General features: G+C 40.7%; 1 protein-coding gene across 2 annotated transcripts; it reads left to right on the top strand.

The window, feature by feature from the left end:
* Window positions 1–112,830: 112,830 nt before the first annotated feature.
* Window positions 112,831–282,402, top strand: SLC24A2 (solute carrier family 24 member 2). Of its 2 annotated transcripts, none has more exons than XM_078852940.1 (10): window positions 112,831–113,087; window positions 203,016–203,054; window positions 204,298–204,406; window positions 225,648–225,698; window positions 241,014–241,112; window positions 244,121–244,227; window positions 261,566–261,700; window positions 275,912–276,001; window positions 277,743–277,909; window positions 280,393–282,402. In XM_078852940.1, exons 3-10 carry the CDS (start codon window positions 204,352–204,354, stop codon window positions 280,640–280,642), a joined length of 954 nt encoding a protein of 317 aa, XP_078709066.1. In that variant the 5' UTR covers window positions 112,831–113,087; window positions 203,016–203,054; window positions 204,298–204,351; the 3' UTR covers window positions 280,643–282,402. The 2 variants fall into 2 exon arrangements, with proteins under 2 accessions (XP_078709066.1, XP_078709065.1); XM_078852939.1 differs by lacking the exon at window positions 112,831–113,087 and adding an exon at window positions 116,742–116,868 and having other exon boundaries at window positions 203,013–203,054.
* Window positions 282,403–288,358: the final 5,956 nt, after the last annotated feature.

Below are 288,358 nucleotides of genomic sequence, written 5' to 3'. Positions count from 1 at the left end.
TCATTTTGGGCTAGCATCTCATGAAAACACCTCGTTCTGATTTAGCCTTGAATCCAAACCCTGAATCCAAATTTAAGTTGAGTATGGGTCCAGAGACAAACACTGGTTCCTCATCTCTAATGAAAAAATGATTTATATTGGGGTTTTTATTTGTTTTGTTTTTTAAACCCAATTTTTAATTTATCTGATCCATAGAATCTGCACTGAGTTTCTTTGGGAGAGTAAGCAAGACAATATTTCCTACTTTTGCATAACCTTTCCCCCAGATCACTTTGGATGTTGCTGATTTTACAGTTTTCAGTTAGGCTTGAGAATTCCAAATGCTGCTTTATCGGCTCACCGAGGAGTTAGACTGTTGGACTACATAAAATTTGTTCTTCTGACGAGATTTCTGGAATGTAAAAGCTCCGGATGTTAAATTTATTTTAAGGCAATTAAATAATGTTAGGTTTTTCTATTGTCAAAGCAATCCTATACTTTCTCTGGACAGCCTTTTTTATTTTTGCTTTGATTTCTCTTAAGCTAAACTAAATCTCTGTGAAACAGCTTAGTGAGCACCTCTCTTGTAACTGGCTGCATTAATGACAGCTTCCCCTGCAGTCAGACAGATGCCATAGAAATTTAAAGGCACAGTACACAGAAAAAAATAAAAGGCACATATCCACAAATAGAAATACATATTGATCTAATTGTGGAGATAAAGGAACACATTTTAAAAAACCAAATTTCTTCAGTATCCATTCATGATAATGATGATGGGCCAAATGTTACAGTCCTTATTCAGTCAAAACCTCCACTGATTTCAGTGGGAGCTTTGACTGAGTAAAGACAGCAGGTTATGTGTGTATATATAATTTAACATAGAAAGGAATGATTGTACACTGATCTGTTGATGGGCTGGTAAAGTAGTAGATGGGACTAGTCTATTAAATTATGCTTCGCTGGTGGTATGGACCAGAATAAGATACAGGATAAGTCAGAACATGCAAAGAAAGTAGAAGTAGTTAGAATTCTTACATCTGTTAGACAATTGGAAGTAATTTAATAAGTAAGTCTAAAGCTGTCAGAATTGGAGTCTCCCTCCTTTAACATAGCTGTCAGAATACATAGTTAAGAAAAACAAGTCATCCCATAGTATTAATCATTGATGTGCTGCCAGTATTTTTATAAGGGACTCCCACAAATATTCTCCCCGTCGGTGATTAATGATGGGAGGTGCAGACAACGCTTGCAGCCATAGATTGGAGAATCTCTTTATTTATTTTCCCATTTAAACAAAGCTGCTTTCTAATAACCAAGGAAGGAGGATAGAGACCTTGGAGGAGCAGGCTAGAAGATATCCTTCCATGGGAACATATTTGAAAATGCCTAACCCTTGGTGCAGTCTGGTACAGTGCGTTCCAAAGGCCAATAATGTGGCCCTAATTAGTATTTTTATGAGCCCCAGGGCTGTTCAGCACCATCCAGAGAGGAATAAATCATCCAAACTTCCCTTAGTTCGCTGGCTATTTTCTTAAACTTCAGTGCAGTTGTGTGGACTCCCAGGAGCATCAGGAGTACAGCTCCATGCCACTCCTTATGAGGGGGCAGCAGTTGCTTCCAACTGTGGCTGGCAGCTCCACCACTTTTCCACTGACTTTGGAGTAGCTTATCGTGCTAGCGGTGCACAGGTCTTGGATTCAGTTGAGCACAAGGGCTACTATTTTTCGTGTCCTCACTGGATGGGAGAGGCTCCTTGCTTATCTGTGCAGGAGCAAGGTACAGTCCCAAACTAAGGACTCCATCCTGCTTCTACTGATGTCAAGAGGACTTTTGCAATTGATTTCAGTGGACGCACTAACAATCCCTAATGTTGTGCCTCTGTAATAGAAGAAAATAAATGGACACAAATCTGACATCAGGAATCATAACATTCAAAACCGGTAGAAGAACACTTCTACCTCTCTGGCCACTCAGTAAAAGATTTAAGGGTGGCAATTTTGCAACAGAAAAGCTTCAAAAACAGACTCCAAGGAGAAACTGCTGAGCTTGAATTAATATGCAAACTAGATACCATTAACATGGGTTTGAATAGAGACTGGGAGTGGCTCAGTTATTACACATATTGAATCTATTTCCTTAAGTTAAATATCCTCACACCTTCTTGTCAACTGTCTAAATGGGCCATCTTGATTATCACTACAAAAGTTTTTTTTCTCCTGCTGATAATAGCTCACCTTAACTAATTAGCCTCTCACAGTTTGTATGGTAACTTCTAACTTATTTGTATGTGTGTGTATATATAATGTTCCATTCTATGCATCCGATGAAGTGAGCTGTAGCTCACGAAAGCTTATGCTCAAATAAATTTGTTAGTCTCTAAGGTGCCACAAGTACTCCTGTTCTTTTTGCAGATACAGACTAACACGGCTGCTACTCTGAAACCATTAATTATTGTTACTACTCATTAGCCAGATCATGAGGTCTATAGTTCCTACTTAGTCCTTCTCAGGCAAAGCTTTCACTTGAATAGTATTTTGCACTACAATGGAGTAAACGCTATGTTAAGAATCTCTCGAGTTAGTCCAGCAATAATACTTTGCACTTTTGTAGCATTTTTCATCTAAGGATGTCAAAGTGCTTTACAATCACAACACCCCTGTGATGCACCTTTCATTAGACCAATCAGGAAGGAAACATTTTTGTTTCAAGCTTACCCTGAGTTCCTACAATCAAGATCAAATTCTGCCTTTTATGCCCTTGCGACCTTGATAAAATACATAGGGTAAAGTTTACCCCTTACACTGTTGAAGGGGTAAACTTCTATTTTATGTGGTGCAAAGGCCTCACCCCAGCCCTCTGAATAGGGGTGAATGTTCCTTGCAGTGTAAGAATAACAGAATATGTTTGTTTTTAAAAACTGTTGAAATGCTTTGATAGTAATTGATTTTTAGGTAAGTGTTGGTGGGTTTTGAAATAACTATATACAATTTGGCATACTGCAAGTCATTTTGGCAAAGTGAGTAAGATGGTTGGTCTTATAACTAAGGCTCTGGATTGATTCTTTAGAGATCTGGGTTCAATGTATAACTCTCCCATGGAGTTCCTGTGAGACCTCAGGCAAGTCACTTGTCCTGTGCCTGGTTAGAGCTGGCTGGAACATTTCGGGCAAAATATAGTTTCATCTACTTGTTCTGTTTCACCAAAGCCTAAATGTTTTCCAGAGATGTACTGATTTCAACCAAGTTTTTGACGGGAAGGTTTCTGAAGTCTAGCGTGGACTGGCTGATCAGTTTTGATGAGATAAAGCCCTGAATTGAAAATGTGACCTTTTTGCTCAAAAAATATGTCTCTTTCAACACATTTCCACAAAAAAACATTTGAAAGGTTTTGTTTTCCTTTCAGCGTGGAATGAAAACAAATTCTGAAACCTCAAAACCTTAGGATGACTATTCTGAGACCAGTATGTCTAGAGATGCAATAGCTGTAAAGGATCCAAGGGAAGGGGAAGCAATATTAGTAGCAGATGGTTTAAATTTTGTGTTTTAAGAAGCACTGGAGTTGTAGGCTAGAAAAACAGTGTCCCTACTTCCTTATTTCTTTAGCTTTCCTGTATAATCCTATAAAAAAGAGCTGTCAGGAATTTTCAACAGGAAAATTCCACAGGGTGGATCACTTTTTCCCCATAAGACCTTGCTGTGCTTAAGTGGTGTAGGTGGCTATACATAGAGACACATAACTAAGGGCAGTGAACACAGTTCCTTTCTCATGTAAATCATTGGTTTCCTGGCAATGGCTTGGAACTAGGGATTCTCTGGTTCAAAGCTGCCTTAAATTTTTCTTTTCCTCCTTGTTTAGATTCCAGCGCTAGAAAATGGGCAGCTGGATAAATGTTGTTGCCAATCAGTGATCATGGTGGTAAAACTTGATCTGAACATCTTGTTTATTATATACAGTGGAAGTTTTGGGTGGGTAAAAAATGCAGGATTTGGCCCAGTGATATTTATGTCACTGTCCATCCAAACACATCTTCAGAACTGAATGTTTTATTTGATTTTTTAGGCTAAATTTCCAAAAGTGGATGTGCAAGTTATGTCTGCAAAATTTCCTCATGCTCCCATTCTCCACACAAACTCCATATCTGGGAACATAAGCAGGCATTTGTTACTAGAGAAAAGGTAACTGTGGCATTTGTTCTTATCTAACACCAGTTTAAATCAGATTTTCTTCTGATTTAACAGACTGCTTTTCCATGTTTTCAGAACAGTCTGTCTACATCCCATGTGTCAGAGATTTACAGACACCTCTTTTTCATTTAAGGGTAATGCTTTCAGATAGTCTTATGTTTGTGTGCATATACAAAAAATAAACATGCAGCTACTTCTTGCATCCAAACTTTGTACGTTCAGATCACACATTATAAAATTGCACTTATACTATTTATGTGAACTCTATCAGCCTGATATTCAGCGATGTTGATGAGCACCTGTAGTTCAGCACCTCTGAGAATCAGGTGACCATCCACTTCTGCTGATGCACCAGTTGCCGGGATAAAAGTGAGTGTGCCAAAATGGAAACTGGAGCAGAAGATACTTCCCTAAATATATACATACTATAACAGAATATCTTTAAATATGGGGGGAAATCCTCCACTGGTGTAAATTGAGCTACACTAGTTTATACCAGTTTGGGATCTGGCAGATTGTGGTTTTTATGTTTGTGTGTATCCTGGACGCACTTGGAAATTCTATATGCCAATAATTGACTTAATTTAAAACTTCTAGGTGCCCAGCTGTTTTGAAAATCAGGTCACTTATTTAGTTGCATAAAGACATAAGATCCTAACTTCAGGTTACCATTTGTAAAAATCATTACCACTATGTACAATTACAAATATGTAAAAATTATTTTATACCTCCATAAATGAAGATGGTGCTTTATAAAACATAGCTCCTACCAAGAAGAGAGCACAATCTAATTCATACAAACACAAAATGTGGGGCAACAATATTACTGACACTTTCCTGACAAAATAGTCACTAATAACACTTAAACATTTCCTCTGTGATCAGTTTATGTATAAAATTAACTGCATTCCCAGTTTCTAGTCTCAGACAAAAAAGACTATACTGGTTATTACACTGTTGATGGGTATTTGAATTATGAAGCCCTACATGTGTGAAATTCTTATTTTAGTGGCGTCTAGACGTGAAATTCCTATACCGTGTAATGAACGCTTAGAAGAGCAACTTAACTGCTGTTAGGGAAGTGGTGTTAGATTTACTTCATTCTTTCTACTAATAATAGCTTATAATAAATGTAATTAAATCCATTTGTGTACTGACTAGGAATAACAAGCTGATTCTAGTTTGCCAGAGAGGCAGACTGTACTGGGGATTTTTACCATTGTATTAAGAATTCCATGTGGTGGAAGGGACCTTAGCAGTAATGATATAAAGATCAGCTACTGTTTGGGACAGACTCTGCTCAATTACTCCTGGCATTAGTAGATGAAGGTTTGATTCCTGTATGACTCACCTACCAGAGCTCTGACCTATGGACGGTGGAAGAATCCTGGTTCACACAATGGCTGAAGTAATGTCTAGTATGCACACTAAGGGAGTTCAGTTACTGGGGTGGGCGCTGTCTAGTTGGTTGTTGGCTCTAGTGTCTAGTCACTAGCTGGCAAATATCCAAAGTGAAAAAGAGGATTCTTTTAGAATATCGTAATGCAGTGCTCAGCCACTATTGTCACTAATTAAATTAATTGTATGGAATGCATGCTAGACGCTTTCTAAACACTCCAGAAAGATGGTCTCTGCTCTGACAAGCTTACAACCTAAGGACAGACAAATAGACACAGGTTGGGGGAGAGGGAATGGTAACAGCAGTGGGCAAATTATATACAATTTACATATGTCTGCTCCATTCACTCGAGGCAGCATGGCAGAAGTGGGTCTTTAACAGGAACTTAAAATGTGGTTAAGGTAGCAGTAGCTCAGCAAGGTCATACCACACTTGAGGAGCTATGTGGAAGAAGGCAAGGAGGTGATTTTGTGAGAAGCTGATCAACAGGGGGGCAAGGCTAAGCCCCATACTATGCAGTAGGAAATGTGATAAGTTTGCCTCATCTGGAGTCATAGACTTTTAAGTCTAGAAGGGATCACGGTGATGATCTAGTCTGACTTCCTATATACACAAGCCAGAGGACTTCCCTGAATTAATACCTCTTTATTTTTTCTTCAAATATATGCTCTAATTCAAATATCCAATCTTCATTTAAAAATTGCCAGTGATAGAGAATCCACCACAGCCCTTGGTAAGCTTCCCCCTCCCCCCAATGGTTAATTCCCTCACTGTTAAAAAATGAGTTCCTCCAGAGGCATGGAAGTCAAAATAATAGGCCCAGAAGGAAAAAGGCAACCTGCAACCGAAACTGTCATAAACTTATCTATAGGCAAGAATTTCAGGGGGAGGAAAAGGGGACACAAAACACTAGGCTTTTGAGAGACAGCAGCAGAAAGAATGGGATGAATTTCCAGTCTGAATTTGTCTAGCTTCAACTTACAGCCACTGGATCTTGATATACCTTTGTCTGCTAAAGTGAAGAGCACATTGTCAAATTTTTGTGTAGGTATTTATGGAGTGTGATCAAGCCACCTTTTAATCTTTCCTTTGTTAAGCTAAATAAACTGAGCTCTTTGAGTCTACCACTGTAAGGCATGTTTTCCAATCTTTAAATCATGCTCTTTGCTCTTCTCTAAACCTCTCCAATTTATCAACATCCTTCTTGAATTATGGGCACCAGAACTGCATGTGGCTCTGCATACCATGCAATGACCTTCAACACCGCCAACCCTACAGCTTCCACATAGGAGCCCTGGACTAGAGGGAAGGGAGGGTGGCCAGAGGATTACTGCAGCTTGGTGACTTTGTGTTGATGGATGGCCCCCTAACAAAGATGTTGTAGGATGCTGTATGAAATGCAAAAAGCCAGCTGAGACAGGCTTAGCACAGCTCCTTTTTGGGCTTATCAGAGAGAGTCTGGCTTACTAGGCTGCTGCTGAAAAATCTCAAGGGTCTATGTTTGAGTTTCAGCTGCGCTAATGTGTACACATGGCATGTCCAGCCACTGGCTAAGAGATTAAGTCCTTTCCAGTTGGTTGGCAAACACAGCAAGATTTAATTGCAAAATTCCATCTAGATGCAAACGGGAATTATTGTGAGCCTAAAAGGACCACCAAGATGAGGTTCTACAGTGCCATTTGTACAAATAGACCTGTGAGCCAACATGCAATTGGAGTGGCTATTAAGTATCCTTGACATTTTAACAAAGCTGAGTTTTTATTTCCTATGGTAACATCATTTCTGCAAGAAGGGTGATTGGATGTGTTTGCTCATTATCTACAAAATCAGCCTGGAGAGACATTGTAATGGGGTTAACAGGTAACTGAGAAAGAGAGAAAATTACTTCTGCATCACAGCAAATATTTGAATAGTGTCACTCTCCTGAAGGAATACATCCACACATTACCGGTACCTGAACAAAAACCTTGTGCATCAAATGGGGAGATAATGATAGTCTGAGCTACTCAATGCACAGATCTCAATAGAGTCCAAAATTAGTGAGCACCAATTTATTTGATGCCTTAATGCACACCAAGATACTCCTAAATGAATAATTGCTGAAGGAACAGTCATGAACATCATCTTTTGCATAGATAAATTGCATTTCTTCTTAAGCCTCTGCAAATATGAGCTTAATAATAATTTGAATAGGCACCATGTTATCATAAAATCATCTAAATGTATCTAAATGGTATTTAAAACGATTCCCAGATACTGGCAGGCTGTACTGAATTACAATTTTGCTGTTAATGTATCTATAATATCACGAGAGAGGGAATAATAGCAATGGCAGCATGTATCAAAGTATTTCTAGGTCCTATCTTGAAAGTTTTCATCCCATTCCTTCTGCTGCTGTCTCTCAGAAGCCTAGTGTTTTGTGTCCCCTTTTCCTCCCCCTGAAATTCTTGTCTATAGATGAGTTTATGACAGTTTCAGTTGCAGGTTGTTTTTTTCCTTCTGGGCCTATTATTTTGACTTCCAAGCCTCTGGATGGAGCTCATTTGCCTTGCCACTTATTTATTACATATCTTTTCTTTTCTAGTGTAATGTCATGTATTCTGCGTCTGTGATGAAAGTCATTAGGAGCTAGGGTTATTGGTGGAGGTAGCATGTGAACTAAATAGCAAGGTACAGTGTTGAAGAAAAGACCAAGGCAAAAGCAGTGAGTTTATCAGAAAAGCAGAAAGGCAAGCGAAAATGAAATGGAGAAAAACCATTTAAGTATGGTTTAAGTATGGAGTATGGAACAGCTTCCATATGAAGACAGATTAATTAGCCTGGGACTTTTCAGCTTGGAAAAGAGACAACTAAGGAGCAAAATGATAGAGCTTTATAAAATTATGAGTGGTGTGGAGAAAGTAAATAAGGAAGTGTTATTTACTCCTTCTCATAACACAAGAACTAGGGGTCACCAAATGAAATGAATAGGAAGCAGATTTAAAAGAAACAAAAGGAAGTATTTCTTCACACAACACACAGTCAACCTGTGGAACTCCTTGCCAGAGGATGTTGTGAAGGCCAAGACTATAACAGGGTTTAAAAAAAAGAACCAGATAAATTCATGGAGGATAGGTCTATCAATGGCTGTTAGCCAGGATGGGCAGGAATAGTGTCCCTAGTCTCTGTTTGCCTGAAGCTGGGGATGGGTGACAGGGGATGGATCACTTGATGATTATCTCTTCTATTCATTCCCTCTGAAGAACCTGGCATTGGCCACTGTTGGAAGATAGGATACTGGGCTAGATGGACCTTTGGTCTGACCCAGTATGGCCATTCTTGTGTTCTTATGAAACCTTGGGAAGCCTGATCTGACTTTTGCATTTCCAAGGAGAACTCCACAGACCTTGTGGCTCCCTCACTCTTTCATTTATTTTGATTGGTTGACTTTCTTTCTATCACTACTGCAATGGCAAACTCACTAGGGAACTGGGAGGATAAAATGAGTGGAGACATGGCGACTGATTCCATTTCCCCACCACCACAGCAGAAGAATAAATAAAATAAATGTGTAAAGTACAACAAGTTGAATATTCATATTCCAATTATATGCTGCCTGGAGGTGCTCCAGAGGAAATTAACATTGTGCCTTTAGAATCTCTCTAAATTACCTTAACATCTATCAAATCCTATGACATGCCAGCAGATAGTTCAAAGGAAAAGTAATCATAGCTCCATTAAGGGTTTGTATGTTGGAGATGAATGAATATGTGAAAGGAAAACATCTTGGACGCCCATAACCTTCCTTTGGTTGTACTTCCTGACAGCGAGTGAAGTGTAAGTGAATGGAAGGGTATACACAGAAAACTGAATTATGTTGTCAGTAGAGTTTTCAACACTTGACAGAAACAAGCCTGCAGACTCTTGTCTGGAATGTGTACTTGGCCAAATTTTCAGCTGCAGCTCCTGACAATGCATGCTAACAAAATACACATGTCGGAAAGTAAACAAACACTGGCAGTTGTATGGGCACATCATGCAGCCGGTGTTCAAGTACTTGATTTTGTGCAAGCAAATGTCTACTTTGCCCAGCAAAGCATTTGTGTGTACGTTTTTTCTGCTCACAGACACTAGCTCATGCATTTTTTCATGCACAAGTTCATTGGCTGAGAATGAACATTTGTACCTTCCAAGCAGTTGTGTCCTTTATAGCTTTTATGTGAATATAAAACATATGAGAGAGATTATAATGCAATAGGCATATTCTATCCCACATAACTGATAGTCGGCCAATGGATGGATTCACCTTCAAGGACGCGAGTGTAAGCAGCAACAATTCATAGTGTTTCTGTAATGAATTAATGAGCTGCTGAATAGCTCCTGAGATGTGGCAAGAACAGAGCACTTGAAAAACTATGAAGCCTAAATTATGTTGTGGATTAATTCTTATGGTTGAGAGGGAGAGGGTGAAATTATCAGAATTAGTCCTGGTGGAGAGTGTGTGTTCAAGGTCTGTTCCACATGACACACATGAAGAGAATATGAATCACAAGGGAGCTTGAAGCTCTTAGTCTTGTCATTAGGGAACAGGACAAAGAGCCAAGGAGATATGTGAGGTTTGTTCTCAGCTCTGTCAGTCTTCCTGTGTAAGCTGAGGCAGATCACTTCACCTCTCTGTGACTCTATTTCTGTCAAATGGGGCTGCTAATACTTATTTACCTTGGAGGGATATTGTGAGGCTAAATCTTTGTGAGGTGTTTAGATAATACGTGATGTTGCCTCTAAAGAAAATTTAAGTCATGTGCTAGAATAACGGCAGAGGAAAAGAGGGTGCTGAACCGAGCTCTCTTTGCAATTGAGCACTAAAGCAGCAATGATCTGTGGATGTGTTGATGCAGGCAGTCAGAGGATAGAGGAGGCTGGACGTCTCAACATGAATAGGTGAAACTGATGCATAAAAGTGCACTCAGTCAGTCGGAAACCAGTAAAGATCACAATCTGTCTCATTATAAACAGGGTAGGCATTGCCTAGTTGGGCTGCCCTCCATTGTAGGATGTACTGTTATATTATCAGATAGTAAAAAGAGGCTCAGATGGTCTATGTGGTGTTATTGAATGATCTAGCTAATCATATGACTAAGAATGAAAAGTATGTCTGCAATAGGAATACGGCACTGAGATTTTTACTGTTACTTATTTTAATTATGCTCTAAGGCCTGATGCAGTCAATGCTAACTGCAGTGATTGTTTACTATGCCAGCAATACCAATAATTACATTAAATGCAATAGGTAGAAAACTACTTTAGTGTCTACAGGAAGGATATTTGTAGCTAATGATGTATACAGTGTATTCAATAGCACTTTGGAGCTTTCTGTAAATTAAGCTGGAATATCAGACCTGCCCTGGTTAGAGGATAGATTCCTCAAGTTGAGTAACATAGTACTTAATAAAAGGAGTACTTGTGGCATCTTAGAAACTAACAAATTTATTTGAGCATAAGCTTTCGTGAGCTTACTTCTTTTTGCGGATACAGACAAACACGGCTGCTACTCTGAAACCTGTCATAGTACTTAATATGTCAGTGATTTTACCCATAAGTCTGCAACTTAATTTTCAAGTGATATAATTTGTTCAATAAAACAGATCCTTTTGGGCACAGATCACTATGGGCTTGTATCAGATCTTACATGATTGTATATCCTTCAATATCCAAATGCATTTTCACAGTGAGTGAGAGTCATCCCAGTACAAGAAGTCTCAGACAAAGTAATGGGAGTGATTTGCAGATTCAAACTGTTGCTCAAAATCAAGTTGCAACCAAATAGTGAACAATAAGTCAGTGGCTATGCTGAAATATGTTGGGGTAGTTCAAAGAGACTGCTGGTGGTTTACAAATATAGAAGTCCCAAAACTTGAACTGAATTCAGTGCAATCTGGATCAGCCTCTGTATGATCTCATTATCTGATCTTTCAAGGATCTTTGTTCTGATTTATAAGGATGCACATTTGTATTTTTGCTGAAAGAGAAGTGTGAAAAAGAATATTCTTCAAATAAAAGTTGGGATTATAAATAATTCATATGTATGTATTTCTGTGATATTTCATAGCATTTATGGTTTCTTATCTAAGTTCCTTTTATTATATTGTCTAAGCTTTAAAGTCTTGACTTTGCTGTTTATTTCAACATGTTGTTTGCAGTCAGATGGACTCAGTTCTCTTTGAAGAAAGCATGATATATATGGGTATTGCATTGCTTAGAAATAAGTCTGTACATCGGTACTGAGTGATTTAAAAAATAGTCTGACAGGGTGATGCATGTTAATTTATATAAAGTCAAACTCTTCCTAGGATCATTCAGCTATCTGGGTCTATAGCCACTTGCAATAAGTTGTTTGCATTAGCAACTATTGATCAGGGAAAACACTCACTGAAACCAATAGGTGGGTATTTTGCCTGAGTATGGGTTGGTAATGATCTTAGGAGTTAGCTGTGTGTGTGTGTGTGTGTTTGTGTGCATTCATGCATGTACACACCCATATATGTTACTCCAGGTATACATTAAAAGTTTGCCCCAGGTTCAATCCCGCCACTGATTACCAGGGTCTGTCAGTGTTACACTGATTCCATGGTTTCATCTTTAAAACTCAACAATTTATACAGAATCACTTAAAATTCTTTCCCCAAGAGAAGTTGGTTAGGGAGTTGTTACCAAAAGGAAAGAATCCCAAAACTTCACCTGTTTATGCTATGTAGATATGATCTTTGTTCAATGGATACTCAGAATAAAACACAGCTGTTTCAAAATAACGTGACACAAAATCAGACCAACATAACCTCCATATATCTGATGAGAAAAACATTTATCTGCACCCAGTTCATCCTTTGGTTCTCCTGTATAATTTTTACATCTCACTTTTCTTCTTTTCTATTTCACTGAATGAATAGACTCACAAAAGGCAATAATGTGCATTGTTTTGTTACCAGATGCAGTGGCAGGAGTGATTTACAGTTCTCAAACACTAGTAATGATTTGAATAATAAACAAAATTTGCCCACACCTACCCCAGAGCTGTCCTGTGGAAGAACACACTTTAACTTAAAAATCACACAGATCAGCAGTATCCATTCAGATAAAACTAGGAAGAAATGCAAACATTTCAATGGCCCGGAAGAATACCCTCTTAGGAAATGTCATGAACTACCATACCCTATAAAATAATAGTCTTCACTTTCCTGACATTTGTTCCACCTAGTGTAGGATCTTTTAAACTAACTCCGTTATAATTATGCACTCATTTTCTTCATGAAAACCGATTGCCATAATGTCCTCTCAATGCAGTACTTTGTCCAGTAGTTTCTCTGATTAAATATTCCTTAACAAGTAATTTGGTGACATTTTAAAATTCACATCTAATCATTATAGATGTTGTTTATTGTTTATAACATTAATCCTGTTGAAATCAATGGGTGCTTTTTTAAGGTCCAGTCTTGCAAATGATTACTTGCATGAGTAGTACTTACTCCCGTGAGCAGTCCATTTGACTATAGGTTACTCATATGAGTAAGGGTTTGTGGCATCAGACCTTTAGAGCAGATCTCATTGAAATCCTTTCTTCAGGATTTTCACTGCAAGCTAAGTTAATTAAATAGCTAACATTTTCAACAAAGTGAGAGATGGGTGCTCAGTTCCTTCTCAAGCATAACTCCCATTGAGATCATTGGGATTATTTCCTGCAGAATCAAGCCCTAAATGAAGCTACAGCAGTGAGCACAAGGTAAATTTGAGCCTGGCTTTTTTCAGGCCCTAATACACTTTATTTAGGTCTCTAAGATTCACACGTTTACATTAGTGGAACTTACCAGCATGCATGTTACCAACGAGATGCACATATACAGAATTTAGATACTACTGCTGCACTAAAAGCTGCTAGGAACCAATTCAACAAAACTTTCTTTTCTAGGTGTGAGATTTGTTTATTTTTGGACTGGCCTCTCAGAATCTCTTTTTCCTTTGACTTTGTTTTCCTGTGGCATGTGTTTCTGTTAGCAGTGTGAGTCCTTGAGAGGGCAACAGACTTTTATTTATTAATTTTGCTAACCTCTCAAACACCTTTGGATGATTAGAATCTTTAGGCCTCTCGAGGCGTTTGTTGAAAAGCCAAGTGCTAACGGTTTTTGAAATATCACTAGAGGCACAAACTATACTTCTTTCTTTGAGCAGAAAGAAAAATATACACAGGTTGACAGAATTCCCTCAAACGGTGCTATTTTAAAGTGGGAGATGGGTAGAATGAAGAGTAATTGAAAGGTCAAGTGTCACAACAAGTCTGTCATCTGTTTAACAGTTGAATACTTCAGAACAATTATACATATACTGTAAACAAACTTCCTCCTGCCCCCTCCCCATTTATATTCTTTCCTTTTAATCTTGCAACCTTCCCTAGAAGGCCTTCATTGTAGAGATGCACTGGAAAGCCAGTGGTCTTCCTTGTATCTGTCAGCATCTGGTGGTCGGAAATCAGAGATGAGTGATCTAAAGGAAATGGAAATGAAATCTGCAGGGACCCTTTCAGCACTTTTATTTAAACTATGTTTTTCTTTAAAAATTTGCTGGGTAAATTGAGTGGATCATTTTTTTTTCTTAATAGAATATTTCAGTACAGTGATTCTTCTCACTTTATATTTTTCTGTATATGTTTTTTTCCTCTTCTTTTCTTCTGTGTTATACTCCTTTTGTTCCTCCCCACCCTGCTCCCATTGTCTCACCCAACTGACGATGGAAGGTTGGAAAGTCACTGACTGCAGCCTCTTATATACTAGATCACTTGTTAATGACACATGGTGTCCAAGAGCCTCACAAGCCTCTTTCAGAGTTGCTATTGTTGCTAAGACTGTCAGTGCCAGGGCATATGTTTTTCCTTCTGGGGGCAATGTGTTAATTCCCAGTAGAATTTCCTTTCTCTCCCCGGTCTATTATTATCCCTTAACATAATAGGGTTGACACAGTAAGCTATTGTGCTGTGCATGTCAACAGATTTTTGGATGTCAAGCTAGAAGAACCAGTTTCTGCTCCCCTTTTGCTCCCCCTTATGCTTTCAGTCTTGTCACTGCCGTTTTATCCACCCCAGTTATTGAGCAAAGCTCTGTATTTCACAGGGATGTCAGAAGTTGGATGACAGCAGAGCTCTGGGTAGAGCCACAATCTCATATTAAAGTGAGCAGTGATGAATGGAGACTGTCCCTTTATCTTGCTCATATCTGATGCTTGTATTAGGTTGTCATTTACCTGATACTCCAATAACCATGGCGTGTGACTTGATTTGGATGTATCCTCCAGGTTCTGCAACTGCTTTGAGCATTAAGCACTATTATTTTTGGCAGCAGCATCCCAAATGCCTAAAATGTGTTAGGCTGTATTTTGACACACAGAAACCACCTTGCATTTTGTATGATGCTGAAGCACACAACCCTAGAGGGAGCACTGGAATGCATTAGGCATCAGGCAGGTACAGTGCTCCTTAGAGCTGCATGAGATGTGGCCTCTCTGTCACCTCTGGAGAAGGTGCAGTATCTGCTCCCATCTGTACTAATCCAGTTCTGACAGGTTCAAGGAAAGAAGTGGTGCAATTGGCTACCCCCTTTGCAGAAGCTAGTGCCAGCAGCAGCAATAGCCCAAAGGAGTCCTTGCATGCAGTGAACACATGGCTCGCATAGTTAAAGACACTTGTGCAAAATGCAGCCATTCTGATTTGGCTATAGGGCAGCAGAGAATCAGACCCCTTGTTTTCATCCAATGCAAGGATCCTCTTTGTGCCAGTCCATGCATAGTAATCGGCATTCTTTCTGCGACTCCCCTGCATGCTCAAACAAGGGCTGGGCACAATGCTGCCCTTTAAAATATTTTATTATATAAACTGGAAATATTTTGTGAGATACAAAATATAACCATTGCTATTAGAATGAACCTTTCAGCAGTGAAAGTAGCTAGCTCCTAGAAACCACTGTTGACTGTACTGGTAAAATAAGCCAGGATATACAGAGTATAAAATATTTCACATCCCTTCTTGAGATCTTGATTCAGCTCCAAATTAATTTTGATGAAAACATCTCATCAGAACATCTGGATCCCCATATACTTTATGTATCCTTGTTGCTTATTATTGCTTTCAATCTGATAAGACATATCCTTGTATGTTTCTTTGTTGGCCTTTTTCAACTGAAAAACAAATCCCCGCCCCCTATAAAAATCCTGCTATACAAATAACTGTGTTACATCTGTATCTTGTTCTTTTAACAGGCCCCACAAGGCAATAGGAAAGAGAAAACATTCCCTGTCCTGCTGCAGCCACTGGCTCCATTGTTGTAAGAGCAGACTCCTATAATCCCAAGGGATGTAGGTGCTAAAAGGAACATTTAGAAGGTTCCATAGCAACTGCAGTCTATGGTTTATGGGGCTTCCTTTCAGCTATTTGAGTTGCTAGAAATCTCCCAAGGACTCTGTTACTATACCAGGAATAGTCACTGGGTGCTTCTAGCATTGGTTCAGCCTCCGCCTGTGTTCTTGTAAAGACAGAGGGAATTCAGTGAACTCTCCCTTTCAGGGAAATCACTGAATGAAGACATATGCAGGGAATGAGATAAAATGAGACACTTAAGGCCAGAAAGATGGAGCACTTTTCTGGAATTACATGGCACAGACAGTTTTTATGTGGCAACTTGACAAAAAGGTTTGTCACTGAGGCATTTATATACTGGGCTTTGATGCTCACTGGACCTCTTCTCTTGCCCTCAGTGTATGTAAGTGTGGAAAAAAATGGAATATGGCAAACAAAAAACAGAGGGTGAGGGTGTCAAAACTGACCATGTAAATGAAAGGCTGACATCTGGCATATCTTCCTTGGTTTAGCACCTCGATCAGTCTGGAGCATCTCTACTCACTTTCACTGAAATACGTGTAAATGAATACATGTGCAAGCATTACTTGTGAAAAGTCCATTATTCATCTGTGGAAATGGGGTTTGTGGGGTGTAGCATTCATGCAAGGTTCATGCACTTGGTAACATCCAGGGCACACCCGGAGTGTTGTGTAGGAGCAGTGCACACACGGCTCCTCTCAAGGGCATGAACCTTGGAATCTCGCCCAGATGACATGAACCGTGGGAAGCCTCCCAGGACTGGGCTCAAGGCCCAAGAGCAAGGAATGCGGTAGATAGATATTGGTAAATAAGAATGTTAAACAAAGCCAGTGTATTCCTTTTATCTGTTGGAGTATGTAATGCGCGGGGGGAGAGAGAGAATAAAAGAGAGGGTGGAAAGCTGACAGGGGACCAGCCCGTTGGCAGACCAGCCTGCTTGCTTGCTTAAAGCCTTGTTCTGTCTTGTATTTGAACCGCAACAACTGGCGCCCAAATGTGGGGCCCTCAGCACTCACCTCGCCTGGCAAGGGTTTCAGACGCGTCACTCATCCACTTTGTGGATCCCGGTGAGTATTTTTTGTTGTGGTAAGTATGGGAAGCTCCCTCTCTGCTTTGCAAGTGCAACACCGCAATAAGCTACAGTATTTGCTGCGTAAGGCTCAGCATGATTGCTCCACTCGAGAACTCACTCTCCTGCTACAGGAGGTGAGTGCCCAATGCCCATGGTACTCTAAAGCCGGAACCCTTAAGCTAGCGGACTGGGAGCGGTTGGGCCAGACATTGCACAAAGAGCCTCGGGCGCCCGTGCAGGCTTTACATGCCTGGCACCTCTGCCGCGACGCGATACAGCGTGTCGCCTCGGAAAGGCCCTCCCTCGCGCCAATAGAGAGGCTGGTGATGTAGCCACTCCCGTCCACTCCTGCAGTCATCCTCCCTCCTGGCGATGCGGCACAGCATGTCGCCTCGGAAAGACCCCCTCCCGCGCAAATAGAGGGGCTGCCGATCTCGCCACCCCCGTCCACTCCTGCAGCCATCCCTCGCCCTGCTTCGCCCCCAGTGCCTCAATTACTGCCGCCTCCCCTGTCTTCCCCACCGGAGCCGGTGTGTGATCACAGTCTCCCCATGGGGCCCCATGCTCCGGGGCCCCCCGGGGGATCATCCGCGTCTGCTCAGGGGCTTTCGCTGGTGCAACAAATGGTTCACGCAGCGAAGACTCGCCCAGATCTTACAGCAGAGGAATTAGCTGATCTGGTCTCAGTTTGCCCGGTGACCTGGCAGGATGATGGCCAGGGCAACCAGCTTGCAAACTGGGTCAGTTTGCCTTACTCGGTGATCAGAGAGGTAAAGAAAGTGATTCGCGAGTTCGGCCTCACTAGCACGTATGTACGTGGTCTCCTTGAAGGGCTAGGTACTGGGTACACCCTGGTCCCTGAAGATTGGAAGGCGCTGTTGCGCATGATGCTGACGCCCAGTCGGTATGTTATTTGGCTTAGTGAGTATCGGCAGATGGCGGAACGCCAAGCCCAGGTATATATAGCGCAAGGTGTCACTTATGAGCAGTTAGCAGGGGAGGGCCCGTTTGCTATCATTCAGATGCAGTCTCAACTCCAGCAGGCTGTCTTCCCCATTATTTCTGCCTGCGCCCAGCATGCTTTCCGGAAGGTCCCGGATTCAGGCAAGCCTACCAAAAGCTTTGCCAGTATCCGTCAGGGTGCACCAGAGTCCTTTATGGATTTTACCAACAGATTGCAGGAGGCTATCCTCCGACAGGTGGATAGCCCTGCGGCAGCTCAGGAGATTCTGTTCAAAATGGCGGTTGAAAATGCGAACGAGGATTGCCGCCGTGCTCTCCAGGCAGCACAAGCCGCTGGCGTTCTAGAGCTGTTGGACATCGGCACACATGACATGTGTGACAAAACATCGGCACACAAGCACATAAAGCTGGGGTTCTGGCCACCGCCCTGCGGAAAAGTGGGAAGGAGGGGAAGCGTTGTTATTGCTGTGGTAAGGAGGGTCACTTTCAGCGGGGCACTCAAAGAAGTGCCCCAAGTGTCAGAAGGGCTATCACTGGGCTAATCAGTGTCATAGCGGGTCGGGAAACCACATGACAGGTCCCCCCCGAACCCAGGACCAAACGGGGGTGTTCCCCACTCAGACAACTGTTCCTCTGCCTTAAAATCCATAGACTCCATGAGGGCGGCGACTGCCGGAAGTGCAGGGCTTGATTTGATTATGCAGGAGGACGCTGATTTTCAGTTGCCGGGGGAGGTTTGCGCCATACCTACACAGGTGACGGGACCTCTCCCTGCCAGATTTGTGGGTCTGGTTCTCCCTCGCTCACACGCTGGGAAACAGGGTTTTTTTGTCATCCCAGGGGTCATTGACGCTGATTACACCGGCGTTATTAAGGTTCAGGTGTGGACCCATCTTCCGCAGTCGCTCCCGCGTGGACGGTCAATTGCACAATTGATTTTAGTCCCCTATCAGGTGCCAGCCGCAGAGGATCGAGCCCGGGGCGGAGGTGGCTTTGGATCGACGCTGTCTCAGTTGCCGTCTCACGACACGTCCTCTCCACTTGTTGCTCTAACAGTGTTACTCCGCCCCTCGAAACCTCAGTTAACACTTCTTTTAAATAATTTTCCTTTTACAGGGCTGGTGGACACTGGAGCTGATGTTATGGTGATTCGTGATCAGGACTGGCCGCTCAGTTGGCCAACAGTTCCTTCTAAAGAGTTGTGGGGGATCGGGGGTAGCAAACCCGGGCGCCAAAGTTTGTCTTGGGTCACGGTCTCTAAACCAGGAGGCTGTGCCCTTGCTACAATCCGCCCTTTTGTGCTCCCTGTCCACCTCAATATTTGGGGCCGTGACTTACTTGTAAAGCTGGACACCACCCTCTATATTAATATATAATGGCCCAAAACCCTCTCCCACCCACCTTGCCCTCCGCATTACCATTGGTATGGCAATCCTTAGAGCCCGTATGGATTGACCAGTGGCCCCTCCCCCTAGAAAAGCTGAAAGCGCTTCATTCGCTGGTGCAGCAACATGTGCATGCGCAGCGCTTGAAGAGCTCCACTAGTCCCTGGAACACCCCGGTGTTCGTTATTAAGAAAAAATCGGGTGCATGGCGGCTGTTACACGATTTAAGGGAAATAAATAAACGCATCCAACCCATGGGCCCCTTGCAGTTTGGGTTGCCAAACCCGAATTTAATTCCTCAAACCAATCAGCTTTGTGTGTTAGATTTAAAAGATTGTTTTTTCACAATCCCCCTTTGCCCACAAGATCGCGAAAAATTTGCATTTACGGTGCCAGAATATAATAATCAGCAACCCTCTCATAGGTATCAGTGGAAAGTCTTGCCCCAGGGAATGCAAAATAGTCCAACCTTGTGTCAATTTTTTGTGGATCGGGCCCTTGCCCCTTTTTGTGCTCTATACCCCACACTAAAGGTCTACCATTATATGGATGATATTTTGCTTAGCGGTCCCCAGGTTACGGCATAACAGCTTGAATATTTGTTTCAGATTCTTGGCCAAAATGGCCTGTTAGTGGCATCAGAAAAAATCCAATGCTGTTATCCCTATCAATATCTCCAGCATAAGGTTTTACAAACCTATGCTGCCCCTGTTCGCCCGGAAGTGGTCCTACCCCAACCCCTAACCCTCATTAAATTACAACAAATTTTGGGTCATTTAAATTGGATTCGACCCTACTTCCATCTCCCCACATCGATGCTGTGACCGTTGTTCGAGCTCCTACATCGAGCTCGGGCACCGGGTGCAGTTATTGCCATCACTGAGGAGCACATTGCCTGCATTCGACAGATCAGTGCAGTGTTGAGTCAGCAGTTTGTGGATAGACTCACTGAGGTTCGTCCCCTGCGGTTAGTTCTCCTTGCCACCCCTCATACGCCTACTGTGGCTCTGTTTGTACCTCGTGCAGACACAGCTGTCTCTATTATAGAGTGGATATATTTGTCTTCCACTCCTCCTCAGAACATTTATCCTTATTTAGACGCCCTCTCCGACCTTGTTCGTAAAGCCCGCCACCATGCAGTGCAACTCACGGGCACTGATTTAGTTGCCATTGTTTTCCCCTTATCACGTAGTGAATTTGATTCCTTGTACCACACCTCCTTGGCCTGCCAGGTTGCTCTTTGTGATTATGTGGGAGAGATTTCTTATAATCCCCCGAAAGATCCTCGGTTGGTGATTACACAAAAGGTGCCACTAATCGTACATCGTCTTAGCCGCTCTCGACCTATTGTTTCAGCTATCACTCTTTTTACTGATGGCTCTCCACATTGCGGTGTTGTCACCTATCAATTAGGTGAGCCCCCCCTCTTTGGCATTCTCGTTTTATGCTGCCTCAGCGTTCCGCGCAGTGCTCGGAACTGGCTGCGGTTATTTTGGCCTTTCAATTTTTTGCTGATTGTCCCTTTAATTTAATCATGGACACGCATTATGTTTATCAGGTAATTGATCATTTACCCCTTGCCCTCATTACCCCTCAGGTCGATGCGGACCTTCTTCGCCTGTTTTTGTCCTTACAGTATCTCATCACCATTCCCTTATTTTGTTGCTCATATTCGCAGTCATACCCCTCTGCCTGGGATACTCACTGAGGGCAATGCGCGCGCTGATCGCACATTACGTGGTCAGGTAAATTCCCTTTTTTCTGACCCCATTGAAAGCCATTCTTTTTTTCATCAGTCTGCCTCTGTTTTGGCCCGATAATTTCACATTCCTGCTGATCATGCACGTTCTATTGTTCGCTCCTGCCCCCACTGTGCCGCTGCTGCCCCTACCTTTTCTTATGCCGTTAACCCCAGAGGTACCACAGCGAATCAGCTGTGGCAAATGGATGTCACTCACGTGCCACAATTCCACCCCTATTCGTTTTTACATGTTTCCATTGATACCTATTCAGGATTCCTCTGGGCGACCCCACAGCGTGGGGAAGCCACTCCCAAAGTTATTCACCATTTGCTAGACTGTTTTGCTGTTATGGGTCGCCCGAGCCAGATAAAAACGGATAATGCCGCAGCCTATTGCTCCACAGCCCTCTCCACCTTTTGTGCCCAATGGGACGTCCGTCTCAAACACGGGATCCCTTATAATTCCACAGGCCAAGGTATTGTTGAACGTGCAAATCGCACGCTAAAAACCTTGCTCGACAAACAATTAAAACAAGGGGAGCTGCGTCTCCGAACCTTAGGAGACATTCAGCAACAATTGCATGTCCTTTTGTTTGCTTTAAATAATTTAATACTGAATACAGATCAGCAGACCCCCCGCGGATTGGCATTTTCATAAGTCCGAGGTACTGGAAAGACCGCGTGTCTATTACTGTCAGCTGCCCGATCCGCAATGGCTGGGCCCAGTACCTTTAATTACTTGGGGTCGGGAATATGCTGCTGTGTCTCTCCCTGCAGGACCGTTGTGGGTTCCGGCCCGGTGTGTGCGACCGGCACTGAAACAGCATGGCGTGGCACCAGGGGCTGTCAAACCCCATACCGGAGTTTCAGCTGACCTTGGAGGAGAACGCGGTGCCTCCCAGGTTGACAATGGTGGGACGGAGACGGAGGAGACGTAGCGTCCCAAGCCAGCCCGTGACATGGGGAGCAGTGAAAGCATTGGTCGCCGCGGCTCAATGAAGACTGGCAGCAAACCAACAGCCAGAAACTCCTGAGACTCTGTTTGTGGCCATTCTTGCCCAAATCACTGCTAATTCTGTATTGATTGTGTGCCTTATGTGCCTGCTATTTCCTGTAGGGGTTGACTCGGGAGCGCCTCCTCCGTTACGGGCCTGAATGATATATAACCTATGGGAAAGATTGGCTTCAGTAGCAAATGTTACCCACTTTTGTTTATTTGATTTTGTAGCAGCTGAAGAATTGTTAGGTACGTGCCTTATTCCAGTATGTCATCACCCTGAGGAAATAGGGAATGAGATGATGCTCGCTGCTTACACAAACCTCTCTTCCCAGTACTCTAGCATGGCTAACTGGGGCCCAGCCAATTACACTTTACCTTCTTGGGCTTATTTTTTGCTGTTGCTGTGTGCAATGTATTTCCTTTTTGTTAAGGCTTTGTCAAGACCCGCCCTGGCAGGCTCCACGAGTTATGACCTTGTCTGTCCGGGAGTTAATTGGCTTGCAAAAGCAAATTGATGGCTACCATGAGATGGCCAAGCACAAATAAACGAAAAAGGAGGGGATGTAGCATTCATGCAAGGTTCATGCACTTGGCAACATTCAGGGCACACCCGGAGTGTTGTGTAGGAGCAGTGCACACACGGCTCCTCTCAAGGGCATGAACCTTGGAATCTCGCCCAGATGACATGAACCGTGGGAAGCCTCCCAGGACTGGGCTCAAGGCCCAAGAGCAAGGAATGCGGTAGATAGATATTGGTAAATAAGAATGTTAAACAAAGCCAGTGTATTCCTTTTATCTGTTGGAGTATGTAATGCGCGGGGGGAGAGAAAGAATAAAAGAGAGGGTGGAAAGCTGACAGGGGACCAGCCCGTTGGCAGACCAGCCTGCTTGCTTGCTTAAAGTCTTGTTCTGTCTTGTATTTGAACCGCAACAATGGGGAAAATTGAAGTGTTCTGCTTTTTCACAAAACAATGAAAAAAGGGATGAGAATATGTTTGCCCAGACATACATGTATGTATTCACAAACATACATACACGTAGTCACAGTTGCACAAATGTGTGTGTTTCAGAGGCACGTGTGATTAGTGCCACCCCTTTTCAGTGGGCACAGTTCCTTCTCTCATGGATGTTGGTGGTGGTGTTTTTCCCCAGTAACACTCGCGTGTTGTCTCACTTTCCTTGTAGTGATGCCTGAGACATCAGACTGTACCAAGGAACATAAAGCTGTCACTGGGTGATGGTGTTGATTGTGAATTCCTGCACCTGTGAGTGGCTCAGAGTTTGAACTTAAAACTAAACACTCCTGAAGCAGGAATGGGCAATCTCATAAAATCCTAAAATACCTGCTATTCTGTCACCAAACTGAATAAGCACCATTTTATCCTCTTGTTACTCTTCTAGTAAATCAATTTAAACTCTTTGAGCCTGATTCACACCTCACTTACAGTGGTGCAAACCTGGAGTAACTACAATGAAATCAGTAGAGCTACCGCAGTGGAAACCTGGCATAAGAAGATAATGGCCCATGCTTTGTCCTACTACACTGTGTGATGAGCCCTTAGGCTTTTAAGTCAGGAGAGAAAATGTGAGTGATTTAAAAATTAACTAACTTGATCCCCAACTGCTGCGTTTTTGATTCCTGGCTAACCCCTGCTTAGCTATTTTTCTCACCTTCACACTGTTGGCTGTATGGGCAGAGGGGATGATGAGAGGGCTTAAGTGGTTCAGCTCCATGGCTTCCTGAATAAAAATCGAGCCCATTGTCTTTGGTCCTTCAGACTGCTAATATTTCAGACTATAGGGAACTCGAGGCTGCTTAAGGTTTTTTGGCAATAAAAGGTACTTTGCTGACAACATACAAACTCCCAAAGGAACTGCACAAATTAGCTGCACATCAGGATAATGATAAGAACAGGATGAGAGGAACACTTCTTCTGTCTTTCAACAACTTTTGAATTTCTTCATTTTTATGCAGCTGATAATATAATATAATTAATAATATGCAGTTGTGAAGTAGAGCACAAATGGGCAAGAATGCTTACTTAGGTCCAGGTCTAGTAATAACTAACTTCTATAACAAATAGAGATGGATGCAAGACAGAAAAAACATTATCAGACCCACATTTTAAAGCCCTGGAAGATGGAAGATGTTTGTTTCTGGGCTTCTAATTTGTCCCAGAAGAGGTTTCTTACAAAATTCTGATCCAGTTCATATATAGATTTTGAGCTTGTCCAGAACTCAAGGTTAAGTCTAGGGGTTTTCGTTCAGCACCATCTAGCACTGGTTTTTAGAATTTTATGACAGGCATTTACACTGAGTTTCAATTAAATTTTGAATTTCATGTGAATGTGGGCCAATTTATGGTATTTGTTGGGAAATGTGAAAATTGGTGATTTAATGTGATCTTCACTTGAAAGAGGGCAAAACTTGGCTGCTTCAGGTAAATTTCTTGTTGAGTTTTATGTTCCTTTGAAACCCAAACTCAGAGTGCAAATGCACACAGCCTAAACCAAAGGTTAGTAGGGGCCTCTGCAACGTACAGCACCAAATTTCAGATGGCTCTCTATCTTGAACGCTACCTAAAACTGTGGTTTTAGAATAGGGATATGGATGTAGAATTCCTGAATTCCATACCTGGTGTTGACACTGACTCACTATATGTCTTTAAGCACATCACTTAGGACCAGATCCTGATCTCAGTTACACTAGTGTAAATTAGAAGTATCTGCAATGATTTCCATGGAGTTACTCCTGACTTACACAGATGTACATGAGAGTAGAAACAGTAGTATCTTCCTGTGACTCAGTTCCTCTCTTGTAAATTGAGAAGAAATAATACTTACTGACCTGACAGGGATGTTGAGGCTTAATTCAGATTTGCAATGTGCTCTGAGATCTTCATATGACATATAATCCTGTGCTAACTGAAATCCATGTCAGTGCCCCCATTACATTCAGTGATGTAGGGTCAGGGCCATACAGGGTTCTGAAGATGCAAAGGATTACTATTATTCACTACCTAGCACATAAAATGAATTGCACATAAAAAACTACCAGCCTGGGTAATTTTCCTTTTTAACTTGCCAAGTTTAAAATAACTCCTTGGACAAATGCATGAGTGTGCACCAATCAGCCAAGCAACATTTTACAATAGAAGATCATTATCCTGAAGTTTTTGGAAGGGGATCTGCTTAAAAAAAATACTCTGAGTTTTCTTTCCTGCAATAGATCATGGTATTTCTGGATCTGCCCCCCTGAAGCAATCAAGCTTCAATCTTAGTCATGAGCATATAGCATTCGACCTTTGAATGAACTGGAAGTTCAATAGCTTAGTTGCCACCTCTAAGGGGGAAAAAAATTCATGTCCAGAGGGGAAAATGAATGTTGCTTTCTTCTTCCTTGAATTTCTTCTAAGCAGAAAACCCATATATGCTGCTGATTTTCTTTTTGTATTCCTACTGTTTGAAAAACAATCTAGTAAATTTCTCTTTTTCGTTCTCATGTTCTAGTACTTTGCTGCAATGTTTTATTTGGGTTCCAAACAGCCAAAGGAAATGTATCTCTAGTTAAATGACTGTGGATGAAGACTGGAGCATTGAAAAGACACCATAATTATGGGACAACAGATTACAACTGAAAAACAAAACTGCAAAGAACAAGAAGCTGGCAAAAGAAATTTTCTTGAAAGGGACTTCTTCAAATTAGACCTTTGCATGAACCAGAATTTCTGTCCATCAAAAAAAATTGCATTTCTGGGAAAAAAAACAAATAATTCTGTAGTGGAAAAGAAAGTCAGATCTGAGAAATTTTCAGAGCGAGGAACATACAGGTGCTTATTTCTTCCTACATCTTTTGGATGATGCCATTTGTCATCTTGAATTGACAGTCATAGACAGAGACAGAGCTGTGTGTCATCAGCATGTTGTTCACACTTGAAACCATAGCCTTTCACTCTGTACCCTAGAGTTTTATTGTAGATGTGGAATAGGGAAACTCAGTGGATCTCTGCACTTGAATGCTCTTAAGAGGACTAGGTGCCCATCGCAACCCGCAGAGAGGAGGGTCAAGCCATCTTATAGCTCCTCCACTTATCACTTCCAGGACGTGCAGACAGGCTAGCAGTCCCATATGTGCAACTGTGATGACAACAGCTGCTACCATAGTAAATCAACATGGGTGTTTGTCTCCTGTATATGGTTGTAAGAAGACTGACCACCAGTGTAGAGTCTATGCCATAATCTTATCTGAAGCTTGACTGTATGGGATCTAAGATACTGACAGAACTGGAATGTCACTGGGGTTAATTAGCCACTACTCAGAAATTTTGCTTAGGAAGGGGAAGTTTGTGGCAGGTTGATAGCTAGTCTTCATAGAGTTTAAGGTCAGAAGGGACAACCAGATCATCTAGTCTGTCCTCCTCTATTTCATAGTCCATCAACACCACCCAGAACCTGCACATTAAACCAAACAACAGAAATTAGACCAAAGTATTACAGCCCATGGGAAACTAGACTGTTATTGCCACATGCACAGAACAGGAGGGAACAAGGTGCACCAGTGCTAGAGATCTTGCAATGGCCAGGAGACCCCTAGTAGATTATTGGAGGTCCATCGGGGTGTTTGGGCAGGGGATGTTGAGGACTATTTGATCTATTGCATGCTTAAAGGACACTCGTTTATCCCATTCAAGGATATTGCAGAACTCGGAGATGGGCGTTGCCATCCACCTGTAGATAGTTGGAATTAAGAGCTAAAAATGACTTTCTTGTTTTGGTAGCCCAGGGGTAAGTGTTGAGAATTTAGGAAAGGTGATTCTAAAGTGTGGCTTTTTAACTGTTATCGACCACATAGAAAGTATTCTGAGGTTGCTAGAAATAAATGGTATTGACGTATGTCCTGAGGTGATGAAAAAACAGTGATCTCCTTATACCTTTAGCTGCCTGAAGATATATATTAGATGGAAGTGTTTAAAGACTGGCAATAAAACTAACCAGTGCTAATTGCATAGTGAGGTTTGCCACGGTTACAGGGAAACTCCAGTGCATGTTACACAAATACCATCAAGATAATTAATCACTGACTGGATGGTAAGCACAAATAAGGTAACATTGTTCTATGTTAATGCCATCTGACGGAAGCAAAATGCCTATCCATCTTTTGCCTTTTGTTCATATTTATAATGTCTAATATCTGAAGGGTGGCTGAGTGATATAGGTGGGAAATAAGAGACATAGCATCAATAAATAGACAGTATACATATGCAATGTTACTATTTTAATGTTGCTTCCTCAACTTCAGCAACTATTCTTTCAGCATCCTTGTCTGTCTCAAATAGAACCAGACTCTCTGAAATTTCCAGGCAACTCTGCAGAGATTACCATAAAGTAAAAATATCACAATTAATTATTTTTAAATAAAGATAACTGTGTGAAAGCAGTTCACTCAAAACCCCCAAAACATTCCTCAGGGCACATCAGTAGCTGTTCCCTGTTGCTACTGGTAAAGCAGTGCAGTCTAGTGATTATAGCACAAACCTGGGAATTAGAAATTCTGAGTTCTTCACTCAGCTTTGCAAAGGATCTTGGGCAGGTCACTTAATCTCTTCTTGCCTTAGTTTCCTTTTTCTGTGAAATTATAATAACAGGAATGATTCACTCTCATGCACCCAAGGTGTATCAAGGGTGATATAATGGGCTCCCTTCAGCACCAGTTTGCAAGATCAGAGTCTCTTCAAATAACTAGACATCAATTTACCTAGTATGACAAATCAATGCTACTTGAACTGAAAAATAAATGAAATTAAAATATTTTTTAAATACAAAAAAGGGGAAACTAACATTTATACACTAGAAAAAATGCACATCGTCTTGTGACTCTATTTTGTGTAACCCTTATCCCTTCCTTAGTTAATCTTACCTGTTGTCTGTTTTCATCTTCTCCATATTGCATCTAAGTCAGACTGTAAATCAGGTCCTGTTTCTTTTGTGTATCTATAAACAGCTATCTATGGTGCTGCATGAATAATATTACTCAGCGGTGTTTATTATTTTATCATCTCCAGTTGTTAGCATTTTAATTTGGTTTTAAATTAAATCAGCTGATCTATCTTCGCGTTCTTGGCTTTTGAGGATCTGTACCACATCATCCTCTCTTTTAGTCTTTAAAATAGAGTGAACAAAAATAATCTGATCCTTTCTTTTCCGAATTTCACTGCTGACTAACTGATATAATGACTGAACACTAACCAGAAGAGCTAATTGTTGCTCAGGTAATTATCATTCAGGGTAACAAAGGCTGCTAATTTTTCTCCTTTGTGATTATTATTACTAATCTCCAGTTTACCTCACAGTCATTTTATTCTTTCTGTTCCCATAGTGACACCCACTGGAGTATTTTAAAAAAATTAAAGAAAAAAAGAAAAGAAAAAAGCATCAAACAAAAATACCCCTAATGTTTTTATAGCATCAGCAAGCTGATGAAATGGATCCATTTCAAACACATTGGTCTTTGTCCACAAATGTGGTGATTGGAAGTGACTTCACTTCCCTTGGTGGGAGTTATCCCCAGAGAAAGGATTGCAGGATTCAGCTTCCTGTCTCCAGTGAAAAGTTACCTTTTTTAATGGAAGAACTCATGTAGACCACTGTCCCTGGCACCTCTATTAAAGAATCTTCAGATTTAACTTTCAGTATCTTATTCTAGTTCATCTATTATTTGTCAGCTTTCTGATTGTCTGCCACTTGTCTGAAATATAACATGTGATGGGCCTGATCCTATTCCATATGAAATCAAGAGAGCTGAAATCCTGGCTTCATTGAAGTCAATGGCAGTAACTCTTATTTACTTCACTGGGGAAGGATTGCACTGGAGGATTTTGCACATTGTCTTCAAAGGGAGCAAGATTAAGCCCAATTTGAGTGTAATATACTACGGCATGGCCGAATTCTATTTTTTTATAATTTTGATGTTCGTTTAAGCATTTTTTCCTATTTTTATCAATTCAAATTTTCACGTTTGCAGAAAATTTAAGGGGTGGGTTTCAGACAATTTATTTAATGATAATAGATATCAAGATTCAAAAAGTTAAAGCTTCATAAACCATTAAAACACAAATTGTCAGCATCACATGTCAAAATACACAAAGTCAATATCCTTAAATCTACGCGTCATACCTGGTTTTACTATTCATTCACTACTCCATTTGTAACAAGCCTAAATCAAAAGTCTAAATCAAAGGATTTGGACTCTAATCAGTTTTCAAGTGGATTTGTTCTTACTTTGCCTATCTGCAGTTTTCAGTTATTATCAATGGAAATATATTTTCATTGGTTGCTGTTATACAGTGAAATCAATGTTTAATGACATTCACTGACAAAAATCGAATCCTTCCAAGCCTACATATACTTTACTTCACCAGCTGTTCATGGGATATTTGACATACATATCTGATAGGCTGCTGTCTGTAGAATTCAGGTAATAAGGTATCACTTTTTCATGCAGGAAAAAAAATTTGTATTTATACCTGCCTACTGTATTTTCCACTCCATGCATCTGATTAAATGGGTTTTAGCCCACGAAAGCTTATGCCTAAATAAATTTGTTAGTCTCTAAGATGCCACAAGAACTCCTCGTTGTTTTTGCTGATACAGACTAACACGGCTACCACTTTGAAACCTAGTTTTCAAAGGAAATTCTTTCACAAAATGTGTCAGCCTCCCCATTCCCCCTCAAATGAGAGTGCAGACTTACTTCTCATAAGATACTGGACTAGATCCTTAGCTATGGCTGAGAAGCATACAGCACCACTCATGAATGGAAGTTCAAAGGTGGTTCCCTGTGAGCCCACACTATTGCTCTAAATTACACCAGCTGCCAATGCCACCAAGGGGATTGATATGTCAACCTGGGCTTGGCCAGATGTAAGGGAGCCCTGTCCATGCCCCCTAAGCTGGCATCAGCAAAGGAGGATTGTGGGAGCTGCTACTCTGCATCTTTGTAACCAGGGCTTTCCCTGCACTAGGATGATTGTCCCATTGCTTGATTACTCTCCCTTGGCCAGTCAGGACAGCTTTCCACTGGGGTGCATTACAAAATGGCTGCTGTGGAATAGAGAATCTGAGCCACCATCTTTAATAATCAACATAAATAGAGGCCCTGATTCTTCCCATTTTTCTTTGTCACTAATGTTGCAAGAGAGCTAGACTTATTTTTGTAAATGTATTAACTGTTGCTACATTCCTGGATTTGAAAAATCCACACAAAAAAAGGTAAATATATTGCTAACATGTCAGAAGAAGACATGTGACAGTCTTGGCTGCTGCTTTTCTGGAGCATAGTGGTTCTGCTTTCCAGAAGTGACCATATGTAAGAAAAGTTGGTGAGGGAACATTATGTCCTACAACTGTGGTGAGTGAGGGACATGAGCAATATGTCAGAATGCTGAACTAGTGGCTATATTTGGTTACTCCCATACCCTGTCCCTGCCACTGTTAATCCAGATCAGATGCTCCTTCCATGGGATTAGATTTACCTCCTTGTAATGTGATGCGGCTGATGTTTCCCAGTTGCTCTTGTTGCAGCCTTGGACCTGATCCCTCCCCTTTTCTTTCATAGGTTCTGGCATTCCTGTTCACACTACCAAGAGACAGGAGCTAGCATCACCATGTATCTATAGGGTCACCACCATAAATAATTTTTGATATTTTTAATATGAGTTAAATGCACACCCCTAATTTGTGGTCAGGGCCACTGGCCTGCCCTGAAATGCCATGGCAGCTCCTCCACAGCCCTATGTGGGGGTTCACAGGTGCTGGGCCTGTCATTCATAGAATCATAGAATCATAGAATATCAGGGTTGGAAGGGACCTCAGGAGGTCATCTAGTCCAACCCCCTGCTCAAAAGCAGGATCCATACCCAATTAAATCATCCCAGCCAGGGCTTTGTCAAGCCTGACCTTAAAAACTTCTAAGGAAGGAGATTCCACCACCTCCCTAGGCAACGCATTCCAGTGTTTCACCACCCTCCTAGTGAAAAAGTTTTTCCTAATATCCAACCTAAACCATTAAGTGGCTTGATCCAGTGGCTCAATTTTCCAGCCTGCCCACAGCTGGAACTACCAGGGTGATGCAACTGGGGTATGGAGCAGGGACAATTGCACAGCTGTTCTGTCCCCAAATCTGCACCTGCAAAAGAAGAGGCCACCTCTGAAAATCAGGGGTGTTAAGTTTTTGAACAGATCGAGTCACTCGCGCACCATATGCAAAATTAGTAAATCATGTGAGATTCATAAGCAAAACTTAGATCGTTCTTTTGTTGTAATTTTATTATTTCAAGCAGAATACACACAAAGTAAGCCTGACTTTCATTAAGTTCTCCAGGTACATAGATGGAAGCCATGTACTCTGAAGTCCTTATTTTTATTTTTATTTTAATTAATTTTTCTTTGTAATTTTCAGTAGGTTTCTATTGTATTCATGAAACAACATAGTCTCTCTCCAGTTATTAATGTGGGGCTACAGCCTGTTCCCACTTAAGGCAACACATCCATTGACTAATGGATATTAGATCAGATCCCATAATGTTAGCATATTCTGTTACTTTCAGGTACGATGCATTAATTCCTTCAAGGGTGTAGTTTTATTATTCAGTTAACTCTTAAATAGTGCATCCCATTTGCAGATTACAAAGCAGTTTACAAAGAAAGATAAATATACTTATCCCCATTTGACAGATGGGTAAATTGAGGCACAGACTGGTGAAATGATCTGTACAAGGTCATACAGTAAGTCAGTGGCAGAGCCAGGAGTGGGACCCACATCTTCTGGCTAGCAGAAAAGTGGCTATGTTCACTGGCCCATGGTGGCTTCATTAATAAATGTTGCTATCTTGTTCAGTTGGCTTAAAATAGCACACTATCTTGACAATCCAAAAATATTCTGCATTTAGTGAAAATACTTAAGCATCTCTTTGTTGTTGATTTGTCTATAATCTACGGACTCACATCTATTAACTGGGTGTGAGGATACTTTGTGTAAAGAGACTTATTTTAAGGGTTTTGTGTATCTGCAGCACATGCTGTACACTACAGGTCTGATTCAAAACAAATTGAAGTCAATGGAAAGTTTTGTATCAGGCCTTAAAAGGACAAAAGTCTGTCATCCAATCCATACATGCAGCCCCCATTCATTTCAGCGGCAATGGCACAGTTGTATTGGAGGGCAGAATTAGTCTCTAAAAGGTTGCCTCAAATGTGCAGTAAAGTTTATTTTTCTATGTCAGTATAAATTTTATTGTTCCATATAGAGAATGGAGTGGGCCCTTTTGAATGGCTGATCTGAGCTCTACGATTTTCCATCATTTTTTGTTGTTTTGGGGAGATGAACACATCACATCATAGAGCCTGCTTACCCAACGGCAATGGACTTGCGCTTTGTCTTGAGATCTTTCTCCTGGACTTAAGGAGACAAAATAACTCATCCATAATGGAACATTCCACCTCCAGAAAACAGGCTGGCGTTCAATGATGACAAATTGTCACTGAGTTTAATTAAAACCCACAACACCTGTCATAAATATAAAGGGAAGGGTAAACCCCTTTGAAATCCCTCCTGGCCAGGGGAAAGCTCCTCTCACCTGTAAAGGGTTAAGAAGCTAAAGGTAACCTCGCTGGCACCTGACCAAAATGACCAATGAGGAGACAAGATACTTTCAAAAGCTGGGAGGAGGGAGAAAAACAAAGGGTCTGTGTCTGTCTGTATGCTGGGTCTTTGCCGGGGATAGACCAGGAATGGAGTTTTAGAACTTTTAGTAAGTAATCTAGCTAGGTATGTGTTAGATTATGATTTCTTTAAATGGCTGAGAAAAGAATTGTGCTGAATAGAATAACTATTTCTGTCTGTGTATCTTTTTTGTAACTTAAGGTTTTGCCTAGAGGGGTTCTCTATGTTTTTGAATCTAATTACCCTGTAAGATATCTACCATCCTGATTTTACAGGGGGGATTTCTTTATTTCTATTTACTTCTATTTTTTATTAAATGTCTTCTTGTAAAAAACTGAATGCTTTTTCATTGTTCTCAGATCCAAGGGTTTGGGTCTGTGGTCACCTATGCAAATTGGTGAGGCTTTTTATCCAACATTTCCCAGGAAAGCGGGGGTGCAAGTGTTGGGAGGATTGTTCATTGTTCTTAAGATCCAAGGGTCTGGGTCTGTAGTCACCTAGGCAAATTGGTGAGGCTTTTTACCAAACCTTGTCCAGGAAGTGGGGTGCAAGGTTTTGGGAAGTATTTTGGGGGGAAGGATGCGTCCAAACAGCTCTTCCCCAGTAACCAGTATTACTTTGGTGGTGGTAGCGGCCAGTCCAAGGACAAAGGGTGGAATATTTTGTACCTTGGGGAAGTTTTGACCTAAGCTGGTAAAGATAAGCTTAGGAGGTTTTTCATGCAGGTCCCCACATCTGTACCCTAGAGTTCAGAGTGGGGGAGGAACCTTGACAACACCCAACTGTATTATAGTTTTACTCAGTTAATTGACTACATCTGTACAAACATGACAGAGCTGCTATCTGCTGTTAGACTGAATCGTTCCATTCCCATTGCACCTGGCTGTGAATAACTTTTGATAGTGGAGATAAGTGAGTGCTTAAAATTGTTTTTCCAGGCACTGATGAAAGAGGCTGTCATAAATATAAAGGGAAGGGTAAACCCCTTTGAAATCCCTCCTGGCCAGGGGAAAGCTCCTCTCACCTGTAAAGGGTTAAGAAGCTAAAGGTAACCTCGCTGGCACCTGACCAAAATGACCAATGAGAAGACAAGATACTTTCAAAAGCTGGGAGGAGGGAGAGAAACAAAGGGTCTGTGTGTCTGTCTATATTCTGTCTTTGCCGGGGATAGACCCGGAATGGAGACTTAGAACTTTTAGTAAGTAATCTAGCTAGGTACGGGTTAGATTATGATTTCTTTAAATGGCTGAGAAAAGAACTGTGCTGAATAGAATAACTATTTCTGTCTGTGTATCTTTTTTGTAACTTAAGGTTTTGCCTAGAGGGGTTCTCTATGTTTTGAATCTAATTACCCTGTAAGGTATCTACCATCCTGATTTTACAGGGGGGATTTCTTTATTTCTATTTACTTCTATTTTTATTAAAAGTTTTCTTGTAAGAAAACGGAATGCTTTTTCATTGCCCTCAGATCCAAGGGTTTGGGTCTGTAGTCACCTATGCAAATTGGTGAGGCTTTTTATCCAACATTTCCCAGGAAAGGGGGGGTGCAAGTGTTGGGAGGATTGTTCATTATTCTTAAGATCCAAGGGTCTGGGTCTGTAGTCGCCTAGGCAAATTGGTGAGGCTTTTTACCAAACCTTGTCCAGGAAGTGGGGTGCAAGGTTTTGGGAAGTATTTTTTGGGGGAAAGACGTGTCCAAACAGCTCTTCCCCAGTAACCAGTATTAGTTTGGTGGTGGTAGCGGCCAATCCAAGGACGACGGGTGGAATATTTTGTACCTTGGGGAAGTTTTGACCTAAGCTGGTAAAGATAAGCTTAGGAGGTTTTTCATGCAGGTCCCCACATCTGTACCCTAGAGTTCAGAGTGGGGGAGGAACCTTGACAGAGGCATTTTATGTGCAGTATTCAGTGTGGTATGATAGTTTAAAACTGCTAAAAATATGTTTTCTCTTTTGCGTTATGTATAATTAACCTGTGCAACTCACTGCAGCAAGCTATCACTGAGGGCAAGCACACAGTAGCATCCAAAAGATAACAAGAACATCCTCCGTTACATTAGATAGGAAATATTTGTGTGTATCTATGTATTTAGAAAAGACAAAGAGATAGAAGCCTTGATGCTCCAAGGTATAAATCAATCATTGATGGGAATTAAGAGAAAACTTCACCTATGAACAGACTAAGCCACAATTGTCTACAAAATGTCTTGTATCTGCCTCTAAGGCTTCTGGTGCTGGCCACTACCAGGGACAGGATATTGGATGAGATGGACCTTGTGTCTTATCCCGTATGGCAATTCCTGTGTATTTTATGCACCGAATTATGCAAAATCCTCTGGGCCTTTGGTCATGAGGAGAAGATCTTTACTCCATGAATATTCTCACTGATGACTATGGAATTTGTTACCTAGTAAAAACAACAAGGACTTCTTGTGGCACCTTAGCGAGTAGCAAATTTATTTGGGCATAAGCTTTTGTGGGCTAGAACCCACTTTATCAGATGCATGCGTACTTGTTTGTTCAAAATAGGTGTTAGTCTTATAAGAAAGTATTTAGTGTTTAGACTCTATGAAATGCTTGTAAGTTGGTGCATGCATTAACCTCACTTGTAATTTCTGTGTTCCATGCTATAAGGAAATATGTAAGTTTTGCTTTATAACTTAAAAAATGTTTGCTCTGAACCTGTGAACCCAGGCACAAGAATTGACCTCCCTTCCTGGTAAGGAGGTTTATCAAGATTAAATGGGCCACTAAGGATCATCGCAATACAAAGGATTGGAGAATGGCCCTATCACACTTTGGAAATGCTACATGAAAGGAAGCTCATCTCATAGATTGGAAGATTAAATGTAAAAAATAAAACAGGGTCATGAGATTTTGTTAATCTTTGCTGTTTGAACTCTCGCAGGGACAGAGATACTAAACTAAGGCAGAGATCCCCAGGGGCTACCCTGGGGCTGCCCTGAAAGACATTTTGAATTGACAGATTACTACACATCTGTCATCTTTAGGAATCATTGATGAGAACTCATTGTATGCATATGATTGCTTACTTTCACCTGTAAATAGCTCTCTTATTTCTTTTTCCTAGTTAATAAACCTTTAGATAGTTTATTTCATGATTGGCTATGGGCGTGGTCTTTGGCGTAAGATCTAAAGTACAAATTCATCTGGTGTAAGTGACTGGTCTCTTGGGTGTAGCCCAATAAAGCTAGTTTGCCTTTATTATATTCACTGCCTTGCTTTCATTCTATTTAGCTGCTTTCATTATATTCAGCCGAATATAATATATTCAAGAAATATTGACTATATTGAATATATAATATATTCAAGAAACCTACAGGCCTGTATCCAGTAAGATATTAGCTGTAGTATAAATTAGCACGAATGTGATTAAGTAGGCTGTAATTCTTGGCATAGATTAACAGTTACCTTTAGAGTTTGGGAACTAAGAAGAGCTTCCTCAATGGTCGGAGTTAGAATGTTCCAGTAAGTGCAACCACAAGGAACATGGAAGTAATAATCACAAATCCACTTAAGCAAGGGATGACAGATATGACAATGAGCTGAAATGGTAGTTACACGTATCAATATTCTAACCTATAGAACGACACCTCAACATTAGTAGATTGAGGAAATACAAATAAGGAAAAGGGAAAAAACCCTACTGAATATGCATTAGATATAGTGGTGTCAATGTAACATATTATAAAAGTGGCATCCCAGCCTGTGGGTAGTGGGAGAGAGAGATGTGGCCCTTGGGAGGTGCCAGAATGATGGCCACTGATGAGGAAGGTGAGGGTGATGAGGAAGATAATGGCTAACATTTCGGGTTGTTCTCCAAGGGTTGGTGTGAGTATGGATGTTTAAATGAACTTTCTGTATTATTTCTATTTACCTTACTGAGTTGGAGTGTTTGTGGCTTTGCTAAATGTATTAATAAATAAATGTAAATATAGAAGGGTTCCGCTAGTGTGTGTGTTTCACCTATGCACATTGGGGTTCCCAGCTATATAATAATTTGCATAATATTGGGCCTGATCTTGGGACAAGAATCTGTCAGTCCTCAAAGTGATAACCGGGAATTCTTAAGTAATCAATATAATTAATACACAATAGATCTGGCTACATGGGACTGGAAGCAACCTGAATATTTCGTGATTTTTGGTGTAAGCAACCATTTATCATTAAGTCCAGTTTGCTTGGGTGGCAAAGTAGACTGGAGAGCCTAAGGGGACTGTCTGTGACTCCATGGTAAGACTGTTCTAGTGATCCAGGAGTTCACGTTTGTTACTGGGTTGGTGAAATCTTATTATAGAATTCACCTATTATAACTCATTTATTATAATTTGGGATGTCTGCCCTGTTTTTGACAGTCTGCCGGGAGGTAGGCATTCATGGTCGATAGCCACTCCAGACAGCTTGACAAGTCTGCAAGATTGAAGTCTTCAGGATTAATCCCTTAAAGAAGAAAATCCAGGAGGGTCCTTAGCCTCCTTACTTTTCATCTAGTTTTGATCACCTATGCTTTGAAAACTTTGAATTATTGACTGGTATGGTAGGTACAAGTTTTCTTAGCTTCCAAGATTTTTCTTTGTACGAGACTTTTGTTCGGTAGGAAAAGTACTCCACAATAAAACTGATCCACTGACGTGATGCAACAAGGCTTGCATAGATTAGATATTTTTAAAGTAGAGCCAAAAAAAGTACCTCCTGACCTCTACCTTCTTGTGTGTGTGTATATTATATTATATACCGTATGATATATTATAAAATATCATATTTTATAAATCACATACAATAACTTCTATGATAAGTGAGACTTTTATTTTTTTAAGTTTTATTTAAGAGCTAGTTTACACTAATTGCTTTACCACATTGATCTACATTTCCAGACAGAATGGAAAGCCCCTTAACCCTTTGCCTCCTGCCTGAGAATTCACATTCCATGTGCTTGATCCGTGTTGGTGGTGAGATGAAAACATTTGCTTTTACATAGTGACTTTAATCTCTTCTTGTTTATCAGCAAAAATGCTGTTCTTTTGTAACCTCAAAGATTACATTTGTAACTTAAAGCCAGCCATGTGATCTGCAGCCCACAATCACAGTATTCAGTTAGCTGTGGCTATGAGTCTGATGTGGTGAGAGAGAGAATTCGTACCTCCTCAGAGATGCTGGAGGAAAGAGAATTAGAAAAGACATGCCTAGTTTCACCTCCCTTTAGTTTCAAGTTAGTGTAGCAGGTACAGATAATACATTTGGGGCTTAAGACATGAAGTTATCAGAGCTAATTGAAATGGTGGAATTGTTATCTTCTGTCTAACAATGCTCCATTTGCAGCTTGTGCTGACAAGCTTACTAGATCAGCCCGTGATTCTCTTATGAAATGCTATGTTGAACATCTTATGGGTAAATTGGCTGTCTGTGGTCTTCATGTACCTGAACTTTCCTACATAAAAATATGTGCAAAATTATATGGTAATTATATTCTTAGAAAATTGATATACTTTCTGGGGAAATCCAGAGAAGAAGATTAGCTCCAGGAGCCTTGCAAGCAACCATTTGATAGATAGGGGGTAACTCAACGTAAGTAATGATTTCCAATAAATACTTCAGTGATAAAAAGTCAGTGTAAATTATATATTTCATCTTACTGGCAATGAGCTACAAGAGATTTGATTCTTAAATCAACTGGTGGTTGAGCAAACAGCTCGGGGGGGCTTACATTAAAACTAGGGATGCCAGGAAACAGTTTGGTCATGGAAATATAACCTGTCCATTTTTTGAGGCGCTGGACAGGGATTCTGAGCAATTACTTCACTACTGAATCCAAAGAGGTTGTGGACCCTGTCGCCCCCCCTGCTTCTCCCCAACCCTCACAAGGATAAACAGCAAGAGTCACTGGAAGAGGAACATGAGGAGGCCAGTGAAGAGCTCTCCCTAGAAAGTCAGGGTCAGTTTGGGACCCAGAACTCTGGGGGTGGCCATGTAGGAAGCAAGCCATATTCTCAGCCAGAAACCCAGCTCAGGACTCAGAAGGCAGATCCTGTGGATCTGCACGTAAGTATCTGTCTTTACAACTTATCATTATACTATATTGCTGTGCTAACCTCTGTTCTGGGGTCCCCACGGTTGCAGCCATTTTTGGGTGATGTGAACTAGGAGCCTTTCTGTCTCCTGTCTATGTCTCTGCCTCTTTCTCTTGGCCCACACTGTGCCTCTCTGTTCATTCAGCCCCCCACCCACACCCCACACATGATTTTAAAATTGCAGCTGCTCCAGCCGGGCAATTGGCTTCCATCTCATGCTAATCCTCATGACCATCAATTGTTTATAAGCCCATGGCACAGTAGGCACATACCCAGCCACTTTTTTTCTCATCCACTTGCCACTTCTGCCCTGCCCAGCTAACCCACCACCCTGCACTCACCTGCTCAAAATGATGGCTGGCAGCCTGGTGCAGCCACCAGCTCGACCCCACTCCCGTCCCATAGCATGCTTGAATAATGAAAACCATGCATTTTGTGAAAGTCAACAGTTTATTGAGACTGTGGTTGCAGACAAAGAAGTTTGGTTCATACTCTCAGTTTAACTGAGGTAGATATGTGACCACAAAGATACAAAGACTGGGCATTTCTGTTGGGAAGAGATAGGATCCACCCGACCAAAAAGGGGAAGAGCATCTTTGTGTACTGAATCACCACTAATGCATGGAGGTTTATCATGAACTCTCGACCTGCTGTACGTTTTTGTCAGTTCCCACTTAATTAAGATCAGATACCTAGTGCCAAATGCCCTGCTGCCTGAACTGCAGCTAAGTCAATGAAGTCCCACCAACTGACAATTTGTCTCAGGATAAACCAAGACAAGGAATTCTCCTTCAGTATAGAGAATGTTACACAGTAGTAATAGGAGACTGCGGCTCTGCTGCCTTTTCCCCTTAGTCCTAGCACTAGCTGTCTTACATCCTTTTCCTTCACAAAAGGGGATGGGTTATACAGAACTCAACTGATTCTTCCCAAGTTTCAAATAATTATTAGGGCATCCTAGTCCCACGTTAGGAGGCACAAATAAGCATTCAGGCACATAAATGCCTTGATTTACTCACCAAGTGCTTATCTGATTATCTTTGGATTTCCTGCTAGAGTGCCCATGTTTTATATTTGTTCCAAGATTCCCAGAATAAGGCTAATTCTTTCACACATTCCCCAGCTTTTTACAACAGATGTATCCAATTATCTGCATGTATCCTACCACACTGAGCCTTGAAAAGGAACCACTTTGGGCCTATTTATACCATTTACATGAGCACACCCATGTGAACAAACCATCAATTGCCAATACAGGAAAACAAGAGAAGTTCCTAAGCCACGAAATCCAGATCTGGACCTTTAATAACCCAAAATTTGAGAGTGTTTGGATTTAGAATGTTAGTTTGGCCCATAATGATACCTGGACCATTTGTGAAATATGGATCTGGAACAAGGTTCAGAGTTTGAACTTCTCCCAAAGTTTGGGGGACAGAGTAAGGGCTGTTGAGCAGAGGTGGATCATTTTTAGAGAAAACCTGTGTTCTTTTGCGCAACATCAAAGCCCCCCTCACCTTTTCCCTTTACTCCTCTTCATCCACTGAGTGCATGGTTAAAAAACCATGGCAAAGACCTGGCCTAGAGTGAACAAGAACAAAGGTGCACTTAAAATTCCAATGCAAACGACAGGTCACTGGTTTGCAGAGAAAACTGGAGGAGCTGAGAAATAGCCAAGAGTTATGAGGAAAGAATGAGGGGCTCTGACTCCGACACCAAGCGTGTTGTGGAGGTGTATTGTTATTTTAGTGCTCATCGACCCTTCCCTGCACTTGCCACAGCAGCCCCAGCATTTTTCAAGTTTGTGTCAGTTGGCCTCTCTGACAGACAGCAAAAGAACTTTGCTGGTGGTGGCCACTGCTTCCTCTTTTCCGAGAAGCAGCACTTTCCCCTGTCTCGTACATCTGGGGTTTATAAAGCGCATTTGCTCTTTTGAGTGACTGTGTTTCTGCAATGTGATTAACTGCTGCAGTTTCGTTCAAGGCATTCCCGGTGAGCTCACCAACATGTGGCAGAGGACTTACTGGGTTGGCAGCTGCATTTGGTATTTGATCAGCTTCAGGAGCTTCACTGCGAGAGCTGGATACATACAGTAGGTTGATGGGGTAGTGTGCTGGTCCCATTTGCACGGGGGGTGACACAGGACACAAGCTTTTGTGTCTGGTTGTCTTAGAGTTTTGCACTTCAGTGAACCTTTTCATATGCCTTTGTTAAGGGTGAGATTCACTGTGACTTCTTAAACCAAACCTAGGTGTGGTAACATTTTATGAGGTATGTGGGATCAATGGATATCACACTCATTTCATGAAAAAGCTGAGATCTTGTGTACCCGCAAAAGGTGTACCACTTTAACTATATCAATACAGCTAAAGCAATACAATCCCACCCACCCCGCAATGTAGACACAATTATATCATTATAAAAGAGCTTATACTGGTGTAGCTTATTTCTGCACAGAAAGGGGAATAATTGTACCTGTATAAATCACTTTTATTCTAGTATACTTGTATCCACACTAGGACTTTTAACAGTATAACCAAGTCTGTAAAAAGAAAAAAAAAAATAACACCCAACCAACATAGTTATCACAATAAAACTGTTAAGCGGAGATGAGGGCTTAAATAGTTTTCCCACCATCACCCTAATTGTGTCACCTTTGATGTGCTTCCTTAAGAGAGTTGATTTTCTCTTTATCTTTCAAAGCATACAAGAAAAATTAACAGGTGCCACCAGGGTCACTATTGATGGGGTTTTGTAATAATATTTATTATTATTATTTGATTGACTTCCTTTACTGAAATGTTCAGCATTGTTTCGTCTGCCTTAAATTGGAAAAAGGACTGTGAAAATGTTCCACTCTTGGAAAAAATGGTGATTTATTTGATTTATTATTTTTGTTTTGTTTTTTACCATTTCTGCTTGGGAATGATTTTATTTCACAACAGTGAAAAGCTTCTGTGGGGTAGCTATAAATGAGAAATTAGCTTGCACTATATTGGACAATAAATAAATAAATATTTTTCCAAGATTCACCTCATGCTATTTAGATGCATTGTACAAACTCTTTCAAAACTGTACTGAAAAACAATCCTTGTATTTTCAACTCCGTAGCTTCTTTAAGCTCCTGGGCTCTCTGCTGCAGTGTTATTTAGTAAGATTTTTAGCAGTTCTTGTCCACGAATTACCACAGAGTGATCCCTGTATCAGTAAATTTCCTATAGAAACAGTGCTATATGGGGATACAATTTTTTTCTTTCCCCCAGGGCAGGAAAATGCACTGCAGGCTGTGCAAAATCAGGGTACTATCCCTTCAGACCACTAAGCGCTGAGCTTTCGGTGCAGTCCTGGAACAGAAAGAAAGCACACTGGAACATAATTGAGTTATTTTAAGGTTCTAACAGAAACTCAGAAAATTCTGAATTTAGGTAGCAACTTGATTATGCTGAGATATAGCAGGGGATCTTCCCAAGGGTGTGTACAATGTTATGTAAGCAGTACGTGCAGGAAACTTTTATGTACAATTGTGCTGATCACACTGCACTTTCAGTTTTAAATCCAGAGCATCGGAGTGTCCTTGCTTCTGGGGGTGTAAGTGGGCCCTTTAACATTGTTTCTGTACTCTGTGTGATGGCAGAGTGGTGTACTGTGTATTTAGATTCCTCAACTGATTCACTCTGTTCCTCCTGACCAGGAATAAAAAAAAATCCAAGAAGGCCATCATTATTTCACTGTTCTTTCAAGCTTGTCTTGAGCATGTCACCTTTTTTTTTAAACCAGCTCTAATATCTCTTCCTATTCAGACCCAATCCTCTCTCCCTTGTCTAATTCTTAGTCAAGCATAACATGGCCAGCTGGTTATAGCCTCGCAGCAAACAATGGTACCAGACTCTGCTTAATGATATTCTGCCAGTGCCAAACATGGTTCCTTGTATCTGCTTAGTTGGTTTCAAGTTGCAGCCCTTCCTCCTACCCGTATTTAAATGTTGTGTTTAGTGAGGATTAAAATCTGTGAATTAGTGTAAAAAAAAGGGGAGGGGGGGGTCATTGTGGGTCTGAAGGGAATCAACATTGTCTCTTTGAAAAAGCCTGTGTCTGCTTCCCAGACTGACCATCTGGGACACTGTATGGCAGTAAATCAACCAAAAAGGGAAAACGGAGGGAAATAATTAAATTAGAAGAGGGAGAACTTTTCCAGTAGCTGATTTTTCTGATCATTGAAGGTCCCTGGAAAAGTGGTTTGTGTGTGGGCAGTGGGGGGGGGGGGTCGGAAAAAGGAGAGTTATATAGCTCCTAAATGTGAATTAATATCACTTTGCTGCTGCATATAGCACTCTTTCTCTCTATTTCTTACTCTTTCCAAAGTCAACCCAATGACCATAATATCAAGAAGAAGAAAAAAGTAATTATAAAAATGATTGGAAATCCAATGAGTCCAATAGCTATTCCTCATCTCTTGGTCTATTTGTAGTACTAGTAATTTAAGTGGAGTAACAGCATTCCCTTAGATTTCAAGTCTAGTGTACAGCATAGGTGCTCCATGACGAGACCGAGGGTTTGGTTGAGTGGGACACGGAGACTTCAGGATATGTGGAATTCTGTGTTCTGCAAAAGACACTTGGTGATGTAGTCACATCTTACAGTGATAATGAAATACTTCCTATTCCTACAGTAGCTTGGGAAGATGTTAAACAGGGAACACTAAAGTTCAACGTTTTTTATATCTGGAAGACTGGGGTAGTTGGCACCCATTCGTTTTAAAGGAATTAACGGACGAGCTCATTTAGCCATCAGCATGTTTAACAAATCTTGGTACACTAGGGAAGTTTCAGAGAACTGGGAAAAAGTTGATGTTGCACCAATATTTAAAAGAGTAAATGGGATGCCTTGGGGTAATGATAGGCCAGTTAGCTTGACATTGATCTTGTGCATAATCATGGAAATAGTGACACTGGATGCGATCAATAAAGAATTAAAAGTTAGTAGCTGAATTAATGCCAATGAACACAGCCTTATGGAAAATAGGTCTTGTCCAAGAAACTCAGTATCAGTTTTTGATGAGATTATGCTGGGTTGACAAAGGTTGACATAGTATACTTAGACTTCTGTAAGGCATTGACTTAGTATCACACAACATTTCAAAATCAATGCAGCACATTAAATAGATTAAAAAGTGGTAGATCACAAAAACTAATTGTAAATGGCAAAACATCATCCAGAGGACAAGTTTCTACTGTGGACTCACAGGGATCTGTTCCTGGCCTAAAGTTATTCAATATCTTTCTAAATGACGTGGAAGAAAATAGAACCTCAATGCTGGTAAAGTTTGCACATGACACAACAATTGGTGGAGTGGTAAATAATTACGTGAGGCACCATGGCAACATAGTTTGATGTTGAACTAGCTCAAAACAAAATGGTTTGGTTCAGTTCAGCAAACCTAAATGTTTTGATTTGGGTCAAGCCAATCTGAAATAAAATATTTTGCTTAGATTTTCCTCTAAGAAACAGAAAAATTCAGCAAAAACAAAATTTTCCCAGGGAAAATTTCCATTTTGTGGAAATAGCATTTTCTTTCACAAAATCACTGTGATGGAAAATTCATGACCAGCTGTACAGTACTATATATGTCGACATTACAATCTGTCCCTACTCTTCTCTGTTCCATTATTCTCATTGCTCCTTTGTATTTGTTTTTCACTCTGCCTCGTTCCTGCTCACCCCAGTTTTTCATTGGACTTTTTACTCTCTGTCCCTTTTTTTTCATGATCTATCCTAAGTGGTGCATGAACTCAATAACATTCAAATCTGAGTAAATCTTTCAATTCATGATGTGCAAGAGACATTCAAAATTAGACAAAAACAATCTCATCCATCCTGAAGTATAATTAACAGCCAGAAAAGCCAGACCAACTTTAATACAGTGTTGGCATCAGCAATATGTCTGCAGGGGGTTGAAACAGAAACACTCTCCATACAAATAATTATATTAATGATACAGAGGAACCTGTAAGCCTTGTATTTCTGTTTGAGAGTTTACAGTGATGTTGCATAGAGTTGGCTAGAGAGTATAAAAGTGGCCTGAGGGAAGGAGGAGGGCATCTTTAAACAGAGGAACTGATCTGTTTCCAAAGTTCAGTCAGAGAAGAGACAGCTCTCTTCCTCTGTGTGTGTGTTTATATGTGTACCCCACAAGAACTCCCCCAGGGGTTGAGGGGGCCAGTCAAATCATGTTAAGTAGGCTCATCTGCTGGAAGGCTGTCATGTAGAAAACTATTTCACTTCTACATCTGAATCATTCTGTTAAATTAGTGCTCTTCACACCTGTATTTAAAAAAAGAAATCGTTTACCACTTTGCCAGGTGTGGGGGAAGAATAGGTCAAATCCTGAGGTCCTTTTACCATTCTTACTCAATTCCTACTTAGGCAAACAGCCACTGAAGTCAATTTGAGTAGTTCTCTTCAGTGACAGTTTGCCTGAAGCGAGAACTTAATAAACACAAAGTAAAGACCTCAGGATTTGGCCCACTACATTTAACATTTCACTGTCACTTCTAATCTCTGATTATATGGAAAATTCCAAGGGGTCTTGAATCTCTCATCGGATGAATGAATGAACCTCCTTGCAATCAGCCATCGTAATTATCTGTTTCCAACACTCAAGAACAAGGCTATTTTGTTTCAACTTTTGTTAGTTTAGGCATCTCCAATGAATTTCACTTCATTTCATCACATTGTCCACACCCCACTTCAATCTGAGAGCAGAAGAACTTCAGTGCCATATGGATGGAACAAAAGTCAAATTATTCTGTCTGTTTGCAGAATCAGTTAATCTTCCATTCCTTGAAAAATCCTGAAAATGATCGTCTTACCAACAGTTTGGTTCATTTTTTACCTAAACTGCTGCTGTTTGTTGACCGTTGCTCGATGTTCTGTAGTTTCATGTTAAAGAAGATGTTAATGGCCAAACAGAAGAAGGCTGGCTTGACGACACTGCAAAAAACAAACTAACATTTTAATAATGATTGTTTATGTTTTTTTGGCATGTCATTGTTCAGGAAGCAGCATCATATAGCACTTAGACTATAGGATTGGAAGCCCAAAGGCCTTTGTTCTGTTCCTGAGAGTGCAACTCATTTGTTAGGTAGCCTTGGGCAAGCCATTTAACTTTGCAGTGCTTCAGTTTACACATCTCTAAAATAATAGTAATAATGCTTACCTGAGTGTGTAAAGAGCTTTGAGATCCTCAGATGAAAAGTGCTATGTAAGTGCAGTATTAGTAGTATATTAATTATTTTGCGCTAATACTCAAAAGTAGTTTTTCTGCAAATCCTGATACTGACTAGGTTAAATGCAGTGTGTTGATAATCCCTTATATACTTAATAGCGCACCTCTAAAGGTTTGGCTGTTTACTTCCATCCAGATGAGTACCCCAAAGTTTAGATGCTGCTTTGAATCTTATCCATGCCTCACAAATACAAAGTAGGCCTGGACATCTCATGAGAATATTTTTAGGAGGTTTGGTTGAAGATTTGGCTAAAAGTTCAGGGCTGTTCTTATTTGATCTGAATCATCTGATCCACTTCTAGAATTAATTCTGTTTAATTTATTAATTAATGGCAATTTATTAAAAATTACTTTGACTATTATGATAATGCATTTATATTGGACCAATGTCCAAAACCTGAAGATTCTCCAAACTCCTCTGGGGATGAAAAGATACCTCAGCCGGGGAACCAATATAAACTCTGCATTTCTTCTATTTGCTTTCCTATCCATTCATATCTCAGCCTTACCTGGGCTGAGTCTCAAGCAGCCAGCTCTTATCTAAACACTGTCAAGTCATAATATGAGTTGGATGAAATGGAGGAGATTTAGGCTCCCATCCAGCAAAACAATTATGTACATTTTTCACTTTAAGCATGAGAGTAGTTCTATTGAATTGATTATGAATATTATATACATTGTTTTCTTTAGGAACTACTTACATGCTTAAAGTTAATCACATACGGAAGTGCTTTGCTGAATCAATGCCATAGAGCTCCGAGTTATCTCCACTAAATCATAGAATCATAGGCCAATGGGAGCTGCGGGAAGCGGTGGACAGCATATCCCTGTGGCCCGTGACCTTCTGCAGCTCCCATTGGCCGGTAACGGCGAACCGTGGGCACTGGGAGCTGCAGGAAGGCCGTGCCTGTGGACGGTCAACGTAAACAAAATGTCTTGCAGCCCGCCAGCGGATTACCCAGATGGGCCGTGTGCTGAAGGTTGCCAACTCCTGGTGTAACCATTTGTTTCCAGTATTCGTACTCGCTGTCACTTGATTCTTGAATCTTTAATAGTAAAGATATCCCTGTTTTCACTATAAATATATTGAAGTGTTGTGATATTAAACTAGGTGCTGATCTTGATTTGAATTATACAAGCTGATGTGTACACTATTCCTTTGGGGACAGCTGACCTGGTATTTCTGTGAGTGTTCAGTGAAAAAGGGGTTGGATGCTTCAGGGGAATGCTTCAATGGGACTTGGGGACTGGGGTATAACTACTGTTAACCTGTAAGGCCACATAAGGGCTGGCAAGGCCCAGAGGAGAGTGTGGGAGTGATGGTGTCAGGTGTCAGCCTGATGGTGTCAGGAAACTGATGTCTACTTCAGCATAAGCAAGACTCCCTCATGCTGGAGACAGTGGGTAACAAGGTGACTCACAGTCCTGGGTGCCCCAAGAACTGTCACACACTTGGGGCAGAAAACCACTTGTCCAATGTTAACTTATGGTATCTTTCAGAAAGAAAGGAATGGATCCACTGTCTGCTTTTGCTAGTGGATGTAGGTGAGTCAACAGGATCTCACAACTGATGACTTTGAAGGCAGCTGACAAATCTAAAAGACATGGGCACTTGATTTTCATCTTTCACCAGAAGGAGATCAGCAATAATCAGTCAACAAAATCAGTATAGTCTCTTTACCACAGGCCTCTAAACAAACTGATCGGGGTCAAAAAGAGCTAAGGTCTCCAGATATTGCTGGATTTGCATCAGACTGTCATCTCCATAATCATCTTCAGAAAAGGAAGAGTCAGGACAGAGCAATAACCAGAGACATTATCATGACCAATTCCCTGTTTCTTGAGCAAGAATTGGAAAATAACTTCTTTAAGAGGGGATGGTCTCCTGAAAATCAACTCTACAAATGACCCTAGCAGCTCTTCGTTGGGCTTCATTAGCCAAGGTGGGCACAGTTCTAACACACAGGTTGAAGCTGCATATCTCCAAAACCTCATACAATTACACTAGCTTCAATTCAAGCAGGGAAAACTCAGTATATTATTCCCTTTAGGCACAGCTCAGCTACCACAGAGACAAACAGCTCAGTCTGGATTGGACTGATTTTTATCAGCAAAATAATTTGAAAATTCCCCACGGTGAGAAATATTGAACTCCATCCCCAATGCAAACAATGGTGATTAGCCAGGTGGTATGCAAACCACCACAGTAGTGCTGATTTCAACTTTGCAAATGCTATGGTGAAGGCAAAGAAGTGCCTACAATCATAGTGTGCAATTCAAACACTCCTTACATTGCGATGGGTCAGACAGAGATAGATGTCTATCCGTAGTGCATAAGCCATCTTCCCTCCTATTTCTACTGTTGTAGCTCATGTGAACACAAAGGTAGCTCTTTCATTATTTTAAGTATATACAGTATTACAGTCCTACCAGCAGTTCTTAATTGGCTGGAATTAAAAGGGCAAGTGAGAAACAAATATTGACTACATCTAAAGAGTCACTGCAGTCGGTCATACTATTTTCCAACATTTTACTAATCAGTGGATATACACATAGATGGTTAAGAGGAGGGAACTGTTTTAATGTTACTGTGAGGTTCTTTGAGTGGGATACAGAGTGTTAGTTACCCCACTGAAAGAAACCCACTAATATTACGCCACTAGACCAGCCATAATGGCCTGGTGTTTTAGAAATACACAGAATAGAATAGAATAGAATAGAATAGAATAGAATCATAGGACTGAAAGGGACCTCGAGAGGTCATCCTGTCCAGTCCCCTGCACTCATGGCAGGACTAAGAATTATCTAGACCATCCCTGACAGGTGTTTGTCTAACCTGCTCTTAAAAATCTCCAATGATGGAGATTCCACAACCTCTCTAGGCAATTTATTCCAGTGCTTAACCAAGCTGACAGTTAGGAAGTTTTTCCTGATGTCCAACCTAAACCTCCCTTGCTGCAATTTAAGTCAATTGCTTCTTGTCCTATCCTCAGTGGTTAAGAAGAACAATTTTTCTCCCTCCTCCTTGTAACAACCTTCTACATACTTGAAAACTGTTATCATGTCCCCTCTCAGTCTTCTCTTTTCCAGAGTAAACAAACCCATTTTTTTCAATCCTCCCTCATAGGTCATGTTTTCTAGACTTTTAACCACTTCTGTTGCTCTTCTCTGGACTTTCTCCAATTTGTCCACATTTTTCCTGAAATGTGGTGCCCAGAACTGGACACTATACTCCAGTTGAGGCCTAACCAGCACCAAGTAGAACAGAAGAATTACTTCTTGTGTCTTGCTTACAACACTCCTGCTAATAATCCCTGTCTCTTTAAGATTGTTCATTAGGTACTTTCAGTGATGTATTTCCAGATATTTTCAATGCAAATTGTTTGTAAAATCTTCAACCTCTCCCCCCCCATTTTATAATTCTATTTACAAAAATTAAAAAACAAGTTCTCCTAGCCTTTGTTAATGAAACTTTTTTTTTTTTAAAGAAGGCGGCTGCATAGCTAAGGAGACTGGCAATAGGATGTAGAGCCTTTCATTTCTAGATTGCTGGTTTGAATCCAGCCCAGCAAGGTTGTTGCCATTTGATGCCTGTAAAATTACCTATGGGAATGGAGTTTGGTCTCAGTCCACTTCTTAGTGAATGAATACCTTAATCACAAAAAACCCATCACCACAATTGTAACTAATTGGCACCTCTGCTGGCAGTCTCAGCAGAGTGAACAAAGATTGAATGACTCTGGTGAACTCTCCACATCAGGGTTGAGGTACATTAAAAGTTGTGGAAAGACTGGTATTAATCTGTTTGTACCTGTTCTATGGCTATAGAGAAAATATCAGTCTCCGGATATGTAAATTCAACATCGTTCACAAGGACAAAATTTATTTAAAATACTGTATATTCAGATGGGGTGGAGGGGAGGGAAGGTAATTCCATTTTCTTGTCTGATTTCCCTTATAGATCTCTGTTCTGAACTCTTTATTCATACAAAACCCATAATAAAGTCAAAGAGTTTAATTTGAGTAATGAGTGGACAATCTCAGAAGAGTTGTTAGATTGATCACAGAATTATTTTTAATGAATTTTCCAGGAATTTTCATTGTGCATTGTTTGTTTGTGAAGTGTTCTCCGATTATTCAGTTCTATTTGCAAAAATAGAAACTACGTTGTTCTAGTTATTTTGAAGGACAGATTTTCTTAACAATTATCTTTCTAGGGATGACAAACACTGGCAAGTATCATAGGCAATTATTAAGGAGAGGGGATAGTTGATTTAATGGTCAGGTTCTAGCCTGAAACTTGGGAGAGCTAGGTTCAATTTCCTGTTCTGCCACAGACTTCCTGTGTGACTTTGGACAAGTCACTTAGTCTCTCTGGCTTCAGTTCCTCATCCGAAAAATGGGATAATAGTATGGTCCTACCTCAGAAGGGGGAATTATAAGGAAAAATACATTAAAGATCGTGAGGTCTTCCAATGCTGTGGTGGTGGGAGTCATATAAGTACCTAAGCCAGATAGGATAAAGTTCATTGTCACACATCAGTATATGCAAATTTTAAGTACAAAAAATGAAGAATTAAAACATTGCTATAACTATACAAATATGTTTGGACTCTGTAATTTGCTAGGCATGCTTTTCTCCCCCCCTGAGGTAAATGGGGGTTCAAGATTTCAGCCCTTCACAGTAGTGCTGAGCACTATACAGAATCAGACCCATAGATAAAAACAATAGTGATAACAATCAATGTTCTCAAAATTGGTCAAATCATAGACACTGTGGCCCATGTTGCAACCTGCTCTGAGAATAAAGAGATCGGACCCAAGGGTAATCTGTTTGGCACCTTTCAAAGCCCTAAATTCAGGCAGGAAATATATATATATATATATATATACACACATATAATGTGTGTGTGTGTGTGGAAGGGGGAACATGTTCTTATAATATTAATGGGTCAAATTAATCCCTGATATAACTCTAATAGAGTTACACTAAGGATGTTTCTTGTTTTCCTCGCATTGACTGAAAGGCAGATCGTTGTCTAATATTCACATTACTTGTATCAAAAAGGAATAGCTAAGAGTGGAGGGTGTAGAAAGAGATCGTCTCACTGAATTCCTTTATTTTAAAATCTCTGAAAAGTAGAGAAGGTGTCACTGATGCAGAAAGGAAATCCTAATGATTGCCAAGGCAGCTGTTCCTATTTAAGATGACAAAGTGGTGCCATCTGCTGGTAAAGCCAGGGAATGTTTTCTTGGGCTTTTTACTGTAAGTCAACCATCTGGAAACGAGAATCCAGGGCCACTCTGACTGCTGGTTCCTTGAGATATGTAATCTCCCACACCAAGGTCACTGAAATGTGCAAGGGGATGTGGGAAAGGGTAACTCGGCTTTATTAATTATTTTAAAATTTAAATTGCTATCAATAGAGTGGAACAAAAATTTTCTTCAATAGAAGAGGCACATAGAATCATAGAATATTACGGTTGGAAGAGACCGCAGGAGGTCATCTAGTCCAATACCCTACTCAAAGCAGGACCAAAACCAACTAAATCATGTCCTAATGCAAGGAGAATAGCGGTGTATATAATCATATATACATAGGAAGCAAAGTTATTGCCAATTGTTTTTCTTTTTTGTTAGTTCTTGTGCTTGTATTGTTTAAGACCAATACCATTTATCAGTTTGCAACATTCCTAATATCTAAGGCCCCAAATCCATAAAATCCTTTATGCACATGCTTAACTTCAAACACTTGAGTTGGCCCCTTGATTTCAATAATATTATACAAATAACATCTATTCAATTACTTTCTTTTGCCATCAGTTTATTCAGAAATATGTTTAGCCATTATTCGGCCACTTCTGTTACTAGTTTCAGAGTAGCAGCCGTGTTAGTCTGTATCTGCAAAAAGAAAAGGAGTACTTGTGGCACCTTAGAGACTAACCAATTTATTTGAGCATAAGCTTTCGTGAGCTACAGCTCACTTCATCAGATGCTTCTAGGTTTTGCTTGGTTTTCATTCCATGCCATGTGGAACCAGTGAAAAGTTTGAACTGGAAAATTTGGATCTGGATTTCAACCTGTTTCAAAGTACAAGTATGTTCAGATCCAGTGTTTGGGTTCAGGTGAGTGTCTGTGTGGGACATTGAGTTTTGCGTGTTTTCTGTCTGAAACTATGAACTGGCCTAGCATGGTTCCTTACTAGGTTAACATTTGCTGGATGGTTCATAAACCTAAGCCAACCTGGCATGTGTTTCTAGTTTTTTACAAACTCCAGAATCGACAAGTTTATCCTTGTTTTGTGCTTTTTTTGGCAATGGTTTCTCATTCTATTAATTTATCTTAAAAATAGCTGTCATGTAATTATCCACTGTAATTGTATGGTTTTCTGGTAAGCAGATATCAAAATCAAGTTTTTGAAAGTGTAGCCCTAGGCTATCTGTGTTGACTTCTTTAATAGAAAATGCATAAAACTTATTAAAAATATAAAGCTATGGTATTGCTTAGTGCCATTTCTGATATCACCCTTCACAAAATTCAAAATACTGCTTTATGAAAACAAATTAGTTCCTCTCTTCTCTATGACTTGTGGGCCTAATCAGTTTGAGGCAAAAGATGGAGCAAGAGATACTCTAACCACCATTCTATCCATCAGTCCTTGAAAATCTTGGGCTGTGTAGCCTTTGAATGGTGGCTGTTTGTAACATTTGCACTAAAGAAATTATGTTGGTGCTGCTGCTCATGCTGAATCATTATGGTGACCCCAAAACATACAAGACCTTCATCAGGTTTTTATTACAAAAAAAGGTCCCAATCCCTTATGGAGATCTTGTGCCAAAATCAGGGGTGGGTCTAACAGTATCTCAGAAAGTTTGAGCTGGTGTAGCTTACTTGTTCAGTCTCTATTCAGACTCCCTTAAAAGCTTCACTTACAAGCTTGGAATCTGAATGCCTTTAAACACTGTGTCTGAATTTGGGCCCAGGAATCTAGGGGAATCAAAATTGAGGAGGTATGGGGAAAGAGTGAGAGATGAAAAAAAAAAAAAACCCTAACAGAATGTTTTAATTACATGTATGTTAAAGTAACTCACCAAATTAGGCTCAATCTGATTGCTTAGATTGTCTTCCATTGGAACCCCTGTGTTTAGATTCCAAAGGATTGGGGCTGTTAGTATGCTATCAGAGATTTGTTCAGTGGCTATAGTTTACAAGGCTGAAAGGACTCCACTCACACTAAGCCTCAAGGCCAGCCTTTAATGGCATGGTGTTTTAGAAAAACATCAATTTGCATGCATTTTCAGGTTTTTCATGTGAGATAGGAATATGCCATTAAGTGAAAAGCTGTAGATCTTTTAGATAGATGAATTTAAGACGGCGAGAGCAAGCAATGAAAAGTTAAAGTAATCTTACCTTTTGGAATTTCTTAACAATCTTAACTTGGCAATCCTGTATATCCTATGTATTTTACGGTATACATTATTGAAGAGTATAAGATTTACAGTATAAGAAAAAGAGGATGGAAAATATTACAAGTGTAAAACATGGCCAGATTAATCAACACTACATTCAGGTATTTTTCTAACAAATATTCGATTGCATGGTTTCCATTATAGCAGAATTAATTTAGCATCGCTGTAAGATTGCTCATGAAATTATTTTCATTGAACATTTTCCAGCTATTTTTAACACAAAGACTCAGTATGCAATATTCAGAGGGGGTGAGAAAGGAAGTGCAAGACCATGCAAGTTTGACATCAGTAAAGGAGTGTAAGTCCAAGGCAGAATAAATTGGCATAATGTACTGGCTAAAGGGAGTGGAAGAAAAATGTAAATTAAATTAGCTTAGACTCCTAAGAATCACCTCCTAATATGGTCCCTGTATTTAAAATGTAGATACTTTAACACCTGGAATATCCACAGGAATTGGGTAAGTATGTTGTTAAGTATCCTCACATCTTCTTGTCAACTGTCTAAATGGGCCATCTTGATTATCACTACAAAAGTTTTTTTTCTCCTGCTGATAATAGCTCATCTTAACTAATTAGCCTCTTACTCCACTTTTTCATGTTCTCTGTCTGTCTACCTATCTATCTATCTTCTTACTATATGTTCCATTCTATGGTTTCAGAGTAGCAGCCGTGTTAGTCTGTATCCGCAAAAAGAAAAGGAGTACTTGTGGCACCTTAGAGACTAACCAATTTATTTGAGCATAAGCTTTTGTGAGCTACAGCTCACTTCATCGGATGCATGCAGTGGAAAATACAGTGGGGAGATTTATATATACAGAGAACATGAAACAATGGGTGTTACCATACACACTGTAATGAGAGTGATCAGATAAGGTGAGCTATTATCAGCAGGAGAGCGGGGGTGGGGGGTGGGCGGAAACTTTTGTAGTGATAATCAAGGTGGGCGGTTTCCACCAATTGACAAGAACATGGGGAAGAGAATAAACATGGGGAAATAGTTTTACTTTGTGTAATGACACATCCACTCCCAGTCTTTGTCCAAGCCTAAGTTAATTGTATCCAGTTTGCAAATTAATTCCAATTCAGCAGTCATTGGAGTCTGTTTCTGAAGTTTTTTTGTTGAAGAATTGCCACTTTTTGGTCTGTAATTGAGTGACCATCTGATGAAGTGGGCTGTAGCCCACAAAAGCTTATGCTCAAATAAATTTGTTAGTCTCTAAGGTGCCACAAGTACTCATGTTCTTTTTGAGGAACTGGGTAATAGTTCTTATTTGTGGACAGCTCATTTTCACAAAGGTGATACTGTTGTCTGAAGCTCTTTCTATTATTATTCTAGAGGAGGAAGGGTCCTTTCATCTTTCCTTTTATAAAGCAAAGATATTTTGTCACCTATTCAGTGAAATTGCAAGCAAAATTGTTCTACCCTGGCACTGCAATTTACTGTCCTTTTTGCTTGTTTTTGACAACTATTTGCTAGGTTGAAGACCGTTCACTTCTGGTGGCATTCTGATTCTTTGAGTCAAAGAAAAGCCGCTAGGCTATAGCATATAATTTTTCTTATGAAAATATTTCACATTTATAAAACCATTAGAAAGAAAACACATTCAGCAAAGTTTGGCCCCATGTGACGCCTACAAAATTGACATGAACATAGATCCTGAATTTACACATGTAAATGTGTACTTGCAACATTTCATTGAAAATTAGACTTAACTAACTTAACTCTGTCATTTTTCATTAGAAAAAAAGTGAAGAATTTCCCTATATTTTGACTAACTGTATATTTGTTCCTAATTAGGGCATTTATCATACTAAACTGATTTATTTATAGGTCGTTACAAATGAAAAGATCTATTTTTCTTGTCTCTAATATTGATGCAGTACATGCAGGTTTTCTATAAATATAGAAATTTGGGGTCATATTCAAAACCAGTCTCAAAATGTGTGTGCAAACAGAGAATGCAGGTTGAATCCTCTCCAAAATTGTGCTCCTTAGTAATTCTCAGTAAAACTGTTCATGATTAAGCAATTTTCAAATTCCAGTGAACAGGAATGCCAGTTATTCAGTAAAATTTGGAAAATTAAAGCTTCCCACTCCTTATCCCATCAGTGGGCTAGGTCCTGAGGTCTGTCCATGCTGGGCAGGTGTGATAGGTGTTATCTTGGCCAATACACCAAGCCAAGAGCCCCAGAGCTAAAAGCATGAGTTTCTACAGCTTGAGCTAAAGCTCTATCATGGGAGGAAAGGGGTAAAACAGACTCAACATATCCTCTGTGGATTGGCACAGAGGGGGTTCTGTAACATATATTCTCTAGTTTGTTACATAGGGCCTGGTGAAGAGGGATAAATGGTCCACTTTACATGTCCTTTTTCCTGGGGTTCGTCAGGCTCAGGTCCAACCCTGGGTACAAGTTAAAGCAGCCCAGCTACCATGCTCTGTTCTGGCTGCTGCAGATCACTGGAGTGCAGCAATACTCTGGACACATCCCTGTGCTGGAGCTGGGCTGAGCTGGTGTTGCAGAGCTGGCATAGCCATCTCTAGCCCACCTGCAGATTCTCTTATAGCAGGAGAATCAACAATATTAAGCCACTTTTCTGCTACTGAAGAAACACAGTGCAGGGACCATGAGCTGGCCTAGTGTATCTAGATTATTACTGAAAAAGCTGGTATGTTGTTCTTATGTATTTGGTGAACACAGTATAACAATGGATAGGATATTCATTCAGAAGAACATGCTTCTGCTCTCACTAAAGACAGTATGAGTTATGTACTAGCCAGTTTCACACAGAATCTCATTACAGTGTGTATGGTAACACCCATTGTTTCATGTTCTCTGTGTATATAAAATCCCCCTACTGTATTTTCCACTGCATGCATCCGATGAAGTGAGCTGTAACTCACGAAAGCTTATGCTCAAATAAATTTGTTAGTCTCTAAGGTGCCACAAGTACTCCTTTTCTTTTTGCGGATATAGACTAACACGGCTGCTACTCTGAAACAGTGTATTTCAGTATCACGTATGGGCTGGATCCTAAATACTCCTGGGCATCTTCTGAGTTGTCACTCCATCAGCTCTCATTGATTATAACAGGGCTGATCATGTGAGTAAAGATTACAGGGTTGGCCTCCAAGCTAGTATTGGATATTGTATTTAATACAGATCTCATGAACATAACTTTTATTCAGCAGCAGAGAATAGATCTGAACATTAGCAAAAAATCTCTACTGAAAAAAGAATGTAAAGAAAATAGTTTCTCTTCCCCTAGCCCACACCCAGAGGACAGTAACATCAACATGCATCAAAAGCAGCAAGAAGAGTACTGTCTGGTGGTAAGGAATTCCTTCAGGGTAGAAAGTAGAGATGAAAAAAAATCTAAAAAAGCAATGTATATTTGTTCTTCCTAATACAATAAGAGATGATGTGTGAATACTACTTTTGCAATAGTATGCCTGCTGTTTTCTGCTTATTTACCCCACTACCTCTGGGCACGGGAGAATTGGACACTACTTAGTTTGTGAATTGTGCTAAAATCCTATGCATATCCCACAAATGTGGTCCACAGAGATGCATGCAAACCACAGATCTGATCCTCACCTGGTGTAAATCGGCGCTAGTTCCATGCAACAGATGAGGCTAGCTTTAGACAGATGTGCCCTGATGGACAAAATCAGAAATATTGGACAACATAATTTTGAATTAGCAAAAGATGTGGAGATTGACAAATCTCACATTGTTTTCCGTCTCTTATATGAATAGTATTTTTTCATACAAAATAACAGGACATTGCAAGAGGAGTCCATGAGGATGAAATCTTGACAAAAATCCCTCTGAAAAGATCCTTCCCCTCAGTAGCAGGGTTTGTCCTCCACAGAAAAAGCTATGGGAGCTGCCCCCTAAACCTGTTAGATCCCCAATTCTGATGCCCAGGTCAAAGCACCAATCCAGGAACTTTTCTGTCTAAATTCTGCCACCACATTCCTCAATACAAACCCAAAGAGTCCACCTTCTCCTCACATGAAGGATGATATCTATGTGTGGGCCACAGGAGGACAACAGAGGCCCAAATCATTGAAGTATGAGGTTCTGACCAGTGGTTAGTGCAATTGATTGGGATTCTGAAGATCTAGGTTTTGTTCCCTACTCTGCCACTGTCTGTGTAATTTTCAGGAAGCAACTCTCTGCTCAGTTTCACATCTGAAACACGAAAATAATTAATATCTACCTTCATAAAATGCTTTTTGTCTTTGGATGAAAGGTCGCATGGGACTCATCCAAAGCCCACTGAAGTCAGTGGCAGGCTTTCCATCTATAGAGGTGCAAAGTATTACTATTTTATTGTGTTATAGCAATGATAAATTGGGCAGTGTTTGTTACTATCATCTGTAAAAGGAAGCACTTGATTTTACTCTTTGTCAGTCTGTCCCTTTACTTAATCAACATAAAACAAATATGTATAGAAATTAAGTTGATGATGTTTCTGTAGATAGAGAACACAAGAAGAAGGTTCCAAAGAGTTTTCTGATTGGAATGATTTTCACAAAGTGCACTGAAAAACTTGAATTGGATTCCAGAACTTGTAGAGTTATGCACTTATTCTCAAGCAGTCTGAATATATGTTTCCTTGGCCTGGTGCCCGATTTTGACCTTGAAAAAGAAAGTGGAAAATGTTTGGAGAGCAGGGAGAATAGAGGTTTTGCATCACTGTGTCAATGACAAACTGTCTGTTCTGAAGGTGCTGAATCAAAACAGGTGATTAAAAAAAAAACATTGGGGTGAAGAAGAAGAAAGAGGATATGAAGCTTCGCTTTTTGATTCTCAGAATAGGTTGACCTCACTGCTTTCATTTCAGACCTTCTTTTATTTGTCCCTGCTGTACAATAAAACTTGGGTGGGCAAAATTCTTCCCATGTTGCGGAGACAGTAAAGCCTGTTGTAGATTTTTATGGGACTTAATATGCTGTTCTCCTTTACAGAGTAGCATTTTATGTCTACTATCTCTCCTTCTGCTCAGACAGTGCACATCAGTCTCTAAATCTTTCTCCCCCACCTTTGAACATTTATAGGGGCTTTCAGACAGGCTTGGCTTAAAGCTGTTGACCTCTGTGCCCTGTGTTATTGACCAGAACATAGCATCTTCTGCCCACATAATGTTTGTAATGTCTCTTTATCTCCCTGAAAGAAAAGGAAATGGCTTTCAGAATGACCAGGAACACAATAAAACCTGAAGCTACTGTCCCATTTTCTCTTGCAATGCTGAGCTTCACAAGAGGATAACATATGGGATCAACATGCTCATTAGGCAACAATTTGAACCGTGCATTGCTTCACAACACATTTGGGAATGAATAGACAGTATTTTTATTGAAGTTCTGCCTGAATAAAATTGCCATTTGCAGAATATATAACTTGAACATTACTGTACTGAATGGCACTCTTTTGTGAGTAAGCAATGGCATACCACAGGTTACACAGATCAGCTAGTAATATCATGCAGAACGCCTAAAGAGATATCACTCTGTAAGTTAAGATTCACTGTGAGATGGTTACTACAATGCATTTGCAAAATACACACACTGCTACATCTTCAACAATTTAAACACTACACCAGCTACAACGTTGGAATAGTTTCTTTCTCCCTCCTTCCTTCTCCTTCCCAGAGATTCATTGGCACCTTCTAATCAGGCAGTATATCCATCCTGCTTTTGATATGCAGGAGCTGTTCTCAGTAAAATTAAACTTCTGTTCATCACATTAGTACAGTACAGAGAAACAATACATTGATGGTGGCCAGTGGAACACATATTAGAATAGATTGTTGTAGACTTAAGGATTGATCATGGAATCCTTGAGAGGCTGGGCTGAAGGAAGCCATGAGTAGGTCATTTATGGTTGGACTGTCAGCTCTTTGGAATATGGGTGTCTGTTAATATGTGCAGTGGGGACCTGATTTAATCAGGGGCCTCTTGACGCTGCTGCAATAAAAATAGATAATAGAGAGTCTAATTCCTAAAAATTTAAAAGCCAAAAAATATTATTGCCATAACATAAGGCACATACCTTCCCAGAAAATATTGCTTTTGTAGAGGATAAATGAGAGGACAGTCTGCAGTGGAATTATTATCACAACATTGTGGTTTACAAAATGAAAAACATGATGAAATGAAAGCAAAATGAAAAAGATGCTTTTTAATTCTCACTTATATATACATATATGCCTGATTTTGCTCTCATTTACACCAGCATAAATCAGGAGCAACTTCACTGGAGTTACATCAATTTAAAACTGGTAGAATAGAGAGCAGAACTAGTTACTATCTATCTGTCTGAATATCTCCATAGCTATCTGTAGATAGAGAAAGACCTAAATTAGTATTACACATATCTAGATAAAATATAATAGAAATAGTCAAAAATGGGGGGATTTGCAATTTTTTTCAATCTTTGTACTTTTAATTATAAAAATTTGAAATTTTGAAAATCAAAATATTTCAACCAGCTCTCAAGCTGGCAGAAAAAACATGAGAAATTTTGCAAAATTAGTAATTTCTTCCCATTTTTTAATTTAAAAAATGTGAAATTTGCGGCATTTTGAACAGCTCTAATACATAAAGAAAATGAAAATCTAATTTGCTGTACCCTATTCTACATAGTAGTAGATATGCAGGAACTGAGACTAGTATATTAGATTTTCATTTTCTTTCTATATTAGAGGTGCTTAAACTGTTTCAACTTCAGGAATGTCACTGTGATTCCAGGGATTCTAGTAGTGTCTGTAACCACAGCAATGAAATTTAATTAGTTTGTCCCTATTGCACTGCCCCAAATGGAATGCCTCCTCTCCAGCAGCAACTGCTTCTCTTCAGCATTTCCTCTTTAGATGCCTGAGCAGCTTCTCTACTTGGATCACAAGAGCAGGGACCTGATGGTATGAAAGCTATTATGCATATTTTTATGTTAGCCTTCACACCTGTACTGCAAGGCTCAAACATTGGCCAAACTGGACAGTCTCTATGCAAAAGAATGGACACAAATCAGACATCAAGAATTATAACATTCCAAAACCAGTCAGAGAACACTTCAATCTTCCTGGACACTCAATAACAGACTTAAAAGTCGCAATTCTTCAACAAAATAACTTCAAAAATAAACTCCTTCTTGTCAACTGTTTGAATGGGCCACCCTGATTACATTGGCCTCATTACCACTACAAAAGTGATTTTTACTCCCTTGGTATTCTACTGTTGAGAATAGCCCACTTCTACTTTAATTGAATTGTCTCATTAGCATTGACCCCCCCACTTGGTAAGGCAACTCCCATCTTTTCATGTACTTTGTATATATACCTGCCTACTGTATTTTCCACTGCATGCATCTGATGAAGTGGGTTTTAGCCGACAAAAGCTTATGCCCAAATAAATTTGTTAGTTTCTAAGGTGCCACAAGGACTCCTCATTGATTTGTTTGGGAGGCTCTGGTAACATTATCTCATCATCAGTTTGTTAACAATCCACAGGATGCTGTGTAGAACTATTGCATTCTGGTTTTTGAAAGGACACATCCTTTTGAAGAGTCTCCAGGAACTGCAGTGTAACAGGATGCTAAAGAGTTGACTGAAATCTCCAAGGGAAATCACCTCTTAAAATAGTTAGGATATGCAATTTTCTGGCCTTGGACTCAGCATTCATTGCATCCTCATAACAATTACAGTGAGAGTTAGTCAGATTGCTGTCATATTGACTGGTGGCTCATACTTGTGATGAACCAGGTGTGATGGAATATTATTATGTTTTAGTATTTAGTTTGCAAAATCCCCAAATTATGCTAGATGCTTTCCATTCACAGAGATAGACACTGAAAGAAGCCGAGTACTAATTCTGTACTGATTCCTGTGCTAGCTTGAAATTCCCATTATATAGAGGTCAAGAAATGACTAATTCTAGGTGCCACCCATTGTGATCTGAGAAATACCCCTAGATCCCAGTCCCTAGTTCATCTATATCCTTTATTATTATTTGTTTATTTCCAGTAGTGTCCCCAATGTGCTAGGCACTCTGCAAACACAAAAGAAAGCACAGTCCCTGTTCCAAGGAGCTTAAAACCTTCTACTTCCCTTCATTTAAACCATATGCAACCCCACTGATGTCATTTGGGTTGTGTGGGACAAAATATAGGGCAGAATTTTCTGCTAGAACTTCTATTGCAACTCAGGGAGCCAAACTCTAAAACCACTGGCCACAGTGAGGACAGTATTTCAAGCACAGACCGGGGTGTATGGTCAAGGGCTCTGAATGGGAGCCAGCATATGCTCACCATCCCAAGCCACGGGCCTATCACAAACACTGCTAACACAGGTGGAGGTGCTACGCTTTCAGAATCCTTGGACTGGCTGCGCCTGACCCGCCGCAGGGATGCAAGATTGGTTAAGGCTGCACAGTCTCCCCACCTGTGTTCTCCTATAGGGCTGAGCACAGTCTGGCCTGCAGTAGTTTGTCATCTTTTTAAAAGAATCTTGCTTTGTTTTTAAAGAACCAAATGAAAGGACCGTTTTACAGAGACCCGTAGAAAAGGAGTCAGCGTTTCCACACAGTCTCAAATCCTTTTGAAACCTTATTTGTTGGGCATAGACATTTTAAAAAAATTAAATTGACTCTGTTGTGAGACAAGAGCTCTGATAATATATTGCCCTTGTCTTGAAAATCCTGCCAGTTGAAATTACAGCTGTGTATTAGACCTCAGTTAGTCCTGACCTTGCATGTGACATTAAGGCCATTTTTATTGTCTAACTCACTATCAGATCCCAATCTATTTTCCTGAAATAGCTTTTTGTGGTGGGTCTCATGCTTCTTCTTTGTTGCAATGTTTTGATTTCAACATAGTTTTATATCTGCTTTTTTTCCTTGACATTAGCTATCTGTTTCCTTTGAAACCACTTAGAATCCTGCCAATCCCAATGCTTCAGGCCTTTGTTAGTTTATTTGAACGATGTCCTAGAAGAGAGAGATATCATTAACTTTTTGAGCTCGAATTTATTCTGGTCTTATACTTATATACTGGGTGGGCTGCTTCACACAAGGATATCACTTGGAACAGCTTGATCTACTGTTCCTAGGATTAAGAGAAGAAAATAATGATGTTCTCCAGTACCAAACATTTCTCAGTGGAAAAATTAGTGTTGTTTGGATGCTGTAACAGCCTTCCATAAAGCACTGACTTTGTGTGTAAGAATGAGTAAATGGTGGTTCCCTCTTGTGGCTGCCCAACAGAGAGCCTGCTATTGCTATTAGTTAATGCCCCGATTCTGGGGAGCATTGCTATTTAGGACAGCACCTAAGCTCCTCAATGTTAAGCAAGTTTGTAAAGCCCGGGTTAAGATGCTTAAGGTTTTTTCTGAGGCAGGGCCCCAAAGATCATTCTATTAGCTCACATGGTGAAGGCCTGTTTGCTAGGAATGCTTTTTTCAATATCCCGGAAGAACCACTTTCTACAGATGGTCTCATCACACATCATGACACATATATTACAGATACAGTCAGAGGGCCACCTATAGGATGCTATCTCTATTAGCCATGAAGAAATGTTTATCTACATATAAAACAACCCATGTCAGCAAGTCAACGTGAAACTAATAGTGCACTGTACTGTCTAGAAAGATGTATTTCACTCATATTAGATAACAAATACAGTAGGACCTCATAGTTACAAACACCAGAGTTACGAACTGACCAGTCAACCACACACCTCATTTGGAACCGGATGTACACAATCAGGCAGCAGCAGAGACCAAAAAAATTAAAAAAAAGGAGGGGGGGGGGGCGGCAAAAAAAAAAGTACAATACAGTACTGTGTTAAACGTAAATTACTCAAAAAAGGGAAAGTAGCATTTTTGTTCTGCATAGTAAAGTTTCAAATCTGTATTAAGTCAATGTGCACGTGTAACCTTTGAAAGAACAACCACAATGTTTTGTTCAGGGTTATGAACATTTTAGAGTTACGAACAACCTCCATTTCTGAGGTGTTCATAACTCTGAGGTTCTATTGTAATTAACTCTTACATACTTACCTCAGAGTGACAATTCTGTGTCAAATACTGTGTTCTGCCTGTATTAAAAACCCTCCACCAGCTTCTGTGGACCTGTCTGTATCTAATCCCTTTGTGGAACAATGCTATGCCACACACCTGTAAATCATATCCTGACCTCTATATAAAAATATCATCCCTTAAACATTGCTTTTCCCTCTGTATTTTACCTGCACACTTATCTGTAAAATCCCTATGAAACATAAATAAATAGCTTTAAAAAGTCCCAAAGATGCCATGTTTTTACAGTGGGCCAGATTCTGTGTTTCTCCTGAGCTACATTAAATGAAGCCATCTTTATGCTTCCCATATTGTAAATCCCACTGGGATCCTGGCACTCTGAATAAGTTAAAGCAGCACCAGGGTTGTTCTAACTTACACTGGGCTGCAACAACTTCTGGTCAATGGCTAAGAATAGCTGAAACACAGCACTCCCGTCATGCCCCTTTTCTCCTTGCACTGCCAAACTCAACCGCAATATACCTCCGGCTCCAGGAGGTGCTAGGATGGGCAATGTAGAGCAGTTCTGCTGGCACTAGACTCTAATTTACCCAGGGCATATTCTGTATGGGTTTTTAGAGTATTATTAAGGGGCTCTGATGGAAAGAGGACTGGATCTTAAGATTATACTTCGAAATCAGCACCTCAAGTGTTTGTACAGTAGGATCCTGGTTAACTTCCTGGTGCCTCAGGGGAAGTTTTGAAGTGCTGTTTGGCAAGCCATAGCTTTTATTGATGATGGTTTAAAGATTTTAAATGGGCCAGGAGACATCCACTGTGTGCAATCTGTTGTAAGGAACAGATATTACTGATGCAATAGTGATGCTTCAGAGGAAGGGAATCTGCAGAAGAAAGGTTATAGGAGCATTGTGCAGGATGGCTATCTGAACCCATCACCACTTTGCACTTCACCATGGGGCACGTAACTGATCACATTGTCATTGTGAATGGGCACCATGCCATTTTAAACAGATAAATATGAGCACAACTGCCAAGAGACTATGGTAATGGTTGCATCAAGAACGGGTGTTCGGGACATGGTTCCCAGACAGGATTATTGAAGTGACTGCTGAGTGTACATTTCCACAACTAGAGGAAAGGGAATGGGCAATTCCTAATTTAACTCAGTGCTGAAATCCAGCAAATTTCAGAAATCTAGCCCAAGGCCAATTTCCATAGCCTGGTCACATTTCCTGGAAATAGATTTGTGATGCTGGCAGACCATGTGCCAGCTCATGCCAAGGCCCCTAAGCATCACTGAACACTGACAAATGCATAGCTGGAAATCAGTCTGGCTCACCTGTGTGTTAGAATTTTAAAATAGATGTTAAGGATAATGTATTTAGACTCAGTGAAATACTTATAGGATACTGTATATATTGATTTCAGTTATAACATCTGTAGCCCATGGTATAAAGTTATATTTGCCGGTTATATATCTCTGGTTTCTGTTTGCCAGAAGCTGGGAATGGGCGACAGGGAATGGATCACTTGGTGATTACCTGTTCTGTTCATTCCCTCTGGGGCACCTGGCATTGGCCAGTGTTGAAAGACAGGATACTGGGCTAGATGGACCTTTGGTCTGACCCAATATGACCATTCTTATGTATATTAAGTGTGTGCATTGTAAAGCTCTGTAACTGTGTAACTCAACAGGGATGAAACATTAATTAATGTAAAGTGCTGGTCCTGCACACAAGAAGCTTCACTGAAACCAAATGAGCCATTATGAAACATCAAAGGACAAAGACTTTGTTGATTACCTCCCCTCCCCCAGGAAGAGGAGACACACACTGACACTTGTTCCATCTGTTGGAATTTTGTGGGAAGGGAATAAAAATCCTTGACCAGAAGGAACTGGATTACTATGCTGCTTGGAATTTGGAGCGGGCAATATATTTTTAATCTTAATCTTAAATTTATTTTAGGGTTAGACCTAAAGGACATATAAATCTTGCATATTACGGCAGCTACTATTACACTTTGAAACCTAAGACTGTAACTCATTTGTGTGTGTATGTTTACCTGCTTTAACTTTGTAAATAACTCTCATGTCTTTTTCTTAGTTAATGTACAAAAGTGATTTTTTTCTCCCTTGGTATTCTACTGTTGAGAATAGCCCACTTCCACTTTAATTGAATTGTCTCATTAGCATTGACCTCCCACTTGGTAAGGCAACTCCCATCTTTTCATGTACTGTGTATATATACTTGCCTACTGTATTTTCCACTCAATGTATCTGATGAAGTGGGTTTTAGCCCTTGAAAGCTTATGTCCAAATAATTTGTTCGTCTCTAAGGTACCACAAGTACTCCTCACTGTTTTTGCTGATACAGACTAACATGGCTACCACACTGAAATCTTTAGTTTATTATAGGATTGGCTACAAGCGTTGTCTTTGGTGAGAGATCTAAGGTACAACTGACCTGGGGTAAGTGATTGGTCCTTTGGGACTGAGAGTAAGCTGAATATTGTTGTGATTTTTGGGGTCAGGGACCATCTATCACAAAGGCAAGAAACACCAGAGTACCCAAGGGAACTGTCTGACTCCAAGTTAAGGCTGTTGTAGTGACTGAGGAGTTCACACCTGACACTTGGTTGGTGAAATCTAAGTATAGAACACACAACCAGTTTGGAGTTTGTATCCTGTTTCTTAACAATCTGCCCTGGGGTTGGCACTTGCGGTTCTGAGCCACGTTAGACAGTTTGAGAAGGTTCATAAAAGACTTTGTTCCATGGCCTTCTGCATGTGGAAAGGTAGCATAGGATATTCATTGTTTAATGTGAGCCCTATTCTCCTCAGTACAAGTGCGTAAGTCCTATTAATATCACCAGGAATTACACCTGCACATAATACACCGAAAGGGGAGAATAAATCCCTAAAACTAGTTGAAAGTGAGTCCTCATTTCTACCCACTGGGTGGTGGCAAAGCACTACAGATGCCAGCTGCTTCACTGTATCTCTGAGCTGCAGCTCATAAATAAGAGAACAGGATTCCATTGATGTAGTACATTTTCCCAATGAAGTAGTCTCTTCCAGCTGACTAGTTCCCTGATGATAGGCCCTGCCTGTTTCATGTATAGTAGAGACATGACAACCCCTGGTGGATTTAGGCCATTTTTCTCAGGAGCAAATCTGCCCCCCACATACACATTGTAAATGCTTGCAGCTTCTTTCAAAAAAAAAAAAGTGCACTAAGTATAAATGGTTTTCAAGATTGCCTCTCCTTTGTGCCTTAGATGCCAAGCCAAAACAACCAAGTGGCAACTACGTCTGCTGCTTGTGCAATGAAGAATTTGCTCACTGGCTGCGCCATAGTGCGTTTAAAATAGAGCTGGCTTCCTACTGTACAATCTTAGTAAAGATGGGAATGGTGCAATGGCTGAGATACTGCCCAGTATATTAGCAGACCCCCAGCCTTATGTCCAAAGAAAGGCTTTTAAAATGTGAGAGGTGATCCTGAGCAAGAATCATTTGGGGGGGAGATGAAGAGTTAAATTGAGGTGATTTGTGCTGCTCTTTATAGAATGGGGCCAAGATAGACTGATATATATCAGATCTGTATCTGAGCTTCCCCAAGGTCTAGAGGTGTTTGGATGTAATTTTGGTTCAGACCCATTTTCTTTTTAAGAATGTTTGCCACCTACCTCACCAGGGCTCATGTTCTCATCCCTCCTTGGATCTCGGGCTTCAATCATCCCCTTTTCCCCCCCTATTTTTAGTAAAAGTCAGACAGATCATGGGCTTCGGTGAGTTTTTGTTTATTGCCAGTGACCTCCCTGTGACTTTTACTAAAAATAACCTTGATAAAATCTTAACCTTAAGAGTGAGCCAACCAAAGAAAGTTATGTTGCCAGCAACACTGGATATAGCTGCTCCCTCGACCCCACCCCGCAGCCAAAGAAATGATTCTAAGGATTATACATCAACAGTGGAGATATCTAAGGCTACAAATCCAGAGAGGAAACAGGAATTAAAATGAGAAATCAGTGCAAATATGATAGTTATCTTTTGTTATGAGAGACTTTTTCATTTTTAAAGTGTTTTTCACTTAAGTTCAGGTAATTATTAAATTCACTTTGTGTCTGAAGCATCACATTCTTTAACATTTACATTGTCACAAATTCCCAATTTGTACTTCTCAATGAATATGGAACCCAACTCATCCTGCTGAGGGAATGTAGGTAGGTTCTGTTCTGGGTTCATTTATATTCAAAGAAGACACAACCCTCCCCCCTCAAATCCATGATTTTATACATTTGTCATCAGAATCATTATTACTTGAAGTACATAACTGGGGAACAGATAAATGATTACTAACTAGGAACCCTATCCTGCACCCATTGAAGTTAATGCAAGATCTGCCACTGACTTCAGTGGACTCGGGACCACACCCTGTTCGGATTAGATCGTGGAGGGACATGAAGAAGCACAGAAGAGGAGAAGATGTGTACCTGATCTGATGTGTTAGCAGTGTGCTGGAATTCCCTGGAAGTTGTTAGTCCAGTTGCTAAAAATAAAATAGGACAATTAGTTACATTAGTATTCCATATAGTAGAACTGGATGTCCCAGGCTTGGTAACAGACTAGCAAGTCTTTCATCTCCAGATTGCTTCATTACGTCATTACCATTGGATAGCTTTTTGATGGCCTGTATGGAACAAATGAGTGGTATCAGACCAGTCACTAGTTAGTTTTATGTGTCTGGGTTTTCTGCCATATAAGATCTCACTTTGACACAGGGTCAATTAACAAAGTCGAACTTTATTGTGACTGCTCACACCATGGCTTCTTCAGCCTCATGGCTTCTCAGACAAGTCCTCAGGAGGTGCTGCTTCTAAACTGTTCCCCCCAGGAAATAGTATGCTACCTGAAAGTATCTGCTAGCACGTTCATATTGTTACATCCCTTCTCTTTTAAAGAAAATTGTTAAACACACCAGAAATAACTGAAGGCATAATCTAACACATTCCTTTCAGATGCTGACCATTCTTGCGGTTACTTTATTCATCACCTTATCAGTTTGTCTAGCTATATACCTGTAAAACTTGTAAATCCGTTGCACAAAATACCTCAGTTGAGCAGGTCTTTTAACAATCTACCCTCCTCTAGTATGGTATAGTCCCTGGTGCTGTCTTCTTCCTATCTGGTCAACAACTGTTTCTAGACTGGGTGTTGCTGGAGTCTCTGTTGAAACACCCTCTTCCTCCTGTCTTTCCTCTGGTACACCCCTGACATTGTCTGCTTTTACAACTCTGGCTTAGGATTGTCCTGCTGCAGAACCCTAAAATGTGTTGTTTCAGAGTAACAGCCATGTTAGTCTGTATTCACAAAAAGAAAAGGAGTACTTGTGGCACCTTAGAGACTAACCAATTTATTTGAGCATAAGCTTTCACTATAACTCACGAAAGTACTCCTTTTCTTTTTCCTAAAATGTGTGTCATCCGTACTGTCCTTAGAGTTTCTTTTATTTTCCTGAGGTACCTATAGTCTCGCCTCACTATCTGTCCATTGTCTATTTGCACTTGATATGATCTTTGGTTTACTTCTTGCCACTGTAGCTTTGTGCCAGAACTTATCCTGTTTGGTTTATGGTTGTATATACACTTTGTAATCCAGATCTGGCAAATCTCTTGTGGATCTGTTGTAGTAAAATGCTTGTCTTTTTTGTTTGTTTCTCCATAGTTCACCAAGTGAAGCTCCTGAGTAACCAGGCTCTAAAAACCTTCCCTTTGTTGGCAAGTGTCTTCATTCTCTGGCTCATCAGTCTTCGGGCCAGACTAGAATTTAGGCCTTGTGAGGGAGTATTCCTGTGATCCAGTAGTACTAAGTATGGGTCAGCCTCTGCAGTTTTCACTTTTTTCAACAATTTCTTAGTACCTTTTACTAAGTGATTCCACTTTGCCATTGTTTTGAGGATACCCCGATAAAGATGTTATGTAATCAAAATCTGAGTCCTTACTGAACTTCTGGAATCTCCTGAAACAAATCTTGTTATTGGAACACAAGATATCCGGTATCCCATACCAGGCAATGTGTGCTTTTATCTTCTATATGACTGTTTTGGATGCTGTCTGGTAAATAGTCTTATCTCCCAGAAATTGGGGAAAAAAGCCTACAATGATCACATATCCTTTGTCTCCAAAGGTATACAAATCCACTTCCATCTTTTCCCATGGTCTTTCTGGAACTTTGTATTGCCACAGAGTCTCTTTCAATTAATAGTCTTCCCAGAATCTCTATAATCACACTTTTCCATGAATGTCCATAATTGCTCATTCATTCCTGGCCAGTATATAGTCTCTCTGGTTTACCTTAAGCAACCTTCAGTTCCCAGATGAGACAAATGAAATTTGTGCATAATCTCATTTCTAAGAGCTGTTGGAATTACTGTGCTTTCTTCCCAAAATATAATACCATTCTGTTCACATAACTTGTCTCTTATCTGAAAGAATAGTGCTCTCTTTAGGTAATTGGTTTTCTGTCGCTGGCCATCCTTGTAGCATCATGAGTTTCAATGTCTGCAGCATTCTGTTTTGCTCTGTACCTCTGTATCTTTCTCAGCCTTTCTTCTGAGATAGGTGAGTACTGTACCATATTTATTGTCTTCACCTCTGCCTCTACAGATAAATACCTCATGACTGGGTTCTGGCGGGTATACATGGCTCAAGGTGTCTGTCAACACCAAGTCTTTGTCTGGGCAATACTTGATCTGTATGTCATACCTGTGTAGTTCTATCATCATCCATTGTAAGTACTTTGATGCATTGAATCTGCTGACATGCAAGCTGGGCCCAGGAGAACAGTAAAAGGGCCAGGAGATGTGAGGGATGCTCCTCCACCAGAGAGGCTGTGTGGGTTCCTGCTGCGAAGAACAGGGTTGCACTCCATCTGGTAGGGCTGTCCTGTCGGAGGGACAGAAGAGATGAGCCTAGGTGTGGGGAAGACACCAGAGTGTGGTATGGAAGGACTGCTAGCAGAGAGGGTGTGAGAACTGGATTATGTTGAGGATGTGTTTTAGGGATTCAATGAACTCTGCTTTGAGAATAAACCTGCCCCAAGGAGGGATATTATTTAAGCAAGAGAGCCTGAAGTGGATTTCCTGGGGACACTGAAAAGGGAAATTGAAGCAGGCATGCTGGCTGTGTCATACCTGTTGTGTCATGGTGCTGAGGGGGGGGCTCGTCTGACAGGGTTGTTCTATTACAATATGTTTCAGGGGTTTAAAATAGTGATACAGGAGTAATGTAAAAAGGATTGATGCTTTATCAGATAAAGCTGAGACACTGAACTAGAAATAAGAGCTGGAGGCTCTCTACCTTTCGTAATAGTTTAAAAGCTTAGGGTACATAGATTACCACCTACAATCATTATTTTATAATATTACTTATTAGTAATGTTCATAAAAATATAATTACAAATCTATGCAGTAAAATCTAAAATCACTCTACCTCCTGGTGAAAAGGGAGCAGGGATTTTGAATTCAGAAACCTCATCCTACATACCATTGTCCCCTTAATACCAGCACTCCGGAGAGTCATACAGCTAGATCTTGAAGAGATACAGTCAACTAAACATCAAACTTCTAGCTGATGTTGTATCCACTTGTATTCTTACAACTAACAGCTGAGATCCCAATAATCAAAGGAGAGAGCTGGGGTGGGAAGGGGGAGAGAATATTGTTGTCTTAATTTTCTCAGCTTTACTATGTTGATTTGACAGCCCTTAGGGATATCACAGAGATATAATGCACATGGAACTTCATGGAGGCAGTGGAGATAGAATCAGATCGGGTCCTTCTGCTCTAAAAGTACAGAGGTCCTGACCATCTGAGCAGTTCTGATTTTATCCAGCAGAGGGGACACACACAGAGGTTCACTCTGTTATGTATAGAATATGGACAAACCCTTTATACATTAAGGGGCAGATCCTCAGTTGGTGTAAATTGTAACAGCTCCATTGAAATCAATGCTTTCAATTATGCTTGTTGGCCTCAATGGAATGATGACAACTTACACCAGCTGTTCCCTTATCTTTCTTGCATACGCTGATTCTTTTAGTGGTTAAATGCACCTCTGTGGCACTTTGTAGGTGTGTAATGGAGTGAAGCTTCCCTTTCTCCTTTCTTTGTATTGGTGATCAGGGAAAGGGCTGCTGAAGGGACAGAAGAATGCCTGTGAGAAGGAAGGGCTCCATATGGATGTGCTGAGCACTGGGTGCACCCCATGTTAGATTCATCTATTTCACATGTAATGTCTTGCTTATTGTATTTTGTTTGATTTACGCTGCTATAGATTTGCTGATGATGATTACTGCTCTTTTATTTCTGCAGAGTCACCCCACCAGCTCATTGTAAGGCAGGGAATGCAAGGAGGCAAACAATACAACTTGTGATTTATTTGCAAATTCCCAGGTGAGAATGTTGACTGAGAGGAGGCAGTTGTATACCAGCTGGAGAATCCAACATTTCACAGGTTTCAGAGTAACAGCCGTGTTAGTCTGTATTCGCAAAAAGACAAGGAGTACTTGTGGCACCTTAGAGACTAACCAATTTATTTGAACATAAGCTTTCGTGAGCTACATGAAGTGAGCTGTAGCTCATGAAAGCTAATGCTCAAATAAATTGGTTAGTCTCTAAGGTGCCACAAGTCCTCCTTTTCTTTTTGCAACATTTCACAGCAGACTGTCATCATGATGGCTGGGTTGTAGTCTTGACTTAGCAATTGACGTGCTGCATGATCTTGGGCAAATCACTTAACTTCTCTGTGCCTCAACTAACTCATATTTAAAATGGGTACTTCACAGGTTTGTTTCTCATTTTAATGTTTGTAAAGCACTTTGCAATCTCAACAGATGCAGAATGGAAAGCATTATTAGTTAATGAATCCAAGAAAACTATAAGATGGAGCTAGTGGACTATCTGTTCAGAACAAACATTGCCATCTCACAACTTTCACATGAAATACCCATAGCAATAAATCCTAGGATGGAGTTTTGCAGTATGTCATGAACATGGAGCTAAGTGAGTATGCAGGATACCATGGTAACGGGATCCCAGCATTCAATGATACCCTAAAATACTTCAATTACCTTGGCTGGTAGATGGGGTTTTTGTGAAAAAGAAAGCATTTAAATGTACAGCTGGAGCACGGAACTGTTGTTCCCGACATTCTCCTGAATTCAGTCCCAGAGGATATTCGAAGAAAATAGATTTAAAGCCATTTTTAGCTCAGTCTTGAATTATTGAACACACTGTATCAAGCCTTTAACAAGAGCAAAAACAACTAAGAAAATGCTTATAAATGAAAAGATCAAATTTCAGTGGAGAGAAGGAGGAAAGGGACAGACAGGTACTTTTTTTGCTTTTGTTGTTCTTAAGGGCGGACACAGCCTTAAATCTAAATAAAAGGCTGTCTTGTCTCGTGATAATCTGTTTTGGGCTGGTGGGGGAAATGATAGTCTGAATTGCATGTGCCAAGAGAAGAAGTTTCCATTTTAACCACTTTCTCTCTAAAACGTAAGCTGTAGTGTAGTTGTAGCGGTGTTGATCCCAGGATATTAGCGAGGCAAGGTGGGTGATGTAATATCTTTTATTGGATCAACTTCTGTCACCTTTCCATTGAAAGTTTGTCTCTCTCACCAACAGAAGTTGTTCCAGTAAAAGATATTACTCACCCACATTGTCTTTCTAAATTATAAGAGATTCATTTAAAATGTAAAGTTCATTCATCTTTAACTCTCATCCAGGGCATGGAAGAGATAATGGTTCTGATTCTTCTGTCACTTAAACTCGTGTCCCTATGGATGACCACAGAAGAGTTATTCCAGATTTACTCTTGTGTAAGAGAAAGAAGGCTTGAGCCCAATGCCTTAAAGAGTGGTCGTTTCAATAACAGGTTTTAGGGTTATTACTGGTGAAAAGTTGGGAAGTTTAAAAAAAAACCCAGCTTTTAGAAAAATCATATTTCTTAGTGTGACCAACTAGGGAGAGAACTAAGCAGGCAAAGCAAAAAGCCCCATGTTGTCGTCCCCTGCCCTTGTTGGGGACCGTAGAATCCTACATTGCCATTGCAAATTGTAAGCTGGCCCTATCCTTGTCTACTCCCTCATTACTGGTGTGGTGAGAGGAACAACTTGCCCTCCTTCCTGATTTCCCATTTTGGCAGACAGGGAAGTGATTCGTGACCATCCTCTCCTGCCCTTACCTACAGTTTGGGGATATACAAATGATCAGGTGAGCCCTGCTTTCACTCATGAAGTCGAATAAACCTAATCCCAACTGCAGTATCATATCAACTCATTAAATTTCTGTCCCCAGACCTCTTGATGCACCCTGAAAAACTGTATGTTTTGAGTTTTGAATGTCTACAAAGAACTTTCACAATTCAGTTAAATGTATTTAAAATTGATGTAGCAGAAATGTTTAATGTCTCTTTGTTCCAACAAGACTGATAAACTGAGGGAAGTGGGAGGGGTTCTAACATGTATAATTTGGGGAGAGATTCTGCCCTCCTCAGAAAATTTTCACTGGCTTCAAAGGGCCTTTATTTTGCAGATCCCACAGGTGCCATAAGTTGAGAACTATGAACAGGGACCATTTTTGGGAAGAAAATCACGGCCACTCAGAGTTTTTTTTTCAGAGGGACAAAGTGGGGGGTAAGAGAAGTAAATTATTTGATAATGTGTTGACCCCCAACTGATCTGGTTCAAGGATGGCATGAAGCAGAACCAGAGGCTCAATGGGTTTGTTTTTTTAAGGACTCAGATCCCCAAACCTCACAAGATCCTAGGATCCCTCAATTTCCTTTCCATTCCCCAGCAATCTTCTTATCTCCTTATTATGCGTGTAGTGTGGGAGTGCTGCTCATACAGCTCCCACACTACCAGGTCCATTATGGTTATCACCTGTTGATTAGCACTCTGATTCTCTGCAAAAGTGTGGAGTGAAACATCCTTCATAAGGATAAGGCTTGGTAGCATTGAGGTAAGATGGGCAGCAGCATTCAATAATAGGTAGGATCAGGGAGCAGAGCAGATGGAATGAGGTGCGAAGCACATAGCAAAGATCTGTACAAATAAATGATTCAGACATTTACATGCTCAAATTTCAAAGCAATGGGTGTTCAGCCTTGATGGTGGTTCTGTTCAAATAGTGAAATTTATTTTAGTAGATTTTGATAACTCATGGGCAGCCCCCATGCAATATAATAGCTAATCAGCATTTTTAATGTGATCAGAAATCATTTGAATGTTACTGGCAATTTAAAAAACAGTTCTGACTGCCAAGCTCATATTTAATTAACCTACAGTACCTTATGTAACTTCTTTTTAAAACTGCTGTATCATGTCAATGTTGAGCTTATGCATGTGAGAGGGTCCATAAATTATACAAAGGCTTTGTGAATCCATCTGTACAACAAAAGAGGAACAATTATATAAGCTCCCTTTTCCTGACATGGAGCAAATTGCTCGGTCTCTCTCTCTTTTTAATACAGTTCACATGGGGCAATTTTCCAACTGGTGTAAAATGTCATTGCTCCATTGTAGATATAGTTTGTGCCAGCTGACGACTCGCTTCATGGTTCTTTACATTTCCACAAGGGTCAAATCATATTTCCTGTGGCAAGCCTAAGTGAATAGGCTTCAGGCAAGGGTTCCCTGCAGAGGAAGGAAATTCTTCAGGGTTGTGGAGTACGTGTGAAGCCACATTCTGGCTGCAGCTGCAGGGCTACACTAGCCTTTGCAGCCACAGCTTCCTTATGCAGAGCAGAGGATAAGTAGATGTGTATGGTTGCTGATCCAGCATTCACATTTGGACCCCCCCAAAAAACACCCTCTGCACTGCAGCAGAGGGAGTCCTGTGGAGTAAATCTCTATGGTATGCAAGGCATGTAAATCACTGTACCAAGAGATGTTAAGAGTAACAAGAAGGGTTTCTTCAGGTATGTTAGCAACAAGAAGAAAGTCAAGGAAACTATGGGCCCCTTACTGAATGAGGGAGGCAACCTAGTGACAGAGGATGTGGAAAAAGCTATTGTACTCAATGCTTTTTTTGCCTCTGTCTTCATGAACAAGGTCAGCTCGCAGACTACTGCACGGGGCAGCACAGCATGGGGAGGAGGTGACCAGCCCTCTGTGGAGAAAGAAGTGGTTTGGGACTATTTAGAAAAGCTGGACAAGTACAAGTCCATGGGGCTGGATGCGCTGCATCTGAGAATGCTAAAGGAGTTGGCGGGTGTGATTGCAGAGCCATTGGCTATTATCTTTGAAAACTCATGGTGACCGGGGGAGGTCCCGGACGACTGGAAAAAGGGTAATGTAGTGCCCATCTTTAAAAAAGGGAAGGAGGAGGATCCGGGGAACTACAAGCCAGTCAGCCTCATCTCAGTCCCTGGAAAAATCATGGAGCAGGTCCTCAAGGAATCCATTCTGAAGCACTTAGAAGAGAGGAAAGTGATCAGAAACAGTCAGCATGGATTCACCAAGGGCAAGTCATGCCTGACTAATCTAATTGCCTTCTATGACCAGATAACTGGGTCTGTGGATGAGGGGAAAGCAGTGGACGTGTTATTCCTTGACTTTAGCAAAGCTTTTGACACAGTCTCCCACAGTATTCTTGCCAGCAAGTTAAAGAAGTATGGGCTGGATGAATGGACTATAAGGTGGATAGAAAGCTGGCTAGATTGTCAGGCTCAACGGGTAGCGATCAATGGCTCCATGTCTAGTTGGCAGCCGGTATCAAGTGGAGTGCCCCAAGGGTTGGTCCTCGGGCCAGTTTTGTTCAATATCTTCATTAATGATCTGGAGGATGGTGTGGATTGCACCCTCAGCAAGTTTGCAGATGACACTAAACTGGGAGGAGAGGTAGATACGCTGGAGGGTAGGGATAGGATACAGAGTGCCGTAGACAAATTAGAGGATTGGGCCAAAAGAAATCTGATGAGGTTCAACAAGGACAAGTGCAGAGTTCTGCACTTAGGACGGAAGAATCCCATGCACTGCTACAGACTAGGGACCAAATGGCTCGGCAGCAGTTCTGCAGAAAAGGACCAAAGGGATACAGTGGACAAGAAGCTGGATATGAGTCAACAGTGTGCCCTTGTTGCCAAGAAGGCCAATGGCATTTTGGGATGTATAAGTAGGCGCATTGCCAGCAGATCGAGGGATGTGATCGTTCCCCTCTATTCGACATTGGTGAGGCTTCATCTGGAGTGCTGTGTCCAGTTTTGGGCCCCACACTACAAGAAGGATGTGGAAAAATTGGAAAGCATCCAGCGGAGGGCAACAAAGATGATTAGGGGACTGGAACACATGACTTATGAGGAGAGGCTGAGGGAACTGGGATTGTTTAGTCTGCGGAAGAGAAGAATAAGGGGGGGTTTGATAGCTGCTTTCAACTACCTGAAAGGGGGTTCCAAAGAGGATGGATCTAGACTGTTTTCACTGGTAGCAGATGACAGAACAAGGAGTAATGGTCTCAAGTTGCAGTGGGGGAGGTTTAGGTTGGATATTAGGAAAAACTTTTTCACTAGGAGGGTGGTGAAACACTGGAATGTGTTACCTAGGGAGATGGTGGAATCTCCTTCCTTAGAAGTTTTTAAGGTCAGGCTTGACAAAGCCCTGGCTGGGATGATTTAGTTGGGGATTGGTCCTGCTTTGAGCAGGGGGTTGGGCTAGATGACCTCCTGAGGTCCCTTCCAGCCCTGATATTCTGTGATTCTAAGTACCACATCCTCCATCTCAAACATCTGTTTGGGCGAGCCACTCTGCTTCTGCTGCCTGTCGAGCCTTCCGCTCAGGGCCGGCTCCAGGCACCAGCTTTCGAAGCAGGTGCTTGGGGCGGCATTGAGAATGGGGCAGCAGTCTATATCCCACGGCGGCAATTCGGCAGCAGCTCCACCGCTCTTTGTGGTGCGGCGGCAATTCAGCGGCGACTGCTTGGGGCAGCAAAATTGGTAGAGCCGCCCCTGCTTCCGCTAACCACAGATGCTTTTGTTTGCTTGTAACCTTTAAGCTAATCCCCAAGAAAGCTATTTTGGGTGCTTAATTTTTGGAATTGCTCTTTTAAAAGCTAGCAAAAGCCTAAGTTCCAGATGTATTTTCTTCCTTTTTCTTTTTAATAAAATTTACCATTTTTAAGAACTGGATTGGATTTTTGGTGTCCTAAGAGGTTTGTGCATATTGTTTGATTAGCTAGTAGCAACAGCTAATTTCCTTTATTTTCTTTGCCAGCTCTTCTTTGGAGGGGGGGCAGTGAAAGGGCTTGAGGGTACCTATCAGAGAGGAATTCCCAAGTGCTCCTTCCTGGGTCCAAGGGGGTTTTTTGCATTTGCGTGGTGGTAGCATTTACCAAGCCAAGATCAAAGAAAAGCTGTAACCTTGGGAGTTTAATACAAGCCTGAAGTGGCCAGTATTAATTTTTTAAATCCTTGCGGGCCTCCACCTTCTGTACTCAAAGTGACAGAGTGGGGATTCAGCCTTGACAAGCATCTTCTTACTTCACAGATCTTTTCATTGTGTAAACTCAGTCTCATCAACTGATTTTAGTGACAAAAATACTAAATACTTTTTATCCCCCTTGGTCTTTCAGTGCCAATGCAGCTAGAAGAATGTAACCTTATCCCTTCTCCTTATTCATCAGCAGAAAGTTCACCAAGTTTAGTTGTGGGAACAATTAGTTACACTTCTGTGCAAATTCAGTGAAGCCAATGCAGTTGCACAAGTATAATAAAGGGCCTAATTTGGCCTGTAAAGTCTTCATTAGGAAAGAAACCAGCTTGATTCTCAGATCCCAGATGAGGACTGGATCAATTAGGAACCTAACTCTTCTTGACTTTCATTATGACCTAAGTTTGTTAGTGCCCAAGTCACTTTTGTAAATCAGACATAGGCTGACTTAGGTACTTTTGACAATTTGATGTACAGTAAAAAGGAGATTTCCTTCTACTTAGCTATGAAGCCATTTTTAAAAACATACCTGATGCCAAAAAAAAAAAAAAAAAAACCAAAAAAAACCCCACAACACCCCACAGACATGACCAGATAAAAGTTTGGAAGTATTGACTGGAAATTTCTAAATCAAAGCCTCTGTGACTGCTGCATTGTGAATCTCTACCATTATTTTTTCACCTATATATGGTTAAGTGTGTTGTTAGTTATAGTGGGCTTATCTCATATCTTCCTTTATATGAAACAAATTGTCAAGTGGTATTAAATTTCAGGATTTGTGCCAGAGTCTATTTAAAAACAAGAAGTTTGATAGAGAGATCTCTATGCCTCTGTGTCCCATTGCAGACAGACTCCAGTCTCTGATCAGTGCCTGATAGCATAATAAGTTTCACTGAGTAGAAGGGTAAGCAGTTCCATTAATATTTCATGACAAGGAAGAAGCAGCTTTCTCCTTATTTTTTTATACTATATAAAGCAAGCAGCAACAGCCACCAATAAAAATTCCCAGTGAGGAACACTCAGTACTTCAAAAACTAAGGACAAAAGAAATTCAATGTCAGTAGCTGATTCTCATTTCTGCCATAAACTAATATCCTGGGTCTGACACTGCTACAACTACACTACATACAATTCTTCTTTTTTAATATTTGATTTATTAATGTTTAGTATAACATCAACATCTAGCTAGGGTTGCCAACTTTCTGATTTCAGAAAACCAAATACCCTTGCCATGCCCCTTCCCCTCTCACTCTATCCCCACTCCCTCCGTCACTCACTTTCCTCCACCCTCGCTCATTTTCACCAGGCTGCAGCAGGGGGTGGCGGGGGAGGGAGCCTCTCGCTGTAGGTATGGGTTCTGGGGTGGAGCTGGGGATGAGGGGTTTGGCATGCAGGAGGGGGCTCAAGGCTTGGGCTGAGGGGTTTGGAGTGCAGGAGGGGGATGGGGTGTGGGTTCTGGGATGGAGTTTTGCTGTGGAAGGGGGCTCAGTGCTGGGGTTGGGGTGTGGGATGGGGTGTAGGATGCTGGCTCCAGGGGGAGGCTCAGGGCTGGGGCACGGGGTTGGGGTGTGGGCTCCAACTGAGTGGCACTTACCTCAGATGGCTCCTGGAAGTGGCTGGTATGTCCCTGGGGCCTCTAGGCACAGAGGCGGCCAGGGGGCTCCATGCACTGCCCTAGCCCACAGGTGCCATCCCTGCAGGGGTCTCCCTGGCTGCCCCGGTGCCTAGAGCCGCAGTGACATACTGGCCGCTTCTGGGAGCTGTGCGGAGCTAGGGCAGGCAGGCAGCCAACCAGACTTTTATGGCCCCATCAGCAATGCTGACTGGAGCCGCTAGCGTCCCTTTTCAAGCAGGTGTTCCAGTCGAAAACCGGATGCCTGGCAACCCTACATCTAGCCCAATGATGGAGGCTGAATACATTGCTACTGCAATATCAATAATTAATAAGTGGTACAGAGACAATTCAGAATTAACCACATACACAGGGAACCCAACCACAAATAAACTAGTAAATTTATAATTCACTTACTTTAAAACACATGATAGGAGGCAGAGGTGAATTAAGAATTATTGGGGCCTTGGGCACAAAGAACATTTGGGCCCCCCACACCCTGGAGGTCCTGGGGCACCAGAACTGGGGAGGGCAGGTGGGCTATGCTCACCCACTTTTTAACATGGGCATAGTAGCCTCAGGCAGGCACGGAGCGATGGCAGCGACAGGGTAAGGCTCCCCAGCCGCGAAGCACAGCCCCTGCTAGCAGCACCACCAGCCTCTTCCCGGTGGGGGGGCTGAGGTGGGCCATTGCTCACACTCACCACAGGGACCCGCCCCCTGCTCCTCTTCTGAGCACCAGATGCCGGGCCCTGGAAAGAGCTGCCCAGGCTGCTGCGGGGAGCACAGGACCTTCCACCTGCCCTGGGCAGTGCACCCCAGGGGATAGGGACATAGGCTGGGGGCTGCTCTCAGGCACCCCAGCTCCTGCCCAGGGAAGGTGGAAGGTCTGGGGCTCCCCACAGCAGCCCAGGCTCCCAGGGTGGCTCTTACCTGGCTCAGACAGGGGCCCCCATGGAGAAGAGGAGGAGCATGGTTTGGGGCCCCATGGAGAAGAGGAGGAGCAGTTCTGTTACCAGTGGCACCCCACTTCTACCCAATTCCATCACTCCTGTGGGGGCCCCCAAATTGGCCAGGGCCCCTGGACACAGTCCCCATTGGCCCATGTGTTAATCCACCACTGATAGGAGGGAAAAGCTGTATCTCTGTGTGATGATCCATTTGCTACTCATCTGGTCCTGTTGTTTTCATCTCTTAGAGCCCAAACCTGCAATTACTTGCCACTGAGTATAGTACTTACAGCTATGAACAGTCGAAGGTGGATACAAATTGATGATTTTTGTATTTAAATTGGACTTTTTAAATTGTTATTTAAATTTATGTTTTTCTTTTTAAAAATAAATGTTTTAAAATGAAATCTGAATATAATACAAAATGTGTTAAGGCCTACATTTATTATAATCTCTTAAACATTTAAATAAAAAAATAAACATGATGAATCCATGAGCCTCTGTACACATTTTGAGTTAAAGGCTGCTCTTCTATATAAAGAATGAATTGGGGAAAACAATTAACTTTTGAGGTCAATCTTTATAAATAGGGCACAATACGTCATGTACTGTATTAAGGGCTTGTTTTATTTAATAAAAATAAATTCTATATGCTGTTTTGTGTGTTTGTTTAAATTCCAGTACCAGCTTAACACGAATTATCAGCAAATATTTAATTATCTAGTAAATAAGCAATATAGCATTTACCATTTTTCTAACATGCTAAAAATGTACAAGTAATTAATAAGCTAAAAATATCAATCTATATAATTGCTTAAATAAATGTATATAGTTATAGATACCCACCTAGGAAGCAAAAAGGTGTACCAAATCTAGTGTAAAAGCTCTATTTAGTTGTAAATCAACATGTTTTAATGGTTATATCAACCAATATGAATGCACCTCTCTTTCAAAAATAAAGGGTATAAACAGAAAAGTTGATTAAAATTTAAATTGAGGCTTTTCACTTGGTGATTTAAATCATGGTTTAACTCAATCGACCCTGGAACAGTCTCACCGAAGTCCGTAATCCTGTTGAAGTCCATGGGACTACTCACAGTAATAAGCATGCTGCCTGGTAACAAGTGTTACAGAATAAGGGGCTTTTAGACACTATAGTCATTGAAGCAGATACTATGCTAACTGGGGTTGGGACGGAATTTGCCCACGGGTCAGACTGGCAGAAACCCTGGGAGGATTTTGTCGTCTTCTGCAGCAGGGGGCATGGGTCACTTGGGGTTAAAATGAGTGTAAGTGGTGGATGCTCTGTAATTTAATGTCTTTACATCATGATTTGAGGACTTCAGTAACTCAACCACAGGTTACGGGATCTGTTACAGAAGTGGATGGATTACGTTTTGTGGCCTGCAATGTGCAGGAGGTCAGACTAGATGAACATGGTGTCCCCCTCTGACCTTAAAAATCTAGGAGTCTAGGTCTTGCTCTATACTCTGTGTAAGAGCTCAACAAATAACTAACAATATTTAACCAAAAGTTCATTTTGAATAAAACATCTGTAATGAGGCGGAAACTCATGTGCTTTGATGTTCTTAAAGACTCAGAGAAAACCCAAAAGGCTGGATTTTAATTGTAAACTATTGCTTAAATCCTGTCTCTCCAAAGAAGAGGCACCAGGTTTGGTACAGTTGTTACCAGTTCACAAGACAGTGACACAGGTCTAGAAAGCAGTGTGACTGGAGGGAATGGAAAGAAAGCATTTTGGAAGCAGTGCCTTGGAAAGAGGATTAATGGCCACATATGAGGAGGCAGCTAGGTTAGTGAAAGGAATGGAATCAGTTGGGATGAGTCCCTTCAGAAAGGGAGGGGTTTTTTTCTTATCCATACTGGGGGTGGGTAAGAAAAGGAGGAGTTTGAGCTCTGTTCCACAGTCATGAAAGTTTCTTTTGTTCCAGATCGGTTCAATCATACCTAAATATCTATCCATCTACCTAGGGAGTTATGTGGCTCCCCGCACTGTAGTGTAATCACTGGTCTAGACATTTCCATGTTAGGTGTCCAAAGTCACCCAGACTTTAGCTTGCTACCTTACAACACATGCAAATGTTGCAGCAATAGAGAAGTAATGCAAACAGATGTTGGGTTTTTTGTCTAACTTGAAAGTCATTGTCAACTTGTCTAGGTTAAAAAATTTATTTCAACCCGGGGTGTTCGCTACTGCCCACCACCCAACACAGATGTAATGAGGTTAAGTGGTGTCCGTATAAAATAAGTAAGAACTACTAATTTTTCCTCCAGAAAGGCTTTTAATGATTTTTGACTATAACAGCATAAACAAAACAAGAAAAGGAAAACCGAAGACCAGCACAGAATAAGGATTAATACAAAAGGCAGATTATATTGAAGACAAGCGCAAGTACATGTAATATTGTGGACCATTTGCAAGCTCCTGAACAGTGACTCTACATATGCTGGTCCTGGCAGGTTATAATAAAAGCCCCGAAGACAAGCATAAGTAAAGCTATTATTCACCAGCTCTATATTCCTGGTGTTAGAGGCAACATAAAGCTGATGAACAACAGCGCTACATGCATTTGCTAGGACTACGTAAAAGACAAGCAATAATACATGCAAAGCTATTATGCATCAGCCATTTACTATTGATTTTGTACTACAGTATTGATATGACTATGATCAATTTGGCTCGAGCAACCAGACTTCTTTACTCCATAGACTTACCCCTGCAATCATCCGAAAAAACACGTTACCCTTCAGTTGGCCGTTTTCCGCACTGGCCAGGTACAGACAGTCGAGAAGTGCACGTCCCTTCAGTTCAGAGGGTGTGGGTCAGGTATGACTGAAAACACAAACAAACACAAACACACACACACACACTCCCATGCCTTCGTCCTTTTTATCTGGTCTGACGGCCGTGTTTTAGAACAGACCAACCAATCAGAGTGGGCCATGTTGCTTATGTGGTTGCCCTAATTGTATAATTGATGCGCATTTAATTTTTATATCCAATTGTTAGTTGTTCATATAGTTGAGGCCTATTTTCTGTGGCCAATTAGATCTTGAAAGTACATAGGAGTCAGCATAAATTGCTATCTGGTCGCCTCGGTTTCTGACCACAAGTCACAAGCTTAAGCTTTATTTTTGCAAGGCTTGCATTTTGCAGTCTACGGAAGTCTGAGGCCTAACACTTGCAATACTTCTATTTTGTTCAAGCTTGACAAGACAGTTATTCACACTCATGCAGCATTCTGGGATCTTGTGCATTATAATGGAGTTATTTTAAAGACATATACATTTTAAAAACTGCATGACCTTGGCAACCCAAACGTAGAGTACTTGTATATCATCCTTCAGCAATGCTGCCTGAGAGTTACTTTCTTTAACAAGGTACAAGGAATATTTGGAGATAGGCTGACAGTATCCCCTTCATTCTTAAATTTAAAGTACATGAACTGCAACCCAATATAATAAACAATGATTTCTATAGTTTTGCATATCTTCATTTTTCTCCATAAAAACCAGTGAATATTTTTTTCTCCTGATGCTACCGGTTAGAAACATTGCTCAGCAACAATTTAAGTACACCTGATTACTTAGTCAGTCTGATCTCTGTGAGGTCAAGGCTAATCTGTTTCAAAATCCAACCTTCTGCTTTTGTTTAATATAGCCCACTGAGATTAAAATGAGATTAGGGCTCATCAGACGGTGAGAATAACATCTGTATATGAAATCTTTCACTGTTCTTTACAAACACTACTAGCTGAAATAGTGCCCTGCATGTGGATAGGTTCATGGGCCATTAATCATATTCCCTTATACACACAAGGTTTTTATTTTCTTTGGTCACGGTGATTCTTTTTCACCTGCACCCTGGACATCAGTTATGCTAAATCTGATCCTAAATTGCACCATCAATATTAACCCCAGAATGTTCCCCCCCCCCGACCATCTATATATTGATAAAGCTAAGCTACACTGTAAAGGTATATCAGTGGAGACCGTGCAACCATATGTTTACTCAACTCAAAAAATTTACCCCATTGGCAGAGAGCAGACATTTATTTTTCTAAAAATACTGTATCTTCTTTAAAGTGAAGATTAGTACTTGTGGATGGTGCTGGACTTAAAGCTCACGACAGAAAACTACCAGTTGGTTGAGTTCAGGATCCTGACGCCGGGAAGAAAGGTAAGCAGCAGGATACGGACCCTGGACTTCAGGAAAGCAGACTTCGACTCCCTCAGGGAACGGATGGCCAGGATCCCCTGGGGGACTAACTTGAAGGGGAAAGGAGTCCAGGAGAGCTGGCTGTATTTCAAGGAATCCCTGTTGAGGTTACAGGGACAAACCATCCCAATGAGTCGAAAGAATAGTAAATATGGCAGGCGACCAGCTTGGCTTAATGGTGAAATCCTAGCGGATCTTAAACATAAAAAAGAAGCTTACAAGAAGTGGAAGGTTGGACATATGACCAGGGAAGAGTATAAAAATATTGCTCGGGCATGTAGGAATGATATCAGGAGGGCCAAATCGCACCTGGAGCTGCAGCTAGCCAGAGATGTCAAGAGTAACAAGAAGGGTTTCTTCAGGTATGTTGGCAACAAGAAGAAAGCCAAGGAATGTGTGGGCCCCTTACTGAATGAGGGAGGCAACCTAGTGACAGAGGATGTGGAAAAAGCTAATGTACTCAATGCTTTTTTTGCCTCTGTTTTCACTAACAAGGTCAGCTCCCAGACTGCTGCACTGGGCATCACAAAATGGGGAAGAGATGGCCAGCCCTCTGTGGAGATAGAGGTGGTTAGGGACTATTTAGAAAAGCTGGACGTGCACAAGTCCATGGGGCCGGACGAGTTGCATCCGAGAGTGCTGAAGGAATTGGCGGCTGTGATTGCAGAGCCATTGTCCATTATCTTTGAAAACTTGTGGCGAACCGGGGAAGTCCCGGATGACTGGAAAAAGGCTAATGTAGTGCCAATCTTTAAAAAAGGGAAGAAGGAGGATCCTGGGAACTACAGGCCAGTCAGCCTCACCTCAGTCCCTGGAAAAATCATGGAGCAGGTCCTCAAAGAATCAATCCTGAAGCACTTGCATGAGAGGAAAGTGATCAGGAACAGCCAGCATGGATTCACCAAGGGAAGGTCATGCCTGACTAATCTAATCGCCTTTTATGATGAGATTACTGGTTCTGTGGATGAAGGGAAAGCAGTGGATGTATTGTTTTTTTACTTTGGCAAAGCTTTTGACACGGTCTCCCACAGTATTCTTGTCAGCAAGTTAAGGAAGTATGGGCTGGATGAATGCACTATAAGGTGGGTAGAAAGCTGGCTAGATTGTCGGGCTCAACGGGTAGTGATCAATGGCTCCATGTCTAGTTGGCAGCCGGTATCAAGTGGAGTACCCCAAGGGTCGGTCCTGGGGCCGGTTTTGTTCAATATCTTCATAAATGATCTGGAGGATGGTGTGGATTGCACTCTCAGCAAATTTGCAGATGATACTAAACTGGGAGGAGTGGTAGATACGCTGGAGGGGAGGGATAGGATACAGAAGGACCTAGACAAATTGGAGGATTGGGCCAAAAGAAATCTGATGAGGTTCAATAAGGATAAGTGCAGGGTCCTGCACTTAGGACGGAAGAACCCAATGCACAGCTACAGACTAGGGACCGAATGGCTAGGCAGCAGTTCTGCGGAAAAGGACCTAGGGGTGACAGTGGACAAGAAGCTGGATATGAGTCAGCAGTGTGCCCTTGTTGCCAAGAAGGCCAATGGCATTTTGGGATGTATAAGTAGGGGCATAGCGAGCAGATCGAGGGACGTGATCGTTCCCCTCTATTCGACATTGGTGAGGCCTCATCTGGAGTACTGTGTCCAGTTTTGGGCCCCACACTTCAAGAAGGATGTGGATAAATTGGAAAGCATCCAGCGAAGGGCAACAAAAATGATTAGGGGACTGGAAAACATGAGTTATGAGGAGAGGCTGAGGGAGCTGGGATTGTTTAGCCTGCAGAAGAGAAGAATGAGGGGGGATTTGATAGCTGCTTTCAACTACCTGAAAGGGGGTTCCAAAGAGGATGGCTCTAGACTGTTCTCAATGGTAGCAGATGACAGAACAAGGAGTAATTGTCTCAAGTTGCAGTGGGGGAGGTTTAGATTGGATATTAGGAAAAACTTTTTCACTAAGAGGGTGGTGAAACACTGGAATGCGTTACCTAGGGAGGTGGTAGAATCTCCTTCCTTAGAGGTTTTTAAGGTCAGGCTTGACAAAGCCCTGGCTGGGATGATTTAACTGGGAATTGGTCCTGCTTTGAGCAGGGGGTTGGACTAGATGACCTTCTGGGGTCCCTTCCAACCCTGATATTCTATGATTCTATGATTTCCACACACCTCCCCTCCAACCTCCCCTCCCATCAACAGCTACAATGTAGGCACCAGCAACAAATTTCTCAACGCTATCCTATCCGTATGCGTCAACCCAGACCTATGATATGCCAAACAATCATTTAAATTGTGAAAAAAAATAAGCTTTTACAAAATCTAACTAGTAGCAATGTTTTGATGGGTTTTATTTCCTAATAATTTCAGTAGGAATAGTGGTTTGAACCCAAACTTTGTAACTTTGGGTCAGTGTAAGAGAGAGAACCTGAAGGTGAAAGAGACCAGAAACAAAAACTGAAAGGAGTGAAAGTGATTAATGTGTTTTTATTGTTCAAAATGCACGTAATGCGCAAAAATGTAAAACAACATAATCAGTGTTAAAGTATAATGCAAAGTGTAATTGGTAATGTACAGTAGGAAGAAATTATATATATACACATGAATCTCAATCCCTCCCACACCTTCAGATGTGGCTTGAGGCACAATCAACTTTCTGCCATGCCTGGCTCTCATGCTGTTTGCTGGAATGGCTACCTTGTTGTGTTTCTAGAACTTAAGTTTTGTTTTGTTAAAAGAAAAAAAAAGGGCAAAACAAGGATAGTAGTTGGGCTATCGCTCAACCCACAACCTGGAGGATCCGTAGCCTGCTTTTCATCTGGTCCCCACCCTTTGACTTGTCTAGCTAGTGGCCCTACCAATAGTTAAAACTCCCACCCTGTGTAGCCATCCCATTGTACCAAGCTGCAGTCCCCAGGAAAGGACGTTTATATGAGAGAGAGAGAGAGGACTCCTGTGCATGTGCTGTTGGTGTACAGACAGACCACTCATCTATTCCCCTGGATTCCTGCCTGAGCTGAGTTCATGCTGCACCTGATACTGGAGTCATGAGTACGTACTGGGTCTGATCTCACTGCAGTGGGCATACATCAGGAGTGAAAACCTGATTTTTGTAAGAAGAGAATCAGGGGTATTATCCTTGATAACTGCACTCTCCATTTTGATGATGCTAGCATTCATTGGCTTGGAACTTCATAGTTTCTCAGATATGGGATGATGTTTTCAGATTCTGCATGTACAAGTGGGAATCCTTTGGATCTTATGTTCCAGATGACACTGGATAATAATAAGTGTCTGCAAATCAAATAGTTATGATCTGATCTTTACCTCCTCCAGTTCTCTGTTCTTGTTAGGATATCAACCTGATTTGAGGACATGATCTTGAAGGCTGACGGATTCCAGACTTTGGGAGATTATATTCTCAGTTGCTAGACCATTCTGCTGATAGCTTAGTGAGATATTACCCTGCACCGTTTTTCCAGGACCCCAGGCTGTGTTAGGTTATACTACTCTATCACGCCCTTAGGAAGAGGTTGGGCACTGCTTCTGGCTGGGGCTAGCATACCAGCCCTCTGGCATCAGCCCCTTTGCTGGGGGTGTTTTAGTGGTCCAAACAAAAAGTAAATATGCTTCCACAGCCCAAAAATGCAGAGTCCTAGGTCTTTGCCAAGTCAAACAGAAAAGTTCCAGCCCATGTCATTTCTGAGAGGGCCTGGGCAGCGAAGGCTCTCAAGCCATTTTCCTGGTCAGCAACTCTTGTTTCCAGGGGCCAAGGAGCTCTGAACTGCAGTCCTGCTCCTTCAGAGTACTACTCTGCACTGAGCTGGGGTCCTCCATTTTAAGGACCCACCCATCTAGGGTGACGAGACAGCAAGTGTGAAAAATCAGGCTGGGGGTGGAGGGGGGGTGTAATAGGAGTCTATATAAGAAAAAGCCCCAAATATGGGGACATCTCGTCACCCAACACCCATCTCTAGGCTTGACAAGCCTCCCAGGAGTGCTGGGTTGGGGCCGATTGTGCTTAGAGGAACTCTAACCCTTTCCTGACTGAGGAGAGGATCTGCCCCATCATACCTGGTTTCAGATGACCTGCGATCACTGAAGTGGCAGGGCAGGAGCAGGGCCGGCTCTACCTTTTTTGCTGCCCAAGCAGCGAAGCCAAAAAAAAAAAAAAAAAAAGCCTCCGAAGAAAAAATGGAAAAGCTGCCGCCAGAGTGCCGCCCCTTCTGATTTGCCGCCCCAGGCACCAGCTTCCTTAGCTGGTGCCTAGAGCCGGCCCTGGGCAGGAGATTAGAGAACCAATGGCAAAAGGTTTTATCTGAATCTGAGTAAGTGTGGCATAGAGGATTTTCATGCTCATGCTGGTGCAGCAGTGTAGGATAACAAATCATTTTTGCCTACAGCATTGCTGAAGATTTGACCAGCAGAACTGCTCAGGGTGATAAATCCAGAATGCCTCCCCTCTGGAAGAGTCAGATCTTCCTCACTGTGAAGAATTTCCATCTACCTTATTATCTGGAACTGTCAAGCATATCTGACCCTGTCTGCTGATCCCCATGGAGGCAGTGCCTGACTGAGAAGTAGCAAATGCTCTTAATTTGTTTTGGTGGCATATTATTCGGTGTTGCTGATAACTACATTTTAATCATCAGTGAGTTGGATCCTTGCCCCAGAAGAGGGGACTGAGAAGAAACAGGAGCTACAGAAGGGGAGGAGTTGATGAGGAATAGCACCAAAATTCTATCCGTGGTGCTTGTTTTCTCTGGCTGCCAGTCCAGAAGGAAACAAGAACACTCATTGTGCAATGCTGTTTTATAATGCAGACAGAGAGGAAAGAATTTCCGTACTTTTACCTACCTCACATAGGTGTCATGAAGATTCATTTGTTAACTACTGGACAGAGATTAGAATATGTAAAGTGCAGTATAGGAGCTAAGTATTAAGAAACAAAAGTCAAACTGACCCATTTTGCTTCACTTTCTAAGATTAATGTGATCCAAAAATAAAATCTGTGGATGATGAGAGGGCATATTGGATTTTTCTAAGTTTTAGTAAACTTTAGTGCTTTTAGTGGCCTGGTTAATTACATTTTCCTAAATACATGGGGCCAAATCCTGAAATCCTTACTCAGTCCTTGCACAGGCAAAACTCTCACTGAAGGAAAATGGGTGTTTTTCACTGAATGGATGAACAATGATGCATGATCTTGTCCACAAGTTTTATATTGGCAAGATAGTCCTTTAAAAATTGAAACAGAAACGATTAATTTTGCAATTACATAATTCTGAAGCAATAGTAACACTCAAGTTACCAGTTCACTGCAATAACCACTCCTTGACCCCCCGAAAGTTATATAAGTTTCCCCCTTCAGCTAAAAGCACAATAAAACAAATTCCATTTTAATGGCTATATTGTGTGTAGAGTTTTTTCTAAAGAACTTCAATATTTTATATTACATCTTCAGGTCTACAACAACATTTCAGCATGTTAATGAATGCAGACATACATTTTCACTCTGGTTGAAATAAGAACCTGTTAGGTCACTACTTTCCATTTCATTACAGAAAAATTCTCATCCTACACTGAAATCTTCATCTACTCAGTCAGATTGGAATCACGGTTTGTTTGATAATGATAAATTCTGCTATTGAATAGCAAACAGCAGTTTAATGCCATGGTGCTCAACTGTACTCATCTTATAATGAACAATTTACAGGCTGTATAGATAATGTGTTCCATTTTTTTTCTGGTAGTAGTTTAATATAATACTACATTATTTTGGGTCCTAAATTGCTCAGCAAAATGAGCATTGATTAGTTCCTCATCTAAATTTAATGGCTGAAAATGGGACTGCAACTTGATAAGGTAATTTTGTTGCTAAGTTTTCATATTATCCTAGCCATGCCAAGAGTTCTCATTGGAATTTTTCACAAATATTGTGATTGCTAATTTACTTTTGAGCTTCAGATACGTATGACTGTAGCTCTACTAGGAAAAAACTCAGAATGACTTCCTTTGGTCTTTCTGTACACTTGATCTAAACATAAGTTTGCTTTCTTGGGGCTGTGTTGGAACTAAAATCTTACATGGCTTTTCTTGCACTCCCAGGAAAGCTGTTTAGGGCATATGTAAATTGGGCCAATCTACTGTGTTTAAGGGAAAGGCCAAAACAACAATCAACTTTGTGGTCAGGAGTTGTGGAACTGCTCAGAGAGGAGAGAGCTCATGTTTCTGAAATCACCTCTGAACAACTACTACTTCCAATTCTTGGTTGTTTTTTCTTTTCCATATAAGTCTGTGCAAATCAGTCAGCCAGAAGAAAATATGAAACTCTGCCACTCCAACTTGGAAAACATGGTTAGCGTTTACTGTAGCGAAGCGAAAACTCACTGGCATGGTATGTCCTGCTGGTCGTCTTGGGAATTAGCTCTCCAGCATATGGAGCGCTTCCTCCTGGCCAGTGTCTCGCCTGCCTCAGGCCCGGTGTCCCTCACGGACCCCGGTGCCCCTTAGCCTGGGTTCTGCCCTCTGTAGTACCCCCACTCTGGGTCTCTCCTCCCAGGGGAACCCCCAGCCCTCTCACCCACCTTGCTTCAGTGGCTACTGCCAGTCATCATCTAGCCCCCACTCACTGGGGCAAACTGCAGTCTGTCTTGGCCACTCATCATTGGCAAAGAGGTTGGACCAGCTGCCTCTGCCTATCTCTGGGCTGCAACTCCCAGCCCCAGTACCTGCATAGTTCTTTACCAAGGCCTCAGACTGGGTCTCCCCAGCTCCTCTGGCCTTTCCCCCGCTCCGCTCCAGGTACCTTTTTCTCCCAGGCAGCCAGGTCCTTCTCTCTCCACAGCTAGGGAGAGACTGACCTAGCTTCTCCCTGAGCTCTTATAACAGGGCCAGGTGTGACCTGATTGGGGCATGGCCCCAGCTGTGGCTGCTTCCCCAATGAGCCTTGCTTTTTCTCTCAGGAGCCGGGTAACTGCCCAGCTACATTTACTCTCCCATATAAATGTCATGCTTGCAGTCAAGGTGGGTAGCATCAAACACTACCTGGGAAAGATATGTGTTTGGGCAGCCACAGTTGGCTTTACACAGCTACAACTGAGGTGAAAATGCCTCTCTATCTGTTCCGCAGGTAGAAAAAGTAATTTTGGGCTTCATTAAGGACTAGGGAAATTCTGGCCCCCTTGAAGTCAATGGCAAAACTTTCATTAACTTCAAAGGGGCCAGGATTTTAATGCTTGTTTTTAATGTCACAATGTGTTTTTAAAAGAATACCCCCTCCCAATATCTGACAGTACAACTTTGTGTTAATGCAGCATTCTGCGTTACTTAAAGGTACGATTTTAATTATTTAATTTTGGCCAGAAAATTGAGAGCATGAACACACACTGATCTCAAATATACAGCACACAATAGTTTCCAGTTTGGTCTGTATTTGGGAAAGCCCTAAACTGGTTGAAATTGGTTTGGGAAAAATAGATGTGGTAATCACAGAAGATTTAAGAGCTGACACCATGAGGCGGATATATGTCTCACACCTGAGGACAGAGGGATGTCTGAGATGAGCCACAGAGTATATCTACTGTCCAAGCATGAATGTCTAATTGAGAGTATAGCCAGACCCCTGCAAGATGTATAGAGAATATGGTGATTGACAACAGGAGATGCTACAGTTTCACGAAATCCCAACCTGACATTGGGAAAAAGTCAGACCAGACCTGAGGATTTACATTGTCACAGTAGAAAAAGCTACACAACAAAGTCCTGAAATCCCACAACATAACCCTCTCAACAAAAATAAAACTTTACAATGCGTTTCTGCTCACATCTCTCATTGTTAATGAGAGGATTTACATTGTCACAGTAGAAAAAGCTACACAACAAAGTCCTGAAATCCCACAACATAACCCTCTCAACAAAAATAAAACTTTACAATGTGTTTCTGCTCACATCTCTCTTCTACGGCTGTGAGACCTGGACACCATACAAATGGCATATCAAACAGCTAGGGGCCTTCCACATGCCGTCTCTGTGTGCCGTTATGGGGATTCGCTGGCAAGACAAAATTACTAACCTGGAGGTTCTCCAAAAGTCAAATGGCACAAGCATCAAGGCCATGCTGATAAAAGCCCAACTACGCTGAGTTGGACACATCATTAGGATGCCTGAACATTGACTCCCTAGAAAAATTTTCTGTGGAGACCGCCCCAGAAAGCACTACAAGGACAGCATCAAGGACAGCATACACTTTGGTGCAATAAAACTGGATGAGCTCAAGAAGGTTATGTCAAATAGATCAGCATGGCAACATACCACATCCAGAGCTTTCCAAGCCTTTGAAGAAGACAGAAATAATTGACTGTTTGCTGTAAGGGAAAAGCGTCATACCCCTGCTATAGCTACCAAGATGCTCACTAATGGCTTTGCCCAATCTGCTCACGAGCATGCGTGTCACGCTTTGGACTTCAGAGTCACTCCAGAATCCCCAAAAAGAGAGAGCATGAAAATGTCATTGTTGAAATGATGGACTATGTGAGAGAGTAGATTACTACTTCAATTTCAGGGAAGTAGCCTATCTAGAGACCTGAGGAAAAGCTCTGTGTGGCTCGAAAGCTCCCTCACCAACAGAAAGTTGGTCTAATAAAAAGATATTACCTCACCCACCTTCTCTATCTAGCGAACACTCAGACAAGAACTATGATCTGGAAACTGAAGGTGCATTTCGTAAGGTATGTCATACCTGATACACTATGCTGAGACTATGGGCCCCAGTAAACTGTAGCAGAATTCAAACTGTTCAGCGCCAGATGGGAATTTTTGGCACAAGATGTTTTCATCTGGGTACCCACAATATAATAGGAAGGCAGAGACAGGCTTCACCCCAGACTGCTTTTAGTCAAGAACACATAATAGATTGGGTAATCCAGATGAGCGACAGTGTACTTTTCTCACTCCTGAGCATTACTTAAGTAAATCTTTAGGAAGGTTTTGAATTAAATGATATTTATTATTTTCTATAAATAGATAAGGACCTGACTCCCCAGGAGAAGCTCTTGCAGCAACAGAAGCAGAAGTAGGGGAAGACTGAGCCATGCCCATTCATCATCTATGCCCTGACAACAGTAATTCAGTGTTTGGGAAAATAAGCTGTATCATTCCTCTCCCTCGTAAAAAAATGTAAGGAGGGGAGAGGACTACATTTCTGCCACATGGCCTCCTTTTATGGTGGCAAGGCTAGAGAATAGGCAGGTATCATAGGGGACATAGCCTGTGGAATGTATGAAAGCTGACAATCTGCAGTATAATATCAGTAGTTACCATCTTCCTTTTGGCTGCCACGTGCACCCCTGTGATCTCTCTGAACGGATTTGTATGATGTACACTGTCCTGTACAAGAAAACATATGTAACTTTGACTAGTATTATATGCACCGGTTTCCAAGGGAAACCTGGCATATAGACCAGTATGTTTCCCATGTTCCTTCTCCAGTCCAGCTGGACCTGCTTCCTTTCCCCATGTACATGAACATGTGGTATGGGCTGTGAAGAGGGAAAGATTCCCTCTACCCACTTTTCCCCTCTTTGCAGACCTGCTGACCCATTTGCTGCAGATTTTTGCTCACTTCTTTGCCATGCAGCATATGGCCCTATATAATTTACTATGGGAAAACTAAGACTTGTTGCAGAGCAGAGAGAAATAGTGGAGTTGAGCATTAAACTGTGTTGATTTAATAAAAGACAACCCTGATCCCTGTTTGTAACAAAGGCTGGAAATAAATAATAAAGGTGAATGTATTATCAGCAGCTTAGTAAAATTACTGTATTTGTTAAAAAACTGAAAAAATGTGAATTGTGTGGAAACAAATCCAATTAATAATTAGAGTTTGCATTAAGGAAACACTTTCAGTTTTGTGACGGAGCAAGGCCAGATGGCTATAGAAAAGTAGTGGGCGATAGATATATTAGCTCCAGGCTAAACAAATCCCTGGTACCAGGTTATGTGAAATGGAAGCTGCTCCGGGTCAATTAAGACATCTGGGGCCAATTTCCAGAAGGCAGGGAGAATGCTAGGTTGATTGGGACACCTGAAGCCAATCGGGGCTGGCTGAAACTAGTTAAAAGCCTCCCAGTTAGTCAGGTGGGGGGGGGGGGCGCATGTCAGGAGCTGTGGAAGGAAGTTGTGCTGTTGGAGAGGCTGAGTAGTACACACCATATCAGGCACAAGGAAGGAGGCCCTGAGGTAAGGGTGAAGTGGAGCTTGAGGAAGTGAGGGCTGCTGTGGGGGGAAGTAGCCCAGGGAATTGTACATGTCATGTTTCTAAAAGGTCAGCTACCATAGCTGATACTATTAGGGTCCCTGGGCTGGAGCCCGGAGTAGAGGGTGGGCCCGGGCTCCCCCCTGCCACCTTTGCCCCCTGATTAATCACTGAGACTGGGAGACAACAGAGACTGTGCAAGGAAGGATAACTTCTTCTCACTTCCCTTGCTAGCTTATGATGAAAATGGCTCAGTAGACTGTGACCCTTGTCTCTAGAGAAAGAAGGGTTATGTGGAAGGTCACAGTGAGCCTCTGAGGCTAGCAAAATCTGCCAGGAAATGCGGGACCCACGGAGGCAAGGACAGAGCTTTGTCACAGTTTCTATTGCCAGATGAGGCCTTCTATTTCAAAAGCAGCATCCCAGCCAACAAAATCCCTGAAACAATAAAACACAAAGCTGGGATAAAGCTGCTAGTTCTAATTAGGCTGGTGATACTTCAAACACACACAAAAAATGGGCAACTTGTGCAAATCCCATGACTGTTTCATCCATTTGATCTCCTGGATTAACTAGGCCACAGATTGAATAACATTTAAAATATATCTCATGGGTCTGTTTGGATGTTATGCAAATCATTCATAAAGGGTGCAATTTACCAAAAATATGTTTGGCTTGCACATTTTTAAGCCCACAGAAGCCATTTTAACTGAGTTTCACCAGTCTTGTATGGCAGGCAGTTTTAAAAAACTGTTTGATTTACTGAATTGGAGCCTATATTTATCTGATATGCATGACTTGCAAGCCTGTATAGAAACAACAGAAGCTGATATTTCACAGTTTGCATCATCTACTTAAGTGTTCCTTTAATTGCAGACAGGTTTTTATAAACAAGGCCCAAACCAGCCGGTAAACCTTTCTTCATGGGTGGGCCAGAAACCACAAAGTTAACAGATTGAGTAAACTGGCTTTATGTAGAGGACCTTCATAGGATTGAGAGGAGTAGGATACCATACGTCTCCCATACCATGAAACACCAATGCAGTATAACAGGGTGGCTTGCCCCTTAAGGACTAGAGGTCTGGGTCCAGCCTACACTGATTACTAAGGAGGCATATCTGATCAGGAACCAACTGATTTCCCTATAAGAGCAGCAGGACTCTGAGTTACTACAGAGAGTTCTTTCCCAAGTATCTGATTGGTGGGTCTCACCCACATTCTCAGGGCCTAACTGATTGCCATATGTGTAGTTGGGAACGAATTCCCCCCCCACACTCTGGTCAGATTGGCAGAGAACCTAGGGGGGTTTCACCTTCTTCTGCAGCATGGGGCATGGGTCACTATCTGGTCTGGATTCTCTGTAACTTGAAATCTTCAAATCAAGATTTGCGGTCTTCAGTAACTGAACCAGAGGATATGGGTCTATTACAGGAGTGGGTGGGTGAGGTTCTATGGCCAGTGATGTGCAGGAGGTCAGAACAGATGATCATGATGGTCCCTTCTGGCCTTGAAGTCTATGAGGAGGAAGGCAGGCTGCTGACCCTGCAGAGAGAATTCTTAGGATGCAGAGAGACTGCTTATGGTGAATAGGCTCCAGTGACGAACTTGTGACTTAGAGCAGAGTGAAATATGGAGGCTGCTGGGAGCAAGTGGACTCCAGCAGAGAAACCTAAAACCTGGGGAGTGAGGCAGCAGGCAGGAAAGGCCTGGGAGAATGGGTGGACTTGAAAATGTTATTCTGAATGTTTGTTAATGCGGAGATGAAGGAAGAAGGGGACACGCATCAAGGCCCTAATTGTGCCCTGGGTGATCGCTACTTCCCACCACCCAACACAGATGTAATGAGGTTGAGCAGTGCCCGTATAAGAGAAATTAAAACTACTAATTATTCCTCAAAAAAGATTTTTAATGGCTTCTGGCTATAAAGGCAACACAGACAAAATAAGAAAAGAAAGATTAAAGACCAGCACTGAATAAGGATTAATATCAATGGCAAGTTATACCGAAGACAAGCACAAGTACATGTAAAGTTATTATTTATTAACTACTTACTACTATTCTGAACACTATAGTATTGATATGAACTTGAGATCAATTCAGCTCAAGCAACCAGACTTCTTCACTCCATAAGCTTACCCCGCATTTGTCTGAAAATACGTTACCCTTCAGTTGGCCGTTTTCCGCACTAGCCAGGTATGGACAGTCGAGAAGTGCACATCCATTTGGTCCACGGGGTGTGGGTCAGGTTTCCCAATCAAAGAGTGGTCCCCTTATGACCAAAACACACACCTTTAGTCCTGTGCCTTCGTACTTCTTGTCTTATCTGTCAGCTGTGTTTTAAAACAGAACAACCAAACAGGGCAGGCCAAATTCTTAGTGTGGTTGCTTTGATTTTAAAGCTATGCGCGGGTGCATAGTTTATCGCCATGTAGCCAATTATCTCAAATATGGTCAATGTGTGTCAATAATCCATGTACGAGCACATAGATTATCTCAATACATATGAGTCAGCCTAAAGTGTTCTCTGGTTGCAATGCATCCTGACCACAAGTTTCAGCTTAATTCTGCAAAGCTTGCTTTCTGAAGCTTCCAGAAGTTTGAGGCCTAACATTGACAATACCTTTGTCCATTTTAATCTTGACAATACTTTTGTTCATATTAATCACAGTTAATTTAATAAAGTAGAGGCCGAGAAGGGATGGAAATGGACAAAAGTGCTTTTGAGTTTGATTAACCAAGAGGGGAAACTGAGGTTGCCATTCACAGCAGGTTTTGCTGGGGTCCAAGTATAGCTACTGCCTCCACAGTGGGTTCTGACCAGCAAGTGCAAGTAGTCACAGATCCATTGACTCTGTCCCTACGACAGCACACTCTCTGCACTGATGTGACCAAGCCCTGTCTGTGACCTATGTCCACACTATACTTGTCGGGCTTCATATACCCAGAATGGAGAGAGTGGGATTTGACCTCTAATAAGTAGATAAGACATTGATTAATTGCTTTCTTCGTCATCTGTGAATGTCAATCTTTTGTTAGTGAAGAGTCAGTAGACATCCAGTGTTTGCAATTAAGTTTTTAGTACACTATCTTTGTTAATCCACTGCCATTATCTTTCCAGATTCCTACAGAACTTTAATCTATTCTGGTGTCCATCCACTGTTCTACCAAGAATATCTGCTAATTGAATTGACTGCTGGCAAAAGTCATATGATTACCTGAGTGTAAGTTATGCATAAAGCTGCGATTTAGTCATGGAGGTCTCAGAAGTCATGGAATCCATGACTTCCAGGGGCCTCCATGACTTCAGACTGTGGGGGTTGGGAGCTGCAGGGTTCCCCGTCGCCCACTGGGACAGGAAGCTGTGGGGAACCCCTGCCCCATTTTGTCAGGGATACTTTTAGTAAAAGCTAGGGACAGGTCACGGCTTCTGTGAATTTTTCTGTTTTGCCTGTGACCTGTCTTTTACTTTTACTAAAAATATCCATGACAAAATCTTAGTCTTAGTTATGCATATCTCTGGCCTGCAGACAGCTTCATAATAATCATCATGGAGCAATAATGCTTTATTAAAAAGGATATGTACCATATTATACATTGTATTGGTCTATCTTTCCTAAATAAGGGCTAAATATCTTCTGTGGGTTATTGCTAGGGCCCTACCAAATTCATGGCTGTGGAAAACGTATCACGGACTGTGAAATCTGATCTTTTGTCTACATTTACCCTATACTATACAGATTTTACGGGGGAGACCAGTGTTTCTCAAACTGGGGGTCCCAACCCAAAAGAGGGTCATGGGTGCGGGGGAGATTGTACGGTTATTATAGGAGGCTTGCGGTATTGCCACCCTTACTTCTGCGCTGCCTTCAGAACTGGAAGGCCAGAGACTGGCAGCTGCTGTGTGTGCTCTGCTGGTAGTACTCTGCCAGAAGCAATGCAAAGTAAGGGTGGCAATACCATACCATGCCACCCTTACTTCTGCACTGTTGACTTCATAGCTAGGTCAGGACCCCTACAGTTACAACACCATGAAATTTCAGATTTAAATATCTGAAATAATGAAATTTACAATTTTTAAAATCCTTTGACTGTGAAATTGACCAAAATGGACCATGAATTTGATAGGGCCTTAGCTATTGCTGTCTAAGAGTGAGGAAACACTGGCTTTCCTTTTAATTCTTCCTTTAGCAAGAAGTTGGGGCTTCCATCTCCTAAATGTACCCTTCTCCCAAGATCGTCTGGGGATCTTAATAGGTTGTTGCAGACTTTGGGCCATATTTTCTGCTGCCATAACTCCAGTGCGCTCATTACAGCAACATCAGCCCAGCAGAGATTTTGGCCACACATCTGCAGTAACTTAACTGCACATTTGGGGGTGAGGGAAGAGACTGGGGAAAGCCTAACTGACACTCCTTTCTTGATCTACCCTGTCTATACCCACAGAGATTGAAGCCCACAGAGCTGTGGCTGGAGGAATGTGGGGGGGCTGGAGGGAAAGAAAGAATATACCTTGGAGGCTGCATTCCCTTTTTCATGCTGCCCTCATGCCTCAGACAGGATCTATGGGTACAGATTCTTCTCTGTTTGCAGAAGCAGGGGGGAGCGTTTGACCCTAGCCCTAGAATATTTGATGTTGTTGTTGCTGATTATTTTCATAGCTCCCAAAAGTGTGAACGTCTAAAAAGACACAGTCCCTTTTCCAAAGAGCTATAGATGTGGCATGATGAGTGAGGGTGACAAACAATGGTGCTGTAGCCAAATCATTATAACCATATAATTGAAAAACTTACATTTTCATCATTCCAGACTATTTGGAATTTCGATGTGTAGAATGCATTGAAAATCTGCTTAAAATGATTGTACTCCCATATTAAGCATAAATTCTGTGCTAAACTCATCTGAAAATGTACCCGATAGTCAGACACTGCAGACTATATTTCTTTCAAAAGTTTTTCCACACTTAGAAATTATTGATTTACTTTTATAGCTAAGTTAGCTTTTTGTGTATGCCTATGGTAAAGATTTCACAAGCCTCCAGAAAGATCCTTTGTTATCTCTTTATCTAAAGAGCTGTTGTGCAATTTAAGATTTTATATTATTGCATCATTCCTAACTGGAAATTACTTTTACCACTGCCACTTTGAGAAATACAAAGACTTGTGTATCAAATGTAATTGAGAACTTAGCAATATTTAATACCATGATTATGCTACTTGATTTCATTTAATTTTTGTGTGTGTGTCTGGTGAATAATTATCCTCTTATTTTAGTAGTGAGGTAGCACATGGCATTATCTGTTGGGTATACAAAAGGGGATAACTCAGATCAAACGAATAAATAATTCTTAAAAGCAAATGATATTGCAGAGGAAACGCGATGATATGTTTCACTAATTTTTGGCATTAAGATAAAGCTAACCTCAATGTAACTTTTTAGCCTTTCTGTATTTTGTAAAATTCTTTGTATTAACAATTTCTAATCCCTTGTGTCCTACACATTCTTTAGAGATAAAGAAAAATATTTTCAAATTCACAAATCAAGCACATTCATTTATCCCATGCAATGGCTCAATCCAGCTGCAACTTAAGTCAAAGGAAACACTAACGTGCTTTAATGGAAGTAAGATCAGGTCTCAACTGAATTGTAAGGAGTTCAAATAAAAGACTGTAAAGCTTCTTAAATCCACGTGTATTCAGTTATCCTTTAAGGACCTTAAGAGTCTTCTGAGTGTTCTGTATGTCAAGACATAGTTAAAACATACATATCATACATTTTCAAATACTGAAATTGCCTTGGGTTCTGTATATTTTTCACCATATAGATACATCTGCCAGTTCTTTTCCTCCATTGTGTTACTGACAATATTGTGTCCTTAGACTGATTCCCTCCACTTGTACTACATCAAGCTGTAATGACATCAGATCTCAAGCAAAATAGCACTGGGCAAGGTCAGTGCCTAAAAGGGAGATTTTTTAGGGCAGAAAGTAATGTTAGTGATTCAGTAAGTGGTGATTGTTCCTCTGAGTCAGTACCAAACCAGCATTCAAACCTGGTGTTATAGGAACCAGACTGCTGCAATTGACATCTTTAAGATATGACACAAAACGGGGGTCCTGATCATTAAAGATCACACGAGTAACTTTCATCTCTGGCCAAATTCCAACAGAGATAATTACATTCTGCCTTCATAAATTGCCCCTAATGTAACTAACTTGTTGTAGTGAACTTTAGAGTATCAAATGGGTAATGCATCTGAGCTTTTGAACATGTTGGACCCACCTTCCAAAAGATTTCTCACTTGTTTGTTTGTTCATTCATTCCTGTCTCAGCAAAAACTGAATTACAGTGTAATAATGTTGGAGTTGGATAAAGTATGCATGGATTTAGCTATTGTATTTCCTCTGTAATTTCAATTGGAGAAGTTATTTTCCACATTTTGTCTTGAACTCTTATGTAATGTTGTTTTGTTTTGTTAAAACAATTACTGAGATTCACCCCAGGGATGGTGTATGTCAGCGGTGGGCAAAATTTCTCTATGTAGAATTTGTAAGTTAGTAAAATTTTGAAGGGAGTTGGTTTATATTTGGATAAAAGGCACTGAATAAATGCAAGATAATTCAATGCACTGCTATACAGCTAACTATTGAAAGTACCCCCCCAGTAATTTGCTTTGTCATTTATAGAAAACCTGGATATATGACAACTTGTCATTTGAATATATCTTTTAAATATTGTTTTATTTGCATCCAAAATCTCTCTTTATATTCTGTTTGTGTGTACCATGAATTTCCTGTTACTAGTTTGCATTTGTTAGTTTTTATGATCCTTAGGATTAATTTCATGTGTCACACATGCTGTATGTACAATATTAAAAAATACCATGTTTTACCACTGATCAGTATTATCTTGGGGCCTGGCTGGGAAACACTTACTACTAGGCATAGTATTTAACAATATTAATAGTTCACAGTAGCATGTGTTATGCCTGATCATTTTTTTGTAAGGCTGGGGGCCAAATGAACCATTATTACAAGAGGTCATAAAATCTCCATCGAGAACACCATTAAGTTTATAGCAGGGTCTTTAATTTCTCTGCTTTGAGATTTCCTGGTTTCTCCCATTTCTTAAGTAAATGTTTGCAAATTCTGCTGAGAACCACAGATTCTTGTTCAGCTTGACCTCTGCATATTTCCACTTGTGATCAACAGGGCACAAGCTCAGAATCTTGTACTCATCAGTACCCATTAGGGTTGCTTACCCCAGCGCCCCCACATCATATAGGGTTATACCAATCTAAAAGAGGAGTGGCCCCAATCACCTCTCAGTTCCTTCTCACTGCTAGAGGTCCAGTGAGCTTGGCATTCACTCAGTGCCCATGATGCTTTGCTCACCAGTTTTTCTTAACTTCTGTCCCTTTGAGGGCAATTTTTGTTTATAATTAATTAGCTAATCAGGACAATCATTAATCTTGAGTTATACTATTACAAGGCTGTTTTGTTTCAGAGGAAACTGAAAGATGTTATGAAGAACAGATCACCAGGCAGATCAAAATAAATAGTTCAAAATACATTAAATATAAGGAATGCAAGAAGTCCATACATCTGAATGTGTTTATTGCAGACCAACAAAGAAGAAGAGGGAAATTAATGTATAATGGAACAGCAGTGAAGGTAAATGGATTTGTTCAGGGGGTTGGAGTTTGATCCAGCTTTGCTTTGCACACTGACCAAGAAAATGCTTATTTCAGTCCAAACGTGATTTTTATGAGAAATCCAAGTGTAAGATTGCAGTAAGATTGCAGCCTACAATGAGGAACTGGCATTGTAAACACCCAAAAGAGAGGGGTTCCAACCAAGACTTCTGAATGAAATAAAATGTAAAGTGGCCAAGCTACTGATGAGAGTATTGCAGTTTATTCATTAAAACAGCAACTGCTCCTGAAGACAGTTAACAAGTTTGCTAAATGCTCACTGAAATCAAACACAAAAGGGGCTCAAACACAGTTAAATCAAATTAACTTGTAAATGTGAATTCATATTTATAAAGCATTTTTGGGGATAGTTGCTCAGTTGTAGTGACTTAAGTGTACTTAAAATTTAAGTGCAGATGAACAAGAAAAATATAATCACATTTCCACTGATATAACCATAACGGCATAATTTTTAGAAGATTCTGTTTTTGACAGTGGAAAAATTACTATAAATCTGTCTCACTTAAAGTAAACTGACACGAAACTGGGAGGAGTGGTAGATACGCTGGAGGGGAGGCATAGGATACAGAGGGACCTAGGCAAATTGGAGGATTGGGCCAAAAGAAATCTGATGAGGTTCAACAAGGACAAGTGCAGGGTTCTGCACTTAGGACGGAAGAATCCCATGCACCGCTACAGACTAGGGACCGAATGGCTCGGCTGCAGTTCTGCAGAAAAGGACCTACGGGTTACAGTGGACGAGAAGTTGGATATGAGTCAACAGTGTGCCCTTGTTGCCAAGAAGGCCAATGGCATTTTGGGATGTATAAGTAGGAGCATTGCCAGCAGATGGAGGGACGTGAGCATTTCCCTCTATTCGACATTGGTGAGGCCTCATCTGGAGTACTGTGTCCAGTTTTGGGCCCCACACTACAAGAAGGATGTGGAAAAATTGGAAAACGTCCAGCGGAGGGCAACAAAAATAATTAGGGGACTGGAACACATGACGTATGAGGAGAGGCTGAGGGAACTGGGGATGTTTAGTCTTCGGAAGAGAAGAATGAGGGGGGATTTGATAGCTGCTTTCAACTACCTGAAAGGGGGTTCCAAAGAGGATGGATCTAGACTGTTCTCAGTGGTAGCAGATGACAGAACAAGGAGTAATGGACTCAAGTTGCAGTGGGGGAGATTTAGGTTGGATATTAGGAAAAACTTTTTCACTAGGAGGGTGGTGAAACACTGGAATGCGTTACCTAGGGTGGTGGAATCTCCTTCCTTAGAAGTTTTTAAGGTCAGGCTTGACAAAGCCCTGGCTGGGATGATTTAGTTGGGGATCGGTCCTGCTTTGAGCAGGGGGTTGGACTACATGACCTCTTGAGGTCCCTTCCAACCATGATATTCTATGATTCTATGATTAGGTACGTTAATGGTTATTAATGACCTACCATACTTGAAAATCTAACTGGAGCAATAATAAAGAATTTATTTATTTATTTTTTACAAAAATGTAAACTCAGTCAAAGTATCATTCAGATAAATGTAGTAAATTGCAGGGAGCATTCTGATTGCAAGAGCAGGAAATAAATAATGGTGCTGAACTACCAAATCAATAAATAACTATAGGGCACTAATTGCATAATCCCTTCAGTTGAATACAAACTCTAATGGTATCAGCATACTCTTCCTTCAGCTGGAAGGACAGACTTTTGTATCTGGTAGAGTTAATTAACCATTATATCTTTTAAGGTAGTGATCCAAAGTTAGATTAGGGGTTAGCAGGTATAACTCGGCTTAGTTTGATCCTGTGATATTAGGACTCCATGTAACCTACATAATGGACTTATACCAGTTTTACACTGGTATAAAGGAGAACATAAATGGCCTTTTGTGCCTTAAACTCAAAGGAAATAATGTGTCTATTGCTGCTTGTTCACCCTGTACAAAAAGGAGGAGGAGGACAGACTCTTAGGCCTGATCTCTATGTCCTCTGAGAATTCAATAAATACGTGCTAAGTGCCAGATGCTTGTTTCTGGTCTGTGTGTGCCCAGCACAGCTCATTACATGGCTTTAAACGTGCATGAAGACTCAGGGTATTGCTCAATATCTCACTATTCCAGAACACAAACATCCAGTTCCTTAGCTTGTGTAAAGTGACGTCATTATATTGAGCTACGCTGCTTTGGACTAGTTGCAGATCAGGCCAACAGAATGACACTGACAAGTTTCCTCATTAGCAATGAAGGGCAAAGTGAACACATCTCATCAGTGGTTTGCAAACTTTGTTGGCACCCCATTCTCTTCACAGCAGAGTTCAAAGTACTGGTCCTGATCTGCAAGCCACTTCGAGTACATCTACACTACAACTAGACAGTCATGACTGGCCTGTGCCAGCTGACGTGGGCCTGGACTAAGGAGCCATTTAATTACAGCGTAGACATTTGGGCTCAGGTAGGAGCCTCTGCTCTCGGACCCTCCCACCTTAACCCAAGTCAGCTGGCACAAGCCAGCCACAGGTTTTTAATTACAGTGTAGACATACCCTTAATGGCCTTTGATTAGAGATTTGAGAGTGAATTAAAACAGCCTGGCTTGAAAGCATTGATAACGTGGATCGCAGTTGCTCGGTTCTCATTTGTGAGGAATGTTTGAAGCCTACGAGGCAAAGATGGTAGAAGAAGTTTTTCACCACTTGCAATGTGTGTTCAGAACACTGAGATGTATAGCAGCACCCCCAAATCTTCACACCACCTTGATGATCTGTAGTCTCAGGTTCTCTCTCTCAGGAGTAAAAGTAGTATATTGATAAGTTCCTCAAAGTGTTTTCCCCTTCCTATCTATATCACTTCTGGCTTTTCTGGGCTGAGGTCAGAGTCATCTTCATTTTTCTGCTGATTTCTTCTAGGTATTGGGACATCTTGGTGATGATGGAGGCTACATCGGTGGAGAAGGTGATATAAAATTGTGTTGAGTTTCATCTGCATATTGTCAGCACCTGAATCTGTAGCATGTCTGTCTCTCTGAGCAGTCTCATGTAGGTGTCAAAAAAGCGAGGAGAGAGTATTCAGCCCCTCACTGCTCTCTGGGTTCTGTCTGAATGGAAAGATTGAATCCAACATAGTACTATCTATTCACACAAGATTCAATGTGTGTACCATGAGCACTATATGATCTCAATTCCCTTGGACAATTCCTTCCTCCTAATTCCCAGTTAGTTCCCTTCACAAAACCTGATTATTCTGACATTGAACAGAAAGGGCTCAGTATAACCCAAAGAGAATAACAACAGGAACAAAAATGTTAATGCTAAATCACTACTGATCCTTATATAAGGATCCCCTCTTGGTGTGCTTAAATAGTTTGACACACTGACTACTAACCTATACCAAAACATTACTGCTAGCATTGCACCCGGTAGTAAATTATTATAATATTTGACATCAGTTGCGGGTGCATGGAGGGTATAATTGTAAGTAGAAATTAGCTCTTTATAGCTTAAACCTAAAATGTTGTTATGAGAACTGTGTGTAATGTTAAAAACAATATTTACCCCAAGTGCTTAGAACCCACAATGGAATGCAACTTGTAGATAAACACTTTTTGGTTTGAGCCTGTGGCTGCTGCCATGAAGGCAAAGTTGTCTAGTGGTTAGACCACAGGACTAGCTCTATGGACACTTGGATTCTAATCTTGACACTGACAGTAACGTTTTTTTACTTCATATCATTTCATCTTGGCTTCCCTACCTACAAAATAGAAATAATATCTACCCTCTTAATCTGGAGTAGGTGATGAGGTTTACTCAGTGTTCGTGAAACATCATGGGATCTCCGGAAGGAAGAGTTTCAGTCCATTGCTTGAAGTCTAAAATTCAAATTTTAAGAGTCTCTAGCATGTAGTTTATTGAAAACTGCTGTTAAATAGCAATTATTTTAGATTCTTAGAATCATAGAATATCAGGGTTGCAAGGGACCTCAGGAGGTCATCAAGCCCAACCCCCTGCTCAAAGCCAGACCAATCCCCAACTGGATCATCCCAGCCAGGGCTTTGTCAAGCCTGACCCTAAAAACTGCTAAGGAAGGAGATTCCACCACCTCCCTAGGTAACGCATTCCAGTGTTTCACCACCCTCCTAGTGAAAAAGTTTTTCCTAATATCCAACCTAAACCTCCTCCACTGGAACTTGAGACCATTACTCCTTGTTCTGTCATCTGCTACCACTGAGAACAGTCTAGATCCATCCTCTTTGGAACCCCCTTTCAGGTAGTTGAAAGCAGTTATCAAATCCCCCCTCATTCTTCTCTTCTGAAGACTAAACAATCCCAGTTCCCTCATCCTCTCCTCATAAGTCATGTGTTCCAGTCCCCTAATTATTTTTGTTGCCCTCCGCTGGACGTTTTCCAATTTTTCCACATCCTTCTTGTAGTGTGGGGCCCAAAACTGGACACAGCACTCCAGATGAGGCCTCACCAATGTCGAATAGAGGGAAATGCTCACGTCCCTCCATCTGCTGGCAATGCCCCTACTTATACATCCCAGAATGCCATTGGCCTTCTTGGCAACAAGGGCACACTGTTGACTCATATCCAGCTTCTTGTCCACTGTAACCCGTAGGTCCTTTTCTGCAGAACTGCAGCCGAGCCATTCGGTCCCTAGTCTGTAGCGGTGCATGGGATTCTTCCGTCCTAAGTGCAGAACTCTGCACTTGTCCTTGTTGAACCTCATCAGATTTCTTTGTCTAGGTCCCTCTGTATCCTATCCCTCCCCTCCAGAATATCTACCTCTCCTCCCAGGTTAGTGTCATCTGCAAACTTGCTGAGGGTGCAATCCACGCCATCCTCCAGATCATTAATGAAGATATTGAACAAAACTGGCCCCAGGACCAACCCTTGGGGCACTCCACTTGATACCAGCTGCCAACTAGACATGGAGCCGTTGATCACTACCCGTTATGCCCGACAATCTAGCCAGCTTTCTATCCACCTTATAGACCATTCATCCAGCCCATACTTCTTTAACTTGCTGACAAGAATACTGTGGGAGACTGTGTCAAAAGCTTTGCTAAAGTCAAGGAATAACGCGTCCACTGCTTTTCCCTCATCCACAGAGCCATTTATCTAGTCACAGAAGGCAATTAGATTAGTCAGGCATGACTTGCCCTTGGTGAATCCATGCTGACTGTTCCTGATCACTTTCCTCTCCTCTAAGTGCTTCAGAATGGATTCCTTGAGGACCTGCTCCATGATTTTTCCAGGGACTGAGATGATGCTGACTGACCTGTAGTTCCCAGGATCCTCCTTCTTCCCTTTTTAAAAGATGGGCACTACATTACCCTTTTTCCAGTCGTCCGGGACCTCCCCCGATCACCATGAGTTTTCAAGGATAATGGCCAATTGCTCTGCAATCATATCTGCCAACTCCTTTAGCACTCTCGGATACAGCGCATCCAGCCCCATGGACTTGTGTTTGTCCAGCTTTTCTAAATAGTACCAAACAATTTCTTTCTCCACAGAGCGCTGGTCACCTCCTCCCCGTGCTGTGCTGCCCCGGGCGGTAGTCTGGGAGCTGACCTTGTTCATGAAGACAGAGGCAAAAAAAGCATTGAGTACATTAGCTTTTTCCACATCCTCTGTCACTAGGTTGCCTCCCTCATTCATTAAGGGGCCCACACTTTCCTTGACTTTCTTCTTGTTGCTACCATAACTGAAGAAACCCTTTTTGTTACTCTTAACATCTCTTGCTAGCTGGAACTCCAAGTGTGATTTGGCCTTCCTGATTTCACTCCTGCATGCCTGAGCAATATTTTTATACTCTTCCCTGGTCATTTGTCCGATCTTCCACTTTTTGTAAGCTTCTTTTCTGTGTTTAAGATCAGCAAGGATTTCACTGTTAAGCCAAGTTGGTGGCCTGCCATCTTTACTATTCTTTCTACACGTTGAGATGGTTTGTCCCTGTAACCTCAATAAGGATTCTTTAAAATACAGCCAGCTCTCCTGGACTCCTTTCCCCCTCATGTTATTTTCCCAGGGGATCCTGCCCAATAGTTCCCTGAGGGAGTCAAAGTCTGCTTTTCTGAAGTCCAGGGTCCGTATTCCACTGCTCTCCTTTCTGCCTTGTGTCAGGCTCCTGAACCCGACCATCTCATGGTCACTGCCTCCCAGGTTCCCCTCCACTTTTGCTTCCCCTACTAATTCTTCCCAGTTTGTGAGCAGCAGGTCAAGAAGAGCTCTGCCCCTAGTTGATTCCTCCAGCACTTGCACCAGGAAATTGTCCGCTACACTTTCCAAAAATTTCCTGGATTGTCTGTGCACTGCTGTATTGCTCTCCCAGCAGATATCAGGGTGATTGACATCTCCCATGAGAACCAGGACCTGCTATCTAGTAACTTCCGTTAGTTGCCGGAATATAAAAGCTTTTAAAATTTTTCTTTGCATACCATCCTATAATATAATTACCAGTTTATAGATATGGCCTTTGTGTTTCATATGCTTTTTGGCTTACATTTAACGGGTACCTATCCAATTTATGATTTTGAACAAGTAAATAACGTAATATACTTTAAAGATGTAAACTATGTCAACTTCACAGTGTTTACATTTGTCATCCTTTTTTAGTCCTCTCCTTACATTAATCATAAGTTGTAAAGTATTGAAAAAGTGTCTGCAATTTTAGATGTCAGCCATTCCCCAGTTACAATTAGCATTTAAAAGACTTAACATAAATTTTTATTCAAATATGCCGCCTTTGGTAGTCATGGTAACCTCCCTCATCAGTATCTTCCAGCTTCAGAATGTGCTGCCACAATACTTCTAGACACTACCATTCAGGTTTTTTCACTTGTTTCCTTCCTACCTTCTCCTCATGCACAAAAGACATACACCTGCCCTTGCAAAGTCTAAGCTGCATAACAACAAGAAAGGAGACAAAATAAAAATGTAAAAAAAGAATACTTATAAGCACCACTGCATGAATCTTTCTGGAGATAGAAACTGATGAAGAAGAATGATTTATCTCTTGGATGACTTCAGCTGGTGTCTACATGTGGTACAGTAGTTAAATATAGTAAATCCTTTCTCTTCTTTTCTAATCATTCTAACATTCCTACCCTGGTTGGTGCACCTGGTCTTGGCCTCTGATATCCATCTAGACAAATATCCTATAGTCTTCCAGTCATTTCCATAGCACCCCACTGAGACCATAGCTGCTGTCATCTGCTGAAATGGCAGTAGACTTAAAAACATTGTAAATGCCACTACTGGATATGTAAAGTGACGTTATGTCCCAGTTCTACCGAGATAGTCCTATTTTTATTTTGATGTCCCAGTGTCCCAATAACTACTTTTGGGATGCTTGAAATGTCCTGGCTTTTCATTAAATCAATCAAAACATTGGTATTTTTATGTTTGTTCAAGATGTATTGCTATGCTGAGTAGAATTTGCTCTCTGTTTGGCAGGAACTAACAGTCCAGTGGAATGAATATTCAGTGTGATGGACAGCAGAATGAAAGGAAAGCAGAACAAGCAGACATACTTACAGAGCTGTTCTTTAGCTCTAAGCGAACACTAACAATATTTGCAAAAAGAAAAGGAGTACTTGTGGCACCTTAGAAACTAACCAGTTTATTTGAGCATAAGCTTTCGTGAGCTACAGCTCACTTCATTTGGTTAGTCTCTAAGGTGCCACAAGTACTCCTTTTCTTTTTGCGAATACAGACTAACACGGCTGTTACTCTGAAACTAACAATATTTGTTAACTTGAGTTTCATTGTAAACTTATTCAGAAAATAGAGTTATGTTAGTGAGCAATGGAAACCTGAAGCCATTTCCAAATATTTCTCAGGGCTTGTCTGCAAGAACAATTAGTTCACAGCAAGCTGGGACGTGAATCTAACCCGCTCTAGCCTGCCACAGACTAACTGTCCATGTGGACACTGCTGACACACATTACCAGTTTGTTAGAACCAATGTTGAAGGCCAATTTAGTCAGGGTGGATGTGGTCCACTCCCAATAATTAATGAGGAGGTGTCAAGCCTTCTTGGCCTTCAACATTGGTTCTCCACTTGTAAGGTAACTCCCTTCTCTTCATGTGCCAATATATATTTATGCCTGTTTCTGTAATATGCATTCCATGTATCCGAAGAAGTGGGTTTTTCACCCAGGAAAGCTTATGCCCAAATAAATCTGTTAGTCTACCGGACTCCTCGTTGTTTCTTCCATCAAATATCTCAATTCCTTGCTCCTCCCCCTTGTCAAATCAGGAAATTGTCCCTTTCAAACCCATAATTTCCTCATTCAAGTTGCTCCTCCATCCCCAATACATCCTTTGTGTATCTCCCCTACCCCAATTCTTTCTTTCAAATTTCCCTCCCTGTCTCGACTCCCTCCCTCTGGGTCCTTCACTCAAATTCCTCCCCCTCCCTTCATCCAACTGTCCCACCGTATCCCTCTACCTCTGACTCTCCACATCCTGTCCTTTGAGTTTCTCCCCTTTGGCTGTGTAGTGTTCCCATTCAGGAGAATTATGCTACTGCTCAAGGAGCCCAGGAGTCTTGCACAAATTGGAAGATTTAATAGATCAGAAAATATGAGTAGACTGAATCTTGGCATTTCCAAATGACCCCTTACATCCTGACTCCTCCACACTCACTCCAGAATAATATGAGTGGGATGGGGGTGGGGAGTCTTGAAGTAACTGGGTCAGGTTGGTTTTTTTAATGTTTTGCTCAGTCCAGGTGACATTTAGCCTTTACCATTCCCTGCATAGAGTAGCTGTACAAAACAGATCTAGGAAGAGATTGTGTGTGTGTGCGTACGGATGTCCGTCTGTATTTATTATTATTTTAATTTGTAATAGGAACAATTTATAACATAGAATTGTTATTGTTGATGGGGTGGGATAGCTCATGTTGCCTCTATTTGTGCTGGATCTGTTCTGCGGACGGAGATCTTCAGTCAAGCTGGCTGGGAATTTTTTGACAGGCCATTTTTTGTGCCCCACCCCCCAATTTGTCAAAGTGGAAATGATATGCAAAACAGGGGGTTTCAAGAACTCTCCAGACCCCCCCCCACCCCCATTGGAATATTTGTTAATTGTTAAAACATCCTATTTTGACATTTTAAAACTGAAAGTTTCAGTTTTTCCAGTCAAAATGCACTTTGTTTTGAAATTTTAGTAAATTTAGATTAAAACATGGTGAAAGAAGGAAAGATCAAAAACAAATGAAAGGTTTCAGAATTATTAAAATGAAATCTTTTGGCTTGCCCAAACCAAAATGTTCTTCATATTTTTGGGTCTTGAAAATTTTTGAGATTCTGACTTTTCCTCCCAGTTCAGGATGGGAAGGGAAAATTTTTTGCAGGTTGGGGAAAGACATCAGTCTCTGTGGCTGTATGGAGAGTAGTTTTAGCCCTGTTGATCCCAGGATATTAAAGAGAAAAAGATGAGTGAGGTGATATCTTGTATTGGACCAACTTCTCCTGGGGAGAGGGACAAGCTTCCAAACCACACAGAGCTCTTCTTCAGGTCTGGGAAAGTCTCCCTGGCCCTGTCTTTCACCATCCCTAACTTCACTGTATGAAGGGGGAGGCGGGAGAGGGAAAGAAAATAGGACAGGCTGATAGGCAGGGAAATCTCATTGTATGTATATCACCCACTGAGCTGCCAGGCTTCGGTGGGTCCCTGTGACTTTGTGTCATAACCTTCAGCTGGCACATGCAGCTAGGCACATGTTCACCTGCTTGCAGCTACAGACTGATGTGGGAGGGGAGCCTCCCGCTCCTTGACTTACGGTGTCCTCTGTGCCAGAGCGAGGGAGGCAGAGCGGATAGGCAGAGGGGAGGGAGGGAGTGGCCGAGGCAGAGGAGAGCGGAGCAGGGTGGAGAAAGGGCCGGCAGTGGATGCTGTGCAGCTGGCACCGGTCAGTCTCACCCGGAGCTCAGCCTCTCACTTCGGCGGGTAAGAGGCGGCGGCCGGCTGACAGCAGCATCCTGCACCCGCTAGTCCCTTGTTCGCACATCACGTCCAGGAGGAGGGGAAGGCGGAGGGCAGGGGACCGGTCCCGGCTTGTAGCACCGGCGGCGCCGTGCGGGCTGCACTCATGCAAACCACCTTCTGCCCCGGCCCGGCGGGGGAGAGCGCTGCACCCCGGTAAGTGCTGGGCCCCGCGCTGGGGCTGGGGCTGGGGCGGCGGCAGCTGCGGGGAGGAAGGGGCGCGGGCGGGAAGGCGAGTGGGGAGGGCTCCGGGTTAATCCCCTCAGCCCCCCCCCCCCCCGTTGGCCCTTGGCAAGGGTAGGGAATGGGGGGGGATGGGGGTAGGACTGCCCCCCACACTGATCGTTTGGTATCTAATCCCCCCATTCCTTTGAAGTGGTTTCTTTGTGGGGCCCCACTCCCTACCCCCCCCCAATTTGGTTACCCATCTAAATTAAGCAAATGGAGGGAGCACCCACCTCCTCATAGCAGACAAACCCACCCCAAAAGCTTTTCCTGCCCTAAATGGGGCTGCCCCCCCCTCCCCTTAGGGGACAAGATATTTCCCAAGCCACAGCCCCCACCAGGGGGTTCTCTGTGATGTCACATGAGATGTAAGGAGACGGTGCAGGTGCACAGCCGTGAAGCTGAAGCTGGAGGTGGGGGAGAAATCAGGAAATAGTTCCCCCTCCCCAAGTACCTCGCCTTTATATGAAGTGTTGTTCTGAGATTGGGTGTTGGGGGGGGGGAGGGTTGGAGAAAGGAAAAGTTTTGCAAAGTTGGAGCTGAGTTAGTGGTACCTATTTGTGTGTCTGAGACATCTTTGCAATGACCCAGAGGAAGGGTATATATTAAAAAAGAAAGTCAGTGAAAAGGAGTTTTCCCCTTCATATTCCTAGATACGTGTTAAGTGCAGATATGTGTTATCCTAGGGGCTCAAATCTCCTGAGTGTGTGTGGCTGTCCATCTATCTAATCAGTATGTTGTAGAATTATCGAAACTGGGGAGGTACAGGGTGTATTTTGTCATTCAGTTCACACATCTAGAATTATATTTCTGATTTCCCTTTATAAACATCTCAAGAGAGAGCTATTTGGATCATTGGTTGTGTAAATTGCAAGCATAGCCACTAATAATATGTATCTTTATCTTGACTGTTTAATATTATTTGTGTCACACTGGTAGGGAGTCAATCTAAGATGGAAAACGAAATACCTCCCTTATGGGCTGTAAAAAAATTTTTTATACCCCTGGCATCATCTGGAAATGGGAACCATTTTTTTAATAAAATCAAGAAAATGGATCCGACTGTGCAACTGCTGTGTGCCCAAATGTGGATAATTGAAATTCTGTATTTAACAAGACTGTAATCACTGGTTTTAAATGTATTTTTAAATTTATTTTTAACATTTCATATAATCTGTAATAATCAGACATGTTAATACCTTAATGTCCTGAATAATTGGCATGATATAAAGTCTTTCTATGTGCATATTCAATATACAGTAGTAATAGTAATTATTTTTATTGCTTACAGCATAAAAGATCTAATGATTGTATACATCATTTTCTGTATTAAGATATGTCTTTGAAAATAGTTTAAATTCATTAATCATACAGCCAATATTCACAGTAGTTGTTCTGTGTTAACAAAGCACACTAATGGGCCAATACTCCAAACTCTTTCTTATGTTCTTACTCGCCCATATACTTCAATGGCAATATTTGTGTTAGTCAAGACTATTTGCTTAAGGGTTTGCAGGATTGGGCACTTAAGTTTTTAGAGGATATATGTCACATGTGCTTTTACTTTTCAAAAAACAAAGAAAAAAATATTGATAAATGATATTTTTGTCTTCGGTTGTCCATACACTTTATGATGTTTCAGGGCCTGATCCAAAGCAGGCTGAAGTCAACGGGAGTCTTTGTCTTGAATTCAGGGAACTTTAAGTCCATGTCTTAATGGGACATAAAGAAGACATAGATGTATTTGATCTTTATTTCAATCCTATTGTCACCAGAGTTATTCCTACTTAAAATTCAATGACTGTTGCAGGATTGTTTAATTTAAATTTAACGTTTAAATTAAAACTGCTTGAGTTGCAAATAGGTCTGAATAGGACTGTATTTGCCCTTAGGTTAATATTTAATGTAGATATTCCCACAACATTTGGGGATTAGGCATTGTGTAATCAGAGTGACAAATAATGAAGAAAAGGAATGCTTTTAGTAGCATCCACTAACACAATCGTTTATGCATTTTTACATATACTTTGGGGACAGCTTTTAGTCTCCGCTGGAATTATTTGTCATCTGCTGAGAACTGACTTAGTTCTGAATGGCATGAAATGGTCTGATTACTGATGGATTTTTATCCACTGGATTTTCCTCCTGTGCAGAATTTATTTTTGTATTAAAACAAACATTCTGTTGCTGTGTCTGCTGGAAAGCTTAGTTTTGATTGGATGCAACATGACAGTACATTACAATTTTTGTTTGCAGTGTTGTAGCCATGTTGGTTCCAGCCTCTGAGAGAGACAAAGTGGGTGAGGTAATATCTTATATTGGACCAACTTCTGTTGGTGGAAGAGACAAGCTTTCAAGCTTACACAGCTTTTTTTCAGTTCTGGAAAAGGTAACCAGCGTGTCACAGCTAAATGTGTGGGATAGATTGATAAGTGTAAGGTGTAACACATGTTGCAGGAGATTACTTAAAAGGAAGTGGGCAATTAAAACCTCTACAGTCACAGGAAAAATGTTTAATATTCTGTATTAAACGCTTTGTTTAATCATGTACAGTAAAACATCTTTTAAAAAGTCAGGTTTCTAATCACGTGTTATTAATAAAAGTTGTTTTTCCTTTTAAGCATGAATGACGAATATACTCCATCTGAAGCATAAAAGTACTTGATTCTGGAAAAGCACGTGAAAACACCTTTAGCGTTAAAATCAGGAAGAAGTATGAAAGAACAGTCTGTCTGATACTGAATTTCTGGGCCACAACATCTTTCAGAGAACAAAAATGGCTCTTTCTAAAAACACTGTTGCAAGTATCCTTGAAGAATGGTGTTTGGAGGAACCACTGTTTAGGTGTAGAAGGCAACAGAATGTCAGGAAAAAACTGAGACTGATACGAATAATAGGTTTTTTCATGAGTATAATGGCCATTAGCACTTTCTCTCTTTCAATTAGTGCCTTTTTCAAGATGGAGCCACATAGCACAGAGATGACCAGCAGTCTAGGTAGCCAAAAGTCAATGCATGGGCATCAAAGAACTCTGCTGGATGTCAAGGAACAGAATCAAAATGGCACTCCAGATCCACCTATTTCTATGAAATATGAAACTGAACACAATCATGCAAAAGGAGAACACTCCAAAGGAGAGTACCCAGAAGACCTTTTTTCTCTTGCGGAAAGAAGAAGGGGGGCAGTAATCCTCCATATCCTGGGAATGATTTACATGTTCATAGCCTTAGCCATAGTCTGTGATGAATTCTTTGTTCCTTCACTGACTGCCATCACTGAGAAGCTAGCCATATCTGATGATGTGGCTGGGGCAACATTCATGGCTGCGGGTGGCTCAGCTCCAGAACTCTTCACATCTTTGATAGGAGTCTTTATATCTCACAGCAATGTTGGCATTGGAACAATAGTAGGATCTGCAGTATTCAATATCCTGTTTGTTATTGGAATGTGTGCTTTATTTTCTAGAGAGATCTTGAACCTTACCTGGTGGCCACTCTTTAGGGATGTGTCCTTTTATATCATGGACTTGATCTTGCTAATAATCTTTTTTTTGGATAATTTAATCATGTGGTGGGAGAGCTTAACACTACTGACAGCTTATTTTTGTTATGTGACTTTCATGAAATTCAACGTTCAAGTAGAAGAATATGTGAAAAAAATTTTAAACAGGAACAAAGTTGAGAAGGTAACAACAGCAGATTCTGAACAGAAGGTTGGTTATTTTTTAATACGTATATAAATCTGAAATGCTTCTGTGTCTTAAGGGTCCTCGCTGTGGTAAATATATGTGACATGGAGGTTTCTAGGTTTTACCAAATATTTCTGTGATTACCATACCATATAGTCCACTGTACCAGTCAACTGGCAAATAAGGCATGAAATAGCTTTTTGAAGCTTATTTACTCCCAGTAGTTTTTTACTCCATAATAGTCTAAGCCACATGGGTAACCATTCAAAAGTCAGCATTTACCATATCACGGTGTTTAAGATACTACGGATATCCCCTATACTCTTAAATTAGACAGTAGCTTTAGTATCTCTTGGCAAATGCTGTCTTTTTTATGACTACCACAGCACTTTCTTCACCAGGAACAAGTAAACAAATTTGGAACAATATACAAAAGTACATCTTTTGTAAATTTATCTGTAGAAGCAACAGAGGGGATCCTGTTATTTTTCCAGTTATTTGGATTTACACTATTTCATCACTTTTAAAGAATTTTTATATGAATTAACTTTTCATTTTTCTTTGCAACATCTCAATGATTACATTGGTATAGGGCTGGGCCTTTAATTTAAACAAATATCTTTATTGCACATGATCTCTCAGCTGAACATACTACAGTTATAAGCCTCATACTTGGGCCTTGTGATGAAAGGTGGGGATGTTTGCAATGGTATTCAGTGGATCTGGTTATCATCAACTTGGTGAAGATAACTATAAAGAGAGAGTTTCTTTAGAAAGGAGGTATTTAAGCTAATTAGAAAGCTGAATTCATAAATACTGCATGTAGGCAGCGTGGAATTTTGTCTCAGAGCTTTAGAATACTTGTGCAAACTTTTCATTTGTCATCTAGGTGGGGTTTAGTCAAGAGCCTAGTTGCATATGAATATGAGATGTTGGCATAGGGAGATTATTTACACATAGATGATACAGTCAGATTTTTTCATGAGTTAAAATTGTTGTTCAGTAAAGTATGATAGAATTAGCCACCATTTTGTGTGTGTCTGCAGCAGCCACAAAATGGTGGAACGGAATAAAAATGATGATCTTGATCTCTCTGTGTCTCTCTATATGTATATGTGTGTGTGTATTGCATAGACACAGATAGATATACATATGGGCTCCAATCCTGCTGCTGATAGCATACAGTCAGACTTGTGCACCCATGCAGAATGCCAACTAAGTTAATGGGGCTTCACATGGTAGTGCAGTACACCTAGGTGCTATTAGTTGTGGGATGGAGACATAGAAAATGATCAGAAAAATTTCCATCAAAACAACATTCAAATGAAAATGGGGGCGGGGAGTGAAATGTTTTTCATTTTCTGACCAGCTTTAGCATATATATAATAATGTTTATAAATAAAGAGATTCCTTTTGGCCTTTGTATTCCATCCATTTTCCCAAAACAGAACTGTCAACTTTTTCTGTCTCAACATCTCTGTTTGAAAATGAAACAAGAAGGAAAATAGCAAACAGCTATTTGCCTTAAATAATAAAGCGTCTTTCAAAAGTTGTATAAATATGTCTGCTTCTTAAGAATGAAATCTCTGGTAAGGAATTGTAAAGACAATCACATTTTATACTAAATGTGTTTCTGTAGGAAGCGGCTGCAGTATATAGAGTACTCCTAATTGATCAGTCCATGATTACTTTATCTATTAATCTTCTTATACAAGACATATGATATACTATTTGAGGTTTTTCTTTCATCCAAATAAAAATGGAATCTGTCAACTGATTTGGATTATCCAGGTCGGTCTATTTCAGTCTATAAAGTAACATAGTGTGTTGTACACATATCATGATAAGGATTTATTTATTCTTTACTCAACAGGAGAATAAAATATTTGAAAGCCAAATCAAATGTTCTGAATGCACACTAAAGTACTCTTGATAGATTTGACTAATTAGGCAAAAGCCATTTTGCAAAGTTCACTCATTTACTATATTTGAATAGTTCATTCATTTTCTTAAAGCTGACTCTATACCCATTTCAGCTTGTGCATTCCATCAGTGGTTCACTCATGTGTGTGTATAGCTAAAGTAAAATGGGTATTAAAGAATCATAAAATTGTCAACTTTTTTCTAGAGAAATTAGCTTTGCACCATATTTGTGAAAAGACTGGGAAAGTGGACTCTGAGAGCATAGTTACATATATATATATATATATATGAGTTAGGCTGTAAAAGATTTTGGAAACTTCTATTAAAACTTTGAAATAATAATCTATTCATTATCAATTCCTTTAGTATTCATATGAAAAAAATGATCAGGATTGACTCATTTGGTAATAATGGGGAATGTCATATAGTAAGTGCTTCAATAAGAATCCTGTTGTTATTCTGCATTCATTTATTTATCATGAATCTAAAATGTTAGATAATTGCGTTGTATTGCTTTTTAAATGAAAAAAACTGGAAAATACAGCAGTCTCTCCTATAGAAATGTTAAAGGGTTCACTTTGTACAATCATTTCCTCAAGCAGAGAATAAAAATACTTATTGAGTGGTTAATCTCAGTGGCACATGGATGCTTACTTCCCAACCAATGGAGATTAGAAGAGCTGCAGAATTGGTATTCTTGATCTTTGAAGGCAGAACTGCCTTACTTCAATACTATCCCTTCCTCCACAGGGAAAGTGCCATGGTATCCAAGGCAAAATAATATTGTATGTTATAAAATTAGCATATTTATATTCAAAAGCAACAAATGTAATTGTTCCTAATGCAAAATTGGCTTTTGTTTGATGTTTTTCTGTGAGGCATGGAATAGTGAGACAGCTCCTTGCAGTCACTAGATAGTGACTAAGGGTGTTCTCAGGGACTCTTACTGCAAAGCTGTTTCATGCTTTTGGGTTTTGCAAGACTCAGTAGAAAATTCTCCTGTTCCTTTTTGTTGCTTCTTCTAAATGTGCAGTACCAGCTCTACCATGGGTAAGCTGGAAAGTGATCAGCCAAGGAAACTGTTGTCTATGGTGTTTAACTTTAAGACTTTGTTGTAATCTGACAGCAGGTCAACAGAGTTCTGAGAGGTCTAAATAAAGAAACATAAAGCTGGATAGCTGAAGGGTTAAGTGGCTTAGCAACAAATCTCAACCTCAAAGAGTAAAAAACCGAGATATTCATAGAGATAGATGAAAAACATTTGAAATGGTTAAAAGTCCTGTTGAAGTATATGGCAATACTTTGATTATCAGTCCCTTTCAGTAAAAGTCTGCAAGAAACTTGCTATGCTCTAAGAGGGAAATTCATCCCATTGTGGGAGCCCTCATAATTAAGGCTAAAGCAGGGCGTAAGTAGTGTATATAGCACAGGGTGAATTTCATCCCATAAAGAACAATCTTCTGAGTCTTCTGGTGTATTTTTAGGCTTAAATCATTTTGTTTGTCCATGGTGTAAATCACCCTGTCTGTGTTTAAATATAAATCAATATTAATATCTCCTATCAAATTAAAAATAGGTCTTAATTACATATGAAATCGTCTGTCTCTCTGCCTGTTAGTCTTTCTCAAGGATATTTCTAATGCTTGTGTCACCAGTTGTGTCTAGGTGCCTCTTGAGTTTCACATAGATCTGAGAAGTATAGTTGGCACCAGTAGATTGTGAGCACTGAAGCACAAACAGAAAGCCATTTTTTGTGGTGTAGTCTTCTCTTGTTGTATGAATTATCTGTGTAAATGCCTGTGCATCTAGTCAGGAACATCTGCATACTGAGGGGTTTAAATTTAATGTGGGTTCACTTTAATCCCATGTTTTCAAGCTCTTGTTCTTTAAATATCCCTATCCCCTTTACAAAAAGTACAAGTTAAGAAAATCTGGCAGAAGTTGACGTGGGCAAAGGCATGCTAACAACAATTTAGTGAAATGGATGAGAATGGTACAGATTGCAAGCTCCTTGGGGGTGGAGCCTATGTGGTCCTTAGTGTTTTCTACAACACCAAATGTATCGACAGTGCTCAGTGAAAAACTGTGATAATCCTCCTCCTCGGTTCCATTCTGCCTTTGGGGTAAGCACAACATGCTGAGCAGCATGGTGATCATCTTCTGCAGGTGAGCTCTGCAGAGGCGTACAAACAGGAGGGGGAAGGAAGGAGGACAGATAAAAGGGGGAAGAGGTCAGAGAAGCAAAACAAAACAAAAGTGGACAGACAGATGGGGAGGTAGAGTGGGATGATTAAAATATGAACATAAGGGCAAACCTGGTAGTGTAGTAGCAGCACATCATAATTCAGAACCAACCTTGGTCTTTGCTTTCCAGGCCAGCAAGGGGCTGGAAGTGCTGTGAATGGATGACACACAGCCTGGCATGGAAGCCTTAAGTTTCTGACTAGTGACCCTATACAGGAGTAGCATGGAAGAGCTTTTAGAAAGAACCACATAGTTGGATGGAGGGGATAAAAGGAAAGAGGTAAGGATTAAAATAAAGGATGGGGAGAGTAAAACAAAAACCAGCCTGGGGGGAAAAGTGGAGAGGTACAGATAATCGTACAACTGTACAAAATCTAAGGAGAGAGAGATGTAGACAGAGAAAGGATGAAGGAGAGGAAAGAGAAAATGAGAAAGGAATAACTTTGAAGGTAGTGGAAACAAGAATTATAGCAGTTTTATTGGTTGCCTCAGCAGAGAAACAAAAGATTGGAAAGCCAATGCAAGGGAATGAAAATTGAATTTATCATGCCATCCCTATTAGCGGATCTTGCTTTAGCTGTGGTGCAATAGCTGGGTAGTCTACCCTGACACTGAAAATGTTGAACCTTTTCTGTAGATAGAAGGCTTCAATCTGTTCTTGAGATGTCAACTTCCACCTCGTTAAGTACAATTATATTATTACATTACAGTCTTCCTGCACCAATGTTGGCGCATAGGGCAGAAACTAGTCTCTTCCATTCCTCTGTCATTTGCTGCTGCTTCTATCTGCTCTATATTGTTGAAATCAACTGTTCTGCTCTCCCTACTAAAGGTTCTTCTTAAGGTTTTTTATGGGCACCCTTGTTTCCTCACACAAATTAGCTTCCACTTGACAGCTTGGGAGTCTGTGTGTTAGCATCTGGAGTAGATGCCCCAAATGTGTCCAGCCTTTCTATCTGATGCTACTGGAAATTAGCTGCTGGTTGGAGATTTGTCAGGTTTCTTCATCGATGATGAAATCTTTCCAACAAATGCCCAGAATCTTTCCTAGGCACTTTCTTTAGAAGGTATCTAGTTTTCTAGTTTTAGTAGATCTCCAGTTCTTGCAGCCATATGTTAGTTCTGAGCTTATGGTTGAATTGAAAATTCTCAGTTTTGTTCTGGTGCTGTAGATCTTTCATTTCCATATGTTGCTGGGTTTAGTAAATGCTGTGGATGGGATGTCTTTCCTACCCTTGGTTTCACTTCCCTCTTGAGGTCTTCATTGGCCAATATGCTTCCAAAGTAGGTGGACAGTTCTACTTTCTTGATATGTTTGCCTTCTAATGAAATGTTAGTGGTTAGTGTCTGGGTTTCAATAATGTTTGTTTTTGCATAATTAATTTTGAGCCCTTCTTGGCCTGTTGTTTTTGCTGGTTTGTCTATCTTTGTAACTTTTTTGAGTTGTTGCTCAATAGCGCAATATTATCAGCGAAGTCTGGTCTTCTAGACATTTTCCATCTCCCCATCCTATACCAGTGTTTCTGTTACAGTTGCACTATTGCACAAGTTAAAAATTACTTAGACAAGATAGATGTCTTCAAGTCACCAGGGCCCGATGAAATGTATCCTAGAAAACTCAAGGAGCTGACTGAGGAGATATCTGAGCCATTAGCGATTATCTTTGAGAAGTCATGGAAGACAGGAGAGATTCCAGAAGACTGGAAAAGGGGAAATATAGTGCCCATCTATAAAAAGGAAAATAAGGACAACCTAGAGAATTACAGGCCAGTCAGCTTAACTACTGTACCTGGAAAGATAATGGAGCAAATAATTAAGCAATCAATTTGCAAACATCTAGAAGATAATAAGGTGATAAGTAACAGTTAGAATGGATTTCTCAAAAACAAATCAAGTCAAACCAACCTGATAGGTTTCAGAGTAGCATCCGTGTTAGTCTGTATTCACAAAAAGAAAAGGAGCTTTGTGGCACCTTAGAGACTAACAAATTTATTTGAGCATAAGCTTTTGTGAGCTACAGCTCACGTCATCGGATGCATTCAGTGGAAAATACAGTGGGGAGATTTATATACATAGAGAACATGAAACAATAGGTGTTACCATACACACTGTAACGAGAGTGATCACTTAAGGTGAGCTATTACCAGCAGGAGAGAGGGGAAAAAAACCTTTTGCAGCTTTCTTTGACAGCGTAACAAGCTTTGTGGATGGGGGGAAGCAGTAGACGTGGTATATCTTGACTTTAGTAAAGCTTTTGATACTGTCTCGCATGACCTTCTCATAAACAAACTAGGCAAATGCAACCTAGATGGAGCTACTGTAAGGTGGGTGCAAAACTCGTTGGAAAACCATTCCCAGAGAGCAGTTATCAGTCGTTCACAGTCATGCTGGAAGGGCATAATGAGTGGGGTCCTGCAGGGATCAGTTCTGGGTCTGGTTCTGTTAAGTATCGTCATCAATGATTTAGATAATGGCATGCAGAGTACCGTTATAAAGTTTGTGGACAATACCAAGCTGGGAGGGGTTGCAAGTGCTTTGGGGGATAGGATTAAAATTAAAAATGATCTGGACAAACTGGAGAAATGGTCTGAAGTAAACAGGATGAAATGTAATAAGGACAAATGCAAAGGACTCTATTTAGGAAAGAATAATCAGTTGCACACATACAAAATGGGAGTACTGCGGAAAGGGATGTGGGGGTCATAGTGAACCACAAGCTAAATGAGAGTCAACAGTGTAACGCTGTTACAAAAAAAGCAAACATCATTCTGGGATGTATTAGCAGGAGTGTTATAAGCAAGACAGAAGAAGTAATTTTTCTGCTCTACTCCTCTCTGATTAGGCATCAACTGGAGTATTGTGTCCAGTTCTGGGTGCCACATTTCAGGAAGGATGTGGACAAATTGGAGAGAGTCCAGAGAAGAGCAACAAAAATGATTAAAGGTCTAGAAAACATGACCTATGAGGGCAGATTGAAATAATTGGGTTTGTTTAGTCTGGAAAAGAGAAGACTGAGAGGGAACATAACAGTTTTCAAATATGTAAAAGATTGTTACAAGGAGGAGGAAGAAAAATTGTTTTTCTTAACCTCTAAGGATAGGACAAGAAGCAATTGGCTTAAATTGTAGCAAGGGAGGTTTAGGTTGGACATTAGAGAAAACTTCCTAACTGTCAGAGTGGTTAAGCACTGAAATAAATTGCCTAGGGAGGTTGTGGAATCTCCATCACTGGAGATTTGTAAGAGCAGGTTAGACAAACACCTGTCAGGAATGGTCTAGATAATTAGTCCTGCCATGAGTGCAGGGGACTGGACTTAGGGTGACCAGACAGCAAATGTGAAAAATCTGGATGGGGGTGGGGGGTAATAGGAGCCTATATAAGAAAGAGACCCCAAAATCGGGACTGTCCCTATAAAATCGGGACATCTCATCACCCTAACTGGACTAGATGACCTCTTGAGGTCCCTTCCAGTTCTATGATTCTTCATGATTTAGTCAGTGGAAATGCCAAACAATAGCAGCGATAAAATTCAGCCCTGTTTCATGCCAGTCTATTGCTTGGTTATTCACCGTTACAGAGCACATTGCCTTTCTGTACGTGGCTAGGATAATGTTGATGACTTTAGCTGGGATTCTCTAGGACTGAAGAATATTCCACAATGTACATCGGTGCAGACTATCAAATGCCTTTTGAAAATCAATGTAATTGATGATATGGGGAACTTGCCATTCTATATGTTCTTTTATGATGTTTCTTAGTGTGAATATCTGATCTACACATTTCTTGGACCTGAATCCAGCCTGTTCTTCTCTAAGCTTCACATCCACTGTCACTTGCATCCTGTGTAGTATCAGACTGTAAAAAGCTTTCTCTCTATAACAGAGAGTAGTGTAACTCCTCTCCAGTTGTTCCAGTCAGTACAATCACATTTTTTGTGGTATTCTAGCAATGATTCAGTGTTTCCACTGATCCGGAGGGATCTCTTTTTTCCCAAACATAATTGAACAGCTATGTCAGTTTCATTTGGGTGTTGGTAACAGGTGCTTTTAGCATTTTTGCTGTGATTTGGCCATCTCCTGCTGCTTTGTTATTATCAGCTTCTTGACTGCAGCCCACTTGTGACATCTATATTGGACCATTGTTAATGTCAAGTTGATCAGGTTCACGTTTCTAAATCTGGTACTGGAGTGGAGCTGCGTCTGTTGAGGACATCTTTGAAATGCTCTGCCCATCTGTTCTATCTCAGTTCCAAGCATTTTTCCATCTTTGCTTTTTATTTGTCCATTTCCTGTTTTGAAATTTTCTCACAGGGTTAGTCACTTGGTAAACAGCCCTATGGTATCCTCCTTTGCTTTTTTCAGTATTTTGTTGGTCTTAGCATTTGGGAATTTTTCTTTTAGTTCTTTTCTTTCTTGATGAGACACCAGGTCTCTTGGCTTATCCAATTCTTTGTCTGTCTATTTTGATATCCACCTGTGATATCCAAGCTGCGATATCCAAGCTGCAGGTTGAATCACATGGTCTCTGAGCCCATTTTTCTACAGGTACAGTCTGTGTTTTGCCATCTTCTGCCTCTGGCAATGCCTCAAATCTGTTCCTTAGTTCAAACTGGAATTTCTCTCAGTACTCTTTTGTTTTCAGTTTTAAGTCCAGTTAAAACAGCATAAGTAAAGCATGTCATTTTAGGTAACGGACCATTTTGCGGAGGGCTGTGTTTCAGGTTTTTTGTACAAGATTTTGTGACAAGGATATTCATTGTTGCTGAAAGACTCAAATCTCATCACCTGGTAAATATCCAAAACCAGCTCTGTTTGGCAACTAAAACGGTATGTGGGTGGCACAGAAATGTTATGAAATGGCATCTGTTTCAGAGAGAATAACATTCTTGACAAATAGGCTTAAAGTTATGTACTAGCCTGTTTTAAATAAGTGTCTGCATATTAAGAGAAATTGTCTTTAAAATATAAATTATTTTTACCAGTGAGACATGGTTTGAAATTATCTTATTGCTGGCTTTCTTGTTTTGAAATGTCTTAATAGGTTACATTCAGTGTCACATATGCTACTTTAAGAGGTGCAGTACTCTAGAGATTTAAAAGACTTGGCACATTACAGTAAATTGCACTATAAGTGACATGCAATTAACAAGTGAAACTTTCAGGTATCTTTAGGCAGTGCCCTACTTTCAGATGATTATAATAGAAAACAATTACCCTATTCAATATTATCACGTTGGATCCAATAGATAATTGCTTAAGGTAAAATCTTAGTCACCATGCACAGCCAGAGTAAATGTGGCACCTACTAAAGCCTTGTGTTTAAATACCTGTTGTGATCTGCTGAGCTTACTTTACTCGGGACTTTTCACCAGTGAATCCACATAGTTTGTAGACCTTCTAGCCATGAACCCACCCTATCCCAGCTTGCTCCCTTCCCTCTAGTGCGACAATGGAGAGAGAGTTTGTGAAGCACTATTTTGTGGTTCATAAGGAGTTCGGAATCTCCCTTCCTCAGCCTTTCCACAGCTGGACAGCCCGCCTCTTTCCCCCTCCACACACAGCAGTCCCGCTGCATTTGGGACCTTGCATGCCTACTGAATGAGGAGATTGGCGTTTCCTCACAGTTTGCAAATATCGCATCATTAAAATTAGTGGGCCAAATTCTGGACTGATCAAGACTTAGTCATTGCGTTTACACCTTATTTGCTTGTATTTGTCTTAAAAAAATTGGGGAAACTTCTATGTAAATCACAGCGGTAGCTCAGAGAGCGATACATGGTGCTACTAAAGTTACTAAAGACTATGGGGTGGTGCTAAACCTTACGATTCTCACTGATGTACATGATTCTTACTAGCTGTTTCTAGGCAGCAGTTGGAACCATTATATAGATATTCTCAGTTTTTCCTAGCATCTACCATTAATTGATCCTCAGAGGAGTAATGATTATAGTGATTTTCACCTTCAGATTATCTTGTTTTTGTATGTATTCCCCTAGGTTAGAAGGCTAAATGTGACAGCATGAAAATGTGAGACAAATTAAATGCTCTTACATCATGGCCACCACAAAGTTTTTGATCACATAACCAGTGTTAATTACAAAAGGGAAAGGAAGACTGAAGATTTAACACCTTTAGTCAGAATGGATCCATCATCTTATTAAAACAACCATGCATTAAAAACAAGTCAGGTTAATATTTCTTAAAGCCATAGTAATGGCACCGTAACTTAACGTGTACATGTGTTGTTAAGAGTTTGATAATTTGAACCATTGAAAACAGCACGCATTCCTCTATGACTCCATGTTACAAAATGCTTTTGCCCCATATTGTATCATCTTTGCACATTCGCGAATAGCTTTTTATAGTTATTGTCAGTTTTGTTACTGTAGCATCCAGAGGCCCCAGTCTGGATCAAGACCCCATTGTGCTAGGTTCTGTACAAGGTGTGTGAGGTAATATCTTTTATTAGCCCATCTTCTGTTGGTGAGAGAGACAAGCTTTTGAGCTTACACAGAGCTCTTCTTCAGGTTCTGTACATACACATGTGAAATCACAGTCCCTGCCCTAATGAGCTTATAGTAGAAGAAGACAAGGGGCATGCGATGGGTTTGGGGAATGAGATGTGATCCCATGTATACAATTTTCATATACTTCTATACATTTACTTATTTTTATTATTGTAAATAGATCAAGTGCCAACTGTCTTCATCTGTTCTGCAACCTAGTTGTTATTGTGTAGCTGATTTCTTTTTTTCTTGTGGCAGAAGTAGATCTTCAGGAAAGATCTCAAGGAATTGTTATGAATTTCTGTGTTACGTAGCAGGAGGCTGATGTCCTCCAATACTTAATTTAATAAAAGGTAATCTTCTCTTGTACAACAGGAACTAAAACCTGCAATGGGACTAGCACTCTATTTTAATTTGCATGGCTGCGCTGGGAAATAGCTCAAGAGATATTTTTTTTTTGAAAATGCTCCTAGACTTTAATACTTTGTACTAAATTTTAACTAAGAGTAATTTATTATGGGTACGTCAAAGTTAGTCAGTCAGAATCAGCTGAAATACCCTTAATTACATCAGCGCTAATTGGTGCTGCTAGAAAAGTATCTCCATTAATAGGAAAAATATTGTATGACACTATGCATGAATTTTACATGCACCTGCTGTAGAACCAAGCACAATCAACTAATAACTCTTCATTAACCTCTGAAGACATAGGACCTGATGGGACACTAGATGGGGAGGGCTTGAGTTACTACAGAGAATTCTTTCCCAGGTGGCTGGCTGGTGGGTCTCGCACATGTGCTCAGGGTCTAACTAAACACCATATTTGGAGTCAGGAAGGAATTTTTCGCTGGGTCAGATTGGAAGAATCCCTGTGGGGGAAGAGGAGACCGGGTGGGGGGGGGAGTTGCTTTCCTCTGCTGCATGGGGCATGTGTCACTTGCAAGTTTAAACTAGAATAAATGGTGGTTTCTCTGTGACTTGAAATCTTTAAATCATGATTTGAGGACTTCAGTAACTCAGCTGGAGTTTAGAGTTTATTACAGGAGTGGGTGATGAGGTTCGGTGGCCTACCGTGTGCAGGAGGTCCGATTAGATGATCAGGATGGTCCCTTCTGACCTTAACATCTATGAGTCTATAATATCTATTACCATGGGGGAAATGACCAGTTATTTTGCTGCCAATTAGTGCTGGGCAGAGAAAGGTAATTCTATTGTGTGGATGGATTTTGATATTTCAGAATTTGGTTTTGTTTCAATTAGGAACAAAAACCAAAACTTTCCAAATTCTCTACAAAAGGGAATGGTCCCCATCCCCAAGCAGTCCACATGGCGGGGCTGTCCTGGAACTGTGGGTCCTGGAAGGCCTGGGTTTCCTGGCCCCAGGGCAGTTCATGTGTCTGGCTATCCCAGAGCCACAGACCCTGGAAGCCTGGAAACATCAACAGCACATCAGGTGGGTTGCTGAAGAGCCGGGCAGGAAAGTGGGCAGATTTCTGATGGAATATTGCAGGGGTTCCAGCAGAACTTAATCAGATTGTCTCTGTGAAATATTTTGTTTTTGCCAAATCATCAAATTCCAATGAAGCAATGTTTTGTCTAAATGTTTCCAGCCAGCTCTACAGCCAATATAAAATGGTCCCTGTTTGACCCCATTGAAGTCATTGGCAAAACACCTATTGATTTAAACTGGAGCAGGAACAGGTCCTATGTCTTCAGTGATCAATGAGGAGTTATTCTTTTTGATTGTGTTTGGTACAACAGCAGGTGCAAGGTTCAGAGCTCACATTGCTTCCAAAGCAGCTTAGAAAAAAATCCACTACTGTTCTGGAATCAGCTGTAACTGAAAGTTTACTTTGGCAATTTTTACAGTCCCACTGTATGCGCAAAGAGAGCCAATTTTATCAATGAAATTCAGAGAAGAATTATTTCTTCAGTTAAGATATTATGCACTGATCTATTACCAATCTACTCTTCTCCACCCAGTTACAAATATATTCATTTATGTGGATAGCCATAAATATCTATGACCTTGACTGGTTTTTAAGGTGAGGTGCGGGAACAGGCTTAAAAGACATATGCTTGATGGTATTAACAGCTCTAAAAAGTACTAACACTTAAAGAAAAAATAGAACAGTGTAGAATTGTTTAATATTGTAGGAGAAATGAACACATCAGGAAATATTACTGCAAGCTTCACTGGCAATTTAATCATAAATTATGCTCAGGAATTAATCCCCTGCTTTATCACCTCTTAACTGCTTACTGCTGTGAGACTAGCCTAAAGTAAATGGTATTACCAGTGACATTTATTGCATAACCACCTAGTGTCAACATTTCACCCTTTTACATTGTTGTAGAACAGCTCTAGCTAATGTAGAACACCCTTTAAGGAAGCGGAGGGTTTGCTGGCAGACCCTGTATTTGGGCTTCAAGGCCTATCTACTTACACAGGCTTTTGCTTGAAGAACTGTGTGGGAGGAATCTGAGATTCTCTGTGTTGGCAGGGACTGGGGTGTGAGTCTGAACTTTCTTTAGGGTTGATATTTGATATTATGATAATTTTTTTATTCAATCAATCTACTCTGTAGATGCTTAAAGATCAAATAAATCAAAATCCTTTTGATTTCCTGTCAGATTCAGTTCTGTCATAGTGATCAGTTAGTTAACACTTATGATGGATTTACATTTTTAATGAAAAACAACTTTTTTTAACATTTCTTGGAACTCTGGAATTGCAATAGTACTGCAAAAGTAGGGCGTGGGATAGTTGGAAATAATTCATATTATCCAGGTATCCATTACAAGATAAACCTCTCAAATAATTTGAAAGCATCATGTTGTGCAATAGCTAACTCACATATCTGCATGATGTTATTAATATTACCCTAGTCCTCCTTTATGTTTATTATACCCACTTGTAGTGTCTTGTTTCAATTTGTTGTGTATACTCTTAGAGGTAAGGGGCACGTGTTCATATATGTCTGTACAGTGCCTGGCAAATCGAGACCTTGATCTTGGCTGTGTTGGGTGCTAAAGCAATACAAATCGTAATTAATCATGAAAATAATAATCTGAAAAGCATGAATTAATTAAACAAATGATTCTCTTCCCTATATCTTGGATACCAGAAAAAATGGTCTCTGTAGGAATTAAATCCACCAACTCAAGATGCAAATCCAAAGCAAGATTGTTTTGGGAATGAGGAATAATGAAACCAGCCTGGCTGGAATTTATAGATACACGGGTGGTACCTACTCCCATTGAAGTCAATGGCAAAATTCCTGTGGCAAAATAATGGGAGAATGATCAAGACCTACGGTTTCCAGGCATCCGGTTTTTGACTGGTCGAAAAGGGACCTTGGCAGCTCCGGTCGGCACTGCTGACCGGGCCGTTAAAAGTCCAGTCAGCGGCGTAGCGGGGGCCCAGGGATAAGGCAGGCTGCCTGCCTGCCCTAGCTCCGCGTGGCTCCCAGAAGCAATCACCAAGTCCCTGCGGCCCCTAGGCTCCTGGGCAGCCAGGGAGGCTCCGCGCGATGCCCTCACCCCAAGTGCCAGTTCCGCAGCTCTCATTAGCCAGGAACCATGACCAATGGAACCTGCAGGAGGGGTGCCTGCGGGTGCAAGGGCAGCGCATGGAGCCTCCCTGGTCACCCATGTGCCTAGGAGCTGCAAGGATCTGGCGGCCAGTTCCTGGGAGCTGAGGTAAGTGCTGCTGGGACCCCGCACTCCCTTCTGCACCCCAACCCCCTGCCCCAGCCCCGAGTCCCCTCCCGCACCCAAACTCCCTCCCGGAGCCTCCACCCTCCCACACACCGCAGCCCTGAGGCTCCTCCTGTGCCCCAAACCCCTCATCCCTGGCCCCACCCCAGAGCCCACACTCCCCTGCTCCCCAACCTCCTGCCCCAGCTTTGAGCCCCCTCCTGCACCCCAAACCCCTCATCCCTAGCCCCACCCCAGAGCCCACACCCTCAGATGGAGCTCGCACCCCCTCCCACACACAGAACCCCCTGCCCCACCCAGGAACCCTCTCCCGCACTCTGAACCCCTCATTTCTGGCCCCACCTGAAGCCTGCACCCCCAGTCCAGAATCCATACCCCTTGCACCCCAATCCCCTGAGCCAGCCCAGATCCCTCTTCTGCACCCCAAACCCCTTACCCCAGCCCCACCCCAGAGCCTGCACCCCCAGCCAGAGCCCTCACCCCCTCCCACATCCCAACCCCCTGCCCCAGCCCGGTGAAAGTGAGTGAGGGTGGGGGAGAGTGAGTGATGGAGGGAAGGGGGATGGAGCAAGAAGGGGCAGGGTTATATAAACCCTGTATATAAACCCTATTCTCCAGCTTGAGCCCCTCCCTCTCCCCACACACCTTTTTTGGGACAGGGAAGAAATTTTTCCCTCACTACCATATTGGCCTGGGGGGCGTGGGAGGGTTGTACCTTCTCCACAGCAGCTCAGGGATCAGTGGGATAGGAGAGCACGTACAGTTCAAGTTGTAATTGAGCAGGTGGCATGTGGCCAGTGCAGATACTTGTTCCATAAAGAGTCCAGTTCCCTGACAAACCCCAAATGGACTGGATTTTGGGATAGCCATCCCCTGAAGAAGCTTGGGAAGCTAGGTTAGGGCTCCCATTGCCACAGTGAGCCCCAGATAGATTACCCCAGACAGAAAAAAATCATTTTGTTTCATTAAATCTTATGGTTGTGCTAGTCTGCAGTTGCACATTTATGAGGGGTGGCTTTTGTTTGGCAAAAGCCATGCAACCTTTTCTGCTATATTGATGACCATGGTTAAAAAAGGTTGATGCATAAATACAAAAACCAAGGTAGACCTTTAGTCTTAAAATAGCAGATGACAGCAGTTAGACGTGTATGTACAGTAACAAGCAAGAACCAAATTGCAAACTCATGCTTTAGTTTAGGATTTAAGAGTCTAGATGTGGTTATCTCTTTCATTTAAACCTCTTAGAAACCAGTGGCTTTCAAGCCTGGTAGAACATTTTACAATGTGCTGTAGGAAGCTTTATTTCTGCTTGCCTGATTGGATTAATGTCTGAAAGTAAATCAATGGGCAGCATCTTGACTCCAAAATAATCTTGACACAAGGTAGCAGCCATGGCATTTCAAAGAAGGTGGGAGACATGGTAATGGTGCAGCATAGTGGGAACTAGCAAAGAAATGCCTACAAGAACAGGAGATGCTCATCTGAGTGAGAGTCTGTTTTTCAAATGCTACTAATGCTGCTGTTTTTCAGATGCTACTAATCCAGATAGACAAGATGTGTGAGGTAATATCTTTTATTGGACCAACTTCCGTTGGTCTGAGAGACAAGCTTTTGAACTTGCACAGAGTACTCAGTTATTGCCAAAGACACCAGTATATATAGGGAAGGACAGGAAAACATTTCTTAATTCTCAATAATTTTCCTGTGCAAGAATATTTTTTGTGATTAACAGCATTTTTTTTCCACAGATTATGTCTTTCAGAGTAATGCATGATATTAAAACAAAATAGGGACCACAATTCTTTTCTGCTAAAGAAAAATGTTACATTACTATTATGTGTGAACTGCAAAAAAGGCTTGATTGTGCACTTGTTGAAGCAAGTCAGAATTTTGTCATTGATTTCAGTGGAAGCAGAATTGGGACCAAAAGTCAGGACATTCAGAGTTATGATTCTGTTTCCTCCCTCCTTGCCCAGTTATCTCATAATTTCCAAGTGGCTGGACTGATTTTCTTCAGACTTTCACAAACAAACCCACACATGCACCAAGACACCACTTCTGGGCTGAAAACAGGCACAAAGGGCTTCATTCTGAAGTACTGAGCACTTTCTGCTCCCATTGACATAAGTTGGAAAGAAGGGCCCCCAGAACCCCCACGTGATCAGGCTCAATCATTTCCAGCCAAAATGTAGTTTTTGGAGAAAAGTTATGAATCTCAAAACCAAAGTGACTACTGTGTTGTTGGTGGGGTACTCTAGTAGTCTAGTCTGTGAGTGATAGAATATCAAGACATAGAACTGTTATCTTTTATTCTACTTTCCTGGGCCTATTTTGACAGAATGGATAGCATTATTTGAAAACACAGAATTGGAACAGACCAGTAAATGGTATTTTCGTTGGAGGAAATGCTTTCAGAAATAAAGTATTGCTAAGGGGACAGAGCAGGACATTAATGTTACAGTAACCTAACATTTCTTATTTTGCCTTTTAAAATGACTGCTCCTTGGCAAAGTGAACAGGAAACCTTTTTCGTCAAATTAGATACTAAACACTCAAAACAATTGTCAGTGTTTCCTACTGTTATAAAAGATGCAGTTAAATTGTTTATTAAAGTAATAGCAAGGAAAATTACATGATATAATAGGCATCAGCTGGTGAAGAAAAATCATTTCTAAGTATTGCTATCAAATATGCTCAGGATTCATTGTAGACAAAATATTTTAGAATGATAAAATATACAGTTGTAGGACCATTAGAATGTTTCTGGTAATGTCATTTGTACATCTGTATCCATAACAAAGTGACTTGAAAGACTGACTTATTAAATGAAATTTGATATATATTCTTACAAATATATAAGTGGACACCTTAGATAATTTAGGTTTTTAAAAAAATCAGCCTTTATATCTAGAAAATGGAGAGAGCTGATTAACTTTTTCTTTACATTAATCATTGTAATAGACAGATAATAATGAGGAATCTTATTAGTACCTATTAGAACAGGGAAACATGCCTAAATACTGCTGTGCTGATGCTTCCACAGCTGTAATCAGTGAACACACTTTAGCTGGAGCCCTCTTGGTACAAGAGAGAGGGACCTACAGGCAGATGTTCTCCACTGGGGACCCTCAACTTTGGAAACTACCTCCCTCCCTTGGTCTGGAATTGTGCTTGTCTGTCGAGCTTTAGGCCATCTGCAAGGCCCATCTCTCTACCAAGAGAAAGTGTTTGTGGTTAAATTAATCTAATGTTTTTCTAACTGTTTTCTGGTTTGGGATTGAGAGTTGCTACTGGCTCATTCTTTTATTTCATTTTTTATGTGATTCACCCAGGAGTCACACCAGAGCCATCTCAGTACAAACACTCCTTTTATCAGTAACAGTCACCTTGATTAGTCCAAATCCAAACTACCCCAGCTTGAGCCTCTGTACAGCGCGAATGTCAAGTCTGGGTCTCTGCATTTAGTATCTGCTGCCGTGGTCCTAGTATTGGCCCAGATTTCTCTGCTGAGTCTCGGCTGCCCTGTGTCTGGTCCCTGGGTCAGCCCCTCACCTGTGGGTTCTGGCAGTTCTGCTCCCTGCTATCTCTCTAGTAGCTGCAGCACTGTGCACTCCCAAGGACACAGCATGCATTGCACAGCCGCACGGCACCACCCTGTTAATTCTCTACTTCAGGATGTCCGTCCGTCTGGGGCTCTGCCTCCAGCTGATTCTCAGCTGCAGTGCAGTGCACACTAACTGGGGCCATGTGGTCAGGCTGCTCTCTGGACCTGTCCCCCAGCCTACAGCTGGCCTTTCTCCTGCTGTGTTCCTGCAGCAACAGTAGGTACAGCCACCCACTGCTCATGCTGCCATGTCCTCCTCCTTCCCCTTTCAAGGTGACTTTGCCACAGGAAATTGAGGTGGAATTTCCTTTCATCTCACTGTCCATTTCCTGCTTGTTCGTCCCTCTGCCAATCGGGGCTTCAGAGGCACAGCCAGTTTTGATGGCGTGGGAATTCACACCTCCAGATACTTCCTCTCTTGATCATACCCATCCCCAAGTATATCATTCCCAAGACTGCATCAGTTCTCTATGTTAGCTGTATGGTGACATTTTGTATTGATGTAACATGATAGGATGATGCAAACTCATTGCCTCGTGCTGCCACTAAGTAAATTAAAATACATTTAAATATGTGAGTCAAGCCTATGGAAAGACTGCTCCACAAATATTCTGACCAGATCACAAGCACTGCATGTAACTCCACAAAGAGTTGCATATGACTAATAAGCTACTGGTGGAGTAGCATTAGTACATATAAAAGTTAAGTTCAGTGTGTACACGGAGACTACTCATTGTAAAAACACATTAGACAAATTCAATCAGAATTCATGTCTGCTAAACTTAGATAATCATTTCTCTATTACTTTCAGAGAATTACGTTATTGACTGGATTCTCTGTTCATTGCTTTGATTAGCTTTTAATGCGAAAGACTGAGGATTTATAATGGCTGAGTTAATTTGTATAGAGCTCCTAAAATAACAATGGGAAGTACTTATTAGCAGTATTCAGCAATTCTAAACCCAAAGGAAAAACTAGCATACAGTTATGCAGACTCAGTGGCATTGGCAAGTCTAGTGCTCCACAACTAACTAACATTCTTGTTTTCAAATAACTTGTGGTATATAGAAGAAGCATGGTCTGTATGTGTGGTGCTTAAATCCAATACTGGGAAATAAGAGAATCATCAGGGTTCTATTCAGGGCTTATTCACACTTGCTGTTTGAACTTGGGCGAGTCATTTCACTTCCACGTGCCTCAGTTTCCTCATCTGTGAAATGGTGATAATGCCTACCTTAATTATGTTTGTAAAACACTTTGACATCCTTGGATGGCCCAATTAAAGTGAAAAATAATCATTATTGCTATCTATGTAATACAGGAATGTCACTCTCTTGAACTGAAAATGTCTGTTGAGTTAGTGTGACGTGACAGAAACAGCAAGAAGCATGGCTGAGAGCTCTTTTTTTCAGAATATCACCAGGCTGAATCATCACTGAGATTTACAGTCTGTTACCAAACCATTTTTCAGTTCTCAGCCATTTTAATGTTATGAATTATACTCGTGCGGTGTACAGCTACAATAAGGCATGTATCTATACCATTCCAAGAGTCCTAAACCATTATGATATCTGGGGCAGTTCAACCAACTGCTGCCCTTACTCCACAGCTAATTTACATGCAACAGCATAACTGGTTGTATGAGGGGGACTGCATAGATGGTGGATTACTTGGCCCAACTGTGAGCCACACAAATCTCCCAGCACATCACCCCAGATACAAATTAACATGACCATCCCACAACCACACAAGTAGCATACACAGTAACCCCAAACACACACAGCCCCTCATTGCAGCACATATCCCTCATATGCCACCTATACAAATCAACACAAATCTTCCAGCACAACACTACCCCCACACAAATCAACACAACTGGCATACACAGTAACCCCAAATAGACCCTCTCCACAACTCATACCCCTCATTTGCGACCTACACAAATCAACACAAATCTCCCAACACAACCAGCATACATATAACCCCAAACATCACTCTGAAGCCTAAAATGAGGATTCAGTATGAAGCAATGGAAACAGCTACAAATAAGTTTGAGAGCTCTTTTTTATTAGAATATTGTCATTTATCACCATCCACTTTTTAAGTTCTGAGCCATTTTTGGCTTTTTTTACACTCACAACTTTGTGAATTACACCAGTGGTTCTCAACCAGGGCTACGCGTATCTCTGGGGGTATGCAGAGGTCTTCCAGGGGGTACATCAACTGATCAAGGTATTTGCCTAGTTTTACAACAGGCTACATAAAAAGCACTAGCGAAGTCAATACAAACTAAAATTTTATACAGACAATGAGTCGCTTATACTGCTCTATATACAATACACTGAAATGTAAGTACAATATTTATATTCCAATCAATTTATTTTATAATTATATGGTAAAAATGAGAAAGAAAGCAATTTTTCAGTAACAGTGTGCTGTGACACTTTTGTATTTTATGTCTCATTTTGTAAGCCAGTAGTTTTTAAGTGAGGTGAAACTTGGGGTACGCAAGACAAATCAGACTCCTGGCAGGGTACAGTAGTCTGGAAAGATTGAGAACCACTGAATTACATCCATGAAATAGTACGGCCTTTAAGGTACTAATTTTATTATAAAAGCTTTTGGAAATAGCGGGAGGGTATCAAAAAAGGAACTCCATTTGCCTGCACCAGGGTTGATTTTGGTCTCAGACCTCATTCTTAATCATATGTTATTTCATGGCCATCATGGATTTTGTAGAATATATGAAGTTGACGCAAAAACCTGAAATTCAAACATTGCCAATTTTTCAGTTTCCGGAGCTGAGAGAGATGGGTCTGAGCAACCAAACATTTTCATTGAAGTAAGGGTGAAATTGCAGGGGGGAGTTGGGAGTTAAACCTTGGCTGGAACCAGATGACATGTTCTTGGGCTTCCTTAGATTTTAGTTTGTACAGCACTTCACTGAAAGCAGTGGGGGAGAAGAGAAAAGAAAACAGATGATCCTATGAACAAGGAGAACTAACTTTCCAAATTTTCCTAAGCTCTTGTGTTTTTTTGTTTTCTGTTTTCCTCTGCTGCTGTCAGTGGGTCTACTTTGCTGGTTTCTCAGACTGTAGACCATGAAACACTTCCTGGCAGTCTGCAAAGGACAGTATCTTAAATGTATTTTTTGGAACAGGGAAAAGGGCTAGGAGCACTGCATCCATTCCACATAGAAGCTGGGGATTGCACTACAATGAACTGACTGGTGTCATGGTGCTGGCTCTCCCTGTTTCTAGCTCCTCCATGGTGGTAAGGAAAGCTAAAACACAGAAACAGTTTTCTAATATTACTTGCTCATGTGGGCAATTGCTATAGTTGCCACAGATGTTACAGGATTGTGAACGGGAGGGAAGGTAGAGCATGAGACAGTTTTTCTATTAAGGTGAAATCCGTGCTAATACAACATTTGTGACCACTGTTCTGTTCTGCAGGGCAGGATTCTTGTTTCAGCTGCCTAAGTGGACTTAACTATTCAAAAATGAGAGAGACAGGAAACATATATTAAATGTTTGGGGAACGAATGCCCTGCCGCAAGGACAAGTTGGCAATTATGGCATCTGTTGTTTTAAGGTTGAATTTCTCATGCATAAGGTGAGATGTTCTGCACCTTGTGCACTATCTTGTTTGAACATAAAAGAAAAGCTACAAGCTTCCATTCAAAAGTCCCAATGCATAGGGTTGGAGCCAAAGCCAATGGGAGTCTTTCCATTGATTACAATGGGTTTTGGATCAGGCCAGTAGGAAAAGAGAAACTGTGATTGTACTGCAACATATTCTGTGGAAAAAGAGATGAGCATGAAAGAGTTGTTTGGCTCGCTAGGGCTCTCTAATTGGGTGAAAGCATGCATGTTTACTAGTGTGCCAGTCATCCAGTGCTCAGGATAACTCTACACTACTAAACATTTATGTCATTACAGTAAAGTTTCCAGAACATTTAAACTAATGTTATTGAAATTGTTGTGGCATTGAACAAGTTATACACAAGTTATTCTTTTCCATATGGAAAATAGATTCTGAATTTTTTTTAGAAAAAATATCATTCTCCATCAAATTCTATTGGCATTTAGACTGATTTCTATAGAACCCCATTGGCTTCATTTCTATTAAATTCTGTACAATTTTTCCAAAAAGGAATTTACTTAAAATGTTCTAAGGTTTCGATACAGCATGAAAGTGAGTGGAAATTGTTTCTTCAAGTATGTACTGAAATATTTCTAGCACTTTATAAGCATTGTTTAGTTGCAGCTGGCTTTTATATATGTTTTTGTGTTTGTATATTGCCCTGTGAGATTTGCTTCATAACATATGGCACTGTGCTTTCCAAATATATTGTTATTGTGGGCAAAGTTGCACATCAAACATGTAAATTTACATCCTGCAAATACGCAGGCTACATCAGAGAACTTAATATTTCAGAAAATATCTATGTTAGGAGTCTGTGTGCTGGTAATGGGCATCATTAAAACTAATAGAAATATGCTTCCCTTGATCTGTGACAGAGTTCCTGTTGGCATCAGTGGCAGTTATGTGAGTAAACCAATGGCACTATGTGACCCTTAGTATATAATTTAGGAGAAATAAGATAAATTGATGGGGTCAAGAAATAAGGTTAGATGTGCAACTGAAATAGTGAAGACATGTTTCTAGATGTCCTTTCCAATCAGTTTCTCTAATAAGATTTGCTATATGTCAGAAGTAGCATATGCAGATGATATGCTTGTCATCATTAGTGAACTTTTTATTGAATGCTGCTGTTACATAAATCACATCCCAGATATCAGTGATTCAAATTAGTCACCCTAGACAGTTCTAGCTTGCTGTATGTGCTGACTGGTAATTCCACTGGAGTCGCATCAGTATAAAATGTGTGTAAGATAGTAGGGAATGTAGTACTGATACCAGAAGATACTATATTTTCTCACCTGCCTCAGCTCTTTTTCTTTTTGTGCAGTCGTTTTCTGCATGCTGAACAACACTTTTTGCAAATAGTCTCAGAAGAAGCCATATGAAAGGGGTACGTGGAATTTAAAAGAATAATTCGCTAAGTCTACTTCTGCATACTTTAAATCAGAAAAAAAAACTGAGTTTAATGTATACAAGGTTTCAGTAAGACACTATTCAATTAAAATAAAGAATACACAACCCAACACTATTAGGAAGTCTAAGTTATTGTTCTACTATAAGTCTGTGTTAGTTCTAATATGGGAGGAATTACAAATTAGTGGATCTGACATTATCAGTGGCAGAAGTGAGAAATTCATTGACACTATTAAATGGACACATCGGCAATTATCCAGTTCACTGGTAGCTGTTGCATTAATAAGATGACTTGTGCTGATGTTGAGAGTGGAACAAATTTTTGTCTCTTCAGTGTCAGCAAGAGAGTTGAGGTTTATGTTGTCACTATTGTCAAGAGAACTGTAGAGAATGATCAAGAGAAAAGACCAGTGAAAATGTTTTCCATTTTAACTATCAGATTAATTCACATTAATGTGCAATGATTTGCTGGTCAACATTCAGATGCTTTTAAAACTCTTGTTAAAGTTTCAATTCAGGTATTCTGTATATACAACAGCAAAATTGAGGATGGGTCTAGTAAACTGCGTATTTGCAGCATGTGTGGAGTGTTGTCTCTCTGTTGAGCGGTCGGAGATGGGAGCTTGCAGGTCAGCTTCCTACTGGAAAAGAAATCAGTGTTGGGAATGTGGTTATATTCTTAGTGTGACTTATTTTAATTACAAATATACACCAGTCCTTGAACAGAGGTGTCCACAAACAGCACACAGGCAATCCCCTTTTTCAAGAGTTTCAGTCCAAAGACCAGAGGCCAGTTCCTAGGGGAAAAACGCAGCCTCAAGAATTTACTCTGGTTAGAGATGTTAAAGCAGAAAACAAATCCCTTGTGGCTTGCCTCAGCTCCCACTAAAACCATCACAAAACCGACAACACCACCAGGACTAGAACTATGCCTGAACCATAAGAAAAAGAACTTATAAGACTACTGTGACAGGGTCAGGCCAGATGGCTATCTGAGAGTAATAGAAGGCAGATATATTAGCCCCAAGCTAAGTAGGTCCCTTTTTCCCTGGGTAAGGTAACAGGGAAGGTTCCAGAACAATCAGGAACCTTCTGGAGACAATTAAGACAGGCTGATTAGAACACCTGCAGCCAATCAAGAAGCTGCTAGAATCAATTAAGGCAGGCTAATCAGGGCACCTGGGTTTTAAAAAGAAGCTCACTTCAGTTTGTGGTGAGCGTGTGAGCAGCTGGGAGTAAGAGGCACTAGGGGCTGAGAGTGAGAACGCGGACTGTTGGAGGACTGAGGTGTACAACCATTATCAGACACCAGGAGGAAGGTCCTATGGTAAGGATAAAGAAGGTGTTGGGAGGAGGCCAGGGAGTTGTAGCTGTCGCACAGCTGTTCCAGGAGGCACTCTAGACAGCTGCATTCCACAGGGCCCTGGGCTGGAATCCAGAGTAGAGGGCTGGCCCGGGTTCCCCCCAAATCCTCCCAACTCCTGGTCAGACACAGGAGGAGTCGACCTGGACTGGGGGTTCGGAAAAACGGCCAAGCTGAGGGCTGCCGTGAAGCTCCAAGGCGAGCAAATCCGCCAATAAGCGCAAGACCCACCAAGGTAGAGCAGGAACTTTGTCACACTACATGTAACAGTGTCATTGGCAACCGCTGCCATAACATGTAGTATATATGTAAATTATTCACCATATACATTGCATGATGATTTTAAAAAAATTAACAGCTTTTAAAGCAGCATTAGCCTTACATCTAAGTTCTTGGATCCAACCTTCCCCCAAGATTTAGGGATATTTGGATCTAGGGTTTTGGTTTGACTCATTATAATTGAGGAGCAGATCCAAAATTCTGATCCAGATCTGAATTTCCCCAAATGTTGAGGATGTTTAGATCTCTGGTGGTTTTGACTTTGGCCCATCTCTATTTTAAAATGTCTGTTGCAAAAACTGATAGAATTATAAGATCTCCTGAAAATGTGAAAACTTCAGTGAATTGTTTCATTTGTATTGGATTTCACTTGTGTATCAGAACACTTTTCATGTGGCATCGGGGATAGTGTCTCCTGTGACCAGCAGATCCCATTTTCATTATTCACAGATGCTTGGTTTGTTATACAGTACATCACCTGTTCAAAGGACTTGAGATGTTGCAGCTATTCAGCACCACTGAATATCAGACCATATTAAGGCCTTGATTTATGATAGCATTCAAGCACATGCTTGATTCTCAGGCTATATCTACACTTGGAGCTAAGAGTGCGATTCCCAGCTTACATACACATACTCACGCTAGCTTTCATTGAGCTAGCATGCTAAAAATAGTAGTGCGTGGTCAGTGGCAAGTGGCAACATAGGCTAGCTGCCCTGAATACAAACCCACCTGGATCTCATGGGGTACATAGTCCATGTTGCTGCTCACCACTCTCAGGCTACCACAGCTACGTTACTATTTTTATCATGCTAGCTTGATGAGAGCTAGCGTGAGTATGTCTGCTCATGCTGGGACTCACACCTTCAGTAAAGGAGACTTAAGGACCTTGGCTTGTTTAGCCTAACCAAAAGAAGGCTGAGGGGAGATATGATGGCTCTCTGTAAATATATCAGAGGTGATAAATACCAGAGCGGGAGAGGAATTATTTAAGCTCAGTACCAATATGGACACAAGAACAAATGGATATAAACTGGCCATCAGGAAGTTTAGACTTGAAATTAGATGAAGGTTTCTAACCATCAGAGGAGTGAAGTTCTGGAACAGCCTTCCAAGGGAAGCAGTGGGGGCAAAAGACCTATCTGGCTTCAAGACTAAACTTGATAAGTTTATGGAGGAGGTGGTATGATGGGATAACATGATTTTGGCTATTAATTGATCTTTAACTTTTCATGGTAAATAGGCCCAATAGCCTGTGATGGAATGTTAGAGGGGGTAGGGTCTGAGTTACTACAGAGAATTCTTTCCTGAGTATCTGGCTGGTGAGTCTTGCCCACATGCTCAGGGTTCCGCTGATCGCCATATTTGGGGAAGGAATTTTCGTCCAGGGAAGATTGGCAGAGGCCCTGGCGGTTTTTCGCCTTCCTCTGCAGCATGGGGCATGGGTCACTTGCTGGAGGATTCTCTTCACCATGAAGTCTTTAAACCATGATTTGAGGACTTCAATAGCTCAGACGTAGGTGAGAGGTTTATTGCAGGAGTGGGTGGGTGAGATTCTGTGGCCTGCATTGTGCAGGAGGTCAGACTAGATGATCATAATGGTCCCTTCTGAACTTAATATCTATGAGTCTGAGTTCCAAGTGTAGGCATAGCCTCTAACCAGTGGGATTTAAGTATATGAGTTAAGTGCTCTCCTGATTAGGTATAGGTGTCTAAATATGGCTGTGGGTGCCTAACTTTAGGTAGCTAAGTGTGAAAAGTTTGGTTTTATGGCCAGTTCCTGATCCCATTTAAGTAAATGGCAAAACTCCCACTGTCTTATCCATCTTGCCTCAAGACTTTTTTTTTTTTTTGGTATTGGAAGCATTCATTTGTGCAATGTAGGATCCAATTTAGTTGTCTACGTTTGACCTTTTCATCCTTTTGACATCAAAACTGTCTTTTATAGATTCCAGAATCAAATTTAGCTTATACCATTTTATTTGGCTTGCAGCAGTTGTTTCACTTGAAGTAGGTAGTTAAATTGTACTTTCCCATACAGAAAAAATACCTTCCACTGCTGAAAGGTTCTGTGCTGCTAATTATTAACAAAATGTTCAGTTAAAAGGAACTGTGTAATATACAGTGCAGATTAAAGAATACTAAAACAAGGTTTGGTTTGGAAGAGATGGTTATACCAGAAATTGAACCATTTCAGATTTTAAGAGTAATTGGATTAAAAGTATAAAATAAATTCCCGCTAAATACTATTTGCTGTGTGGGTAGGGAAAAAAATTAGTCCTCCACAGGGTGAATCTGAGGCAGCTTCACATTTTATCATGCTAAGACTTAAGATTTAGCTAAAGTTTTATGTTGTCTTACCTCACATGCACAGTGCACACCATTAGAATATGAGTAAAATATTTGACAGAGAAAGGAACCACACTGTCCAAGCATACTAAGCTTTATTGGCTTTATACATATGGTGAGAAAATGACTCACGCAATGTTTATATTCTCCAAGTATGTGTACACAGTACATATATTGAATGTATCCATACACAGCGTGCTCATACTTTTTGCTATTTCCACACATAAGTGTGTTGTTACCTAGATAACATCAATTTACAAATATTTTATAAGTTGGTATCTACTGTAATATATTTCATGCATTATAATTTTCCATACCTAATGGGTGACATTTTTAAAAGAGTCCAAGTGTCCTTGGAGCCTAAGTCTCATTGAAAATCAACTGGACTTAAGCTCCTAAGTGCCTAAGGGTTTGTCTACACTGCCATGAAACACCTGCAGCTGGATGTAAGCTAACTAGGACTTGCGGGGCTATAAAATTGCAGTGTAGTGGAGTCCCAGAGCCTGGACTCCAACCCAAGCCAGAATGTCTACATTGCAATTTTATAGCCCTGCAGCCTGATCCCTATGAGCCCAAGTAAGCTGACAAAGGCCAGCCACTGGTGTTTTATTGCAGTGTTGACATACCCAAAGTTACTTTTGAAAATGAGATTTATGCTCCTAAGTAATTTAGGCATTGCAATGCTGAGTAGAGCAATGCCTAAATATCTTTTAAAATCTGGGTCTTGGGCACTCTTGGAAATTTTACCCACCATCTAAAGCAGTTTGAGACCTGAATGGCAGAGAACTAAAACATATACATTGCATATATGCTAAAACATTATATGTTACTATATGACATTTATTTTCACTTGTAAGGAGAAGAGATAACATGTTCCTGACCGTGTAGCTAATTAGTTATCCATCCTTTTTTCATTCCTGAAGATAAATGTCAGGACAGAGATCAGTCATCATGTGCACTCCTATTGAGTTTATTCAAATATATATGGTCTGGTTTTCAGCCATATGTATTTGAATAAAACTGGATATACAAATATGAGGGTGTCATTCAATAACTAATTTGAACACACAGGTTATTATGAGTGTGGATACATAATGGATTACATTCACAAATTCAATTATTTCCATGTACAGGTAGACTAATTGTGTGTATAAAGAGACATAAAATTGCATGATAATTTTGTACGTGCTGTTGCATACTGAACATTTTGAAACTCAGGCTCATTAAGTATATTTAGACATCTTGAAAGACAAGCCTTCTTTTAATTTTATTTTTCAGCTTCTCTTTTATTGAGGGAATTTGATGGTATGTACAGACTCCATCTGTACATAGAAGGCAAAAGAGAGACCCACAGAAGAGCTTATTCATAGGAATTCAAATATTTTAATACATATATTTTAACAGAGTTCTATTCTTTGATACATATAATTTATGCTTCCAGATGGGAACATGGCTTACTCTGGAACCAGAAGTTGTTGGTGACTTCCAAAAGAGCTGCCATGTAGCACTGTAAAAAAAATTCATTTTTTTTTTTAATGAATTTTAGAGTTTGGGATAGGTTTTGAGTTGTGAGGTTCTGAGGTTCTCTATTGATACACAGAACAAGCATAACCAGGGTAGAAGCAGTGCAAGCTGCTTAACCCTCTAAAGTTAAAAGGGTAGTTTTGGCCACATGCCTATTCAATATTTTAATCTCTTTTTGGACACTGCCAACAAGTTGTGGAGGATTTTTTCTGAGCTGAGGGGTCCTGATCTAAACTCACCAAACTCATTTCACATTGAACATCAGATGGAAATTACATTTCAGACCCTACCAACCTAGGCTGCATTTGAACCAGTGACTCAGGGTTGAAACATGTTGTATCCCATCACTAATCCTACAAAGCACGCAGTCCCTCTGACTCATTTTATTTTTAATTAACACTTAGAACATCACTCATATTGAAACACTGATCAATATTGAATGAGTGGAAGGCTATTTTACATAGGTTTTTATGTACAATGTGCTCAATTGTGAGCTGCTTATGCTCTCATGTAGGGGAATATAGAAACATAAGGAACACTTTTACTCCCCTCCTTCACAATCTACCAACATCTTGAGTTGCAATCGGGATCAGGACTGGGAAGTAACCATTCCCCCTCCTGTGTAGGTGGGCAGGAAGTTGGTTGGGAATAGGTGGAGCTTTGGTTCTTCCCTGACCTCACCCCAAAATGTGCCAGCCAGTGCTGCTGAATTGGAATGGAAAGGGAAGAAAGCTGCACCAGTCCAGGAGATGGCATGGCTTTCTTCATCCATCGAGTGCAAGGGGGAATCAGGTATTGAATGATGACTGAGCTACAATTCAGCCTCTGGTCTGCTTCTGGGGCATTGGGAGTATGTACATCCCCTTCGTCAGGGTGGATAGATAGCAAAGTGTCAATCCAACCCCATATGTATTGAAATTCAAAATTCTAGTTTTCACTGCCTTTTCATTTAGGCTTGTTTGAAAAGTTGCCCAAAAAAGAAAGAGAGAGAGAGAGAATAATTCAAAACATATTCATTGGCATTGATCACATATTACTATGTATTTTAAATTACATGCCTCTCAATAAATATTTTAGATACTGCAGATGAAATTGTCTTGTGTGTATTATAACCTTAAGTAACTGCTCTGAAATGCTCAATGCAGCATTACTAAATCAAGCCTCTGATGTGAATGTCTGAGGTAACTAAATGTGAAGTTACTTTAGTGGTTCTGCAGTCATTTGTCTGCCTGGACTCTAAGGGTATGTGTACACTACCCGCCAGATCAGCAGGCAGCGATCAATCCAGTGGGGATTGATTTATCACGTCTAATCTAGACACGATAAATCAACCCCCAAGCGCTCTCCCATCGACTTCTGTACTCCACTGCCATGAGAGGCGCAGGCAGAGTCAACGGGGGAGCGGCAGCAGTCGACTCACCGCGGTGGAGACACCACAGTAAGTCGATCTAAGTACATCGACTTCAGCTACGTTATTCGCGTAGCTAAAGTTACATAACTTAGATCAATCCCCCACTACCCTCAGTGAAGACTAGGGCTAAGCCTCCTATGTAAGAAATTCCAGTGAAGGGGCAAAAAATCAAAAAGAAAATTTTAAGCTGCATGGGGGGAAACCTTTAAATTATTTCTGTTGGTGCAAAATGTGAGGTATTTGTTGAAAATGTTTGAGATATTTGTCACTTTTTTTATACCACAGACCAGCTCATTGGTCCTGCTCTGGGTGCTTTGTACAGAGCAACACTACAATCAAATTAATGGCCATTCCATCTGCATTGGCAGATCTTCAGGAAGTGTAGACAGGCCATAGTCGCTTATAGGCAGGTGTGACAGGCTTCAGTCGGTCCTCCAAGCCCCTAAGGGGCGATGGAGAGCTATGGTCCCACTGGCGGGCCTTAGTCACACCTTTTGGGCGCTGGGGAATTAGCGGGAAAGGTGTGCCGGCACGAGCCTGCGGCGCGCCCCTCGGGCAGGGGGGCGCCGGCACGGGTTGGTAGCGCACAGTTCTGCTACCCAAGGCAGGTTGGCCGGGGTAGGGGAACGCAGGCCCACCCAACTCCACTGCGTTCCAGCCCAGGGCCCTGACAGTGGCAGGGGCCGAAGGTCCCGCCGCTCAGTCAGCGGGGGGCCATCCGCGCCCGCTGACCAAACACACCCACCCCACGGTGCAGTTCTGCCCCTGGGCTACTTCCTACCCGGTCTCTCCGGTGGGTCTCTCCGGTCCCTCCAGCTCGTCCGGGTATTCCACTGCTGGCAACTCCAGCTCCCCCTCTGTGTCGGACTCAGGCTGGCCCGGGATACAGCCGAGCCCCTCCAGGTCCTCCGGGTACTCAGCGGCTGGCAGTCCTGGTCGCCACAGGCCTTCCTCTTGGTCAGGTTCCTCCTGGCCCAGGGCCTCCCCTGGGTCGGCAGCAGGATCGCGAGGGAGCAACCAGCAGCCTGTGTCTGTCTCCCTCCCTGGTGCTCTCCCCACTGGGCAAAGGGCCCCGCCCTTTGTACTTCCTGTCCCAACCCTCCCCTTCCGGGGACTGGCGTAAGCTTGGTCTGGCCCTGCTCACTCAGGCTGAGAGGGTGGCTCTTTACCCTCTGGTTCGGAGGGAAGCCACCCTGGCTCCCTACAGCAGGATATCTGAGAGAAAGGAGGCATAGCCAGTGTCCCTGTGTCCCAGCAATTCCAAGCTGTTGGAATGGTCCTTCAGGCTGCCAGGATAAGTTAAAGTAGTTCTCAGATCATTCTAATTTATGGTGGGGTACAAGGCTGGTATCAGGATCAGAAGGCTACAAAGGAAATAGAAAAAGAAAAAGACTTTATATTCTATTGTATTTTTAAGAACTAGTACATTATTATATTTCCAAAACTGTTGCATAATGCATATATATGCAAGAAGGCAGACTTAAGTTTATGCAGGCAACATTAACTGTGGTATTTCCTAACTTTTCCCTTCTTAATAATAAGCCTAGCATTCAGTTAGCATAATTTTAAAAATATATTGTTGGTGTGTATTGGAAGTTATTTTTGAATATGTGAAACCATCACCCAAAACAATCACATCTTCCACCATGGTAAGAGCTTTGTAATTAGCTAGCAGAAACATTGCTTAAAGTAGGTAAAAAAGCCACTTCTTCAGATGGACTCCTTGTTGTTTTTGTGGATACAGAGCAACACAGCTACCCCCTGATACTTGTTGCTGAAAGTGGGCTTAGTTAATCAGTTCCCCGATCTACTCCAGTGGAAATCTCTTTTTATAGTAGCAACATGTGGCTCTGACATACTGGGTTTTGTTGTTGCTTGAATCTTAACCTCTTGGGTGGGAGATAGGAGCAAAGCAATGATGATATTTCACAGGATTTTCTCATACAAACATAACTTTTTAAACTGATTAAATATAGTAGATTCTAACAAAATAGAATAAAATGGCTTTTTAACAACAATAACTAAATACCTTCTGGAAAAGGTTTTATACCCAAGTGCAAATGATATAGGCAGTCTCTGACAATTGACACTTTGCTTGTGGAATCACACCTTAGTACATAGAACAACTAGACTAGAGAAGAAAGGGATTAAACAAATAGTTGATTACAGTATTATTTTTATGTGATGGTTTATTTTGAGCTGCCTTGTTTCTGAAAACATGCAGAGTGACAAATTAATGTCTGCTGGATTTTTGAACATATGCAATATAAAGAGAAATAATCTGACTATTTTAAATAACAATGAGCTGGCAACATAACAATGAAACCTAATAAAAACACTCCATGAGCAATCTTTCTTCAACAGATATCAGCTTAAGATATCTGAATGAATCTTTTCCCATAGGAATGACATTACATTGAGACCCAGGACTTCCCAGCTAATTATAATAATTGCTGTTCCTGACCTGATCCCTTTGTTTTCCTGAGTCTCAGTTTTCTACAGCCTAATCATTATAAACTTTACGTAGTGCTAGATGACTTCTAATTAATTTCTAGGCCTCCTTTATTTTCCTTATGGTGGGTAAACTCAGAGTTAACTTTCATTCATGTATGCTAAAATTCACAGTCACCTCACTGTGCTGCCTCAGTGAACAGTGATACATACCACTCCTCAGTTCATCAGTTTGTTTCTTTTGCTTATAGATGGAAAGTTAGCTTGAATTATCATTCTTATTTTATGGGTTATTTGTGTCTCCAACCCACCGCTTCCCTCTATCCCATATACATACTGAAACTCAAGTTTTTCTTCGGCCTGTAGTAATATTTTTAATTGCATGGGACATTGAAGAGTATCTTAAATGTCATGTCTGCCAATGTTCATTTACAATGAAGGCTTGTCTACATGGCAAAGCTATTGTGAAATAAGCTAGGATGTGAATTTAAAGAGCAATAGCTATTCAACACTAGCTGCGTGTGCAAACACTCTTATTCTGCTCTCAAAGAGTGCACTAAGTTGAACCACACAAAGGCAATTTTAGTGTTCAATAAGAATGTCCACATGAGGGGGCTAGTGCAGACTAGCTATTCTGCAATACCTATTCTGGTCTATTTCCCACTGTAGACAAGCCCTTATTTAGTAACTGCCAAACCTGTTGAATTAATCTGGGGTCTTCCTTCAGGCTACTGCTGCTGTTCTGTCTATATTCCAATAATATAACCAATCAAATGTTCTTTCAGTAGTGCAGAGAAGTCTGCAAACTTGTGAACGTGTACATTAAACTATCACACCATACCAGTCATGTTACTTGTCTTGTTTCAGGAAGAAATATACCCTGACTGGCCATCTTACTGTAATCTAGAATTCTTGAAATAAAGTAAGACAGCATTATTTTAAGGCTATATAAAAATGGGTTTACCATTTTAACCAGTTGTGGAAAATCAACTGACATAAGCAGGTATCCTTTGAACTTATAATTGTTTAAAACTGGGGGAAGCTTAAACACAGAATTTTTCATTGAGTATTCATAGGCTGCTAAAAAAATCCTGAAGAATATACCAACAATTTCTCCACTGAAAATGTTTCTTTGATGCAAGTACTGTATTGTATAGTACAAGTAGGTTCCATTTCTAATCTGCTCTAAACATAGCATCCATATCTATGATCCTTTCCTGGGTTTTGTCTTTATTAATTTTTATTTAAAAAAAAACCTAAGCAAACTTCAGCCTAAGCTTTCTCTTGAGCCTGGCTGTTTCTAGGATTTTTCCTTGCCCTTAGCTCCCCCTGCCCCAGAGAGAGGTTCCAACCCTTCTTATATTCTATTTGTAGTTAACGTGACCCAGTGGCAGCAGAAATAACTCCTCATATTTATGTAGGTTTCTATCGGCTGGCATTAAGATGACTTAGCCAATGAGCCCTAGAACCTGCAATCCTGTAACTTGTAGTATCAGTTACTTTATTTTGGTTACTGAGCCCACTCCTGAAGTCCGTAATCAGTCACTAATCAACCAGAGCTCTTAATGGGAAACAAATATTTAGAGCAGCTAATGGGGATAGGCATAATGTAAGTTGTCTTTTTTACAGCCTCTCTTCTTTTTGTTCCTCTCTGTGCAGTGACACCATCATAATTCTTTACATGTGATATCGCAAATGGTTCTCAAAGAAATGACTAATGTTACTAAGACAGGATTGACCTTGCTGACATGGAGCCTTAAATCCTTGCTATAGCTAGCAACAGTGCTAGGTAGGACAAGCTTTTCTCCCTAATGCCTGACAGATATTAAAAGAGCAAAGCTATGCAGCCTCACAGCAAATTTTGTTTTGCTTATTTAAAGAAGCCACTGCTTTCTTCTGCAATCCAGCCTACAGAGCCAAAAGCATTTTAATGAAGTGTATCTCCCTGACCCCCACATCAGCTGTAAACACATCACTAGCGTAGCAGCAGAAAATCATAAAACAACCAAACTGTGGAAAAGTGACTGCCAAATGCACTGTAAATTGTAAATTAAAAATCAACTGGGAGACAGTATAGCAATGCAGTTTTAATGCCAGCCATGTATTAATGATAAAAGCATGTCTTCCCGAATAAATCGTGCCAGAAAAGGTGTGGCTTCCTGAATTGGATGATCAAGATGGACTAATCATTGGTCTAATGCATTCAAAAGGAAGAGGCAGAAATAGGAAATTGCTCATAAGAGCTTTATTGAAATATACATTTTCACTGATGTAGTTACTTATTTTTAAAATCTTCCTACCCAATACTTTGTGAACATGTACGAATCACAAATGCAAAGGTCCATATAATAAATCCTCTTACTACCGTGTATCCACACCAACCTCTTCAAGCTGGGACTCACCTGGGAGACATGTTTCACTCTGTGCAGCTATATTGCTGTTATATTTGGCAAGTTCTCTTCTGGTGAGTGCTGTGCACCTTTCCAGCCCACTAGTGTCATCAGAAACAGCGTGAACATTCCAGGATGCAAAGTTTATTGTTCTTTGTGTGTGATGCTTCCTTTTACTGAACAGTTGGATGACCAGCTGGTCACAGCATACTATCAAGTCAATAATGGAGTGAGCAATGTTTAAGGATCCTTTTCTCCCCCTTCCCCAGACTGGGAGAGCAGCACTATCCCTAAAGAGGTTGCTCTGATGCATGAGAAGGTTATAGATGGCAATGTTACTCCGAGTCAACAACAGAAGACCATCATTCTCACACCACCTGAATGCAGGTTTGTGACTAGGGACCTCCAGCAGCATCCTCTGCCTGTCCCTGTCACCATTTGCCCACTGCCACAGGGCTTTCAAAGAACAGAACGAGTGAAGAGATAGCAAGGAATAAAGACTGTAGACCTGCAAAAAGACTTGTTTAAAAGGGGTACTAGGCTGTGCATGACTAGTCACACTCCCTTGGCTTTGTTGGCCATTTTGTCCTCTGGTGCAGAAGGCTGTGATGAGCAGGCTGAAAAACGAAGGGGCAGCACTTCACAAGGTGCAGGCAAAATAATTGAGAAAATTGCATGTGTAACCCTTTGAAGGCCAAAGTGATCAAGTAAAGCATTGGCAAAGTTTGTAGACTGAAGCAGAAAGAGCTGCTCCACAAAACTCCAGGGGCCATGAATTGGCTAGCAGGCCAGACAGCCCTGTTTGAATACAGACCTTCTCCTTGACCACCTGCCTACTGGGGCTAAGAAGTCTGGTCTACGCCAACAATGGGATACTTTATATCTGGCCCCTATTCTGTGATGGCGGCTGAAATGCATCTGTTCACATATGGCAGTGTGCGTATGCACTGACTGATATTCAGTGGTGTTTTGCCAGATCTCTCCATCTGGGTAGTATCAAGTATGTTGCTCCCACATTGCTTGGGATGTACAGGAGCAACAAGCAAATGGAAGTCCTGAAAGTGGGAGATGGGGACCAAACACAGCTTTCATAGTGCTGGGTACCACTCTGCTATAATTGCCTTTCCTATGTTTATTCTGGTGGGAAGTGTTCTGCATCCATCTACCAAACAGGACTGATCGATTTTCCTCTGACGTGGACCTCAGACCCTAACAGGAGATGATGAGGGCACAACAATCTCTAGTGTATTTTCCTTTGACACTAAGTCAATTCCTGGAGTATATTTTCTGCCAGTGGGCATAGTATTATCATCATATAGAATGCAGAGTGCCTCCATACCCACACTCTGACCAAGACCAGCTCTATTGCAGCCAAGAGCAATTGCCTCAGAAAAAGGGATGCAGAGATGCTTCTCCACCCTTCTGGTGAATGTGAAGTTGCACAGTGAAATTCCTTTTAGGGAAACCTGCCAAGAAGCAGTATGCTTTCAAATCGCTTCTGGTACTCTGTATGTGTGTCTCACTAAGCCCAATACAAAGGAAGATGAAGATTTGTGACCATGTAGTACATGACTGAAAACATTTGGGGGAAATGATGAGCATTCTTGAACAAGACCTACATTTTGCTGGGAGTTATTTTTCTTTTTCTTGTCTTTCCTTCTGTGGAAACTTTTCAAAATATCTTTGAAGGAGGTTGTTATAAGATTGACTGAATATCTGATAGTCTTATAGAGAAGTCATAATTCTTTTCCTCCACACATGCAGTGCACTATCATCTTCGGTACTGTATGATAATGAAGATGATAATAAAACAGGGAAATTCAAAATAAGAACATAATAGGATGCGTCAGTAGATCAATCAGTCCCTTCCAGACTTAATCTTCCTAGGTTCCTGTAGTAAGTTATTAAGAACTGTGTGCAGACCGCTCATGCAGTGCAAGAAGAGAAATACAACAGCCATCTAACTTCAGTTGCAAAGACTAAAGTCACAATCTAGCCCCAAATGATTTTACCAATTCAAGAATAACCATCTCAGTGGATCTATGCAAAGATGTTCAGTAAAACAATGAACAGTGAATGATTTTTAAGTGAGCTAGGCACCTGTGATAATGCTTCCTGTGTTCTATTTAAAGCTTAGAAATCAGTAATTACCTTAAGTGAGTAATCAGCATGGGAACTAGAGAATATGTAGAGCCAAAGTGTTTTATTAGCCAGCAGGTACTCAATTATCAGTGTGAAGGAGAGAAATCACTTTTCACACTCTGTTGAATTCTGAAAAGGTCAGTAAGGTCCTGCTGATTCAAATCAAAACCTTCTCTTAACTGACATGCCCATGTTTTTCAATAAAAGTACCATTTCTTTTTATTACTGCAGGAAGACAATGAAGACAAGGATTGCAGAAATACCTGATTTAGTGGCAATTGATGATATTCAAAGAAGGAATATCATCTTCAGGTGATGGGCTGATCCTGCATGCCCTCTGTATACAAAGCTCTTATGGAGTCAACAGTGTTAGCGGTTCTGATGTTTAATTTGTAAATCTTATGTTACAGAATTAATACCCCATGAATGAGGACAGATTACAAAATTTTCAGGTATAGTTTCAGGTTGTCAGCAGACTCAGAGACAATGTTGCAGCAGTTTATGTTTGGAATGTTATTTTTATTTATTTATTTAATTTATTTGGGTAAATGAATACCTAGATTCTGGAGAACAGTTTTCTGGCAAGGTGATTTCTTTGTAAATTGCCCAGCTGCTGAATTATGGAACACACAGGTCCCTCAATATAACAAATCAAAGAGATTACAGATCAAATTTTCCTGTCATTAACACTGGTACAATACCAATGTCTTCTGTGGGGTTGCAATAATATAATTAAGAGGAGAATTTGTCCCTACTTATTCAACATATGTACCATTTAATCATAGAATGACAGAAATGTAGGGCTGGATGGGACCTTGGGAAGTCATCAAATCCAGCCTCTTGTGCTGAGGCAGGACCAAGGAAACTTAGACCATCCCTGACAGATATTTGTCCAACCTGTTCTTAAAAACTGATCTTAATGAAATGAGTTAATTACCTACATTAAGCAGACTACAGAATTTTTGAAGACAGCTATACATTTTTAATTAAATATCCTTTGGGTGCTATTTGCCATGGGGATTATCTTGGAGAGAATTAAAAAATGATAATCTGATTTAAAGTGAGAATACAGTAGAACCCCACTGAACCATATGTCACTAATCCAAAAATTGGCAGTGTTTCCACATTTCTCAGCAAAGATTTAACAGCAGATTGCTATAGTCAAGACTATAGTCAGTCAGTATTTTTACTATATCTGTTGTAGTGTAGATAGTACATTTTGAAATATTATCATAAATGATTAGTGTTAAACTATAGTCGTCAAATAAGTGAAGTACATTTTAAATGCTTTATTCTTCTCATTGCATTCTTTTAACTTGAACAGAGGCAACTCCTATGCTTCCTCCATGGCTGAGCACGTTCCCCGGCAAAGGAACTGGTGCCATCTCTGTGGGCGGGGGATATATACTCACTGCATAGAGTGGAGTCCCATTGCATGGGGGCTGTAACAACCTGCCTAGAACTTAGAGGGAGGAGCACAGGTAGCCTGAGGGAAGAGTTTGGAGGGGGCACCAGGAAGTCATTCTGAGTGTGCAGAGCTAGAATGCTAGCTGCAGTTGCAGCACCTGTGTAAATAGTTATAAGAACATAAGAGCTGCCACAGTGGGTCAGACCATGGTCCCTCTTGCCCAGGAGCCTGTCTGTGACAGTGGCCCATATCAGAGCTTCAGCAGGAGTGTACAGAACAGGACAATTATGGAGTGATTCACCCCTATCTTTCGCTTCCGGCTTCTGGTAGTCAGAGGGTTAGGGTTGCCCCATGCATGGGATTGCATCCCTGACCTTCTTGGCTAATAGCCATTGATGAGCCTATCCTCCATGAACTTATCCAGTTCCTTTTTGAAGCAAGTTATACTTTTGTCTGTCACAACATCTAATGGCAATGCGTTCCACAGGTAAGTTGTGTGTTGTGGAAAATGGTACTTCCTCTTGTTTGTATTAAACCTGCTGCCACGTTGACTCTTCCCCAACAAATCATGTTTATCTATATGTCTGATAATTCTGTTTTTTACTATAGTTTCCACCAGTTTGCCTGCTGCTGAAGTTAGGTTCACCAATCTGTAATTGCCAGGATCTCCACTCGAGCCCTTTTTAAAAATTGGCATCACATTAGCTACCTTTAAGGCATCAGATACAGAGGCTGATTTCAGGAATAGGTTACATACCATAGTTAATAGTTCTGCAATTTCGTATTTGAGTCCCTTCAGTACTCGTGGGTGAATTTCATCTGGTCCTGGTGACTTATTACTGTTTAGTTGGCTGTATAAACTGCTGTGGAAGTGGTTTAAGATGGCTGCAGATGCTAAAGTATGTGAGGTTTAAGGTGTCCTCAGCCACCTAGATGCTTTGCTGAACCAGCATGATATACAATGTTTAACATGTCAACTGGCTTCAATAGCACAATAGACTTGGGGAGGCATGTCACTGAATACTATATTTCAATACTTTCCAGTGTTTGGGAAATTTTGTAACTGTGAGTCTAACTTTTTTTGCAAGGGGGAAAAATAGGGGGAAGTGGAAAATTTAAGACAATTGAATTTTTGTATTTTAACTGGATGTTTTTGCCCATCATTGTAGTATCTGAACACCTCCCATTTGATTAGGTTTTCTTAGCAAGACCCTAGCAGACTTTAAAATTGCCATGTTCTAAGGATTTCTGTCTTAAATTATTGATACATACTTACTACCTGACCTCCATTTGAACTAAGAGTTTCTTTTCTGGGAATAATGCTTTTAGTTCTGTTGATAAAAGCTCTTTTCAATACCATGGACAGCAGTGTGCTCCTGTATGACACACTTTACCAGCCCTAAGAAAGGTTACTTGTATTCTCTCATGTGTATGATACAGATATTCAAGGTAGAATTCCTCCTCTGTGGTTTTACTTAATGCTGATTTGAAGACTATTATTTCAGGTCAGTACAATCATCTTTGAAGTGTCCAATTGTATAAAATTGAATGCTTGTACACTATCATAAAATATTATGAGAATTACGTGCTTTTGTTTAATCCAGATTAGATATTCTATTTTTAATTGGTTTGATTTACATTCTATGCATTTGTAATTGATGTGGTTTAAAGGAAGAAAACAAATGACATATAGTAATTAAACATAGGGTGCAATCCTCACCTCAGCTCCAGCCCCGGCACACTGCATACAAGGGCCAAAGTGGCATAAAGGAGCCCTAAAAGTCCCATATCAGACAGGGAAGATTCTGCTGCTCCAGGAAATATGGAAGTCAGCCATTAGCCCTCTCCTTGGACTGCAAGTTCTGTGCTGCATCTCTAAGAGGCAAATCATGGAATCTCACTCATACTGTATAGGGTCCGTTCTTTTTAAGCAATGTAAACTTCCATTTGTACACAATTTTCAATTGCAGTTACTGAGCTTCCGTGCACAAATCAGGTACTTGTGTTCACATGTTACCATAATTTCCCATCTGTGTGGTTTGCACAAAGAGATGTTCTAATTGCATATGCAAATTTCTTGCAAGAATGAGAGAAATTTACTTTTATTAAAATGAAAGTAGGATAATTTATGGATTTCTGTGAAATCCAGTTATATGACATAATATCCATGCCATAACAAATATTTAAACTTTCTGTGTGCCTTGGCTCATATAATTAAAACTTGTAGTTTACTTGTGTGGAATCTGTTCACAAAGCACATGAAATGGATTTTACTGTGCCAACAATGAAAAATGTCATAGTAAATTTTGAATCTACTGTTTCTTTAAGTCAATAGAATTCTCTTGTACTTTTCCCTGTGATTTTGTTAAAGACAGCAGTAGATATTTAATTCACCTAGAGATATTAGGGGGTATGGGTTCTGATAAAATATATTATATTTGCTTATAATAAATCAATGCTATTATTTTCAAGGGAGTGAATGCTATTAAAGCTGTGGGACTTGGAATTGTATTCAACTTAATTTTGATTAAAATGCTTGCATGACATAGCATGGATGAGTCTCTGGACTTGTTAGGATAGGAGGGTTCAGAGGGCTGTGGTTTAAAAACAGTCCCTGCTGACTCTTTCTTGATGGTGTTTGCTAGCTCCCCATGGTTTAAGCTCCAGATATAGGATTCTAGGAATTTGTAAGAAGAAATAACAAGCATTTTAAAAAAACAATTGAGTAGGAAATAAGCCTTGGTTTATCTGGGGTTGGTCACTTTAGAAACAGCCCTAATTAATTTTAAATAATTGTTAATGTATCCCAAACTAGCTATAGCTCATGTTACCTCAAAACTGCAGGTTTGCTTTGGGATGCTAAGTCAATGCAGGCACAGCAACCAATAACATGAAACTTATTGTGGTGCCAACATCAGAACCGGTAGCTGTCGTCCTCCATCCCGCTCCAAAGCAGTCCATATGTATTGTAGAGGGGCAAAATTCACTTCCTCCCTCAGGTCATTTACAAAGAAATTAATTACAGTATAATAAATTCCAAACCCTACCTTCTCCCCAGGCATGGTTGCTCCTTGTTTCCTCTCTAGAAACTGTTCAGATAGTAGATCACCTTTGTGCCGAGAGCACAGGTGCCAACTTTCTGATTTCCCGGGGATGCTCGACCCCTGCTCCCTGCAAGCCCTGCCTCCACTACACCCCTTTCCCAAGGCCCACCCTCACCCCGCCTCTTCCTGCCCCATTCTCCCCCCTCTCCCAGCTGATCAGTCATGGGTGGGAGGCGCTGGGGGGAAGGAGCTGTATCCAGGGGTGAAACTAAGTTAAAGGTCTTATCGGTATGCTGGAGTCCTGAGCAGGGGGTGTGGCCTCAACCGGAAGAGGCAGGGCCTTAAATCCCCGGTCTCTTTAAATCTTGATTTAAAGGGCCCGGGGCTCCCAGCTGCGATAGGGGTGTCTGGGAGCCCCGGGCCCTTTAGATCACCCCTGAGCTACCAGCTGCAGAGGCGACTGGGAGCCCTGGGGCTCAGGGGTGATTTAAAGGGCCCAGGGCTCCAGCTGTCACTACCACAGTGAAGCCCTGGGCCCTTTAAATCACTGAGGAGCCCTGGGGGCTCCTGGCTGCCACTGCTACCCTGGGGCTCTGGGCGAGCTTTAAAGGGCTTGGGGCTCCTCTGTGGTAGCAGCTGCCGGAGCCCCGATCCCTTTAAATCCCTGCCTGAGCCCTCCTGCCTGAGCCCTGGGGTAGCGGCGGCTGGGCTTCATCGGGGATTTAAAGGGCCCCGGGGCTCCAGCCGCCACTACTGCCCCGGCCCTTTAAATCCTCTCCGGAGCCCTGCCGCCGCTACCCCAGGGCTTCGGCCCCAGGGCTCCATCGAGGATTTAAAGGGCCCTGGGGTGGTAGCAGGGACTGGAGCCCCGGGGCCCTTTAAATCTCCGCTGGAGCCCCACCGCCACTACCCCAGGGCTTTAAATTGCCATCTGGGAAAGCCGGTCCCGGTACAGCACACCAGCTCTTGCCGCTACACTGTACCGGGGCGTACCGGCTTACTTTCACCTCTGGCTGTACCCACCCACTATTTTTTCCATGTGCTCCAGCCCCGGAGCAGTCACGGAGTTGGTGCTTTTGGCCAAGAGCCATCCCCCTCTCCCTTAACTGCAAAGCAGAACTCATGAAGCCCCCTCCAGCTATGTATGAGTCAGCAGGAATCCATGGGCAGTTCCCTGCAAGGTTCTGACACCTGCTAACATGCTGCTGGGTCAGCACAACAACCGTGTCACCTTTTAACACATGCAAACCATTAAACTCAGTAGGCTATAGATAAAATCAAAAAAATCTCCAAATCTTGTCAAAGCAAATTTCTCTACAAATTTAAACAAACATTTGTGGTAAAAGTTTGGAGTATGTACCCAGTTTGCCTAGTTCCCATCTATCTTCTCAAGGTATCCTTTGTTGTTAGCCAAATTATGCCTAATGCATATGGTTAGTGATTTAAAAAAAAAAAAAGACAAAAAAACCCACGTAACCCAATCCTGCATATACTCCACCTAAGAAACTCCTGTTGATTTAGCAGGCATAGGATTGGGACCACCCTTTGCATAACTCTTGAATTCTAATGAAAAAATACAATACCTTTCTGGACATCTTGCTACCTTTTCAGTGGTTTGAAATTTGGGTCAGATTACTAAACTGTGGTTTTCTAGATCTTAGCTGACTGCAGGTATTAGAGCAGGGATTTATCTGGTTAAGCGTCTCTCCGTTTCAAGGACACATCTGTGGAGACCAGTTCAGAATATATGTATTATCCTTTGGTCAGCAGAGCAATACAACAGGTTGATGTTCTTCTGTTAGAGTAGATGACCTCTGAAGGAAAATGATTATCAGAAGCAATACACACACCTGTGTAATTTTTTTTCTTATGTTAATAAGGAGTTAAAATACTCTGCTGAAATCAAGTAATATAGTGTTGAGACTACATTAATTCCATTTAGCATTTTTTAAACTAGGATAATTTGAACAATCTTTATTTTAATATAGCATGGATACTGAGTTCATAGATAAGAACAGATATCACTCCTGGATATCACAGTAATGAGAGCAGTATAGATGCCTAGAAAGAGCAGTAAATACAAAACATAGATACAATCTCTTCTGTTGCTGTAGGTATCTAGCAGCAGACAGCATGTCTGATAAAGAAACATAGTTTTCAAAGGCCCAGACATACTGGCTAAAGCAAAGATTGTTTTCTGAAGAGTATTTTTTATCAATAGGTACTTTTTGCACTGTCACTATCTTAGCTGTTACTTGGGCCATTAAAATAAAAACATCAAAGAATCAGTTATATTTTTTCACTTCATTAAATAGCCAGCTAGCTCCTTCTGTCTTTCATGTTTATATGATACTAATCACCATAAGATCTGGGTGCAGAACCTGGAATCCTCTAAGGTGTCCCTCAGTTGCTACCTTCAAAGTTTCTGCTTTTATTTCTGAGGGAGAAGGCGCCTACATACACTGCTATCGGTAGAGAAGAGACAAGGTGGGTGGACCAACTTATGTTGGTGGAAGAGACAAGCGTTTGAGCTTTACAGAGCTCTTTTTCAGATCTGAGAATGGTACTCAGAGCGTCAGTGCTAAATACAAGGTTGGACAGATTGTTAAGTGAAAAAGGCTAATACGTGTTCCAGTAAGTCACTTAAAATGAAGTGGACGATTAATACCTTTGCAGTCATAGTACTAAAGTGTGTTAGGTTAAAAATTGTTATAATGAGCCATGAAACCAGTGTCTATACGAAGACCATGATTTTTAGTGTCTATTAGAGTTATGTATGTAAGCTCCCAAGTTCATTTTTTGAAGGTGTGTTGCAGGTTTCCTTTCAGGATGAGGACTGAGAGGTCAGATATGGACTGATCACTCTGTGAAAAGTGTTCACCCACAGGTGATAGAATGTTTTTGGCTTTTATAATTTTTCTGTGGCGTTCCTTTGATTAGTGTAACGAATGTCTGTTTTCACCCACAGAGTTGTTACTGGAGATTTCATGCACTGGATGAGGTAAACCATATTTTGCAGTAGGTGTATGTAGGACTGATGGATCTTGAAAAGCGTATTGTGGAGAGTGTTGATCATTGTAGCAGTGGGGATACATCTGCAGGTTTTGCATCTGTTGTTCCGGCAGAGCCTGGTGCCACTTTGAGTTGGTGTGTCCAGATCTGTGGGGTACGTCCTTCGGATGATAAGCTTGGCAAGGTTGGAGTGTTGTTTGAACGCCAGAAGAGGGGGCTCAGGAAAGATTTCTTTCAGGCTGTGGTCCCCATCATATATGGGTTGTAATTGTTTGACGATACCTTTATGGGTTCTAGTGTGGGGTGGCACATGACAACTAGGAGTGCACAGTTGGTGGGTTTTTTTCTGTATTGAGGTAGGTTCTCTTGTGGTATTTGGGTTGGACATTCCATGATGAGATGTACTTCTCTGGTGGAGCATCCTTGTTTGGTCAAGGAGGTTTTAAGTGTGTTAATCTCAGACTTTTTCTCTTGGACCATATTCTGTGGTATCTGAGGGCCTGGCTGTAGATAACAGATTTTTTGGTGTGTTGGGGATGATTACTAGATCCCTGAAGGCAAGTGTGGTGATACAGGGTTTTTTTGTATGTGGTTGTCTATCGGGTTCCATTGTTGAAGCTGATCAGGAAGTTCATGCTGGTGTGGGAGTGTTCTAGAGAGTTTGATGAACGAGTGGCAGTTGTCAAGGTTGTGGTGTAAGTCGATGAGGGAGTTTAGGTCATCTGTCCAAAGGATGAAAATATTATTGATATATCTGGGGTTTATCATTGGTTTTGTGGTGCATTTTTCCAGAAATTCTTCCCCAAGGTGGCCCATGAACGGGTTGTCATATTAGGGAGTCATCCTAATACCCAGGGTTCTTCCCATGGTTTGGGCAAAGTGTTGGTTGTTGAATGATTGGTGTCAGGGAGTTGTTGCTTGCCTCATTGACATAGTCATTATGGTTGAGGCCTACAGTAGTGCCCCCTTTGCCTGCTGGTTTGCTCACTCTCTGGTGATTGGAGTTCAGAGACTGCATGGCCGTCATCTTGGCAGTGGAGAGATTTTGGTGGACCAGTCATTAGGGAAGAACAGACTGCAGTGAATGTCAGACCAGCTGCCTTATCCCACACAGTCAGAGCCATGCTATGTCTCATGCAGGCAGGTATTCAGATTGATTTCCAATGCCTTGCTCATACACAGACATCCTCAGACAATCAATGCACCAATATTGTCATCCATAGAATTTAACCTTCAGTGTTTCTTATTAAGCCCCGTTAAGCATATGAAGTACAGGGAGAAGAGTGAGAAACTTGCAAAGCAGCCTGCCCTATGCTATTTAAATAAGGAGAGAGTAGAATGTGTGAACTTCAGAAAAATCTGATTAATCTCACATTTAAATAAGGGTGCTACTGTGTCATTCAAAATCACAGTGAGAAGGGCTGGAGTCAGAGGGGAACATTGAACAGGCAGGCTTTCTACCAATGTCAAGAAAAGGACTCTTTTGAGCAAGTTTCAGCTTGTGGATATGATAAGAATAAGGCAATTTAGTCAGCCACTAATGATTGAGAAAGTGTTTTATTCTGTCACATGCAGTTGTGAATATCAAAGATTGATGATAGTTACAGAATTTCAGAATGTTTAGAACAATCAACATTCTGTAGCATGCGCACTACCCAGAGATAGATATTAACTAAGACATGTAGAAGAATAAATTCCTTCATCATATATTTAATAGTATTGCAGTAAGGCTAACATAGCCATGCCTCAATGACCATTAACACAAGGGAACAGAGAAGACTGGTGATACTAATTACTGCTCTGTAATTCAAAGTCCATACCAATCTCGCCCTCCACATACAGGATGGAACACACTACACTGAGTGAGTAAATATAATTGTAGCCTTTGTCTGCAGGGCAGAAAAGCAACTATAACAATGGACGTGATTTCACTCATATAAGTGTTACAGCCAAGGTTGGCGCTGAAAAACGGACTGACTTACTTCACCTAGAGTCTTTTCAGATACAAAATGTATAGGGCCCATAACAGGGAAAGGAGGATTTGGATTCCTACAGAATCCTGATCTGACAAATGACTTAATGCTATTCTGGCCTTACTTTGTATAGGGTGCAGTTTGCTTGCATAAAGCCTTATGAATCACCCAAGCTATAGGTTAAGGGTGTGAGTGGGGCCTGTGTGCTAGGCTAAATTTCACCTTGGAGAGAGGATAGCTCTCTGTTCAAATAACAAGCAAACAAAACTCTGGTGGAGTAATATCAAATTTAGGTATTAGGCTTAACTAAAGCAGAAGGGGTAGATTCATTCGTTGAGATTTACCAAATGTGCTGATTAAATAATCTCTCCACCTGTGTACAAAAACTAAGAATAATTAAACAATCCATTTCCAATTAACACAACCAGCATAAGTCTATCCCGAATCTGACTAAATGTCCCTTGCCTCTGTGAAAAACAGACAGGCCTGTGTAAGGATTGAAGATCACATGTATATTTTGCTATTTGGTTTTAATCACCAAGGGAGAGGCCTACAGTAATACATGCCAAGGTGTTGAAGCATTTTTTAGAATTCATAAGACACTAAGTTTCCATGATCACCACAATTTCTAGACCCATGGTGGGAGAAATTATGAGTGCAGAGTAAGGTAACTCAGATGTATGTACTGTGAATACATTTCACTAATTAGCATTAACTGCCTATAAAAATTAAGAACAAAATCCTGATTTCACAGCTACATGGGTTGTATATCCCATGGTTGTATATCTCATATTTCCAAAGCTTTGAAAACTCTGCTTTTAGTCTGTTTAATTTCAGAATCTTACATCCCAGATTGTTATCAGTAAAGCTTTTTAAAGGGGTAACGGTTACATGGAATTTATTTTCTTGATTTGGTTCCACTACTTTAGAGACCATCCCAATCAACAGCAAGTTGTGTAGCCACTCCTGCAATGTGCGAAGCATACTCAACTCCAGGATTGGGACCTTATAGAAATCAATAGAAGTTTTACCATTGACTTACTGACAGCAGGATCACAGCTTCATTTGGCAGGGTAGGGTAGCTAATTCCTTCCCAGATAGTCTCATTATATAATTAATACAATTTCAACTGTAGTTGAAGGACAGGGGAATAAACCAGAAGATCTGAGGGCATACATTTCAGACACATCAAAGTGACTATCTGCCTGATCAACAGTCTCGCTGAAATATCGGTCCCTCTAGATTGGTGGAACCAAGTATATCAGAAAACAATTTCCAGGTGAAACTCATTCAGTTAATTAGATAACATACTTTTCCAATATGCTTTGTTCAGAAAACTCAAGGTTGCTAGAGCATTAAATGGAAAGTTTATCTAATATAGCAGTAGAACTCCAGAGAATATAAATGGAAGGTTTTACACATTTATTTCACACTAATGGAAAATCCTCATGCTATAAATTTTACTCTGACAGTTCTAGTTACACTCATTAGGTCCCTGTAGATAGTGTCCTCACAGCTCAAGCTGTTTGTTCATGGTGTTTATTCCAGAAGACTTTCATTAAAGTATTGAAAAAAGAAGAGTTTAATTTTGTGAAGATAATAGAATCAACAGAAAATATTGCATATAAATTTAGATCTATGCCACAGATCTTTGGAATTTGGATGTATTTATGAATTTAAGGAACAAACAGTAGCCTTGAGCATCTGTAATAGCAGGTACTAAAAAGGGTGGATCCTGAAATGTGCATGTCTGCTACATCGAAAAAGAAGAGTCCCCAAAATGGATGTGCTGCCACTAAAAGGGGATGGAAATAGAAACAAAGCACTTATTGACAAGAGTGTAATGAAGGTACTGTGTGACTGAGCTTAATAATATTTAGAACCTTTATTTTTCATCTGTACACCTGAAAGCATTTTACAAAGAAAGATAAGTAGTATCATTATCCTCATTTTGTAGATGGGGAAACAGAGGCAGAGAGAGTTAGTCTTTTGCGCCTGTAGGTTAGTGATGGAGCCAGGAGTACATCTTAATCCTCATGGTTTTCGGTCCAGTGCTCTTTCTGCTACATGGCGCTGCCTCCAAAAACGTTTGGCTGAAGTAATTCATTTAATTTTAATGTTTATGGGCTTTGTTCATTTTGGTTTCAGGAAGCACCTAAGTACAGGTCTTGCAACCCATGAATCACCTCACAACTTTTATTTTATACCTAACGATTCCACTGAATGTCCAGTTTTTGTCACCTATGCTGTGCAATGTTTGCAATGAAAACACTGCCTGTGGGTGGGGAAAGTTTTCCTGAACAGGTACTATCTTTTGCAATAATTCAAAAAACAAAAATTCTAAGTTGTCGTCCTATTTGTCAATTCTTCATACTTTTCTAAGAGGGCAGTTGACTTCCTATACAGACAGCCCTCTTAAGGGCTGCATCTTTCCTGCCTACATAGAACATTATGCTTCCATGTGGTAGGCACAACAGAATTGTTGTTTTAATCTCAATTTTTTAAACATGTAACCTCAGAAAAGAGCTTCAAGTAGTTAAGTCTGAGGCTCCAAACAGGCCTAATAATTCCTGCCCAAAAGTCCAAAAATTGCAGTGAAGGTACAGCTGTATTGCAGCCTTCTGTGGAAGGAAAAAAGAGCAAGGGAAAGGTAAGTAACCCACTCTCAGGGCCTACTGACTTCAGTGGGAGTTGTGGGTGTCTAAAGTTAGGCCATAGGTGTCTAAAGCTGAGCCTTCTAAAAATGAGGCAAAAAGGTTACTTTTGAAAATTTGGCCCCAGGAATTGCAAGCTGGTCACCAAGACTGTAGTATCCACACTTAGTGGACACATTTGAAACCTGAGCCTGCTCCCTTTATATTTGAAGGCCTTATTCAGGAAAGCACTTAAGCACATACTTATGTACCAGTGAAGACAATGGGACTTCAGCACATTCTTCGAGTTTAGCACATACGTATTGCTGAATCCGGGGCTAAAGGCCAAATTCTACCCTGGGATACCCACACAACAACTCCCATTGGCGGAGAACTTGCAGAGACAGAATTTAGCCCTAAAGGAATATTCATGTCACAGAAATATGTTTTCTCTTGACATTGGTATGATGTATCAAAAGTACTTGTAAGCTTCTTTGAGATCCCTCCTCCCACACCTCTGCTAGAACTGCTAAGGTGATCAAAGTTTTATCTGACTTAATGAAGCTAAGATCCTAATAGTTTAGGACACCATTATCCTTGCAAAGGCCGGACCAAGCAGCTTGACAAAGTTATAAACATACAATTTAGTGGCATGTTGCAAATAGCAAAGTGTTGATCCCCCACAGTGTCTTTCTAGGTGTTTAATGATAGTACGAATAGTAGCATTCATCAGACTGATAACGTGTCCCACTTATTGTAAAGAACACTACTAACTTAACACATTCATGTACAAATTATACATAGATGCCAATTCAGCCATCACTGAGAAGCTGACACTTCTGGATTGAGCCCTGGTAGCTGTTTAACAGCACATAGCAACATTGTCCATTCTCGGTTAATTGCTGAATTGCTGAACTTCAATTCTGCGTAAATTTCAGCCTCAGTTTCATTCCTCCCTAGCTTGGTTGTTCCTGCAGTTTCCCCAGAAAAGCGCCTCTGTCTTAGCCACCTCTGGCTCAAAATGTTACCCCCACCATCCACTTCATAGCCTCGCTGAAGCCAATTAGACCCCACCTGCCGGTACGACTCAGCAACATTACTCAGATTCTCAGTGTAGGGTTTGAGTGCTGAGTCTGTGGTGACTCAGCAAGAAAGCTCTGCATTTTTCTATACAAGGTCTTCGCATCTGACACCTATTACATTCCAATAGTTGTATATTTCAATTTTAATACCTCAAATGTGACTCTCCTGAGGGTAGATACCCAAGATATATCAGGGATACATGAACAGGCTTTCCTAAATTCTTTTTATAAGATTTTTTTTCTTAAATAGCAACGCGGGTAGTGGGGAGGGGGGGTTGTGTGTGTGGTTTTTTTTGTTAATCAAAGGAAAAGAACACATGACTACTGGGCAGCAGTAGTCTCTTTCCACATTATCACCTTGATTAACTGGAGAAGCACATGACTCAAAATGCTTTCTCCAACTGGTAGGTGGATTGAATTTCACATCCAGAATCTTCCTAAATGCACTACGATACTATTAACTGGGACACCAGCCTTTGTTCACCCAGTAACCAAAGATTTCTGATCCTGGAGTTATTCTCAGGTATTTCAACTTTCCTTGGTAGCTCTAGGCTAGATTGTCCTCTATTATGCACTATTCTACACTGAGACTAACACGGCTGTTACTCTGAAACCTGAGAGCAGCATGAAGCTTCAGTGCCAAATGGGGAGCTCTTGAAGGCATTGTGCCTCGTGAGGGACTGTACATCCTGGAGCTCCCCTGCTTACGGGGGTAGTGGGCTAACTGCAGTTCCCTTTAAGAGGGTGCAACATGTATTCATCTTTGGTTTGGGGTACTCAATGCCACTTGGGGTAGTAGCAGCAAGCAGTCCTTGTGCTCAAGAAATCATAAAAACTGTTAAATATCTGCCTCTTTTGCAAAGGGTCGCTTCTTGTGCCCTCCCCATGTATTTGTGCACAGCTGGATCTGGCCCTGCATGTCCTCTAACTAAATTTCCTGAAACTGCATTAAGACTGCTTGTCCTGGTTTGGACTATTACTTGGTCTTTATTAACAGTTTATAGCTTGTTTTAAAAAAATTAAATTCACGCCTTATTTGGTGCCAAGGAAACGTCCATTACTCAATGCTCCAAAAATAAATAATGGCAATGTCTTTGGCGAGATCTCCGCAAATTCACCAGCTTCCTCAATAGAATCCCTTACTGAGCATAACCAGCATGCAGGTAAAAGGACAAATAGCAGTGAGATACCTGATCTGTATATCTCTTACCTCATCCTAGTTAGTTTTGACTTTGTGTACCACTCAAGAGGTTACTGCCAGTAGAACTTCTCAGGATCCCTTATCTCCTTAGATGGCATTATTACCAACCACCAAATAAAGGAGTTCCCTACTAGTAGAGGAAATCGGTGCTGGGAGCCTACCATTCCTTTCCACAACATCTCCGAGCACTAGAGCAAACTGTCAGCAGAAGTCCTGAAGCATCATCCCTGCCACTAATTAAATCCAGAATTTTTAAGTGCACTTTACGTCTGTAAACAGGAAAGCAGGCCTCAGATTGACTGAAAATTTAGGTTTCAGTCCTATTGTCAAGATTCCTCCCCCACTCTGAACTCTAGGGTACAGATGTGGGGACCTGCATGAAAAACCTCCTACGCTTATCTTTACCAGCTTAGGTCAAAACTTCCCCAAGGTACAAAATATTCCACCCTTTGTCCTTGGATTGGCTGCTACCACCACCAAACAAATACTGGTTACTGGGGAAGAGCTGTTTGGACACATCTTTCCCCCCAAAATACTTCCCAAAACCTTGCACCCCACTTCCTGGACAAGGTTTGGTAAAAAGCCTCACCAATTTGCCTAGGCGACTACAGACCCAGACCCTTGGATCTTAAGAACAATGAACAATCCTCCCAACACTTGCACCCCCCCTTTCCTGGGAAATGTTGGATAAAAGCCTCACCAATTTGCATAGGTGACTACAGACCCAAACCCTTGGATCTGAGGGCAATGAAAAAGCATTCCGTTTTCTTACAAGAAGACTTTTAATAGAAATAGAAGTAAATAGAAGTAAAGAAATCACCTCTGTAAAATCAGGATGGTAGATACCTTACAGGGTAATTAGATTCAAAACATAGAGAACCCCCCTAAACAAAACCTTAAGTTACAAAAAAGATACACAGACAGAAATAGTTATTCTATTCAGCACAATTCTTTTCTCAGCCATTTAAAGAAATCATAATCTAATGCATACCTAGCTAGATTACTTACTAAAAGTTCTAAGACTCCATTCCTGTTCCGTCCCTAGTAAAGCAGCATACCAACAGACACACAGACCCTTTGTTTCTCTCCCTCCTCCCAGCTTTTGAAAGTATCTTGTCTCCTCAGTGGTCATTTTGGTCAGGTGCCAGCGAGGTTACCTTTAGCTTCTTAACCCTTTAGAGGTGAGAGGAGTTTTCCCCTGGCCAGGAGGGATTTCAAAGGGGTTTACCCTTCCCTTTATATTTATGACACCTATAAACACTTAAATGTATGCAGCATAACTTACATGTGCATGGTTGGGACTACTCATATGTGTAAAATGAAACAGATGCTGTCAAGTTTGAAGGATTGAGTCCTACCCTAGAATTATTTATGTCCTAGTCTGTACATGCCCAGGGCACTACTTCTCTTCCTTATGATTTGTTAGGCCCCAAGCCTGCAACTCTTGCCATTATGAGTAATACTTAGTCCCACAAATCACCCTATTGTTGAGATTACACATGAGAGAAGGATTACTCATGGGGTAAGGGTGACAGGATTGAACCCTTCGTTGGTTTTCACTTATTTTATTTGGGTGCAATATGTGAGTCAAATCCAGAAATCTTTAATCAGTCTTTATTCAGGGAACTCTCTCACTGAAGTAAATGGATACACTACAGATCCACTACAGATAAGCAGACTCAGAATTTTCTTTAAAATAACCTAATAAGGTCTGGTATAATGGGTCAAATTCTGTTCTTGGTTATCGCAGCTGGGTAGCTCTGTTGATGTGAATGGAGTTACTCTGAATGCTCACATAGGAATGGGAGACCTGAATATGGCTCTGCAAAATGGTGGCTCACTTGCCCCTCAAGGTCTGGAACACTGGGGCTAGCTAGCTGACCCTGATTACAGAATGAGTTACACCTGGGAGACATCAGGATGATCGCCCTATAAAGAGCAGCAGCAGGGTGCAATGAAGGAGGGGAAGTTTAGGGAGCTATAGTAGAGAGTTCTCTAGGTAGGCAGGGAAGTCTGAGAGAGACCTGAACAAGCAAGGGAGGTACTGTAGAGTTTTCAAGGTAGGGGGGCCTGGGAAAAGGAAGAGAAACTTTGGGTGTAGAGTTATGAATGGACTTTGTTTTGGGGGTTTGAGTTTTATTTTGTATTAGTAAACCCTGTCCCCATGCAGAGGTATTTTGTCACCAAGAGACAGCCTGAAGTGAAGTTTATTTGAACAGTCTAAGAAGGGGAAGTTAAGGCAGGCTGCCTGCAATGTGATCCAAGGCCAACAGTGGGCGCATGGGAGGCAGCTGCTATGGTTACAGGCCCATATACTTAGTCTGAGAATGAATATAGTTTAAACAAAATTGTGTGTGTTGAGGGGAAGGGAATTCCCTTACTACATTGCTGCGATTAGGCTCCCATCTACAATAGAATTCTATGGAAGGTGCAATATCACACCTAGTGATATCACCTATGGCTCCAGAAAGCTGTTGCAAGACTGGACATGAAGGGACCGTTTCTAAGATGTGCTAAATACCCCTCTGACCTTGGTTATTTGTGCCATTCCACATCCATTTCTTAAACTGTACAATTAAAAAGAACCCCAATGTCTTACTGTGAAGGTCACCTTTTAATAAATTGGCTTAGATGTTAAGTTCCCTCCCATTGTATTGCAAGCTGTAAAGTATTTAGTAATACACAAAGCTGTTGTTTAAGATGAAAACAAAATGTTTTCCCTTCAGTAATATGGGAAGGCATTTTATTGATAATCATAACGGAGCTCTAAATCAGCAACGCTTTATGAACAGATATCCCCATGCTGTCTGTAATCTCTATTCCACAGGAAAAATACTCTGAGCTACTTCTGAAGCTACCTAGGAAATAATGTATGAGGAGCTCAGTAAGGTACTGCTTTGTAAGTGGGGAGTGCTTAGACAGGAGCAAAGACCAGTAGAAGAAAGCTGGCAAGGAAAGTTGTCTGATCTCACTGTGTTCTACTGTCAGGGACAGTTATGTCCCAGCTGTGTAGCAGATCATGAGGAAGATGGAGATAGGAGATTAGTCTGATTGCATGCCAGATCCTGCTTATCTTTTTCATTTGCATAGGGACAGCACAGCTGGTTTAAGCAGGCTATAAAGCATCTTTGGCAAGAGTGATTTGGACTGTTTAATGATCTTATATTTAAATGCGATTTACATCTGGTTCTAATTTTATTCCTTTTTAAATCAAACAAATTTATGCAAAATGACGTAGAGGAATGTATTTTTCTGAATATACCTATGAGCAATAGGTATATATTCAGCTTTTATCTTCTTGAATGCTTCCCTGGATACAGATATTTTGAGATCTTTAAAAAGAACACATGGAAACAAAACAGAACAAACTCAAAAATACCAATGGAAGTTAACTTTGATCAGTGTTGCTACTAGTACTTTTAAAGCTGGATTGGCACTTTGCAATCTGCGCCAATAATACAGCTAGAAGAGATAAGAACCATACAATGGTACTATAACAAAAGTGCTAACAATATATTGGTAAAGGACCAATTCTGCAATCTCACTCATGTTTAGTAGTGCTTACTCATGCAAGTAACTGATTGGTACCAGTGGAGTTACCCACATAAGTAAACACTATTCAGTTGAAGAATCAGGTCCAAATAAAGTATTTTTAAGCATCCACAGTAAACTGAATATTTGGTGGTCCTCAATATTTGCTATCTCAGCCTTAGATTTGATTATCTATTGCTTATTTACAAATGTCTGCATCTGATCTAGTTTATGGTAAATGAACATCACCCATCATAAAAGCTGAAATCAAAGAATGAGGAACAGAAAAATAAAAAAATCAGCCATACATTCTGGTCTGATGTTGACCTCTAAAGAAAGGTGCCTTCTTCCCAGTTTCTCTATATTCCTGCAGAATTCATTGTGCCGCAGTTATGTTTTGCCATGGTAACAGATCCTTCCTTTCTGCTCCTTATTGGAGCCAATGTTGTTTGGTTGGTTCAGCTGCAACGCATTTTCAGTCTTTACCTGTGGATTATAATTAGAAGTATGTTGCTGGGATTGGAAAGAAGGCTACCACTGAAGAACATTTAATGCAATAATTGACAAAAATGGAGATTGCACATTCAAGGAGAGAGAGCAAATTAGATTATGATTACATCTTTACCAGATAGACATGGTGCCCCTGAAATGATATTTTCTTGCAATCAGATACCACAAAAATTATCAAATAAACATTTTCAGAGTGTAATCATAGGAACATAGTATACACTGCTGCCTCCTGTGGTAAATCCACTACTGTTTTTGTTCACACATGAATAGTAATGGATTTTTCAAGATACGTTTGTGAGTTGTCACATCTAAGATTATAGTATGGCCCCTAATCAATATTATTGTAAAGCATTTCCATGTTGCAGAATGAAGGCTGGTTCTACCACACAAGCTGAAGAGGTGGCTACAAAGGTAGCAAATGTGTCAGTGCTATCAGATATGGACATTCACTGTTTTGCGTAGGGCAACAGAACCCTGAGAGCCAACCCATATGTGTTATAATGTAATCAAATGAGTTCCATCAAAGTCTTGATACAGCTATTATTGGTTAGCCCCAACAATGTGCTTGATACTGTTTGAGACATAAAAGCCCTGCTCTGAAGCGTTTACAGTCCAATCAAGACAAAGTAGACAGGAAGGAAATCGAAGCCTATAGGGGATACAAATACAGGTTTTATTATTAGTTGATTGTCATATTATCAACTCATCTCTTGTGGGCAGTGCCGAAGTGAGTCCTTAAATTGATCTTGAATTTAAGGGAGGGTCATGGCTTGATGGACAAGAAATGGCAAGACATTCCATACTTAGCAGGAAGCACGGAAAAAGACACAGATATGCCTATGGAAGAAGTAGATGAACAGAACTTCAAAGCTGCTACCATTGGTGGAGCACATGTGGCAGTGCTGTAACACTCTGAGAAATGAGGTGTAAAGCGTAGGCTGTGGACACAGTTCAACTACTTTGTGACAGGGAAAACTGTGCAAAAGGTATGTAGATAAAATAAACCAGTGAATTTAGACCAGATACAGTCATCCCTTGAAGGGATGTGGAATTGGTTTGACTGGACATGCATTCATTTCTTGACAAATTGCAAGGAATTCAACTCGAACAACTACAAAAATTGGCTGCAGTAATTGAGTTATGATGGAAGATTAAAAGATTTTAATATGAAAAGATATGTATGTCTCAGCTAAGTGATGACTAAAGGTTGTAAAGGTGTGATCACAGTCTACTAATGTTTAAAGGGCATAAACTCCCACATGCAAAAGGAATTATTTAGTATGATAAATAGACAGACAATGTGGGGTAGTGAGTTGAAATTCAGAAAGGGAAAATTTAAGCAGAGTATCAGAAGAAGCTTCCTGACAGTAAAATCCATTAGCCTGTGGAATTGCCCAAGGGAAATGGTGGAAACCCATTGCTTGGGGACTTTTAAAATATTCTAAATAAAACAATAGAAAATATACTGAAGGGAACAATCTGTAATTGACAAAGTGATGGACTGAATGATATGATGGGTCTCTTTCATCTCTTGTTTGATTAATTACATTATTCAATTATTGTTATGGCAAACCATTGTCTCTTATTTATATACGGGCTGATTCAACTCTCATGAAGTCAGTGGCAAGATTTCCATTCACTTTAATGGGAGTTGGATTGGATCCAGGATGTAAAGAAAAATTAATTTGTTTATATAAAGGGGGGGCAAGTTCAGAGGTGAGCGTAAAGGGGTCTAGAGCAAGTCTTAAACTTGGTGTAAAATACACCTTCACTTTCCCACAACACTTAAATTACCTCTAAACTCTAATTAGGGTATGGCTACACTTGCAGATGTAGAGCGCTTTGAGTTAAACCAGCCTTCGGAGAGTGCAATAGGGAAAGCGCTGCAGTCTGTCCACACTGACAGGAACAAAAGCACTGGTGTGGCCACATTTGCGGCACTTGCAGCCGCATTGGGAGTGGTGCATTATGGGCAGCTATCCCAGCATGTAATTGACTGCAACATGCTTTTCAAATGGGAGGGGGGGTGAGTGTGACAGGGAGTGTGTTGTGTGTATGTGGGGGAAGACAGAGTGGGTTTTGGGGGGGCTGAAAGCATGTCAGCATGCTGTCTTGTAAGTTCAGACACCAGCAGACCTCCCCCTCCTCCCTGCCCCTCTCTCTCACACACAGCATTCCACAGTAATGGCTTGCTTTGTCTCGGAGCCAGCTTCAGAAATGGAGTTTTCATAGGACATATCCGCATTTCTAGGCGCGTTCAAAACAATGAGAAGAGTGACCACTTGATTTAAGGGGATTATGGGACATTTCCGGATGCTGATCAGAGCACAGTAATACAACACCTCATTCACACTGACACCTGGGCGTTTCAGCCACTGTGCACAAGCGTTAATCTTCTCACCGAGGTGGAGTACAAGGAATGCTCTACCCATGGAGTCAGAGCGCTCTACATGCCTTGCCAGTGTGGATGGGGAGTGAGCTAGGGTGCCCAGGGTTGCTTTAATGCACTCTACCTTGCAAGTGTAGCCAAGCCCTTAGAGTTGAACTCATTATATACACTTACTAATATGTCACTGTATACGTCATCCCTACGTTTGGCCTGCAGAGACTAGTTGAGCATAAGAGAGTCTAAAGGAATGGAAGTTTGTGTAATTTACAGCATAGCAAGAAAATGTAGCTTGCTAAACTCATCTTCCAACTCCTGATTCTGTAAATAATGCCAATTACACCCCCAGCAAACAGGTGTAAGTAGGGTTTAATTTAAAGGAGACAATGTTCAAGGGTGTTACATATTACCTTAGTTTGACTTGGGATATATCAAATATGAATGAAGATACTTCTATACTTTTTCTTTGATCAATAACATTGCTTATTAGTTACATAATCCAAAAGAGCCACAGCATATATAACAATATTTCATGAGTTGGAATTTGCATGATCAGTTTCTAGGTCTGGCAAACCTAAAACTCTGATGTGTGTGCAGTTAGAAATGTGTACACACAGCTATTGTAATTGCCGATCTAAAGTACTCTTTGGGGAGCCTGTTGTTTGTCTATGGACTTCAGGCCTCCAGTTTTGGAAATTTGACCCTGAGTTAAATTTTAATTGAAAGTGCACTAAAGTAGTAGTTAATTTTTGTATTATATTCATAACTGTCTGAGGAAAAACTCGTGTGGGACTGAAATTTTCCATTCATTGTCTCAGCCCAAAGAAGTTTGAAAAGTTTCCCCCAAATCCCTTCACTTGACTTGACCTTGTTCTTCCTTGTTTTATTTTCTCCCTGTAAAATAAGTTATTCAGACTGAAAGTACATGGTTAATCTTTGTGTATGGAAAGCATAACACCCCCACAAAGCAAATGTTGTAAAATGGCTGAGGTTTTGTGATGTGTCCTCTTATAAGTGAAACTGAAATAAAAAGTAATATTCTTCAGAGAGGAAAGCTCTATTTCTCCAGTCTTCTTTATATCTGTAAGAAAGTGTCATGCAGCACAGTTAGATTGGAGTCAGACCAAAATGCAGATGCTTTATTTGGTTACCTTAATAGCTTAATAGGTTTTAGGGATTATTACTCTCACAAGCCCTTTTGAGCTTATAAAACCTGAATGTATTTGCTCATAGAAACTACAGGCCCATTCCCAGAAAATCTTACTCATCTGAGTAATCTTTAAACAAGAAGTCCCAGTGGATCTGTAAGGCTTGTAGGATTGCATTCTACATTTACAAACATGTTGCAGAGAAAATTAAAGGGCAGAAAACCCTAATTGTTAGTTTTTCAGTTCAATTCTGAAGACTATCATTTTCAGTTTCTCTTGGCACATATCCAAAAATATTTAAAGGTCTTTTTCACATTAAAATTGCAATTGAACAAAGATCAAATAGGTTATATCTGTTTGCTATTTTATTGGTTTTTTTTAAATTTATTTAAACACATCTTTATTGCAAACAGATGACAATGGGGGGAAAAGAAGTTTCTTATCCTACAGCATCATGATGTTATTAGTCTCTTTTTTGCCCATCATTAAGAACATTTATTTATTTTTATACTTGTGGGTCTGTCTTTATGCCCTGCTGATCCAAGTTGTATGGGCCCCTGAGGGGCGTTTATGTAGCCAGAAATGGCTGAAACATAAGGTCTTATGGCCATTCCCCCTCCAACTCTTGTTGGGATAGCTGGGAAGAATTGATGTAAAGCTGGTTATGCCAAATCTATACCACCTTTGGAACTGAAACTTTTTGCTCCCTTTGTGTCCTAGAGAGACAAAAAGGCGGGAGAGGGGGCCAGTACAGGCCCTTTGTGTAGTTTTGGTGAAGAATGAGAAAATATGTTTGCTGTATGAAAGCAAAGGGGATCTGCCATTTTCATACTGACAGACTATGTGACTCTAGAATAGCCTTTTTTTCCTTAAAATTTCCCATCAACAGTGATGTTGACCATGGGGATGATAAAGGGGCTTGCTATGGCTATCAGCTTAAATGGGTTCTCTTTTAAGTACTAAAAGGCTTATGCATTTGAAGTTAAGGAGGCCAGGGATCTAGTTATATCTCCTTGTATGTATATATGATTTAGTCATAACTGAATCTGTTGTTTGCTGCAGATGTTCCTATCAAGGTTTTTAAGATAACCCTGTATGCTATTTTAAGGAAGTGAAGTTTGCAAGGTCAGTATTTCACATTTGTATAATACAGGAGCTGTACCCTATAAAATCTTTAGAACCAAAGAAAAGGTCATTTATGACTTTTAGTCATTGACAGAGCTTGATCCTTGTTGGGAAATAAGGAGGTCTAAAGAAAGCTCAAATTGAAAACATGCTCCAAGAAAGGACAGTTCATTTTCTGGTTCTCCAGAGCCTAATAAAAACAGAAAGTCTAATTAAAAAATTATTGAAAAAGAAAAAGAAAAAAACCTGAACAAACCAAAAAAACCCAAAACACCAAACAGCCCTCTTCCTGAGGATTCTTTACCTGTGGATGGCGATCTGAAAATCAAGCACTCAGGAATCTGACCCCAAAAGCTGAATCATGCTTTTCCGTAGGCAGGCCGTTCATCCAGTTCTAAGCTGGCCAGTCCTGTTTTTGTGTGGCTTGTCCTCTGCCCAGTACTGTTATAAAAATGGACATGGTTTTGTCTGGTATTGTGCATGGAGAATGCCATTTTGAAGAGCACACTACTCCTCCCCCACAGCCATGACATGCGTGCTAGGTCACGCTGGTGAGTATAGAGTGCTCTTTAAAATTGTATCCTCTGTGCTGCATAACCTCACACGAACTGTGGGGGTGGGATGATGCAGTGGGGTTGGGGGTCTCACAGGAGGGAAGTACTCAAATGTCCGGTATTCTGGGGATGCATCAGTGGCCATTCTAACTTTTCTGGCCAGGATACGTTGAAATAACAATCATCAAATGAAAGATTAAGACCCTGGAATTACAACCAGTTTAGGAAGGTTTCAGAGTAACAGCCGTGTTAGTCTGTATTCGCAAAAAGAAAAGGAGTACTTGTGGCACCTTAGAGACTAACCAATTTATTTGAGCATTTATTTGAGCAATTTATTTAGCTCACTTCATCAGATGCATACTGTGGAAAGTGTAGAAGATCTTTTTATATACACACAAAGCATGAAAAAATACCTGCTCCCACCCCATTCTCCTGCTGGTAATAGCTTATCTAAAGTGACAACTCTCCTTACAATGTGTATGATAATCAAGGTGGGCCATTTCCAGCACAACTCCAGGGTTTAACAAGAACGTCTGGGCGGGGGGGGGGGGGGGGAGGAAAAAACAAGGGGAAATAGGATACCTTGCATAATGACTTAGCCACTCCCAGTCTCTATTCAAGCCTAAGTTAATTGTATCCAATTTGCAAATGAATTCCAATTCAACAGTTTCTCGCTGGAGTCTGGATTTGAAGTTTTTCTGTTGTAATATCGCAACTTTCATGTCTGTAATCGCGTGACCAGAGAGATTGAAGTGTTCTCCGACTGGTTTATGAATGTTATAATTCTTGACATCTGATTTGTGTCCATTTATTGTTTTACGTAGAAACTGTCCAGTTTGACCAATGTACATGGCAGAGGGGCATTGCTGGCACATGATGGCATATATCACATTGGTGGATGTGCAGGTGAACGAGCCTCTGATAGTGTGGCTGATGTTATTAGGCCCTGTGATGGTGTCCCCTGAATAGATATGTGGGCACAGTTGGCAACGGGCTTTGTTGCAAGGATAGGTTCCTGGGTTAGTGGTTCTGTTGTGTGGTGTGTGGTTGCTGGTGAGTATTTGCTTCAGGTTGGGGGGCTGTCTGTAGGCAAGGACTAGCCTGTCTCCCAAGATTTGTGAGAGTGTTGGGTCATCTTTCAGATAGGTTGTAGATCCTTAATAATGCGTTGGAGGGGTTTTAGTTGGGGGCTGAAGGTGACGGCTAGTGGCGTTCTGTTATCTTCTTTGTTAGGCCTGTCCTGTAGTAGGTGACTTCTGGGAACTCTTCTGGCTCTTATCAATCTGTTTCTTCACTTCCGCAGGTGGGTATTGTAGTTGTAAGAATGCTTGATAGAGAAAGGTAACCTATTTCCCCTTGTTTTTTCCTACCCCCCCCCAGAAGTTCTTGTTAAACCCTGGAGTTGTGCTGGAAATGGCCCACCTTGATTATCATACACACTGTAAGGAGAGTGGTCAATTTAGATAAGCTATTACCAGCAGGAGAGTGGGGTGGGAGGAGGTATTTCTTCATGCTTTGTGTGTATATAAAAAGATCTTCTACACTTTCCACAGTATGCATCCGATGAAGTGAGCTGTAGCTCACGAAAGCTTATGCTCAAATAAATTGGTTAGTCTCTAAGGTGCCACAAATATTCCTTTTCTTTTAACCAGTTTAGGAAGAGTTTAAAAAGCCACAGGGAAAGTTTTTCTCTCAGAACCTACATGCAAGAATGAGTCACCTATGACTAAAAATAGAGGTACTGTTAAGAAGAAATTATGCAGCAGCAGCAGCTGTGCAGACAACAGTATCCCCCACCTGTTTTTTTAGGAGCATTTGAACTTGGTGCAGTGACTGGTGAAAAGTCATGATGACATCCAGGGAAAGAGAAATTTCTTGAAGAGTGACCTCCTTCCTGGAGAAAACTATTAAATAAATCAGACACAAGCATAAAATGATTTATCCCCCTCACCGTCTGCTTACAGCAGTGTTCAACTTGAGTCCCTCGAGGCACTAAATTGTGGCTCTTGAAGGTGATTCTTAAGAAGAAATGTGTTTAATTATGAATTGAAAACATGCTCCCTGTGCCACATTTGCAGTTTTTAAATGGAAGTCTTTTGAATCAGCACAATCTCTACATAGAGGATGTAGGAGGTGTTGCCTCTACATCTGTCTCCCTGTGCCATATTTGCAGTTTTTAAATGGAAGTCTTTTGAATCAGCACAATCTCTACATAGAGGATGTAGGAGGTGTTGCCTCTACATCTGTCTCCCTGTGCCATATTTGCAGTTTTTAAATGGAAGTCTTTTGAATCAGCACAATCTCTACATAGAGGATGTAGGAGGTGTTGCATCTGTCTCCCTGCAGCCACTTGAGCAGCTATGGCATACTGGGAGCGCTGTCAGCAGCTGCTGTCCCTCCCTTGCCACAGCTCCCTTGCTAGCTGGGTGTTTCATGGCAGGGGAGGAATAATGCATATCTCTAGCTGCTCCATTGTTTCTTTCCCTGTTGGGCTGTAGGAGCCCCAGGAAAAACAGGATAGGAGCTCGACTAGCTCTTCTGGCTCCTAAGGAAACACCTTTCAAAGAATTGCTACTTTCTATGACTCAGCAGCTCAGGAGAGAGAGGGAAATGAGAAGCTGAGAAAGCCCAACCACTTGCAGCTCCCTGATTCTCTGCTCCACCCTTGGTGCCACTAGAGCAGCATGGGTACTGCTCTAATTTGCACCAACTGGCTATGGTTCCCAAGGGTCCACATATGAGCTCAGGATAGCCTTAGCATAGTTCACTTCAGCTACTGTCCACTCTGCTCACAACATGATCCCAACACCAAAAGCTGCAGGGAAGGAAGACACACAAACCAGCTTATGCCAGCTCTGTGCTTTTTGAGGACCATCCCCATTCCAAGATAATCTTTGAAATAGGAATTGTGGGCAGCATCAGCACAGAAAATCTGCACCAAAGAATTGATTGTGACCAGTTGACTTTTTTGAAGTAATATGTCTGGCCCTCAGGTTGGAAAGACTGGACACCACTGGTCTGCAATCAGTCCTTATTGATCCTGTAATGAAGCCATAAAGCAGAATTTATATTGTGATAGCCACTTCTATGACAACAGATTGTGATGTCATAAACATGATATTATGACTTTGCTGCATGATCAAGCAGAAGCAATAATTAATAAATGACTGAGAATCCTAGCCACTAAACTTAACAAACCAAAGTAAAAAAAATATGAATCTAAGACTTGCTTAATTTCAGCATTGCTTCACATTACTTCAGTTGCCTGCTAATCCTCCTTCCTTTCTTTGTACATCTATTTAGATTGTAAACTTTTCCAGGCAGGGAACTTGCCTGTTTTCAAAGCACCAGACATATTTGTTGTTAGTGTTACTAAGTGATGCTGGTGCAGCAGTGTTGTTAATGCTGCTAGTGTTCTTGTTTTCATAGATATTTAGGTCAGAAGGAACCATTATGATCATCTAGTCTGACCTCTTGTTCTTGGAGCTCTGGTGTTCTCTCCACTAGCAAAGAGTGCAGCTTGCTGATTCAGACCTTTGTTACTCATAAAGAAAGACCACAAGCTCAGATTGGTGGTGAAAGCACGCGACCAGGTTTATTATCAGCAAAGCACAGTACTAGCACCCCATCCAACGGGTCATGGGCATTAACACGTCTGCCCATGACAAGGTAAAGGCTCAATCAGCATAACAAGATTCTGTCCCCAGGCTGATATGAAGTTGCCCCTCCTAAGACTTCACCATTTATACTTTGATACAAACAAGTTAGTGTTACATTCCAGATGTTGTTAATTACCACCACCTACCTTGCACCTGCAAGTGCGAAGAAAACATCCTCATCTTGTTATTCCATTCTTATCTTACGAGAAGTCTGTCCCTGTGCCCTCTCTTAGGAATTTGTTTACATAGTTACTTGAGAATGCTGTGTGTACCTGACCATCTTCCTAGGTCAGGAATGCGTTTATTTGGTTGGCTAATACCTACTGCTATTATTCTAACAAGCCTAATTTGGTTCACTTCTAGCCATGCAGACATCTCCAGCAAGGCCTACACTAGTACTGGTGCCATAACATTCATAAGGGTAATGAGAATTTGTACTATGTGGGAGTATTTGTTCATACCAATATATGTGAAATAATGGTAAAGGAATGACAGAAAATTACTGATTAAAAATTATTTTCGTATTGGTGTTCTCAATTTTCATGTTTGCTCCTGTGGAAAGTACTTCTGTAAGTCAACATTGATAAGTCTTTACACAGACATAGTTTGTGAGAAAGAAAGATTACTTGTATTTGTGGCAATCAGGAGAGACTAGCCCCATATAAATCAAGCTATGCCCAAATTTAAAACAATTCTATATAAAGATGTGAATCCAGACTAGAAGAGGTAAAATCTTGGAAGTTCTGAAATTCCTAAAAGGATATTTTTTGTTAGACCCTCAAGAGGTGGTGACTGTTGACTGTGATATAACTATTAAAAGCTGAACATCTGCCATCTTTCACTCTCAGATAGTGATGTTTTTAAAAAGCAATAAAACTGATAAAGTGTCCATCTGATTATCTAATCTGGAACCTTAATCTGATATCAGGGGCTACATTTCAAGAGCAGTAGACAAAATTATATCTGCAAATTTTGCATGTGCACTAATTATGTGAATATCACAACTGCGCTTGAACATGATATTTTTCCCATTCCTCCCACACATATACATATACTCCAAACATAACCAATTACTTTCCGTCATGGTCACACCACTAGGCTAGGTCTGTACTGTCTTTTTGTGCTGTGTTTGTACAGTACCTAGCACAATGTAGTTCTGATCCATGTTTAGGGCTCCTAGGTACTACCACAATACAAATAATAATATGCCTGAGGATTTTTGGACAAAGGACGGCAGGATGATTCTTCGGGATATACCCTCAACTTAACCAACTCATTTTACATAAGTGTGATTGCTGGGTGGGAGAAGATCTTTGGGTGTTCTATTTCTCTCCCAAAGTTCTGGTGCAGAAATGAAGTCCAGCTGCTTTTTCTTTCTAACCCTAGTGACTGGCTTACATCAATTTATGTAAACTTGTGTTTTCAAGGTTATCTTCACAAGGAAAAGGGCTCAAAACTTTTTTAAATAAATGAAAGCTGGGACATTTCTTTATATTTCTAGTTTTCCCCAAAATCAGAACATCCCATAGTCACAGGTGTAATAAGCTCAACACGCTGGCTCTTAGTCACATTAATTTACATGAATGCTGAATTGGCCTGTATTTCAGAGAAAAGAGATGATCAGGCTGGTAAAATGATCCTTTGTCAGATCATCGGTGAGGCACACCTAATAGTCTTTAAACCATAGATTTGTTTTGCTAATGAAAAAGAAAAACAACTTAAGAGGAAAAGAATATATACATTCATATCAAGAAGCCAGCCAACACAAATATCAAAATAACTGTGAGGTCCTTGATGAAAAAGAACAAAGTAGATACAACATTAATTCTCTGTTCTGTTCAGAAGCTCATAGATGATAGATAAAATGCCAGAAATAATTAAATGAAGTAGTATTGTAGTCCCCACTGGAAGCAATACGCATTATAATGAAGAATTTCCTGTAAAGACTTCTAATTCTTTCATTTCAATTTAATAGTAAACATACTATCATTGCAGGAAGTTCCGCTGGAAGCGATAATACCAGAGAAGTTTGTTTTCTCTACATAAATGTTATGTAAGCAAAATCTGAAGTATTACTATATCCGACTGTTTGCTAAATTATGTTCCACAAGTTTGTGTATAACTAGGATTTGTTCAGCAGAATCCCTTTCTCTTTGTTTTCATGTGTACGTGTAATATGTGTGTTTTTGTTTTGCCTTGTTTCTTTTGGATACGTCATCTTCGTCTTTTGTTCAGCTGGTTTCCTGTATTTTCAGTTTGCTTATCAGATGTAAGGATTCCATTTATTGACACTTCCATTGGTTTCATTGTGTCACCCCATGTCTGTGGGTTCCTTTCATGGTCCACGACATGGCTGAGTGACTCTGTTAATGTTTCATGAGCTCAAAGTTTTTACCTAGAGAAAAGACAGGGGTTCCAGTACTCATAATCATCTCTGTGTGAAGTGACTGTTGCAAGAAGTTAGCTATGGCTTCCAAGTCTACCTTTGATGACAGAATTCAACCCCCTGTTTCTGAGGTTTATATGGGGTAAATTAGAGTGCATTCCACAAACTCTAACCTCTGAAGCTTGGAATTCTGTCCACTATGGCATTTTCTTGGACAGAAAGGAGAAGTTTTGACAGATGAATTTTGCAGTCTCTCAGTGTCTGCCCTTATTTGATAAAAGGATGTATTCAAAGTTAGCTTTTGCTTCTGTGGATACAATGTTCGGTTTCTCCATGGTCAAAGAGATTGGTGGGTTGTGTTTTGCTTTCTTATTCCTTGCTACTTTTTTTTTTTTAAGAAAATTCTAGTCATATCCCCTCAGTCCAGAATAATGATTCTGAGAGTGAAGAAAGTAATTTTCACTTTTAAATGTTTGCAACATTGCACACTAATTGGTTTTATTCTGTAGCCAAATGTTTTGTAGTAATGAGTTCCTGCCCTAGGAGCCTCTCTGCTGTTTGTGTCTTTGTTATTTTAAAATATTTGTGTACAGATGAATTGCTGGTGTAACTGATGGCCCTGGAGACTGAAATCTGTTCTTCTACAAAAAAAAGTACAGCATGGCCAACAACTTCCTCAGAATCCTGTTAGACAGGATGTCTCTGCCCTGTTGGTGAGAGACCCACTCAGTCTCCAGGCCCACTCAGTCTTGTACCTTTTTGCTGCTATGCCAAAAAGGATGCCAAATAGTGCCAGCTGATGTGTCCTTTGTTTTGAGGAAATATTTCCATGAAGCACTAGACAGAGATCAAATTGGAAATGAAAGACGAAAGGCTTTGTCTATTATTAATTCTGTTTTGTCCTCTTTTTCAAGGGGCCAGTTACTAGTTTTAGTTTAAAGTTTTGGATTTTTGTACTTTTCTTATTAACTTCTTTTCTGTGACTTTCAATGCTGTGGAAGCCAATGTGGGGAATGATACTAAGGGCTAATCTACAGTCATTTCCCTCAGTGTAAGGAAACAGTCTTAAGCATGTTTTGTTTTTAAATGGCTACTGATAATGCAGTTGGCTAGTATGGGTGGGACATAACGTTAACTGTTTTTTCTAAAAATGTTCTAGAGTTTGATCATGTTAGAGCAACTGACCTATTCTCATCCTGAGCCTAGTTGGATTGTTTTAAAGAAAGTGACTTGGGCCTAGATTCTCCAGCCCAGCAGAGCTGTATTTGGTACAAGACCCTGGGGGTGGGGCAAATGTGGCTTTAAGACACTTTAAGATCTCTGGGTGCTGACGCTGCCAAGGGACAGAGACAGCCCTGAGGCTCTCCAGATCATTGGCACACCCTAACCATACCCCCTTTCTCCTGGGAATGGCCTCTGTGCCAAGAGATAGAAGAGGGGTGGCCTCGGAGCTGCTATGGCAGTTCTACTCCACCTGAGGGTGCCTCTGGGCATTTCCTCTAGGAAAACTGTAGTATAACCACCGGCCAATAGAGAAATCTACATCTAGAGAAAGTTTGAGACCCAGGAATTCCCAACAGGTTAGCTGCTGTTTCAGTGGTGTATAACCCATTAGCTTGCAGCATGTTGAAGATGTAAAAATAACATTTTAGGAAAACACATACTGCAAAATAAAAATGATCTTTGATGTAACTGTATTTCACATTGTTTAAGTGCCCAGTTCTGATGGCACTAAACATTCTGGGCCTGATTCTGATCCCACACTAGTTTTGTACCAGTGTAGCCCCTTGGACTTCAATGGGGCTACATGGGTGTGAGGGTCAGAATCAGAGCTAAGCTTTGTTTTTACCAAAACAAGAACCAGTTCTTTATTCATTTCTTCATTACTGTTCAGATCCAGATTTTACCTGACCTCCCTACCTTTGTCATGTAATTGCTAAGCCTCTGTGATCCAGAAAGAGTAGCTTTTGATAAATAATTCCTCTTAACCAGAATTCTGAAAAATAATTGAAATCCTGAATGTGTGTGATATGAAGAGGAGATTTCCATGACTAGATATAAAAGAGTTCAAATATGCAAAGGGGACACTATGAACACGAATTAGTTACCAATAGTCATGGTGATTCTTTCCCATTTAATAAGCTCAGTCTGTGATTAAAAGAAAAATAATAACCAGAATAAAGCACTTTTCAGATGTTGCCTGGTCTTTTGAGAAGTCCAAACAGAGACACCACAAGTATAATTTTTGCAGTGTTTACCTAACATCTATAAACAGAGGTATTTCCTATATAATTATCAATAAAACAAATTTATGAGGCCGATGGATAGAAACAAGAGGAAGTTTAATCTGTTTATTCTTCACATTAGCTGCAGACTATTTTACACATGGATAGACTGTGCTGCTCCAAAAATCAAATACACTTGTTTCATGCTTAGCACAGACTCTGGTTAATATAAAAACTCTGTGTCTAGAAACACTGTGTCATAGGTTGTGGCTTATGCTCATCAAAACTTGATTGGAGCCCCAGAAATTCTTACATGAGAGTAGCACTTTTCATAATGATTTAGCTAGATAGAGATTGCATTTCCCAAAGTGTAGGTGAAGATTGTGAAGAGAATAGTCTGTGCTGTATGTATTTACAATGACTGCTTTTACATACTTAATAGGTGTTTTAAGAGCTGGATGTATGATTAATAGAAATTGGAGTACTGTGTTTTTTTTAATAAAACCAACGACTTTTTCATGGGATAGTTCCAGACAGATTAAAGTTGCATAAAGCATAATGATTTCAGAGTGCTTATCTTATCACTTTCTTTGCATGATTAATTCAACTAGGGCAAAAGGTTTCTCTTAGCTAACTAGAGGGGGTTTTTAACTGGAATGACCAGGCAATTGTCAGTACAACAGTATGGTACATTACAAGAAAATCTAGGCACTTATATTGAAATATTGGGAAGCAATCAGAACCAATAACAAATTCATCTAAAACAAGGCTGCAGGAGTCAGGGTTCAGTTATTCAAACAACTGCAAAGTATTTGCTCGTCCATAATGCAAATTAAAGAGTATTCTTTCTTTTAAATAGACTGCCAGCTATCTCAGTGTGGGTTCTGGCCTAGTGTGGGTTCTGGTCTTCAGCTCTCAGGCTTGTTTTTATACACTTCCCATCCCCATTATTTTTCCTGCTATAGGGATGTAGTGTATGAGAGACCATGCTACAAGACTTATCCAGGGTCACACAGGAAGCCTGTGGTGCAGCGGAGAATTCATTAGGGGTCTCCTAAGTCCCAACCTAACACCTAAACACAGGACTCTTACTTCTTAATAGACTGTTCTTGTGTATTTATTTGCTACTCCCTGCTTTATTACTCAAACCTTCAGAATTGTAGAACATCTCTATGTTCCATGAATTATTTAACCCCCACTAGTGGTGTTAATTCATTCTCGGGGCTTTATTCTTGTCACAGTGGTAATTCTCCTCCAAAACTGTCATAATAGGTTTAGTGTTAGGTGGTTGTTAGCAGAGCTGAGTTATGCATTACAACAAAGGACCATGTTACCACTGATAGGCCTTACCAGCAAGTTCCCTATCAGCCACCTGTCTGCATATGAGTTGGTTCATTTATGTCTATTAGACTTAATAATATTAGTCTGTTAGTTGGTTAGATTCTGAGCATTTGGGCAAAACCCACCAGGCAGATACCTGGGAAGGAATTCTCTGTAGTAACTCAGAGCCCTCCCCATCTAGTGTCCTGTCTTCAGCCGTTGGGGATTTTTGCTACTGGCGGTCACCAATGGCTCACATGCCATTGTAGGCAGTCCTATCATACCATCTCCTCCATAAACTTATCAAACTCAGTCTTGAAGGCAGTTAAGTTTTTTGCCCTGACCACTCCCTTGGGAAGGCTATTCCAGAATTTCACTCCTCTGATGGTTAGAAAGCTTCACCTAATTTTGAGCCTAAACTTGTTGATGGCCAGTTTATATCCATTTGTCCTTGTGTCCACATTGTCACTTAACTTAAATAACTCCTCTCCCTCCCTGGTATTTATCCCTCTGATGTATTTATAGAGAGCAATCATATCTCCCCTCAGCCTCCTTTTGGTTAGGCTAAACAAGCCAAAACCAAAAGTCTTTGAGTCTTCTCTCATAAACTAGTTCCCATTCCTTGGATCATCCTAGTAGCCCTTCTCTGCACCTGTTCCAGTTTGAATTCATCTTAAGGGAAACCATAATTGCACACAGGAAGGGATGAGTCCAATCACAGCTCTGATTCCATCTGTGACCTTTGTCAAGTTACATAGGCCAAAATTTTCAAATTGAGGTGCCTAAAGATGGATATCTGGATTTAGGTGCTTAATTTTATACCCCCACATTTGATAATGTTGGCCATAACTGTCTGGTGTCTCAGCTTCCACTTCTGCAAAATAGGTCTAATAATACTTTACCAACCTCACACAGGGGTTGTAGGAAATACATAGATAATGTTTGTAAAGTGCAAAAATATAAATTCTAAACCTCTTTGGAATGCACATTTAATCCTCCACCTGGTGGGTCCAGAATCCCAGTTTATTTTAGGCTATTCCCAATTTTCCAGGACACAGGTTTACTTTAGATATGTGTAAAAACTGATGATATGGTGCTGATTCACATTAGTATAGAGTGGGCTGTGATCATGGTGGGAAAGAGTCAAGAGGGAGGGGTTAGGAGTGTGAAACAGGAGTCTGTAATTTTTTTTTTTTGAGTGGGGATGCATGGGATTGGTGGCAAAATGTTTTCCAGTTCTGGAGAAAATGCTAAGGCCAACTCTGTTTGCTGATGTAGCTGGATCCATGCAACCAAGAAATGGTTGGTGAATTTCCTATTTGCTCTAGCGACTCTAGTAGATTCCTTGTTAGTACACTACTTATATTTTGTCTGCATATTCCTCAGTAAAGTTCAAATCCTGTTTCTTTTCACTACTGTCTCTGTTAGCCATTGTTTTAAACCCTGGCCAGAACACAATGAAAGCCTTATGGGGTGTGCCTCCTTCAACACATGTAGCCAGAAAGCAGTGGAAACACAGTAGGAGATTAGGCACAAGAGAGGAAACTGTAGTTGGAGGCAATTATCTTTAGAGGAAATGGAAGGACAGTAACTATTGGGTGTCAATCACAGAGAGAACCAGATTATTGGGCCTGAAGCTGAGAATCAGCATTAAGAGTAAACAATTCTTTTTTGTTGAGATTTAAACTTGATTTTTAAGGTGATATTTTAAAGTAAGAAAATACAATATGCTCCAGTTCTTACATAAACTAAATAAACTGCTTCTGCTCTTCCTATTTTCCTTTCACAATGTTTCAGAATTAGGTTAACTTCCTATCAGACTAAAAAAGTAAAAGCATTTTGTATGGCTTGATTTCAGTGACTCTGTAGTCTGATATGCCTTAATATCAGAACTGAAAATTCTTATCTGTATCAGGAAGGTGGATAGTCCCAGGATATAGCTGGGACTGATATTTGGTTAGTCACAAAATGTGCCAGCCAGGGCATTTTGATCTTGCACTTTTCAGGTCCTAGTCTCTGAGGAGTGCTGTTCTGTGGTTTATTAGTCCCCATCTCCATTGTGGTGCTGAGTAGAAGATGCTAACCCAAACACAAAAAGAATAAGAACGTAGAAACTTTTATAGCTCAGGAAACCAAAGGGCTGTCTTGTCCAGTATCCTGTCACTATCAGTGGCCAGTGTTAGAATTTTCAGGGAAAGGCTTAAAACCCCATCATGCACCTAAATGTGTAATGCTATGCAGTGGAAGGAAATTTCCTACTGATCCCAAAGAGTGTTCACTGTACTTCTTGAAGTATGTTTATTGGTAGCCCTTGAAGTTTTATCCTAGGTCATGTAATGGCAGATACTACTTTAATTTTTTTTCCTTTTTTAGTATAAATATGATAAATCTTTCTTTTAACTCTTACTAAACTATTTGCCAATATCCTGTGGCAGTGAGTCCCATTGATTATATATTGCATGATTAAAGTTTTCCCTTTTATCCATTGTAAGTGTTGTTGCCTTTTAAATTTCATTTGAGTGCCCTTTTGTTCTGATGTTATGGAAAACAATAATTGTTAGCAGTGCTCAGCTGGCTTTCTCCGTTCATTCATTATTTTATATGCTTCTGTCATATTTGATTTGATTTGATTTGATTTTTGTCCTTTCAGACTCAGATAGATGGAGTTTAGGTTTCTACCAGTTGAAATGTGCAGGGCCCCCAGTGGCAAAAATTTTAGTGCAGTGGAAAGGATGCAGCAGTGGAAAGGAGGTGACGTGAACACTACCAGCCAGAAAGGGGGCACGACCAGGGCAGCTGAGGGTGCAGTGATTCAGCATATCCCCTCAGCAGTGTATGCTAGTGGGGCTCCTATACAGTCCTCAGCAAAAATTACAGCTGCCCTCCCACATCAGCAATCTGGAAGGAAGAAAGACCATGTTACCGCTGCCTGGCCACCCTTGGGGTGAATCACCTTTAGAGTGCAGTGTCTCTCCTGGTGCAGATATATCATCAATAGATCAATGTGAATCATTATAGTATTAACCTGTACTAAGGTTGAGTAACACTTTCTGCTATAACAATTGATGCTACTGTTTTTCTGAAGAGCTCTAATGCCTCCTTGCTAGATTTATGGTAATCCATTCAGATTTGGTTGGGTTATGAAAATTCAAATATCACCATCTCCTGTCTGTGGTAGGCACAATACACCTTGTGCTTGGAAGCATCCCAAAAACCATCCACATTCTACAGCACTTTGTGTGTACCCACCTGGAGGTCTCACTTCAGCCTGTCACACAGAGGTCAAACTCCAGATGGAGCACGGACAAAATGGATCATCTGCATCCTCCTCCTCCTGCAGCTGCCATCTACCCTCTATTAAAATATCCTTTAGCCTAGGGGAAGGTGCCCTGTTCTGGGAACCAGGAGACCATGAGTTCCAGACTTACAACTTTTGGCTTACCCTAGTAACTCTATCCCCTTAATTTGAGGCCTTATCTCCACTTACAACACATTACCTACATTGATGGGAGAGCATCTCCTGTTGTCACAGGTACCTCACCTCCCCAAGAGGCTGTAGCTACGTTGACAGGAGAAGCCCTCCCATCGACATAGCACTGTCTGTGCCGGTGTAGCTATGTCATTATGTCCACACCCCTAAGTGATGTAGTTATACCGACATAACTAGTGTAGACCAAGCCTTATTAAGCTTTCTGTCCCCACAGAAAATGCTCTAAGTGCATTAAGTGCATTAACTCAGCGGAGTGCTTCCACAGTACTGAGGCTAGCGTCGACTTCCGGAGTGTTGCACTGTGGGTAGCTATCCCACAGTTCCCGCAGTCTCCACTGCCCATTGGAATTCTGGGTTGAGATCCCAATGCCTGATGGGGCTAAAACATTGTCGCGGGTGGTTCTGGGTACATATCGTCAGGCCCTCGTTCCCTCCCTCCCTCCATGAAAGCAAGGGCAGACAATCGTTTCGCGCCTTTTTTCCTGAGTTACCTGTGCAGACGCCATACCACGGCAAGCATAGAGCCCGCTCAGGTAACCGTCACCCTATGTCTCCTGGGTGCTGGCAGACATGGTATTGCATTGCTACACAGTAGCAGCAACCCATTGCCTTCTGGCAGCAGACGGTGCAATATGACTGGTAGCCGTCATCGTCATGTCCGAGGTGCTCCTGGCCGCGTCGTCCAGGAGTGCCTGGGCAGACATGGGCGCAGGGACTAAATTTGGAGTGACTTGACCAGTCAGTCCTATTGAACCGTCTTATGGTGAGCAGGCAGGCGATACGGATTGCTAGCAGTCGTACTGTACCATCTTCTGCCGGGCAGGCAAGAGATGAGGATGGCTAGCGGTCATATTGCACCATCTTCTGCCGGGCAGGCAAGAGATGAGGATGGCTAGCAGTCCTATTGCATCATCTTCTGCCGGGCAGCCATGAGATGTGGATGTCATGCAGTCCTTCTGCACCGTCTGCTGCCAGCCAAAGATGTAAAAGATAGATGGAGTGGATCAAAACAAGAAATAGACCAGATTTGTTTTGTACTCATTTGCTTCCTCCCCCGCCGTCCTCCGTCTAGGGGACTCATTCTTCTAGGTCACACTGCAGTCACTCACAGAGAAGGTGCAGCGAGGTAAATCTAGCCATGTATCAATCAGAGGCCAGACTAACCTCCTTGTTCCAATAAGAACAGTAACTTAGGTGTACCATTTCTTATTGGAACCCTCCGTGAAGTCCTGCCTGAAATACTCCTTGATGTAAAGCCACCCCCTTTGTTGATTTTAGCTCCCTGAAGCCAACCCTGTAAGCCGTGTCGTCAGTCGCCCCTCCCTCCATCAGAGCAATGGCAGACAATCGTTCCGCGCCTTTTTTCTGTGCGGACGCCATACCAAGGCAAGCATGGAGGCCGCTCAGCTCACTTTGGCAATTAGGAGCACATTAAACACCACACGCATTATCCAGCAGTATATGCAGCGCCAGAACCTGGCAGAGCGGTACCGGGCGAGGAGGCGACGTCAGCGCGGTCATGTGAGTGATCAGGACATGGACACAGATTTCTCTGAAAGCATGGGCCCTGGCAATGCATGTATCATGGTGCTAATGGGGCAGGTTCATGCTGTGGAACGCCAATTCTGGCTCGGGAAACAAGCACAGACTGGTGGGACCGCATAGTGTTGCAGGTCTGGGACGATTCCCAGTGGCTGCGAAATTTTCGCATGCATAAGGGCACTTTCATGGAACTTTGTGACTTGCTTTCCCCTGCCCTGAAGCGCATGAATACCAAGATGAGAGCAGCCCTCACAGTTGAGAAGCGAGTGGCGATAGCCCTGTGGAAGCTTGCAACGCCAGACAGCTACCGGTCAGTTGGGAATCAATTTGGAGTGGGCAAATCTACTGTTGTGGCTGCTGTGATGCAAGTAGCCCACGCAATCAAAGATCTGCTGATATCAAGGGTAGTGACCCTGGGAAATGTGCAGGTCATAGTGGATGGCTTTGCTGAAATGGGATTCCCTAACTGTGGTGGGGCCATAGATGGAACCCATATCCCTATCTTGGCACCGGAGCACCAAGCTGGCGAGTACATAAACCGCAAGGGGTACTTTTCAATAGTGCTGCAAGCTCTGGTGGATCACAAGGGACGTTTCACCAACATCAACGTGGGATGGCCGGGAAAGGTGCATGATGCTCGCATCTTCAGGAACTCTGGTCTGTTTCAAAAGCTGCAGGAAGGGACTTTATTTCCAGACCAGAAAATAACTGTTGGGGACGTTGAAATGCCTATATGTATCCTTGGGGACCCAGCCTACCCCTTAATGCCATGGCTCATGAAGCCGTACACAGGCAGCCTGGACAGTAGTCAGGAGCTGTTCAACTACAGGCTGAGCAAGTGCAGAATGGTGGTAGAATGTGCATTTGGACGTTTAAAGGCACGCTGGCGCAGTTTACTGACTCTCTTAGACCTCAGTGAAACCAATATTCCCATTGTTATTACTGCTTGCTGTGTGCTCCACGATATCTGTGAGAGTAAGGGGGAGACGTTTATGGCGGGGTGGGAGGTTGAGGCAAATCGCCTGGCTGCTGGTTACGCACAGCCAGACACCAGGGCGGTTAGAAGAGCACAGGAGGGCGTGGTACGCATCAGAGAAGCTTTGAAAACAAGCTTCAGGACTGGCCAGGCTACGGTGTGAAAGTTCTCTTTGTTTCTCCTTGATGAAACCCCCCACCCCTTGATTCACTCTACTTCCCTGCAAGCTAACCACCCTCCCCTCCTCCCTTTAATCATTGCTTGCAGAGGCAATAAAGTCATTGTTGCTTCACATTCATGCATTCTTTATTCATTCATCACACAAATAGGGGGATGACTACCAAGGTAGCCCAGGAGGGGTGGTGGAGGAGGGAAGGAAAATGCCACACAGCACTTTAAAAGTTTACAACTTTAAAATTTATTGAATGCCAGCCTTCTTTTTTTGGGCAATCCTCTGTGGTGGAGTGGCTGGTTGGCCGGTGGCCCCCCCACCGCGTTCTTGGGCGTCTGGGTGTGGAGGCTATGGAACTTGGAGAGGAGGGCTTGGTTACACAGGGGCTGTAGTGGCAGTCTGTGCTCCAGCTGCCTTTGCTGCAGCTCAACCATACACTGGAGCATACTGGTTTGATCCTCCAGCAACCTCAGCATTGAATCCTGCCTCCTCTCATCATGCTGCCGCCACATTTGAGCTTCAGCCGTGTCTTCAGTCCGCCACTTACTCTCTTCAGCTTGCCACCTCTCCTCCCGGTCATTTTGTGCTTTCCTGCACTCTGACATTATTTGCCTCCACGCATTCGTCTGTGCTCTGTCAGTGTGGGAGGACAGCATGAGCTCAGAGAACATTTCATCACGAGTGCGTTTTTTTTTCTTTCTAATCTTCACTAGCCTCTGGGAAGGAGAAGATCCTGTGATCATTGAAACACATGCAGCTGGTGGAGAAAAAAAAAGGGACAGAGGTATTTAAAAAGACACATTTTATAAAACAGTGGCTACAGTCTTTCAGGGTAAACCTTGCTGTTAACATTACATACATAGCACATGTGCTTTCGTTACAAGGTCGTATTTTGCCTCCCCCCACCGTGTGGCTACCCCCTCAACCCTCCCCGCTCCCCGTGGCTAACAGCGGGGAACATTTCTGTTCAGCCACAGGCAAACAGCCCAGCAGGAAAGGGCTCCTCTGAGTGTCCCCTGAAGAAAAGCACCCTATTTCAACCAGGTGACCATGAATGATATCTCACTCTCCTGAGGATAACACAGAGAGATAAAGAACGGATGTTGTTTGAACGCCAGCAAACATACACTGCAATGCTTTGTTGTACAATGATTCCCGAGTACGTGTTACTGGCCTGGAGTGGCAAAGTGTCCTACCATGAAGGACGCAATAAGGCTGCCCTCCCCGGAAACCTTTTGCAAAGGCTTTGGGAGTACATCCAGGAGAGCCACGAATGCCAGGGCAAATTAATCCTTTCACATGCTTGCTTTTAAACCATGTATAGTATTTTAAAAGGTACACTCACCAGAGTCCCTTCTCCGCCTGCCGGGTCCAGGAGGCAGCCTTGGGTGGGTTCGGGGGGTACTGGCTCCAGGTCCAGGGTGAGAAACAGTTCCTGGCTGTCGGGAAAACCGGTTTCTCCGCTTGCTTGCTGTGAGCTATCTACAACCTCCTCCTCCTCATCATCATCTTCTCCTTCATCGTCGTCCCCAAAACCTGGTTCCGTGTTGCCTCCATCTCCATTGAAGGAGTCAAACAACACGGCTGGGGTAGTGGTGGCTGAACCCCCTAAAATGGCATGCAGCTCATCATAGAAGCGGCATGTTTGGGGCTCTGCCCCGGAGCGGCTGTTCACCCCTCTGGTTTTCTGGTAGGCTTGCCTCAGCTCTTTAAGTTTCACGCGGCACTGCTTCAGATCCCTGTTATGGCCTCTGTCCTTCATGCCCTGGGAGATTTTGACAAAGGTTTTGGCATTTCGAAAAACTGGAATGGAGTTCTGATAGCACGGATTCCTCTCCCCATAGAGCGATCAGATCCCGTACCTCCTGTTCAGTCCATGCTGGAGCTCTTTTGCGATTCTGGGACTCAATCATGGTCACCTCTGCTGATGAGCTCTGCATGGTCACCTGCAGCTTGCCACGCTGGCCAAACAAGAAATGAGATTCAAAAGTTCGCAGTTCTTTTCCTGTCTACCTGGCCAGTGCATCTGAGTTGAGAGTACTGTCCAGAGCGGTCACAATGGAGCACTCTGGGATAGCTCCCGGAGGCCAATACGGTCGAATTGTGTCCACAGTACCCCAAATTCGACCCGGCAAGGCCGATTTAAGCGCTAATCCACTTGTCAGGGGTGGAGTACGGAAATCAATTTTAAGAGCCCTTTAAGTCGAAATAAAGGGCTTCATCGTGTGGACGGGTGCAGGTTTACATCGATTTAACGCTGCTAAATTAGACCTAAAGTCCTAGTGTAGACCAGGGCTTAGTGAAGTTACTTTGTCCTCTTGCCTCAGTCTCTCTACCTGTAAAATGGTGATAGTACTCCTCTCTCATTTTGCATGGGAACTGTGAAGATAAATTCATGAATGTTTATAAAGCACTTGGATACTATGGGGATGAGTGCCATAGAAAAGAGCATGAGGAAATTCATAATTCTGTATTAATTGCAAGTTTTGGATCATGTGAGTAACAAGGGCCACACATTAAATTATGGGGCTAAAAAGAAATATTGAACAGCTGCCTTACACCCGGAGCACCTCCATCCTGTACATTGAATGAGATAGGGGTCCTATGGAAAAAACAGTATGTGATCATGTAATTAAAACACAAGGGGACCAAATTAAGGTTACACAGGGAACCTTAATTCTGGCATTTCCTAATTTTTGAGTGCTTGACTTGTCAACTTAAATGACATTCTTCCAATGTATTTTTAACCTGTCATATTATTAATACAATAGCAGCATATTAATTAAACATGCTTTAAAAGTAATGAGCCTAGTTTTCATATCTGGGCACCTGAAGCTAGCCAAAACAGATTTATATCTATGCACTTAATCTGACACTCATAGGCAGCTAATTTGGGTAGGTACATATCTAAGTGTCAGTATAAGAGCTTAAGTTTAGTCTCCCATTTTTGAAAAATTGCCTCCTTTTCCCCTTCTTATAAACTGCCAAAAATGACATTGACTTAAATAACAATTGTAACAATGTCTTTAAAAATATTAGATTGCAATTAAAGCAAAAAAAGAGACAAACATTTCAATGACAAGTCTTAACCTTAAGATTAAAATGACATCTTAAAACTACATGGTTATGATTGGCATTATGGTAATTAAATAATCACAGGGCCTTTAATATTGTGCTATTACATTGCTCTCCTAAACCAAATATCAAGGATACCTGATTTTTAGTAAGTTCAGAGCAGCTAAAACAAGTGAGCCAGCTTTTGACTCTTACTCCTCTTGAATAGGTACTTACTCCAGGAGTGGTCCCATTGACCGACTGAAGAAGTAAGGTACTATTCCACATGAGTAAATGTCTCAGAATTTGGATCTAAAGCAACTGGCCTCAGACGAGGATGTGATTTAACAGCTGATTTCTCCTTAAGCCACCTATTTGTCATTCTCAAATTAACAAAGATGCAATTCCTTAATATATCTATGATAAGATACAATTTGTGCACGCACACTGGGTAATTACAGGAACAAACTGGTATTTAGGAAATACTTGATTTGAAGGCATAAAACCCTTTAGATATGCATAGGACTGGCACTTCTGACAAAACAGAAGTGTACACATATTTTGCAGATGCAATTATGCACCCAAATTTGAAAAATTTTCTCAATATTTGTTCAGGGTCAGGATTCGCTTTAGAAATTTCTTGATGTGGGTGAGTAAAGCAGGTTTGCAAGCTCAACTAAATTCAGGAAACAGCTCGTGAAAACTTAATTAGTTCATAGAGTAAAGATATTTTGTCCCTTGGGAAGCCCTCCTGTGAAAAGGGGAGCTTTAGCTTCTCCAGCTCTTTTCTTAATAAGATCTACAAAGCCTTTTGGTTTGGATTCTAACAGGCCACGTTCAGGTGATGTTTAACTTAGACGGGGTGATATGTAAGTTAGAACACCTCATACGCAGCCTCCCTCTCAATTACTCTCAGTCTAAGGGAATTAGGGAACAGTCTAAGGAAGTGTAATTTACATACTGAGAGTGAAATCCTATGTAATTTACGTATTGAGGGTGGCCAAGCTTCCATCGACTTCAGTGGGGCCAGAATTTCACCCTAAACATTCAGCAGAAGGTTTAAATTAAAGTAGATTAGGATCATTATAAATTACACTTTCCAGCTTTTAGGCATGTAAACTGCACTCACTTAGACTCCCTTTGGCATTAGAAGAGTGGGTATGTGAGGATCATTGAGAAGATACCCACCCACAATTACAGAACACCTCTGAATGTAGTCTATGAGTCTGAAGGAGTCTAAATAAGTGAGTATGTCTAAGGGAGCTTAAAGGACGTCTACATTGGTGTAACAAGCAAACATACACTTGGAGGGGCCTGGTAATTTACTTCAACTTAGATTGTCAATTAGAATTGCTTCTGAATTTAGCCAGCTGTATTTGTATGTTTTTCCTCCCCATAATGAATTTTAGCTATGTATTAATGCATTGAATGCATTGTGGTGTATACTTTAGGGATAAATGGCGTAATGGTCTTATGCCAAGTACATCATGCATATGTAGCACATTACTGTCATTCCCTGGGAACCTACATTTTAAGAGGACAATCCACCTTCTATTGAAGTCAGTAGGACTTTCTCCATTATGCTCCATTACGGTTGTTACGCTTCTATGTTCAAAGTGGGTGCTTTTGAAATGCAGTTGTTGTTTTTTATTTCTCCCATTTTCAAATCAAACCTCAGTCTCTTTAAAAGGTTTGGGTACCTTCCATCCTAAAATAACTGCCTTTTATAATTTTCTTCAGAGCCGACAAACAGTGACTTATTGATACCTGTATAATTGCAATGAGCCATATGCTACTTATGAAAAGCAATGCAAGAAGACATTCATAAAAGTATACCTGGGATAGCGTCTTTGTAAAGCCCCTAACCTTGGTCCCACACTCTGTATCAGAAAAATAATCAGAGAAACCAGATTACAAAGTTTAAATACAGTTCGTAATGCACTATACTTTACTGCTCAATGCACATAATGTACTTTCGTTACTTCCAGTGATGGCTCATCCAGTAAATCATTAATCTCTTTTAGTTTATTATAATGTATACAAGAATATGTAGCTGTTTGGTGAGAATTCTTCAAAATTTGGCGCATTCTTTGGGGAAAATATTTTCTGAGAGGAACAATGCCATCTGTGGATTACACAGATTTTTCACTGCACAGATTTCCAGCCAGCATGTTACTCATGTATGGACATTGGTTTTACTTAGAGAGAAAGTACAATAAATCATTATTTATATTTTTATTATCTGTAGTTTAGAACAACCAAAAAATTTTAAAGAAAGAATTGCATGGACTTTAATGTCAATTTTGGGTCTAACTAAACTATGTCACAGTTATAGACAGGTTCTGGTTAACCCTAATGCATGAGCATGAGAGGGAGGTAAGTAAGGGCAGGTGGAAGCAAGGCCATGCTTTTGCTCTTCCCATTCCCTTGTGCCTTTGTGGGAAAGTATTTGCTAACAATCTATGTAATTTGAGTCAGTTCTTTGGATGTTGGAGTTTCAGAGAGAGAGGTGATGGATAATCTCAGTCAGTTAGGCATTCTGAACAGGCTCTGCCCACTGAGTATTAGATTTAATATCTACATGGACCGTGTCAGATATGTGTCAAACAATGTTATAACAGATGGTGAAGGTATTTATGGTGTCATCATGTAAGGGTATTTGTTTAGATGTTTTTAAAGTAAGAGGCTAAACAAAAAAAATTGAAAAATGGATATAAAACTTTATCTATGAAATATGTAGCCACTCTAAGCCAATGGGAGAGAGCTCTCCCATCAACTTAATTAATCCACCCCCAATGAGTGGCAGTAGCTATGTCAGTGGGAGAAGCTCTCCCACCAACAAGGCACTGTCCACACCGGCAGTGAGTATGTCACTCGGGGGGGGGGGAGGAGGGGGAGGGTGGATTATTCACACCCCAAAGCAACATAAGTTATACCAACATAAGCGGTAGTGTAGACATAGGGATAGGTATGGGAGGGCATCAAATGTTCCAGCCTTAATGGCAAGCAGGAAAGATATAGGATTGTTCCTGAAATAAATGCTTGGGGCTCTAAAGTAAGGTATTAAAAACCTTACATATTTAACCATCATATGGATATGAAGATAGATACCGTTGTGTAAGCACAGTAAGGTATGGTCCACTAGATACTATATCAGAATGCAATTGTATGTATTTTGCATTACTATAAAAACTATCAACAGCTGTAAGTTAATTATGATGTGGAATTGCAAAGTATATGGTGCTCATCTCCTAGTATCTGTTCTAGAACTATCTGCAATGCAGAAATTAAAAAGTCAAAACAAAAGGATGGAAGTTGCCATTTAAAAAGGAGCTAATATGTGGTGATTGTCGTGATACAAGTGCACACATTCTTGTACAGAGTGTTTGTTTTCTAAATAAAAGATTAATATCATTGTAGCTATGTACAAAAAACTGAATTCACAGTTGGTTTAAAGGGACATAATCAATTTAAATTTGGGCCAAATTTTAAATTTTATATTTAATAGTAAGCTTTTATAAAACCTAAGACTAATAAAAATAGGCTTCTCCAGTTAAGATAACCCAAAGAAAACCATATTTTTGAATGTAAATATTCCCCTGAAGTGTTCAAAATCCAAATGTTGCAGCACTGAGAACCTGACTGGGAAACTGGCTGGAAACAAAAGAAAAATAGGCTTAGCTGATTTTTCGTTGTCCAAACTGGAAAAAAAAAAAAGATAAAACTAGGGCATAAGTAGTGACAAATATATTTGATTTTGAGACATTATTATAACAAATAATACAATTTGCTTCTGTGCAATATGTGATTTTTAGTTGACAGTGTCTCTTTAACATAACAGGAAATTCAAAAGTATTTTTTTCAAACAGAAATGTTGTATTGGTCTAGTCTTTTTCCACTAGTGTTTTTTTTTTTTTTTTTTTGGCTCATACGCTATACAACACAAATACAGTTTGGTATCATTTGGGGTTTATAAAAAGCTTTATTCATGTCAGTCATCAAATTGAACTAATTGTGCTTGCACTGCAGTATTAAAGAATTTATAATTAATATAAAATAAATTTAAAGGTTTTAAAATAATTGACAAAAATATGTGAGTTCAGTGGGAGCACTGATGTGAATAATGTTAGTCGTGTGTAAGTATTTGCAGGATCAGGCCCAAAGAGTATGCTCAGCTGTACAAGACTGTTGATCCACTCCTGCAAGATGTGAAATGCCCTGCCTACCGCTGAAGTCCATGGAAACTGATAGTGCTCAGTAACTCAAATGTGGGCCCACTATTTGCATTGCTGCTGTTAAAGTTTTGTGTGAGCATCTTCTTCCCAAACCTCTATTTATATTTTTGTCATGAACATTTCTTCTGCAATGCAACTTGAAATACAAGGTTTCAGCTCGGGAACAAATATATTATTTACCACATTTGAAAAGATATCCATTTAACAGTTTTATACTTCATGTTGCAGTAGTAATAAGAGAGAATATCTTGGTCATTTCAGAAGTGTATTTCCATCCTACTGAAATCTTTTTAAAAAATGTAAATAGAATATGTATTGCCACAATCCAGTATTTCTGTTTACTTCAATGATTATCTTGTACAAATTAAAATGTACAGGCTATACATTTTCTTTTAAGCAAGGTAGTTGTTTATCTTAATATACCTACCTGGCCTGATCCAGCTCCCATTAAAGTCATTGGCAGTCTTTCCACTGACTTGAAGGGGTGTTGGATAGGACTATGTATTGATCCTACGAAGTGGTAGGTGCTTCTGAGAAGTACTGATCACTCTCAGCTCTTATTGACATTAATGGGAGTTGAGGGTGCTCTGCACCTTGCAAGGTCATGTCCAATAAATGGCTACAACTCAGTAATATTTTCTCATCCTTGATTGTATCTTTTTTCAAAATTCAAGATATGGACCGGACCACATAGCTCCTCAAATACAAAAGCCTTTGTTGATAATTTTTATCATTCATATTAAGGACCCAGTCTTTCAAACACTTACACATAAGAGTAACTTGACTCACATGATTAGGCCCACTGAACTCAAGAGCTTCTTAAGTGGTCTTGGGCTGGTCCCTGTTCAGGTGAAAATTTCACCTTAGGGTGAATTTTCCCCAGTATGAACACAGATCAGATTTGTGGGGAAGGAATAATACAAAAGCAACCCCTGACAGTATATGTGAATAATATATGTGTACATTTATAGAATGTATAAATGTATGCATATATGTACACACCATTATTAAACAGTACCCATCAAAATACTGTCTAAAGATAAATGAGCACATTTTGTTGACCTTTTTACTGCAGAAATTTTCTTTTCTTTTTTTTAAGTTCTAATAAAAGCTCTTTCCCCTTGTGCTATGTCCCCGTTGTTTGCACTGAGTCAGCCTGGCGTGAGAGATAGGGGGGAATCCATTACAGACCAAAAGATAGTCGTTTCTCACATAATCTTTTCTTCAAATTGATGTTCTCAGCTGGGGACGTTTTGGACATAAAGAATTAAGTCCTGTTCTTCCTCTACTCACTGTGGAACAAAAATGAACTGCTTCTGTATCAGTATTTGCTCATAATTGTTTCTCTTCTACTTAACCCCCAAGGTTAAATTCGCTAACTGAAAAGGCGTATTGACAGTTAATCTCGATGTGTGTCAAAAAGCTGAGCTCATTGCACTGGATAATTCCCCCTGGGGATTGTGCTGTAGAATACAGCACCATTTGTTGAGCTGTTTGATAGAAAGAAAGAAAGCTTGGTATGGAGGAAATGGTTTACAACACTGCTTTTTGAGGGAAGGGGCATTATCACATGAGGTTGACTGTAACGCAGGTAGAGTATGCAGTGGTTTATTAATCATAGTTCACTGGTGCTTTTGTGTGTATATTCTGGTGAATTAACACTGTATTGTGGGCTTCAGCAGATTTGAGAAACCATTATGACTCTGTTTATTGTCCATTATCACAATCCTCCCAAAAAAATTTATAGAAACAAAGAAACCCAAAGTCCTCCCCAGTTTTTCATCCTATAAATGTCATTGTCTTGCCATTATTGTACTCAAAAGAGTGAAAGAATATCTGTGGGACACAAGTCACCTATTTTGTAGTTTGCAATGTCTTTAAAATCCACCCCAGAGTCTGATTCTTGTACATGGGAGACCAATACTCTGCTGCCATGTTGTCTGCTCTTAACTGTTTGATCCTGTCAATTAGGGCTACAAGGCATTTTGCTGAGTCCCGTTAAGATGGGTATTTAAAATAGTAAGCTTATATAATGACTCAGAACATCTTTTTTTTTTTAAGATATCAGGATCATCACTTGGAATCATTATCAATAATGATCCAACCCTGATGATCTTACTGAGTTTAGTGCACTCAACATTCAGGCAAACTCCCATCAAAGCCAATGTGAGTTTGCCTCACTGAAGACCATATAAAAAAATGCGGATTTCAAGATTTAGCCCACTGGCTATAATTGAGACCCTGAAATTCAGTGACACGTGAGAGACAAATTATGTAGCCAATGATAAGAGGTTTCAGGAGCATTTCAGCCTGAACCTTTCAAAAGAATCCCCTATTACCTAGTACCTACAGAATATTTAAGGTCTTTAACATCACATAGTTCGAGACCTGTGAAATCACATTGTAGCCCATAGAATCTATGTCACTCAGTACACAAGTACATGCTGTTTAACTGTGTCTTCCATTGTTTAATGTTCTTCTTTGAAAATGTATGCAGGCGCCATGTAACATTTCTTTTTTTTTTTCCCTGTACAAGCAGCCACCTAATGCTGGGGACAAGGATGACCAAACACTGACGGTAGGCAGCAGTTTATATTTTTATGTCTGGGCATTTGTTTCTGGAAGGTGTGGGCGAGAGAAATCTTACTTTGCTTTGGCACACTTCAGCATTTTAATAAGCTATCATCCTTCCCCCACCCCCACCCCCAATGCTGCTATACAATTAAAAATAATTAAGTTCCAAAGTTAAAGTGACAAGTTAATTCTGGTATTCAGTTTCTATAATTTTTCATTTGGCACCAAGAATTAATGTATGTGCCCTGTAGACGCTTTAACTGAAAACAGACTATTTCCTTCATCTGTTTTTTTTTAATCGGTTTGGCAGGGGCTTGTTAGTTTTTACAAATTGTTGGTCCTGATTATTATTTATTATTCAACTAAATGGAATGTTTTATGAACATTGCCATCCACAAAATGGCTGTATTCTCTAAGAATCTTATGGCTGTACAACAGCACAGGAAAGAAACTCTCTTCTAGGTGTTTATAAGCCTGTTAAAACGTATTGAAGATCTTTTATTTTTTCGCTCTATTATTTTGTGTGTCTGTGCGTGCACATGTGTGTACATTATTTATCATCATTCTGAAAGTCCTTTTTTTTTCTTCAACCTTGCCAACAGCATCTGGTGGAAAACAATAGGCAGAGGCACACATTGTTACTATAACTGACTTAAGGCCTGTCTAAGATGCTATCATATAGATGGGGATTTTTTTTACCTTTCTACATCATTTTGAGGATATCTAATGGTCTGTAATGGAGTGCAGGCATTTGAAATGAGAAGCTGGTGTACTTCAGGACAGAGCTAAACGGTTTCACAGTGAAACTAAAGATTGCCATGACTGTCAGCTGCTCTTTATCTCCCATAAAATAATCCCCCCTAGGTTTTAACTTGACAAATTTAGCACACAACGTCTACACTGCCTTGTCTATGTTTGACTTTTAGAACATATTAGTTACACATTCTAACAACACGCCCTTAAATCCTAGGCTGGACAAAGTCAGAGGGGTCAGTTGATTTGCCCAACAAGTCAGGGGGAGTTTGTGGCAGAACCAGGAATTGAACCCACATCTCCTGAGTCCCAGTCTACTGATGAATGACCAGTGGATCCTTTGGGGCGAAAGGGGGTGTATACGTGATATTGCTTAGTACAAAATGTGACCAGTGGAAATCAGAAATGTTTTCACTCGGAGATGAATACAACTCATAGTGTAACTGGATCCATTCTCAAGAAAAGGCTAACTTCCTTTTCTTTTTTTCATTCAGACCAAGCCACGGCTCCAGCGAGGCGGGAGCTCTGCATCTCTCCACAACAGTCTAATGAGAAACAGCATTTTTCAGCTGATGATTCACACGCTTGACCCACTTGCCGAAGGTATCCCAATAACTTTTTTTCTTTCTCTGCTGTATAAAACAAAAAAAGATTTTCCCTTTTATTCACAAAAATGTTGTTTGTACCTGAACTACTTTCTTTTTGGTTTTGGTTTGCTTGGTTTTGGTTTTTTTGTTGTTTGCAATCTCTGAGAGAGGGCTTGCACTCTAATGTCAAAGTATACACAGTCCCATGAAGGACTGTGACATATAGGGATTGCTTTCACTGCAATACCAATAATAATTATGACTGTCTGGTGGATGCACTATAAGTACTAACTCTCTCTCTCTCTTTCTCTGTCTAGTTTGGGCTTGAACAGAGTTCATGTTGGGCAGGGATGTAAAAATTAGAAAGATGTTTTTTACTGCTACTTGTGTGGGATGTCAATTTTCCATTCTTAGCTTTGATGTTAGTATATCACAGGTTTCAGAGTAACAGCCGTGTTAGTCTGTATTCGCAAAAAGAAAAGGAGTACTTGTGGCACCTTAGAGACTAACCAATTTATTTGAGCATAAGCTTTCGTGAGCTACAGCTCACTTCATCGGATGCTAAACATGAAACTAACTTGTAATATGGAATGTAGACAACTTTGAAACATTGCAATCTTGGCTTTGGATGGATATTCACTGAGACCAGATAGAATGCGATTATCCACAATCAACTCAGAGCCATTATTGATCTGCAATTCTCTCCTCCCCCCAGCTCTCCCACACATCCACCCCATCTCCATCTCCATCTCCCTCTCACTCACTCATCTCTCTCTCTCTCTCTCTCTCTCTCACACACACACACACACACTTACTTTTGCTGATATTATCAAAGTGCCGAGTAATGTGTTCACTGTGTGATCCTCTAGATGGAAAACATAACTATATACTGGCTTGGCCTGAATCTGAGTGTCACCTTGTCCACCACTCCCTTCAGGTGGATTTCCAAAAATCCAAACCCAGGTATTTATTTGTGAAGTGTGTGTTCCGATTACATGACTTTTCCCTGCTGCAATAAGGTATGTCTTCTGCAATCATGTGTTTTTCAAAGTTATAATTCCTCCTAAAAGATGTGAATGGCTCAAATGGTCCTAAATCTCTAAGAATATTGAAAGCCCTGATCACTTCCAAACTTGAGTGATTATAAAATATATGAAGTACCCTAATACATTTAAATTGCTTTTCATGATACATACCAAGAAATCAGATTTCACTAGGTATGTCTTTAAATTGCAAACATTTTTCACACAATAAAAAAAATAAAAAAATAAACCCAGCTCTGCATCTCTCTGAAGCAGTAAATCTCCTTTTCCATTTCACTCTCCAGACATGCAAGTTAACACTCATTATGCAAAATGAAAGTGTGATATTTTAGCTCCTCTGTTATCTACACCATTAATTCTGCACTCAGAAAGGTTTGTAGTACAAATCCAAACCCTTTGTTGCTTTAATCTGCCAAAAAAATATGGCTATGATTTTTGTTAGAATTATATCGTTACCACAGGGACACTAAGAACACAAATCATATGACCCTATCCACCTGAAAGCAGCCTCTACTGCTTTTGGTCTTAGAAAAGCCCTGTGGTTCTCTCTGTTGATGTAACTGAGGCTGCACTTCTTCATTTAATAGATGCTGCATTATGTAACTGCCGAAGTCTGCCCCTTTAAGTAGCATACAGTCAGTCCCAGACTGTGCCCAGTCCTATTATCATAACTAGTAAACTGGCTCATGGGAAACATTGGAGCAACCCACTTGGAATCCTTCACCTGAATAACCATACAAGAGGATAGATATGAATCTATTAATATCAAGCAAGCAGATATAACTCCTTTCCCAATCCCAACTCAGGTCCTATCTCCACCCACCAGTGAGGCAGGCCTTCCATCCTCCAGAAACTTGATATATCAACTACCACAGTTTATAAACTCTCTTTTTTTCCCCACAACCCCTCCATTTTCCTCTCCCATCCTTAAAGATAAGTTTGTAGGTCCCTAGCTGCATCTGTGCTACTGCACACTCTGATTTAACTATTCCAATCACATCACATGCTAGAACATACAGCAAAGTGGAGGCACCTGGGACTAGAGACAAATGGGATTCCTGAACTCATTTTTAAAGGTAGGAATTACGAGAGGCTACGTAGATTGCTGCAGAAAAGTGGGTTAGGGAGAGCCAGTCAACAGGGGAGGGCCTTAGTGAGAGACTGAAGACCAAGGGAAAATTGGAAGGTTGTGGCAGGAGGGGGAGTCACATGGACTTCTTAACTGAACCCAAATACAGGCCTCAACAAAGATTCAGAAGTAAGATTGATGATCATCCAGTTTTTATTTATCTAGAACCTGTTTGCCTAGCCCTACTTCATATGTTTGCCAGGCCTAGCTGATTCCTCTATATACCATTGTCCATGATTCTTCCCCATTGCAAGGCTTGCTCCATATAACATGTATCAAAGAAGAACTTAGGATCCTCTCATTAGAATAGTCTCAGAAGGAGAGCTTTCTAAATCTGTGTTCTAATTTGGGAGCAGTAGGTGCTGAGCTCTTTTAAAAATCAGATCATGTAATAGCAAATAACTCAATAATGTTTGGCTGTATATAGTAGTTAATCTATGTCAGTAAAATAAGCATTTATCAATACTATTTAATACAGTGTTGCTTAGTGGTTATTGCAGTAATCTGAAATTATATCCGAGGAAGCTTCCTTCAGTGTTCCACCATCTCTGTCACCTTTCCCATGTTTTCCTCCATGCCTTCATGTCCATCCTGGCATGATTTTTCTTTACAAATTGAAATTGAACAGTCTCTTGGCTTCCAACTGGATTTCTTAGAAAGTCTATTCACCTTTTTGTTTCATTTAATAGAGACACAGTGGGCTAAATTTTCAAAAAGTAGAAACCTACTTGCACAAGCAAAAATGTCTGCGAAGTGCATGCCTACATTTGCAAATGTAATTACTGTGATAGACCACACTAATTTAATGTACAGATGACAAGTTAGGCACCATAATGACTATCTGCATGTGCAAATATCAAACTCCCATTGACATCAATAGGACAAGGATTTTAACCCTGGTTTGCCCATAAATATAGTAATGACTGTTTAGCCTGTGTCTGGGAGAAGCATGTGAAAATAACTATCTGATTTCATATTCCGTTGCTGTGGCTTACCCAAATTTATGTTCAAACTTCTTCAGAGAGACACTTCCGTCTCAGGGCTTCAGATCTTCTGCGTTCCAAGAGGTTTGTAAAGCAGACACATGGAGAGTTCTACAGATCTTTACTAAACTACAACATTGACACACTGGAACTAGAAAATCAAGACATGTTTTTATTTTATTTTTCTCGCTCATATATCAATATCAGTAATAAAAATTCTGCACTTATAATTCAGTAAACAATGTGTAGAAAATGGATGTGCCAGAAAAGAATCCAGCCCATTCTCCCAGATATCTGATGGCTTTGTAAGGCTACCAAGAGTGAAAAGAAGTCAAATCTTATTTTTTGTCACTAAAGTCAGCAGATGTGGGTCTGAATGCACATACAGAGTTGGTCTATTAAGTAAAAAAAGTTAGTTTGACCTATGTGACCTAATATTTGCCTTGGCACCTAATGTACGTAAGTGAAAATAGTTAATAGTATTCACTCTTGAATAATTCACTTGTCAAGCCACCACTATTACCTGTTCAGACACCTAAAACTTTATTTCTTCTGGGAAGAAAACAAGAAATAAATTACATATTAAAAAAATAACAAAAGCTGTTTTTACTCACAACAAAATATACATGAATTATTAGTCACAACCACATGATTCTATTGATGTTATCCTGTCCTTCCTCACAACATTTCCCTCCAGTTCGTTGTCACCTTTGCTTGTTGTGTCGTGTCTGAATTCTAGATTGTAAGGTCTTTGGGGGCAGGAATTTTGTCCGACTCTTTGTTTTGCGAAGTGCTTAACACACATGTGGGTTTGATACAAATGATAATAATAATAGTTAATAACAGCTACTCAGATCTGTGGGAGCAGTTGAGTGCTCTGCACTTTTGAAAATCAGGCAGGTTTCCACATATGGATTTAAAAGCCTAATTTAGGCTTCTGCTTTTGAAAATCTTGGCCATAGTGTAGATGTTCACTGCTATCAGTTTAACCACTCTGTCTGGCAAGTGTACAGGACTTTCATTAGCTAGAAATGATCTCTGCATAGCAATTGAAATTGCATCACTAAAACAAAATCAATGTGGCATTGATTTTTTTTTCCCCATTTTGATCTTATTATAGCAATAATGACCTTGCAGCAGGACATTTCCTGGGGATTAAGATTAATGATTGGCTGTGCTTCAGGCCATCAACTATTCCCAGCCAGTCATTAATCTCTAGGAAATGTCCTGTGCCAAATTCGTTACTGCTTAAGTGCTGATCTTGCAACCCTTCCTCACTTGATAGTCTTGGTGAAGTCAGATGAATTACTTGTATCAATATTATTCATGACCGCAAGGGCTGCAGGATCAGACTCAGTGTACTGACTCATATATAATTAGGTCCTGATCCAAAGGCCATTGAAGTCTGTGGAAAGATGCCTATTGATTCTAAAGGACTTTGGATCAGGGCCTTACTGCTGGGAAGCTGCAGAAAATCCCTCAATTTATTTTTATTAGGAGCAATTTATAGGTCTATGAATATCCCACCCCTCCTCTTCTCCTGTGTGCTAGCCTATCGCCAGTCTCTATGGTTTCTTTCTTGTTCAAATACTGCTGTTAAATGATCACAGTGATTACACAGGTCAAGCCGTCTACCATATCTATCTATTTTGGGGGTTTTCTATTGCGCCCATCATTGTAGTATCTAAGTGCTTCACAGATGGAGTGTCTTAATTTTCTGGACACCATACTACTATGGCTTAGTCGTTATTCTAAGAAACTTGTTTTGGTTTTGTTTCTGTTGTTTTTTATGTTTGGAAATAAAAACCTGCCAAATCTCTTTTCAGGATCTGTCTGCAAAGACCTTTCATGGGTTTTTTTGTAATATACAAAAGGGCATTTCATTGTGCCTCTATCTTACCTTTCACACTTTGTATTTAGAAATACAGATCTCATGCTAAAGTAACCTTAGGTATTTTAAATTCTGACCCTTCACCAATTTAATACAGGGAAGCAGGGGTCTTCTTTGAACATCAAATTAAAATAAAAATAGGAAGGTTGATCTTTCCTCCAGAGAAGAGGTAAAAACCACTAGGCTGTATGAAAAAATCCAATAGGATTTAAAAGAGAAAGTTATGTTTCTATAGAATTTTTAAACCAACCCATATAATTCTATAACAAAGTTATAATTCTCTATTAAATTCTATACATTGATTTTAAAATTCTGTGGAAGGGATATCATTCTCTATTATATCCCATAGCATGCTTCGAATGATTTCAGTAACCTTATTGGTTTCATCCCTACTACATTCTATAGGCTATTTCTATAAATCTGGATCCTTCAGATCTTTCAGTAAGCGTGAGCCTGTTTGCCTTATTTATTTTAACATCAGAAAGTCTGTGCAGGCATTACATTTAGTAACACCCAAAAGTATAATCTCTACAATTCAAACTGTTTCTTTGAAAATTGCCTCCACAAGCCAAAGAAAAGATCAGACCAAATGATTTATTTTTGTGTTCCTAATCCTTTCCCTTTTACCTCTCCTTCCTGAATTGATTCCACGGTGGGTACCTTGTGAGCTGGCCCTGTGAGGTATCCAGCAACTTACAAAATCAAATCCATGGTCATCATTTTAACCATCTAAAAACCTGATTGATGCACACTCAGCATTTGCAGAGACCTACCAAAACTCTGCAGCCTGCCCGGGCTTCGTACCCACAGAGCAATATTGCATGCAATCATGAGGTGGGAGGGGGCCCTCCTCACCAACAGCCAGCATGCTGTCAGCAGCTGCTTCTCTCCATCCCTGGAGGTGGAATCCAAGACTCTGTTCTCCCCGTGCTATATACTGCAAGGGGGTTGCCAGGAAGTGACACTGCAGTGAAAAAATGCCTCCCCCTGCATCCCTGAGCTCCAGCTAACTGACAGTGGAGGGTCCAAATTGGACAGACAGTGGGGGGACCAAGTGGTGCCCTCTCCCTGAGTACCAGCTGACAGTTCTGAATGGCAGGAAACAGCCCATCAACCAACAAGCAACTGGGTTCAGAGGCCAGAACCACAGACTCCTCCAATACCATCCCCACCACTTCCACCAGATAACATTTTGGGGACCACACATTCCTTGAGGCTCTCATCTCCCTGTATAGGCTGCTCCTGTTTATTGCAACTCCAGTGTTACAGTAGCTTCTATAGGAATTCTGTAGGGGAGACTTGGGGGCTGAAACCTGTGGAAGGCTTGTCAGGGTGGTGGGAAGCTTATCTCTGCTTTAGCGGTGCTCACCCGTTGGATGGATGAGTGGCTGCTTCATGGCTAAGAAGCTGCTCCATACTGTGCCCACCTGACCATTCCCAGGATAATTTAGGGTGGCTACAGTTACTCTGAGGGTGTAAGGGGCCTGTGTGCCCATCAGGATTCAGCCTTCTTTGTCAGGCTAATGAAGAATATAAATCCCTACCCCGCATCCTATTTCCTTATTGAAAAAGGCTACCTTTTTAAACTGTTGTTCTGTCAAGGACTCTCACAACAAAAACAAAGAAGCATTTAGTGTAATTTTGGTGGCAGGCAACTGCAAATGATACAGAATTGTTCATCATCAAATGCAACCTAAATTATCCAGACATGTTCTAAAGGCTATAAATGATTTATTATTTCTAATCAGCTCCACAAGGAAAAAGGAACCCCCAATAAAATGTGCAGCAGTTGGTCTCAAGCAAACAACATGAGAATCAATTACCTTTACTGAATTTTTCTCTTATGAATGTCAAACCTCAGATCCTATAAGGTTCTAGCCTTATCTAGAATGACACTTTTCTGGATTAGGAAAACCCAGGAAGATGTCGAAAGCAGTGTTGATGATGCAAACAGTAATTCTAAATGAGTATGGAAGCAATGCCCTTGCCTGCCACTAATGGGCATTATGTTATTGAGGGTACCATCTTTTTGGTGAGATCTCTCATTTGTTGATAAAGATCACTGTCACATTTTAAAAGTTATAGGGATGCTTGTCTCAATGGGAGCAGGGGAAGGAAATAGCTGCAAGGCTCACTCTCCGAATATTTCTCCCTACTTCTTGTGTTGAGGTGCCAGGTCTACCCTCCCAACCCCTACATGGAACAGGCTGTAGAACCTGTCCACCATCTTACAGATACAGTGAGAGGCAGGACCATCTGTGCAAAGGCCCCATCTCACATAGGCTCTGTGTCTTGACAGCTCTGCCTCCTACTCCCTGGCAATGTAGCTGTGGTTTCTCCTACTGGTGGCTGTCCAAAGTGCTCCACTCAAAGAGGGATTTCAGTCATGGTGTGGTGGCTTCAGAAAGTTAATATAACTTGAGGATATATTAATTTTCCTGCAGAATCTTTGCAGGGCTGTTAGGAAGACAAATTCCATCCTCCCCAGTCCGCTCGTTTCCAGCTTGTTGAGACTCACGAATCCCCAGACTAACAAAGGGTTCTGCTTGGGGTCTGGACAATTGGAAGAATGCTCCTATACATATGGCTGACTCCCCTGTTGCCATGTGAGAAAGGTGTGACCCATACACAGAGGGGAATCTCTGCCTGAAAAATCATAGGGCACAGTTGCACCCAGTGTCTTGCACAAATTCCCAGATTTATATCTTGCATCTCTTCAGTTGGATGAGTTATTGTTTCCTTCTATACTCCACCTCCAAAATATCCTATTATATAATGTACTGGTGCTGAAAGGCTGAGATTTATTATATTTGCTTTTTTTTTTCATCACAAAAGTGCCTGCTTTTATTAGTAAAAGAATTAATGGCTACATATACGTAAAACTGAGTTGAGGAGAACTATTCATAGGGTGAACCTTGCAAATATTTCTTTCCCCTGTTCCCATTGAGACAAGCATCCCTATAACTTTTAAAATGGGCCAGGGATCTTTATTGACAAAGGAGAGATCTCACTGAGTTGAGGATTCTGTCATTCCTCTGCAAAGATCTGAAGAGATCCCTAGCATCTAAAGCAAAGAAGCCAGTGGTCTCCAGTTGCAGTGGGGGAGGTTTAGGTTGGGTATTAGGAAACACTATTTCACTAGGATGGTGGTGAAACTCTGGAATGGGTTACCTAGGGAGGTGGTGGAATCTTCATCCTTAGAGGTTTTTGAGGCTTGGCTTGCCAAACCCCTGGCTGGGATGATTTAGTTGGTGTTGGTCCTGCTTTGAGCAGGAGATTGGACTAGAGGGCCTCCTGAGGTCTCTTCCAACCCTGATCTTCTAAATATTCAAAGCAGCAAAATGCCCTACTTTCAGTGTTTTTGTAGACTGAAAATAGAAACCTCATGACTTTTCAGGAAAGCAAAGGAGAATGAGATTCTAGACATTTTTCTTCAATGGGGAATTATTGGAAATTTTTGCCTCTAGAAATAATATGTTACTGGTTTAGGATCCCAGACACTTTTTAGTTCACCTTAAACTTAAAAAAAAAATACAAAAAAATAAAACTAAGACTATGTGAAAAATGTTTGTGGTTAGCTTAGCCAAAAGGTGAGCAACAACGTAGCAAAACCAGAGATCTTGGATTGTGTGCAACTAAATGCAAATGTGTTTGGCTAGTTACAGATGGTATTTTAGATAGGTATTAACAGGGCTATCATAAAGCAGAGAAAGAAACAAGCTAAATAGCTCTTCTCAGGGAATCTCAGAGCATTACTTTGGATTTCAAAGCCAAAGATAATAGAAAATTGAATTTCTAGCTTTCCGTGTGGTACATATCAGAAATAAATCTCATTTTGACAGCTGGAGAGTTTGAACTTTCTGCAAAGATATGTGCATTTGGTGCAAGGCAAATGATATTTTAGAATAGTGTAGAGATTTTTGTTTTGAAGTAATATTTTGAGTTGATTTATCAATTTGCATCTGAGGGCTTTAGTTTTGTTCCGTTTTTGTTTTGTTTTTTAAAAGTACTTTTTGACATTCTATTTTATTTCATAAATATCATTGGTTCCTTGGTTTATTTAGCATAAAAGCAGGAGCCACATGGGTGATGTCTCTTCAGAATGTTGGGGTCTGATCCTGTTTCTACTGAATACAATGATGATGCTCCCTTTAACTTCAATGTGAGCAGGATCACATCTGCAAGCTCTGCATCCAGGAATAATGGGTCTGTACTTCGTGACATGACACAAGAAGTAGAAGGTGTGATAAAAGAAAAAGAGGATGAGCATATTGTCCTCAGTACCCTTAAATACTTTTGCTTAAATGTGTTAATGAGATGACATTGGCATCATCGATGCAAAAAAAGATGTACTTTTACAATTACTATTTATTATTTGTATTGCAATAGTACCTTGGAGTTTCACTCATGGACCAGTGCCCCACATTGTGATAGATGCTATACAAACACAGTAGAAAAGTCTAAGTTTTGCAAGGAACATCATGGAAGCTTGAAAGTCTAACAAGAATTTAGGCTTCTGTACCAATACATTTCTTCTCTGGCTTTGAGTACTTCAGCAAATATCAGGAAAAAAATAAGATCTTCTTGTTAAAAAAAATTGTTCCCTTTTCTTCCGCATGCTGTGGTCATAATACATTCCCAGTCATAAAGCAATATCAGAGTCATTGTGATTATGCCATCTGAGACAGATGAAACAGACAATGAATAAACTAAGAAAGACTTAAGAGGTTTATGGAATATGTAAAAGATGGGGAGTGGGATCAAATTTGGTGTGAGATTGAACAAACAAGAAATTATTTCAAAATAACTCTTTCCCCTTTAAATTCAAGACTGCCTGATATCCTTTTATTAGTAGATTATATAGACTTTCAATGTACAAAAGTATTATCTTTTAATAAATCCCTGCTAGAGATTTAGAACTCTCATTTTGCACCTGTGCTCTGTTAATCTTCTTTGCTAGATCTTTAGCATTTTTTCAACTGTGGTGGTTCTTTGTTCTAAATCTAACATCTCTGATGAGACCAAATCCAACTTTGATTCAAATTTAGATTGAATAGCTGCTAGAATAGTGTCTAGTAAAACTTTTGAAGTGGCCTCTATTACCATTTGTTTAGGGGTAGATCTCTGATCAGCTAATTGAATTTCCTCAAAAGCAATAATGGCTAGCAGAGACTGCAAAGGGGATTGGGAAGAGAGAGAGAACCTAATCCCTTTTGTTGTCATGATATGAATTTTTTCTATTGCTCCTCCCTCTCTGACCTTTTGTCTTCTTTTAGGAGACATGAATGAAAAGCAAAGAAGACTCTCCATAAAGCATTTAAAAATTTTTAAAAAACAAATGAGAACTTATAATACTAAGGATATAAATGAGAAAAAATGCTCAGAATAGGAAAACTGTATGGTGGATTGTGCTGGGAAATCCACCTTAGAATATAACCAAGAAGAAGTTGATTATTATGAATGTGCAAATCTTGATTACCAATCCATAAACAATGTGCAAAGATAAAAAATAGTTCTCTACTTCCTTAAAGTCACTTCCAAATATACAGTTAATCAAAATGCAGTTACACACTTCTTTAAAAAAAAAAACTGTAGGATATTGACACACACAAAAATTTCCATTCAGGAGTCTGACTTTTTGCAAAACTCTTTACATTTCATGTGCCAAGCTCACCACCTTCTCACTACAAGACAATGTAATCAAAACACAGTTATCAAAATAAATTGTTTCAAGTTGTTCAGAAAATACATTCCAGGCTTTTTTACACATCTCTCAATAGATCTTAGCCTCTATTCTCAGTCTTCTCAGTCATAGAGCTAGATTCATCTTATTTATACTGACATAAACCTGATTCTCCACTCCATTGAGCCTTGTCTAGATTAGAAGAAAAGATGTTTTTGAGTTAACTCAATAGAGAGACTTTACCTCAATTGAAAATCGCAGTTAACACCAATGTAGACACAGTTTAACAGCTTTACCTTGATTTTTAGCCAGTCAAGTTAACAGCTAGGCAAGGCCCAAGCCAGTGGGACTACTTAGGTTCTTAAAGTTACTTGATGAATCAGCACCTTAGAGCACAGAGCCTAAGGACTGGTATACACACAGATTTTACACCAGTATAGCTATTTTGGTTAGAGGTGACATTTCCCCCTTCTTCACCCACTCAAAAATATAGTTATACTTGTACAATCCCTGGTCTGGATGCAATTACACCAATATAAAGGTGCCTTCCACTGGTATAGCTTTTTCTTCTCTCATTCCAAGTTAGTTGAAATGGTACTTTTGTACGTAGACAAGGCCTAAGAGCTGTAAATGAACATGCAGTAGACCTCTCTCATCTGTGGGGTCAGAGGAATGGAATTCCCTTCCACAGATCAGGGAGCACCAGCAGAGCTCTGTCAATATTACACTGTCAATAGCCCACTGCTGTGCCTTCAATCCCTGTCTCTCAAGCCTCCTTCCATATACATGAGGTAATTTAGCTGTTAGATCTGTGTTTGTCACTGACCCTTCAGCCCTCCCATGTTGCACAGCTCTGCAGCATACAGGTGATGCTGAACCTCTTATGTTAGTTCTCTGTGGCATCCCTTTTGCACAGCTGAATAACACCAAGACAGTACAGAGAATATCTTTGACTTTGAGTGGACCAGAATGATAAGATAAATAAAGATTCTTGTTTTTAGGTATATTGGGTCTTCTCTTTTTCCATGGGTAGCTTTAAGCCACGTACAGTCAAGAGGGCACAGGAGAATACACATAAGTTACCAATGGCAGCTACTTGCTGATTCTCACACAGTGGAGTTGTGGGTATATCCTGTTGTATGAAAAATCTCTTCAGTCTCTAATACAAGACTGAGTTTCATTTTCTAAGGGGTATTTATTAATTATTTGTGAAATGTTTGCCTTTGGGCCATACTTCTCAATATCAGCAGGGAGGCCCAGAATCTGGAGATAAACATTTCTGAAAAATGTTCATGTTCTCCAGAAAGTAGAATCACAGATGTTTTAGGGGCTAGAGTTCATTAACTGAATGCTTATTTCAACTTCACTAACTGAGTCATGTACCATTTTCCCATCATGTACCAATTTTCTTTCTATATTTTCCTTTTACCACCCCCTTTCTTCCCTCCATTTCACAATGATGTGGTGCAAATGGCTCAGTATTTTGGTTCAAAGGTGGATTCTGCTGGAAGCAAAATTAAGAAGACATCTATGTTAATGATTCTGTGATTCTGAGCAGATCAGTAGTGACTACAGGACTCTGAGAATAAGGGTGAAGCAGTCAGCAGTGCAGGGTTGTTTTTGTCCTTTCTGCCAGTTGAGGGTAAGGAACTAAGCAGAGACAGATGCAACATGGAGATGAATGCATGGCTGCCTAGATGGTGTTGAGAGAAGGGCATTGGCTTCTTTGAGCCTGGGATGCCATTCCATCAAGGAGGACTGCTGGGAAATGATGGAGGTCCACCTGATGAAGAAGGGGAACGACACCTTCGGACACTAACTCTCCAAGTGAGGAGGGCTTTAAACTAAGTTCAAAGGGGGCAGGTTACAAAAGTCCACAGGTAAGTATAAAAAATGGTGACCTTGACAGAGGGCTGGAAGTTTTGGGGAAAGTGGAAAATTACAATAGGGTCATAGGATTCTATACACAAAAGGGGACTAAACAGAAAGAACTGAAAGTCTTCGTACACAAGGAAAATTATGACCAGAGACTTGGTGGGATAAATCTCATGACTGGAATATGGTTGTAGAGGGGAAAAGCTTGTCCAGGAAGGACAGCCAGGGAAAATAGGAAGGAGTATAAGCTGCATTGTATATCAAGAACGTATACACTTGTTCCAATGTCTAAAAGGAGGTGAGAGGCAGACCAGTCCAAAGTGTCTGGGTGAAGATAAAAGGGGGGTGGGGGAAATATGGACAAAATGGTGGTAGAGGGTCTAATATAGACCATGAAATCAGGAGGATGAGGTGGATGAAGCATTTCTAGAACAAATAACAGAAATTTCCAAAACCCAAGACCTGATAAGTAATGGGGCACTTTAACTATCCAGATATCTGTTGGAAAAAGTAATATGTCAAAACACACATTGTCCAAAAAGTTCTTTGAATGTATTGAGGACAATGTCTTGTTTCAGAGTGTGCAAAAAGTAACCAAGGTCAGCCATTTTAGACTTGGATTCTAACTAGCAGGGAGGAATTGGTGGCAAATCTGAAAGAGGAAGGCAATTTGGGTGAAAGTGATCGTGAAGCGATAGATGATGTGATTCTAAGGAAAAGGAGGAGTCAGAGCAGCAGAATAAAGACAATAGACTTTTAAAAAGCAGACTTTAACAAACTCTGAGAATGGTTAGGTAAGATTTCATGGAAGAAAATCTGAGGGAAGAAGGAGTTAGGAGAACTTGGCTGTTTCTCAAAGAGACAGTATTTAAGGCACAAGAGCAAACTATCCTGATGGAAAGGAAGGATTGGCAGATTAGTAAGAGGTCAGTATACCTGCATCAGGTGTTCTTTAATTATCTGAAAATCAAAAAGGAATCCTACAAAAAATGGAAATGTGGAAAAATTTCTAAAGAGGAGTACAAAAGAATAGCACAAGCATGTCGGGAGAAAATCTAAAAGACTAAGGGCTAGTCTACACTAGAAGTGCTATAACGGCGCAGCTACACCACTGTAACATGTCTTGCTTGTAACACTCCAGCTAATACATCCCAGAATGATGTTTGGTTTTTTTGCACCAGTATTACACTGTTGACTCATATTTAGCTTGTGGTCCACTATGATCCCTTTCTGCAGTACTGCTTCCTTGGCAGTCATTTCCCATTTTGTATGTGTGCAACTGATGGTTCCTTCTTAAGTGGAGTACTTTGCATTTGTCCTTATTGAATTCATCCTATTTACTTCAGACCATTTCTCCAGTTTGTCCAGATCAATTTTAATCCTATCCTCCAAAGCACTTGCAACCTCTCCTAGCTTGGTATTGTCCGCAAACTTTATAAGTGTATTCTCTATGCCATTATCTAAATCACTGATGAAGATATTGAATGGAACCGGACCCAGAACTGATCCCTGTGGGACACTACTTGACATGCCCTTCCAGCTTGACTGTGAACCACTGATAACTACTCTCCAGAAATGGTTTTCCAACCAGTTATGCACCCAACCTATAATAGTTCCATCTAGGTTGCATTTCTCTAGTTTGTTTATGAAAAGGTCACGTGAGACGGTATCAAAAGCTTTACTAAATTCAAGATATACCCCGTCTACTGCTTCCCCATCTATCCACAAGCCTTGCTACCCTATCAAAGAAAGCTATCAGGTTGATTTGACATGATTTGTTCTTGACAAATCCGTGCTGATTGTTACTTATCACCTTATTATCTTCTAGATGTTTGCAAATTGATTGTTTTATTATTTGCTCCATTATCTTTCCGGGTACAAAAGTTAAGCTGACTGGTCTGTAATTCCCTGTATTGTCCTTATTTCCCTTTTTATAGATTTGTACTGTATTTGCCCTTTTCCAGTCTTCTGGAATCTCTCCTGTTTTCCATGACTTTTCAAAGATATTTGCTAATGGCTCAGATATCACCTCAGTCAGCTCCTTGAGTATTCTAGGATGCATTTCATCAGGCTCTGGTGACTTGAAGACATCTAACTTGTCTAAGTCATTTTTAACTTGTTCTTTCCCTATTTTAGCCTCTGATCCTATCTCATTTTCACTGGCATTTGCTATGTTAGATGTCCAATCACCACCAACCTTCTTGGTGAAAACCAAAACAAAAGTCATTATGCACCTCTGCCATTTGCACATTTTCTGTTATTGTTTTTCCCCCCTCATTGAGTAGCAAGATTACCCTGACCTTAGTCTTCCTCTTGCTTCTAATGTATTTATAGAATATTTTCTTGTTACCCTTTATGTCTCTAGATGGTTTGATCTTGTTTTGTGCCTTGACTTTTCTAATTTTGTCCCTACATACTTGTGTTATTTGTTTATATTCATCCTTTGTAATTTGATCTAGTTTTCACTTTTTGTAGGACTCTTTTTTGAGTTTCAGATCATTGACAATCTCCTGGTTGAGCCAGGGTGGTCTCTTGCCATACTTTCTATCTTTTCTATGCAGTGGGATAGTTTGCTTGTGTGCCCTTAATAAGGTCTTTTTGAAAAACTGCCAACTGTCTTCAATTGTTTTTCCCCTTAGACTTGCTTTCCACGGGATCTTACCTACCAACTCCCTGAGTTTTCTAAAGTCCACCTTCTTAAAATCCATTGTCTTTATTTTGCAGTTTTCCCTTCTACCATTCCTTAAAATCATGAATTCTACCATTTTATAATCACTTTTACCCAGGCTACCTTCCACTTTCAAAATCTCAACCAGTTTCTCCCTATTTGTCAAAATCAAATCTAGAACAGCCTCTCCCCAGTAGCTTTCTCCACTTTCTAAAATAAAATTGTCTCCAATACATTCCAAGAATTTGTTGGATAATCTGTGCCAGCTGTATTGTTTTTTCAACAGATGTCTGAGTAGTTGATGTCCCTCATTACCACCAAGTCCTGTGGTTTGGATGATTTTGTAAGTTGCTTAAAAAAGCCTCATCCACCTCTTCTTCCTCGTTAGGTGGTCTATACTAGACCCCTACCAGAACATCACCCTTGTTTTTTACCCCTTTTATCCTTACCCAGAGACTTTCAACAAGTCTGTCTCCTATTTCCATCTCAATCTCCGTGCAAGTATATACATTTTAATATTCAAGGCAACCTCCTTCTTATTTTCCCTACCTGTCCTTCCTGAGCAATACCAATTGCTCTTCCTTTCTATACCAATATTCCAGTCATGGATATTATCCCACCAAGTCTCTGTGATGCTAACTATGTCATAGTTGAGTTTATTTACTAGCATTTTGAGGTCTTCCTGCTTATTCCCCATATTTCTTGCATTAGTATACAGACATTTAAGATACTGATTTGATTTCGCCCCCGCCCCCACAGTTCTAGCTTGTCTCTCCTTTATCCCTCCTACAACAGCCCATAAACCCCTCAAATTCCAACCCTTCTCTCAGGTCTCCATGTTTTCGACTTACCGGTGGGCTTTGGTCACCTGCCCCTTTTGAACCTAGTTTAAAGCCCTCCTCATAAGGTTAGCCAGTCTGTATCCAAATATGCTCTTCCGCCTCCTTGATAGGTGGACCCCATCTCTGCTTAGCAGTCTTTCTTCCTTGGATAGCATCCTGTGATCAAAGAAGCCGAAGACCTCCTGGCATTCACCTCCAGGATGCATCTGTGTCTGCCTGGGCCCCTACCCTTGACCAGAAGGATGAAGAGAACACCACCTGCACTACCAACTCCTTCACCCTTACACCCAGACTACACACTGTAGTCACTTCTGATCTGATCTGATCTCATCTGAGGGTTATACCTTGCAGTATCATTAGTGCCCACATGGATGAGTAGCATGGGGTAGTAGTCAGAGGCACGGATGATCCTTGACAATTCCTCCATAACATCTTGGATACAGGCCCCTGGCAAGCAGCATACCCCCCAGGATGCCAGGGCAGGGTGACAGATGGGTGCCTCCGTCCCCCTCAGAAGAGAGTCACCAACCACCACTACTTTACGTTTCCTCCTGGGAGTGGTGGCTGTGATCCTCCCAGCCTTGGAGTTACATGGCTTCTCCTCCTCCACCTTCGGGGGTGATTCCTCATCACTCACTGCCAGGGCAGCATAACGGTTTTCCATCACCATGGTGGGTGGGTTGGGAGTAGGGGTGGAGCATTGCCTTCTGCCAGAAGTAACCAGTAGCCAGTGTCCTCCCTGTGACAGAGCCTTATCCTCTTCCTCTGGTGGCATGACAGCAATCCTCTGTAGCTGGATAGCATCCTCAGCCTTGGAAGTCTCCACATGAATATTGTCAATGAATTCCTTGTGTGCACAGATGCTCCTCAGCCTAGCCACCTCCTCCTGTAGCTCTCCCACCTGCTTCCTGAGAGATTCCACCAGCAGGCACCTTTCACACCTTTCACAGCCTGGCTTTCTGAGAGTGGGAAATGCAGGCCACAGTCTCTGCAAATCCACACCATGATCTGGGTAGAGGCATCCGTGGTTAGGTTCTCTGTCTGGATAGAGGAGCAGTGTTGGCACTGGCAATGCGTCCCTTCCTAACCATAGCAATTCTAGTATGACTCCCTCCCACAAAATCCCTCTCAAACTCCCCTGTTTGTGGTCCCCTGTTTGCTAGCTCCCCTTGGTCGCTTAGCCTCTGGCTTTTAAGGCCTTCTCTCCGAGGTCAGCCCGACCCCCTCATTAATCACACAGGGGAGGGTGATCACAAGGCTGCTTGAGGCTGATCAAAGATGATCCAGGATGATCCAGGGAACAAAGGCTCAAACAATCCCCAGACACACAATCTCAACCAGCTCTAATCATAAACAGCATCAAGAATAATTTTTTCCACAATATTTCATTTCCAGTTCTGACTGAAATCAGGAGGTTCAGAGAGATGCAATCTTTTTTTAAGCCTCAAAAAAAAAAAAAGGGTAGTCGAATTCAGTTTGAATTTTGGATGAACATTTGTGTAGGTCCCTATTGTATCCAAACCAGTTCACTCCCTCCCTAATTAAAATATCTTACAATGGCAAGATAATAAAAATGAAAAATCTATTACAATGGGAAGATTACAGATGAATCCCAAAGGTCAGATGCACTCCAGGGATGAGACATGGGTGGCAGTAAGACTGCCTAGTTTTTGCACAATAGGTGTAAAATATGTACTAAGTAAAATCTACCTGTTGGAAGGTTTATGTCAGGTTAATATTAATGTGAAATATTTTAACAACAAATTTGTATGTATAGATTTTGGTGCCTAATTTTTGGCACCCAAGTCTGAATATTTTGGCCTAAATCTTCAAAAAGTAGGCTCAATCTGAGGAGGGAATCTTAAAGTTAGTTATATCATATTGCATCCTACATTGTCTGTGTACTGGATTTTAATCCTCAGATATTTCAGGGGGTCTGTGTCGTGCTCTATTCACTGTGACCCATCATTGTTGCAATTCCCATACAAGAGCTGTAGTCTTGGAAATGCCTGCATCCATGGAACTCCAGAGATGACATACTAAGTGGCAACATGTGACAGAACGGACGTTGCTAACATTTTTACTGTCATTTTTGTTGTATCTATTTAGTATCCAATTCTTTTACCTATAATGATGTTGACTAGCACATACTCACCCAAGTAGTCTTATTCAAGTCAATGGGATAATTCTCATCAGTAAGTACAGGGGACTGCAAAATAGTGTGGTCAGTGTGCAGTGTGGTCACTACCTTGTTGCTTCTGCAAAGCATGAGCAGGACTATAAAAGCTTTGGGGAATGTAGTCTCGCCTGCAAGGTCTGAGTTTCACAGGCAGTAGGTTTTCTAACAATGTGGGAATTAAACTATTTTAAATCCTTTTAGTCTGAAATTACTAGTCTTGGCAGCACACTCGCTATATCTAAAATCCAGGAACGCAACCACTGCTGGCATCATGCATTCTTATTGTGTATATGTCTTCTTTCCTTCTCTCTTATTTCTGTTAAGTTTGTCTTTTTTTCTTCTTCCTGTCTCTCTGTGTGCCCCCTTTCAGTGGGAACAGCAGCAAACCCAGATCTAAACCTGATCCCTAGTGTATCTCCTCTCGTGCCCTTCTAATGTGATTTTGCTTTCTGCTGCGTGGGTATTTGGGTCTACGTTCTTCACCCTTCCATTGTTGGAATCTCCTCTGTGTCTCATCTCTTTCCCAGCAGGTCCCCTGTCTTACACTAATGCCTTTCCACACAATTGTTTTGTCAGTTCCCCAAACCCTCTTTGGTAGATGCCTTCTTTCCCGCAGTGCTGTATTGCCTTCCTATCCCCTACTCCATTTCCTCACTCATATTGGACCTTCTTTCCTGATTACTATATCCATCCCCTTATCAGCTCTCTTGTTCCCAAGCATCTGCTTCCGGGTCCAATTTCACTGCTCCTCTTTCCTTTAGGGCCTCCTTTCACTCCTCTCTCTGTCAAGAATCTCCACTGGCTTCTCTCCCCAGTCTTCAGTACATCTGATCCCAGGGGAACTGGGACAGTCATCAGGGAGCGCAAGTTTAAAAGAGGAAGAACTGTTAAAAGTTAATTTGAACCCTGTAGTTAAGATAACCAGAGTTCTAACTAAACAATATATCCAGTCCTGGGCTCCGTACTCAGGGAAAATCCACACTGAAGTCAGTGGGAGTTTTGATTGGGTAAGGAATTCAGGTGCTAAATCATCACCTGTATTTATTTAGGGTTAAAACCAGCATGTACAGACTAGAACTTCCTTTGTTATAGAAAGTTTTTACAAAACTATATAAAATCCTTTCTTTAGTAGACTGCTGTCTTTGCTCTAAATGAGACTAATGATAACATTTATATATATGTATATGTGTGTGTGCATATTTACATACTCATGGAGAAAAGAAGAGACTGTACAAATATGAATACATATTACATATGATCATTTTTGTTAATATGTTGATTATTCATGTAACACAATCTTTTACAATGAATAAGTGTACGGCACTTTAAAAATCATAGTGATAAAGAAAAGACTGTAGACTTTGTTTTTATGCCATATAGTTTTCCCTGTATCACATAAGTGGCCTCAGAAATGCTCATCTAACAGAATCAAGTGTTTGAAATTGTTAGTATAAACAAAGGATCTTTTTAAATACCAGATTTGCATATCACCACAATACCTTAGAATGAAAACTAAGTTCAAGATGTCTATTGAAATTTACCCAAGTGAAAACTCTTTGAATAGAACATGCAGTACATCAGCTCCAAACAATGGGCTAAGAACAAAATAATGAGCTAGCATTTTTATAATTAATTTCTTAAGTGCATTCATGAATATGAGGAAAGCATAATTGATCTGAAAATCCCATCATCAACTTGTTAGATATCTATAAATCTTAAGATTGCTATTGCTGCTAAGTGTTGAATACTCAGAAGTGCAATTATTAAAGTTTTACATTAAAGGTAGAACTGAGTGAAATTGATGAAAAATGTCACATTTGTGCAAAATTTTTTTCCAGTACATTTTGCATGATTTTGAATCCCTCAAATATTGTTTTATATAACATTTTGGAAGATTGTAAATTATTCATAATGAATCATGCAAAACTTGAAAGAAACAGCTTCACAGAAAAAAATGAACTTTAAAAAACTTCTGGATGAAGAGGAGGTGATGCCTCACAAAAGCCAAATTATCTAGAGGAATAAGCAAAGGCTTGAGTGTCAGGAGGGTCCTCCTAAGTTCTAGTCTGTCTTCTGCCACTGACTGGTCTTAATAAATACTATGTACATGTATAGCGCTTTGCAAACATTATTTAAGTAGATGTCACAGAATCCCCTGGAGTAGGTAAATATAAATTCTCTAGCTTTACCGATGATAAAACTAAGTCTAAGTTATGTATCCATGTTCAGACAGCAAGTCAGCATCAGAACCACCATTAGAACCTTTGTTTTTAGATTCCAAACCTGGAGACCCAGTCCCATTCATTAGGGCATACATTTTCAAAAAGTGACTGGTCATTTGGGGTGTCTCAATTTTTGGGTGCTCAACTTGAAACACATTAAAAGAACTTGATTTTCAAAGGGCAGGTTCACAGCACTTCTGCAAATCAGGCTTCTTTAAGGTATCTAAAATAAAGTAAGGTACCACAAATCACTCGTCGCTCTGAAAGATAGGCTATGTCTTACACTAGCACTTTTGTCAGTCAGGGGTGTGAAAAAACACACCCCTGACCAATATAAGTTTCTCTGACAAAAGTACCGGTGTGGACAGTGCCGCTCGTAGTGGTGATTTAATTATGCCGGCAGGAGAGCTCTCTCCCGCCAGCACAGAGCAGCTACACAGGACACCTTACAGCAATGCAGGTGCCGCTGTAAGGTCTCTAATGTAGACAGAGTCTTAGTCCTTAACTACAGTGCTTGTCCCCAAATCCCATCCAGTCAAGTCACTTAACTGTAGCAAGTGACTTCTGAAATTTGCAGTGAAAAAAAATCACGGTTCACCATTTCAACAATCCATGTGTGCCTATAATTCTGCAGAAATTTTACATAATCCCTCCAAACTTTATTAAGCACATGTGCAAATGTGTAGATTTCTTGAATGTCTGCTGGTTCCTTATCTTTATGTCTTTTACTGTGATGTTGTAGAGCTTGGATCATATGGAAAGCTAAAATATTATGACACAATGACTGAAGAAGGTAAGAAATATTTTAGAATTGTTTGTATTCGCTTTCTGTAAGTGTTTTTTAGTGCCTTTGGCGTGTTTGCTTTTTCTTTCTTTTCTTCCTTCTTTTTGGGGATTATTTATTTCCTCTTTTTGCATGATCTCACTGACAGTGTGATCTGTCATCATTCTTTTTCATATTTTTGTCATTTGCATTTGCAGTTTTGTTTCTTTCAGATAAAGACATACAAAAGATAATGTTTTCGCTAAAGTAAATAATACATATATACTAGTAAGTATATACTAATATATAATGTATACTTATATGTATATCTTTTATACTGTGGTTTTGACATAACACATTCAATAAGATATGTTCATTTATGGATGACCTAACCACAAAGTCTGAGAAGAATTATTTAATGGCCTCACTTTTCTGAATTATTCAACAGCTATGAGTTAACCTGATTTTTTAAAATGCCCCCCAGTTTTTCTGGCATAATTTTGAGGGCATAGTTAACTTCAACACAGATGTTAGCATTAGATCCCAATCCTGCCAACATTTATAAGTAGGAAGTACTTAGGGCCTAGCCAATGCCCAGTGAAACCAATGGGAGTCTTGCGATTAACTTAGAAGGTCAGTGCTTATAGCCCTGACTCAGGAAAGCGTTTAGACACATGTTTAACTTTAATCACATGTTTAAGTTCTAGTGCAGCCAATGTTTCCTTAATTGGGATGTTTCCCTCAGTTGAGGGGTAAATGTTTGCAGAATCAGGGACCATTGTCTAACTACCTGATTGCATCTGCCAAATGGGTGGTTACAGTAGCATTTGGACTTGTAATTAATTGCACATTCAAAATCAAAGATGAGCTTGAGGCTGCGTAAAAATCGGCCATGTGTTTATATTCATTTCTAATGCTGCATATGAGACAAATAGCTCAATTTTTTTTGTTAAAATGAGATATTTTCAGTATCTAAAATCAAGCTGAATTTTAGGATTTTTGAAGAGAAGCCTTCAAAACTTTTTGTTTCTTGTATATGCGTTAGTTCCTCAGAGAAATAAAACAAGTAGCATCTCATACCCAAAGGCCTGCTCCTGCAAGTCAATGAGTACTCTCAGTTTTCACAAGCTTCCCCTCCCATGCTGCAAGATGCTGGCCTCTTCCTTAGATGGGGCTGGCTGCTGACTCGCATGGAAGACCATGAGAGTTGAAGCTTTGCCGCACTTTGCATGGTTGTCCAGCTGGTACGCTTAGGGCTAGTCTACAGCTGTGTCTCTCATGGGTGAGAAAAGCCAACTTAACCACCGATGTAGATAGTACTAGAATTCTTCTGTCTGCCTAGCAACTGCCTCTCAGAGAGGTGGATTACATTGAAGTGCTGCACCTACACATTTTAAGTATAGACATAGCCTAATACAATGTGTTGTATGAATTCAAGCTCCTTTATTCCTATTTTGTCAGAATAGCATAGACTTCATATGAAATAAAATAATGTTTATTTTACGTTAGCCTACGTCTACGTTAGTTACGTCTACGTTAGCCGAGTTACAAGCTGCCATTAGCAACATAAGGATTTGCCCAACAGGATCAAAATGTTGTACCATCTAGTCTGATATCCTGCCTCTGCTGGTATCTCAGATGTACCTGAATGTGAAATAAGGAGAGAGGAATTTCATTTCCTACCTTGTGGCAGTCAACTTTATGGCCTGGAGCATAAGATCGGACTATCCTTATCTTGCATGACTATAAATGTTAGCTTATTAATGATCAGTACATTACCCGGCCATAGTATTTGACTTTCTGACAGCCCCTCTTCCCTGCCGCCTCCACCAGCGAATAAAATGCTTGAAAAAAGTTGCTGATTTCAAATATAATTATACAGTGGAACTGTACTAATCAAAAGCTGTCACACAGCTCTATATAGCCTTTTTCAAATTAAAATATTTTGATTCAGAAATGCCACTGTGGTGCATCATGCCCCCATTCTCCTCTAGAGGCTGGGCTCTCTAATCAAACTACATCTCCTATGATGTACCATGGTCCCCCTCTTGGTGAGTAGACGCAGTGCATCATGTGAGATAAAGTCTAGCTGTGGAGCCTGGCCCATAGAGAACTCCTGGGAGTTTCCATTTCCAGAATAATATATTATGGGGGTTGATTTTTCTTTTCAGACTTTTTGATTTTTGGGTGTTTGGTTTTTCAACAAAAAATTGAGAACCCAATTTTTCATTGAAAAATAGGTTAGACAGAAACAGAAAAAGCATGGCACCCTGGGCTCATTACTGACCTAGAACAATCAAATAGCATTTGCTATTGAAAGCATAATTCTCCGCTTTAGGCTAGTAAGAATGCTGTATATATTTCTCTCAGAAAATGACTAAGCTACAATGCTTCACGAATTTATCACCTTCAGACTGATGTCATGCTCTGTAACTGGCCCTAGGTAAGAAGTTAAAGAAGAAACTGTGGCCCCAGGCGGCATGTGAACCACCTGGGCCACGGGGGAAGAGTAGAAAGTAAGCGGGAGCCTCAGGACAGAGCTTGGGCGGGGCCACCCCTGGCTCTTTGGGGAGGCTCAACTTCCCCCTGGCCTGCGATACCTGCCACCTATGACTATTACTGAATATGGCAGCTTGGTTCCTATGAAGGATGAGCCAAAGACAACCTATTATTCTTCACAATTTACGCTGCCTCCCCATTCAGGTTTCTGATTTACAAAGCCCTAAATGGAATCTGTCCATGTTCTCAAAGACTGCCTCTCCTTCCAAGACTTCCTATGCCCACTGTGATCATCTGTACTACACTTAGCAGAGCCTGGGTATATATTCAATGAAGGTGGAGGTCAAACCTTCTCAACAGCAGATTCAAGGCTCTGGAATATCCTCCCAAAAGATATTGAGAAAAATCCTTCCCTCTATATCTCCAGATCATACAGTAAAACCTACTTCTTCACTATACCATGCCTCAAAGAAGCAGACGAATATTAAACAATTCTTCTAAGCTTAATGGTACCTGATTCTTTTTGAACATTTAACTTCATTTGTAGAAGAATCAGGATAACTTAATTGTGACTGGGACATTCATAAGTCTCCTCTCCACCTTCATGAAGTTAGATACCATAACAGAAATTACCTAGCTTGTACTCTAGATAGACTGGGAAGGTAATATTTGTTCTATTGAGACCAAACTGCACGCATCTGTGTTACGCAGTGCTCCAACAGACAGAGCAAAAGAAAAATTCCACTGCCAACTATAGCTGCATGTTGTCAGAGTGATCTTATGTCATAGCCGTAAAATATCATGTGTCTCTTAATGTTTAGAAAAATCTAAGTCAATATGTACAGCACTGTAGTATGTGCAAGTTAGCTTAAGCTAACTATATGATGATTGACTGAAAAGTATTTAATGTTACAACTTTACTTTCTGTAACACAGCCATCTTGAAATCACAACTGTGAATTTCAAAGTGCCGGCCTATTTATGTTATTTTTGCATTGAACTGCAGTTCTTTCTAATGCTTTCTTTCCAATGTTGGACCATACTGCTTTCATATTTCTGGATTTGTTAAATACTGACTCTCACTGGATAGAAGTGACTTGTATGAATTGAAAATGTTATTTGCTGTACATTTTGAAGTTCTTCCCTTTATAACAATGAAATTGTTTACAACAGCACTGAAATTAGTGGAGGTATTTGAGTTTTCCACTGTTCTAATTGAGAGCAGAATCTACTGCCAAATGGGTATAAATCATTATTACAATAACATAAATGGATATACATTCCCTCCCTCCTCTCACTCCCTCACACACACACACACACACACTTGATTAAATGATCTGTCCATTTCAAAATTAATCTTGTACTTTTGTATAAGAGAGAGTTCTGTTATCTCTTTATCTGGAAGAACTTTCCCATTTTAATGTCGTGACAACTGATCCACACTGATGCTTCTATGCTGCAGAGGAATGCATTGATCTTCCTTTGTAATGTTATATTGGAATATATACATTTCAAAGTGTTGTGCAAGTTACATGGACCATCACATATCAACTACATTGAGGCAGCAGTGAAACTATTAAGTCACTTCCTATCCTTCCTTTTTAGTATTTTTTCTTCAAGCTGGAAGGAAAAGTAATATGGATGAATCCTGGCTATTGTGTAGACTGGTCATATCTGAATGGTAATACTAGAAGAGCAGAGCAATTTAAATACTTTCCTCAGGTACCAGTTCAGAAAAACTGTGCCCTCAGTTACATCCATCTAACCCAACTGATTTCAATGAAGGCAGAAATTTTGGGGACCAGTGAAGATCAGCAGGCAAGAACCCAAATCTAATATTATATCTGAAACCACAACTTCTGCATGGCTACTCAATGTACTATTGTCTCATTGCTATGCCATCGCTATGATCCTTTAAAAATTAGAAGATAATTTTGTAAAGATTATTTTAACATTTAAACTCCACTAGCCTTTAGTAATTTTCATGACATCTGGCAGAGCATATTCCTGCCTTTTTCTTCCTCATGACCCCATTTCCAGATCCAGAGAGCATATCTACACTTGATAGCGATTCTGTTTCCTAACTAGGTAGCAGAATATGACAGGGAGTCTTGCCCAGAATATCTGATTCCCCTCTCTTATGTCTCTCTTACAAGTAAGGCTATGTCTACACTACAGATGTCTGTCAGCATAGTTATGGTAGTCAGGGATGTAAATAGATGTAATCCCTGATTGTCATCTCTTTGACAGCAGAAGCCCCTTGTGTAGACATATTCAGACTGGCAAAACTGTACTTATTTTATTTGTGGGTGTGGTTTACTATACCAGTAAACAGTGCAGATTTGCTGGGATTGCTGCAGTCACACTAGGAGTGCTTTGCTGGTATCATAAACCAGTATTCCTATATCAGTAAAATATTTCTAGTATAGACATAGCCTGATGTATCACCAGTATTCTTCATAATCTCACATGAACCAGAGCCTGGAGTCTCAAGTTCATTTTTAAATCTACACCTAGTGACCAGAAAGAAATCATACTGAAGTGCCCAAACCCATTGACTAGAACTGAACTATACTGTATTTTATTCATTTATCATTTCACTTCTTCAGAGTGGCTTGTACCCAGATGGAAGGTCCATTTAAAACTGGTCTCTTCGCTGAGATATGAACAGCGTCATTGAAAGTACAATTCTAGGCTTTTCAGATTCCATTTCACCACAGTTGTTTAGAAATGACACAAGCAATTAGCAGCAAAATCTATAGAATCAGTACAAAATAGCCCAAAAGCTAGAGTGGCCACTTTGCCTTAATGGGAGTGGATTCTGAATGGTAACAACCAGCGGTTACTACTCTAGTGGCCTTACAAATTCAGACTGTTTAGCACTTACCCCTTTCTGCTGTTGCTCACAGTAAGTAGGCTATTGCTATGTAATGTTCGTAGTAAGAGTGAATAAATGAAGTTGTTTCTAGAATGCTCCCAGCTCTGCAGCACAGTAGCTAGTTCTCCACTTTTGTCTGTCTCCCTTTTACATCAAATATATACCACAATTACTGTGGTATTTTCAGGGCTGAAAATGTCAACTCATCATAAGATCTCAGCTTTAAAGTCTACTTTCCGGCTCCTCCGCCTGCCCTGCTGAGTCTCCAGCTTTGGATAGCATGGGAATAGCCAGGACTGACTGCTGTGATCTGGTTGCTGACTGGTTTTTATCCCACTCCTGCATCAGGCACCCAGAAGCTACTAGGGGAGGAGCCCAGAGAAGAGCTGATCAGAAAATGGGGGTGGGGGCGGTTCTGTGCCAAATGTAGATGAAAACCACAGATGTTTAGTTTGAATCGCAATTGTCCATGAAAATTTCATCTTTCCATTGAAAAACCAAAAACTGCTGCAAACTGAAATTTTCAACCAAAACTGAAGGAAAATGGCTTTCTGATGGGAAAAAATTCAGTTTTTTTGAGGACTTTCTGCAAACACTTCCATTGAGTAGAAAAACCCCGTTTTCTAGTGAACAAATGTTTGGATGGAAAACTTTTGACAAGGCCTTGAGATGAGTAGCCAGCTGGGGAAGGGAGAGGGGGAAGGAGTACAGGTATAACAACAGCAATTGCTAAGGCAGGAGCCTCATTGAAGGGGTATGCTGAAGGGAGGAGGAACTGAAAGGGAGCGCCTGGAGGTGTGTGCAGTAATGAATTTCAGGGAGAAATAGAATTGATGGTTAAGAACAGCTGAGGAAAGAAAAGTAATGTGTTGGGAGGAGTGGGAAAATTTATGAGGGAAAAGAGAGAATTGATGTACTTGTGTGGGAGGATGTATATGTCCATAATCAGGATACGTGATGGATTTGAGGAGGAACTGATGATTTTTGGAAGTACATGTACTGTTTGCCTACTTCAGAACTTTAAAATTTGCATGATATTTGCATTTTGTGACAGGGTCAGGCCAGATGGCTACAAAAGAGTGGTCGAAGGTAGATACATTAATTCCAGGTTAAGCAGGTCCCTTTTCCCTGGGTAGAATAACAGGGACTATTCCAAAACACTCAGGAATTTTCTAGAACTAATTCAGGCAGGCAGGCTAATTAGGACACCTGTAGCCAATTGTGAAGCTGCTAGAATTAATTAAGGCTAATCAGGACACCTGGTTTAAAAAGACTCTCACTCCAGTTAGTGAGGTCTATGCAAGGAGCTGAGAGTGAGAACTGCTGGAGGACTGAGGAGTACAAACGCTATCTGGCATCAGGAGGAAGGTCCTGTGGAGAGGATACAGAAGGTGTTGGGAGGAGGCCATGGGGAAGTATCCCAGGGAGTTGTAGCTGTCACATGGGTGTTACACAAAACACTATAGACAGCTGTGATCCACAGGGCCCTGGACTGGAACCTGGAGTAGAGGGCGGGCCTGGGTTCCCCCTATCCCATCAACTCCCTATTGTATACAGGAGGAGTTGACTTGGATTGTGGGTTCCACCAGAGGGGAAGGTCCCTGGCCTGTCCCCCGACTCACTAGGTGGACCAGCAGAGACCATGGGGATTGTTCTCCTTTCTTTTCCCCATGCTGGCCAGTGATGAGGTTATCTGAGTGAATGGCAGATTTGAGCCATGAAAGTGGCCAAACTGAGGGCTACTGTGAATCTCTGAGGCGAGCAAAACCCGCCAATAAGCACAGGATCCACCAAGGTAGAGGAGGAACTTTGTCACAATTTGTCAACATTTTGAAAGCTTTTCCAAGGCTTTTTGTTGCACTAATGTGGACAAGGTCGGTTGTCATTAGGCTCCACTCAAGATGGATTACTAACACATTTTTAATATGTTGTCATAGCTTCTGAACAGTTAATTAAGGATATGGGCTTCTGGAGAAAGTCTTTTCCTTGCTGGAAGAGAAATGAGCGGACAAAGAACCAGCATATGGCAGTACTTTTTATTCACATTATGTTTGTAATTCTGATCTCCTTGAACAAAGATGAAGAATAGACACAGTGCCTCACGAGGTGTGTCTCAATGTGTTTTAACCAAAACCCCAAAGAGTTTGTCCAGATTGGGATTTGTTTGAAACATGTTTGCTGCTCATGGTCAGCCCAGGCCTAGAAGAGACAATGACCAACTAATACATTTTTAAATGTGGATCTTTCTATCTATGCTAGGTGCAAAGTCATGTTCAAATTTCTTAGTTAAAATGTGTGTGTGAGTTTACAAAGCTGATTTATTTTCTCAGTCTAGATAAACCCAGTAAACTCTTTACAACTGAAGATGCTAACTCAGCCAGGTGTCCAGTCAAAGCTAGCATCCAGATGCAATTAGCTTGTATGAGATTGTCTAGCTAACAAATATTCTAAACTATTTTGCCTGAAAGAAGCTTTGGCTTGACATAAATTGATGACTAATTTGTTTAAATACACCACCCAATTTCCTTCAGTGGCTCATTAACCCAGCCCACTCAGCTATGGTATTTACATTTAAACCTTTTGCAGAAAATCTCATCTTAGATATTTGTTTCAATAAAGTTATTTATTTCATTTCTTATTATGGGCTGAGGGTTGAAGAGGTTGGTGGGATTTTTTTAATCTTAAAATATTTATTAAATATACCATTTGAAAAAATGCTACAATTGCTACGTTCATTACCCTCTGATTTTTCTTAAGTCTTGCAGTTATAAAGTATAAATACATGAGAGAACTTATTCCTATAAATATGCTATGAAGAAAGGAGGTAATTGCTACATATTACCATACATATGTTGCATGTAGTGTGTTATTGGTATTAAAAGAACCTAGAAAGCACCCTTTATGGATTGGCATAATGCAATTTCCATCCCAAAGCTTCATCTACTGTAGGTAATACAGATATATCATCTGAGACCATACTATACATTTTCTACCAATAAAGAAAGCAAGGAGTTTTTAGTTTGGTTTCTCTGTAGCAACATTTAATACTGACGAGACCCTCTGATTCCCTTTAGCTTTCCAAAGAGATCTATCATCATTGTTTCTGCATAACTTCCCAAAAAACCAAACAGGAGATAGTGTTCTAGAAACTTAATTTAAATCAAAGTATGGTATTTTAGAGCTTTCCATCAGGATTTTTCAAAAAATAGAATCTCCACTTGCTATATTTTACATAACACCTCCTTTTGTCGTCCTTTTTTTTTCTTTCGCCTGAGCCTTATATCGGTTAGTGCACTAAATAAAACACAGCAGCATGTGGCTTATCACATTGCAGGGTTCCTTTTGTAACTCCACTCCCTCGTATAGCTTTCGATGTAAAGTTGTGAGCCTGTGAGTAGATTTTTGGGGAGTGTTCTATTGGCACCCAAACCCTGATAGAAGCTGTGTACCTTCAGCTCTTGCTGAATTCAGAGGAAGGTGAGAGAGATTAACACCTCAAATGGTTCGCAACAAATCCAAATGCATTTTAAATTCCAAAGCTGTCAGGAAGGTACCTGCTTTGTAAGTAGCTTTTTGTGTATCACACTCTTTTTTCTAGGCATTAACCCTATTTGTGTTTTGTTTTGCTTTGTTTTTTGAATCAGAAAATATGGTTTCTGGGTTTTGGTCTTTCTGGTTCACTTTGCCAGCTCACTTATGGCTCATTGAAGAAACATTTTTTCACTATATACAATAGGTATCTATTTAAGATGTTGTAGAACAGATTTTGTAGAACTGTTCCAGATTTAGCTTACCAATTTTGAGGTCACTGTGACTTTTGGTATATTTTAGAGGTGTGCTATAATTGGATTTACAAAGGAAACTCAGTTACAATTGCAACTATTGGTTTAGATTCAACTAATGTAAGGGTTCCAGCACACCTTGATCATGATTGTAATAATTAAATAAATATTTGGTGATGGTGGAGGCTTTCTAATAAGGCATAGGATATAAATTAACAAATTAGTGAAAACAATCCTCAGTAGCAAACACATACACTTGTTACCTTTGGGAGTCAGTGGAGGTTTAGTGATATCTGTAGTGAACCTTTGGAAGAGTCCTGTAGAAGACATATGTTTTATAAGTTCTTTGAACCAAGATTCACGGGCTAGATAGGCAAATAGAGTACTGACTACAAAACTGGGCAATATATTTTCCCTCTAATTGGCCAGTAGCAGGTGTCTAAAGTATATTCCAAGCTTTTTATGATTCCGGGGTGACAGTGACCCACTCCCATGAAAGAACAGTAAGGTCTGTAGGACTGTTTGTCTCTGTGAAGAATGTTGCACTACATAACTGAACAAATCTTTGTGCAGTGTGCAATGATAATCACCCCAAAGTTTGTGCATATCTAGAAGAGAAGAGGTACCATAAGTTTTCAAAAGTGGAGGTCTGTGATTAGCAGACTCCCATACAAACACTTGCTGTAAGACTGAACAGTCTTGGTGAAACCTAAGCTCCATTAAAGTCAATGGGAATTTTCCCATTGACTTTAGTTGAGAAAATATTTCACCCCCTTTACCAGAAGAGTGAAAAGATCAAAGTTTCAAGAGGTATAGCATAGGAGTAAAAGAAAGAGAAATACTGCAAAGCAGAGCTCAGAGACTTTAGTCAGTAATTACATTCTATCATAAGGCATAAGCACAAATGGACAAAGTTAAAGTTGTATAGACAACCTGAACTTTGTCTTTTCCTGACTTTGAGTCCTTATCTGCAGACTTAGCACTGCATATATGCAGCTTTTTGCATTTTATCAGAGGTAAATGGAGAACAAGGAAGTTGAAAGGTAAATAAATGGTGCGTTTATTGATTTTTAAAAAAAAACAGAATTCATCAAAATGGATATTGCTTTATGTATCATCAAAACAGCCATTCGAAAGCCAAATATATTGATTGTACAGCATCTTAATTCAAACTCAGTCTGACCTGTCTCACTAATGGCTCTCTTAACGCAGTTACACTGTACTCAGTCCTGGGCTTCTCCTGATCACAGATGGAAATTAGCAACAGAATGCCTGTTCTGCTTTTTCTCGTTTTACAATAATTTTACCAAGTAAGTCTTGAATGGAGCTGTAGTTCTGTATGGACCTTTGATCTAAATGAATTGCTTCACATGCTTTGCTAGCACAGCCATCCTTTTGATTGACTTCAGCACCTCACTGAATCAGTTCTCTTGCCCTCCAACAGCGAGTTTACTCAAAATGTCCAGAGCAGTGGCGCTCAAGCAGGTGGCTTTTCTGCCTAGCCTAGAATGCGGGTCTTTTTTCATGTATGAATAGGTCCTAACGAGGATGGCAATTACTTTGTTTTTTAAAGATACAGAAACTGAAACACAACCACTCAGAAAACACACAGATGGAAGGGTCAAATCTACATTTACTCTGTGATAACAAACTAAGAGGAGATAGAATTTCTTTCTGATATACTCATTATGTATACATTTGTATATTGTGGGCCTGAACCTGGGCACCTCCTAAGAGATGGGGAGCATGCACAGTCTCCATTGACTCCTTGCAGGACTGGGCGGTGTATGATGTGTAATTATTTTGGGGACTTTCTGAAGTCACTGGGAGTTTTTTGCTCACAAGGAATGAAGAATTGGGCCCTTTGTTTAATGAACTAGTACTCTTCACCTGTTAAAAGTTGAGAGTCATTGGTCTACACTAAAAAGGAATGCGGAAAAAATGTCTGTCCTGTCCCTTTTTGTTCTTCAGAATGAATTCTAATTACAGTACTAAGGCACCAAGCGGTCACTGAGTTTTACGTATTTTTAGAAAGAATGCAGGGATCACCTAGTAGGGGAATTGTATTTTTAGTCACTCATCTTCTGTCTCTCCCACACACATGCACACTCCTGCACGTTTCAGCCCTTCTTTAATTTTCTGTTTAAAGAAGCAAAGCGTACATCATCATAATGACTCAGAACCACAGCACTCTGCTGCTAAAGGGGCACATCTGGCAAGAAGGTGCCATGGGAAAATCATGTATGTCCCTAAGACGGAATCTGAATAGAATTGTATAGCACCCAAAGTGAAATAAAGCATGAGTTACCCCTCAGTGGTTAGGTATTATTTATTTGTATTACAGTAGCACCTGGAGACTCCAAGCCCATTGTGCTAAGTGCTATACAAACTACAAGACCTAAGGAATCTAAGAGTTTGTCTACATGGGAAGTTATTCTGGAAAAGATATTCCTGATTAACACCATATGTGGTTGCTCTTATTCTGGAATTCCACTGATTAGGATAATTCAGAATAAGGTGCTTTAATTCTGAAATAAGACATCTATATGTGGTGTTAATCGGGAACAGTTAATCCATTTTAAATTCACACACTATCTTACTCTGGATTAATTTTCATGTGTAGGCAAGCCCTAACTACATTATAATCAATGTAGAGCACTGCTTAGAACTTCTTTCCCCTCTTCCTCCTTCCTTTTATCTCCCTTCCCATCCTATTCAACATCCCTCACCCCATGAAAAAAGCCTAAGAGAGCAGATGAACCCTGCAGCTTTTCTTGTAGGTCATTAGATCTGGATTATATTAACCCAAAGGGTGGGAAATAATTTCTAAGGCACCTGCACTTCCCAAGAGTCTATGAACTCAAGCATTTTGGCTGATCTCAGCTGTCATAGAATTTTACGAGGGAAGGAGCAGTGTCTCAGATAATTAGTCCCACAGCACCTAGCTCTTTATAGAGCAAAAGCCATACCTTAAACTCCCCCAGAAATAATTTGGTGGTCAATGCAAATTATGGAGCATAGGTGTAATACAAGCCCCATTTAGAGTGTACTGCACTAATCCAGACTTAAAGTGACAAAGGCATGGTTAACTGTGACAAAATCCAGATGTGAAATGAAAAGTTTTAAGTTTTAAGCATTTTGCCAAGGGCAAATGATTAGAAACACTCTGGCTCAGTCAGGATTCCTTGTTGGGGCTCTGTCTCCCTGTGAAAGGGTGCATCATGCACTCCTCCTGTGCCCAGCAAACTTCCCAGACTGGTGTTGAGGGAGGCATTGCCCCATCTTCCTCCCACCCATCCTCAGTGCACAGGTGTTCATCTGGGATAGTGTCTCTGCTATGTATTTGCTGGCTGGCCCCTCTACAAAGGCCTAACTCTTCCCCACCCCTTGGGCACGAATGCGAGGCCAGTCACATTGTGGCCCCAAGGGTGGAGAAGGAGGAGGTAGAGTGATATAATGGTCATAACTAGGATTTTTGGGCAAAAAGTAAGAAAGATAACATTTTCTCTTAATGTTAAGAAGCACTTCCTTGAAGTGATCTCTGGGTGTAGAATAATTTTGCAAAGGAAGTGACGGATACTTCATCTCTTTGGGCATTTAAAAATAGGTTACAAAATGTATTGGAGAGAAAAACCCAGCATTGGGAGAAAGATTGGCCTGGTCTACAGCAGAAAGTTGCACTGGTTTAATTTAAATTGTTGTTTAAACTGATATCAAACTAGTTCAAAAAGTGTGGACAGCTTTAGATCAGTTTAAGAGTGGCTTAGTTCGGTTTGGTTTAAATCTATTCCTAACTGACAGAAACTAAACCACACAAGGCCATTCTTGCACTGAAATAAGAGCCTCTATGCAGATGTTTGCCCTGGTTTAACTAAACTGGTTTAAAATCACACTTTAAATTAAACCAATTCAGCCTTCTCACATAGCTAAGCCTATGGACTAGATCAGCAGTGTCCAATACGTTCACCACTAGCCACATGAGGCTAATAGGCTATTGATTTGTGGCTAATGCATGTGGCTTTTTTATAATGTGGCGTAATGTGGCTTTTTTATAATGTGGCTAATAAGAAAAATTCAAAACCACAAGTATGGCTAGCAGTGTGGCTAGCATCGAATTTCCATTGGATACCGCTGGACTAGATGATAGTCTAATAGGCTTTTTCCATCACCAATTTCTATGATTCTTGCTGAAGGAACTATCATAAAATAGCATGAACATCAGCAGGGATGCTGGGTCTTCGAACACAAGTTAAAATGCCAGTGAAGAATAAATGTTCCACAAAAAATACAAGCTGAGACTTTTTAAAAAGACTCTTCCTTTCATTTACCCGTGCTCCCAAGAATATAATAATACACCTGGGACATTATGGGCCAGATCTTGAAAAATGCTTATGCACCCATCTCGGACACTGCGACCCACAATCCATATGTGCAAACTGCCATGTCTGTGTGAGTGCAAGCACACAATCCTCCACAACTTCTGTGCACACCATGATTTTCACTCAAGTCAGGCATGCACAAAATTGTACACACACTTAAGATAACTCCTGTGTTATAAATAGAAATACTTGACATTTCAGCATTACATTATAACATAATTGGTGTGACTGTTCTCTCCTTTTTTCTTTTCCTTTCCCTCTTCAATTCATCTCACACTGCAGGCTCTTCCCTTTCTCTGTCCTTTTTTCTTTATTCAACTTTCTGTCTCTTCTTCTTCTATCGCTTTGAATGATATTCTCTGGCATTGACCCTGCACAATAAAGAGGTGAGCTGGCCTCTTACTTTTCACTGCTGCTCTGTTCTGCAGATGATTCTGTTTCACCTTGTGCACAATATAACTAAGAATTTCAAAATCCCCATATACATTTTTTTTAGCAACTGAAAAAGAAACTGCCTATGATATTCCCTACTGTTCTTCTGGCTGAACACGTTACTTTGCAGTGCGATGTTTCTGGAATAATACGTGCAACTGAAAGGGCAAAGCGCATGAATTTTTATAAGGTTCTTTTATTATTTTTTCCCACCAGGTGGATTGTGGTTGACCATTTATTCCATTCCCACATAAATGATTATCGCTGGCCTCTTGGCACATTAATTATTCTGTTATGGTATCCAGCTTTCTAAACATTCCCAATTCTTTTTTTCTTTTTTGGACGGGGAAAGCAGAGGCGGTATTTATTTTATTTTCGAGCTCTGATTCATTTGTCCATTTTATGTAAACAGCAATAGAATATGATTTTATTATAATTATGACTTACATTTGGAAGTGGTGACATTGTAATGTAAATCAAAGTCTGTTTATGCATGGCTTCTCTTTACTTTCTGTAGTTAATCGGCAGAATGTGTCCTTTGGGTCGCATTGCTTGATTTTAATGAAATACCTTTTTGTCCTAAACCATGCAAGTCTTTGCGCCCCCAAAACTTCAAATGATTTCAGTGGGAGTTTAGGGAGAGCAAGAATTGTAGGCTAGGATTTTCATGTCATATGGTTGTTTTGAATTAAGCCTGCATTCTACCTAATAAGTAGTATTTACAATGAAGGAGGAAAGGGAGTGAAGAGAGAAATCATAAAGACATATATTAGGTTAAAAACATACAAGGATCATAAACTATGATACCACAGGGCAAAAACCAACCATTACAAGACATGCAGAGAGCTACTGTATAGATTGGAGAGAAGAATGTAGCACTAACTGGCAGGGGTTGGAAATAAAATTAGCCTGTGGTTATTTAGAAATTGTTCATTATGGGGATTCTTACGAGTTTTTCAGAAGTATCTGATATTGGTCACTACTAGGGACAAAATACTGGACTAGAGGGACCAGAGATCTCATCTACTATGGCAATTCCTATGTTCCTATAGCAAACCAGAAATTGTGTTTTTTATTTTCAGCATTTTAATTTATTTGCTATTCATCTTTAATTTTTTATACTAGCACTTTTGTTATGCAAACTTGGTTGACTGCATCACCAGAAAAATAATATTTTTTTTATTCTCTTTGAGTTTTAGGGAATGAACAAACACCTTTTAAAATTCTTAACTCTTATCAATGAGTTAACTATCTATTTGGGATAGATAGAAATTAATTCTTGGTTTTGATTTATAGAGCAAAAGCTGGAAGCTATTACAGAGAAATGTAGCATCTCAGAATGGCTGCACTTGAACAATGACAATGTTTTCTTTTAGGAAAGTTCAAAGAGAAGGCCTCAATTCTCCATAAGATTGCCAAAAAGAAGTGCCAGGTGGAAGACAGTGAAAGACGGAACGGGGCTGCTAATCATGCTGGTAAGTATAGGAGTACAGAATTATTTCTTATTGTTTGGGATATATTTGCTATGTGTTACTTTACTTACCCAAGAAAATAAATAAACCGACATTTTTTCAGACTTGAGTGCCTGAAGTTAGCCCTCTAAATCCATATCTGGACTCCCAAATGGGAACCTGATTTTCAGAGATGCGTAGCACCTGCAATTCCAAATGGGTTGGACTGGTATAATTGAGTGAAAAATTTGGCTCATAGTTTGCCCAATGAACTATTTCATACAGTGGGTCAGATTCAAGCTATTCAAGTGTAAATGCAGAATAACTCCAACGACATTACAAGATTTACTCTGGATTTTTGGCCCAGTCATTTCTGATAGGCCATTAGAGTCAGTCATTTGAGCCAAACAGGGCTAAATTTTCCTCTCTCATCCGTGTATTCTATTCTAACTCCCTAAAGAATTGTGCATGAAATCCCCATAGACATGAATGGGAGTTCTGTGCATGAGGAGGAAGCAAATTTTGACAATGATGCTTTATTTATTTATAGCATTACCAGGCCATTTGAGTCTGATACTGGGTTCTCTCTGTATGTGGAGAATACTCACTGAGATCCACCAGGTGTGCAGTTTAGACACTTACTTACATTTTTTATACACCTGAAATAAATGTGCATTTTATGTGGGACATGTAGCTCTACACTTCCCAGGAGAAGAGAATAGAATATTGGATTTGAGATCTACCGTGTGGATCTAAGAGCAAAATGTTGCCCTCAGAGAGGTATTATGATTGTTGCTGAGAGCGATTTGATCCGTCAGAGGCAAATCCTGCCTATCTTGCATTGGCACGCAAACCTTGATAGTAGTGGTTCTGTTGTGCAAGGGGGAGATTGCAATGAGGGTTCATAGTAGCCTGCTGCAGAGAACTGCTGCAAGGTAACTTTCTTATGGGGAAAGTATTGGGGCTCGGCCACAGGAGGAGCAGGCTTGTGGTCGGTAGGTTTGCACACACTGCTGATCCACTAGCCAAAAGGTTTGTGGACTAGCTGTATAGTGGGCTACTGTTACCTGCAGTCTGCAATAGCAGCCGCAGAGTTGCTGCACAGCTTCTTCATATCCGGACTATGAATTGGAAAAAATCCATCCTTCCCAGCCCTGTGTATACCCACTACACAAACCCCATTGACTCTGTTTTTCACAAAGAATATTCAGCTCAAAACTTGTACGTTGTTAAAACAACAACAACAACTTAAGTCACCTTCTCGTTTCTTTTAGCCACTGCTTTACCACTTAATGTTCATTGCAGTGGGAAAAAAATACAAAAAACGATCAAATGTATCTGGTAAAAATGAAATCAGTTTGACACTTCCATGACCTCACTCTATATCTAGATGCACTTTGACACTGAGTCAAGCAACTGGATGGAACACTCTGTTAATATAGCATAATGCTGAGGAAAATACCCCGCAAGCAGTTAAATAATCACAGATATTCTGCACTCTGCACTGCTGCTGTGATCTCAGAGTTTAATTCAGGAAGAATCTGAGTGCAGCAGTAATGCAGCCACACAGCTATATTTACTTCTTTGTACAGCAACGTCAGATAAAATACATCTTACTGTGTCAGCTGTTGTTAGAGGCACTTCCTCATGACTTCTGATTGTTCAAGCATTTCTGGCCATTACCATCTTCATCTAATAATAACAGCTGAAATTTTGACATGCCTGTTGTTTAGTAGATTCCTTGGATGATTATGGGAAAAGGAATTGCATTACACAAAAATAGGGTCAGATCCTGCAGTCCCTACTCTCTCCCATTTACCTCACCATGAACAACTGCAGGATCAGGCCTTTACTTTGTAGCAGCATTGAAAGCATTGTTTTGTATCTTTATTTTTTCCATTTTTAGTGCAAATAAAAAGGATATGAATATCCGATGATAAAAGTGAATAGTTCTTAAGATAAAAAGGAAAGTAGTACTTGTGGCACCTTAGAGACTAACCAATTTATTTGAGCATGAGCTTTCTTGAGCTACAGCATCCGATGAAGTGAGCTGTAGCTCACAAAAGCTTATGCTCAAATAAATTGGTTAGTCTCTAAGGTGCCACAAGTACTCCTTTTCTTTTTGCGAATACAGACTAACGCGGCTGTTACTCTGAAACAGTTCTTAAGATAGGAATTGCCACTCCAGAAGCAATATTTAGAAATTGAGCCATGGTCTCCATATTTTGAAAAGTTATTTCTTATTTTAACCTCTGAGCCAAATTATGACCCATTGAGGAGATGACGGTTTTGCCAAAAGCCCACTGATCTAGCCCTTGTGTCATCACAGTTGCTGACCAGCCCAAGGTTTACCTTTGAAGCTCTTGGTAGTCTAGTAACATTTTACCATCCATCATTAGCTATTATTCAGAAGACAAATATATTTCAAAAGCCACATGACAGTCACAAAATCTGCGACTTTCATGATAGCTGTGACAAAACTCCAGCTTTCTTAACGACAGATGGACAAAGTTCATTAGTTAAGTTTCTGCATCTGTTTATGAGTTTATCCATCCGTCTATCTGCCAGTGCAGCATCTTACATTTTGTTACTTGCTGATAAAATGGTTTAGTGTCAGTTTTGACTCAAAAGTGTCAGACTTCCCATGGGTTTAGTAAGATTTTTGCATGAGTAAAGGAGTCCTTAAGTTGCAATTAAGAACATAAACATTAAAAAGAACATTTCTAAAACGCAATCAGTTTTTTAATAGATCCTGCAATCCTTATTCAGGCAAAGCTCCCAAAGGTCAAAATTTGTCTCTAAATTACATCTGCTGCTTCCATGGGTTTGCACCAGTGTAACAAGGCCAGAATTTCTCTCTCGTCTTTTTTATATATGTGACTGTGTGTGTGTGTGTGTATATATATAAAGGTTAACAGTTCACTAGTAACACTTGATCATTCAAAAAGACTGAAATATAAGTGCAGCGTCACTAACAGATTTGTTATCCGTTTCTTTGTTCTGTTTTTTTCCATTTATGGATGATGTTACAGAAAAAATTGAACTCCCAAATACTGCAAAAGTGGAAGTTGAAGTAACACCACCAAATGATGGTTCAGGACCAGTGCAAAATGGAAACATTGTCCATGGAATTGAAGAGGTTACTGTCTTTTATTTTCTTTCTTTCTCTTTCTCTTTACCCTGATAAACATATTCCTGCCTGTTTTTACTATTTTGGAAAGCTAGTGAGTTGGTTTTTACCAAATAGGATCTTACCCTTTCATGCTCTTAGACCTGAACCTACAGCTCAAGGCACTATGGAGAGAGAAAACCCCGTAAAAAGCAATTCTTGGCACTGAAGTTCATACCATGGTTTACTTTAAGTTTAAAAAGAACAGGAGTACTTGTGGCACCTTAGAGGACAAACAAATTTATTAGAGCTTAAGTTTTCGTGAGCTACAGCTCACTTCATCAGATGCGTAGAATGGAACATATAGATAGATAGGTAAGTTGGAAGTTACCATACAAACTGTGAGAGGCTAATTAGTTAAGATGAGCTATTATCAGCAGGAGAAAAAAAACTTTTGAAGGTTTCCGGTATAGGGTGGTGTTTATGTGACCATCGCTTATTAGCACAGTAGTGTCCAGGAAATGGACTGCTTCTGTGGATTGGTCTAGGCTGAGGTTGATGGTGGGATGGAAATTGTTGAAATCATGGTGGAAATCACGCCATCAGGGGCTCGTTCACCTGCACATCTACCAATGTGATATACGCCATCATGTGCCAGCAATGCCCCTCTGCCATGTACATTGGCCAAACCGGACAGTCTCTACGCAAAAGAATAAATGGACACAAATCTGACATCAGGAATCATAACATTCAAAAACCAGTAGGAGAACATCTCAACCTCTGTGGCCACTCAGTAAAAGATTTAAGGGTGGCAATTTTGCAACAGAAAAGCTTCAAAAACAGACTCCAAAGAGAAACTGCTGAACTTGAATTAATATGCAAACTAGATACTATTAACTTGGGTTTGACTAGAGACTGGGAGTGGCTGGGTCATTACACATATTGAATCTATTTCCCCATGTTAAGTATCCTCACACCTTCTTGTCAACTGTCTAAATGGGCCATCTTGATTATCACTACAAAAGTTTTTTTTCTCCTGCTGATAATAGCTCATCTTAACTAATTAGCCTCTCACAGTTTGTATGAAGAAAAGGAGTACCTGTGGCACCTTAGAAACTAACAAATTTATTTGAGCATAAGCTTCATGAGCTACAGCTCACTTCATCGGATGCTCACGAAAGCTTATGCTCAAATAAATTTGTTAGTCTCTAAGGTGCCACAAGTACTCCTTTTCTTTTTGAACATAGACTAACACGGCTGCTACTCTGAAACCTGACAGTTTGTATAGTAACTTCCAGCTTATCTGTATGTATTCTGACGGGGCAAAGCCAGATGGCTATAGAAAAGTAGTGGGAGATAGATATATTAGCTCCAGGCTAAACAAATCCCTGGTACCAGGATAAGTGAAATGACAGTTGCTCCAGGTCAATTAAGACACCAGGGGCCAATTAAGAACTTTCCAGAAGGCAGGGAGAATGCTAGGTTGATTGGGACACCTGAAGCCAATCAGGGGCTGGCTGAAACTAGTTAAAAGCCTCCCAGTTAGTCAGGTGGGCGCGCATGTCAGGAGCTGTGGGAGGAAGTTGTGCTGTTGGAGAGACTGAGTAGTACACACCATATCAGGCACGAGGAAGGAGGCCCTGAGGTAAGGGTGAAGTGGAGCTTGAGGAAGTGAGGGCTGCTGTGGGGGAAGTAGCCCAGGGAATTGTACATGTCATGTTTCTAAAAGGTCAGCTACCATAGCTGATACTATTAGGGTCCCTGGGCTGGAGCCCGGAGTAGAGGGTGGGCCCGGGCTCCCTCCCCTTTGCCCCCCAATTAATCACTGAGACTGGGAGACAACAGAGACTGTGCAAGGAAGGATAACTTCTCCTCACCTCCCTCGTTGGCTTATGATGAAAATGGCTCAGTAGACTGTGACCCTTGTCTCTAGAGAGAGAAGGATTACATGGAGGGTCACAGTGAGCCTCTGAGGCTAGTGAAATCCACCAGGAAACGCAGGACCCACGGAGGCAAGGACAGAGCTTTGTCACAGTATATATATATCTTAGTATATGTTCCATTCTATGCATCTGATGAAGTGAGCTGTAGTTCACGAAAGCTTATGCTCTAATAAATTTGTTCGTCTCTAAGGTGCCACAAGTACTTCTGTTCTTTTTGCGGATACAGACTAACACGGCTGCTTCTCTGAAACCTTTAAGTTTAAACTATACAGACAAATTCTTAGCATTTTCCTTAGGTAAGTTCTAGCAAAAGTTGTTGAACATTGGCAAACTGCAGGAAAATGCTATCCCTGTTGTTACATTGTTTTGCTTTTTGTTATAAATTATCCGTTAGATCTCTACTCTTCAACACTACTCTGCTAGTGCTTCCCACCCTAGCCACTTCAGCCTCATTCTGGCAGCTGTTTTGCACATTTCTATAAAGTAGTCACACTGAAACTTAAATTCCTTGAAATTTGAAAGCATTTTCCATTCCCTTACAAATAGGAAAAGTCATATTTTTACAGAAAATATTAATTAAATTTTGAACGTGAACCATTTTGAGAGAGAGTGGCCTATTTTCAAGCAAAAATTATCTCTGCAGTGATAAGAGATACGATACAGTTCACAATTGCAGTATGAAAATAGTGATTTTGATGAAAAGCAAAATGTCAGGGTACAAAATATCCTTAATAAATGTTTTAACCATTTTAGCACAGCTCAAGAGTTTATTTTTGAGAAATATACCTACATGGCCTCAGTCTTGCAAATGTTTAACTTCACGCATTTTTGTAGTTCCATTAAAGTCAGTGAAAATTAAGTATGTGGATAAAAGTTTACAGGACCTCTTATGGCAGAGAATGGCATCCTTCCTAAAGGTTTATCTGAGGGCTATATACTATTCCAGCACCTCTCTGGGGATATTATCATGTTCCCCAGAATCTCAGCTTTTATTTTAAAACTAAAGCAGTCTCTTGTGGTGATGAAGAAAACCTGAAATATGTGAATTAAGTGTAACTGAGTTGCAGAGATGAGGAGAGAGCCTGGAACAATAACTCTGAAAGGTGTGAACTGCCCCATTCATCTGAGAGTCTGAGTTCATTGCTGAACCAAAATAAATGTTGAGGCTGGTTTTAACATTAAGCAAAAATGTGTATAATAAAAGAAAAAAAAATCCAGCGAGTGATATTAATAATTCCATTCCAGTAGGCTAATATAGTCATTGGTGCATTGTTAGGTTTTATTATCCTACAATAGCACTGAATATTGTGGTGTGGATGAATAATAATTTTGTGGCACATGTGAATATTCTAAAGGATCCACTTTACCATAACTTAGTAAGGGAATCTATCCTGCCTATAGCTAACTCCTGAGAAACTATTCAGAAAAAACAATAACGGAAGAACAATTGTATCTCATAGAAAGGTTCAGATGTTGTCATTTTGCATTATAATGAAGTGGATTCTAAGCCTGTTCAAAAATGGGTCAAGCAACCTCATCACCCAAGACAGAAAAATTTGATGGTTTCATTTCAAATAACTGCAGGACAAGCAGATATTGCAAGGTTACAATACTGAGCAAAGCTTGGTTTGTTTTTGTTTTGTTTTGTTAAACACTTAAAACTTTCAGTAAGGCAATGTTTGAAATTTTCATGTCAGATCTAATAAGCATTAATGTATACTCAAAATGTACTGTACTGCAGTAGAGGTGGGATGCATTATTTATCCCAGTCAAGAGTAGAGAATCTTACAACCTAAAGAATTCATGAGTAATTCTGCACCTTCAGCTCCATCAGTCTTGAAGAAAAGTTTTAGGGGTTCACTTGCACAGAGAGCAACTCGACGGTGACCTGGCCTCAGTTATTCAAGCCTTTGTCACCACTCAGCTGGACTACAGCTGGAAGATGAAGCTAGATACACGAATTCAGAATGGAAATAAGGTGTAAAATTTTATCAGTAAGAGTAATTAACTATTGGAACAATTTACCAAGAATTGTGGTGAATTCTCTATCACTGACCATTTTTAAATCAAGATCAGATGTTTTTTCTAAAAGATATATGCTACAAGGTCAGACCAAATGATTACAATGGTCCCTTCTGGCCTTGAAATTTATGAATCTATAAATACTACCAGTTACATTTTGAGGCAGTCTTTCCTGGCACCATTTCCACAGTCTCTCTACTTTTCTTCTTTTCTAGTGATTGCCACTTGAAACAGTCACTGCTTAATTATCCATAAAAATATATTTGTATAAATATAAATTCCATATAAACTGGAATTTTAAAAAATTGTTCTGTTTTTCTGTGATTGTCATAACATGAAAATGCTTCTGTAAGAATCAGATAAACACTCATTCTTTTTTTGCATATTGATCTTTGTCAAAGGTACCCCTGCTTGTCTTTGGCTCAAACACTGTTGGAATATTTGTCCTAGCTGGGCCTGACTGCAGTACTACCCTAAAGCTAAGGAGCAGGAAGAAGGAACAGGCCTTTCTGAAGTGCCCAGTCAATCCTGGGAAAGTAGCATAGACCATACAGAAGGGGGGAAGACAGGCATTGAGTAGAGTGGAAGGAAAACTCAGTGAAGAGTAGGAGATGATGAAGAGGAGAGGCAGAAAAAAGGATATGGGAAGTAAAAAGAGTGGGGGCAGGGTGAAAATTAAGGTGCAATTTTATGTAAAAGGGGCAATTGCCCCTCACAAAGAATCTTGATAAGAATGTAAAAATGGCCATACTGGGTCAAACCAATGGTACATCTAGGCCAGTATTCTGTCTTCCAACAGTGTGCAGGTGCTTTAGAGGGAATGAACAGAACAGAGCAATTATGGAATGATCCATCCCCTATCATCTAGACCCAGCATCTGGCAGTCAGAGGTTTAAGGACAAGAGCGTTCATTTGTATCTCTGACCCATTGGCTAATAGCCATTGATGGACCTAGCTTCCAGGAATTTATCAAATTCCTTTTTAAATCCAGTTATAATTCTGGCCTTCACAATACAACTCTGGCCTATGGCAATGAGTTCCACAAGTTGACTGTGCTTTCTGTGAAGTATTTCCTTATGTTTGTTTTAAACCTGCTGCCTATTAATTTCATTGGGTGACCCCTGGTTCTTGTGCTATGTGAAAGGGTAAATATCACTTACTTATTCACATTATCCAAACCATTTGTGGTTTTATAGACCTCCATCATATCCCCCCCTTAGTCGTCTCCTTTTTAAGATGAACAGTCCCAGTCTTTTTAATCTCTCCTCATATGGAAGCTTTTCCATCCATCTAATCATTTTTGTTGCTCTTCTCTGTGCCCTTTTCCAATTCGGTGACTGGAACTGTATGCAGTATTCCAGGTGTAAGCATTCCATGGATTATTATAATGGCATTATGATTTTTTTGTCTTATTATCTATCCCTTTCCTAATGGTTCCTTACATTGTTAGCTTTTTTGACTGCTGCTGCATACTGAGTGGAGATACTTTCAGAGAACTATCCACAATGACTCCAAGATCTCTTTCTTGAGTGGTAACAGCTCATATAAACCCCATCATTTTGCATGTGTAGTTCGGATTATGTTTTCCAGTATGCATTTATTGACATTGAATTTCAGCTGTTATTTTGTTGCCCAAACACCCAGTTTTGTGACATCCCTTCATAACAGTTTGCAGTCTGATTTGGACTTAACTATCTTGGGCAATTTTGTATCATCTGCAAACTTTGACATCTCACTGTTTACCCCTTTTTCCAGGTCATTTATGAATATGCTGAACAGCACTGGTCCCAGTACAGATCCCTTGCGGACACCACTATTTACCTCTCTCCATTCTGAAAACTGACCATTTATTCCTACCCTTTGTTTCCTGTCATTTAACCAGTTACTGATCCATGAGACGACCTGCGTTCTTATCCCATGACAGCTTATTTTGCTTAAGAGCCATTGGTGAGGTACCTTTTCAAAGTCCTAGTACACTATATCCAGTGGATCACCCTTTTCCACATGTTTGCTGACCCTGTCAAAGAATTCTAATAGATTGGTGAGGCATGATTTCTCTTTACACAAGCCGTGTTGACTCTTCCCCAACAAATCGTGTTAATCTGTGTGTCTGATAGGTCTTTTCTTTACTATAGTTTCAACCAATTTGCCTGGTACTTTATGCTTACCAGCCTGCAATTACCAGGACTGCCTCTGGCGCCATTTTAAAAAATGAGTGTTACATTAGCTATCTGCCAGTCATCTGGTACAGCAACTGAGGGTGTCAGAGGCATTCTCCACCTTGAAGGATCAAGCCCCACATTTGCCTTCAGGGGAAAGCCGCTGTCCTGAAAACTGATGGCTGGGGAACAAGTGTGCTCAGGATATAATTTTACTGCCAGAAACTGGATTATGGAACATTATCATAGCCTGTTTGCATTCTGAACCGGCAAGATCTGCAAGGGAAACTAATTGTCTTCTGTGTTGTGCCTACCATATCATATTTCTGTTATTCAGTTCCCATGTCAAGAATACACAGGGTCCCATTTCTGGAAATTTTAGCCTTCATTAGTCCAAACTGTGATAGCTCAATCTAAATCTCTAGATCAGAAACATAATATTGTGAAGTTCTGTATTTGATGCACATTTATCTGAAGTGAAATGCATCCACAATCTAAATACTGGAATTATCATTTTCCATATACCAGCCCCAGAAGTGTCTATAGATAAGCTCTTTCTTCTTGTTTACAAATACTTTTTTTAAATTAAAACAATGAGCATAGGTCTCCCAGCAAAGAAGAGAAGAGGGGCTTCTTAGGGTGATCAGAGACTAAAACTGGAGGAGCAGAGAAATTTTTTTTTAATTTATTTTAAAACATTTTGAAATTACACTTTATTTTAAAAAGGTAACTCTGTCTGACTCCCCTCTGTTTTTTCTTCCTTCTTTCCCTTCCCTTTTTCCTTCTCCCTAGTTTTTTCCCCCTTTTCTTTTCTTTTTGTTTTCTTTTGTTTGAGTACATTTTTTCCTGAGTCTAATTTCTCTTCCTTCCCTCTCTTGTTTTTTTTTTTAGTGTTGTACACTCTGGCTGAAATTCACTCCTATGAAGAGTGCAAGCACAAGGCCTATGAACCACTTGTAGAAGGCTAGATGAATTTCACCCTACTTCAGACCGTCTTTCTCTCTCTTGTCTTCCTCATTCATCTTTCTCTCTTCCCCATTCTCAGTCTCTTGCTCCTTCCTTTCTTCCCAGGCCCATCTTCAAATTCTCACCTCCTGACCCCAGTTTTCTCCAGCAGAGGATCTAACTTCTGCTGGACCTCTTACCAGACCAGGGCTCCAATCCATGGAATAAGCCCGGATCTCTGCTTATTCTGCCGCTGCTTGCAGGAGTCTTGAGAGACCTTCCCTTGTAGCCCTGTCCATCAATCCAAGCCAGTTATATTAATGTTGGGTCCAATCCAAGTCCCACTGAGGTCAAAAGGAATGACTCCTATTGACTTCAGTGAGTGTTGGTTCAGGCCTCTTGAGAGGGAAAAAAATACACTGGGATAATTTTTTTTCTAATCCAATCTGTAAATGTTCCTTTTTTTGTCCTGGCCAACCTATGCTTTCTTCCCTCTTGCAATGTATTCCATCTTACTTTGGATTTAGTCCTAGTTATTGTATCTTTCGTTTTGACCTTTAACAGGTTTCCATGAAGGAGAAAGTTCTTTTATATAAAACGGTATATTTCTAGCTTAGTACTGAGCATGTCTGACAAAATGCAAAGAGGAGTAGAAGGACAGTGATGGTATCTCATTAAATAATTTATAGGTTACCATACAGAGAAATGATCTTTCTGAAAGTTCTCCCTCCCCACCCCCCTTAACAAGTATTTGATTAAGCTGCTTGAGCTGTAATCATTCTAACTTGTGGCTTTCCTAAAAATAACATCCAATTTCAAGTTAACACCTTCTCCTCCCGCCTCCCACACACACACACACCCTTTCACCAGTTTCCATGGAAACCTAATTGGAAAACTTATATATGCCAACCATCTCAAAGATAACTTTTCATGAAAAGAAAAGGCACCTTGGATGCAATGAGAACACATCACTAAGCCTCCAGTGTTTTCAGTGTGATTACTAAACAGCTTACTTGAGCAACTGTGGTAAAGTGGATTTAACTTTCTTCACCAAAGAGCAGCACATGGTTAGTGCATTTCAGGACAAAGCTTTTGTCTGCGGCATTTATTCCCTTCCAAGGAACATGTGATCCTTTTCATCAAATTAATGTGATTTGAATCTAAGTATAGGCGTGTTCTCAGTCACTAGATGTGTTTCCCAAAATATTTTAAATGCTTCAGTTTGGGAAAGAAAGGGGAAGAGATGACAAAAGCCTTTGTTGAAAGGTAATAATATATCCCAAAGTGCCTGATATTCTTTTGATCAGTAAGCATATATTTTCTGCTGCCTGAAAATCTTCTTTGCCTTTTCATTGAGCCTGAAATAATTGCACAGATCTCTCATGTCACTTTAACTTTTATGTAACTTAGAGATCGTTGCACTGCCATAAAATGGGATTAACCATTGTATTCCCAAGCCTATTTACTGATCTGTTCTACATTTTTTCTGCTGTACACCTTTTTCCCTTTTTTTGAAAAATAGGACAGTGGGAAAGAGGCTACAAGACGGGCTTAGTCATCAGTTGCATCTCCAGATCACTATGACTGTTATTTCCATTTGCAGGCCTGCTGAGCATAGTTTGTAATACAGCACTCTATGTGTCTCTTTCTATACCCACCAGTGAATGCTGCAGTGTAACTTTGAGGGAAATAAATGGGTACAAATTCAGAATTTTCTAGTTTCCCAGGATTCCAGCAGTAGACCCGGAAGTTGTACAGATTGCAGTAATGGCATAAAAATCATCCACATATTCCTTAGCATAAAATCCAACCAAAAAATCTAGCCTCCTCTTGGTGGTTTCACAGTACATGGAGGATTTACATACACCCTTGCCATTAATGTGAGTTACCTATGTAAATGGAATGTATCCTAAGAAGAAATAGGTGCAGGGTAGCATAACTTGAATTTTTGCCACATGATTCCACAAAGAAAGGTTGCTCTTCTTTCTGTCTTAGGTATTTATATGGCCACAGTTACTGTAGAAACTCAGCACCTCACAAACTTTAATTTATTTAGCCTTACTACACCTCTGTTAAGTAGGGGGAAGTATTATTATCCTCCTATTTTACAGATGAGGAATTGGGAGACAGAGGCTAAGTAACCTGCCCAAGGTCATCCAGAAAGTCTATGGTTGAGACCCAGACTAGCACTCTAACCCACTTAACTGTCTTCCCTCTCTGTCTCGGTGAGGACATAAAATAGCCTGAGATTTGCTTTTTTGAAGAACAAAAGTAGATCTTAACATTGAACAATAAGATATCAATTTGAGGCAGGCAACATTTTGAGATGTCATTCTATTTTTATCTTAGTTCCCTCATAAAGAAAGGTCATGTTGATGGCTGGTGTCCACTGTCTAGAAACAAATAGCCACGACAGTCTTTTGCAACACTAAGAAGCAGAAAATGGATAGGAACACTCTTACACATGCTATGATATCTATCCTTCAGCATGATCAAAGGGAATCATAAATGGTCTCTGTCTGCCTCTTTACCATTTTCACTGGAAACCTGATCCTAATTCTGTGCTGATTATCTGTGTCAGGAATCCGTATACAGGAGAAAAGCACAAAAAGAAAAATATATAGTCCTTGTCTAATTTGGGGCAATATAATGAGCCTCAAAACTTAGTATTTTTAACTCATATGAGATACCTGTTATAAGATGTACTCAATTTATTGTAAGCAGTTAATAAGTACTTTCACACTTGGGAACACTGATAAATTTTGAGGTGGGTTATTTTATTTGTTTTTCAGACTTTTTTACATCCAAAATAAAATGCAGTTTCAGACGCAGTCCTCGATGAACAACTGTTTTTCCTGAGTAATATATTTTGAGCATAAACCTCTAAACAGACAAGTCTTCTCTGCTGTTTGCTAGAAGCAGTGAATACACGATGATTTTGGCAGATGGGAATCGGTATAATCTGTTGGTTATAAACAAAAGAGTTACTGATGAAATGTCACCATCTGTTGGCATTGTTGAAATGCTCTGAGTCACACAGTCATTACTTATTACTGTATAGTTTTCTCAGAAATGGCCTGATTATGAGTAAACTAATAGGAGATGGTGTCTAAGAAGTTACAGGGAAGATAAAACTACTGAAGTTAGAGGAGAGTGTCATTTTCATTATTGTAATGTGATACATGCAAGAGCTGAAGTGTAGAAAAACCAGACTCAGCCTTTATAGAGAGTATCTCAAAAGACAGTATGGACAGTAAATTTGTTGTGGAAATTAAACTACGAGACACATTCCAAAATTCTTTTCTCAACCTTCATTTTTGTAAAATAAAAACTTGAATTTTTTGTTGCAAAAATACCCTACTGACCCACAATGTAACATGTAAAGGGGATATCTGTCTAATGTAGTTCTTATTACATTTTATTTATTTATTTATTTATATGTAATGCGGTAGCACTTATAGCAGTGGTCCCCCAACTTTTTCCGTCGCACCCCCTCTTAACCCATAATGGAAGCTGTATGGCCCCCCCCACCAGAAGACTGTGATCAGGAGCCACAGCTGGGAGTGGAGCCAGAGCTGCCATCACGAGCTGGGGCCTGTGGTCAGGGGCCCAAGCTGGGGGTGGGGCCAGAGCAGAGCTGGGGGCAGAGTGGGGCTGGCCAGCACTCTCTCCCCGTCCCCATGGGGGGGCAGGGCCCTGCCATGCCCCGCCCAAATGTTTCTCCATGCCCCACAGTTTGGAGATCACTGACCTGGAGGCTTAGTCAGGGATCTGGGCCCATTGTATTAGGCACTGTTCATGCACACATAAAAAAAGATGGTCCCTGTTCCAAAAAACTTACTAAGTATAAGATGAGAGAAAACAGGTGAATATAGCATGCAGGCAGAGAGGGCAGGGAGCCTAGCACAAGAGAATAGTGAGACAATTAAGATTAGTGTAGCAAGTAAACCACGCAAATTACCTTTTCATGTAATATCTTTGGTACAGTTACTGTTTTATGAACAACTGTAGCGAGTTCACACATTTCTTAATAAAAAAACCCACTTATTTAATACCTGTCGCAGTATAATAAGTTTAATGGGGAAGACTATAAAGAATATAATGGTAAGTTATTCTCTTCACTGACAGTTCACTGAGGCAGTCAGTTTGAAAGGAACAGTATTAATATATTCTGGTGGTTATCTAGAATACTAAAGAATTAGTTCTATTCATAACATGAATAACATGTATAGTTACATTTTCCTTGGCATATTCTGATCCACATTTTCAAATGAGGCCTCTAAAATGCACCTGCAAAATTTGTGGGCACATCCATCTGCTTACACAAATGTATATTTGTACGGACAGATAGATCTTTACACACGTATGGCCTGACTTTCAACCTAACCTTAACCTGACCTCTGTGTGACTGCAGTTGTTATTAGGCTGGGTTTAGGAATCCAGGCAATGAAGATATCTAAGTACTTCACAACACTCACAAATGTATCTTTTTAGCATTCTTCCTTGGCAGTGCCCTTTGTGCTAGACTGGTATTGGCTTACATTTTTCTCAACCAGATTTCACCAGACAATTAATTTTTTTGTCCTACTTTCTTTGTTTCTTTCTTGTTGTTTCATGAGGGAAATATACCTAATATTGTTAGACTGGCACATTGACTTCTGATCATACAGGCATCCAAGGATCATCAAAATGACGTTTCATCATTAATTATTAAAAACCAGGAATTTTAGTAAGGACACGGAATTCCATTCACACTTGAAAATACCCCCACAAAAATTTATCCCACAGATGGGTTTAATTCAGAAATATTGCAACATCTCTGACTGGTCTAGCTTGAGTTATTTCACTCCTAGAATCATTGAATAATAGAATAGTAGGACTGGAAGAGATCTCAGGAGATCATCTAGCCAAGCCCCTGCACTCAAGGCAGGACTAAGTATTATCTAGATCATCCCTGACAGGTGTTCGTCTACATTGCTCTTAAAAATCTACAATGACAGAGATTCCACAACCTCCCTAGGCAATTTATTTGAGTGCTTAACCACCCTGACAGTTAGGAATTTTTTTCCTATTGTCCAGCCTAAACTGCCCATGCTGCAATTTGGGCCATTGCTTCTTGCCCTATCCTCAGAGACTAAAGATAAAAAATTTTCTCCCTTGTCCTTGTAACAACTTTTTATGTACTTGAAAACTGTTATCATGTCCCTCTCCCCAGTCGTCTTTTCTCCAGACTAAACAAAACCAATTTTTTCAATCCTCCCTCATGTTTTCTAGACCTTTAATCATTTTTATTGCTCTTCTCTGGACTTTCTCCAATTTGTCCACATCCTTCCTGAAATGTGGCCCCCAGAACTGGACACGATACTTCAGTTGAGGCCTAACCAGCCCGGAGTAGAGCAGGAGAATGACTTCTCGTGTCTTGCTTAGAACGCTCCTGCTAATACATCCCAGAATGATGTTTCCTTTTTTTTAAACAGCATTACACTGTTGACGCATATTTAGCTTGTGATCCACTCTGACTCCAAGATCCCTTTCCACAGTTCTCCTTCCCAGGCAATCATTTCCCATTTTGTATGTGTGCAACTGATTGTTCCTTCCTACGTGGAGTACTTGGCATTTGTCCTTATTGAATTTCATCCTATTTATTTCAGACCATTTCTCCAGTTTGTCCAGCTCATTTTGAGTTTTAATCCTATCCTCCAAGGCACTTGCAACCCTTCCGAGCTTGGTATCATCTGCAAACTTTATAAGTGTACTCTCTATGCCATTATCTTAATCATTGATGAAGATATTGAACAGAACTAGACTCAGAACTGATCCCTGCGGGACCCCACTTGTTATGTCCTTCCAGCATGACTGTGAACCACTGATAACTACTCTCTGGAATGGTTTTCCAGCCAGTTATGCACCCAACTTATAGTAGCTCCGTCTAGGTTGTATTTCCCTAGTTTGCTCCTGGATGAGTTGACTGTAAGTGTAACACTCATATTGTCTCAGAGGCATGGTGGTTTGTTTTTTTCCAGCCTCTTGTGGGTAACTCAGTGTTGCTTTTCCCCATTAGTCAGATTTTCAAAGATGCTGAACATCTTCAGCTTCTGTTGATTTCAATGTGAGTTCTTGGAGCTCATTAACTCTGCAAATCAAGCCCTGATTCTGCATCCTTTATTCTTGCAAGTTAGAAATGAAAGATTAGACCTTAAAAACCAAATTGTGCCTACTATAATGTATGCACAGCTTCCGTTATTGCCAGTGGAACTGGTATGTATATGACTAAGGGCAGAATTCAGACCTAGAATGGTAATAATTACTTGTGATGTGTACAATATCTTTCTGCTAAGTATTTTCACCAGAATAAGAGACCTGCAACCAATTGAAGTGTATGCTTCCCTTTTTCTTTACTACAGTATCTGCAAAATCTCTGCTTAGAACCCAGAGTCACATGCAGAATTACAGAAGCTGCCACCTGCTCCTAATTCCATAGCCATTCACAGTGCCTTGTGGCTCTTTGTATTTTTTTATAACTGTGAGTTTTAAATTTTTTGCCACATAAACTGCAGACTGGTGCCTAAAACCTGGCGAAGAGAAACCAGAGAATAAAATGACACTGTTTTCCCAGTGTGTGCAAACAGTAAAAGCTTTTGTTTTGAATTGAAGAGACTTTGATTTAGTTCAGATAACTCGCTCTTCATGTCACCAGCTCCACATTTGTCACTATAATTAGCCTCCTTTCCATCCCTCTGTAGAATTATGTGGTGAGCTTCTGAGGTTTCAAAGTTTGTGATATTTTCTATGCCCATGTAAGACAACAATGGGTCTGATTCTGAACTCATCAATACTTGGGTAAATCATGAGTAATTGCATTGCCAGTGGAGTTAGTCCTCATTTACAAAGAAGAAAGACCAGAATCAAAAGGCATATGATCAGAATGGACAGTACTGCATGCATGAGTTGTGTGTTTAACATCTGCATGTTCTACAAATGTGTGTGTGTGTCCATATACATATCAATATATGTTCAGAGTTACAATGATTAAAGAGGATTGTTAATCTCAGCTAATCTCTAAATATGATAATTCAGAAAATACTTAGTCATTCAATGCTGTTTTTGAAACTAATGTTTATGGAGGTTTATTCCTGCTGCGTCTGCTGCTTGAAATATACCCGGCCACTCAGAAAGAGTTACCTAGGCAACCTTTCAATTGCTTCTTTTGTGCTCCTATTTTCCTCAGTAATCATTATTTCAAAGCTAGGTATCTAGCCTCATCTGATTCCCGCACCCCTAGTTGCTTCTGCCAGAATCTGGAGACAGAGAGAACAGATTTGGTTTGAAGGAAGTAGTCTTGCACCTGCATATGTTTTCTAAAGAGGTCAAACTGCCATAGATTATGGAAATGAAGGGCAGAGCATCTGCCTACTTTGGCAGTGTACAGAAAGATAAAAGGACGCGCCAATCTCTTAAACCTTTCAGATGCTTAACGTTCTGTGGCGAGTATGTGACCAGTTGTATCCATATCTGTTTGTAAAATCTTGTCATGATAAATACCTGTGACTCTTCAGTTCACTGTCATTTTTTAATCACTCAGATTAGTTGGGAATTTCCAGAAGTATAGGGACTAACAAGATATGGTCTTCTCTTAACATGTGTGTATAATTGGTAAGGCAGCTGCATCTATGAACACATCAAGAGGGAACTGTGGATATGGGCTCGATTGTATCTTTGTAAATCTGGCAAAACTCTAGTGAAGTCAATGGAGTGATACAGATATAAAACTGGAAAAAATTCGGTCAGAATCAGGTTTTGTGTCCCTTAGTGTTGATAGGAACATTTAAAATGATCATTTATAGAGACGACAACCTTGAGTTACTTGTAGAGTAATCAAACGGATGATTTTCTAGTCAATAATTAGGAATGGATTTTGAAACAGAACTATTAATAAATCCCCAAAATTACAGAGCTGTGCAATAAACTAACCAAATCAAGTAGATTCTGAAACCAGCCTCTTGCAGCACTGTTAAAAACCTTAACTAAGCACTGTTAACACAGGGTCTTAACTCATAGAAAGGTGATGATAATGTTCCTCAGCACAGTATAAACTTATTGGAAGAATAGTATGTAATTTTCAGAAAGGTCTGAGATCTCAATTATAATCTCTTTTTAAAATGACTTTTAAAAGTAGGCACATCCTGCATGCTCTGAGGAAAATCCAACTTATATTGTCTTTGGGCTTTCTCTTACTGAACTCAGTGGGAGATTTTCCAGTGAATTCAGGGGGGGTTGGATCAGGCCCTTTGTGGGACAGAACCATTCAGGCTGAATTTTGTGTTGGCTTACACAGCAGTGTAAATTAGATCTGGTGTAACCCCATTGACATTGCCTCTTTGAGTTACACCAGGGATGAATTTGGCCTCGTGGGCAAAAAGGCCAGAAAATAGGTGTAAGTGTCAAAGTAGTCTAGGTCATGCCCATTAGCAGCAGACTATGGCAGTCCTAAAGGGTCTTATGTCACCTACATGCTGAGGAGTGAAAGGCGGGCAGAGAAACCGGAAAAGTGATGTGGCTAGCCGTAAAGGACCTATGTCACAGGAGACATCCCTCCAAGCTTATCCTGTAGTAAGTGGCTGAAAACCAATTAACAGTAGGGTGTAAAAACAAACAAAAAACACTTGTGTGTAGAGAGGTTAAAATATTGGAGTGAAGATCCATCATGTGGGTGAAAGTTTTTCCCTAAGGTTTTGCTGGTTAGTTGCTAAAAAATTGATGTGCTACTGGAAGGTCAGAGGGCAAAACATTATGGATGGTCTTGATTCAGACCTTGGTTACTCTGGTTTTGCCCAGTATAACCCAGGATGGAGGAAACAGTAGTGGAAGTCTGTTTGGAGATGTGTCAGAGGCACAAAGTGAATACAATCCCTGTAGCCTGATCTTAGATTATGTATTAATTATATTGATTACGTAAGAATCTCCAGTTATCACTTTGAGGGTTGACAGGTTCTTGCCCCAAGATCAGGCCCAGTATAATTTAAATTATTATATAGTTGGGAACCCTGATGTGCACAGTTGCAACACTCACAATATAGGAACTAATAGAGGAAATATAGTTTATTAATACGTTTAGCACAGTTACAAAGACCCCAACTCAGTAAGATAGAGATACTACAGAACGTACATCTGCACATCCATATACTCGCATCATCCCTTGTAGAACAACCTGCAATGTTAGCCATCATCTTCCTCATTAGCATCACCTTCCTCATCATCACCAGTGGCCATCTTTCTGGAACTACCCAAGGACTACATCTCTCTCTCCTACTGCCCCTAGTCTGGGATGCCACTTTTATACTATGTTACACTGACGCCGTTATGTTCAATGCATATTCAGTAGGGGATTTTTCCCTTCTTATTGTTTGTATTTCCTCACCTCACTAATGTTGGAGTGTCTTTTTTCTATAGGTTAGTATTTCAATGATCTCAATTTATTATATACATCACTTTGTTACCATGGCCCTTTTGTGGTTAGGTATCACATTTGTTATTTCTGTCCTAACTAGTTATTTTGGTTCTTTCCAAGTTCTAAGTTGTGGTGTACCTGTTAAGTTTAAAAGGGAATGAAAGTTAGGAAAGCCCCTATGCCGACCTGCTGTAACGCATCCTATATGTTAAAGGTCGCAGTTATACATGGACCTTATGCTTTAGCTCCATTTATCTAGGTGAAAGTCCCAGACATAAGTATGCTGACTTGCTGAAGCTAATGTCTTACAGGATACGGGCCTGTAGGTTTCTTGCATTACTGCCGAATATAATGCAAAGCAGTAAATATAATGAAGGTGAGCTAGCCCACTGGGCTACAATAGCAGTGAATATAATAAAGTAAACTAGCCCACTGGGCTACATCCCCACTCTGCCAGGATGCCTGAAGCTGGTCAGTGCAATCCCAAAGAATGGCTAGCATTGGCAACGGAGGGGCCACGGGTTCATTGCATCCTCAGGCAACCTTTGCCAGCAGGATTCATGTGACGCTCTAGCTGCAGTTTAGTGCTCCACTGCCCTGGCTGCTATCGCGTAGACTCCTGGCAGTGTAAACATAATCTGCCCCTCTTCAGAGGTAGAACCCTTTGGGGCACAGGCTGGTGCAGCTTGCACCTTCCTGCACCAACACTGGCAATTCAAGCCCAATAGTTGTAATATAGCTGGAGCTAATGAGTCTTTCTTCAAGGCGTGAAGTTCGCATGACTTTCTCCAAAGAGATCGCTGACTTTATTCACCCAATTTACCTTCTATTCATTTCCATTTTTATGACAGAATTCAGAAGATGATGATGAAGAGCAGCCTCTCAGCCTGGCCTGGCCTGACACCTTACGCAAACAGCTCATGTATCTTGCTGTTTTCCCCATTGTTTTTCCATTGTGGATTACCCTGCCAGATGTCAGAAAGCCTGTGAGTACCGCACTGTTGTTATAAGTTGATGTGTTTTGCACAATGAGATGGTTTCATTGAACAGATTCAAACTTCTCCGTCTTCTTGAACATTTTTAACCCCCTTTGGCATAGTTTTAATATAGTTTAGGATCCCTCTATTTTAAGGCAAAGATGTGATAAATAACTTTTTGCGGTTTACAAAGCCTAGTGGATTAATGAAAAAGTAGAGTTTGTGATTTTTCAGCAGTTTCACTTGTGGAGAAAATACAACACCAGAATTCTGAAGCAAACATCAACCTTAAACCAAGTAGTAATCTGGGAGGTATCGTTGTGAATGTGTTGCCATTATGTGCATAAATATTTTATGGCACAAAGAGAGAAATTCTTTCTTGTGGGTCTTGATAATTGCATTTCTTGATGTCCACTATGCATTACTTAACACCATAGGAAGTCTACCTTTCAGGAACGCACAGACCACTAACAGTTCCTGTATCCTAGTGTCTCCGAAACAGCAGTAAAGTCTGTGCTTTCTATAAATACTCACTTTAAGAATTAAACATTCAGATTTAGTCAAATAAAATGATTATATATAATAGTGCCACTTTGCATGTCTGAGGCACCTTTCAACTTAGGCTCAAAATACTTTACAAACAAAGGTCCATGTTGCATCACAGCTTCCTCTGGCAACTCATCAACATGGCCAAAGTGCTAACAGGGCTTCTCCTGAGAGCAAACGTCCTGAGGACCCACATCGTTCTCTGATTTGATACCACAAACATACTTTAGCCACCCCTAGTGGCGCTTCAGTCTTCAGAGTGGTTGTACTTCCATCTTTTCATGTTCTCTGTATGTATAAATATCTTCTTACTATATGTTCCATTCTATGCATCTGATGAAGTGGGCTGTAGCCCACGAAAGCTTATGCTCAAATAAATTTGTTAGTCTCTAAGGTGCCACAAGTACTCCTTTTCTTTTTGCTGATACAGACTAACATGGCTGCTACTCTGAAACCTATCAGAAATGAATGCAGCCTCAGCCAGTATTACTATCTGCGCTAATTCCCTGTGAGTTAAAAGATTGATGATTCATGTCCTCCTGACTTGGTCTCTGAGTCTCCTACTTCTTCCCTCCCAGCCCACCCACTTCTCAGTCTCAGATCTTGGACCCTATCAAGAAACATGCACAGGAGAGGGGAATGTGGGACACAATACTAGGGAAACAGCTGACTCTCGCTATCAAAAAAGAGAATTGTAATGTTAAGATGATACTGTCTGCCCACGAATGTCAGGGGAACAATCAGATCCTTAGGGCATGTCTACACTACAGGTGCTACAGTGGCATCTGTTACCTACATTGACATTAAAACTCCTTACAACTCACCTAGTGGTGGTAGCTAGGTTGATAGAAGAATTGTTGCCTCAACCTAGCTGTGATTAGGTCGACATAACTATGGTGTTCAGGGGTATGAATTTTTCACACACCTGAGAAACATATCTAGGTTGATCTAAATTTTAAGTGTATACCAAGGGTGTAGTTAATTAAGCCCCACAACACCCCTGAAAGGAATGGTACGTAATGCAGGACTCTCCTGGATTTAACAGGGCACAGCAGTTTATGGCAAACTGAAGAAGAGTACTATAGAGAGACAAGGTAGATGAGGTAATATGTTTTACTGGACTTACTTCTGTTGGTGAGAGAGACAAGCTTTCAAGCTTTACAAGCTACACAGAGCTCTTCTTAGTTAATTGACACTTCAAGGGTTTTAGGAAGGCAGAATATAATTATCAGAGCCAATACACAGGGGTTAACATGTTTACTTTTACTAAAAAGGCCATTAGATGTCTCTTGACCACAAGTGATCAGAACATTTGATTTACATCCCATCCCAGTGATGGCCCCTCTCCCCTGAACACCGTACTAAGGTATTGGTGCAGTATTGATTCAAAGGGAAGATTGCCACCTATTGGATTCCTAATACCACTGCCTGCAGCACTTAGATTTTCCACACAAGTACTGACCCTGCTTAGCTTATCTGACCCTACTTAGCTTGTGACATCTGACAGGGTCACTGCACAGCATGGGCTCGCCCTACAACACAGTACAGTGGAAGATTAAATACTTAAAGCCAAATTCAGTTCTGAGACCAGTGCAGGCAAGTTGTACAGGTCTAACTGAAAGAGGAATTAGGCCTACACAAATCAATTTTTAAAAAACATTTTTTATTTTTAAGATGTTTTAACACAAGTAAAATTAAATCTAAAATGGTCATGAATGCCATCATTGTGAAATCTAGACAGCTTCAAAAAATGAGTTAAAAGTAGTTTCAGTTATTACATCTGCCCCTGAGTCCCCCAAGGCAATTTACAACCCACATTTGCCTTTTATTTTATTTTATTTTATTTTATGTCATTTTGGCTTGTTTGTTTCAAATGTTTTATTAAGGCAAGAAGAAAAATAACCAGAAAAAAACAATATCAAAAGATTAATTACTCCTACGGCATAAATTTCATCATCATTTGGCAGTTATGTCCCTGATTAAGGAGAGAGTTAAGCACATGTCCTATGTTAAGTACAAGTCATCCCATTGAAATACAAAAAAGTAAAAAATATTTTCAAATATATTGTTTTCTCTAGTCTTTTTCAGGAACAGTAATCTTAGTTGTTACTTGTTAAACATTTTCACACACAGGTTTGATTCCTAAATATAACTGTCTCTTGAATGCAGTTATATTCATCCTTACTCAGGCAAACTTTCATTAAAAAGAAGTTTAGCCTGAGTAAGGACTAAGTAAAAGCTGAATAAGGTGGATTTAGGAGTTGGCCCAGTTATTTATATTATTTACAATCTTTTGGTTATCACTTTAGGATGAGATCCAGCAGTCTTTCCACATGCAGACCATCCATTAATTTCATCCCGATCTTTGTGTTTGCAGTCACTGAAGGTTGTATATTAATAAAAATGACTGTAATAGTTTGTCATGTCCTCACTCTCTTGTATTTACATATTGAAACGGTAATAGCTGATAGACTCGTCAAAGCTGAAAAATCAATAGCTGGATTAATGCCTCAGTAAGTGTTTTAATCTCCTCATCTTAGTTCAAAAATATATTTAAAACTTCAAAGAGAGGGGATGCACAAATGTATAAGAGTCTAAATCAGTGTTCTGAATTCTTCCTCCCACCACATTTCCCCTCCCATGCACTGAAAAGCTTCGGTTCAGTGCAAAGAACACAAACTAAAATAAGACTGTCAAATTTTTCTTTGATAAAGATTTCTCAAAAGGCATAATTTTTCAGTTTTCCCATCTGTTTGTGCTCTCATGGTTTTTTCTTTTCGAGTTCAAACAACTATGTTAAAATGTGTTGTTTAATAACATAACAGCATACAGTATGATATAGGTTTCAGTTTTGTATTGGTCTTTGTTTTGCAATCTCATTGACTATTAATATGAATCAGGATGTATAAAGTTATTCACAAAGGATTTCAAATTCTATTCTCAATTACACCTAGACATGGGAAGTGGTGTGCATTGTTTGGAATAAAAATCTCAAACTACCCGAAGCGCTCCTTGTAATCATTTTATTCATTTGCCTCAAACATTTATGTTGTATAACCAGTTGTTAACAAAAATGTTTAATGAAAATCAAAAATCTCATTAATATTCAAGTGACTGTAAAAGTCATGTGAAGGTTTGCATCAGCAGTGCACACGCAAGTTCTGGCCCATTGACAAAAAAAGAATTGATTCCAGTAGGACATACTATATCATAACATAAAGGATGAAGTATAAATGTGTATACTGAAAGTCAAAGGGTGGCAGAAACTAAAGAAGAATTTGATTCACAGAAAGGAATGGCTTGTCACGAATAGCAGGAAACAGAGGCTAATCTTGTATGCAGTTTGTAATCACATGTAGTAATAACTGGAGAGGTAACAGGATGTATCAATGTGACAAACTGTTTACATTGAACATTACTGTGAAAGAATTAACCAGACAGTTGCAGAAACTCTCTATGCCCAGCTGCCTAACTTGTCACAGATGCTTCATTAGCTTGTTTGTGTCTAAAACTCTCTGTCTTACTCCTGCCTGTCACCACCACCCGTACCACCCAAAATAATGGTTGATTATGGTGGTTCAAAGTGCACTTCAGAATTCAGATTTACATGTACAGTGTGAGTCAAAGATTTGAGCAAACCTACTACAACATTCAAATAGATTTTGAAGGCAAACTAAACACTTTGGACACAATTTGCAAATATGATAATTTTAATAGGAAATTCAAATTCCCTATTTGGAGGCTCATGTTGGCACTTAGACACATAAAATGAGCACTTGTGTGCTAAGTGCAGATTTGAGAGTCCATATAGAGCTTTGTATGTCCTCTGTGGGTGCCCACTTCTGAAAATTGTCCTCCCCTTTCTTCTGGGTGTTTTTCCTTTTCTCCTTTACCTTCCTTTCTAAAATATATTTTAGCTGAACTGAAGGGGGAAGTATTAATAGTGTTTACCAGCACTAGAGCAAACTACAGTCAGTTCTATAAATCCTTATAGTCTAATGAATGCCAAATTTAGCAAAATTCTCTAACATGAAATATACAATTTTTAATTAATAGGATCCCCGCTGTCTTTGTTTTTTTTTTTCCTGAATTTTATCCAGTGTACAGATAATGATTTTTTTTTTTTAGAAATACAACTACAGTGGTCTGTATATTAGTTGAAAAGCAGCTCCATAATTAAATCAATAAATGATCCATTTTAATAAACATTTGCTAGCTTAATAAACTGTTTACTTAAGACGACCGCTTATGGAGCTAGACCCATCCTCACTGTAATGCTATTGAAGTAACTGGCAGTACGCTAGGGACTGATTTATTCCATGGGGATTTAGTGGTTGGCTTTTCAAATGCCTTTATTAATAATAACAATAATAATAGCTAGATGTTGTAGTAATAATAACTCATATTTGTACAGTACTTTTCAGCAATAGATCTCAAAGAGCTATACAAAGGATATAAATATAATTATCCCCATTTTACAGATGGGGAAATTGAGAGACAGAGAGGTGAAGTGACTACCTCAGAGTCACTCACCAAACTAGAGGCAGGGCCAGGAATAAAACCAGGTATCTTGAATCCCAGTCCAGAGCTCAGTCCACTAGACCCTGCCCCCAACTGCCTCCCTCCTTTCCACTCTGAAAAAAGAACAAATAATGAGGCTCAAATTCCACCATGGTGCCAACATGGGGCAAATCGTTATGCCCATCAGTGGCAGATTAGCCACTGGGCCAATGGAGCCTGTGCCCAGGGGCCCCGGCCAATTGGGGGGCCCAGAAAAATAGGTGCCCCTGCACTCTGACCCACTCCACCCGCTGGGCACTCCAGCCGGGGAGCAGGGTCAGGGAGTGGGGGCTTGCCCCGCTCTGCCTGTCTGGCACTCCAGCTGGGGAGTGGGGTCGGGGCGTGGCAGCTGGAGTGCCAGGCGGGTGGACTGGGGCAAGCCCCCGCGCCCTGACCCCATTTCCCCAGCAGAAGCATCGGGGGGATTCAGGGGAGACTGCAGGCCAAAGGGGTGTGGAGGGGCCCCCATTTGCTCTGGCCCAGGGGCGCACAAAACCCTAATCCACCCCTGGTGGCTGTGCAGAGTCCCATTAACTACACTGAGACTCCATATAAGTGAACATTTCCTTCAACAAATAGAACCATTATCATCTACAGGACTCTGAACAAGGACAAAGGTGTGCCAACACAGACCCAATTTCAGGATTAGAGCCTAAATGAGCAAAATATGATGAATGATAAACTATATCTAATGCCTAGAGTAATAGAGAATAGAGAGTTCGTACAAATAAATGTACATATGAGACAAATATATGAGGTATTAAGATTAAATATAAAATAAAAGCACAGTAATAAAAGTGGGCAAAGGTAAAAAAATCCTTTATTTTTTTGCCAAACAAAGGCTCAATACCTTGCAGGATCAGGCTCTAAGAAACAACACATTTGCTGAAAACATTCTTTGATCATAATCCTATTCATTTTAAGCTCTGATATTTTTCAAAGACCATTAGGAATTCTATACATATGTGCCCCAGGAAAAATATGTGAGCAAAGAAGGCACTATGCAGAAGCAACACCAGTCCATCAAATGTAGATTCACGCAACTAAATTCAGTTGACATCTCTAAGTCGAAATGGCATATTTACTGTATGAACCATGCTTTTTTGATTTGTCCTGTTACCATGACCACAGCAGAGCCAACTGGTAATAAAACTGGGTGCTAATATCTTTATAAAGCAACCATCCCAACAGCTGCATACTCAACTGGAAAGAAATGTTGAGAAACATTGCTGTCTGACAGCTCTGACTATTTCTTCCAGGAAAATTTTTAGAACTGACAGCTCTGCTCGTTCCCAGGAGCTTGTGAATTACTCACATGGATGAATATCCAAAACTTTGACAATAATTACAATCTAATTTTTTTTGAAGATCCAGCCTCAGTAAAAACAGTACTCCCACTCTTTTTTTCAAATTCATCTGTATGCAAATTATTACCATATTTATTGGATTTGTGCATGATTTCAGCTTCTACAATTGGCACAGGCTTTACATTTTGCACTTTTTCAGTTATAATGTTTTCTCTTCTAAAAATAGATAATTAAACTGTAAAGTCTGTTAAAGTTCACATAGCCTTGAACTACTGCTTATCAGCTAATTATAATGGAACAAAATTGGCTCAGACAGTCAGGGTGCATGTATGCTATAAAGTTACTGACATAATTCTCAGCTCTGCAGTTTCCTGCATTATGGTTAATTCCTTGTCTGATTTGCATAAACACTATGTCATTATTTTACAATAACCATATGGTATGGATAGCCCTGTTCTCTGGTTGACTGACAGCCATTATTGGCCAATAGCGAGAATTTGAATAATTCACAGTATTGTTATTTTTGACAACAAGAATATGCAAATCCCTCTGCTCTGATTGGATCTCCTTTTAAATTTTAAATTTAAATTTTAAAATAGAATTTTAAAGCTGATTGCCAACAACACGCATACCACCTCATCTTCTCGCTGTCTTCAGTTGAAGAAAACACTACAAACTTACACAAAATAAGAAAATAATCCAAAAAGTTGAAAATACTGAACAAGAAATGGATGTCTTTAAAAAAAAAATCCTTTTGAATCATTTGCCCCATTCAGGCTCAGTCCTACTCCCACTGAAGTAAAATTACATATACTCACTGCAGCAGCCAGAAGTGTTGTTTTGACCGTGTTGGTCCCAGGATTTTAGAGAGACACGGTAGGTGAGGTAATACATTGGACCAACTTCCACTGGTGAAAGAAACAAATTTTCAAGCTATGCAAAGCTCTTCTTCAGGCCTGGGAAAGGTATGGAGACCTGGACTGTACTTTGGTATAGCTATGTTTCTGAGGGGTGTGAAAAATCCACACACACCCTCCCCACCCTGAGAGACAGCTCTACTGACCTAACCCCTGGTGTAGACCAGCGCTAGGTTGATGGAAAAATTCTTGTGTCAATTTAGCTACCACTTCTCAGGGAGATGGATTACATACACCAGTGGTTTTCAACCCAGGGTCCGCAGACCCCTAGGGGCCCACAGTGTATGTCTCAGGGGGTCCATGAAAGGTTGTCATTCCCATAGAATAGTTGTTTTCAATTTCTGGTCCACAGCCCCATGGGGCATCACACACTATGTCTAAAATTTCCAAAGGCATCCACACCTCCATTCAAAATGTTTTAGGGGTCTGCAAATTAAAAAAGGTTGAAAAGCTCCTGTTGGCACCAGTAGCATCTACAGGCACTCCATTTAGCTTGCAGTCACCCACACAAAACAGTCCCTGAATATTGTTCTGCCCCAGGAGAATGCCTGTTCTGCCTAATGTGGGTGGGTTGAGTGGGTTCTGGTCTGTGAGGAGTAATGTATAGTAGCACTGGCCTTGAATTTCTGTGAGCTCCCTGAAAAAGAAATCTTTAGACTGACTTAAGCATGCTGAATTGACAATATTCAAAGAGTGCTTGCTCTCTGACTCTAATTGCAGTCATGTTCAGGGGGAAAGTAATGGGAACATTCAGTACATTTCTGAGCCTAATTTTCTCCCTGCAGTTGGAAATTACTCATATGCCTATGTGGGGAGAACTGTGTTCCAGAGAATGGAGGAACAGAGAGAGGCTGAATGTATTAGACATTTTACATTCTGAAATGATAGTTCAAATGGAAGCTGCAGGATTCGCCTAGGATTTCATGGTTTGATCTGAATGCACTGTCTGAGGAAGTTACTGTTTGGAGAGTTTTGCTAAGCAGGAGAATGGCCTGTAGTTAAGGCTAAGATTTTGTCACAGTTATTTTTAGTGAAAGTCATGGACAGGTCCCAGACAATAAACAGATATTCACAGGGGAGCCCGTGACCTGTCCGTGACTTTACCAAAAATAACCGGTGTCCAGGGATAGGTGGGGAGAGGAATGGAGTCCTATAGGGGTGAGGACTGACAGGCCGAGCCCCCCACCATGGCAGGGGGCACAGCCCCATCTCCAGCAGCCACAGAGTGGGGCACAGCCGTGGGGGCGCACAGCCCTTGCTCTGGAGCTGGCCACAGCTGCGGGACAGGGGTGTGCGGCCCCGGCTCTAGCCCCCACCAAGCCCCAGCTGCAGCCAGGGGGGCCACTGCCCTGGGAAGCCACGAGGGGGGGTGCAAGGCCCAGCTGCAGCCCCCGCCGCAAGCTGCAGGGCAGGGGCTGCAGGGTTCTGGTTCCAGCCCCAGTTGCAGAGAAGGGGCACACAGTCCCACCTCCAGCCCTGGCTTCAGCCCCTGACAGCTGAAGCCAAAGAAGTCATGGAAGTCTGGTAAAGTCACAGAATCCGTGACTGCCGTGACCTCCATGACTAAATCGTAGCCTTACCTGTAGTCCCTGGGCCCAAAAATCAAAAGTGAAGTTAAAAGGACTTTCACAAACAGAAGTGCTATAGAGTCAAGCCACAATTACACACTAGACAGTGGAACCAGTATTCCCAATGGAGAGCGCTTACTCACACAAGCAGTCCTATTGATCATTCACATAAGCTTGTAAAACATTACCACTGGCTCATTAAAAATAATCTGATGTGAGCGAGAGCCAAAACAACGAGTGACTTTAAGGAATGTTTGTTGTTTAAAATCTGTCATAGAATCATAGAAGATTAGGGTTGGAAGAGACTTCAGGAGGTCATCTAGGCCAACCCTCTGCTCAAAACAGGACTAAACCCAACTAAATCATCCCAGCCAGGGCGTTGTCAAGCCAGGCCTTAGAAACCTCTAAGGATGGAGATTCCACCACCTCCCTAGGTAACCCATTCCAGTGCTTCACCACCCTCCTAGTGAAATAGTGTTTCCTAATATCCAACCTAGATCTCCCCCACTGCAAATTGCAACCATTGCTCCTTGTTCTGTCATCTGCTACCACTGAGAACAGCTGAGGTCCATCCTCTTTGGAACCTGTCTTCAGGTAGACCACTATCAAATCCCCGGACACACATACTCTTCTCTTCTGGAGACTAAATAAGTCTGTTCCCCCAGCCTTTCTTCATAAGTCATGTGCCCCAGCCCCCTAATAATTTTTGTTCCCCTCCGCTGGACTCTCTCCAATTTGTCCACATACTTTCTGTAGTGGGGGGCCCAAAACTGGATGCAGTACTCCAGATATGACCTCACCAGTGCTGAATAGAGGGGAATAATCACTTCCCTCCATCTGCTGGCAACACTCCTACTAATGCAGCCCAATATGCCGTTAGCCTTCTTGGCAACAAGGGCACACTGCTGACTCATATCCAGCTTCTCATCCACTGTAATCCCCAGGTCCTTTTCTGCAGAACTGCCAGTTAGCCAGTTGGTCCCCAGCCTGTAGCTGTGCATAGGATTCTTCCATCCTAAGTGCAGAACTCTGCACTTGTCCTTGTTGAACCTCATCAGATTTCTTTTGGCCCAATCCTCCAATTTGTCTAGGTCACTCTGGACCCTATCCCTACCCTCCAGCGTATCTACCTCCCTTCCTGCCCCCCCAGCTTAGTGTCATCTATGAACTCGCTGAGGGTGCAATCCATCCCATCATCCAGATCATTAATGAAGCTGTTGAACAAAACCAGCCCCAGGACCAACCCCTGGAGCACTCCGCTTGATACCGGCTGCCAGCTAGACATTGAGCCATTGATCACTACCCATTGAGCCTGACGATCTAGCCAGCTTTCCATCCACCTTATAATCCATTCATCCAATCCATACTTCTTTAACTTGCTGGCAAGAATACTGTGGGAGACCATATCAAAAGCTTTGCTAAAGTCAAGGTATATCACATCCACCACTATGCACAGCGCCAGTTATCTCATCATAGAAGGCAGTCAGGTTGGTCGGGCATGACTTGCCTTTGGTGATTCCATGTTGACTGTTCCTGATCACCTTCCTCTCCTTGCAGTGCTTCAAAATGGATTCCTTGAGGACCTGCTCCAAGATTTTTCAAGGGACTGAGGTGAGACTGACCGGTGTGTAGTTCCCCGGGTTCTCCTTCTTCCCTTTTTTAAAGATGGGCACTATATTTGCCTTTTTCCAATTGTCCAGGACCTCCCCCGATCACCACGATTTTTCAAAGATAATGGCCAATGGCTCTGCAATCTCATCAGCCAACTCCCTCAGCACCCTTGAATGCATTAGATCTGGACCCATGGACTTGTGCATGTCCAGCTTTTCTAAATAGTCCTTTTCTAAATAGTCCTGTTCTTTCACCGCGGAGGGCGGCTCACCTCCTCCCCATATTATGCTGCCCTGTGTAGCAGTCTGGGAGCTGACCTTCTCTGTGAAGACCAAGGCAAAAAAGGCATTGAGTACTTCAGCTTTTTCCACATCATCAGTTACTGGGTTGCCTCCCCCATTCAGTAAGGGTTCCACACTTTCCCTGACCTTCTTCTTGTTGCTAACATCCCTGTAGAAACCCTTCTTGTTACCCTTCACATCCCTTGCTAGCTGCAGCTCCAATTGTGCTTTGACCTTCCTGACTACACCGCTGCATACTCCTCCCTAGTCATCTGTCCAAGTTTCCACTTCTTGTAAGCTTTCTTTTTGTGATTAAACTCACCGAAAGTTTCTCTGTTAAGCCAAGCTGGTCGCCTGCCATTTGCTATTCTTTCTGCACATCGGGGTGGTTTGTTCCTGCACCCTCAATAAGGCTTCTTTAAAATACAGCCAACTCTCCTGGACTACTTTCCCCCTCATATTGGCCTCCCAGGGGATCCTGCCTATCAGTTCCCTGAAGGAGTCTAAGTCTGCTTTTCTGAAGTCCAGGGTCCATATTCTGCTGCTCTCCTTTCTTCCTTTTGTCAGGATCCTGAACTTGACCATCTCATGGTCACTGCTGCCCAGGTTACCACCCAATTCTATTTCCCCTACCAATTCTTTCCTGTTTGTAAGCAGCACGTCAAGAGGAGCATGGCCCCTAGTTGGTTCCTCCTGTACTTGCACCAGGAAGTTGTCCCCAACACTCTCCAGAAACTTCCTGGATTGTCTGTACACTGCTGTATTGCTCTTCCAGCAGATGTCAGGGTGATTGAAGTCCCCCATGAGAACCAGGGCCTGTGATCTGGAAACTTCTGTTAGTTGTCCAGAGAAAGCCTCATCTACCTCATTCTCCTGGTCTGGTGGTCTATAGCAGGTGACCACCATGACATCTCCCTTGTTGCTCTCACCTCTAAACTTAACCCAAAGACACTCAACAGGCTTTTCTCCAGTTTCATACTGGAGCTCTGAGCAATCATTCTGCTCTCTTACATATAGTGCAACACCGCCACCTTTTCTCCCCTGCCAGTCCTTCCTGAACAGTTTATACCCATCCATGACAGTGCTCCAGTCATGTGAGTTACCCCACCAAGACTCTATTATTCCAGTCACATCATAGTTCATTGACTGTTCCAGGACTTCCAATTCTTCCTGCTTGTTTCCCAGGCTTCTTGCATTCATGTACAGGCACCTAAGATAACTAGCCGATTGCCCTACTTTCTCAGTTTGAACCAGGCAGCCTCCCCTATTGCACCCTCCTCCTTGTGTTTCCTCCCAGTATCCCACTTCCTCACTTACCACAGGGCTTAGGTCTCCATCCCCCAGCGAACCCAGTTTAAAGCCCTCCTCACTAAGTTAGCAAGCCTGCCTGAGAAGATGCTCTTCCCTCTCTTCATTAGGTGGATCCCATCTCTTCCTAGCAATCCTTCTACCTTGAACAACATCCCACGGTCAAAGAATCCAAAGCCCTCTTTGCAACACCACCTGCGCAACCACGCATTTACCTCCACAATTCAATGATCCCTACCTGGGACTTTTCCTTCAACGGGGGGATGGACGAGAACACAACTTGAACCTCAAATTCCTTTATCCTTCTTCCCAGAGCCACGTAGTCTGCAGTGACCCACTCAAGGTCATTCTTGGCAGTATCATTGGTGCCCACATGGAGGCGTAGGAAGGGGTAGCGGTCCGAGGGCTTGATCAGTCTCAGCAGACACTCCATCACATCCTGAATTCTAGCTCCAGGCAAGCAGCACACTTCTCGAGTTTCTCAGTCTGGATGGAAGATGGATAACTCCATCCCCCTTAAGAGGGAGTCCCTGACCACCACCACCCTTCTCCTCCTCTTGGGAGGGGTGGTCATGGAACCACATCCGTAGGACAATGCATCTCAGGCCTTCTGGTTGATGGGGTCTCCTTCTGATCCCTTCCCTCAGATGACTGTTCCAAACCATTCTCCACTGTAGTACCTGTGCAGAGAGCCTGAAAACGGTTTCTTGCCTCTATCTGCATTGGGGGCACATGGGTTCTTCTCTTCCTTCTTCTTGAGGGCACATGTTGCCAGCGTTCTTCCCCATTCTGCACTGCCCTCTCTGATTTTTCAGCATGCTGTGCCTGCAATACCAAATGCTGAAGCATTCATTCACAATACAAATTTAGTCTCAAGCCATAATTTGATTTACACTGTGATTATTCCAAACGGAATCACAATCAAGATTAACCCTGCCAAACTAGTTAACTTAAGCTCTCCCTTTTAAACAGGTATAACTGGCTTAAAAAGGCAGTGGGGGTGTTGAATGACACTGAAAGGCACAGAGACCAAAATAGGTCATGAATTTTAATATAACCCATTAATTTATTATGAGAATACTGGTCATTCAAAGCTTGACATTAGTAAAGGAGAAATCCTAATTAAAAATGAATCTGCTTTGGTGTGATACAGCTTTTGGAACTCATTAATGGGCTTCAAAGACATTATTGTGTGTACAGGTTTACCTTTCTTTTATAACAAACCTCTCTACAAAACAAAGCAAAGGGGTTCCACAGTAATGAGTACATCTTAATTGCATCCTACCACATTAATTGAAAATAAAAAGGGTTATTTTTCCAAGCAAAATATGACGAGCTAAAAACTTCAAAATGTACCTCTTTATCGTTCTGGACTGCAGCAATCTTTGTGGTGCTGACTGTACAAAAAATACATTCTCACTATAGAGTTTGTTGGCAAACAGTAACCTTTTATATTAATTGTACCTAGCATATTTTGAGTGTGTGCACATGGCTTTGAGGATGGGGTACTGGCCTGCATTCAGAAGACCTAGTTTCAATTTCCATCTCTAGGCTGCTGGATTACTTTGGGCAAATCACTTAACCTCCCATGCCTCCGTTTCCCCATCTGTAAAACAGGGGTAATGATACTCATTCTTTGAGACCTCAAGGTAAGGACTAGCTTGAATATGAATAACTTTTATTCACAAGGAATCACTTCAAAAGTGGAAAATGGCTCTAAAGAATATCATAGCCTGTTACAGCTGTTTTCCACTTTCAAACTGATTCTTTATGAATAAAAGTTATTTTAGTAAATTCAGAGCCAAGACCATGATTCAGTAAAGCACAGAAGCAAATTTCAGCCTAAGAATATACAAAATGAATGGCAAACCAATATTCACTATTCGGTATGACCAGGTCTGATATTACAATCCTGACGTAGGCTATTTTCCTATTGAAGTCAGTGGGAGGTTTGCCTGTATAAGATCTGCAGGATTAGGGCATGCAGAGGTTCAGCTACTTAACCCTCTTCTAACTTTCTTAGATCACTATGTTTGTCATTTTGAATTTGTTTAGGGACTATATATTCATTGGTCAATATTTAACATAAATGCCCACTATTTCTGTTTTATTTCTCTTTCAGTCCTCCAGGAAATTTTTTCCTGTCACATTCTTTGGAGCAATCACTTGGATAGCAGTTTTTTCTTATTTAATGGTCTGGTGGGCACATCAGGTAAGAGAATGATAATGGTGTGAAATGTAAGCTTTCCAATGTGTCTCAGTTTGTGACTAGTCATTTAGGGCCAGATTCTGCAATCCTACCACATACTGAGTAGCCCCTTATTCTGCAAGCTGGAATGATTCTCAGAGTAAGGTACTACTCAGTGTCTGGAAAGGTGGCCCTGAAAGAGATGGATTCTTTACACTTTGCTGATAAACATTTGATCATTCTGTTCGCATTAGAACCAGCAACAACCATTCACTGATAGCTATGTAAATAATGGATCTTTGAAAATCTTATATGGGCTATTCCTCTTTAGCCTGGAACTATGATGCAAAGGCCTATATGGGCTTAGCATGTAGACCACTTCCTCAGTCACTCTGTCCATGACCCCTCTCACCTGACAGTAACATCATAGGGCTTACTTGGAGCAAAGAGTCTTCCAAAGGCCCTGCATGCTTGCTGGGGAGAATTTCATCCTTAACAATAGCCCAGTTCCTGCTGTCCCTCCTCAGACAAAACTCCCATTGAACTCAATGGAGATTTTTGTCTTTTTGTAGGATTCAGCCCTAATCGAAATACATTTGAGTGAGTTGAATCCTTGTAAAAGTGACCTACAAAACGAAATAGCTTTTCCATAGTGCTGATTTTTATTCATTTTTTCCTGTCTTTTTGCCTGTTTCCGCATTGTTTGTCTAATTTTTAGTGTCATTTTCCTTGGCCTCATATTTTTCGTAAGTGTTTCTTCTTGTCTGAAAACCAGAGCTCGGCAAATCATGCAGTGTTCGGTTTCTGAGGGATACACCTGCTGAACCATGTAGCTTGATTCAACCCCTGCAAGCTCCAGTTGAAATTCTATTGTAAACCCTGATGTTGCCATTAGTGGGGATGGTTTGCCTTATGAGACTTATAAAGAATTGGTCACACTAGTAATTTCTTATTATTTATCTAATGCAGTAGGTTTAAATGCCACTGTACTTCAGTAAAGCTACACACAACTAAAAGCAAAGACCCTGCCTGTACAACTTGGAAGCTAAGGGCTGCCCTTAGTTGCTGAAGCCATGGTTGTCAAGGAGTAGGAGTAAAGTTTTATTAGCTGTGTGGTGGGTCCTAGAGCCATCTTGCCAGCACAAGGTAGGATGGCTCAGGGTAGAATAAAGCAATAGGATATGCATTCTGTTGCACCCTTAAAAACAGCAGTGTGCATATCCTACTAGCACATCCAGGACCCTGCAAAACATGTTAGCCAGCTGAGGGTCTAACCACATGCCCATACTGGCGGGAAATGCTCATCTGGGGCTGTGAGGCACTAGCAAGCACAATAGCAATGTACTGTCATTAGCACATAGATCTTATGCCCTTCTACCTACAGACCCCTCGCCTCTTACATCCCATGAACATACTCATGCAACTCAGGGCAGAATTTGGCCCTAAAGAAGCAACCAACCACTTCTCCCCATACTGACTGCTTCACTGATAATATAAATACGTTCTTTTTCTCCCTACTAGCAGTAAGTATTAGGAAAGTCACTCCGTCAGTAGGGTCATATTGATGATTTAATTCCAAAACTAAAAAATGTCATGTTCCAAAAACTTGGGAGCATATTCTACTCTCTTTCCATCGGCATACTACCAAAGATTGAGGCTAGAATATACCCCTAAGTGATTTTCCATTTTAAATTTTACAGCAAAGAACGCCCATTCCTCTCATGACCTCTCTGTATTCTTTTGTACTTTTCTCAATACTTTTTAGGTTGGTGAGACCATTGGCATTAGTGAAGAAATCATGGGATTGACTATGTTAGCTGCAGGCACCTCTATCCCTGACCTAATTACCAGTGTTATTGTGGCACGAAAAGGCCTAGGTGATATGGCAGTATCCAGCTCTGTTGGAAGCAACATCTTTGACATCACAGTGGGGTAAGTACTGCGCAAAGATAATTATGGCTAAGTTATAAAAACTTACATTGTTTTCTTTTGCATGTAACAGAAATAGAAGATTTCAAAATACAGTATCTTACACGTGCAACATGCTTTACCGTTTTTCTTGATTTGTATCAAGGTTACTGTATAATCAGGTCAAAAGTGAATATTTGTTAAATAAGCTTGTTATAAATCAATTGGATGAGCCTCCAATTTGCTGTTTGTGTGTTTGTTTTGTTTTGTTTGTTTAAGGAACCATTCAGTCAGGTAAATTTCACATTTTAAAAATATTTAAGAATATTGTTGCAGGTGTCATATTTAAAGCATGCTTTGCTTTAGTCAGCAGTTTGGGATTTGGTCCCTTTTGTTCACTGTTTCCAAACTACAACTGTCTGTGTGATCAGTGATCATGAATGCTTTTTTGTTCTTGCAGTGCCTGCCCAGCTGTAGTCTGTACCACTGAGTGTTCCACCCTCCAGATAAATCCTGACTAATCCAGACATACAGGCACTGATTCTGTTACTCTAAGGCCCCTTCACATATTTCTGACAGTGTAAGGAGGCCTTAAAGTGGGCAGAAATGGCACACTGAGAATACACTCTGTGCAGGGGGCGTCCCTATAGAGCAAAAGGGTTCTACACCAGCCCTGCTTCCAGCCCGTGGTATAATGGTGATCAGGGGTATGGACAGGTGTAATGCATTGTTTGCCCCCATCGGGACCACAGGAAGCTGAGCACAAGTTAAAGGCTCCTTGAAGCTGTTTTAACTTACATCAGGGCCAGGCAGGTTCCTGGCTGCCTCAGAATACAGGATGTGGGGGAGGGGGTTAAAGTCACCTTTGCCCCCCCATCTCTGCCCTAAGAATAAGAACTGAGAATCTGGCCACCTCTAATAGCACCATCCCCAAAGTTATTTGTTTGCCATCAGATGTCAGCAGGAGGAGATTTCACATTATATTTTTGATAATCAGATTGATTCTAATGTGAAAATAGCAGGTTATTGAGCCAAATGCTCCTCTCATTGACGTCCTCCGGTTCAACGTCACTGATATCAACTGAGTTACACCAGCATTGCTGAGGAAAGAATATGACCCATAAAGTGTAGTTTCTTTTAACAAGATAAAGTGCTGTCATGGGAGAAACTTAAAATTGTATTTGAGTGGAGACTATACAAACCGTGGGATTGAGTCGTCGCCATACAAGAACTTCCATTTCTGTACTGACTCATAGGAACAAACATATACCACCATTCCCCACTAAGTGTTTTGGGTAAAATTATAGTTAATGCAGGGTAAGAGGCACAATCCTCTTCCCCACACCTCCAGATGAGTACATATAAAAGGCCAAATTCTGCTTTTTGCAGTTCAATGGGACATTCCTATGTTGTTGCACACTCACTTTCTGGCATGTGAAGTGTTTTGCTAAAAAATTCTGGAAATTCTTTAGGCAGATCCTTGTCCCGTAAAATGTGCTGTGTATCAGACCCCTGACAAACAGCATACTGAAGCTGAGAGTATTTGGCAGATAGAATATTACCCTGTCACAGGAGGAAGCACGTGGGAAAACAGCAGCGCAGAGTCAGTGTGACCTATCCTTGAGATAACGATGTTTTGAGAAGTGAAAGTGAGAAAATGCTGGATTAGACAGGACATAATATAAACAAAATGTAGATGTTTTCAATTAATGCGTGCCACAAAAGAGTATAAATGCTTGTGTGATATTGCTTGTATTTCAGAGAAACTGAAGCAGAGATGCTCTCTGTCAGCTGTATTCTTCCCTTGCAATTGCTCGGATAAAGCTGTCTCTGATTTTGTTGCTTCCAAAATAAGAGTGAAGACTCTGTTTTCTTCCACACAAGTTATGAGAGCCTGGTCCTTCACCCTTTGTGGAGTCTTGTGATTGGAATAGCCTGAGTAGGGATCAGAGAGAAGATTGGGGGAAATGATAAAAAGAGAGTCAAGAAAGTATAGGAGAACATGGGAGCATGGAGAACTCATTTACCTTAATTCCCTGCCCACTCATCAGCTGCAGACCTCCCAACAGTGGAGAGGGCAGCAGAAAAGTAGTGGTAAATATTTATATTTTGGAAGTGCCCAAAGGACTGCATTGTGTTAGGTGCTGTGCAGGCACAAAAAATAGGCAATCCCATTCTCCTCACCACTTTGTACACTGGCCCAGTCTTCTGCAACCTGCCAATTTGTGCCTTGGCCTCTGCTGGAGGTTGCTGCTGAGAAACAGGGTGTGTGTCGGCCTAGTCACACCTGCTGCTCAGCCCAGTCTAGTCCCTCCCCCAGGACCCAGTACAGAATTGTTCTTTTTAGTATGTTACCTAATGCCGCTCTTATTGTGTCCCTGCACTAGCTATCAGATGGGCTTCGTTATGTTTAAATCAACAGCTTTATGTTGAAGTACCTCCAGAGCATTCTTAATACCACTTTTTGTTTCTCTATGGCATTTCCAATTTCTCTTTGTGTTTTTCAGCCTTCCCTTTCCATGGCTCATGTATGCTGCAATTAACAGCTTCGCCCCAGTGACTGTCAGCAGCAATGGATTGTTCTGTGCTATTGTCCTCCTCTTCATTATGCTACTCTTTGTCATCCTCTCCATTGCGCTCTGCAAGTGGAGGATGAATAAATTCTTGGGCTTCACCATGTTTGGTCTCTATTTCATATTCCTGATCATCAGTGTCCTTCTGGAGGACAAAGTAATCTTGTGCCCCGTCTCCATCTAGTAGGAAATGCCGTTTCTCGAACAAAAGAAATATCTGCAATGGACAGCGTCCCCTGAGAATAAACAGTGGATCCACAACCCTTACAAAAATAAATAAATACAGAGGATAAAAAGGGCTGGATTTGAAGTGGAAAAATTATTCGGCTGATGCATTTGCTATTGAACAAAACAGTTACATGTAAGAGGTGAGATCAGCTACCTTTAGTCTTCTTTGCATGTCACTTGGAAGATCTCACTGTTCACTGACAGAGGTCCTGTATGTGTGTTATAACAATGCAAGTTATTATATATACTACACATATGCTATGTTTCCCCGTATCTCTCTTTCTCTATATTAATATATGCCTACATGTGGAAACAAAGAATAATATATACATACAGGTATAACCTTGCAAGGAGAACGCTAGTATCCATTTTGGGGAAACACAAACCTCTAGTTTGGGATTTATCTAGTTACCTGTTGAATGTATCAGTGGAAGATGTTAGCCAACAGCATCTGCGTGAGTAACAGATAGAAAAGGACTTACGCATCTCTTCATTCAGATGGACTCATATGCTGTGAGCTTGCACACGTTTTGGACAGCCACACTGCGGACCTTTAGAAGCCCTTGGCAAAATGAACATGATGTTTCAATAGAATCCTGCTAAACCCTGCAGCGTCCAGACACTCTGGCCCTAGCACTGATTGTGCACGGTAGGCTGACTCATGATAGTCAAAGGTGAAACCCAAACTGGGGATTTGAAACCCAAACTGGCCTCTTCTAGCACCATCCCAGCATGCGAGTAGAAAACACAACTGCTAAGTGAATTCACTACTTTTCTATAGTGCAGCACTACTGTAAAGAGTACCAATGTCTTTCTGATGCTATCACCACTATCAGCTTGCCTTTCCATATGAGAAAGAAGGCTGGATTTGTTTGTGTGGAGTATTTCATATAAAATTTAGATGCAGCTGCATGATGGGACGCTGCCTACTTGCCGAACTGAATATCCTTTTATAGTCTATTTTCCACCATAATTTGCCGTGAATAAGTCCTTTACTGTTGCATACTTTCTTATCAGCTTTGGGGCAGATCCTCAGCTTATGTAAATTGTCACAGCTCCATAATGAAGTTATGATAATTTATTCCAGCTGAGGATCTGCCCCTGTAAGTCTGAGAACTTAACACAGGGGATCTAACAATTGTAATATGGAGGGATTGCCGTATGAAACCGAGGCAGGAATCTTCTAGAGTCGCTGAAGTGTTAGCATGTCTTAATTATGGTGGTCTAAGGGGGCCCATGAAAGAAGAGAGCCCATTCCTGCTCATATTGAAGTCATGAGAGGAGAAGTAGGTCCAAAACTAGAACAAAAAGGGCCCAGGAAAGAGAGAGAAATCAGTGTTCCTACAGAGAAAGATTTTACATTTCCTATAGTTGGATGTAAAACTGGACACTTGAAATCTGAGTAAAAATTATTTTAGGTAATGCCTGTTTGTTTTTTCCAAGGTCTGTGTTTGGTTAGAGTTGATGCAATTTCATTGTGTATCTGTTTTCCAAAAGTGACCCATTTCAGAGTTGTTTCTGGTTTAAATCCCCCCCTGCCGTGGAAATATTATGCCCAGGACTATAAACGGCGGGTTCAGCACATTTTGGTTTGTTGAGTGTTCTGATGTTATGGCCAGGCTTTTCTTTCTGTATCCCATGCGTTCAGCACTTTTGCCCCTCACTGTAGTCCTGGTATGTATGTTTATATCTCTACGTAACTAAATCTGCGTAGAGCATAAAAGCGGAGAAAACAACAGTGGATCAAACAGTAAGAAATATATATTTATAACAAAAATTTAAAAGTTTATATAATTAAAGTTAAGCTATTAATGAACAAAAGTAAGAAAATTAAGAGTTATAGTTACTACAGAGTCTACTACTTACTTCTTGTGCCTAGGATTTAATACCTAGGTACAGAATTGCATACAAAGTCAGATTCTGCTCTTAATTATACACCTGCCGTGCCCTTTGCATTTTCAGTGGGGCTTGTGCCTGTGTAACGGTGAGCAGAAGTTTGCCCGGTGTATTTCATATCACCTATTGCTCTGAAATCCCCTTATCTGTGCTACAGTGTTACCTACAGTGGTACCACTGGCACCATGCACTAGTTTTTAAACGGAGACAGCCCTGTGTACAAGCAGGTGTACATACTTGCAGTGACCTCAGCAGAAAGCCATGGAAGTCCCTGTGAGGAAAAAATGCAGGGCCCAAATTCTGAACTCAGTTATCCCTCTAAAATCCCACTGATCTCAGAGGGTTTTCTCAGGTATAAGTGAGGGTAGAATTGGCCCCAACTCTTTTATGTATCCTGAGGGAACCACCAAATCATTTGTGATATCTTAGATGACAATACTCACAGAAGCTTTATCTAACAAAAACAAAGGTTTCAAGTGGCCCCAGGGCTTCTTCCCGTCAATGAGAGGAATAAAAGGAGCTGGTGACCACAAAGAGTATGTGCAGGACTTTGTGAGTGTGTTGCACCTTTAAGTGAGGTGTCTGTGTGTATGTGTAATCATATACAATATACTGAGCTGCACAAACTCACAAGAGGACACGCATTTTGCTGAAGGTACAATACATATCTGAATAGTACCAGAAACATCTAGCAAGGTGCATTGTGATGAAAAGTCTTTTCTGCAATGCTATGAAACAACTCACAAGACTGTACTTTAAAGCAGACACATCATGTTTCAAATGAGATTTAAAATCTTCTTACACTGGACTAGGTGAGTCACTCCTTCAAGTGATATTCTTTCCCTGTCAGAAAATGACATTGACCTTGAATTGTTGGTCCAGGTGGACATACCCCAGGTTCAACGTCTCACATTTCCTGAAAAGCCTAACAGTTTCCTGCAGCTGTTTTTCCCCGTTACCCAAAAGGTCTTGGTGCAGGCACAATACTGAAAGGAGAAATTCAGGGAGGTAGGAAGGAGAGAGAAGAGAGATCTGCCAAAATTAATACATTTTTAATTCAAAAGAAAGTTAGAATTGACCAGTATAATTAAACCAACTGGTGAAACATGTTTATTCAGGCTGATCTTCCAAGCATGGCTTATATGCAGATAAGGGGCTTCGCACAGCCACATGAGGCATAAATTGGATCATGCAGTCAAAACTAGCAGAAAAACTCACAAGCAAGCAGTGGCTACAGAGGTAAATGTAATGTATTGTAATGATGGATTTCTGTTTAATAGGAAATTATCTTTCAGGCATGGCACAGAAATCATTTTATAAAGACAGGAAGTATTTAATGTTCAGGTAGTTCTATACCAAGTGACCAACGGAGCCGGCTTACAAAGCCATTCGGGGCTGTTTAGTTTAAAAAAAAAATTCAAACACACCTGCTTGACATTTAAAACAATAAAACACACAAGACCAGATTTTGATCTCAGTTCAGTGCACTAAAGCTCTCAGTGTAGTTACTCCACATTTATACTAGTTCAACTACCATCAGAATCTGTTCCACGCACAGAAGGGGAAAAGCCACCATTCCGATTTACATCTACGACAGGAGTTGCAGTAGGAGAGCTATGACGTGCTCTGGAGAGTAAAGTCATTAGCAGCTGATTATCGTACAGCACTGGGGCCTGGTAGAGAAAGAACAATAATTTTTTCAAGATGGTATTCAGTGAAAATGTTTCAGACCAATGGTCACATAGACAATTCTAAGGAGAGTTTTTGAGGAGGCCTAGTGACTGGCATACTGTAACGGCATTTGCATGCTGTGTTAAAATATCTGACTCATTCTTTCCCTTTCAAGGAAGTTGGTGGAGTTAGATTGCCTCTGCCAACACATTCATCTTGGAAGGCATTAAAAGTGATTCCCTGCCCCTGCCCCAAGAACAAGAAAACTCGCAGGTTCTGCTGCCTTGTGTATATCAGGCAAATCATTATTCAAATGATGGCATAATAGTGCTGTGGGTGGCAGCTCTGGTCCAGCAGTAATAGGAGACAGCTCTGCTCTCTGGGTGTTTTCTGTGAAGTAATCTAATGTTTTATGGAAGCTGGCTGTGAAAGCTGATTATAATACTTATCAAGACAGCCGTTTACATAACTGGCTGAGTAAACTATTTCAGGAGACTGTCTTCTTGATGTTCTCTTCCATTATTAGTCAATAGCTTTATTGGTACAGGAAGGAAAGAATGGGCATTGGAAGGGAAACATGTCTCTTCATCACACAGAGAAAGAATTTGAAAGTCTTGAAACTGGAGAGCTGACAGGACATCATAAATTTGCTGTAACTCAATTTATTGAAAATCCATAATAAGTCCAGGCTTCAGATTCATTTCTGTGAAAAATGTATGATATCTGATAGGAAATCTCAGTTTTACAACTGTAGCAAATTTACTAGGAGCCAAATTCTTATATCTTTACATTAAGCCACACCTTATTCTGTGACCAGTCCCATTGAAATTGATGACTCTATTCAATGAGTAAGTTGTTATTCGTGCATAAGGGTTTCAGAATCTGGCTGTAATGTATTATGATTAACAATCATACAATCAGTAAGGTAATTAATCACTCCCATATACATTTCTGAGTTTTTTACCCCAAACAGTAAACATAGGTTCCTGCAGGCCTCATGCAGGTAAAACTCTAAATTACTTCTATGGGGATTTGAACCTGCATAGTAATTGCAGGATCAAGCCGAAAGAGACAAAATTCTGTACTGACTTACACCCCATTGGCTACCTCATGGAGGCTGTCTGAGTATAAATTAACATGTACGTTGGTGCTATGGCCCAAATTTTGTTCTCATTTCTAGAAGTGTCAATCCCAAATAACTCCAGATTTATATTAGTATAAGTGAAATCAGAGCCTGATCCTAAAACGTGAAGTTGAATAACCCAAATCATTACTTTAGCACAACTCCATTTGACATTACTAGAAATGGACACAATTCTTGCGAGAAACCACCTAAGTTCCCATAGAACTTAAATGGTATCATGGGCCAGATTACCAGATAATGCAAATCTGCATAGCTCCACTAACTTCAGTGGGACTACGCCAGTTTCTACCATTTGAGGCTCTGGCCCCATATTTGCAAAATTCTGCTTAGGTCCTACAAGTGTTTTCTAGTTACAGAAAAACACCAGTTGCGCAGACAATTGTGCTGGGAACTCTGGGGTGGGTAATTTGGATGCATTGAACTGTGGTGCTTGGAGATACTGCTGTGTCAACATGCAAAAATCTTTACAGGAACAAACAGTTCAGGCAACATTAACTGAAACGTTTTACTGTGAGCCAGTTTAGTTTCCAAATGCAGATAGTCCTTCTGTGTCTGTGTACCTGTCTGTATTCTGCTTGTTTGGTCAATTGATCTCACTGTCTACATATTCCTAGAGCATAGAATTAAAATACACTGGTGACACAAGTTATTCAGATGCTTATCAAGAGGTCATGTATAATATCGGTTATGGTAATGCACCTACCATGTAGCGTGCATCACATACTCTGAAGAATTTTGTGGTCACTATACTAATACAGTATTACTGTTATCACTATACGTAAAGATCTACCAGAAAATAAGTTACATATGTGATTACCCTGAATTCTATAAAGATTTGAAGTCCCTAGAAATCTTTTTAAATGGGATATTTTATCCAGCTATCGTTTTTTCCACTATATCTTTCAAGGAATATGGGAAATATGGCTGCTTAACAGGGATTCTGAAAAATGGCATCATGTCATTCCATATTTATTGTGGGTCATTGATTCTATATCACGCTTATTTTCTAACTGTCAGCCTTAAAACTCAGCCTAGGATCCGAGATTCAAGCTTAGTTCTTTCTTTCTCACATGTCATAACCTGTAATAAAGTTTCTGCAGGCCAAATTAGGCTTTCAGTGACATTTAGGCAACCACATTGCCTTCAGTAATGTTACATTACACAGGTTGGACTGGAATGTCGTAAACACTTGTTGATGCACAGAAAGGAACAGAAGCCAACTCACTCATTAATAACTGTATTGGCTGTGCAAAGCTAATGGGAGTAGAAAAAAAAATTTAAGTACCTTGGAGCTCTGACTTCATGGAGTTCCATTAATATGCTGTTTGATATTAGAAATAAACAGGCTGGGACAAATTTTGTTCCATTACACCCATACTGAAATCACTGGGGTTTCAAAGGTGTAAATGAGAGCAGAATTGGACCTAATGGATGTAGCAAAAAAGATAAAATATTTATTTGACTGTCATTATTTTGGGTGACATTGATTTTAAGAAATGCTGTTTATCCATATAAACATTGTGAATTTTTTTTATAAGGAATTGGGAAAGACTGAGATCATCTTGTTGAGTAAACAAATTATGCATGCTCCCTGAAAGAAGAGTTAGACCCCAATGGTTTTAGATACTGAGTCTGACTCTGCTGACCAGTTCAATATTGTCTGGTTTTGGCCTAATATTATCTTGCTCTTAACTAGTCAGTTCATTGAAGCTAATGGATTTGCATGAGGGTATGAATCAGGACACACCATGTCCGGGTGTGAAATCCAGGTCCCACTGAAATCAACAGAAATTTTTCCATGGACGTCTGTGAGGCCTGGATTTTACCCCTGGAATCTATGTGGTTTTGACACACAGGCAAAATAGGTGTAATTGTAATGGGAGTTGTGTACATTTTATTGAAGAGAAAAATAGACAACGTAAAATATATACAGGGACAGTTTAGAGCATATAATCAACACTAATTACAGATAGATGTAATAGTTTAAACACTTGTATTTTGGGAAGTTGTTTTCCTTCCCTTGTAAATAAGATTAAGCAATTAATAAATTGATAGTGTGTGTGTTTTTCTTGGACCAATTGATTCTGTTTCATATTTTTCCGTTTCCTGGGAAGTTTAATATGAATGAGATGGGTAGCTTGAGGTATCGCAAATGTATAAAATAATTTGAATAACTTTAGCCTAGAAGTTTTTTATCCTAATTTGAGCATTTAAGGTTGATTCAAGTTGTGCATAGATTTTGCACTGGCCTTCTGCACAGGAGTTAATTTCACTCATCAAAATGAGCCTTCTTAATTTGTTACCATAAGTACAGAAATGTCAGAGTATCGGTCTTAATCACTTCCTGTATGAATGAAATCAAGAAGTAGCCGACCAAAACCTTCCAGACCAAAGTTATACAAATCATTGTATTCATACGACATAAATGCCATATATAAGATGGTCCCATACTCCTTATGTAGACAAAGCTCGTACTAGGCCTATTGTGTGTTTTTATTCATGATTTCATGAAGACTAAATAGCTCTAAACAAGATGCCCTGCAGAATAAGACGTTTATATATATAAAACCTCATGTACAGTAGGTTTACCCACTCCTAACACATATATGTGCACACACACACACTATGTATATGAGTTAGGAGTGGGTAACGCTACTGTACATGAGTATAGATTTACAGCGAATTCTCCCTATCATCAAACCAGAGTAACCCAAATGAAATGTGTATGTATGTTTAAAGATATTGCACTTTATAGTATTTTACATTGCATAATTTTCTTAGTGTAAAGTAAAGCCATTTAAAAAAAGACAGCTCATTTTTGGATTTCTGAATATGGGCATTAATTATTAAATAAATAATCTATTATGCGTCTCTGTTACATAATGTTTAATATAAAATCTTGTTAAGTCAGTCATCATATGTTATCAAAATGCTGACACTTTCTTACAAATATGAGACAAT

The sequence above is a fragment of the Lepidochelys kempii genome, chromosome 5 (genome assembly GCF_965140285.1).
Source record: "Lepidochelys kempii isolate rLepKem1 chromosome 5, rLepKem1.hap1, whole genome shotgun sequence".
NCBI classification, from domain to species: Eukaryota; Metazoa; Chordata; order Testudines; family Cheloniidae; genus Lepidochelys; species Lepidochelys kempii.
This window is presented reverse-complemented; position numbering and strand designations above follow the sequence as displayed.

Excerpts from the sequence above, each read along its gene's own strand:
- SLC24A2 (XM_078852939.1), top strand. The coding sequence starts at position 116,776 with ATGAAATTCAACGTTCAAGTAGAAGAATATGTGAAAAAAATTTTAAAC. Across the intron at positions 204,407-225,647 it reads GCTTGACCCACTTGCCGAAG|AGCTTGGATCATATGGAAAG; the intron begins GTATCCCAATAA and ends GTGATGTTGTAG. Across the intron at positions 277,910-280,392 it reads ATCTTTGACATCACAGTGGG|CCTTCCCTTTCCATGGCTCA; the intron begins GTAAGTACTGCG and ends TGTGTTTTTCAG.